Source organism: Dermacentor variabilis, chromosome 5 (assembly GCF_050947875.1).
Source record: "Dermacentor variabilis isolate Ectoservices chromosome 5, ASM5094787v1, whole genome shotgun sequence".
Lineage (NCBI taxonomy): Eukaryota > Metazoa > Arthropoda > Arachnida > Ixodida > Ixodidae > Dermacentor > Dermacentor variabilis.
The window spans coordinates 77,661,359-77,905,151 of record NC_134572.1 but is presented as its reverse complement, the minus strand read 5'-3'; the positions used below and the strand labels follow the sequence as shown (position 1 = coordinate 77,905,151).

At 44.6% G+C, this 243,793-nt stretch overlaps 5 protein-coding genes across 19 annotated transcripts; 2 read left to right on the top strand and 3 right to left on the bottom strand.

Moving 5' to 3' along the window:
- Positions 1-495: 495 nt before the first annotated feature.
- Positions 496-53,714, top strand: LOC142582835 (glycerol kinase 3-like). 5 transcript variants are annotated; one of them, XM_075692901.1, is made up of 18 exons: positions 496-833; positions 1,328-1,401; positions 1,492-1,598; positions 4,867-4,944; positions 5,324-5,403; positions 6,494-6,631; positions 9,836-9,945; positions 11,176-11,278; positions 11,479-11,546; positions 18,193-18,235; positions 21,409-21,501; positions 26,393-26,471; positions 27,954-28,126; positions 30,400-30,529; positions 35,023-35,166; positions 38,266-38,361; positions 38,469-38,492; positions 52,920-53,031. In XM_075692901.1, the coding sequence occupies exons 1-17, from the start codon at positions 747-749 to the stop codon at positions 38,471-38,473; spliced, it is 1,608 nt and encodes a 535-aa protein (XP_075549016.1). In that variant the 5' UTR covers positions 496-746; the 3' UTR covers positions 38,474-38,492; positions 52,920-53,031. The 5 variants fall into 5 exon arrangements, with proteins under 5 accessions (XP_075549016.1, XP_075549017.1, XP_075549014.1 ...); XM_075692902.1 differs by lacking the exon at positions 52,920-53,031 and adding an exon at positions 42,614-52,595; XM_075692899.1 differs by lacking the exon at positions 38,469-38,492 and having other exon boundaries at positions 21,421-21,501; positions 52,920-53,714.
- Positions 53,715-61,318: 7,604 nt separating this feature from the next.
- Positions 61,319-125,119, bottom strand: LOC142582836 (membrane-associated transporter protein-like). 3 transcript variants are annotated; one of them, XM_075692905.1, is made up of 7 exons: positions 124,964-125,119; positions 111,713-111,775; positions 73,376-73,876; positions 71,811-72,428; positions 69,308-69,549; positions 64,829-65,004; positions 61,319-64,307 (listed from the first exon to the last, which is right to left on the bottom strand). In XM_075692905.1, the coding sequence occupies exons 3-7, from the start codon at positions 73,810-73,812 to the stop codon at positions 64,089-64,091; spliced, it is 1,692 nt and encodes a 563-aa protein (XP_075549020.1). In that variant the 5' UTR covers positions 73,813-73,876; positions 111,713-111,775; positions 124,964-125,119; the 3' UTR covers positions 61,319-64,088. The 3 variants fall into 3 exon arrangements, with proteins under 3 accessions (XP_075549020.1, XP_075549018.1, XP_075549019.1); XM_075692903.1 differs by lacking the exon at positions 111,713-111,775; XM_075692904.1 differs by lacking the exons at positions 111,713-111,775; positions 124,964-125,119 and adding an exon at positions 91,921-92,314.
- Positions 125,120-160,157: 35,038 nt separating this feature from the next.
- Positions 160,158-217,230, top strand: LOC142582834 (uncharacterized). Of its 9 annotated transcripts, none has more exons than XR_012828501.1 (5): positions 160,158-160,505; positions 204,906-204,966; positions 206,895-206,965; positions 212,741-212,891; positions 217,128-217,230. XR_012828501.1 is itself a non-coding variant. In XM_075692895.1 (4 exons), exons 1-4 carry the CDS (start codon positions 205,624-205,626, stop codon positions 217,152-217,154), a joined length of 366 nt encoding a protein of 121 aa, XP_075549010.1. In that variant the 5' UTR covers positions 205,255-205,623; the 3' UTR covers positions 217,155-217,230. The 9 variants fall into 9 exon arrangements, 2 of the variants coding, with proteins under 2 accessions (XP_075549010.1, XP_075549011.1); XR_012828496.1 differs by lacking the exons at positions 160,158-160,505; positions 204,906-204,966 and adding exons at positions 205,258-205,654; positions 207,049-207,285; XR_012828502.1 differs by lacking the exon at positions 204,906-204,966 and having other exon boundaries at positions 160,161-160,505.
- Positions 192,356-200,672, bottom strand: LOC142581903 (uncharacterized). Its single transcript, XM_075691348.1, has 3 exons — positions 200,369-200,672; positions 193,833-193,924; positions 192,356-192,720 (listed from the first exon to the last, which is right to left on the bottom strand). Exons 1-3 carry the CDS (start codon positions 200,670-200,672, stop codon positions 192,472-192,474), a joined length of 645 nt encoding a protein of 214 aa, XP_075547463.1. The 3' UTR covers positions 192,356-192,471.
- A 10,209-nt stretch (positions 217,231-227,439) lies between the features above and the next one.
- Positions 227,440-230,392, bottom strand: LOC142582833 (uncharacterized). Its single transcript, XM_075692894.1, has 3 exons — positions 230,238-230,392; positions 228,974-229,069; positions 227,440-227,916 (listed from the first exon to the last, which is right to left on the bottom strand). Exons 2-3 carry the CDS (start codon positions 228,995-228,997, stop codon positions 227,440-227,442), a joined length of 501 nt encoding a protein of 166 aa, XP_075549009.1. The 5' UTR covers positions 228,998-229,069; positions 230,238-230,392.
- Positions 230,393-243,793: the final 13,401 nt, after the last annotated feature.

The following is a 243,793-nucleotide window of genomic DNA, read 5'->3' as shown; positions in this document are numbered from 1 at the left end:
CATAGCTCTAATTCTCAATAACCCATTGTGACAATGATGGTTTGTTGCTTATGCCGTTGTTTGCTCCTTCATTTCGCACTGGCGAGACGCAATGTGACATCAACTTAAGCTTGATAAGCGAGGTTAAGCGATCATTGATTGCATTTCTTATAGTTTAGATAAACATTGCTAATTCCTGCATCAGGGGTCGAAAGCATTTACCTGCTGAAGAGGATAAAGTTATCAAAAATTTCTGGTCTGAGCTTGTGCTTTCGTATAACAAAACAAAAACCACTTAGATGCTTGCTGCTTCAGTGATGGACACAAGCTTTATGCAGTCAGTCAAGAAGGCTTCAAGCTGGCGAGAAAAGCGCGCAACTTGCTTCTACATTTGCAGCGCCCACTACGTAGCGGCAACATCGCTCACGATAGCACCCAGTCGACTCAGTTCTGCCCTAGCGGCGAGATAGGGCGAGAAGTCCACGTTGGCATTCGGACCTGTTTCGTTACTATAAAATGAAATAGCTCTACACATGCGGCGGCTGCCCATGGGCTGCCTGCAGCGTGCGTTCGGAGCCGGTGAACAGCAGTTCGTACCCGTTGCAGTTGTAGGTGTAAGCATGCTGTAAGCTACCTCTTACGTTGTAGGTGTATCGCTCCAAGTGGAAATGCCCCTGCGCCCCCTCGTACAGCCTCGACCGTCTTCTTTGAGACCAATGTAACTTCTTAGACCGCCATACCTAAAAGGTCGATTTGGCGTGCTTCCGATGGCATCGAAGCCAAACATTGTGCGCGGCAAGCATGGCCCGCTTGTTGGTGCAATTGATCAAGGAACAAGCAGCACTAGATTTCTGGTGAGTTTTGTTCTTGCTTTATAAATTCTGAACTGCAGGAATCCGTGGACAATTCACGATTGCAGGTGCTTGCCCTTCACGTGTGTGCGCCCGAAACAACTCGTGGAGATCCCCCGCACAGCTGTTTTCGCTTCGCCCATTCATTTGCTCGTTGTTTTCATCCATAGCTGTCGCTCTTGTGATGCGTAAGATCGCGTTCAGGGTAGTTGCGTCCATAAAACTGAGGCGTGTTCTCTCGCATGTTATGAGGAAAAATATAGAGAAAAACACGGCGCCGTTTTCCTCGTATCGCCTGACAGCATACTTGCGCAAACCTGAGCGTTTCAGGCATCGCATGAAAATACGGAGTTTCTTTATTAATTTTCTTGCGGTTGGCAATCGTCGTTATTTTAGCGTGTGAGAGAAATTAACCCTCCAGCTTTTGATTAAGCAGACATGTCGCTGAGCTCCTATGTCCAAGCAACCGTCTCTACATTCTTGTTTCTCTGCTTTAGGTTTTCGCGAGCAAGACATCTGAACTCATTGCCTACCATCAAACAGAAATACAGCACGTTCTTCCAAATGATGGGTGTGTTGAATTTCCCCTTGCGTTCGCCTTTTTCACGTAGATGTGCAGTTATCCGGTGCTCAACTTTTTCAATTCACTTTGATCATTTAGATGGGTGGAGGAAGACCCATACGAAATCGTCAAGTCTGTCCATGAATGTATAGAAAAAACTGTTGATAAATTGAAAGCCCTTGAGATTGACCACCGTGATATAATAGGTAAGCAATTTTTCACACTTCTTGATCAGTACGTTTTACCGTCTTGGTAACTAGCGGTCGCAACATGTTACCACCTACAAAAAAAACAAAAAAAAAAAACCATGCCGTCTTAGTAGCTCACTGTAATTCAACTGATATTCAGAATTTCTTGCTCAATTCGTACATGTGCAAACATCTGTGTTGACATTTGTCTACTGTTAACTCATCTGTTACTCCAAGCAATTAACTTTTTTTGTAGTCCATTCAGAATATTGCAGCTAGACTGTATGCTATTTTTCACTGTTCTGCTCTGACTAGCTGTTAGTCCTTTTCATTTTTTTGCTGTGCCGTTGTTGACTTTCTGCAAAAGCTGTTAGTTCGGGATATATGGGCTCTTTAATGTCAGCAACTCTTTTATTAATATTTTGTGTGTCTGTGTGCGCATCACACTTCTCCGAGGTCCAGCAGCCTGCATGCAGACAAAGCGTGCTCACTTCCTTCTTGCACAAACACAGTGCAACCTTCATAGTGATATGAGCTGGCAGATTGCCAATTTGAGGAGAGGATCATAGTCTTGGTAACACTTGAGGTCACAGATGTACTTATCAGCATGCTACCCTTTGGCTAAGAGGGATGTATAATGCAAGCTATGGTTGCATGGTGTGGGGCGAGAAATGTGTCGTGCCAAACCATATATTCAGTAGTTGAAATATACAGTCGGCCTGTTGCACTGGCACAGGGTTTTATATAGACTTGCTTAACTCATGAGCACCATTTTATTTCCAAGTTAGTACAGTTACACTTAATTAAGCAGGAGGGGAGTGGTAGGAGTGCAGAAGTTTTATGCTCAAATATGGAAATGCGCACTGCACCATTTGCTCGAAGCAACATATTTTTCTTCTTTTTGCACTGAAATCAAGGAAGTTACGATGGAGTCTCGTAACACGAGAACTATACAGCACGCAGAATTGAGGGAGGTTTGAATGTGAATGTTTACAGGAATTGCTGTTTGAACACAAATTAAGTGTTTCTTTTTATATTGGGGCAGTGTACACATACAAAAACTGTACAGATGCAAAATTTTTCGTTTTTCATTTCTTTCACCTGAATTGTTAACATGGTGTAACTGTAAATGTGGTCATGTAAAACATGGTGACAATTTGGTGGTCATGGTAGCATTGAACTCTAAACATTAAAATTTGTCTGCTTTCAAAATCTTCAGTGTGGCATGGATAGCAGCATCCTGGAGCTGTAGTTTTATGCGCTATGTATACTTTTCAAGAAATAATTGAATACCCATTGGTTATTGGTTTAGATTATGACACGTGGTCTATGTTTGCATGCCATTTCAGCACTGTACAAAAGTTACATGTGATGTTTTGCAACTTGGTTGTGTAGGATGTGTGCCAAGGAAAAAAGAAGGGCGGGGCATTACTTTCTTATAAGGGGTGCATGAATATTCAGATATGAATTTAATAGTTCTTGCAGTTTGATTTGTATTTGATTTGAGAATTCACTATTCAAAATTGTGGTATGTTCGTTTCTGTACAAACTCTACAAAAGATGACCAAAATTGCTGCAATATCAAGGGGAGGAAACTGGTTTGAGTGAAGATTGTTCAGAATGGCTTTGCTGCAGGAGAGCCGTGGTAACTGTGTAGACGCACCACTTGAGTAAATGCACGGGGTAGATAACTTCTGCTCAGTAATTTCTAGTCATTCAATAAGAATGCATTCTATAATAAGTCAGCCACATTTTGCTTTCTTGGTTTAGGCAAACCTCTTTATTATTTGGCCATTGGTCTGTATCCCTTTAATAAAACAATGTGTGGTGCTGTAGTATGACGTTTCTTTCAATGAACACGACACCGTATGCGTATTTGGTGGTGCACATTTCCTTGTTTCTTCATTTTCCTTGCTTCTCATTCACGAGCTCCTTAATCGACCAGACGTTCAGTTGTGAATGGCATCACATGCATCAAATAATGCATCTAGGCCTCTATAGTTTGCCAGATGGACTCCCTATAAACTTAGTTTCATGTTGTTTAGAAATAAGGTTGTCGATTAAATATTTAGAGGTCATTTGTCCCTAATATGAACATTAGTTTTGAAGTTCTATTGTTCGAGAATCTCTCATTTTTTAGAATCTCACTATAAGTGCTATATATTCAACAGCCATGGGCCACCAGCTTGGCCAGTGCAGCATGCCACTTTCCTTGCATTTTGCAGTAATCTTCCGATTGGCTGCACACAGCTACTTTTTTTTTTATGGAGTGCAGTAAAAGAAAGGCTGCAAAATTTTGTGTTCAAGATAGCTTCCCATTTCCTTGTATCTTTAATTTTTCACTTCAAAAACTTAATTTGAAGCCATTCATTTATCTAGATTTTTTTAAAGCATTGGTAAATCACAGTGCAAACTCCCCCCTCAGACAATTTAGTTATCCAAGTTGAAGACTAAGTTTTAGCAAATTTATTGCATCTTAAGAATAATCACAAACATATAACATATGATATATGACATACGCTATATAACATATTGCATATAGAAAACTATAGGCATACAGCATTACTGAAAAGTAAGTCCTGTTTTGTTATGCTTGAGCTCTCAAAAGTACTTGAGGTGTGAGCACAATTAAGAAAAACCAACAAAAAAATTGAGACGCAAGCACCACAGAAGGAAGAGACACCATAATCCTTTCTGTCATGCTTGCAATTCAATCTTTTCACTGGTTTTTCGCATGTCTCAGCATGAACCAACTGGCCCAGTTAGCAGCACTTATACTGTGAGAACAAATCAGACTATTTAATTTACTTCTAAACCACTAAACCACTTCATAAATTTAGTGCTAATCATTCTGCAAAAAAACAACAGAACAAGAAAACACAACTGCTGCATGGCAGGGTTAATCAATGTTATGTACAGGTTTAATCGGATATGTTTTATGATGTGTGAGACGTGTTTCAAGCATAATGTGCATTAGTATTTCTGATTTTGAGGCATCACCTTGCAGATTTGCATTCAGTACTTGAAGAGCTTGTACGAATTTGCTTGGGTGGGACCATAATCTCTTTTACGACACTCTGACCACTTACTAAATTTGAGAGGAAGCCATAGACTTTTTAAAAGTAGTGCTTTCTGCAAAGCTTCGCATGCCAGGTTTTTTGAAGTGCCATGATATTGATGGGAATCGTTGTTGCATCCGTTATTAATAGAACCTATTGTGCAACTTGAAACAGTGACAGCGTTAAATTCATGGTTGTCTGTGTGTCATTTTTGTTTTGTTTTTTAGCACTTGGAGTCGCCAACCAGAGGGAGACAACAATTGTTTGGGACAAAAACACTGGCAAGCCTCTGTACAATGCTATTGGTAAGCACAGAATGAATCACTATTGAGCTGGTCACCTGTGCCATCAAAATTTAGCATGCTTTAAATCACAGTTTCATTGGCTGTTTTACTATGGCAGCAGAGTGTCTGTTATTATATACCTATTACTTTTGCTAAGACAGGCTACCTCTTTTGTGTTCTTGTACTTTTATGCAGATATTATTGACCTTTTTTCTCTGTTACATGTTGAAATATATAAGCAGTAAGGTTGTATCTGGTGCAGGTATGTTTTGGGGGAATCGCACTGGTCTAGTCTTTTGTCCTGGTTGATGAAGTTTCAGAATATTTATCATGTGGGACTATCTGTGAGATGAGTGCGCGGCTTATTTTGAACTTTCCTTTCTTTCTGCTAACTGCACAGTGTGGTTGGATAACAGGACGATGGGTACTGTTGAAACCTTACTGTCAAAAATCCCAGGCCATGATAAGAACTATCTTAAGGTAAGTGATGTCAGCAATAATTAATTTTAATGTGACAGCCAACAAAACTGCCTTGTTCTCTCAAAAAGAAATAAAGTCAAATTATGTTTTATGCACTGCTGTCAGTTTGTGCTATCACAGTTTCCTGCAGACTTCTATCAGGTTCTAGTCTAGCATCCCATTCGTTAGTTAAGTGTCAGGTAATATTCCTTTACAATGTTTATGGAGAGCTGTACATGTGGCCAGTGCTATTATAGTGGTCTGTGTGTAGGCTCCCCTCTGGTACTTCTTTGAACTTTTACACAGCAAAGATTGAGAATGAGAGCTCATCTCAAACATAAGAACCGTAGGCTACCATGATACGCAAGCTTTTCGCAGCAGACTTTTCAATCCCTTTATCACTCATTTTCCTTCCACACAAGAAATCCATCCTATCACATCGTACTCCCACCGGCCTTTGAACTAGCGTGGTTGTACAAAATTTCTTAAGCCAGAACTCCAATATTCTTCGCTTGCAACATTATGATAAAGATGGAAGCGGAGCATAATGGTGTTCCAAACTTCTAAAAGGGCTTACAACATTGAGGCAAGCAGTATTGTTTTGTTGTACTTTAGTTAAGAAGAATGCATGGTGCTGCAAAAATACTATGTCAATTTTCTTGATGTCATTGGCCCACTTCGTCATTACTAAAAGCAAGAAAGCACAACACAGAGCTCAAACAGAAGAAATGCTGGCAAAGCTCTCGCAAGGCTTAAATAATTTCTGTGTCAAAGGCAGCAACAACACCGAGGGAGCAAAGCAGTCTGTTTCATTGCCTTATGTCGGGTCCGGCTCTATAATTCGTAGCCTGGGAACACTTTCAACAGACTGTGTCATTGACCGCTAATTTAACAACATTACTTTGTACCATGTTACAAAGCTTTATTTCTTCATAATTAGTCCTTGTCCTTAAGCCTCACAATATATGGTCGTTGTTGGGGCCTTTTGTGTCAGCTTGTGTCAGCTTAAAAATTTCTTTAATGCATGCAGAGTAATTAAAACTTATGGAATTTATGGTACTATTTATGTGTGATGTGCTTGTGAAATCTGCTTCCTTTTTCTTTCTTCTAGAAAAAATGTGGGCTACCTTTGAGCACGTACTTCAGTGCGGTTAAGCTAAAGTGGCTCATGGACAATGTTCCTGATGTAAAATCTGCGATGAAACAAGGGCACTGCATGTTTGGCACAGTAGACTCGTGGCTTATATATGTAAGTGTATGGTTGAAACTCTTTTTCAAGATTTATGGGAAGGGGAATATTTTTATTGGTCTTAGATGTCGGCTTTAGAGCTGCCAGGCACAATGAGTAGTGTCACATAAAATTTAAGGCATGGACAGTAGAACCTCGCTGATACAATCCCGTTATGTTTGATTTTCCGGCACCAGCATTTGCAATCGAGAACACAAAATGTTACCTGTTCAATAGAGGCTTTTTTTCTTCACCGGTTCATAGGTTTCGGGAAAACACGATCTTTCGGCACCAACGTTCAGTACATTGCCAAGCTGCAGTCGTATAATAAGTTTTCTGGCCGCTAGATCCCATATAAAACTAAGGGTTGCAATGTGTGCATGACCGGGAACGCTGGCATGCACTCGGTTTCCTATTCCAGTCCCAGCAAATCTCCTTCAGAGTCGTCAGATACGGCATTCACAGCAATGCCCGAGTGCAAGTGAACACGTCAAAATTTCCCACCGAAAATGCCCCACTCGTAGGAGCTGCTGACCCAGGCTGAATTCAAGTAGTGCAATTGCAAGCTTGCTGAATGCTCCAAGAACAACAATGCACATTTCCCCATCAGCTCGGGGTGCGTTGACTTCTCATGCTGCAACCATTCGCACAACTTTTCGCGTTACGTAGATGTCAACTACAGATGAGTCTGTCAAATTTTGATTGACTATGGATCGTACGTTTTCCCGGTTGGTACGTCTTTTTCTTGCATTTTTGTTAAACGTAAGAACGAGGTTCTACTGTACTATCAGCTTACATTTAAATGCACATGCAAAGAATGGATCAGGACACCTGCCATTTGTAGCTGCATCAGAGTGCAACAGGAAAACAAACTGTGGTTGATTTCTCAGCATGGTGCAATCCCAAATGTTCACTTTGTAACTTGAATTAGTTAACTATTTAAATTGCAGGTGAACTTAGAAACACAAGGATGCATTCCAATCATTTTCTACATGTCTACATTAGAATTTATGCTAATAGTACAGGCACGCAGACAGCCTAGGGAGACAGATACTTAAGTACTGCAGTTGACTCTCTTTACAATGGACCCTGATAATCTATCAAAAAAACGTCCGTCTTATCCGAAGTTCGTAACATCCAAAACGTCTTGCTTCCGAAGCCTTTGTCGTGATGTCTAACAACTTTATTGCAAAGAGTGAGTGATGAATGCCAAAAGTAAAAAACAAACAAGAAAATACGCAGTTTCACCCAAAAGGCGAAACATCGGTTGCGATAGCAAATTAAACAAGATAAGTGCAGCAGCACAGCGAGCAAATTGACCTTCGTGCTGTCTCTCACCTGAACGCGGACTAAACTTCGAAAGCACAGTGTATACGAAGCTACCAGCACTAGACGCACTTTTTCCACATTGTAAATCACTTTCAAGTTAAGATACGGTGACCACGGCGTTATCAGCAGCCTCTGGAGTAAAAACCCCTCTGTCCCCCCCCCCCCCCTCCTGTGCCTCATGCACAAAAGAAGGCGGCGTATTTCCGCCCTGCCTTCCTCCCTCATGCGCATGATATTATGCCACAATTGTTGGCTGACACTCGCAAGTCACTTGTTAGCCCGTGCCAACACTGCAAAAGTATGTTGTGTGCCCGATTTTGAGAAAAATTGCCAGTAATTTTGTCCGCTGTAGCCTATAGTCCATTGTAGCGCAGTCCGTTATAAGCAAATTTCCTTGCATTAATAAAATCGGTAAAACAAGCTAAGGCTCAAATATGGCCCGTTTTATCCAAAAGTCTATTGTGTGCATTTTCGTTGTAATGAGCGTAGACTGTATAAACATAGGCCGGAAATACTCGCTAATGAGTACACCGACTTGTACTCGGTCTATACTGATTTCACAGACAAGTGTTAGAGTGTGAAGGAGTTACAGAAGATGTGACTGGATGTGGGCATGAATGGGAATCAGTGCTCGTAAGTTTGAGTGAACTCTTGTATTAAGAGTAGTGTGGGCCGACTCGCATAAATATCAGCGAAGGTCAATGAGAGCATTTGAGTTGACGTGAGCACCAACGTAACTGCTGGCGAGTGTGAGTGGACACAAGTAAAAGCATTTGTAAGTGCCAGGAAGTATGAAAGTGAGTGATTGTTGATGATTACATGGTGGGCATGAGTAGGAGCATGAGTGAGGTCCGATAAATGTGAGTGGACATGAGTGTTAGTGAGTGCATATATAGCCAAAAAGTGATTATGAGTGATTGCCTACCTATGTGCTAACCTTTGACTGTAAACACATTTACATGATAATTCCTAAGTGCCATTATTCACAAGTTCTTGAGTACCTTGTATAATATCAGGCTGCTGAGGATGCTCATTTTGAGGTCAAATAGGGAAGTAGTGTGCATTCTCTGACGGCTCTGGAATAGACACTATGCAAAACTTGCAAGTGCGCTTCTCCACACAACTCGTATGAACTCACCAAGATGGTGGACCTCGGACTAGGATCATAACTAAGGTGCTAATGTGCCAGCTGGTGACATCAACTAGCAACCCTCTGTTCCCTGCACTGTCCAAGCTTACAAAACATGTCTCAGCTATAGCACTGCTAGCAAGAATGCAGCTATCTTGATTAGGGCAAATTAGATGTGTGGGAAAGTCTGCTTACGGAATTTTGTACATTGTGCATTTGCCAAAAGAAAAAAATGTGCTAGGGAGCCTCTCAAAGCATCAAAATCAATGTTTGGACTAGAAATGCTTATGATTATTAGGGCAGTCTAATGTAGCACAAAGGTTGCCTATACTTCCACAAAGTGCTTTTTGTATTGGCTAGCACAGTTTGCCAGATGCTGGATGGCTCTAGATTCAAAAGATGGTTGAACCCTCCATGATCAAGTCTGCCAAGTCTGTCAAAAACAGTAGCGAGATTAATTTTACACATATTCGACATACATCTATCTTTATTGGTAATGCAGTGAAAGGAAATTTGAATATGAGAAAATAAATTTGGCCTTTTTCCGTAATTCTTCTTGAAGCTTGTAGGTTTAGTGACATAATAGGGCATGTCTGGGTGTGCGTGTGAGTTCTGCATCCTAATGTAAAGGTACGAGGAGTAAATTAATCATTGGAAGTTGCTAGCAGTGGTGGAATTTTGTGGTAAAATAGCATGACAAGAAAGATGTTTGGGTGTTTTGGAAGCAGTTTCTCTTGGTTTGGGTCTTATTTCTCCTTTCTTTTCAGAACTTCACCGGAGGGACCAATGGTGGTGTTCACATCACTGACGTGACAAATGCTAGTCGAACAATGCTCATGGATATTGAAACACTCCAGTGGGATAACTTTCTTTGCAAGTGAGTGCATGTTGAAGTGTCAGTCTTTTTTTTTTCTTTTTTTTTTTCTCTTTTGGTGTGTCAGCGTAACACTCCTGGCCACTGCATATATAAACAGCGACATCATCTATATTTGAGAAGCTTACTTGCTCACTTATTCATGTATACATTTGCTCACTTATTCATATATAGTATTTGCAAACAAGTCCATACTCGAACGAGCACTTTCACTGAAGATGTTGTCACTTGACAAATGTAGCAAACGCACTTCATTCACTGGCATTTCTCAATAATTCCCGAAATGAGTAGTTGCCCAAAAAGCATTCACCTGCTCTAATGCCTTCAAGTGGACAGCGAAAGTGTGCAATCACAGAATTATTACTCAGTCTCAGTGAAGGGATATTGCCACCCTCCAAAGAAAGAGAGCCTCGAGGGGAAACATGTATATATGAACACAGTCATTCAACTACTGAGCAGAAAACTTCAGGAGTTTGTTGCGCCGTTGGCCTGACAGCATCAAATAATTGAGGATCTTGTCAATTTCTGCAGGCACACTACAACTGGCCTTAGCATGTAGTACCATAATGCGAGCATTAGTCAGTGCAATTGCTTGTTTGATAGACTATGCACTTCATGTGTATATGTGGCATTTAATACATTCAGTGACATGTTTTTGCATAAGTAATTGGCCTATTAATTACTATGTCGTAGAAATGTGTGCCAAAAGGTGTGCTTATTCGACATTGCACAGTAATCCATAACGGGCTACTACTACAGAATCAATGAAGTGCCTGTGGAGCATATATGGCCGAGTAAAGAACGCAGGGAGCTTCCCAATTAAGAATACACTGCCAGCACTGTCCACTAATGGGAAAAGGCAGCTGGTTAATTTTTGAAAGAAATTTCTTGCTATAAATAGTGACCACATTGCTTAGAGAAGGTATTTTTATGTATTATTCCTTTTATCAAAGTGTCTTTCTTTGTTGAATACTTGTGGGTGAATCTGCTTCACTGTTCAATCGACCCTTGTACATTATTGTGCCTTTGTTCATTGTCGCTGTGTGCAGTGCATCTTGATCATAAATAAATCTGCTAACAATAGTTAAAAAGCACTCAATTTGAGATGTTAGCTGATGACATGTTCAAAGGGGTAGATTATGTCAGGGGAAACACTTCGCACATGGCTTCCTGCTGTCAGCCTGAGCATGCCAGTCATGAAGTTATTTGACTTGCCTGCGCTTCGGCTTCCAGGTTTTTCGGGGTACCGATGTCGATACTTCCCAAGATTCACAGCTCTTCGGAAATCTATGGGAAAATGTGTGAAGGTCCACTTCTTGGCGTTCCTATTTCGGGGGTGAGCAACCTTTTGTCGCACGCACTCCTTGTTGAGCACATCATGTGCATATACTTACGTGTTTACATGTTCGTTAAATAAAAAGTAGTGGCTGCTCAAAATGCACATTTAATGTACTCTTTCTAGTGCAACTTAGATGCATTGTTTACACTGTCTCCCAATATTTAAGAAAAATATCTGTGCTTTATGTTTTCTTTTAGTGTCTCGGAGACCAAAGTGCAGCACTTGTGGGTCAGCTGTGTTTTGACATAGGTGAAGCAAAATGCACGTAAGTGGTGACCTCACTTAAATATGTGTGGTGTCTAGTGCGCTGTGTTTACTGTGTGTTATGAGAACTGAAACCTTTGCAGTTGTATGCAATCTGAGCAAATCGTACATCAAAGACAGCGAAACTGTATAAGGGAGTTCTCGCATCCATTGGAAGTTCTAGTGGGCTTTTTCTTTCCGCTGCCCAATATCTGCTGAAGACATTGCAAATGCTTCACAAAATCCCAGATATGTATGGAGACTTATGTTAGTCCTTAAAATGTTTCTTTTCTTTTTTGAATGGTATGCCACACACATAGTGTTAAGGACAGCTACTGAAATTATTCTTAGCCAAAAGGCTGAGATGCGATACCTTATAACGTCTGTCAATTGGGGCCCCTCCTAGCTGACCTGCGATGTGGAGCTGGTAAAATGTTACATGGAAAGCAAAAATTACGGATTATTAGCTAAAATAAAGTGTGCAAGGATGTGTGTTCATGTGAAATATATGCAAGGTAACTTTTAATTTATAACCATTGATAGTTAACTTTCAAAGCAAATTTGGGGCTCCGACACAGGCTTCATTTCTGGCTGTTCTTTGACATTCAGTACCAACCACACTACCACAGGCTGTGGCTTTTGTCCTTGCAAAGCTACCCTTGTCGGCTTTGGTGTGCTAAAATGTGTGCAACAGTTTTTCTAACAGTTTTTCTAGTTATGTTGTCTGTGCATTACTGGAGTTTAAATATATATCATCATCATCATCATCATCATCATCATCATCAACCTGGTTACGCCCACTGCAGGGCAAAGGCCTCTCCCATACTTCTCCAACTACCCCAGTCATGTACTAATTGTGGCCATGTTGTCCCTGCAAACTTCTTAATCTCTTCTTAATTAAATATATATGATGTAAGGCAAGTTTAACTGGTTTAGTAAGAATTGCATGCATTGCTGTCATCAGATAAAGAAATCCTTAGACATAGAAACTGCTGCCATATCTTCTCCAATTAAAAAAAATATAGCATGTATGATGTGAAGCAAATTAGTATTTGTTTGTGCTCGTTATGTAAAATTAGTCAAAAGAGAGGATTCTGTTATCTTATGTACACAAAAACCACCATCAATGCTTTGTGTGATGCTAACAATGAATGCTGCAATCTGTAACTTTTCTTGCTTGTCTTGTATTAGGGTGTCTTAAGTACTAGCCTGTTTGTATAAAGAAATGCTTGTTTTACAGTTTGTGTGCTTGTTCAATGCTAAACATGCTTGCAGCACCGTTTTGCTGTTTTCAAACCAACCCTGCAAACAATCTTGGCGATGCGGACACATTTTTCATTGTCATGCTTGGTGTGGCAATAAACTTTCACTTCTCTTAAATTGATACAGTGAAACCTTGTTAATATGTAGTTGGCCGGAGCTCGGAAAAAGTACGTACTAAATAGTAGTACTGCTTAACCAAAATAGCGTGAGATCGCCCACTTACCTCTCATAAATGAAACTCTGAAAGAGTGCAATGAAAGGGGAAGAGACATGCAGTATTTGTTCACTTCACACACCGCTGTTGTTGCTGTTAGGACGCCACGGCCTAGCAGCAATGACAGCAGCCTCAAGCTTACTGAAGCTGCGAGCCAGCTTTTCAGCCGGCCACCTCTTCTCGGCAAACACTCTCATGGCAGATTCCTCGTTGGCGTTGCATGTTCTCCGTGCACGCAGGCGATAGCGCTGCAGAAGTCGTGGGTCGCCCTTTTCATTGCGGGGTGCTGTTCCCGTCGCGACAATTGCATTCATGAGGCTGATGTAACGCACAGCTTCTGCCACTGTCGGGCCTAAATTGCCTCTGCTGTCGCTTTCAGTATCGTCGTCACTGTTGATAGCCGACTTTTTGGCAACAACAAAGGCAATGGTGGTGAAAAGTCGAATTTCGTAGCCTACATCTCTAGGCAGTTGCAGCAGCGCTACTGAGCAACTTCTTCGCATTCCAAATGCCACACACCGTAGTCAACAGCAGATCCCTGTCACGTGCCAGCACTGATTTCTTCGTTTCACGTTCGATAGCATGAACAATGTCTAATTTTACGTCTATGCTGAGCACCCAGCGTCTTGTTTATCCGAGCTTCGGCATGGCGCGAGTCCTCGTTTGTTTGCACGGCCCCACAACGCTCTCTGGCATGGCACCGAGATGATGTTGATGTGTCTTCACACGCAAACGCACAGGGTGCTTGGAGGCCGTTGTTCTGATCTCTGAGGCTTGTTCTGCAGGGCTGCCCGATGGAGATGACACACTGCCGGGTTTGCGCAATAAAAAATGGAAACACCACGTGTTAATCGATACGTAGGCAATAAGGTGGTAGGGTTTATACGCATACAAAACACATTATGTTCAATGGCTGCTGAGTCGAGGATTTGACTTGACTACTTTTAAAACGAAATAACTGTTCAAGCAGGTGGGTTTAACGAGATTTTACTGTATCTGGAATGTGCCATCCAGTTCCTTGCTGTGTGCAACGACTTGTATTTTTGTAGGTTCTATTTCTGTTAAGCTATATTATTATTCTTGCAGTATTGCATCACTGCATGCTTGCCATGGCTATTTGTCTTCTAGGTCGCCGAAAGGTGTAGGCAAAAGAATGGAACATCAACTCTCTGACCTATGTGACACACTTGTCAGACACGGATGTAGTATTTGGGATAAGCAGATAAGCTGTGTCAAGAAATTTGTAGGCAGCAAGATAACTGAAGGTCCTTGGTATAGCAGGCCTGCTTTGTATAGAAGGCTGGAGCATGGCTTCTTGATAACAAGTTATTGCAGGTCTGCACTGTATAGAGACGGAAGCACGGCTTGATAAAAAGCTATATGATGTAAGTTGTCGCGTGTATTGAAAGGGGTGCAAGTTTGTATTGTTACAGGGCTGTGCGACTGTGTAATATTTAAACTTAAAGCACAGGGATTGTAAGTAACCACCTAATGAAGAACAGCATAGCAACGTTTATTGAAGTTTCACCCACTTAGAATGTGTCTATAACATATTTCACTTTTCATGATCACTGCACTTTTATCATGGTGAAAAGGCAAACTGTCACATATATACACATTGCCCGAAAGCCAGACATTTCAGCAGAGATTAACAGGCGTAATACCTTTGATACACTTGAAACACAGACTTCAATAAGTAGCACCGCATGCACACGACAGAGTAGATGCGACAATGTGATCATCTAGAACTGGAAGGTATACATGATTGAGCACATGCGAAAGTGTAAATGTAATTTGCACGTTGCTGAAAGCAGACACCACACAGTGGTGCACGGCTTTTATTTTGCCTGGCCAGTCGCACCATCAGATGTGAGGGTGGCTGAACATCTAACCACAGCTAAACCTTGTTATGACGAAGTTGCATTGGGCATGAAAATATGTTCGGTATATTTAATGTTCGTGGTACGCATACATGCTGATATTGGTTTAAAAAAATGTACATTAAGTCTGTGCGAAATGAATGCAAGTGAGGTGCCTTCAACAGGCCAGCAAGGGGTTTCCTGTAGATTTTGATGGTCCATTGTCTCCTTGCCGTGCTGACACGAGACTCGGGAACAACAATAAAATATATACCCGCCTTCTACACGGCCGTGTAGATGCAACCGTTTGATTGGTGTTGTCGAATGAGAAACGGTGCATTGGCTTACCCGCTGCAGCCTGACCAAGCCAAGCTGTCACTGCTGCCAGACTTTTCGCACATCAGGGGGGACTTTACGTGGATCTGTACTCGGCTAGTTCGTCTGGTTCGTCAGCTACTCATATAGTTCATGCATCTGATCTCGCCCTCGATTGCTAGTTAAGTGTACAAGTGCCAAGATGTTAACGGAAAGCTTCCCGCAATGGCTTATCTCTAGCGACTCCACCAGCTGCACTGCTGAGGCTGGTAAGCTAACCAGCGCCACTTCAGCGGAAATTGGCAACCAAAGTTACAAACGGTTTCATGCCAGTCAGCAACTTTGCTCATATCCGCCATGTCTACGGCATTGCGCACATGATTCATGTCTGAAGCATTGTGTACAATCTGAAATTTCGGTTGCCATTCTTGTGCTAGGGGTAGGTGGCAGTGCTGCATAGAAGCCCGTATAATCGTGCAGGTTTGAAAAATTGGTTCTGGGAAATCGGTTCTGGAAAATCGGTCAGTGAGTGGATTTGATATTTTTGCTACCAGAATGCTGCTGACTTCTGTTGATGCGATGGGGCCATCAAAATTAATCAGTTTATCCAACAAGTTGAATTTGCAAAAAAAAAAAAAGAAAAGCATCACTGATTTATTTAACAATAATTGCTTGATTGTAACACGTCCCTGCATCAAATTCACTGCCACTTTATATGTGTCCAAAGCAGAAAGCTAACATAGAAATGGCATTAAAGCCCCTAAATAAAGTAAAAATATAATGTTCACACAATTTGTGTAATGTGTTGCAGAATAGTAGCCAGTTTCCTAAAGTCAGCTTTTTTTTCAGAATCAGAATCAGAATCAGTTTTATTTTCCTCAAGGAAAGGAAAAATGGACCCCAGACAAAAAGCTGCTCATTGAGCAGCTTGACGAGGCCTGAGGCCCTACAAGCAGTGGCAACAGCGGCAAAACAGCAGTGTATGTCGGACTAGAAGAGGAAAAAAAAAAAAAGCAACTTGAAAAACAAAAAAAGAACTAAAAAGAAAAAAGAAAAAAAGAAACTCAAAAGAAAAAAGTCAGCTTCACTGCAGTGCTTCTCTATTATTCGGTAATGTGTGCGAACGCTGCGAAAGTGGTTTTGGTTTTGTGTCCAATTGCACCGCACAGGCAATTTATGGCATAATTTTCCTGAAAAGAAAATACGGTGCTTGCTAGAATTGGGGTAAATACCATAATCAGACATTGTAAACTGCAATCATTGCTTATTATCTTCCTAAGGCAATCCAAAAATAGGCCTTTTCAGTGAGAGATGATGCATATATTGCATTCATTGTCCCCAAAGCTCTGCTTATACAGACTCTGCCACAGAAGGGGTCGCTATTGGGCTCACCATAGGGTCAGACATGTGTGTGCTGACTGGCCACGTTTGAATTATCCGGTGAAAGCCAATTTGATGATTGAAATAATGGAAGTTTGGGCCTATAAAGATGCATGAGTGTCCTTTGGTCAGGGTCGAATTCTCAGAAAAATCTAATTAACTGGAGTCGAATGAACAGAAGTCTACTGTAGATATTTTGAGGCATGTACAAAAAAATTTTTGCTTCGCTATAACCAACGTCGTTCACATGCATTTTCAATTTGTTTATAGCAGGAGAGCACTCCATTCAATTATGACATGACCAATGAAATTTCATATTTATATCTTTATATCCGATAATCATTATATTCTTGTTTGTTATAAAGTGGCAGTATGCAGTGGCGTTGTTGTCAGCAGCAATGGCTGATTGGTGTTACCGGCTTTTTCCCTGCCCATAGGTATACATTTGAATACAAAGTTTCGAATTTATTTTCTCATTACACAGCGCAGTTATGAAGTGTGCCTTTCGTGAGAAAATGTGTCTTACGTCTTGGAAGAGCGCTCACAACACGAAGCAACAGCAACTTCGAACCCTGTATGTTTTTAAAACAGGTCTAGTGGCAGAAGCAATACTCGCAATTTACCCACCTCGTTGAAATGCCAGTTGACAAGCACTTCAGAGGAGTTTCATTTATTTCATCAGTGACCCATAATGCAGAGATTTCTTTCAGCAGCTGCTCTGTATATATTTCAGTAACTTTTGCAAAATGTCAAACGTTAACGTAGCTGATGTGGGAAAATTGAGTAGGCAGTACCACAAAATGGTAATGACACACTAGGAGCAGAAGCAAGAAAGCGCGAATGTAAACTGCTCGCCTTGTTTGTCCTCTCTTGGTGTCATAAATAGCTTCATCGTTTTTACATGAGAAACCATTCATGTTGTCAAAATGTTTGTCGGTGCAGAGGTGTCTTTTTTTTCCCTTCGCATTCTCTTTGAAGAGGAGTGAAAAGTAAAAAGTGGTAGAAAGCAAAGGGTGTCATATGCCCATCATGTTGTTGTTTGCTTGCCAAGTCACGAGTGGAGAGGCATAGTGGAGTGCAGCCGTCACCCTGATGGTGCTTTTTGACAAATGCTGCTCAACAACTGATAAATGAAACTGCCTTAGGACTGTTGCTTCTACATGTAGTGCTAAAAACTATATAAGAAAATTTTCTTATCGCCAGAAGAGGTTGCCAAATGTTTTTCTTAGCTTTAGCTGATACTTTTGGTAATAGCTTCTCCTTCTTTGTTGCTGTTACCTTTATTTTTTACCAAAATCTCCGATGCAAAGAACCGTGCAGACGATGAAAATTATGCATATTTAAAAGTCTCTACATTTGACGCCAACCAGCTTTGCATTCCGTAATGTAAGTAAAAGTAAATTGCCAAACAAGACGCAATTTCTACACTGAACTGCAGCAGACCACACCATACAGAACACTCCAGCCATATCGCTACGCACGCCAGCTTACATTGTTAGTAAATTTTCCGTGGGTCTGTAGGGTCTAACTTGAGTCAGCTGCCTATACTCCCTTTTTCTTTTCATGGAGCAGAGCTGGGGCTGAGGTATACGTCGTGTAAAGTGACGTCCGGTTTCTTTTGTTTTGGTCCTGTGCAGATATGGCACTGGATGCTTCCTCTTGTGTAACACTGGCCTGGAGGTAAGCACACAGCATGTTCATTCACTAATTCATATTGGAATTAGCTGCATTGCTTGCTGCGAGAACGCTTCTTTGTTGCATGTGCACTGTTCATTTAATTAATGTGGTTCTCCTGCTGCTGCTTGATTGTGGCAGCTGGATTGCCTTTCACTTTTCCTTTCTGTTTCACAACTTGCAATGTACAGCCTATAGCTGCATGAACATTTTACTGCCATTTATTGTTTCTATGGAAATTTTGTGTTACAAGCAGTGCTTGGAAAGGGAGGAGTAGGGCACACCTGTACTATTATTGGAAGCCGGTATGACATGTTAAAGAACTGCTGAAATTGCATCGGTTTGCGTGAATCCTAGAATTTTCTACATCGAAAAAATTGACAGCATTCTGACATCAGCATAGTTGACAGTGTGAATGTACAGGATAATTCAACATGGAAGGACTGCGATGGAAAAAAAAATGAACCTGGCAAGTTGGGACACTAATAATGGCACAATATTGCAGCGCTTTGCAGCTCATTAAAAAAAAAAAGAAAGAAGAATACAACATGTATATACAAGTCTTTTTGTATATGTCAACCTATAGATAGTGCTCATTAGATATCATATTTTGGTGCTTCTTGAGTTGCAAGCTTCTATCAAGATTAACTTTAAATGACCCTGTTCTTATTCTTTTATGGGGTCTGGCCCATCTTGCATAAGCTTCTGCAACGAGAAACTTCTGCTGTGGAGGAAATTTTGTGTGCTTTGTGAACTGGTTAGCAGTTGTGAAACACATTTTAACACCTTGTTATAATGATGGTTGCAAAATAATGTCCAAAGGGATAAAAGTACTTAGTGACTACTCACATTCTGGCTGTACTACCCTGCATTTCTGCGGTCAGAAAAGGCTCGAACGCCTGTGTCGGCCACTTTCAGCTCGGCCGACCCCATTCAGTTTGAAAACATCAGCAGGTATCTGCTGCAGATAACCTTTGATCTGCTGATAGATAAACTGGCCCTTTATGAGTACTGGTGTTTACTTGAGAGATTTATTTCTTGGGCAAGGTGCACAGCACTGTAAGTCTGCCAGAAATCAGCACGTTTCTAGACATGTTGTCCTTCGTACAAAATTTGTAGGAGTGGCTTTCTGCTATTTTCCTTGTCAACACACAAACTCTTGTTCCTACTTAGCTACACAACATTGCTTTTCCTATTGCTGCTGTGAATCTTAAGTTCTTTCTTCTGAATGTGGCGATTCCCTCTGCTTCTTATTTTATGAACGTTCACACACACTCGCAAACACGCACATAATATATACAGTAGAACCTCGTTCATGCGTTTAAAAAAAAAAAAACTCGAAAAAGAAAACATAACTGACAAAAACGTACAATCGGAAGTCACTAAAAATTGCTAGTTGACATCTACGTAATGGAAATTGTTGAAGCACATGACCCTGACACGAGCCGAGTGGGTGAAGCTCGAGTGGCACCAAGACGCATGTCATCCTTTTTACGGTCTCCACAAGCTTACATTTGTGCTCCTAATATTCAGCCCGAGTCAGCAGCTTCTTCTAGCAGGGCATTCTGGTGGGAAGTTTTGACGTGCCCATTCAGTGCAAATTGTTGTGGCACTAGACGCGGATGCAGAGTCGAGCTGTTAGGGCCTAAGCGACCCAAGATTTTCCAATTGCACAGTGTTTAAAGTCTGTGATGAGAAAGATGAACGAAATCGAGCTAGTCAGCAACACTGGAATACGATGCATATGGTGCTGCTTGCAGCAGGGAATGGCAGCGCGTTTGTGTTATCACCTCTTGAAGTCAAGCAGTACGCTTCCAACATGACTTTGTACAGTACGCTTCCAAGATGTGTATCGCAATAGGGTTGACTGTGATAGCTGTGAATGCGGTGTACGACGAGATCGGGCAGGAGATTTGCTGGTACCGGAATAAGAAACTTAAGTGCACACCAGCCTTTTTATGTGAGATGGACGGGCAAGTATTGCAGGAAAGCTGCTGTGGCGGGTAGCTACTGTTCTCAGTCGCACATGCCTTGCGCCTTTTCTTGTTCACGTGGGATCTGGCAGCTGGGAAATGTATCAAATGATTACAGTTTGGCAATATGCCGAAAGATCAAGTTTTCTGGGAACGTATGAACCAGTAAAAAGTAAGCGCTCTGGGTCATTTCTTTGTGTTCTATATTGCGAATGTCGGTGCCGGGAAATTGTACATAATAGGATCGTATCAACGAAGTTCTACAGTATATAGTGTGCCCCATTATAATAGAAGTTATCATAGCAGACAAGTCTGACTTCGCCAAATAGTATATAACACTTCATGTATATTATGCTTTGCAAACTTTCACACAACTGATTTGCAATGTAATTGCAGTTGCATGTACTACTTTGAAGTGCATTTGATGCACACCCGCCGCAGTACTAAGTGGCTGGGCTGTTGCACTGCTGAACTTGAGGTCAGGGGTGGATCCTGGCAGCAGCGGCTGCATTTTGATGAGGGTGAAATGCAAAAACGCCTGTGTACTTATATTTACGTGCACATTAAAGAACACCAGGTGTCAGAATTAATCATGAGTCTCCTAATTATATCATGGTTTTGGCTCGTAAAATTCTACAATAACATATTTTTTTTTGGTATAACATTTGATGCACGTACAGCAGCAGCACTAGCACGGAGTGATAGTTCTGCCTTATAGTAATAGCATTCTTTCCTTTCCGTAGATTTTGAGAGCATAATGCACCTTAAACTATTTACTTGTAGCACGTTCATGTCTTTATAACTCTCTTCAATTGCAATTTTAGTGCAGTATTCAAGATTGCTTGACTTGCATGACATCTTTATTATTAAGGCTAGCTTCTGTCATTTTTTTCTAATGGCAAATCTTTTGTTGGGGGCAGTTTCAGTGTTGGTTCTGGTACCCTTGAAAAACAAAAACTTGCACTGCTGTACAAAGCACTGTGGCTACTCTTCTCATACTTCTCATGTTGCTGCACTTTCTGGTATCATTGTGGTAAAGCTCTTTCCTGCTTTAATACGGTGTGGCTTCTCTTACTTGCGCCCATTATGGCCGCACATACTTTCATGTTGCTCTCTTCTTCTCTCTCTCCCTGCTACGCTCCTGCTTCCAAGCACAGGCAATATGCACACGGTGAGTTGTGACACATGTACCTAACAACATTGTAGACTGGCTTGCAGATTGTGCAGTCCACTCATGGTCTGCTCACGACTGTTGCCTACAAGCTGGGACCCAATCGTCCTGTCCAGTATGCTGTTGAGGTGAGGCCTTGCTTTTGTTCTTGTGTCTGTTCATGTGTCTGTTCTTGTGCATTGTAGTTGAATCGTGCATGTTGCTTGCGCTGACATATGTAACACTTTAGCTCATGTAGTTTTTTTGTTGTTCGCGTGTTCAGTTACATATTATGCAAATTATGTACTAATGTATTCCCACCCATTATGTAATACCCCTACCAAGGAGTTTTTAGGTAATAAAATGAAATGAAATTCCTCGTGCTTGTGACAAGATCATCCTGAAAAACCTGGTAGTATTACAGTTTAACCTTGTTTTAATTAAGTTTCATCAGATACGAAAATACCTTTTTTTATAAGCACATGCAAAAAACAAAATTTAGGTCAGGTCTATGCCAAATAACATTGAGGTGCACATCTGATGCCTCTGACAAGCTAGTGAGGCATCTCCTGTCAGCGTTGATGACCTGTCGGCGACTTGCTGTGCCAATATATGGCACAAGAACAACACTAAATTGCAACCATCATTTTGATATGCAACCATGTACATAATAGGTGTGATCATGGAGGATTGGCGCATTGCCTTGCCAGCTGCAGGCCTGTTATAGCAAGCCGTTGATTGACACACATCTAGAAAAGATGTGCTGTTTCAAGTTGCTTTTGCCGGGTAATTTTTGCTGACATTTTTGCTCCCAGAATACCGTGCATACTTTAAGCTGCCGAGCAAACATATACCGTATTTGCACGAATATAGCACAAGTTCTTTTCAGCAATATCTGTCTTCAGAATGTATCTCACATTATATATTCATGTTCGTGACATAAATACAATGATTTTGTTATTTTATGTTCGCCTGCTTGCCGCGCTCTCCATACACGCTGACATTTGGCCTCATGCAAGAGTGGTGGAGCTGGGAGTGGCCATTATGCATTTTGCACTGGCTTTCTCCTCTTGATAGAACACTGGTAGTGCTGCATTGATCAATGCAGTTATGGTGCAATAATCGCAACCTTGGGCAAGATGTTCAGCACTGTTGTGCAGTCGTGTTAAGCGAGTGATCTTCCAAGTGGCTCAGTGCACTACTGCACAGTTCGTGAAAGGCTTTGTCCATTTTGATTGTGTCATGGGCATTTCTAAAGCGCTGTTTGTGCAATAACCTTGGTGTCACGGAGGACGATGCCTATCTTGCAGACAGTTACAAAGCTGTCAGCGTTTGCCCTTTCATGTTATTTTGTAACAACAATTTACAGTAAGGATGAATAAAGCTTTTCAGGCATCCACCTTTATGTAACTTTTCCTGTTTGCGGCATCACATTGCGTTAACTCTGTCGTTACCGCGCCTATAGAAATCTATCAATTTGATAGACAGTTCTTGTATGCATTGGTAACTATTTCCTTTGGAATTGTTCTAATGCCAGCATCATGCATTGTCTGAAATGACGACTGAATTTTAACTGTTTGTCATATTTAACAATTTATGGCTGGTTGGAGAGTCTGTAAAAATAAACCTTCGAATGGAGGTACTGTTGAAACCGGCCTCCAGTGCTCCTAGCACTTCTTGAATAAATACAGTACTCGCGAAATTTGAGCTTTGGCAGACTCGGCAACTTAATCTTGAAATGGCTGCAGCACTGAAGACACAGAAGCTTCTTTCGGGTTGCAAATTTTCCATTCGAATGTATAGGCTGTTTTAATGATGTCTAAGACTGCCGTAGATGCTCATATATAGAGGAATTTTGATAATTATGTTTGTCTAGTATCATGTGCAACTTTGGTTTCCCCACCGTCGGTTGCTTTCATTCATGAGCGCTTTGAGAGCGCATTCACAAATTATTACTGGCAATCGTTCTCGTCGTGTGGTGCTTTCACTCGCCCAAGAGCACGCAGTTGATTTCAGACCGATCTTCGACTGAAGCTTGAGAAGCTGTCTCATCTCTTACATTTCGAGCACCACCTGGGCAAGTGCCCTTAGCTGTCTCTGCATCATATTGCTCAGCACTGTTAAGGCATAGAAAGCATGTGGAGGCTCGAGCACTAGTTGGAGGCACACTTGACCACCTTGCTTCCACGGAAAGCTGATTAAATGCAATAATCAAGTAGGAGGAAGCTTCTGTATGCTCCCTGGACTGACAGCCATTGCTTCGCGAACTTAAAGAATGCAGAAAACAGCAAACCAGGTGTCTGGTACAGTCAAGTATGAGGAGGCTTCTGTATGCTCCCCCGACTGACAACCTAGGCTTCACAAGCTTAAAAAATTCAGCAAACAGCAAACTAGGTGTCTGTTGCATTCAGTAAAAACAAGTGCTCCTTGTATACTCGTTTTCAAATTTAGAAAATTACTGCTTTCCGCATAGCATGCATAACTATGGCTAGTATTGAAGCCACCAAATCGTTATATTAGGTCATTCTTTCTTAATTGACCTGACTCACAAAAGCTGAAAACTAGGAACCACATGTATATCTTGTACATTTCAGCTTTCTTTTTCTCCCAGTATTTATAGTAAAATATCAAATTATTAATTTCATTCGTGTTCCTTGAGGTGCTTCTTTAAAATGTCACGTAAGAATTATCAAGAATTGGCTAGAGAAACCATTACTGCTATACATCTATTCAAAACTCCAGTTATGAGGCTCAACATAGGGGAAATTGCTTCTACTTACTAATTGAATTAAATGATAAATTAATGGAAATGAAAGTGGATGAAAAAACAACTCGCTGCAGGCAGGATATCAGCCCACGTCTTCGCATTACGCCTGCGATGCTCTTACCAATTGAGCTCCTGCGGCACCACTTTCCTATCCACTTTCTGGGCTCTTTAGGTTTTACAACTAGAACTAACCCTGGGAGTGTTAGCCAGTGCCACGACTCGCAAACCTTGACTGCAGATGTGGAACGTCCTTTCTGCCACAGGCGTCTTCTACTTATGACGCCTACGGCAGAAATTATTCTGCGATTTTCATTACATGTCCTGCAGCTACTCGTGCATTACCTCCATGGACAATTCAGTTAGTGTCAGATAATGTGGTAACAGGCACTGTCCAAAGTTCACCGGACATTTCCTCGGCAATTGTTCCCAGTGCCCATAATTGCATACATTTTTTTTTCAAGGCTGATACTACTGGCTGAATTGAAGTTAGCCTTTGACTAGCCCCATCTTTGAGGCTCTGAATTTTCATTACGTTGGCAACATCAACACTGAATTTTCTTTCCTTTTCTTCATGTTCTTGTCCCGCTTTCCCTTGCCCTGTGTAGCGTTGCCAACTGGGTTCACCCCTTGTTGGCCTCTTAGCCTTTCATTTCTCCTCCCTTCTCTCTTTGTGGTGCTCAGAATTTTTCACAACAGGACAAACTTGGTCTTTGCTGCACAGCTCAGTTCATACGTGGTGCGTTCCGCTTGTTTGAAAGCGACTGTTGGCACCATGGCTTCCGATGTTGTGGCACGCCACGCTGTAGCAATGGCAAAACGCCGCAATTTCAAAGGCCATGCCAGCTTAGTGACACTGCAGGGCAGTTTTGAATGTCTATGAAGTTGAACAATTTTGCTACGAACTGAATGCTTGCATACTGTCCCCTGACCTGTTTTATTATCACAAACAGGCCATGCCTTGAACCTGTGTCATCCCCTCCTTTTGATGCTATGTGTGACTGGCTTCCATTGCTCTTACGGTGGGATTTCGAAGCTGCGCAAGAGCACCTGAGCCATATTTCAGTGTGCGACACAATCTTGATACATTTTCACTTTTTGTGTCCAATGAAACTTAAGGAAATTGGAGAAAAATGACGTTCTACAGAGTGAAAAGCTGGAGGAACTGAACCTTGTTTTGAAGTGTTTGAACCTTGTTGCATCAATGTTGTTGTTACAGCCCAAGTGCATTCACTGGCTCACAAATAGTAGCGCCAGTTGCACTTTCTGTTGTCTGTCAGAACAGCTTTTTATTCCTGTTCTTAGAGCATGCTTGTTGGCTGGTACAGCTAGATCTCACCACTGTGAAACTTGCAGTCTGACAGGCTACATCAAAAGCCTCTCAAGAAACCTGCCTTGTTAGCAATTAATTAGAAATACTTGGAAATGGGTAGTTAAGAACAGATGTTCTGCTACATGCTTCTCTGCAGCTTCTGCTCAAGTGTTTAATGACTACAAGATAAACAAAATGCTTTGTCATTATTTAGCACATTTCCTTTTGTACAATTTTGCTTGTTTGTAATTCCCACATCAGTGCACTTGTAATCCATAACACAATCATGAAGTGGCACTTGTTTTTCAGCATGATGTAGCATTGCAGGCTGGTTGGCTGTTGGTCTAATTGTTAGAACACAGCTGCTGCTCTTAAAATACTGGGAGTTCCTGTATGACATTTACAAAAAGATAGTAGGGGTCTTGGTGCTGGGTAGAAATCTTTAACACCTATCAGCTATCATAATAGATTTTGAGTGTCTGTCTGCATTAAGAAAGGTTAAGTGTTAGTTTATCTTTCCTTCTTCAATATAACACCTAAGCAGCAGCTTTTTTGTAGCACTAAAGTATTAGCAGGCGCAAGCGTTCTATGCCATGCAGTTGTGTTGACCTGACTTGAATCTGTGGTGGCATACATTTGTGTTGAGTTTTGTTGTCGTGGCCTAAAAGAAACTCGAAATATTTATGACATTTCAGAACAGAACGAAACCTTCTTGTTCTTGTCCTGCAGCAAGGCCTTCAGCGTCTGTGATTTCCTATGTGATCTTGAGGGCAACAGTTTTGTTTCAACAGTGGAGCTGAAGCTCAGCAGGAGTGGTTATTATGCTGAGTTTAAAGGCAATTGTCGCCTGACCGTTGTCATCTAAGGGACTAACCTATGCTTCACAAAATGTTTGCTCAGTGATAACTGCACCGTGGTGTTCCTCTGGAAGGCAATGTTGTAATGCTTTTAAAAAAATTCTTAGGGATCTGTGGCTATTGCGGGGGCTGCTGTTCGGTGGCTGAGGGACAACCTAGGCCTCATCAGCAGTAGCAGTGAAATCGGTGAGATTTATATTCTTTGTTACCATCGTCAATTGCCCTTCATACTAAGTGATATAAGATTTGGCACAAGAAACAGTTTTATGCAGTGGAGTAAATGCTGCATTGAACTCTGAACTCTGAACTCTGAATTGTGCAAGAGAGGTGGTCAATTTTTGTGCTTGCCTGTCCACATCTTGATGTGAATAAAACTCAACTATCTGAAGTACTGGACTTCCTATATAACAAGCCTGAAGGGATCTGTAACAACCTCTACTTGCTAAGTAACAACAAAACACCTAGGTAGTTTTTAAAGAAGGTGCCAGCACTTTGTCCCCCCCCCCCCAAATATTTAACTGTTGGCTTGGTGAGTGACAATAACTTTTTCATCACTGTGACAGCAAGCAAGAGGAAATGCCATTTTAGATAAGTCCCTCCCAGCAGGACATTCACTTTTGCATGATCAGTGTTGCTTAATGGAAATTGTGCGATCCTTGCAGCCCATCATGTCACTGTACTTGACAACTACATTTCAGGAAGATAATGCTCTCTCTGGTTTATGCATGCTGAACTTCGTCAGCAATGGGGCTGAAAGTACTATTTTAGAGTTGAGCGAGGTGCTGTAACATTGTCGGCAGCTGCATCTTGAAATGCGGTTTTTCTCGCCTTTAACTTTTGATGAACTAGGTACAACGTGACAGTGACAGTTGTATAGTGGAGGTCCATCACGGATTGTGTGCAGCGTTTGTCAGAGTCTGTTTTCTACAGTAGCTGTATGCTGTAGGGAGACTGCTATCATAGTAACAGCTACATTGTAGAGCCGCATGCTAGCAAGGATGTGCTTGCAAATCCATGTGATGGTGACATGAAAGGGCACATTAATGGCATACTGCACCTAATTTTTTCTCTGGGATGTTGCCACTAAGCAAGATTACAACTTTTGACGAACCTACCTCATGTTGTGCATAAAGAGTCATAGTTGAACAATCAGTTATAATCAAGTAGTGACCCTTGCCTAGGGTCTGAAGGGCTCATGCTTATGTGCTGAAAGGTGTCTCGAAGACGTTTTCGAAGAATTATGTTTAAAAGTGTGTGGCGGTACCATAATGCTTATTTCAACTGCTCCACTAAATACCTGCCGTGGTGGTGCAGTGGCTATGCCATTGCTCTACTAAGCCAGAGGGTGCGGGATTGAATCCCGGCCACGGCGGTCGCATTTCGGTGAGGGTGAAAAACAAAAATGCCTGTGTGCTCTGTATTGGGTGGACGTTACAGAACTTCAGGTGGTCAGAACTTACCTAGAGTCCCTTCCGACAGCATACCTCATAATCTGTGGTTTTTGGCAGGTAAAACCCTAAAATATTTTTGCCCCACTAAATCTTTAGAACCCCTTCATAGTGCAGCTGTCGTTGAATTTAATGTGCACCTTTGAAAGATTTCATAGCTCATGGACAATTTTTATTTTCAGTGTTTTTCATTGCACCCTGTGGATCTTTTTCGTCGCAGAAAAAGTGGCCCGTACAGTAGGCAGCACACACGGCGTGTACTTTGTCCCAGCTTTTTCGGGCCTGTATGCACCTTACTGGGAGCCTGATGCCCGAGGAATCATATGCGGCCTCACACAGTTCACAACTCGAGCACACATTGCCAGGGCTACCCTGGAAGCCGTCTGCTTTCAGGTGAGCAGTTTGGCGAGAGCATAGGGGGGCACAAGAAGTGGATGTACTCATATTTTTCAGGGCTGTTGCTCACTTACACCCATGTCTACTCGCACTCGTCGACCCTCGTTCACGCTCCTATTTGCACCTACACACTTGCCAACACTCACTTGCATTCATACTCTCTTATATTTGCACTTATTGGCATCCATTAATGCTCATACCCGCTTCCACTCACACTCACCAGCACTTACTCACGTTTGTACTGGCGAATACTAACACTTGCCACAATTTGCTCAAGTTCATACTCACAGCAATCTAAATTCACCGTCACTGACTTTTGTTGATATTCCCATTAACCGTCACTCACTCATACAAGTACAGCAACCTGCGTTTATGTTGTAACAGTTATGGTAAGTGAGAAGAATAAGCGGAACTGAAGGTCTTGATTTTTTGTTGTTACAACTGCAGGAAGCCATTAGAAAGTTACGTGATCCTTGGCAAGGTCTAGCTGCCTGTGTCGCAGGCAGGCAAGGTCTAGCAAATACTGCGTGACACCAGCTGTTGGGAGGTATGCTTCACATTCGATGCCATGGCCATTAGTGGCGCTAGCTCACACTCCCAAGGCTAGATCTAGTCCAGATACTCAAATAGTACCTAAAGAGCAGTGGCCTGGGCAATAGCCTCTAAGTTATCCCCCCATGGTAAAGCATTGCATGCATAATGGGTAAGTTATAGGTTCGGCTCCCACTGGCAGCAAGTTGCCTCATCATCCACTTTCATTTCTCTTTTCCTTATTGTTTCTACATTTCTATTAAACAAAACGGTTAAATTTCGCTATGCTTTCCTTGGCTTCATTGTCTCCTGGCTTCATGTAATCGTAACTTTAACAGAAGATTCAGGGCGTACCGCTGCTTTGCTTTCACTGAGCTCTTGGAAGGTCACATTATTTTGGTCTGTATCATTCCGTAAAACATATGGCATTGTTTGTTTGGTTTATCTTAAGTGTTAGTTTCTGACGAGCAGCATAGTAATTGATTGGTCCACACCGTTTTAGCAGGTACTGCTTCTGATTGTAAGATGTACATAAAACAGTGGCTTTCGCCATCTCTGGATGAACCAACCAAGCAAAGACACCAAGTTTTCATTGAACGATATAGGCAAAAAAAAAAAAAAAATGTGGTACCTTCCTGCAAAGAGCAACAAACAGCAGCAAATGCATAACCTTCATCATCATCATCATCGGCCCATTTTATATCCACTGCAGGACGAAGGCCTCTCCCTGCGATCTCCAATTAACGCTGTCCTGCACCAACCGATTCCAACTAGCGCCCGCGAATTTCCTGATTTCATTGCCCCACCTAGTCTTCTGCCATCCTCAACTGCACTTCCCTTCTTTTGGTACCCATTCTGTAACCCTAATGGTCGAACGGTTATCTAACCTGCGCATTACATGACCTGCCCAGCTCCATTTCTTATTCTTAATATCAATTAGAATATTGGCTATACCCGTTTGCTCTCTGATCCAAACCTCTCTCTTTCTGCCTCTTAACGTTATGCCTACATACTTCGTTCCACCACTCTTTGCGCGGTGCCTAATTTTTTCTCAAGCTTCTTTGTCAGTCTCCAAGTCTCTGCCCCATATGTCAGCACCGGTAAAATTCACTGATTGTATGACCTATTGAATGCATAGCCTTGCAGTTGTTTATCTAAATCAGCATGTTTCTGTACTTGAAACTTGTGACATTTGAATCAACTGGCAACAGGTGTGGTGTAGAATAGAAAACACGCTGTATTGTCACAAAATGGTTTTAGGGACTGCAGTTCTTCATGTTTTCGGGCATTTACACCTCAGAATGCATATTGTGCCCCTAATTGCAGCCTTCAGATAAAGAAAAAAAGAAATCCGCACATGTAACTCGTGCAAATAATCACATACCGTAGCTTTCAGACCTTCCTAAATGTAGCCTGGCTCAATTTTCAGTATGTAGAAAAGCTGGAAAAATGTTTTGTTTGTGTGATGGCAGGTGAGGTGTCTTCGAGGCTGTCGTCATTGGTGCCGTTACCATGTCATTGTCAGTATCGTCAACTACCGCTCTTTCTGGTGGCATTTATAAGTTTTCTTTGAGTGGATCTCTACAATTTGTGCTGTCTGACCTCAGGATAGTAATGCATTTCTGCTAAAGATGTACAGTTTCATGCGACAGTAAACTTCTGCGCTTGCCCGATATGGTACTTCACAGAGATTATGCTCACTGCAACTTGTGCAAGACCCTGTACCTTTCTGTTTGCAGGTGCGGGATATTTTGGATTCAATGGATCGTGACTCAGGAACTCGACTGAAGCAACTTTTGGTCGATGGTGGCATGGCAGTCAACGACTTGCTTATGCAGCTTCAAGCTGACCTGCTTGGCATTCCTGTTGGTAAGTTGAAAAGACTGTTTCCAGCACTGCCTGCATTTTGAAACAGTCAGTAGGCTTAGTGCTGCAATATAAACTCAAACCCACTCATAATGAACTGGATAGTTCCATGAAAAGTATTCGCTATATGCAAATTTGCCCATCAAAATGAGCGAAAATTGGCGACATGGTGATACTTCTGCTGCAGTCTTAGTACAAAGCACTAACAACCCCTCCGGCGATAAGTTGAGTCTTTGCACTTCATGAAGAGACGCCTGCCACATGCTTAAGAGTGAATTGAACTGACCTTGCTATGAATCTAATCTGCTGTTACTGGGAGAACTCGTTCATGATACCTGTGAGAAAATTAATTCATGGTGTCAAGTTCAGTATGAACTGTGTTGAAACCGCAGAAAAAAGCTTACAGATAAAATAGACAGTTGCACCGTTTTACTTTCTGTTTGTGTGAACCCTAAAATGGTGGCATGCCACCACGCTTCTATTCGCTCCTGGGTATCCTGCCACATCGATCTCGAATGCAGCAACGAAGTCAAGCTGATATTTGCCGATTTTGCACCCTCAGGCTGTACTAAAGCACATTTGTGCATTGTTTGTGAAGTTTGTGCATTCGCTATGACAGCAACAAAAGTGGCAACGCAATAATTTTTTTTTTTCAAATAGTGGTTGGACAACAATTGAAATTATGCCAAAGACTGCTATAGAATGAGATGGCACTTTTCCACTAAATGTTTCGAAAACTTCACTTATATTTTGGATCTTACGGTACCTGTGAATTTTTGTTTAAAAATGTCCGTGTAATTTGTGCGTAACATCAATCTAAAGAACAAACTTCGTTGCCGCAGCTTTTTCAAAATTTCGATCAGTTGTTGTTTTGAAACTGTGAGAGTAGCCGCCATATTTATTTATTTATTTACCCTCAGGGCCTTTGGGACGTTACAGAGGTGGTGGGTACATGGTTGAACAAGAACATAATCTTAAGTTGCAGATGAAATCAATAAAAAACAGAAAAACAAACCACACGCATACGGAAAGCTCATAGTTTTTTTTAGAGCTAGTGATTTTTTTACGTTCAGCGGGATTTGAGTGTGGGCACGAGAACAAAGCATTCTGTTTGGCTGGAAGTGGAAACTACTGCAGCATACACGCCACAATTTTGCAAATGTCTCGCTGTTATGGCCTTTGTGGCTCTGCACCAGCCATGCGAGGCTGATATCTAAGAGGTTATATCTTCGTCATGATTGGACTTGAACAGTGTTGGCTTTGCCGCACGCATCACACGCCCCTCTTGCGCTTCAGAAGATTTGTTTTTATATTCTTTTTACTTTGGATGCACCCTATCCTTGCTGTGACTATCGGATTGTTATATGTGGGACCATCATAATTTAGTTCGATTATATTTAAAGAGTCATGAAAAACTTTTGGTTATGGCAGATAAGCCTTCCTACTATTTAGATACTGGTATTCCTAACCCCTAAGACAAATATTGTTATACAGTTAAACCTCGGTATAACGAAATTCTCGATCTAAAGAAGTACAGTTGAAACCTGCGATAAAGAAATCCTGATACTACGAAATTCTCATAACAATGAAATATTTTCATATCCCTGGTGAATGCCCATAGGATTCAATGCATTTCGTACTTCTCCACAACTAAATATTGCTGTACTACAATCCCAACTCAGTGAAATTTGCCGGAACGTAACCGCATATATTACCTACTTGCACAAGGCTAGCAGGCTCCAAAATAGGCTCAAATGCGATTGCTTTACACTAAAATTGCGTAAAATACCACCACATTACACTTGCCTGGGTGCTGCCATTTCTGTTTACAAAAACAACCAAATGCCGGTAGCAATTGTGCCGGAAACATGCCATGGCTGTCATCTTGTTTGTTGATCGCCCGTTTGGAGTGGCAGCATGTTGCTACCAAAATGCTCTTGTAATGTGCTCCTCAGTGAAAAGAACGCCGCAATAACAAGGAAATGCACATCCCACCTACATGGAATGGTTAATGGCACTTGAGATAGCAGTCGTAGCATGGAGAGTGCCGCATAGTGGGCCGTGATTGAGTGATCGCCTGGGAGTACGCTTTCCTTGCTTCAGGAACGCTGGTTTTGGTGCCACCCAACAGACAACGCATGCGGAAAGGGGAGGGAAGCGAGGTCACAGTAACGCGATCAAGTCAAGTGCACGTGGGGGCAGGGGGGAATGGGGGGCATCTCGGCACACGGCTCCTTTTCTAGCGTGGCTGGGTCATGGCTATCAGCGTGACTGAGTACTTATGCAGAGGTAATCTGCTGCCTGTTCAAGGGCTGGGGAGCTGAAAAGGCGTGGCATTATGTGCTGTATTCCTGCGGATTTAGTGCTGAAGGTTGCATAATCTTGAGTTCCTGAGACTCGTTGAAGTGAGAGGCAGATTAAGCATTCACTCCCTGCCGCTGGTGCTTTTTATGATAGCATCGGCCCACTGCTGTCTACGCCATCAGCCATAGGGACGGAATGGACGCGAAAGCCTGGTTTCGCTTTGTACCCCCAATGTGAATATATCGTCAATAGGACGTGAAACTGTATCTTTCATCGCTGACTCTCAAATTCAGCAAAAATAGTTTTCTCATTCAAGTTTGCTTTTTCCTATTGCCTGATAATTTGCAAAATATTGTGGCTGTTTCTTGTAATAAAAATTGGTGACTATACTTATTTGCATAAAAGAGCGAATTTCAGTATAACGAAATCTTGATATAACATAACAAATTGCCACTTTTACCGACTACATTAATCGAAGTTTAGCTGTATATAGTTCCTCTACATGGAGCAGAATACTTAACAACATAAGAGAGCCTGGTCTTCAGTTATATGTACTACTACTGTGGCTGCTCCCCCAACCTCCAGCTCAATCTTACATAATCCCCTAAGGCAGGAGTCATAAATGCATAGTCTGCAGGCCATATGTTGTCTTGAAACGTCTGCTGTGAATGTTGCCAATTTAGTCTGCCACGTTGTGCATGGCATGACACTTGGCTCAGTTTTATTGCGTGAGCATTAGAGCGCTCATACGAACGAAATTCTGGTGGTGGCCGTCCGTTAGGTGGGGTTGTGGGAGAGGAAGGATGTGTGTGACATTCGCACTTGCACGCAGATGTGTGAGTGCGACTGTGTGTGCGATGTGTGTGACTCTCGCACGCAGATCCACTGGAAGCCGTAGCCACCACCGCGGCAACGTTAGGTCTAGCTGCCTTTATGTTCGCTATTAAGCTTCTTGCCGTGCGGTACCGTGTTTTTCATTGAAAGAATTCACCGCTGTCAGCAATGGCACCGACTCCGCCTTTGTCATCCTCGCGATTGGCTTCGAAGCTCGCAGAGCACAGCGCGTTGCGTAATGCCGGTCTCCGAAAGTTAGCTTTGCCTCAGTACAACAGTGCTAGGCAACGAAGCATAACAAGCGGGAGAAGCGGCCATTGTGACGGGACACAGTATGTATTCCTTAATTATACATGCGTGCACCCCCGTCTCATGTCAAAGTATGAGCACTGATATGCCTAATAAGTGTACTGGCAGGCCTTAGGAACTTTTTTGGACGTGTCTGTGGCAGTTTTAACGCTTAAGGGCAGTTAAAAACATGCATTCATATTTTAAAATGTTTTTGCAGCCCTAGGGAGTCCGAAAAAATGGGACGTTGACTGTACAACTGACAAAGAGGATGCTTCTAATGATGCATGGAGTGAAAGTGTGGCAGAAGGAGGATGAGAACAGAAAGGACCTACGCAAAGGAATTAATGGGAAAGGAAGCGGGAAGGAGCTTTGAAGGAGCTTGAGCTCAAAAAACAAAGGGTTGGCTGAGGCCGAGGTGCAGGTGTCTCTCACCCAAACCAAAATAAACTCTTTAAAGCAGTGAAACCCAACACTGAGATGTTATGTACGGGGTGAGAGTATGTCAGGACAGTTGAGGTTGACTTCCCAGTTGCTGAGAGAGAATCTTAGTTTTGACAAAGTTCAGGCCTCATACCAATGAGCTTGCTGTCAGTTGATAAAAATAGCTCATATTCAAAAATATTTATTTATGTATGCATCTCCTTTTCATTCGTATTTGAAAATGTTTGACTCAATTTAGAATGGGTTTTACCATTTTTTTCGCTGTGCGTTTTACTAACACCTTCCTTCTGTTTTCTTTTTAAATAAAATAGATATTACTCCGAACTATTCAAATTGGATTAAGTCATTTTTTTTGTTTCAACAAGTTTACTAGAGAGTGATAGCATCGGGCAACATGGTGTCAGTTTTTCTTGACATAAAACAAAGTTCTGGCTCATTCAGGGAATTTTGCAAAGATGCTCGGGGAAAACCTGGAAAAATCAGGGAACTTGGAAATGTCAACTTGGTAGACACCCTGAAATGTATTTGCTTTGCATTACATAACTGCTTTGCTCGTATTCACAAGCAGTCACAGTAACAAGTTTTGGTGGATTCTAGCGTGGTGTGTGCAATTTTTATCTCCCCAGTGCGACCCCAAATGGCAGAAACAACTGCATTGGGTGCAGCCATTGCTGCTGGGGCAGCCGATGGCATTAATGTGTGGAGCCTGGACAGCCGCAGCTTTCCCAAGATTACGACTGATGTTTTCGAACCATCTATACTTCCTGCAGGTAATACTTGCTCGCCTCTGCATTCTTGACCCAAGTGTGGTTCTTTTTGTGTGCACCAGCTGTAACATGCCAGTACTTCTTTACGTGGTAACATCTTTCGAGTTAACATTAACAGCCTTTCTGGAAAAATGGCTGTAATATAAACTCTAATTGAAAACATCCACTTTTTCTAGTAATCAGACAGTGTCTGCTTGAAAAGGTTAAAGTCCTTTGCGACATCAACTTGCGTCCATCCTTGCTCCATGAGCCTGATAATGGTAGCTTTTTTCTCCATTGCCATTGCCTAATATTTTCTGCACTTCTTCCATAAGCTCAATTGAGGGAATTGAAGACGTATGGGCCATGGTGTCGATGGGGGCGAAATGCGAAAACACCCGTGTGCTTAGATTTAGGTGCACGTTAAAGAACCCCAGGTGGTCAAAATTTCCGGAGTCCTCCACTACGGCGTGCCTCATAATCAGAAAGTGGTTTTGGCACGTAAAACCCCAAATATTATTATTATTATGGGCCATGGTGTTGAAAATACGTCAGCATTGCTTTTGATCGCTTAGTTAAGAAGCACAAATGGACGATTGCAAGACACTTGACAAAGGCATGAAGGGAAAAGTAAAAAGACAAGAAATTGTGATGCTTCGGACAAATTTTTCTTTACACACAGCTAACTGCGACACCGAAGTAAAACTGATGGTGATAGCACTTATCGTCAGCATCACCTGGCATTAACTTTAAATCGCGTCGCTATGCCAGTCTAAGCTAATCCAGGTCGAAACTGGAGCTAGCTGGGCTGCTCAAGACATAAAATGGCATTCTCTGCAGACCCGTAGTGCTGCTCGGTTGAAGTAAATTTTGTCTGAAATATCAAACTTTTGGGTTCTTGTTGTCCAAAATTGTTACGCCCTCGATTGTAATGCGCACCCGTTTTTCGTGTCCAAAAAAGGGGGGGTGGGAAATGCTCACGATTGGAATTCGCACCCGTTTGCCGTGACCTAAAGAAATAAAAGTCCAGAAATACAACTTTCTCTTATTTGGAAAAAACAAAGATTTGCTCCCAATGCACTAAAGTTGCAATAAATAAAAAAAGTCGCAGTTTTGCGCAAAAGGCAAAGCATCGATTACGATAGCAAATTAGTAGACAGCTGTGCAAAAGTAAGGTTGTAGTTTTGTCGGCCATATAAACTTTTAAACATTTGCTTACTAACTAAATTGATGCCACGCATGGTGTCACGTGCACACAAGCATTGAACACTTATCATTCAATGACCACGGAAACTCTTGATGAAAACACTGGAGTGAGGAAGTGCGGTAGCAGGAGCAAGGGAATTGACCTTTGTGCGGCATCTCGCTTCTACACGAACTAAGCAACGACAACACAGCGCGGTGCGCCTAGATGCGTCAACTCTTGTCTCTGCTGCAGATCGCTTTCAAGATAGGGCCGCACGGCCATGTAATACGTAGCAACCGCCGGTGTACGTCTCCTCTGTTTGCGCCAGTCCCGCACGGAAGTTTGAGGAACTCCAAATGGTTGTGATGCGGCCTGATTCCCGTCCGTCTCCGCACACGCGATCACTTTCCTTTTAATTGCGGCATTGTGATGAACTCGGCATGTCTTTACAATTGACACTTCCATGCTGATAAAGAAAATGCAGAAAGTAGGAAGACGGACGGTGCACTAACCTAAAGGAAGCATTGCCTAAGCACGTGTACTACAGCACATGGAGAAAGCTACAGCAGCTAGGCTTGAAGCGCGTACGAGGCAGCCATTTTGAAATGCCGATGGCGATATGGTAATGCAGATTTAGGGTCTTACTCGATTCTAACGCACACGCAATTTTTTGACCCGTTTTATCGGAAGAAAAGTGCACGTTAGATTCAAGTAAGTACAGTATTCCTGTGGGGCAACGGCTCTTCGGGGAAGATCCACAAAGTGTGAATTCCTGGAGTCAGAAAAATATGTCGGCTACTGTATGTATGGAAATTCAAAGAGATGAAGCAACCATGACAACAGCTGAAAGGACACTTTGAATTGTCAAAGCATTTGTCTTGCTTTAAAACACTCACATGTTCATGACAGTGATGCCAAAGTCACGTTGATAATACACTTGTTGCCAAAACCAGAAATCTTTTTCCTCTATAATGTCTTGCCTTTTATCTTTTCCTTTTTTTTTTTTTTGTGATCCTCTTCTGTACTACAACCAACTCGTTCAACAGCATGTGTACCGTATTTTTCCACGTATAACCTGCCACCTCGTATCACAAGCACCCCCAATTGCAACAGCTCCGAAAAAAAAAGATAAGTCTGCACGTAAAACTTGTGAAAATGACTGCATACAACACTTAAATCTTTGCAAAAATAGCCTCTATTCGCGGTTGCACAGCTCTTCCGTGTCGTATCTTTGGCTAGTGCAAATCCCAGTAGTGATTCGGCTCTCCTCTGTACCGCGAAGTGCTTTGCGTAGACTGAGGGAGCATCGCGGGAACGGGTGATGTATGAGTATGGGGAAGTAAGGGAGCGAAATTGACACAGACAAATCCAAAGAAAAGGACTACACCAGCACTTTTGTTTTCGGCTTTGTCAGTGTCGATCGTGCTCCCCTACTTCACCATGGAACTTTACCACCTCACACAAATGTCTACGTTGCGACACATGAGTATGCCGGTGCCGTGCATATTCGCTAACCACTACATGCAAAATGGCAACCTGTAAAGACGAGAGTGGGCGACCATGAAGGAGAGAGGGGAGCTTCAACACTGAAGGTTGGTAAGAGGGCAGGGTTTTCTAGGAGATAGCGGAAGTTGAATGATGGAGAACATTGCTTTGAAGCTGGACTTCACGGCAGTGCATACGATGTTGCCATGAAGCCACACCTCAAGGTGAATTTGCATATCATCTGCACCCCAACATTACTTTTAAACCTTTCAAATATTTGGTGCTGATTATACATGCAAAAATACGGTACTTGCTGATGTCATTGCCATGATGCTGCTACAAGCATTGGATTTTTGTGAAGCGGCCCTCATATGTACCAACACTTGCAAGAGTGCTTGGATGCTCTTGTTGCTTTTCATAAACCTCTTGCACTTTCTCTGTTCTTTTTTTAGAGCGTGAACAGCGTTTTTCAAGATGGAAAGATGCTGTTAGTCGTTCAAAGCACTGGCAAGAAGTAAATCCCGAAGAAGCGAAGCGGAAGCAGCAAGGCAAGTGACCATTTGCTTGTCTTCTTGAATGTTTCAAGTCTGACCGAAAATAGCCTTTTGCTTTTTTTCTTGACTTTGTCAATCATTTTGCCTGTCTTCATTTTCAGCATAACCATCCCCACTCATGTAAGGTGTGCACATATTGTTTGCATTTTTTGGCGTCTACACATTTGGCATTGAAGAAGCAAACCTGCTTGGTTTTTTTATTACTAATGACTTGTTTTAAAGAATTAACATTACAGTATTAAGAGGAAGCCATGTGGATTGTGCCATCTTTTACACATCTTTAGTACAGTATTATGGCCCATCATATATTCATTTCTTTGTCATGCTCTCACCACACTGTTACATGTAAAACATTATTTTATGAACCTTCGTTTTTTGTCTTGTTCATTTGTACTTACAGTAAACTGAAGTGGTTCTTGAATTTGAAGATTTGTGCTGTTTGGCAAGCAGTCATCGCAGTATTATTCAACCCCCGAAATTATTTTCTCGATTGTGCGTGTCACTTCGTGGCAATTGCTGGTAAAATTTTTGTCGTAGCTCCACCCCTTTCACGCGGTTATTGCAGCGGATGAGGACAGGGCGAAAGGAGAAATGCTGAAATTGACATCAACATAGGGGTCACATGAGACTTCCCACCCTGTTCGCTGGCTTGGGAGCAGCCAGAAAGCGGCCAAGGAGCAAGCAGTCGCACAAATTTTCAGGCTTCTTGCACTGATATTTTGCAAAAAAGAAAGTGTGCTTTATAAGCATGCATATTCCTCAGTAATTAAACACTGTTCCTAGCATAGCAATGCAGTGATGACTGCATTTTGTGCATTGTTGCTCTGGGGGATTACTAATGGTTATGACGGTGTGCTTTCCAGTGACAGTAGTTTTAATAATTGATTGGCTGGTGTGGTGAAAGAGTGGTTTCTTCAAAGTACTTCATTGACAGCTATGACCACCGTGACTGAAATTTAACTTGGTTGTTAGTGGAGCCTGTAGTAATGGCTGGAAGTGCATGCTGCCGTTTTGATTTACAGTTGATCATGGTAACAGTACGCTAGCACAACATTGCTGTTTACCATTACCACAATGGCTTCCTCGCAGTGCTTGCATGCACCTGCTAATCCTGCTACGAGAATCCACAGCATCAGGTAGCTAAGCGCAGTTATGCGGCAGGTGTCTGGCACAGCAAAGGTGTGCTATTTTGACTCTTGCTAGCTGTGCGCATTCTAGTTAAATGTGCAAATACACTAACTGAATGCACCCTGCAACTGCATGTCATGCTCTGGCATGACAGCCTGTGGTAAGTTTTGGAAAGAACACAATATAGCACATAACACCGCTGGCGGCTTGGAGCCAGCAGAGGTGTTAGGTATTGTCCGCTTCGATCCGAGAGCATAGTGTATGGCGCTTCAAAAATAACTGCCAATTGTCACAAAATGCAGTTTTGTCACTAGTTCATACCTATCTTGAACAATAACCACATATAGAAAAATAAGAGTGGATTGACTGTGGTTATGACCATAAAACGCACATTTCTGACTCTGCTTTATTCCAGCATGCATTATTAAAGGAAAGCTGATGCATTTTTCAAAAGAAGTGAGCTTACGGCAAGTTATTATAGTTATTCACCTCCTGAATATGAGAATCCCCATTTAACAGGCCATAAAACACCACTTTAATTGAGCAACAGCGAGCTGCAGCAGGGGATGCCACAGAGTAGAGAATGGGCTCTGATTGGCGAGGACGATCGTTACATGATTGGACATATAAGCCGAGGCACCTGATTCAGATATGGCACTGAACTCGCGCAATCACTAATGCCCTATACGTTGTCATTAAAGTGGAATTTCTATTTCATCTGGAACTGGCTACTGCTGTGTCTGTACTGAAATCGGTGAACAATAAAAAGGGTTTCATAGTTGGGTACCCTCGGCGCAGTAAAGCTTGGTGCAATAGCGGAGTGCTAGGCCGATTCCAGCCTTGATGAAGGCTGATTGCTGCTGTTTTATTTAGCCTCCAATCAGCCCTGTGTATTCTGCTGAACAAAAGCGGGCAGAAGCAAATGTCCACACTGAGACGTAGCCGGGATTTTCGTGTGCTTCACGGCAATTCACCGCATGTTAGATCCTGCAATGGGACCCTTCGTATGGGTGCGCTTTCATGTGCAAGAATATTTCTTTCGTTTTCAAGTACAGTTATAATCCTTCCTATTCGGAGAACTCCATCATACAAACATGCCATTAGGGCTCAATGGATTGTATTTCTTTAGAAATAAGCCAGTCATTGTTGCAGCTCTGCGTCAGGACTGGGGAAGCATATTGCTAGTGATATCGCTGCATCTCTATTTCTCGACCATTGTTATTCTTTATGAGGGTCATGACATGCTGGCTGGCCAGCGTGGGTCGCGACAATAGGGCAATTTTTATTGCTCGATGAGGACTTCCAATCTTGCTACGCTTGCCAACTATATAGCATCGTTGCCCCTACTCACTGTCACTTGTAGTAAAGAATGCACAGGGTCTATTTCTTACTGACTTTCTTTTATTTGTTTCCATTTGTGTGTTCTAGCATAGCGGAACCGTATTGTCATTACCCTGACAGGTTTCCATGTGTCAAATGATCCTATACAAGCCTGTTGGTGCACGAGAAGTGCGGATTGGGGTGTGGACACACTGGTGTCACGGGGCATAGGCCTTTGTTGGGAGCTGGCAGCCGACAAATTGCTGTTTCAGCGCAAAATGGCATCATCTCCGTGCCAGAGAGATAATGGGTCCAAGCGCCATTTCTGCCGGTGAGGCACCCACCGCACAGCTAACTGATGTGCACGGACAACTGCAACCAACTTGCTCGGCACAAACTGGCCGATAACGACGACCATGATTCTGACGCTGACGACATTGTGTAACACACTCTCAGTGCTTGTCCGCCCAAGTATCGTCACTGCGAAAACCAGATACATGTTTTTTCATGCTTAACAAACCATCTTAAGGATAGCCGGTTGCGCATTGGTTCCAGGAAAAACGTTTTGTTATTTACTCTAGACACGTAAAATTTTCAGCAAATATTCAGTCTTGTGTGCTGATTGCAAATATATGCAATTAGCTAAGTTAATACAAACAAAGTTCAAAAATATTTTTGTTATAAATTTGGGAAGTAAGTTGCAAGAAATGTGCTGCAGCAACAAAGCTAAAATTAAGCTGGTATTTTTCTGGATGTTCAGTGTGTGAAACTTAGCATTTTAATGTTTGTGTCTATATTTTTGACGAAGTTATGAAATTGAAAAGCTTCACATTGCAAGTGTGAGTTTTTGTTGGTGATTTCTACAAGCTTTCAAAATTCTGTGACTAGCATCCATTCAGAAAAGATTAAGAGAACTGAATGAGTAGCAGAGCCGTTTCCAAAATTTGCGACTTGCTGAAGTCATTATTTGGGGAAAAAAAAAACAGTGCAACATTATGCATTTCAGGCTGCACAACAAGGTAGCCTTCCTCTGAAGCAGCCCGTTTTTGGCAGCAAAGATAGCGGGGAAAATTCTTTTTTAAACTAGACCAAGATGACCTGGCTCTGATTAGTGGTTTTGGAATGGGGAATTACACAAAATGGTTCATTTTCATTGCTTTCATGAACAAAGCTGAGCATTTCGTCGGATAAATACAGTGTATACAGCCCAGTGACATAGTTTGAGCTAGTTTTTTTGCCAGCAGGTGTGCCACGATATGTTGATTTGAAAAATAACAAATGAAAAATTTATTTTTTGATTGATTTTTGTCTTCAAGACCCTTAAATAGGCACCACTTTCTTCAATATCTGGACTCAATTTGAGATTCCGTTTCTGTGTGCATTGTCTGCATGTGTATTTTACTTGCTGATTGCGAAAGGCCTCCTCTACACCTACTTTCTTTCTGTCTACAATTTTTCAAGGACCTCCTATTTTGTAGTGTGATAGAAAGCCTACAATTCAAAAGTGTGTGAAAGGGCAGTGCTTTCTCTAGAAAGCGAGAAAAAAATTTTTTAAACAATTTTTCTGTCTGCATAGACTATTCGTAAAATTGTGTGCAGATGCCCACAACGCTGATTATTAGACGTGATGGCAATGCCGTGCGGTTAAGCTGAGAAACTGATAGCACATAGGATTTTCACAGAAGTGCTTACTTTGTATAAAACACACTCAAGTTACGACTCTGATAGCCGAACTCAGCACATATCAATGGCATGAGCTTTTTTTTTTGTCATCTGTAATCTTGCATGTTTCCTACAGGCACCGTCTGAGTAGTCTATCCAAGCCTTTGTGTGACTGCCAAGAGGCAAATTGGGGTTAAGGAATGCCTATGCTGGTTTTGTGACGACGCCGGCACGTCTTAACGGTGCAGCGTATTGTCGACATCCTGACAAAGATGGCAACCCCCGCACCACTCCCCAAATGCTACTCCCACTGTTGCACGTCACCTTGTCAAGAGGACATACTTGAAGACCCATCGATGCACCACTCCGTTTGTCTGCACAATGGCAGTGCCACTTTTCAACATGCCCTAGCTCGAAATAAGAAATAAATGATTCTTTTATGCAAAGAAAAGTTAGCAGAAGCCCATATAATACAATTTCAGGCTATAAAGTGATGTATCTAAGCAAGATGTAACTCTTCGCGCAGCTTTTTGGTTATGTGAGGGTACACAGATTTGTTGACAGTGTTTTACTGTCTGAGCAACATTACATGTCATTGTGGCTCCATTTTCAGAGTCAAATTAAATACATAGTTTCTTGCTTACTGAATACAAGCATGTAGGTTTCTGTCAATGTGCCATGCAATGTTCTTCAAGGTGGCTCATGCTGCAACCGTAACAGCAAGATCTTTGCAAAATGCAAGCATTCTGCTGTAGTTTTGGCTTCCAGCCAACTAGAACGCTTCACTATCTTATGCAGAATCCATTCGGGTCTGGCTGATAGTAAAATATGTCACAAGCTCTCAAAGAAAAATGGCAACGGCGGCGCTTGTAGTTTTGAAATAGCAGGCCTGCAGTACTGGCCTGGTACCGTTTGAAAAAGCTGTGCCACCACATTTTGTTCTAAAAATTTCGTTTTTAATAGAAGGTTGCAGCTAGATGGAAAGTGCTGGGAACAAAAATGAAGATACTGAAAATTCTATTTCCTTTTGGGCCAAAGTGGTGTTGAACTGCCAACGCAATCTTCAGCATTGTAAATTTTTGCCCGTTTTGAAGGGTGCGTTCACCTATAATGAAGTACTGATGCAACAACCACTGTTCGCAGAACTATAGAGTTTATTATAAATGGGTTCGACTGTAGTCCTTAGATCATTTCAGAATGGCGCACTTGTTAAATGGTTGTCTATCTGCATGTCTATTCCAACTTCCACATTTGCCTTCCAACAGCTTTTATAGCAACTTATTTAAAGGACACTAAAGGCAAATTTGAAGGGGATATGATTTGTTTTACTTCACAAGCAAAAGTATAGAATCGCAGTCACCAAATACAGAAATTTCAGAGTGCTGCAGGCTTTAAATTATCCAAAATTGACAACTCAAATTATGAGCTTGAAACTCCTGCCACCAAGAGCAGCCACCAGGTTGATGTAAAATTTGTGACATTGGGAACTATTGCACACCTATGCATTGTCTGCAATGCATAGACCATGTGATTACACCTAGATGTCAATGCAGCATTAAGCAGTTATTACAATTCAATATTGTTCCTGAGTATTTTTAACCACTGCCAAGTGCGACTATGCTTGCATTGTATGACCGCACTCACTGTGGACGAGCACGTAACTGAGGCCAACAGAACACTGACATTAGTGATCGGCCAAGTAGTTTCTATAGACAGTGGCATTGATATACCAATCTGCCATGCTACACTGGCAGCAATACTGACATGACCTACAAGTTGAATTAGTTGCAGTTTAGCTGTCTGTCACGCTGGCAGTTCCAACATTACAATAAACAATCTGCCAGTCATCATTGTATGAGTTTCCAGAAAATCAACCAGTGTGAAAACATCACTACAGACAATAACCGTACAGCACTGTATCCACTTTAACTTTGCTGAAGGTGAGTTAACACTTCTGAAGCTGAAACAAATGCAAACTCTTGTCCTCCTCAGCCACACATGTACAGATTTTCACTGCGAAGGTTAGGTCAAGCATGCATATTGAATGTGTGTATGCACAGAAGCCACGTCTAGGTAAATATGAAGCAATCCTATCTAATAGAAGTGCCCTTTTACTTTACTGTAGGTCAAGTGTTATGAAATACAATATTTTCTTGGTTGGTAAAGAGCACGTACAAAATGTGAAAGGCACTCGCAGCATCAGCAGCAGTCTTTTACTACCAGTCACTCACTTGCACCTCTTTGAATGACATGAGCCTGTACAGTTCAGTGGATTTGTGGTTATTGCCAAGTCGGCAAGTTATTGACACATGTACATTGCTTATCTTTCTTTCTATGATGGTTCCTCACTGTCTAACCACTATTAAAAAGCTATTGCTCGGCACAAATTTGTAACAGTTTAGACAGTGAAACCATCTAAACTGTCTTTGGCCCATACATCAGATTTTGATGATCAACGACTGTGCTCACGGCTATTATGCTTTGAGGGCTGCCTGTTTTTCTGTCCACGAGCTTGGCCAGTAAAGAGTTAGATTCACGACTCGCAGTTGTATAACTTTCTGGTTCTGTACCGTCACTGTATGACGTTATTTATTATTGGCAAAGTACTGTTTGCCTTTCATGTCAAGTCAACAAGAAGTGACGCTCTCTTCAACACAGCTGTAGGTAAACAAATATCAATGGCCACTACACCGCATGAGATGGGCCACACGACAGGAGCATGCGACATTATCAAGTGCCAAAGCGTGAAAGTTGCCAGACTATAGAGTGCTCTTGAGTAAACGAAAAAGTTCCTTTTTAAAATATTTGGACCTTCATACTCTCTCACGTTTGACATAGTTGTCATCTGGAATACAAAGAATGCTGTGACACGAAGAGCTGTAGTGTGAAAATAGACTGTCGCGGTTCAGGCATGCTAAAGGCAAATATGTGGGCTGTTAAAATACAATTACAAAAACCATGCACCGCATAGTTCGTGCCAAGAAAGCATTTCGTTTAAGACAAAGTTGGATCTGAAGGGTCCACATTTCTCTAACGCAGTTCAAGCTGCCCATCAATGAGCGAGTAGTTACAACATTGCATACGCCACTGCTGGACTTGACTGCCGTCATTCAGTAAAACAGTGCTCGAGAGCCCACGCTGCTCTTATTCCTTCTTGCGTAAAACGGAAAAGCACATTCAGAAATCAAGTGAGGAGGGAGCTGACAGAATCTGAAGACATCATATGAATGTGGAATTTTCTGATGCTTGCAGAAGTTTTGCTTGTCACTTGGAACTCTGCACAGCGGCACATTCGTTCCCACATGATTGTGTAACAACATGGCAGCAACCAGTGCACCCACGTCTATCAGAGTTCTCTCTTGCTACCTGCTCTCCTCCCGACAGCAAGAAATAAATGTTAAAATCGGCCTTCGCTTGGTCTGATCTCACACTGAGTACAGAGCATCTAAGGTGGTGCTTCCGTTACAGTTACGGGGGCCATGAAGTTACGAAAGTGTTTAGATTTCTAGCTGTCAGATGGCACCGCATCATTTGCCACCAGCAGTATGGAATGCATTTTTACTGGCGATGACGCCACTTTTAAACTATGTCTTGTGCCTTCTGGTTTAAACATTGGCTTCGCAAGACGTTCGAGATTATTTGTTGCAGATGTACCATTGCATTAATTGAAATAATATCAAAAGTTTGTCGCTATATTTTTTTAACTCAATGTAGTGCCCGGGTACGGTGGACTCCGAATAAACACGACTCGCCTAAATGGAAATGCCATGTAAACGGAATAATGGTATTGACTTTGGTTGGCCTTCTATAGGTATGACGTTAGCAAACTGTGGTTCAACGGAACCCATCCTTTTGTTAACTCCAATTAAACAGAACTTTAATTGAAACTACTAACTACCTCGTTGTTGTATGAAGCTGGAAAAGTCCAGCAAAGCATGTCAAATGGTGAAGTTATACATGATGAGGAAAATCTAATCCATCAAGCAGTTGAGGGAATGTTATTGCAAGTTAATCATGTTGAAGTTGCAATGGTGTTTCCATAATGGGGACTTGGCTAGGCAAGCAATGATCCCTGAGGAGGTAGAGAGCACTACAGCTCTGGCAGTCAGGCTGCCACTACGGTTTCAGGCTGCCAAGAATAAGAGACTCCAGAGTAGACATTATCGATGAAGTTCATGGCGAAGTCTACAATTCTAGTGACGAAGACATAAAACTGTTCCAGCGCATGTTAGTGCGTTGGGCCAGTCTGCAAGAGATGCAGTTGAAAGTCTGCGACGCTATTTTGAATACAAGGATTGCACAGAATTATTGGAAACACAAATGGAAAGTTTTAATTTTTCTGAAGGGGGCTGGAATCTGACAGGCTTTCTGAACCGCATATATATACAGACATATATATAGAACATTTAATAACAGTTGCAGTTGACGAAGCTTCGGGAGACCTCAAGGCGAATTGTTCACTGAAGTGACACCCTTATATGAGCATATACAAGACCTCGCAGTAGTTCAAGTTCACAGCCTGAATCCTCTCGCACCATTAAGAATTTGGCATCTCTCTGTGGTGCAGTCTTCCTTCGTGAAGTTATTTACACTTCGCTATCACTAATACTGCTTCGCCTTTCTGGTGAAACTGCAGCATCTCTCTCTCTCTTTCTATTATTTCTGTGACTAAGTATAAGTGTTGCTGCGCATGACTGCTGTTGATTCTGATTTCGAGTGAATCCGGCTTGGCCTCATTTTGGTTACTATGTGAATTATACAGGATGTCCCAACTATCATGCACCAAGACTTTAAAATAGAGCAGTTGCGTTATTGGAAGGAAATCTACTGAATATTATTTCCAGCACAGTGGAGTAACCGCCAGTAATTCTTTTTTCGTTACAGATATTTAATGAGGTAATTATAATTAAGAATCTAATTCAAGAAGTATTGTCATAATTATCAGTGTCAACGAGGTGTTTGTAGGCACCCCCAGATGACATCTAACTGCAGTGTTTTCAGCAACGTACTAATTGCGTACAGTTTTTCTGACTGGTTAAGAAGCCCCACAAAAATGAAAAATACCATGTGACTGCATTTCCACCTGCGTCGTGAAGCAGTGCCCTCAAATAAGCTGATTGAAAGCAACTGCTTTGCTTATCGCGAAACCGAACAGGCAGTACATCACCTTGATAATGGTATGGAAGGAGCACCAACAGCAGGTTTCGTGGCTTCACGGCTATTCCTTGCTCTCATTTCTTTGTCACACTTGTTATCCGTCTCTCAAAGCCGACTCATCACATTGATAACAAAAGCCCCTTGATAACGTAGCTGAAGCGACGCTGTGACCATGCACCAAAGGTGAAAAGCAATGGAATAGGCATGGAATGTTTCAAAATCCTGGCTCTGCTTGCACCGCATTGAAAGAGTGCATGTGCAGCTATATTTCGCACCAGAAGCTTGCTTCAGACCAAAGCAAAATTAAACTGACGATCTTATTTTTCATTAGAATGTAAACGCGAGGCAAAAACAAGTTTGTGGCGAAAAATTAAAGTGAAATAAACAGACTGGGAAAGGACTCGCTTGTAGAGAAAAGGCAAAACCAGTGCATTCAAGAAAGTAAATGTACGACTTCTAAATGAGCCGAATTGGCAATCGGGATGTCTGTACAAAAAAAAAAAATCCTGCAGAGTCTTTTCTGGGACGTATCTGAATGATGCGTAAGCATTTTGTAGAACTGATGTGTATCGTGGTAGTATGCTGTGCAGTGTTTCGTATAATTGCGAGAACGACCGCGAAAGAGCCGTGAAACAGAAACACGATTGCAACACAAACCTGCATAAGATGACTTAGAAGAGGCGAGTAGAAGCACTGTTCACTGGTGTTATAGATAGGTCGCAGCAGATGTGGACGTGGGATGAAATGACCAGGGAAACATAGCGATGAAGAAAATATATGCAACATTTATTAGGTGCACTGAACCATTATGAACCATGATCAACCATGCTTCGGTGGTGGCTGCGTCTGGTGTAGCGGCACGGACCGTATCTTGAAAGCGATCTATGAGAGCAACAGAGTGCAGCATATGCTGAGAGCTTCGTGAATGCTGTGTTCTTTCCACTTCGTTAGCGTTGAAGCGAGAGGCAGCACGCAGGTGAATTCGCTCGCTGCTGCGGGTACTGTGTTGAAAGCGATGGTCTTACAGGACGAATGGAGGTATGGTTTTTCCGTTCGGTAAGGATAGAAATGCTTACACATTTAAAACCATCAGATTTCAGTGTGCCCTTATTATCTAGGAAGTCATAAGCGCCATTGAACACCACCTGCTGACTAGAGGATGTGTTCAAATACGTCTCCTTCTGCAGCTACGCAGTACTGAGTCCACTTTATCACATCTTCTGTGGCTTTCTTGATCACCGACACCGGAATTTTATGGCGGACATCCAATATTCTTGCCTTGAGCTCATCTGACGTCTGTCTTGGAGTTGTACGAAAGATCATGTATCGTGATCTTTCATGTAAACCTCAAGAAAGAAATGGAGTGGAGAGAGGTACGGTGACCTAGCCGGCCAATTTACAGGCACATTCCTTCCAATCTATTGCGCATGAAAAGCCGCATCCGGCCAGTTTTGTGCTTGGCTGCTGCGGTGTGCTGGCACTCCATCTTGCTGATACCACAGAACGGATGACATGACAGTAAGATTTCACTGAGAAACTCGTCCACGTAACACTGTCCAGTCAGTGCGCAATCAAAGAAGATGGGACTGATCATAGCACTGGCATAAATTCCAAACCACACATTGAATGAACACTGGTACTGGGGCCAAGTGCATTTTACCAAGTGTGGATGGGAGTCACTCCAGTAGTGTGCATTATGCAAATTTACCTGGCTGTTTCTGCAAAAATTGGCTTCATCTGTGCACACGATGCCGCTCGAAAAGTCCGGTGACTCATCGGCTTTTGTGAGGACTCAGTTCGAGAAATCTAGATGATTCTGCAGGTCCCTGTCTTTTAAACATTGGTGCAGGTTAAGGTGGTACAGGTGGAAGGCCGAGTCATTTAGAATCCTGCAAACTGATTACTTGGAAATTGCTACCTGGGCGGCCATGTGCCGCACGCTAGCAGGAGGGTGTGAGGCCATAAATTGACCTGTCTGCGTAAGCTGGGACTCAAAGATGTAGTCCTCCTCCCCTGTTTCTGGAAGCTGCCAGTTTGCCTCAGGTTATCATAATTTCAGATGATAGTCAATGTGTTAGGTCTATTGCCATACTAACATGACTGATACATATTTGCCACCTTCCTCTTGTTGCCATTTGCAGCTCCCAAGGCAAGAATAGTTTCCTTCTGCTCATTAGATAAGAGAAAGACATGGCAACTGGGACGAAACAAAACACACCTTTAATCCTTTGCGCTGATGTTGTCAATTCACCTTTATGGTGACAAGTTTTGTGGCAAAAAAAGAAAAAACAATGTAAGCAATTTACCCTAAGACAACAGCTATCACAGCTTCTTTCCAATTAACACAAAACACGATTTGTTACTTCAGCCAGGGCACCGCAGATAAGGAACTAGCTCAGTCGCACTGTTTTTCTTTATTTCCTTTATTTCGTTCTGGCTAACTCGGAGGGAGCTTGTTTGAGGGCTCTGCTTTATCATGCAGGTGGGAGTGCAGTCATGTGGTATTTTTCATATTTTGCAGGGTTTGCTTATCAGTTGGAAAAAATTTGTATGCAATTAGTACGTCGCTGAAAATACCGCACTTAGATGTCCCTTGGCTGTGCCTACACATGCCTCATTGACACTTTGATAATTACGATAGCACATATCGAGGTAGGTAATTACAATTACCTAATTAAATTTCAGTAATGAAAAATTTACTGGCAGCTACTCCACTGTACATGAAACAATATGCACTGGGTTTTTTTTTAGTAATGCAATTGCTCTTTCTTTAAATTTGGATGCATGATAGTTAATTGCGACACTCTGTATATATTCATGACCTTACGTGCAACTGATGATGTCTCCACCCTTAATAGATGTTGTAAATTATTAGAAAGGTATCTTTTTTTCATGTGTCATTAGTATTGCTTACTGGAAAGAGAAGCAATACTGAGGCACATATCATTAACGTGCATTTCACACGCTGTTGATAAAACACTCTGCCGAAGCAGTCACTGAAGTCTGCAGGTTTTTTGTCAAGAAAGCACACAAAACAATTTGAAGCAAGGTGAACATACAGCAACATATTCATTCTCTAGGCATAGATTGTCCGTACCTTCAGAAATAATTTTTTAATTGGCTACGTCCATCTCTTTCAAAAATATAATAAACTTTGTCCTGTGTGTATATTTAAATATAGTGTGTATGTGCATGGTGCTTACAGGGAAAATTTAACACATTGTTTAAGTGAGAAAATACGAATGAGGTAGCTGCCGCTAGTGCTTCTAATGCACTTGTCTTCCGATTGTCAGGACTTGCAGAAATAAAGCGTAGGTAGGAATTAAATGCCATGCATGTTCATGCCAACAATGATGTAGTAAGCTACTAACCACAATAAAATTCAAAGCGAAAATGTAGAGGCAAGTCAAAATAAACCTGAAATGATGTGGGTGACAAAACTCTGGTAATGCCATTTTAGGTGTGTAGGCTTTGGCATTGCCAAGGGGGAAACTCCGGAGGGTCGGGCCCCAGAGCCCCTCTGTAGTTGGCACCTTCAGGGCATCAGCACAACGTTGCACAAAAAAGTTACAATATTAGAAGCAGAGTGCAGTAAAGTTTTTTGCTCCCTAGTAATATGGAAACACTTTAGCACTTTTTGAATGAGATGATTCTTGCTGATATTCATGTCCTTTGCTCACATGAAACGTTGGTTAGACAAAACACATTTTTCTGTCCCTTTGAGTCCCGTTTACTGTGCTGGTTATGGTGTACGGTTGTCCCACAGCAAAATACACCAGTACTGCAGGATCCATCTTTCGCATCGCTTGTCTCTTGAACGTCGCATGCATGTAGTTGCCCCTTTATTATGAGCTTCATGAGCGAGGAAAGCTAGTGGATCGCTACGTACACAGAAAATACCAAAACACGAGGGTGTGGTGGTGCTTCGTCGAGCAAAAACAATCTTTTGACCGCCTGCGACGTCATCCTCAAGGTTAATGTAAAGTTCTTTTTATTTCTATGGGTGGAATAGAAGTAGATAAGTAGCGTTTTTTTCTGTGTTATAATGCAATGCGATGACCCTTTTATTGTGAGTGGTTGAATATAAGTGACAGAATTATAATGAGTAGTTATCAGATCACAGGGCTAGTAGTAGGATGTACCAGTGGAGTCTCAAATTGTGTCCTGCATTGACCTCAATATGTCAATTAGTAAAGCTCTGTTCTTGATAATATTGATGCCTTGCACATTCTCCAGCATTAAACTATCACCTTGGCTTTACTTAATATTTGCCTTTAGTGTCCCTTTAGGTCAAACTGTAGTGTTAAGTTACTATTTCGAAAATCTCGTCATTCGCACTGTGGAGGCAACTTGCTGAGAAAATTGGAGTGGAAGACGGCACATCTTCGGAAAAGAACAGATAGACCGAAAAGAAGGCTTGTAATGCATTATGCACATGAAATCATTTGCTGTTTCAATGATATTGGCGGTCGTGTTCTGCTGAATGCTACTGCCCCCACACTTGCAGTTACTTTGGCTGAGCAGTGGGAAGACGTAGGACCGGCTGGCTTTTCTGCAGAAGAATCCACAAGGATTAATCATTCAGCACTTTCTTTAACGTTCAGATGCAGGTGCAATACCTATAATATTATCAATGGTTTACTACTGTTCACTAGTCCATTCACAGGTCATGTCATTGAGATGTGGCCATGTTTGTTGTTTACATACTTACACTGACCTATCGTTTTACTGTGGCTTAATCTTCGCATTTAGTCCCATTTTAGCCAGTTCTGTTATGTGTAGGGCCCTGTGCTACTGTTACTAAGCATGAAATGCTTTTAGCTCCAGTTGCCTTTGATGTTCAAGGGACGTTGAGCCAAAAGACAGAGCCGTTATCCAGGCACTCCAATGAGACCATCCGGGCAGGTTGCGAGAACAAAACTAGATTATCCGAGCAACCAGTCAAAGCTTACAAAAATGCAGTCTCTGGCCCCCAACCCTTTGTACAGGACCGCATCACATAGGCTAGTTACTGCCCAAACAAGTTTTTTCTGCAAGTGTATGCAAATAGTCCACTCTGAAATGGCACACTAGCAGGATATAACTAGCATGCCAAAGTAGGAAGGGGCATTCAGGAGGCAGATTCATAAAAGGTATTTTACCTTACCTAGTAGGACATACCATGAAGACTGTCTGTGCTTGTGCTGTTGGCATGAGTATGATGGTGTTCAGATTTTATTTGAGGTGTTTATGTTCCCACATGCTTGAATTTTTATGCCCTTCAATGTCTTTTTCTCCTTTTGCAGGCAAAAATTGGTGGCTGATGTCATCCATTCCTGCAGGGATCTTTGTTACCTCATCATTTGCAACTCTCTTGTTGGCAAAAAGCCTGTGCAGAACTTCCTAACTAAGTTGAAGCTGAGTCATGGGAGAGTTCCTTCCCTTGTTGTCTAGTTAAGCATTTTGCATTTGTAGGAGTGGGATGATGCATTTTTGACATCGGTAGCATGACTGGTGCTCCCGGTGATAATGTACAAACATTTCTCGTCTCACAAGCAAAAATGGTTGCATTATGTTTACTGTTGTTTGCTTTTTATTTTTTCTCGATCCTCTTGTCTTTTAGGGCAGCCATTGTTTTAGTGCGAGTAAGGTTAGACTGTACAAATTGCGAGTAAGCAGCATAAAAAAACTTTTTTAGAGGCCTGCTTGATTGCAACAACTGTTTCTGCCTTTCTTGTTATGCTTTTGTTCTATTTGTTTCTGTGTGTGTGCCCCACTTCCTTCAAACCAACAGACTGTAGCTGTCTTATAAAGCCTCAAGTGACCTTCTAAGCTGTGATATGACAGTTGCATATGTTATTTACAGTACTGCTCACTTTAAGTGCATTGATATTTTTTTCTTGAATTTAAGTAAAGGTGTGCTAGGTAATGTAGGGAGTAGGAGGACCAGGATCTTAGGAGCATGTAATTTATCTTTTCGGTGATCCACTATGGCATCAGTGCTTCGTTTGGTTGTTGTTTTGAGATTGTTGTATTCCCTCTTTACTTACAGCCTTTCACAAAACTTACTGCAAATAAACATTCTAGTGTTTTATTTAAAAGTTTTCTTTTTCTTGTGTGATCCTCGCATTCAAAGGGAGTCCTGTTGGTTTCGCAAGTCTGTGCCATTATTTACATCGGGAGGTTGGGCTTTCGTGCTTATGTGTGAGCATAATAATACAAGTTTTATAATTCAGACAGATTTGAAAACTGACCCCTCCAGAAGTATCCAGTGGTCTATCAAAGTTGGCAGTAGCATCAGGCAATGTAAAATGTCGTTGCATTCTTTGTAGTTGCTGTGCAGTCCCAGAGCTGGTGGTGTAATTTGTTTTTTAGTTGGGCATCTTGCAGTTCAGGCACAATGGTGGCCATAGTCGCTGTGGCACTGAAGCGCACAGGTCTGAATTTTGGCCGCAATATCTGGTGTGTACACAACACTAGTTTGAGTCCTCCGACAAAGCAGTACCATGTCGCCATGCAGAAAACATGGAAGAATCAAGTGGGGGTTATAGCAACCATATTCTGGCGGCAGCTGCATATGACGAGGCCGCGCGGGACCTATCTTGAAAGCGATGTGTGATGACGACAGAGTGCGCCTAGTGCTGATGGCTTCTTGTGCGCTGTGTTATCGCCGCTTAGTTCGCGTTGAAGCAGGACGCGCGGGCCCTGTCCTGATGCGATCGGCGATGGGGACACAGTGCTCCAAATGCTAATAAATTTGCTAGTGCTGTTCTTGACGCTTCGTTCGTGCTGAAGCGAGTGGCAGTAGGAAGGTGAATTCGCTCGCTCCTGCGGCCCCTACCTCTTATGCGATCGTCTTTAGTGACGGGCAGACAGGCGGTCTTCCTTGTTGAGAAGGCATTGAAATGCTTCTGCATTTAAAAGAGAATAAAGCACCTTTAAGAATCCCTTAGGGCAAACTAGCGCTTGGCTCGTTAGGCATGTCACATGGCAACAAAATATTTATGAAGAGTTAGCACGCTTTTTCTAGCTGACGGTTAGGAAATACGGGTTTCGTTCGTCCTCAAAATTCACTGTGCATCTTTCGTCATATTGTGGCACTTTTATACGAAGTCGAGCATGTCGCGTCTTGTGATTCAACATGGTATAATGCTCAGTAAACTTCCTCTTGCTCGACAAGGTCCACCATATGGTGGCCGAGGAACGCGTTCGTCACTGAAAGCTGCAGTGCAGCTCTTGTAATACACGAGCTGTCAATTATGACGTTGTCAACCGAAGGCTGGTTCTGTCCGGACTTTTTAAAGCATGAGAACAGCTGCACAAATAAGCAGCGCAGCGTGGAACCCTGCCATTGGTTAAAGACATTGTGAGCTACTTGCACCCTGCCTACGTGATGACTACAAACAGAGTTTTTCATTACTTTTAAGGTGAAAGCCTAAGTGGCTTATACCCATAACGGTCCATAACGGTCTGCAAAATGTGGCGTGCAGTGCAGAAAGTCGTGTGAGCTCGCCTCGCGCAGACGCACTCGAGTCACTGCTCGCACATTTGTCATCTTCGCCTTCCACAGCTGACTTTGATGCCACTAATCATATCAAAAAAGGCAGTTAGGATAGAGTTAATTCAGGCACTTGTAGGTGGGAGTCAAATCCTCGAGCTTGCGTAGATGTCGAACCAACAACCTTTGGCTTTGGGAAGTTAGTTTAGACACAGTTTAAAATTGAATTGAGGCAATCGAGCCCTCAACCCTTGGTGTTAATTAGGGTGAAGTTAATTAAGACACATTTAATCATGGTAGCGTAAATTAAGGCATTAGTGGGAGAAAAGTAATAAGAACAACCCATTCGAATGAAAATGGGAAGAGATTTAATGAATGTTTCTTGAGAGCGCAGGCTTTCGCCTTTACTTTCTTGTATGCTAAAGTGATTGTCAATTTTTTTTTTCGTATACAGCTCGTCGGAGAGAAACGATGAGTTATACATTTGTGGCATACCATTTACACTGCCCTAAAACAGAACTTTATGAACAGCTACCAAGGAGAAAATGTAGACTGGGTAATCGGTGCCGGCAGTACATAGATTTACTGAATTACTCAGTTCATTCTATACATTTATGTTAGTCGCACATTTCTCAAAGGTAAATGGCGCTCATCATGGAAGAAGTGCAGCACTCTTTACGGACATATGTGATCAAATTTGGTAGCGTGCCTGCACCAGCTACAGCATGTGTAAACGAACAGTGCAATGTATCTAACTTTTGTTCTGCGTGCAGTGAATTTTGCTTTTTTTTTCATGTAGGGTGTCCCACGTAACCTAAGCCAAAGTTTAAAAATATGCAAATGCCACGTAGCTGGACAGAACCAAGGTAATGTTTGCCGTCGCTCGGAGATACTTTTTGCATCCCGCCTAGTTGCATAATTAATATTATTTAATCAACTTGTCAAATATTAGATTCAAGGGTGTCACGTCTTGAGTTCCACCCGAAAGGAGAAGCCTCGATTGCGATAGCAAATTAGCAGACAGCCATAAGAAGTAAGAATATTACTTTTATCGGCCGTATGGACTTGTAAACATTCGCTTGCTAAGTTAACAAGCATGGTGTCAGTGCGCACAGCAAACATGACTGCATCACACCAAGGACCGCGGACACTCGCTGTCAAAACGCTGACGGGAGCAAGCGCGGCAGCAGCAGCGAGCGAAGTGACCTTCGGGCTGTCTTTAGCTTTAGCGCAAACTGAACGCCGGGAAAGCAGCACGCACAAAGCTACGAGCCGTCGACGCGCCTAGGCTGCCCCCAACACAGGTTGCTCTCAAGATACCGCCGCGCGACCGCGCATAGCCGCCATACGCAGTTGCAACGCCCCCTCTCCTTCTTCCCCACTACACACGGTGCCTGGCAACGTTAGGTGCCTCGCGCGCAACGGAAGACGGCGCGCTTCCTTCCCCCTTTCCCGGGGTCGAGATTGAGCCGCGATGGTCGGCTCCCCTCGCGCTCTTCCTCTCGCACTTAAGCCGAGACCGCACGTACGCTTGCGGAGGCGCGCAAGCTCGCGTCCGCGCGCCTAGTGCCTGCCGCGCCTCGCGAGGAATGGCGGTTTGCATCCACAAAGACGTGATATGGTGGCTGCCATAGACGTGCGACAGCGCGCGCCCACTAGATTCACTCGCAGACGCCGCTCCGTACTCTGTTATTGACAGTGTTTCAAAATACTCCGATATATATAAACATAATTGTTATATTTTAGAACTGTTAGATCAGCACAAAAAGGAAAGTAGAAGCACTTTCTTGCATGATATAAATCTGCTTCACTGAGAGTTGAATGTTCCGGGCTGTAGCTGCTTAGCCAGGCGCGCCGACGCGAGGCAGCCCAAGCGCGCGATAACAGAGAGGAGCTGTTCCCCGAGATCACGCAGAGCTTCGACGCGTACGAGCCATGCCACACTGTCTGCGCATGCGTGGGCCCGCGGAGGCGAGCTTGCGCGCGTCCGCAAGCGTTTTATAGCGTAGGACGTGCGGCAATGGCGTTATCGCCCCTGGACTTTATACATAACGTCACGGCGATGCCGACGGCAAAAATGTGCCTGGGGGGGTCCATATACTTGCTTAATTGCTATCGCAATAAAATTGTAGAGCAACATGAAAAAATACCTGCTACATAAAAGTGTTTTTCCAAGCGTGAAAGCAGCCCGCGAATACACGAAAAATTACCGCGTGACTGGCCGCTCGAGGCACTTTGCGTGTATTCGCAGGTTTCTCTCATGCTCGGAAAAACGCTTTCATATCACGTGTTGAGCAACAAAAAGCTGTATTGGTTTTTTTTTTTCATCTTGCTCCACAATTTTCTCATTGGCACTTTTCATGTAATTATATTTGAGAAGTTGATTGCCTAATTGAGACTATAATTATGTAATTAGGCGGAATGCAAAAAAAATATAATCTTATCTCGACACGACGGCAAACAACATTACCCGTTCTGTCCAGCTACGTGGCATTTGCATATTTTTAACGCTTGGCTCAAGTTACGTGGGACACCCGGTACAATGCGCCGTACTTGCGGCAACGTGTTGCGGTGAACAAATTATTTGCAACTTCGCTTCCGGCCATTTCCTCCGCAAGTCTGGACAAGTGACAGCTGCAGCTTTTCGACGGGAACATTAGTGGAACACATGCGTATGGCTGTTTACAGTGAATGTGTCATAAACATAGCTATAAAGTGGTCCGGCTATAGGAGGCCAGGAAACAAATGTGGGTGGACCGCGAAGTCGACTCGAATTTCCCCGTTCAAATGCACGGGAAACGCATAAATGCACTCATTAGACAAATTCTGGGCAGATTTGGATGAAATTGACTAATTTTAACTTTACCGACAGCAGGAAGCAGAATATTGATTTAGACTCTCGTATACCTTTTACGCGAGAGGCCTTCGTCCTGCAGTGAACATAACCAGACCGGTGATGATGACTTTTTACGAAAACTGACAAGTAAAAGAAATGGAAGCAGAAAATTAACAAATCCGTAGCTTTGCACCACGAACAGATATCGCAGTTCTGTAAACTGCATCTGGTAGTACATAGGGAGTGGGCAAATTTTATGAATTTACAGATTACGTATGCATGCAGTGGTTAAGAGAGTTTTGAGAAATCCCTACTCGCAAATTAGTGGCATATTTAGGAGCGATGCATAATACATTAATTATGCCCGTTTTAGTAAAGTGCACAGAGTGGTGATATCACTGTTTATTGCTTAGTTACGGAGTTGTAAGGCTTTTTCCATTTTTGCAGTTTTCAATAATTTCTGTAAAAGAAATGACTGCCTATCCTACAATCGGTAGATTTTGATTTGTTCTTAGAAATGCAACAAACCAAATCAAAATCGGTAGAGCCATTCGCCGAACAAATGGCTGTGCGTGCGCGCGTGCGTGCGTGCGCGCGCAGCAGCTTCTGAGGTAAAACGTTTGACTTCAACCCGCCGTGGTTGCATAGTGGATTTGGTGTTGCGCTGCTGTGCAAGAGGTTGTGGGATCGAATCCCGGCCACGGCGGCCGCATTTCGATGGGGGCGAAGTGCAAAAACTTTGGAGTGGAACGCAATAGGATTCAAAGACTCCCGACTGCTTTTCATGCTTCCCGACAGCTGCAGCTTATGTAACCGTAACGTTTACCGGGAAACGTTGGCGGCGAACGCTATGCGCGAAGACAAGCTCTCTGGTAGAAACGCGGCCCCTTATGTGGGTCGACCTCCTGTTATTGTTTCGCACTTTTAATATTTCAGTCGGAGAAGATTAAATATAAGATATATGCGCTGTCGGTGTTTTTTTATTTTTTCATTACATTTGTTTGTGGGCTGCCGTTCTCAAAACTCCGCGGAATAACTTTGTAAAAGAAGAAAGACAAGGTATGAGCAACTTTGGTGATAGAAGAGTGATTGGGTATGCGGGGTTCGAAATTAATTTTACCGGAAAGACGATCGACGCAGGGCGCAGACGCTGGATTTTCTGCGACAGGGGGCACTTAACGCTGTTGTGTTAAAACACCCGTGCTCTTAAATTTAGGTGCACGTTAAACAACGCCAGGTGGTCAAAATTAATCCGGAGTCTCCCCCTACGGCGTCCCTTATATGAGATCGTTGTTTTGGCACGTAAAACCCCTCATAACGAAAATGAATTCTTTTAACACCTGGTACTTCATATCACCAAGTGTGCCGAATCTGACATACTACGGGAGCCAGACATTTCCTAAATAAACGGCTGTATTATTAGCACTTGAATTTGCCTATTATGGTATTCGATAGCGGCCTTTGTTAACATTTATGAGTGTTGCACATGCGCTCCGGTATAAATTGGAAATATGCTTCGTCGCAACATTAGTTGGCGTAATACTTTGACTTGATCTCTCTCGACCATACGACCTAAAGAGGGAGAAAAAAAAAGCATTTGCTTCACTGTCTCCATAGCTTATTTCCGACTTACTTTGGATTGTGCGCACAGGCGGGTTTTGTTAAACTTCATCCTGGTAATGCAGGATGATTCGATAAGTCAGTCCTCTTCTTTGTGCAAACAAACTGCTTAAGTATTGCTGACGCTGCATGTTGGCTTTTAGTTAAATTAACCCTACGCATGCTTCGTGTTGTCGAAGTTGTAGCGAGCATACTTTGCTGTAATGAGGGAAATTACCTGGGCCGGCGTTTCGAAGCCAGAACTAGCTTTAATTCGGCTTGTTTGCCATCATAGTCATCATCATAAAAACTTTATTATGATTGACAACGGTTGCTTCGCCAGCACCTGCTTAAGTTATCACTATGTTTTGTCTCGCAGCGGCAGTGGTAGACTTGATTAAACAAAATAATGCGCAATAATTGCGTGCGTTGTGGAATAAATGTTGCAAACTATTTGCAGAAACCAGTGCGTGCGTGGCCAAAGCTGTGATAAGGTCGCGTTCCGGGAACCATGCGAACTTCGAACACAAGCGCGATCCAGGTTGGAATGGGGCACCCTCTTCGTACGCCTTAACTTGGGATGTCGGCAATTGTGTTAAGAGCCCCGTGACAGGACTGAGTGGCAATTATTGTCACACCTCCAATTAATTTTGGACTTTTAATTAGCACTGTACTGGAATTCTCGCCATCAATTTTAACATCACGGTGCAATCTGGTAGCCGCGTGTCGTGCTTCTGCGGCCGCTGTCTACAGGGTCATTCCGCGCCAACCTTGGCGCTCGATCATCTGCGATTTCTCTAAAAAAATTTTAGGTGCTTGCGTACAACACGAAAAGTCATCCCAAGAATTGCTTTCCCGTAAAAAAAAAAAAAAAAAAATCCCGGCTCAAATGCCGCCTCAATTTTCTTGTAAGGCACAAAAGTATTCAATGTAAAACATGTTGCCAAAAACTGCGTTCCATTAATAAAAATACCAACATGTAATTTTATCAGGAAATTTAAGGCGTTCGTTCAACTAAAGCAGCATTAGTCGGTGATTAACTATTCCTCCATTTTATAGCCGCTCAGAATAGGAAAAGTTGTCCATAATTGAAATAATTTTACGATAAAATAGCGCCCGACTGAACCATAAATGTTAAGAAGCTTAATACCCAGGAGCTGTACTTTACGCGAAAAATGTTTTAGGCGGATATATTTGGTATCAATGTGCGTCGCAGTGAGCATATAGGCGCCGATATACAGGGTGTCCCACGCCACTTCAGCCAAACTTTAAGCATATGCAAATGCCACGTAGCTGAACAGAACCAAGGTAATGTTTGCCGTCGCTTGGAGGTGCTCAGATTATCTTTTTTTTGCACCCCGCCTTACATAGTCGTAAACAATTGATGAATTAATGAACGTGAACGTCTTTGCATGCTGGTTGACGGTTTGCTTAGCGCGGCAGTGAATCAGATGGAGCTTGTACACGCAAACCCGCAGTGTGACACCGCGGGCGATTATATAGCAAAGCGCATGTGGATCGTAGATGTTTGCTGCTCGTGCGTGACTACACCACCACGTGCCCTATCGTTGCTAGATCACGATTTATTATGCAGCGCGTGTGTTAGCATGCTACGGGCAGCTGCATGGTATACTGGCAGGAGCCACCTTTGCGTAAAAGCGTATGCTATATCACCACTCAGCACAATTTGCACCAACCAACATTTAAAAACAAGCTGACTGAGACGACGTGATCGTATTGCTGGATGACCCCTGAAAGTAGAAAAAAAAAAAAAAAGCAAATCGCGCAGTTTTTATTTCGGAACTCAAGACAAACATGTACATATGCATTGAGGTTCGTTCACGGAGCTAAAGCTTTCGTTTTCCTTCGCGCGCAATGTAAACACTTGTACTTCGCCGTCTGTGCGCTGCTCCCGAACAATATACGAGAACGAAACGGAGACACAGAATAACACACAAACGACACCGGAAACACATGTGAATACTGTAAACTCTACGTTGGGGCACATTTCCGCCCTTTTGGCACATTCTGTTATATTACCGCAACACTTGCACAGGTTTTAAAAGAGGTATGCATGCGGCATTCCGCATTTTACAGCGACATCTCAATACTTCCCGACACTGACTATACCGACGAGGGTGATACATTCCTCTGCGCGGTACTCTAAATATGGCGCGAGTTTGTATCATCCAGAGTTTCTGGACGTGGAACTCGGGTGGCTGGCTGGATGGATGTTCCAGGTGGCCTTCAGTAAACACGCTATAGAGTCCTTCCTTGGCGCGTCGTAAAATTCATGTTTGTGCGGATGCGGAGGTTGACAGCTGCGCTTTGTCGTAACCTCACAAAAAGCGCCGTTGCAGTCAAGTTCTCTGGGCGGGGGGGGGGGGGGGGGGGTGCAATACTTATTTCACAACAGGACGAAATATGGCTGTTACAAGGAAAATGGAAGCTGCCTGAACTAAGACATGGTAAACACCGAGCGATGGACTAAAACCGGGAAGTTGCGCAACGAAGGCGCGCCTTTTGTGATCACCGACTCTGGGTAGCGCGTCCCGCATGCGGCGCCGCGTTCAGTGTCGCAACTGTGTTGGGTTATCCCGACAGGTTACCCCTCCCCCCGGGGTATTGGGGTATCCCGACAGGTTACCCCCGCCCCGCGCGGAAGGCGTGCTGTAGATGGCGTTCTTGCGCCGCTTCCGTCGCATTGAGAGCGGTTCTCGCCACGACGCAACAGCGGCCAGGCATTACCACTGTCAAGACTAGGTTTTACCAATGCCCTCTTTGTGCTGGTACCTTTGAACACAGGTGAGACGCGGGTATGAGCAACGCATAAGAACGATATTTCCCTCAACCATGTACGGGAGTCTCGTGGCGGCGAGGAAAGACGTTAGTTGCGAGCATCCTTTGTACACACATACTTCAACCTCGGAATATGGAGTATGTGGCCGTTTCAGGATGCGCAAAAACGTACAGAACAGGGCCGGTATAGACGTATTGGCTTGCTTTCTGCAGTAGTAATTTTACAACTTGGCACTGTCATTAACGTATGTAAGTATGTAGCGAGTGCAGCGGCTGGAGAGGTCATCCGCAGACGTAACTATCAAGAGTAACATATTGCACTCGTGGCGCCCGACATAGTTGACTCGCGTGTTTCATAGAAGCACATGTACGTACGCATACTCCTCGTCCTCCTTATGATCGACGCGTTTGCATGTCAGCATCTAAGTACGGGCCGCTTACAGTTTAGCAAAGCATTCTTTTTTATTGTAAGTGATTTTGTCGCGGTCCTAATGAACGCAAGACCGGAACTAACGTGAACCCTGTCGGCGCCATTTATACGTAACAATGCCCGTAAATGATGCGCAAATATACTGTTTTAGCATCAGTCTCATGCACTTGCTTCGCGTTGGGTCATATCTTCAGACAGCGTCGCCGAATATATAACCTGCGACTAACGGTTCCAAATCTGCACCCGTGCTGTTAGGTGCTCAATATGTGGAACGCATGAATATGTGAGCTGGTGTAGTGAGCGCGCCTAACGCTTCACAACACATTCTAGATAAGCAGACGGCGTTCCTGAGCTATATACATCACAGCTGCACTCGTATGCTTGCGTAAAGTTTGCTGCCTAGAACAGAGGCCGCTGTTCTTTGCTTTCATTCATTGCTATTTGCTTGCACGTTTTAAACAGTTGACGATGCTTTTGAAAGTTAGGTCCTAATGCAACAAATTTATGAGGTCGTTTCGAATAACGTTTACGAGCTCGAACGGGGCTATCATGGGCTGTGCTACAAGCAGACATTTGTTGTGTTTAGGTTATTACTTGTCAAATGCGACTAGCAGTGCGAATGCAGCCCACAGGTGTGCCGCAACTTTCATCATTCAGGAGATGACGGCAGATGGCTATGTTCGGTATGTAAACATTGTGGTGCTCTGGTAAATAAAGAATTATTCAGCGGCGACGTATACATATATACATATCTTTCAGGTGAGGTGGGATATGGCCTTACCGTTTAAAGAAACCGCGATAATTGCTGGGGAGAAGACCAGCCGATGAAAAACATCTGCGGTAAGCTGCACTGTCGTTTGGAAGCGGTGGGTGGCACGTTCAAAGAAAGAGAGATAGAGACAAAAGAGAAGGAAAGAGAGGGAGGTCATCCTGTGTAAATACCGGCTGGCTACCCTGTGCTGGGGAAGGGGGTGAAGGGAATAAAAGGAGAACGAGGCGCACATAATTCTTCGCAAGTTGGTGAGCAAAGGTATCAATCAAAAATTCGCAACCTGGAGCCACGGTAGGTGACAAACAGTCGACTGTCAATGAAACCGGTTCTACATTACCGTCGGTAAACTCTCACTTTGCTTCAAAAATTGAGTTTCTGGGGAAGAAACGGCTGAAGCGCAGCACGCCGCTCTTGCGCTTTAGGCGCGTGTGCCTTCTCCCGTCAATTCCAGTGGTCACACGCACGTGTCTTCAGGTCATGGCGCCGATGATGTCCCACAGAATCGCGCCACACGAAGCGTTCACACCTCCGTGGTATACGTTCAGCGCAATTTGTGGTAGGTGACGCGAGTGGCGCACAGCGCGCCGCAAGCGCTGACCAGCGCCGCGCCGTACATGATGACAGTCGGCGTCCCTCCGAAGAGTCGAACCATGGGCCCAGCACACAGCGACAGAAGCAACTGCGCCGGAAACATCATGCTGCTAACGAGCGCGATATCGGTGCCCAGGCCTCGCTCGGACCAGTCGGCGCCAGCCTCCACCTGCGATGCGTAAAGAAGGAGCATGGAGGCAAATTTTATTGCATGCGAAGCCGTATAGTCTATAGGCTTTCTTGTAGCTAGGAAACAGGTGCCGCAAGAATACTTCACATCAAAGCTCAAACGCTGGAGGAAGCTTTGCGGCAGTTGGTTACTACAAATGAACAGAGGCTGCCGAAAGCTTGAAATGAAGGGCTTTTCACCGAAGTAAAAACAAGGTGCGTCTTTTGTCTAACTGCTCTTATTGGCGGCCAGTTTTTATGTGTGGTAGAGAGCTCCGGAATGGTTTTGTCTGTGTGGGGTTTCTTAACGTGCACATGACTTAAGTACACAATCGTTCTTGCATTTCGCCTCCACGCATAGAAATGCGGCCGCCACGGTTGAGAATTGAACCCGTGGCTTCGTGCTCAGCAGAATTCCACTGAGCCAGCGAAGCCGGTCAGTTTTCCTTTGCTCTGTTTCTTGTGAATATGCGGCAATTCCGCATCAGGTAATGGCGTGAAACAAGATGTCGTGGTGCATACCATTTTCGAGCTGTGGTAGTGTGCCACCAGGATGAAAGGCATCGTGAACTGGGTGGCGTACAAGAGACCCGCCGCGGGTGACACCAGCAGCACGGCTGCCTTGGTGCGGAAAAGGGCAAGCAGAGCCACGCCCACGGAGTAGGCCGCCTGGCCTAAGACGTATATTGGCTTGGCACCTGCAAAAATTGAATTTTGAGTTTTGGGGCTCCTTAGGCACAGGTGCTTATCAGCTAGCAGCAGCTAGGACCCGTAACGACAAAAGCACGCTAGCAGCCACATTAGCGCAGTATCCGCAATTACACACATTGGAATACGGAAGTCTTGTGTGGAATATATTTACCTGATACTATATTCCAGTAAACAACATATACAGCATGTGGAAAGTTGGGCGAGTTGGTGATTAATCATTATACCTTGTTGGTGAAACAGCGCTGACAAGAAAAAGGCGAAGACACACAGAAATACACGACACTCGTTGCACTGGCAACTGTATTTCAGAACAAACACTTCATATTATATATACTTGCGCACGCTCAGACGTCAAAGATATGCAAGGCAAGATTAAAAACGTTTTTAAATTCATTTCCCTGCGCATACTCGGGCGTAAAAGATAGGCAACATATCTATCATGGTGTGCAATCCTATTCTATTTGTTGCACACCTAACAAAATTCTTTATTACACACCTAACAAAATTCTTTCACATTTTTTCCTAGTGTTTCAAAAAGGCAACCTCACAGTGGCTCCGAAGAATAGATGGTTGACTGACAACCCTTTCTTCTCTTGTAAATGTAAAAAGCTTCCACTATTTCCCTGGTCAGCTCATCCCTAGTTATTGCACAATAGAACTGTAGTGTCATTGTAAAGCGGCCAGCACCCATGTTGTGAGCAATGCCCTTTAATTAATAACCAACCGACTAATCGGTGGGCAATATTCTGCGATTAAAAGGCGGCCTTACAATGTCTTCTGTCATCTCTTCGTCGCGGGTCATGTGAACAACTCGTGTCGGAGATACGAGAAATGCACCATCACATGATCACGAAAGGACACGACCTCGTGTTTCAGTGGCTGCCTGGTCACTGCGGTACCTCCGGCAACGACGTCGCTGACGAAGCTGCTAGGAAAGCACACGAAGGAGCAACCCTTGTTTCTATACCTTTATTGCGGACCGACGCAGCCCAACACTTAGGCAAGCTAGCGCACTCTTTGACATTGGAGAAGTGGCACACACTTGAATTCACTCAACATCGATTGCATTCCCTCGATCCCTCTATGCAACTGCGGCTGTTACCAGGTCTTCCGCGAAATGAGGAAACAGTGCTGTGCCGCTTACGTTTGGGCGTCGCATTCACCAATGCATATGCATTTTTGATTGGAATGGCTGATAGCGCCGATTGCATTGCCTGCGGTGTCGAGGAAACCATAGAACGCCTACTGCGCTGCTGCCCATCTTGTGAAGATGAAAGGCAAGACCTCTGCACAGCTCTCAATCAGCTAGACGGAAAGCCGTTCACTTTGAACAAGATCTTGGAACCATGGCCTCGCATATCGCAGCTACAAAAGGCCTCAAAAGCGCTGCTGCGATATTTGAAAGATACCGGATTGAGTCAGCGTCTGTGATCCGGACTGAGTGACCGACTGATATCCCCAGTGGACTTTCTCTTTTAATCTTTCCGTCCCCCTTTCCCTTCCCCCAGTGTAGGGTAGCCAACCGGGCTCAGTCCTGGTTAACCTCCCTACCTTTCATTTATCATTTTCTCTCTCTCTCTCTTTCCCCCAGAGACCTTTTGTGTTCCAGAAGTCTTCTGCTTACACACCGTTCCGTTTGGCCGATGCATACTTTTCCACAAGACATGGGCAAACAGTATACAACGGACGACTTTCTTTCCTATGCTTGACCGTGCTCCTATAACCATGTACTTTTATTCTTATTGACACTCTACGACCCAGTCCGTCAGTATCTTACCGAGTTTGTTAGGGGCTGAAAAAAACTACTTGTAGACCATATCTGCTACCTACGTTTTCTAGGTTATGCGCAATCTTGTGTGCATATGGTATTGACACAATTTTTCTGCTATCATTCTCTTTTCTATTACGCTCTTTCTGATAGACATTGCACACATAACGAATGAACTTATAGGCTGATCTACACCGCACAAGTTTTTAGTATCCTGCATTCTTTGGCCTGATAACTTGTTGGCTGGAACTTTCCTTTATTTCTTACGGGCAAGACTTAGTTAAGGTCACTCGCAGGCATGAAAAAGCTATGCCACTTTTTACGACTTTTGAGTGTCCCGAACTGTAGCAAAGCAAGGGCTTTTCTGATCATAGATGTATGACCGGCAAACATGGTCCGGTGTGGTAGTTAACGCCGCATCTAAAAACTGTACCTTGCTATTATTCGGCAACTCAACAGGGAAGGCCAGTTCTTGGCTGTTGTCCTTGAACACTTTCAAGACCAAAACACCATGTTCGACTATAGCCAAAAGATATATACAAAACGGCACACGCTTACTGCAAGGCCGTTAAGGTTTGAATCAATTGCTTTGTCAATGTTACCTAGAAGAATACCGGAGTAGTACTGGAGCTACCTTCGAGCCTAAACATATACCGGACTTTTGTCTGTACGTAACATTATTCCACAGCACGAAGGTGGACATGAAGCGTGGGGAAATTAATTTAGAAATGCTTTTAATCTTTCCTTGCTTATCTTTGACGTCTGAAGGTGCGCAAGCATATAAATATGAAGTGTTTGTTCTGAAATAAAGTAGTCGCGAGTGCAACGAGTGTCGTGTATTCTTGTGTGTCTTCACCTTGTCCTCGTCAGTGCGCTGCTTCGCCATACGGTATGATGAACATATACAGCAATATACATGTATTATATACATATACATATATAGCACAGAACATATACAGCAGGTAGAAGAGAAAACAGAAGTGGTAGGTTGAACAGTATGAGTACGAGCTGATATGCTTGGGTTCGCTTAAGGTTGCTGAGGAAGCGTGTCGCATAGTCCCTAGGTTTTCCTTTGTGTAACTCATTCATATTGAACTCCAAGTGCACGTTGCATACGAACTGAGCGCTTATTAGCTATGCCCCTTAAAGACAAGCCACACTAGCCGCGTACCTTGCCACTTTTCAGCACTGTATCTAGGTAGTGTAATGATGCAGATTTCGCTGCCTTATACCATGGTCTGGTCATACAAAATTTCTAGGCGGGACTCTCAACCATCATCATTGCACCCAGCGGTTAGCGAAGCAGGAAGAAAATAAATATTAGGTAGGCTTATTCTAGTACGAACTAATATGCTTTGGTTCTCTTATAGCCGTCGAGAAATTAAGTCAGGTCTAGCTTTTTTTTTTTCATTTTTCATTTATGCCACACGTGCATTTATTTTGCACTTAATGCCCAGAAATACTTTCGATAATGTACAGACGTGAAAAAAAAGAAAAAATTCTGTCATTTTACGTGCCAAAACTAACGATGATTATGAGGCACGCTGTAGTGGAGGGCTCCAGATTAATTTTGGCCACCTGGGGTTCTTTAACGGGTACTTAAATTTATGTACACGCGAGCGTTTTCGCATTTCGCCCCCATCGAAATGCGGCCGCCGCTGCCGGTGTCGAACCAGCGACCTCGAGCTTAGCAGCGCAATGACGTAGCTACTGGGCTACCACATCGCGTGGTGATACGGAAGAAATCACCGCTCAAGCACTCCATACAGATGGTTAACTAGCGAAGCTGAAACGTGCGGTCCCGGTGTTTATCACTGAGCTAATCGCGAAGATTCATTAAACGACTGCTTGGTAGGCTGCTGCAACCTCAGTGCGCAGTTGCGGCTTGTGCTCGGCTGCACGAGCCTGTTCTTGTGCCCGGACTGCAGCATAGGCATGGCGTTTATGAGCTCGTTTCCCGTTCTGCTCGCGGCGTTGGTGATCGAAAGCTGCCTGCTCGTAAGGAGCACGTATGACGCGTGGCCTACCCATTTCGGAGCCAGAGAGAAACTGCTGCACGCGCGCTCGGCTACGACGGTGAGCAACGACGTCACTACTGGTGCAGCTAGTCCAACCCCACCTAGATAGTACAAGGCCTTTTCGCTCTGATACATGACGTCATGTTACCTGGCCCGACTGCCATAGAACCTAATGGGGATGCTCCCGAATAGGCAACAGTGATTTTGACGTCACCGCTTTCATCACGCCATCCTTTTCACTGGAAATATCGGGCCAGGTAGCGTGACATCATGGATCGAAGCAAACAAACCTTGGGCTATCTAGGTGGTGTTGGCTAATCGCGCACCTCTCTCTCTCTTTTTTTTTTTTCGTGCGTGCGCATGGGGCTGCGCCGGAGGAGTTTTCGGCGTACAGGCGACCGACGGACGGACGCATGGAGGAATCGGCTAGCCACATACAGCTTCGCTATAAAACTCCGCTGACATTTTTCAACTACAGGTCTGTTCGTGGCGGACGATACCCACCAAAGCGGTCCACAAGCTTCTCAATGAAGAGGGAGTAAAGCGCGCAGGTGACAGAGTCGATGGCCAGGCCGAAGCAACCCAGTCGCACTCCGCTTTGGTAGAGACGATAGGACTCTGTGCCCATGTGCGCCACAGGGTCTCCCCCGTAAACCACGGCGCCCACGAAGTCCGTGAGAAACAGCGAGTAGCTGACCAGTGCCATCCAGCAGAACAGGTTGGTTATACACAGAAACATCATGGACCTGCGAGGTTACACAGTGGAGGTGTTTGTTCAGACAGGAAAGGGCATGCGTGTTTTGTCTCGCTTCATGTTTAACCCCTTCCCCGTAATAGTTTTTCAAGCTGAAGTAGTACTACATGATCGTGCATCGCTTGAACGAACTTACGAACCACTCGAGCTTACAACTGCGGTGTGTACCACCTGTGTTCCGTGAGAAAACATCACCGACGTGTTGTGAACTAGGTAAGTGCTTGTGGTTTTGTAAGGTCTACAGGCCCGATTGAGAGTTTGAGGGTAGCTTTAGTATGTGCGCTGTTTGTGTGATCACTGTGGGCACCATAATTCTCATCAGCAACTCAAGTGGCATGCCTGGCACTCAACCATGCTAACATCTCTAGCATCATATTAAAGATAGCATCTCTGTGTCTCAAGTTCAACGAACAGCTGGAAACTCCTATGACGCTAGCTATCCCTTTTACATGACCGTTACTTGAGTGAACTTTTGTTTCAATAACAATTTCTTCAAGCCATTGAAGTTCTTCCAAATAAATCTTCAAGATAACTATCCACTCGAATGGCCTGCCTTACAGTAACGTTAGGGACATCAACAAATCGTTGACTGAAGTAAATGTTAATTGAAGTCAATCATAAATAAACGGGTTGGCAAACGGATCAAGGATATCGCAGTCGTTTGTTAGTGTGAATAGTTTGTTCGAGCTCTTTCCCTGAATTTTGACGTTACTACTGATGACTAAATCCAGGAATTCATAAGGTTCCGCTTATCGAGTAACATCTTCCAAAAAATCACTCAATTTGCAGCGCAAGTGGAAAGGTACTCTATGGCAGTGAACCTGCCATTGGGATATTCTGTGCGACGAGATATGGGAAGGAAATTCCCCTCGGCACCAGAAGCTGAATGGAACAAAACACTCTATATAAATTATATTAGTTGCTATAAGAACCAGAAATAAAAATACACACACACAAAAAAAAACAACAACAGAAATAGGGTATGAGCAGACGGAAAACCTTTTTCCAAAATTAAGTTCTTGCTATTGCAATCCTAAAACATGTGGCGGGCTGGTTGGTTCGGGTTTATGCGATTTCTTGACATGTCTCTATAGCTCTTTTGTATTATATGTTTTGATCACGCTTTAAGCACGAACACGGTTCTTCAGTGTGTATTTCTGAATGTTGATCTTGTTTTTATTTTTGTTTGTGCATTATGTACATACAGTAGGGAAAAATTATGTTTTGCGTTTGGGTACTGTGGGTGTTGGGTTATGCCAGAACACTAGCCTAGGGCGCTAGTCTCTTGGACCCGCCCTGCTAACGTATTTTATTGAAACCGCGTAGCCTACTAATTACATACAGTACATCATTCGCGTATCCCAGCAATGTATCACAAGGAAACTGTAATATATATACCAGCAGCAAAAATACCTGCGCGCTGTTAATACAAATTTTAATGATAGGTGAGGAGGTTAGCAGAACAACTGGTTTGGCATGCTATTACAGGTTTAATTACATAAGGAGAGACCAAAGGACGAGAGAAATGAAGAAAGCGCCACTTGCATCTACTCGCACAAGGGCTACAAAAGGGCCGGCAGCAAACGTCGTGAAATCAACAAAATGTAAAGTGGTGCTTAATGACACCATCAATAAGCAAAATGTTATCGATCTCCCTCCTTTTGGCTGCACCATCAAGATGGGTAGTAATTTGGTTAACTTTCTGAGCAAATTAGCTCACAGGACGCAAGTACAAAAAATGTCACCCTTTTCATTACTACTGTATACCACGTAGCTGCGAAAATAAAGATCTGTAGTTTAAAGTAGCATACGTGTGTTGTTTTCTTTGCATTCGTCAAGTCGCGCTACACAATGTAGTCGTGTGTCATAGTCCACCAAGTGCGAGAAATGCTAACTGCGTTTTAAATGGTGCCGACCTCAATACTGCAGACAGTTGTTTCAGACGTAACATTTATCCTTGTGAAGAAAAGCTTCACCCATTGAGATTCACAAATCTCGTTCTTTCAGGAAACAGCCGTGTAAATTGTTGAGGTTTGTGGTTATTGAAGCACGTACCCGTAGGCAGTTGCTTTGTTTTCAAAGCCTGCTCAAGCAGGCTGCCCAAATTTCATTTCGACCGAGATGCAGCGCAGTAACCTGAGTGCTTTTTGAAGCGTCGGAGATAGGAACAGCGCTGCCTCCTCATCTCGCGAAGAGGCCCTTTTTTAAACAACATATGTTCTACTAATAATCAGTGTGTGGAGCCGCATATACCTGGGCATGTAGATTATGGAGAGGAGGTAAGCCTTCACCGTCGGGGACGCCTCTTCTTCCGCGCTCTTGTCTCCGTCTTTGAAGGGACTGTTCGACTTGCGCCGCGCGAGCTCCATGCTTTCTGTCACCTCGCAACCGCTGGCCTCGTCGTTGGTGAACCTCTGATAGTCGCCGCGGCTCCCATCTTGGTCAAAGTACCCAGCCGCCGTGGCCGCCCTAACGACGTGCAGCGGCATCTCGCGGAAGCTCGTGAGGGTCAGAACGATGCAGACGACGAAGAATGCGCCGACGATGCCGAACACGGTCTTGACGTGCCCGCCGAGACTGGCTCCGACCGCCGTGCTTTCCCAGTCGATGCCTCCCATGATGTAGCCGACAGCGCCAGAGAGGCCCGACAGAACGGTGAACATGGACAGGGCCCGCGCGTGGTCCGGCACGATTGTGACGTCGAGGACGTAGCTCCTGGCCGGTGATTGGCACGCGTCGCAGCACATGTCCAAAAATACGAAGCCTGCGATGGTGAACGCGATGCCCCGGCTGTGCGTAGACCAGCCATGGTTTGGATCATTCCCGGCAGTCGAGTTGCCCAAAGGCAAAGAAAGAACGCTCGCAGAGTTCCTGGAAAACGGTAGAAAAAAAAAAGCGCCTTTAGCAGTTATTTCATAGACGATCGCCTGTTGCATTCTACCGCAGTATCAACATGTTGAAGCGTTGCTTGAAGTCGCTTTATTGAAAAGCATCATCGTGGTTCGGTATAATTCAGCATTTCCATAGTCCAATTTTCGAGCATAAATGGGCAATTCATGCACCTTTGAATAAATGAGTGGTCACTCGAAATACAATTCATTAACGCAATCCAACTACCCATAGAATACCTTGCCGCGTCTTCAGGCGCTTTCAAAAATGACTTGGCCTGTCCTTATTGAAATACACATGAAACGCTATATTTCCTAAGTCAGCACAAATTGATTCGAAATAAATTTGTTGAATGTAAGATAAAATGCCCAGTTCTGGGACTATTCGAAGTGTTCGAGCAGCCGGCTACGTATACTGCGCCAGCGTCTACTAGCGGTAGCTGTTGGTTTCGAGACCACGGTGGCCTATGTAACAAGCGTTAGGAGCGTCCATTCATGCGGCATTGCCACTCGCAGCCTTATCGCCGTGTCGGCCTGCACCTTATCTCGATCGATGGCGACCAGGACTACGCTTTCGCATTGCGTACTGCGTGCACTGACCGGCACTACGATACGTCCGCAAGTGGCCCTGCAACATTCAGAGCAATGGTGCTCGTAGACAACGTATCCCGAACCCAGCAACCATTGCTAAGCGACATCGGCGCAGTCCGCAGCTCGACCACTCTATGCAAGTGTGATTCACAGTGTGCATCTTGCACTTTAAGATTAATATCGTGCGACACCGAGCACTCGCTGTGTCAGCGCCTTTCAGCGGCAAGAAGCGGCGAGATCGAGCTGCATGCATTAAATTGGAACACTCGCGCATTTCACATGTTTCTGAACAGGGAGTTCTCGATGGCAAGCTTCGTAAACTCTGAGCGTGGCACTCACCCCTTCGGAATCACGACGCTGCTTTTTCCTAGAAGTTCTTCGTCCATGCCGCTGTCGCCGAGCGCTATGCCAAAGTCCTGGCCGTTGGGCAGGAGTATCAGGCCCAGCAGCATGCCCAGCGAGAGGAGCACGATGAAAGGCCGCCGCCGGCCGAAGCGGGACGCGCAGGTGTCGCTCATTGAGCCCAGTAGCGGCGTGATGAAGAAGCCCAGCGCTGGGCTGAGGCACATGGTGAGCGCCACGAACGAGATGGGTATCCCGAGGCCCAGCAGTATGGGGCCGATGAAGGCCGTCTCGGCGGCGTAGCACAGCTCGATGCCGCACACGGCTCCGCTGAGCATCACCAGCTCCCAGGTCCTCTTCTTGCGGAAGATGTGCGCGTACTTTCGCGGGATGTCGTGTACGCCCAGAGGGCATTGTATGTCGCTGGTGCCCATGTTTGCTTCACGTAGTCGGTGGTATCGTCGGGCCTTCTTCAGAACGGCGTCATCGTGCTACGGTCTGAAAGGCAAGGCATCAGGTACAGCAGTCGCATTGTGCTTCACGTTTGCTCATGCAGTTAACCGGGAATGTATTCGTTGTTCCGTGTTCACAAAGCGCGATCCAGGGGCACTGACTGCTTGCGGTTTCCGCAAACCCACCGTCGGTGTCTCTTCTTACCTCACCAGTGGTTAGAATAGCAGACTCGTGAGACCATGCTGTGTAGCGCACAATCTTTTAGCATAGAATATGATCACTATTGGCGTGACTGCGCAGGTTGTGAAACGTGAGCTGATGTGGTTCACGCAGGCAGGCCTTTGAGCTTATCACGTTTTGGAATTGCTCCGCGCATGGCCCGTAAATAAGCTGTGTTCACTAAGCTATCGCGACATTTAAGCAATTGCTCTAATGAGGCTTGAGTGGTTATCTGGCAAGGCGCAAAGCTGCATTGCTCACAAGTGGTTTGAATATATATGCACTGAGGTGTTACGAAGGGCACCAATGACGGCAGCTGCGGACACATCCAAGTGAGCAAAAAGTATAAATGATGGCGCCCTAAAATGCGCAGCAAGCTCCAGCCCCTATTACTTCCCTGTTCTTTTTCTTAATCGCTTCCCTGAAAGAACTACGTGACTGTTGCAATATAGCAATCCCACAAAGCTGCTGCCTCTTTGCAGCTGTACAGAGCGTAAATTGACAACAAAGATCTGTGTGCTATTTTGGGCAAGTTGCTTTTTGACGCTGCTGGGTCTGTTATATCGAACAACAAAACGGAAAAGTTTTTTTGTTCTTTGAATTCTTTCAGAAATGAAATAATACGTTAATATTTACTGTCCTAAAAGTATGCACTCTTGCATAGCCCGTATGCGTAGGGCAAAGATATTGCTATTGTTGCGGTGGTTGTGGCGGACGAAACGTCATTAATAGGGCCACTATCGCATCTGTGAGGGAAGTTGCTGTATACCATCTCCAAATTTGGTTGACAGTGAAAACATGGTGGATTGTGCTTCTTTAACTTTGAGAGCCTTATCAATTGTGTCAGGGCGCACATATATTTGGCCCGGCAAACAGTGAAAGTACGGTATAAACTTACGTCACGTCACCCTAGTCACGATGATGACTTCGTTGGGAGCTGAGTTATCAATACTGAAATTAAAAATTCGTCAGGAACTTTGTTAAAATTTCCAATACGTTCTGCCAAAACTGGTCACGAATTTGGGCTAAAAATGAAAGAATAAGCAATTATAGCAGTCAAGCGGTAACGAAGTATCGCGACAAGCGAGAAATATCTCGCGCGTTAGGTTGAACGATTAGGCCAACGACAAAAAAACACATTGTAAAGCTGAACGCGTACTAGTTTGACAGAACTCGGTTTGCACCAGAACACACCCCTTACGACCAGTTGAAGGTAGGTATCCATAGTATTTGCCTATGGGAAGTGTCACAAACAGCGCCACGAATTGAAGACAGTGCATCATAATGAATATGCGTACAGGTTATCTCACGTGACGCTATAGTATAGGGCCAAGTGGGACATCTTATCTGATAACAAGGTCGTTGTGCTGTATATTTGTGTAGATGGATAATGAGCTTTTAATTACCTTACCAGCAAAAAATCGGCTGAATGTGGGGATTCCCGAGGCTGTGAACTCAGTGCGACAGCGGGTGCCACATTCTAACAATGCTCTGACTGATGCAGTTTACCGCACTGCGATGTATGTTTTCGATGCAGAGTTATACGGATTTGTAAAGTTCGTGCTTCAAGTGTGTGTTTTTTTTACAGCGGAGCTGTATGTAGCTAGGCTACCACAGAGTTTTCGCGTCTGCACACAATACTATCACCATCAATGCTTCATACACACGTACGCACTCGTACCCCCGTAATCGAGAAAAATGCAATGGCTCATATCCCCGTATATGGCAGCGGTTACAAGCACTCAGCGAAATGAAACGAACAGTGCTTACATTCTTTCTATTCACGCATAGAACATGCAGAACAGCATGTCGGAAAATGTCATCATCGATGGCCTATACCACCGTAAGCAATGGCTCATACCCCCGTAAGGTTCATGGCTACTCATTGTGTTAGGGTTAGTTACGATGACATTGTCCCTGTGGTCGTTGTAGGTGATTTAAATGTTTATGTGTCGAGACCGAAAAGGGAGTGGTTTACGCGTTTCGTATTGCAGACATATCGCTTGCGATGTCATACCAATCGGGCCCAATGGACCACCCAGCAGCGTACGTGCATCGATTTGACGTTGTCAAAGAATGTGTTTGCAGTGGTGTGTATGCCGCTGAGTGTATATCGTAGCGACCGCAAAGCCATTGTGACCGTCGTTACAAAGTCACAGAGAGCGATGCAATAGAGTCTTTGCCACAAGTTTTCTTACCATAGTAAAACACGTTGTGGGGCTAGTTGGTGCATAGCTTTCGATCTTACCATCTTACCATGATGTTTACAGCTCCGCTGGTCATCCCCCTTCGTAGGGCGGAATGTCCTTCAATTTTTTTAGACATACGAGTTTTAGGGAATCTTTCTAAAACATTCAAAGCCTAAACTATAACTATGCTTTCTGGAGTCACTTGAATTTTATTTGCTCTCTCAAAGGCAGCAAATTTCATTCGAATTGATAGAATGGTTGTCTCATAAAATTGTTTCTGCGCATTCACGCATGCGCATTCAGGCACGAACGCATCTCCACGGTATTCCCCCAGCCTTGCATATTCCTGTGTGTGTGTGTGTGTGTGTGTGTGTGTGTGTGTTTGTGTTTGTGGGGGGGGGGGGGGTTCGTCTTGGGTTCCAGATATGAAGCGCTCATGCGCGTTCAGGCGCACATTCTTCTGCAGTGTATTCCGTCGGCTTTGCATATTTATTTTCTTGTGCGTGCGCGCCCGCGCGCGCGTGTGTGTGTGTGGGCGCGTGCCTGCGTTTCATTTCGAGAAAGGCACTCACAGTGCGTTGAAAGATGAACTAGCTTGTGTTTTACGCAGTTGTGAACGTGATTCTCATGGCTTAAAAAGAGGAGTTCGCTAACACAAGGAAGAAAAAGCATTAGCCCTTTAAAAGGACTTTCAAGCAAAGTGAACAGTAATGATGGACAGCGCAGTCGATAAGACGCACGAAAGCAGTTAGCAGTGGCGCAACTAAGAATGATGGACAAAATACACGTTGACAGTGAACACAGTGGCGTTGAGGACGATGAATCAGATAAAGCAGAGCACTAAGCGGGCTGCGCCGAAGCTGCTTGAGTTCATTCGCACCACCGCACGCACTCATCAATGGGCTTGGTGGATTGTTCGCCCAAACGCCACCTCGAGTCGCAACACTAGTTATTATGGTCACTATTTTACTGCTCAAAATTAGGTTTGCCTTGCATTCCCGTCAGTCCGACCATTTCGTTACCCTGACGACTATCTGTGGTCAGGGTAACGGTATTGGTGGTGGTGGTGTTGCTAGCTTTTGCGTTGTGGGAGTTATTTATTAACGCAATATTTTCAACGGGGAAGTATTAGAGCTCTTCAAGAAATGCCCCCCCCCCTCCCCAATTTATTTCTTTTCACGAAAAAAGAAAGCTACTTTGTTTTCACGCGCTTCGTGTTTGAAAAATAGTATATATATAGAACGGAAGGCAGTGCGCGAGATCTAAAAGCGTGTCACGTGACTAGACGCTTGCGTGACGCGACATTTATGCCATCTTGCAGGCGTCAAGTGCAATGCTTGTGCTGGGGTGGGGGGGGGGGGCACTGTGCCCGAACGTATGAATAGGCCGCAAACAGCAAATATGATAGAGAGGAGATGGCGTGACCGTCATTTCAGATGCACTTCCACGTGCCGGCAAGATACCATCCCCATTTATTCAGTCTGCCGAAAGCAACAATATCGACACTATTTGAATAATTGCCCAGCGTTATTTGTCGCTATATCGCATGGACTTTATTTATGCCATGGCTTTTTTGGCAAAAGCGGAAGACAACGCGAGCGTCTTGGAGCCATCTCCGTTGCTTACAATCCATTCGTGCACTATGTATGCATGAAGCATCGACCTCTAGTTCGAAGCATGTTTGTAGGCAATAATGTCCCGGCTCGCAAGTGCTTTGCCACTTGATACTTTTTCACATGTCGGGCACTTTCTATTGGGCTGAGAAAAATTTACAGCGCAGCCATCTTCACAGAAGACGCCCGTATCCCGTGCATTGGGGCCCCGCACGTTAAAGATCCCGGGTGATCGAAATTTCTGGAGTCCCCCACTACGCCGTGCCTCATAATAATATCGTGGTTTTGGCACATAAAATCCGAGACATCAATTAATTTTTATTTAATATCTATGGCAGAAAATAATTTAGAGATATTTCAGTATAATTTTCTACTTCTACGTTGAAGGTATTGCTTTTAGATCAATGATTTAGTCTGTTAATTGCTCTCTCTAAACAATGATGTAAGCTGAAAGTTAAAAAAGATGCCCAAGAAAATGCCCAGAAGGGAACAATACTTCGTGTGTTGCCTTCCCGTGGCGCTCACCTGATTTATTTAGTTATTCCAACCTAGTTAGCTAGTGCACACGGTGTACGAACATACATGAAGCGCTTGTATAAATTATGAACTTTTTTGCGATTTACCTTATGCGCACATGCGTTCTCTCCCTCACTCCTTGCTCGAATGTCACTAGAGCGTAACCACCGTCCCGCGAGAATAATTTCTGTAAGTAATTGCTATTTCTATGACGTCTCAGCCAACATTACTTAGACAAGAGTAATTTTATTTACTGATACGTCACGTAGTATTCTATTTAATAGCTCTTGTTGAGATACTAAATGAGAGAGGGATAGGCAGGGAGGCTTGATAGACATTGTGCACTTTACTACCCTACATGTGCATTGGGGCAATGAAATAGACAAAGGCTACAGAAGTTCAGGTCAATCACGTGCACCGAATACGTACCAAAGTACCCGGTATATGTATGTCAGCTTTTGTTCCTGATTAGTTTGTTGCTTTCCTTCTCGCAATCCTTGCTCTCTAGCGCCATGAGAAAGGCTCTGAAGTTACAAAGGGGTAAATAAATAAATCCTCCCTAACCTAACGTGTCATTCCCACAGTTTTGTCAACCACATCATTTGAGGTTTATTTTGACACGCCTCGACCTTTTCTCTTAAAGTTTTATTGTGGCTAATAGCTTACTGCATCATTGTTGGTGCAGACATGCATGGATTTTAATTCATACTTTGCTTTATTTCTGCAAATCCTTACAATAGGAGAACAAGCGCATTAGAAGTGCCAGAGGCGGCCGCCTCATCCCTATTTTCTCGCTTCAACATTGTTTTAAATTTCCGCTGTAAGCACCGTACACATACACACTATATTTAAATATACATAAAGGACACAGTTTATTATATATATAAAAACAAGGAGCTGGCCAATTATCCATCATTTCTCAAGGTATGGGTAGCTTATGCTTAGAGAATTAATATGTTGCTGTATGTTCCCCTCGTTTCAAAATGCTTTGCGTGCTTTTTTGACCCTGAAAAAAAGAATCTTATTGACTTTAGTGCCCCTTCGGCAGTCTTTTATGAAAGGCTTGTGAAATGTACGTGAATGATATGTGTCTCAGTATCGCTTCTCTTTCCAGTAAGCAAAGCTAACGACTCATTAAAAAACATTTCCAACAATTTATAACATTTATTAGGGATGGAAACCAGACTAGGCGTGAGATGTCCAGTTGCTCGTAATTATGAATATTAAGACTGTATAAGTAACTTTTGCACGTGCTTCCATTGAGACGAAGCCGGCTGAGTAGTTCTTAATATCTGTACGGGAATCGGAGAAAATCGTGGAGCTTCTCTTCATTGTAATTGCAAGTGCTGCGCTTGCTTCTTCGGCGGCATAAATTGAGCTCGTTCTTAGTGAGGCCGCGCTTATTAATTTACCGTTCTCATTGATCACGGAAATAGCATAGCGGTTTCCCGATTCATAACTTGTTGCATCGACAAAGAGAGCTGATCTTTGTTGTTAGTGCAGTTTACCCAGAATGCATTCGGCCCTGGCGTCCCTTCTGCCAGTGTTGTGGACAGGATGAATATTTCTAGGTATAGGGTCCACAAGTAATTGCCTCCACTTCCTTGGGTATTTTGAACTTAGAGACGTCTCATCCTCGAGGCAGTATTCCGACTTCATCTAGAATTTTGCACCCTGGCTTAGTGTTGGAGAGTCTTGCAATTTGTGACATCGAATGCGCCTCAGTGAGCTCATCTATAGTGTTATGAAGTCCTAACTTGTTGACAAGTTCGGTACTCGTTCCGTGCGGGAGTCCCAGAACTCTTTTTGAGTCCGGAGCGTATAAGTGTGTTTAGCTTAACCTTCTCTCTTTCCCCCCCAGTTCAGGTGTGATGCAATGTACAGTCAACAGCAAAAGTTTGCGGGATGTGCGAGCGCGTGGCAAAGCGACCCTCCTCCCCTTCTAGCGGTGAATCCCTGGTGTCGAGACCGACGCCTGCACGCATGCGCGTCCCTCCGATACTGCAAGCGTGCATGTTTCCGCGCTTCCTCTTTGCGCGTCGGCGATATTCGAATGTAGCCGCGAGGTAGCCCACTTGCGATATGCGCCGTGGCGGCTTCGACGGGCAGAACTTCGTTTAGTATACAACGGAAATCCATTGTCCATTTTTGTCTTGCCGGTCTCCTTCTATATAGCGCGTCTTCTGCCACGCTCTTCTGCGGTAGAACGCACCGTTCGTAAAAAGAAATAAACAACGAACATTGGCCACGAAAGGTGCAGCCCAGAAAAAGAAAAATGACTTGTTGCGTTCGCCACCGGGCCGGCCCTATGCGTCAGCGCTCGTGACTCGACAAAAAGCGGCCGCAAGTTCATGCTTCTAAACACGTTTCACACAGTTTCGCCCGTCGAAGCCGCCACAGCGCATATCGCAAGGGGGCTACCTCGCGGCTACATTCGTATATCGCCGGCGCGCAAGGAGGAAGCGCGGACATATGCACGCTTGCAGTCTGGGAGGGAAGCGCATGCGTGTAGGCGTCGGTCTCGACACCAGGGGTCACCGCTAGAAGGGGAGGAGGGTCGCTTTGCCACGCGCTCGCACATCTCGCCAACTTTTGCTGTTGACTGTACGTGACATGACTGATGAAAAGTACCTGATATGCTCTCATGAGATTGTCTTCCTTGAGGCCTGCATTTCGACTTGAAACCTGCCTTAAAGCCTTAAAGTACTGTTGGCCTGCCCTGTGAGACGGTTTAGGGCCATAGCATTACAGCTCCTTGCGTCAGTGAGAACACCCAGAATTTTAATTGTGTCTACTCTGGGTATGACACGTCCTGTGTTGTCTGTGATTTTAAATGGCAGAGTTTCTAAATGCGCAAGGTTCCTAGCACGCTGTCTTCCCTGTTTATAGAGCAGCAGCTCAGATTTACTAGGTGATAGTCTGAGTCCGGTGCCCTTAAGGAAGGATTATGTCATGTCTACGGCTGCCTGTAGCGTCTGTTCTAGTGCTGCGAGTGACCCCCTGGGGACCCACATTGTGATATCGTCAACGTATACGACCTGCCCGTAGCTCGGAATTTCGGACAATTCCTCTGAGAGCCTGTGCATGGCAATGTTAAAGAGGAGTGGGGACAATACCGAACCTTGTGGCGTGCCCCTGTTGCCTAAATTGTATGGACCGCCTGTGACTATCCCGAGTTTGACCCAAGCTGTCCGATTAGCTATAAAGGACCTCACATAATTGTAAAAATTGCTTCCCAGGTCCAAGCATGAGATTTCATGTAGAATATGTTTATGTGCCACCGTATCAAATGCTTTGATAAGATCCAAACCCAGGAGGCCCTTTACGTCCTTGCTAGGGTCGTCAATAATAGCACGTTTGATCATGAGCATGGCGTCCTGTGTGGATAATGCCTTCGAAAACCTATGAGATTGTGCCTTAAAAGCTCCTGGTTTTCTATGTGTTCTACTATCCTGTTGTGAATAGCATGTTAGGCTACGTTGCCAATACATGGAGTGGAGTAGATGCCAGTAATTTTTTTGTTACAAAGATTTAATTAGGTAACTGCAAATACTTTTCTAACTCGAAACGTACAATCCTAATTATCCAAGTGTCAATGAGGCATTTGTAGGCACAGTCAAGGGACTCCTTACTGCGGCGTTTTCAGTGACGTACACAGTGTGTACAAATTTTCCCGACTGATCAATAAACCCAGAACGAAAGGCAGAACAAAATCCAGAACGAAACTTAGCCCAGAGTTAGCCAGAACGAAATAAACGGAATAAGAAAAACATTTTGTTTTGGGATAGTTATGCTGCCTGCACTGCATTATTCGTCACCGTGTTTTTTTTTGTCATGTAACCATAATTACAACTGTTTAACATATGTATTACTTCCCCCCCACTGTAATGCTCTCTGAGCGAATGTGGGACTGTATAATAAATAAATAATAAATCATGATCGAGCTAGTTCCATATTTGCCGCGCCTCGGCCGAAGTAACATGCCGCGTTTAGTATTAGTTGGAAACAAGCTGTGATAGCTGTTGTCTTGGGGCAGACAAATTGCTCGGATGTCCTTCTTTCTTATTTTTCTTTTTTTGCTACAGGACCTACCACCATAAAAGTGAATTGACAACGTCGGTGCAAAGGTTTAAAGGTGCGTGTTGTTTCGTCCCACTCGCCATGTCTCTCTAATGAGCAGAAGGTAGAGGTGATCCTTGCCTTGAAAGCTGCAAATGGCAGCAAGAGGAAGGCCACAAATATATGTCAATTATGGAAGTGTGGGGGTAGACCAAGCGCATCGATTATCATCAGAAGTTATGAAGGCATAATAGAAACCGGCAGCTTCAGGAAATAGCGGCGGATGACTCCATCTTTGAGTCCTAGCCTACGCACGAATGTTCTAGCATTACGGTCGCAAACCCTCACGCTACCGTGCGGGACGTGGCCGCCCAAGTATCAGTTTCGAAGTCATCAGTTGGAGGGTTCTAATTTCACCCTTGCCATCTTAACAATCACCAATGCTTGGAAGATAGGGAGAATCGTCTAGATTTCTCGAATTGGGCCCCCACGAAAGTCGATGAGTTACAGGATTTTTTGAGCAACATCGTGTGCACAGACGAAGCCTACTTTTGTAGAAACAGCCAGGTAAATTTGCATAATGCACACTATTGAAGTGACTCCAATGCAGACTGGGTAAAGCGCAATCGACACCAGTACAAGTGGTCGTTCAGTGTGTAGTGCGGAATTACGCCAGTGCTATAATCTGTCCCATCTTCTTCGATCACACCCTGACTGAACAGCGCTACGCGGACGAAATCCTTGAAGGAGTGGTGGATGAGTTTTTCAGCGAAGCGCCGCTGTCACGTCTTCCACTTCTGTGGTATCAGCAAGGTGGGGCGCCGGCACACAACAGAAGCAGAGCATGAAACTGGCTGGATGCACTTTTCATGCGCGATAGATTGGGAGGCACGGGCCTGTGAATTGGCCGGCTAGGCCACCTGACCTTATTCCACTCGATTTCTTTCATTGGGGTTATGTGAAAGATCGTGCTTACAGGATTAAGACGGACGTCCGTTTAGCTCAAGGCAAGAATAGTGGATGTTTGCCGTAGAATTGCAGCATCGGGCATCAAGAAATCCACTGAAAATATGATAAAGCGTACTCAGTACTGCGTAGCTGCAGAAGGAGACCTATTTGAACACGCCCTCCAGGCAGCAGCTGGCGTTCGACGGCACTTTCGAATCCATAGACAATAAGGACACACTCAAATCAGATGCTCGTTTTGTGCAGACGTCCAGAGTCTATTACACCAGTGAACATTGCTTCTACTCGCCTCTTCTACGTTGTCTCCTGTATGTCTGTGTTCCAATCGCGCTTCTCCGTTTCACGGTTCTTTCGCGGTCGTTCGCGCAATTATACGAAACACTCCAGCATACTACCACAACACACCACGACAGTTCCACGGAATGCTTACGCATCATTCAGATAAATTCCAGAAAAGATTCTGGAAGGACCTTTTTTTCTTTTTCTTTTTTTGTAGAGACGTCCCGACTGCCAAGCTGGCTCATTTAGAAGTGGCATATTTACTTTTTTGAACGCATCGCTTTTGTCTTTTCTCTACACGTGGGTTGCTTCTCGGTCTGTTTATTTCGCTTTTATTTTTTGCCATGAACCTGTTGTTGCAGCACGGATACACCCTTATGGAAAATAAGACCGTCACTTTAATTTGGCTTTGATCCGAAGCAAGTTTCTTGCGCGAAATATAACTGCGCGGCACACTCCTTGGATGTAGTGCGGGCAAAGCCGGGATTTTGAAACATTCTATGCCTATTACATTGTTTTTTTACGTTTCGTGCGAAGTCAGAGCGGCACTTCGGCTGCGTTATCAAGACCGTTTTGTTATTAATAGGATCAGTCGGCCGAGAGAGACGGATAATAAGTGTGATGCGGAAATGAGAGCAAGGATTAGCCGCGAAGCTGCGAAACTTGCTGTTGGTGCTCCTTCCTTAAGTGATGCGCTGTCTCTTCGGGTTCGCGACAGGCAGTGCAGTTGCTTTAAATTGGCTTATTTGATGGCATTGCTTTATGATGCAGGCGTGATGCAGTCACGTGGTATTTTTCATATTTCGTGAGGTTTCTTTGCCAGTCGAAAAAAAAATGTACGCAATTAGTACGTCGCTGAAAATACCCCAGTTGGTTGTCATTTGGAGGTGCCTACAAATGCCTCATGGAGACTTTCATAATCAGGGTAGTACTTCTCGAGTAAGATAATTAATTGCAATCACCGAATTAAATCTCAGTACTGAAAGAATTACTGGTGGCTACCGCACTGTACGGAAAACAATATGCACTAGGTTTTCCTCACCCGCCATGGTTGCTCAGTGGCTATGGTGTTGGGCTGCTGAGCACGAGGTCGCGGGATCGAATCCCGGCCACGGCGGCCGCATTTCGATGGGGGCGAAATGCGAAAACACCCGTGCGCTTAGATTTAGGTGCACGTTAAAGAACCCCAGGTGGTCAAAATTTCCGGAGTCCTCCACTACGGCGTGCCTCATAATCAGAAAGTGATTTTGGCACGTAAAACCCCAAATATTAATTATGTTAGGTTTTCCTCGAGTAACGCAACTGCTATATTTTAAAGTCTTGATGCATAATAGTTGGGGCACTCTGTATAATTCCCTCAGCAACCGAAATGAGGCCAAGCCAGATTTAGTTGAAGTCAAAATCAACAACAGTCAAACGCAGCAGAGCTTACGCTCGGACTCACAGAAAAGAGAGAGAGAGAGACTGCAGTTTCGTCAGAAAGGCGGAGCAGTATTAGTGATAGCGATATATACGACATTTACCTTAAGGAAGATTACACCGCCAAGAGATGCCAGATTCTTGGTGGTGCGAGAGGACTCAGGCTGTGAAATGGAACTGTCTCCGACTATGAGGTCTTGTAAATTCTCATATAAGGCCGTCACTTCAGTGAACAATTCTTCGAGGTCAAACGAAGTTTCTTCAAGTGCAAGAAGTATATATGTGTATACGGGGTTCGGAAAGCTGGTCGGGCCCTAGCCCAACCCCGGAAAAATGAAAACTTTCCACCTATGAAACTAGAAGAAGCAGAGAAAGTAAATGCCATGTGTCTCATGTCTGTGCGCTTTGGTGATAGATAACAAAATATGTGCATTCAAGTGCAAAAGTTAGCGACCATGGCATAAGCAAGAAAAAGTAATTTCTTCTAGCACGGCCGGGCAACATGAAATAGTATTACTGTATGACGCTGGCCAAGCAGGCGCACGTAGGCAGTACCAGTTGATTCCAGCCTTTATACCTAGGCAGCCAAGAAAAAAAGAAAAGATCAATTTTAGCCGCACTTCTGGTTCTTAAACTTTCGCATTGGAATATACCTATGGCATTACACTCCAAGGGCAGCGGCGTCAGGTTTGTGAACCTGTGGTTAACGTGCTGGCCGTTGGGACGAATGCGCTTATATAGGACACACTGCATGCACAGTTTTGTTTAGCTTCAAAGAAACGCTGGCGTAAGGTACATACAAGAAGAGCTAAATGCATGCAGTGAGAACATCTGCTGTGTGCCGACTGAAAATGATTTGTGTCTGGTGTTCTATACAACAGATGAAAAAAAAAAAAAAGAAAACGTGCTTGGAGCCTTGGTTGAAAAGTACCGCTTGGAATGCAGCCTCCTAAAAAAATTAAATGTCAACAACTCCACGAAGCCTGACAAAAATGTATTAAATACTTGATTTATGACACAAAAGTGTGGGTGGTCGTGCGCTCGTTCCTAGACACATTGCAGTGTAATTGTAATTTTCAATTTTCTTTCGATGCCGTTTAAAATTTTCACCTCAGCCACATGACTATGTAGTGTTCTTTTTGTTTCTGGCACTTTGTGACACGTACAATACAGCCTCCACGACGCTCACAAGCGTCGGAAAAGATAAAAGCGCGCCCGTGAACCTTGACTTGGATAAGCGTCGGTACTGTCGTGTATAGACACAAACATGCATTTAATGGTGCTCGCATGACGGCGAGTTGCTCATGAATGAACATTACACGAGTCGGTATTCAGCGACAGGTGGGTTTACAAAACACGGCATACACAGCACACACTCCGTGCGGAAGTGCGGCACGCATAAATATGAACGAGCACTCGGGCACCGAGGTGAGCTTAGGACAACCACAGGAGATGAGCAGCTGCCTTTCCGCGAGAGATGTTCCTTCATTATTAGTTTGTTGAAGTATATAGACACTTTACTCTAAGGTAGATAGATGGGCGCTTACCACGATAATTATTTGCCTATAACGTTCGTTTACTAAGCACAAGGTTCGCGGCGTGGTGACCGCATTCTGATTGTGGGCGGAGGGCAAAAAATACTGATGTGCTTAAAGGAAAGAGTAGATTGAAGAACTACAAAAACCCAAAATTTATGCTAGGCCATCCACTGTTATTACGTCTGTCATACCAGAACTGCTGGTTCGAGATATCAAATTGGCAGAACTAATATTTTAGAGAACCAATAAAGCATTCAGATCCAACGCACACGTTGGAATCTGTGTGCGAAGCAAAGTTTTCGTGAAGTGGCTAATTAAGCGCCAGGAAACTAAATGGCAGGCGTACACGCGTCTTGTCATCTTACATAACGCATTAATCTCATACCGTGTTTCTATTTATGCACCACACAGGTCACTACTTTATAGTGAGATTCAACGCTTATGTACAGCAATAAGCATCGTTCTCAAGCTGTGCCGAAATGCAAGCAGCAATTCATGCAAACGCACGCTGTGAGGCATCGAGAAAATGACGTCACGAAGACGAAGGCAACGTTTGATGACTGTCGGGAGAAGAATGGTGAGGAGAGGTGCATGTAAAAGAGGAGCACTACACGAAAAGCAATGGTAAGGCTGACTATTATTCTTCCATTTCATTGCTGCGTATGCGGCCTAATGGAGACGGGCGTGGCGACCATGCTCTTGCCCGTGCTACGAGGCGTGATGCATGCGTCGTTTGTTTAAAGAGCTACTTGACGTTGTAATGACCGTTGAATGTGTGCGATTGTGGCCTAATGATATAGGGTATCGGGTTGTGCTGGCAGAAGAAGATAGCTATTTGTTGAGGGGCCTTGTCCAGATCGCCGTTCTCTGGTGGTAGGATTGAACATCAGTCTTTCTCAGCACAACAGGTGATCACCACCTGTTGATGCCCTGTTGTGATCACCTGCTGCGTTGAGAGATCACGAGGTTCGATCCAGACATGACAGAACATTTAAAGCGAGCTTTCTTTATGAACTCTCCCGGACATTACTGAACGTGGATGATGATGATAATACTGTTGCTGCTGCTATTTCTGTTGTCTTGCAATAAAGCCCACACACGAGAAGTTTAAAGCGAGCTTTCTTAATAAACTCTCCTGGATATTGCTGACCGTGAATGATGCTGCTGCTACTGCTGCTACTGCTGCTGCTGTTGTTTTTGTTGTCTTGCAGCATAGCTCGCACACGAGACAGCACTCTTATCCCGAATGAGCTTATGAGCAGCCATCCTATACTACCCATACAGATGTGACAATGGCTGGCTGTGTTTTCTATGGAATGACGAAATGAAGCAACAAACGGTCCCTAAATATCCTCAGTTTAACAAATATACTGCGCCTTTCTTCTTTCCCTGGGCTCGGCGCGCCTGCTGGGCCAGTTTCTCGCCGTGTGTAGTGGGCCGATCCTGGATATAGTGCCGCAGTGGACTGGACTTGGAAAAATGTTTCGTTCTCGGATATATATAAATAAAGTGTAATCCATGGTGACGTCAGTCAGCGGATATCAGTCTCTGCGTCTTGCCGTCTCGCCTGGTAGGCGCGCAGTCGCTATGCTGCAGCACGCTTGGCAAAGAGGACCAGTTTGATATAATTTAATTAACCGCTTCATGAAATCTTCACTTCGCGTAGATACCGACATGTGCGTTGGATATGCAGATTTTTTTATGTTCCATTTGTGAACCATTCGCCAGACAGCAACAACAGCCATGGTCAGCAATAGCGAAGAGTGTTCACAAATAATGTCTCGCTTTAAGAAAGGAAGACTTTCTCGCAAGAGGAAAGAGAAAAAACGAGGACAATATAGAAGCAGTAGCAATAAGCTAGAATCAATTTACATGCTGTTCAGGATCATACGCTATGAAAGTTAGGCGCTCACTTATAGGATTTGGGGCAGACAAATAACCACTTTCGGATGCGTAGGGTTATTGTTCTTAATGTTAGAGGACTGTAATGCATCGTCAAACGTCATTGAATCTGTCTCAACTCGCTCTATAAATCGTGGTGTAATTGAGCAGGCATACACTGTCCGTTTGTTCCCACACAAAATATGTCATCGCAGCAACCAGCTAGACATATGTCGCTTGGATACTATGAGCGCTTGTCTAAACCTTCCCGTCCCATGGCGAAAACTTCGTCCCCTCCTTTCCGTACATCGCACAGGTTATACCTTCCTTATTTCTCCAGTGTAACCATCTCAGTCTTTCTACGGCTTCCTCGCATTTCATCGTCGTCATCAGCATTTCGTCTTCTTACCGCAAGGCGCCCGTTCGAAAGCATTGTCTAGTATTGTCAGCTGCTATCACGAATCAACCAAGCACAGGTTATCGATGACAGTTTCATTGTGTAAATAAATTCGATTTGAATTTTACGATTATCGTTCTGTGCAGTGACGGGAGGGGGGGGGGGAGGCTGCGCGAGTAAGTCAAGTTACCCTTGGGCCGACGCAGAGATCGTGACGTGTTGGTAACCTACACCTTTGAACGCGGGACAGGTCGTCGATGATGCGGCGAATTTGTCGGGGCTAAACTGAAGCGCCATCTTCTTTCCCGAACGTTACAGTGCAATGACGACCATTTGATTTCACTGCATTAATCTAGATGCTGCGTTTTCGACTACTGGAGCATACAAATTGAGGTATATATGAAAGCACTAGCTGCACGTGTTCGAAGCGCAGATTTAGATGAGGGTGAGCGAAGGTAAGGTACACTAACATAAGAACATATTGTCGGGAGCTTCGCAAGTTTATGTGTGCAGTACGCAGTGCGCAGGCTTTCGCACGGATGGGCGTTGCGTGTGCATCGCATTAAATGTTAGTTACGACATGCATGAGTTCAACAGCAATCAATTTTTTTTCTACCGGTGCCCATGGATGTGGTCACTGCCTTCGTGCGCACAAATTTAATCGTGCTAGCTGCGTCTCCTAATTTTATGTGTGCTTCCCGTCATACAATTACTACACAATAACTAGAAGTTACGTCTGGAGCTGTAGTGGTTCAGCTACCGTGGGAATGGATTTGCGCAGTCTTGGTGCTTGTGGCTTAGCACGTTCTCGTGCAGTTATTTAGGGCCCCTCTCCTTTTTAAACCCTTCCTAAATTTCAAAGAGAGCATATGTTTTGAAAAGAAAAGACACGAAAGCGATGCCTTTCTGCTCGCATGTATAATCATTGTGAATTGTTGTGTTCATAATGAATTTTTGATGTTGTTGTTGGAAGTGGTAAATCTTCAAACTAACAAAGCCACTACGAAGAAAGAAGCCCGACGGTTGGTCAAGTTTATGTATTACCCATAATTTCTATGCTGGCTGGACCACCGTATTTGCAGCTCCTGTAGGCACTAGCACCACAATTCCTCTAGTAATTTTTGTATGAGAATTTATTCCTCCGGCGATACGCGCGCGGTATCGTTGCCAATTTTTATAGAGAAGCATGAATTCTTTTTTTTAATTATAACTTTTATTTTGCTCGTTTCGTTCTCTCTCTCTTTCTATTGATAATTTATTTACTGCGAAATTCAGGAAGATAAGTATGCAACCGTAAATAATATGTAAATAATATACGCTGACCGCTCCGGAGAAGTCAGCACCAGCTGTGGATGACCTCATCAGATATTTTGTTTCTGTTTCTGTACGGAGTAAGCGTACTATTCGACGTACCAAGTGGGCAACCGGTTGAGTGAGCTGCGATGCAGTGCATTGACCGCAACCGTCATTTTGTCTGCTGTTTATTTTGTTGCATCGTAAACTTACGCGATTGTATACCTAATTTTCACGAATTCCGCCCGCGAAAGTTGATTACAAAGGTGTGACACGTACGCTTTTTGTTGTCGCGGCATCAAGAATATAACCGTAGTGCAGGAAAATTCGACTGATGCCTCAAACACTATGTGTGGGCAAGCTATACGTAAGAGTTAGTAAAGGCAAGGCACAGAAGACCAGGACCAGTTCAAGCATGAACCAACTAGCCCAAGCAAGAGTTTTACTTACTATACGTAAGACAGTCTGCTCGAGATGCCGCTGTGTTTTCCGCAATTCGCACTTGCAAACAGAAGCAGTTCTGTATTTGTGTGCGTGTGTGTTTGTTCGTTCTATGTTGTCTCTCATCTTTCGCAGCCGCTTTGCCCTTTCCCCGGTACAGGATAGCCAGCCAGAGAAATCTTCTGGTTAACTTCCCTGTCTTACCTTTGCTTTTATCTCTCTATCTGAAAAGCGGCGTCGAAGGCGTGTCAATCGACTCAGTGGCTGCCGACGTGACAGAAGAAAAATGTATTCGTGTGTCACCCTTTTCCTGCAGGTCATCAAGGAGTTCAAGGACGCCGCCGTGGGAGGCTGTGGATATTTTGCTGCGGCTAGGGGTTCTTTTTTTTCATTTTGCGTGCGCCTAAGTACGCGAGAGTTTTTTTTTTAGCGTTAATTATAGGCAGGACGCGCCAACAGGAACAGGACACGAAAAGAACGGATAAGATGTGCTGACGTCCTGCCTTTCCTCTCTCTCTCTCTCTATTCCGCATTGAGCCGGTTATTCGCTAACTGGCGTGCTTATTATGTTTTTTTTTTACCTTATCGATTTCTTGTACTATTGTATTTCGTTAGAATGTGGCCGCCACGTCGGGTAATATAGAATCGACGACTTCGTGGATGGGTAGCGAAAAGGCACGGATACTGCATCACAGCGGGGGCTAAGTCACTCCTTTTTCACCAGTTACGGAAATTAAGAGCTACACATATTTTCCTTTTTTTTTTTGGTAACTGAAGAAGCAGAGAAGTAGTAATAAGACGAATACTTGCAGTAACTGGCCCAATCACGGTGTGTATCGCAGAAAGGAAACGTGTGTAACACAGCTTCGTATCAATCGTTTCTCGCGGACAACGGTGGTAAGCAAGTCTCGTCGACTTTGCTATGTGAACCGCATGTTTTACCAGACAGTGAAAAGAAGACATACGTAACGTACAAACCGGCAACAAATGGTGACCATGCACGCGTTAATATTGTAAGCCGTAGAAAAATCGAGGAACGAGCGTCGACTTCCGAGTTGCTTCTCGATCTTCTACAGAAAAAAAATCTAGTCAAAGAAACAAAGGACAAGAGAGGGGAATTCATGTCATAGTAAATGATGCACCAACTGGCCCGGATTTCAGCTCTCGTGCTTCTCAACCCTTCGATACCTCGCCGAATCAGAAACCACGTGTTCAAAAGACCGCTGGAAGCGTCGGTTGTCATACGAAGCACGGTAAGCGAACGAAGCACTGGACTCACCTTGCTGACATTCCGGGCGGTCCGTAAGTTTCCACTGTGAAAAACTAAGAGCGCGCAAACAACCGGCGAAATCCATCACTTCCAGCCAAACACAGAAAAAGAAATATAGAAAAAAAAAGAAAACGGGTGCACTAGGCCGTACACCGCAAGGCCACGGACCCTCACGCACACACACCAGTCATCGCGCAGGCAACGTAACAAACGAAACGTACGCGCACACAATAAAACGCCTTCTTTCGCGAGCGCGCTGCACTGCCGTGCTTGTGCCCAGAGTCAAACGACGGAGAGGAAAAAAAAAACAACAAAAAAAAAAAAAACGAAGAGATGCGGTGAAGTCGGCGCAGGCTTCGGAGGGCATACGGCCGGTCGCGCGTTGCGTGGAAAACTGCGCCGCCTATTTCAGTGCGTTGCGTTCCGTCTTCTTTCTCATTCGCTCGAGGTGGCGTCCAGACGAGCGTGACGTATATACGAAAGCTAGGATAAAAACAAGAGGCAGAAAACCTGAACGGCCTGCAGCGAACGGTGCTATTACACCGAGAGCGCATCTCGGGCGAGGGTGGGATGACCTTGGAAACGTCCGACCGCCGGCAGTGAAAGGGGGGTAAGAAAGCGCCAAGGTGAGATTCGCGAACTGCCCTTTAGGAAGTTGCGCTTGAAAGTAGGCTTCCCAAGGCGAACCGAAGAAAGTGAGTTTTGCTGCGCGGGTGCATGGTTTGTGACTGTGTTGTAGCTGCAGGCAACGGTTAGCCCCGAAGTTCGACGAAAACAAGGTTTTCCTTGTTTTCCGCCATACCGGCATAGAAAAACCGGCTAGGCTCCATAAAGGAATGCTCTGGCGCACCGTATGTAATGCAACGTGCTAAGACGGTCAGGTTGCGACTGATCAAAGTCATAGTCACACGAAAAATAATTGTATGGTCGGTCTTAATTACATTACTGGCTGTATGATTAAGAACAATCTTTTCTCGTTTCAATGACATCATGCCGAGTAGCAGAGCACCATGGCCATACAGCTTGCGCGGCCGGGTACCTTTGCCATAAACCAAATATACATCATAAAGCACGTGTCTACAGGCCCTTGATTTTAAGGGCCCTGATGAGGCAGTCGTGTTACTTGCCCCGACAAATATTACTGTATCGTCTCCTCGTAACGCATATTTTATATTTATAGTACAACCTCACTAACCATTGCCACAATATTATTAGATACATGTTTTACGTACTTAACAGCGGCAGATTTTCAGTCCTCTTCACAGCCATGATACATCTACCCTTAGAAATAGATTTGTCCGTTGAAAATTCATGATAACTTGCTTGGCGCTCTTTAGTCATCCCTGGCCTTTGCACCACTGAACACCACCGATCCTCATCATACTTCAGGCGTGATCTACATATATATATATATATATATATATATATATATATATATATATATATCTTGAATGACTAGTGAATTCAGAGAAAGAGCATGTAAATTCGTCTTTCAGTTATTTTTTATAATTACCAGCCATATACACGATTATCAGTCACACATGGGGTGAACCATGGTGAATCAAGAAATGACGTAAATATGTTTCCTGAAGTTATATAAAACCTCAAGATGACACAGAACAAATTTATCGCTACTGAAGACAATAATGTTGCCGAGGTTATACACAACGAAGTGCAGTCACCGTACAAGACTTACAATATTCAGTAAAAAAAAGAAAACGTCAGCATTTGTTTGCGACCTTGCAGAATTACACACCGATTTCCAGGGAAGCTGCTTTTCTTTCGAGCAGCTTAAATATAGTTCTAGCTTCCTGTAATTACATTTTTAAAACGTTGCTCATATATGACGGTTCCGTTTGAGACCATGCACACGTGCAACGCTTTCGAGCACTTATCGTTAGGAATTTTTAAGAGCCTGTAATTCGTCAGCACACATTTTGCTTCGCCTGAACATTAACCATAGCGAACCGTAGCATCGCTTCCGCCCCCCCCCCCCCCACCCACTTCCCTTTTTATTTTTGCTAGATCTGATCTCCATTTTGTGCCCTGTTCTCCCAGAGCAGCGAGATGAATTCTGCTTTGTTCGTAAAACACACTGGTAAAGCTGCGGATCGGCTGCATGGGTAATTTACTGTAAATGTCGTATTTGTATACCCTCACTTTCAACTTAGCCTACACATTACTCATAAGGCCATAACGCGCTCCTTATTTTCGCCTAATGTAACCAAGGTACCTTAATTAGTTCACCGAGGACCTGGCACAAACCCACTACGAACATCTTATCACGTATGAAAATAGGTAAAAGAAAACTAGGGTTCAGTAATAATTTGCGACGCTTCTAACTGGACTAGGCACGTAAAAATTTTGTCAGACATGGCACTTACCATGACCACCGCTCCCATTTGCACGAAATATAACCTTGTTGTAACCTACAGCTATATCTTAACAATGGAAAGCAAAGCTGATAGCGGCCATGTCACACAAGACATAATTTTTATCAAAAGCTTCGTTTGATCCAATTCAACTTCTCACAGAGATTTTCATAGCGTTCCCCCCATTTTCGCTTAATTTGATCTTGGCGGCATTTGTAGTTCTACCAGGGCAACGGGTTAAATTCTGCCCCTTTCGTTAGACACACTCACATATATATGCCCTAAAGTGCTTGCATACGTAATTAATTACCACAGCCTCAATTACCCGCCCACTTTGAACTTTGCCTACACATTAATCATTACCTCGTCCTTACTGTCACAAAAAAAAAAAAAACGAGCTGCCTTGTTCAGTTCACCGAGGACACTACGCGAAACAAATATACGTATCATGCAGTTAGAAAAAAGCAGGAATGAGAAACTAGTGTTTAGTAATTATTCGTAACGATTTTAGCTAAGCCAGGAACGTTAAAACCTCGCGACACATTGCAATTAAGCTACGCCCATTCCTTATAAATATAAAGTTTGTCAAATGCAGAGTTCTCTTGAACATATTGGAAATGTAGTTCATAACGGCAGCTTGACACTCTGGAACGCTTACTTATGACTTTTAAAATTTTTTAAAAACCTTTTTCCAAATGCTGTATTTGATTAACACGCATTTAACATCGCACATAAGCTTGGCGTAGCTCTCCCTCTATGTTTGTAAGATTGAACCTTTGCTGTAATTGCGATGATGCCAGAGCAGCGGTGTAAATTTTACCCCGCTCTAAGCACACTAATAACGCTTCGGTCCGTTCATTTGCGCACGTAATTTATTGTAAAAACGCGTATTTAACCCATCTATTTGAAACGTTGCCAGCACATATTACCCATACCAGGCCACTCAAATTCCCCAAAGATGAACGAGGTGCCCTGTTTAATTCACCGTGGACACTTCGAGCCTCGTATGACGAATAAAAGCACGGGGGAAACGAGGGTTCAGTTATTATTAACAACGTTACACTAAAAACAGGTACATGAAAGTATCTAAACGCATTATCCTAATTATCCTAATTTTCACGGAATTTGAAGTTCGTACCTGTTCTAGGAGTCTGGGAAACATTTGGAATAACGACAGAATAAGACCTTGGGGTGCTTGATTCAGTAACTTTCTACAAAAGCTGCAGTAAGCCCACACATACGAAACATTTATCGTTCGTTACTTCGAACGCGATTCCTACTTCAATGAAATAAAAACACCGTGCCTCGCATAGTTTACCGATGAAACCAGGAAGAGCAACTAAATGCCTTGCGCAACGCATACAAGTTGCGAGAAAGCAGGTATTTAGCAAATATTTTCTAAGCACATAAGTAACCTAAACAGTTCAAATTTTCGCTATATATATCAGGAACAAAGTGGCCTCCATTTCTTCAAGATACAAAACCTCTGCATTTTTTCTCGCTTCTGCTAAGGAACCTGTGCCAGTGTGACTATTATGTTGACACAGCCCAAAAATAGAATGGAGAATGTCAGAAGTGACGAATGTCGATTGAAAAAAAAAAGCAAGGCAGTGTTGTAATGGTATTGTAATAGGTCTGCTCATTCAACAGCGTCGTTTTCTTCTTAACCATGAAGCACAAAACAAAAACACGACACAAAAGAAAATCTGAGGGCACCTGAATACTTCTTATGAGTTGGTAATGCGAAAGAATTAACGTCCAATTGAACGCCGCTGAGCGGCCCTTCGAGTTGTGAACTCCTCGCCGGCAAGCGAGCGCGTTGAGAAGCTTGGCGCGTTTTGACTTGGCCTTACCGAGGCTCAGCTAGAACGCACGCGAGAACTAAAGCCCCTCTACACATGTTTTCGCCGACCAGGTTAAGTACCGCCAACCTACCCTCCTCCTCCACGCTCCTTCCTCGCTCACCCCCTCTCACCTCCTGGCGTCAAGCGGTATTTGCATAGTCCCAGCATCTTATTTAGGCGGAAGCTACGTCACTTCCGCATAGAGGTGCGAACATACAACAAGCGAAAATTCAGGAACCAGAAATTCCGGAAGTGGAACGACCGGAAGCGGAAACCCCGGAAGCGGAACTGGTATGAGCGACGAATCAGGGAACAGCGGCGCACAGCAAAGGCTGGCGCTACTTAGCAAAAGCGGCGTTGACGCGTGGATGGAGGGGCTTTAGTGAGAACCTGCGCGGACACGGAACTCGCAGATAACGCAGGCTTTCGAGAGCGAGGCGTGACGTGGCGTCGCGGCAATACCCTTTCTCCCCACACAACACCTCGTACTAACGCGGCAGCAGGTGTCCACTTTCGCCGGCTCCGCTCCGTCGCGCGATCGTGACGTGGTGTCGCAGCCAGTGGGAAATTAGACGCCGTTCCCACAGATGACAGACGCTGGCTTTTTCGCTCAATGGGGCACTTGACGATTTTGCATCAAAAACGGATCGGCTGCACAGGACAACCGCTGCCAAACCAACTCTCCCAACTTTAGTCGACATATTGTAGGTAGTTTTGACCAACATATCAAGAATAAATGGCGATTACACAATGAAATTCGACAGCCTCAGGACGCACACACACACACACAGACACACATACACACAACATGCCATATATATATATATATATATATATATATATATATATATATATATATATATATATATATATATATATATATATATATATATATATAGGGACTCAATCGTTTCGGTATTTGATAATCCAACAATTTGAGGCTGACTAGACTACTTCATAATCCCTCGCCCTTAGGTTAAATATAGCAAAATATTATTAAGTATTCAAATACGATTAGGCGGTTCCAATAAACTGGGCATGATGCAAGAAGCGCAACGTGAAATTTGCTATGGCGGGAACTGCCTAGCGCCAGCTTTTTTCCTCAATCACAGCGTTTATGGCGCACCCCGCTTGTCGTCTGCTACACCTGTTCGCTGCGAGGCACGAAAAACAATCCTCACTGCCAAAAATAAGAGATAGGCAACAAAGAAAAGCATTACTTACGTGACTTATGGATTCACAAAGAAAAATGTGGTCTCAGATGTTGTTGGATTTTCGAGCCTGCAGCCGATTTCAAAAGTATGCGGGGGGGGGGGGAGGGGTTAGGTAGCGTACTTTGCCGCTCCATTTCTGGCAGTGGAGGGGGGGGGTTGAGCTCCCCCCACCTGATCCCTCCTCCCACCCCGGTAAATACGCCTATGATTGTAGGGAAGCTAACGATGGTAGCACCCTCTTGTCCACCCTAAACGTGGGGAAGGGAAAGTAAACTGTGCGGAATCATGCAGTGAACGCCTCGAGAAAAACGCAGGTTCCTTGTTTTCCATTTCAAAGACACTACGTTACAGGGTCCGAGTGTTCGTTGCAAAGGACGCCGTGACCAAAAATTAACACAATAGGGCTCCCAACCTCAAGTTTACCGACGGCCGCCAGCGCCACTCCTTCCCCTAGCGGAGCGCCTCATCACCATCTGTCAGGGGGCCGGCACCATAGAGTTTCAAACAATAATTATTGTATGAAACTCCATGGCCGGCACCGTGAGGCGCTCGCGACGCCCGCGATGTTTGGTGACGCAACCCACCACCCCGTTCCAAAGGGGACACTCACAACATCCATCCGTCCATGCTTGCAAAATTTCTCCTCGAGTCGCCGTTGCTTCGCGATGGCTGAATGGTCGGGTAGCCAAAGAGCCTGGTACTGTTGCGTATTGAACTGCAACCACAATGACAAACGCACCAGGGGCCTGCAGCCGCCTGGTAAACTCTACAGTTTCCCGGGTAAATGGTATTAGCGGTTCAAGTAAGTCGGAAAGAGAGAGATAGAGAGAGAGAGAGGAAGAAACGTTTATTATTGGAAACAGTATTCCGAGCGAGAATTAGCCGTTTTTCTCAATGCTTACTATTATTCGCGGTAGCACTGTCTCTTCGCCTTGTACCTCAGTCATGACAGATTGCTCGTAACGACGAGAATATCCCTGCAGCTTCATTTCGATGCGCTTTGAATGAGGCATTGTGCGTCGGTCGGATGATTTGCCCGTGCGACGCAAATTGGGCTTTATCCTGTTTGCTTGACCACACGCTTTTGTACCGCGCGCATTTTTGTAGTGGCAAGTTGCAAGCAGTTGAGCGCTTTCGCACAGAAGTATGATTTGGTAGCCCATTCACGATAGGAATTCAGAGTGTGCTGTGTGATTTCTCCACGAGTTGTACTGCGAGAGGAGGGTATAGTGACAGGCCAAATCGCTTTGGCTTTCAGTCGTTTTTCAATACCTATGCAAGACGGGCATTTTAGATCGCGATCAAACCCAATTCGGAATAAACTTTGTGACTGCGATCAAGAATGGTCGTTGTTGCGCGGTCCAACATTCCGGATCAAGTTGGTCGAGCTCACCAGCGTGACGATGCAGAATACCGCCTACTTGCACGATCTGCTGCATTCGGATCGTGCAACATTGTGTTCGAAAGTGCCCATTTACAAACACTCTATCCGAATTGGGCTCGATCGCGATCCAAGTGCCTGTTTGACATTGGCATACATTTGCTATGGATTTCAAGAAAAAGAAAGGCGACTTTCGTCTTTTTTGAAAATTGCCACAGAGGAGCGGCTCGACAATGTGTCCACGTCACTAGATCTTGTTTTGTTAATTGTGTTCCTTCAGATTTAGAACAAAAAACTCAGTGCCCTTTTACTCTGTAAAGAAGGATGACCAGAGAAGCTGTGAATGTGAGTCCCTTAATGGCGAACTGCACCTCCGCCGCGGGTCGGCCCGACATTGCACTATCTTCGGGATCGGCCCACGTGCCGTTTACAGAACCATGATATCTATTTTGATGAAGAGCTATTATCTGTAAACTTCGTGCTTCTACTTTCTTTCGGAGTTTCGAATTTTTCAAGATAGGTTAAACAAAGTTCGGGCACTAAATCGAAATTCCGCTTCCAACAGACACTAGAATTTAACTTACTCTCTCAAATGCAACAAATTTCATTAAAATCAATTCAGGAGTTATCTCAGAAAAGCGTTTCTGCGTTTTACATGTATCTGAATAGGCCTCGTTGGAGTTGGGCCCGAGCTAAAGCTCCCTTTTAAACAATTTGCCTAGGGATCAAATACATGAATAATAACTGTATCGTCATTACCAAAGATGCTGCAAACGAATTCTTCAACGCTACGCACTGTCAATACAAGCAAAATATGTATTTTGTCATAGAATATTATACTCGTATGTGCCAAAAATTGTGCCCAACATAACTGATGTCAATGCTTCCATGTTTTTGTCTATTTACCAAGTAAAGGAAATATCACACGAACTTTAGAACTACATCAGTTTGAAACCAGCAAAGCAGTGCATGCCACTGATATGAAAAATGTAAATGCCATGAAATGAACAAATTGAGGACAAATATGTTAATGAAACTTTGTCATTCAAGATCCTTGTTTACATGCTTCTACATATGCAACGGCCAGTGAAAAATCTCAATGACGATGTCATTTGTTCCAATGTATTACGCAGGAGCAGCTGTAACCGGTCGTGTATCGTGAGTAATTGCACCGAAATTATAGTAACAACAGAAAGCACATATAAAAAGCAGGAGTTCTGCAGAATATAGGAGGACGAGTCAAATGAAAGCGAGCCAATGCGAATATATGACAAACGGGGTACTTTATTTAAAAGTAGCCTCCATGAGCATTTAGACATTTGTCCCATTGACTAACGAGTCGCGTAATTCCCGTCTCATAAAGCTCCTTGGTTTGTTGCTCCAAAACGTCTGCAACTGACTTTCACGTCATCGTCCGAGACGAATCTGGTTCCCTTGAGCTGTTTTTTCTGATTGGCCCAAAATGTGGAAGTCGCAAGGCGACAGGTCTGAGCTGTATGGAGGATGTTGCAGCGTTTTCAGCTTGGACTTTGCCTGCAGTTTTGTATTAACCACATCAGCGACGTGTGCACGGGCATTGTCGTGGAACAAGATGGCCCCATTTGTCAATTTTTCACGTAGTTTTTTCTTGATTGCAACATGCAGCCGATCCGGCCTTTCACAATATCGGAAACAATTGATAGTCTCGCAAGATTTAGCAAATTCTATCAGTAATGGCCCCTGACGATTGAAAAATAAAAGACAACCACACCTTTCCGGCGGAAATGACGGCCTTTGCTTTCTTTGGGGGTGGTGAATTCGAATGTTTCCATTCTAAGCTTTGCCGTCGTGTTTCAGGCTCGTAGTAGTGGCATGATGGTTTGTCTCCGATTACAATTGCAGACATGAAATCGTCACCCTTATTGTGATACCGGATCAGACGAGTAAAGGCAGCACCGAACTTCTCCGTACTCTGGCGGTGGTTCAAAATCTTGGGCATCCATAGCGCACACAAGAGCCGATAACCGAGATGTTCATGAATTATGGCGTGAACGGTGACGGTGAACCGAACCGTGACTGATATTCACACGCTCTGCCAGTTCATCGATGCTTATCCTCCGTTCTTGAGTCATCAGCTCATCAACCTTTACAATTTTGTTAGGCGTGATTGCACGATGGCTTTGGTGCGGTCTGGGATCTTCTTTGCAACTTTCACGTCCTTCTTTGAATCGTTTGTTCTAACGCTTGATAGTGGCCAATGAAATGGATTGTTCAATGTTCAATAGGACTTATTCAAGCTGCTGACGCAGCTTTTTTTCTCAGAACCTGTCCATATTCAAATGCATATTGTGTATGGGAAATAAAGCACTTACTTACTTACTTACTTTACTTAATTACTTACTTTACTTACTTACTTTACTTACTTACTTTACTTACTTACTTTACTTACTTACTTTATTTACTTACTTTACTTACCTGCTTGCTTGCTTGCAATGTACACGGAAGCCATACGGTCACTAATTTCTTTTTGGGAAACACCTTCAGCTGTCAAAAACCTCACCGCACCACGCTGCTCAAATTCTGGAGCGTCCATTACGTCTCGCAGCCATGTTCAGCCCAGTGTATGAGCGCATTAAAGAACATTTATCCTCACACCTGCGTGTCACTTTTGTAAATGAGAGATGCCTGTGTGCTACGCGCAGGCCTTGCAGATAATGAACAGAACCAAAATTGCGCAGGATGGGTGGGCTCACTTTCATTTCACTCGCCTTCGTACATTAGAAAGGCGAAGATAGAATGGAATATACAAATGCCAAGATACAGCTTGATAAAGGGTAAAAAAGTGCCACTCGAAACAAAGTTCACTGCACGTATGCACAAAACCTCGCAATAAGATATCTAAACGTACGTATAAGTCTCCTATAAATCTACGTATCTAAGAAAAAGTCACGGTATATAATGGGTCAAACAAGGCAAATAAACATGTTGCGCAATCACAGATTCACAGAATCCTAGATCCCTCCCCCATTCCATCCAATCCCTCCGATGTATCGTGCGTGACGGAAAGCGGCACGCTTGCTCCTCAGTTTTCTCCCTTGCGCACACAAGACTTAGCCAGCATCGTCGTCTCATCCATTCCAGCGCCCCATCCTCCTCATTACGCATTCACTCGTACATACAGCATGCGGCGCGCGGTCATGATGTTATCGCCCTTGGACTTTATGCGGAACATGAGGGTGACGGCAACGGCAGGAATGCGCTTAGAGTGTCCATATAATTGCTACCGCAATAATATAATAAGAGTATCCGGCAGCTGAAGCGCCCCATGGCCCCTTACTTTCCGCAAAAGAAGAAGCAACAAAATCGAACTTTCACCATGCGACAATTCGCTGTGCCACAACAATGTCTTTTTTTATTCCTTTTGTGGGGCGGGGGCACCGAAATGCAAAAACGCAAACGAAAGTATCTCTACAATTGAATGCCTACTTTGGGCACCTAATTTGGCTACCGAAGGAATATCGAAGAAATCGTGAGACGTTTGGTCCACCGAGAAACATACGCATACTGCTCGGTATCCTACACCGGCTAGACAAGACTTTCTGGAGAGGTTGCGCTCAGGCGAACGCGGTGCGATCCATCGAATCCCCACAGTGATGGCGGCGAGCGACCATTGTTTCTTTTTCTCGTCTGCTAGCTAGAAAGCGTCCAAAACTCTGCCAGGCGAAACTGCACTCGGCCAGAGAAAACCAAATGCGTGCGCCGCGCGGTGGTCGGGGCAACACGAGAAAAACTCATGCGCTCTGGCTGGCTCTGGCAGCCCGCGGGTAGGGGAGCGAGAACAAAAAAATTGAAGAGGCTTAATGTGTCCTCGCGATTAAAAGTCAAAGTAGAAAAAATAAATAAGAACGTAGTTACCTTGGCTGGCTTTAGTGTCTTCACTTGATGCTTTGGCGCAGGTGAAAAAAAAAAGTTAATATTTTTATGTGACATGACGACACGAATGAACCACCACAACGCTTCGTCTCATCGGGCCTCACTGCGGGCTTTGTCAACTTGTCTGATAGTGTGTTGATTTAGCTTGTCTCGTTGTATGGCCCGATGTACGACTTTGGAAAAGTTAATGAACCTTTGGCGTCAAATATTTATGGGAACATTAAACTTATAAAGTTCCGCAATTGAAAATCTACAGCACACGTTCGGAAATGTCAATGCACCTTCCATGTCAAAAGTTTATGAGAACTTTATACCCATAATGTTTCGGAACTGACATCCACACGCTCCGTAGATTCCATGATATAGTGTATATTCCGCGGCCTCCGCGAGATGCCCCGGCGAGCCCGTTCGCCATCAAAACGTCCTTGAAACTTAGTGCTCGGATGGGGGCTACTTGCGTTGTGTGACTCCCGGTGCATGGGCGTTGCCGCGAAATACAGCCCGAATTCGCAATTTTTGCGGTGAAATGGCTTTTCGAGCGTGAAAAAGACCGTTCTAGACAAAATCCAGAATGATTTCCGGCGCCGGGGCTTGCTTTGGTCGGCGGTGTATGGACAGCACGAAAAAATTTCGGGGGGGGGGGGGAGGGGGGCGCTGAAGCCCCATAAGCCCCTCCCCCCTGGCTACGCCCCTGCTGGCACGAGCACGTTCGCGTGGTAGTGCCGCGGGCCGCCAACGAACCAGCTATAGAAGAAAACGGCGACGCTGGAGTCAATCCTCATGCTGATAGTTTTGTGTTAACACGCGGACACGATCCTCGGGGAAGTAGCCCTGAGCAGCTTCGCTGTAGAGAGAGTCACTGGGGGCCTGATCAGGAATTCAGGTCAAGCTCTTCGAAATCTCGACTCGTACGAATGCACGGGCGACACGAGATTTGTGAGGCAGGTAGTTGTGCATGACTACGATGCCTCTTGGTCTCCAACTCTCGTCGTCGATTTTTCTTTTCACATTGACCGCATGTAGTTTCCGTTAAATGTTGGCATAATAGTCCCCTGTTATTATGCCAGTCACCAGGTCTATATCAGCAGTATCGCTTTCTGCGTCCAAGAAATTGGTCGTTGCCACTTTTCTCCCCAAGCGTCAGTTCGTTAATTTGTGTGTGTGTTTGTGTGCGTGTGCGTGCGTGTGCGTGTGTGTGTGTGTGTGTGTGTGTGTGTGTGTGTGTTTGTTTGTGTGTGTGTGTGTGTGTGTGTAGGGGGGGGGCGCCTTCTATTGCATAGACTTGCTTTGTTTTTGGCTGTCACTGGTAAAGCTATGCCTCAAGACAAGGCACAAGGCGAGTAGGAAAATCTTATGGGTCGCTTTCATAGAGGCTCGAAAGCTCTTTTGATGAGTGCAAGTGGTTGTGTAATCTTGAGGCCTCGAGGCACCCATAGTGCCGATACTTCTCACATGCCCAGAAAATTACATGTCCAACATTTGCACAGTCAATTATGTTCTTGTCTAGCCTATTTCGTGTCATGACATGCAGGGCGCATACGGCTGTAGCGCTCGCTGTTCTCTGCGTAGCGACCCTGTTTCATGGATACCCTGCCGCGCGCACTTACGTCAACCATCGCGTAGCAGAAGGCGCTGTATCATGCATGGACACTCGTGACGATAAGGGAGAAAAAACACAGTGGTTCATATTTACGCCTAATTCAGTATGCGGGAAAGTCTGAAGCATTTATCCTCGCTTCGTTTTTTTTACACGAAGCTGTCTGCTGTAGATCTGAACAACATCTTTTTATTCAAAGAGGGATCACGTGCCTGTCGCTGATGTAGGGGTTACGTTGTTGACTTGCTTCCTTGTCGTGAACTCATCTCACACACTACATGCGATCAATGCTGGTCAAATTGCACGCGGTAATGGCTCAGGCGAAGGCCGTTTGCTTGCACAGGGACGAGTTATGGTAATTAACGAGGTAATGGGCGCTTGGTGGACCGCCTCTTCGGAAAGCCGCTGCGTAGGTTTTCACTTGTGACGATCATCGTGTTACCTGTCTGTGCGGAAAATATCGGTCTTTATGTTTCTCTCTGATTGCAAACTACACTTTTGTATTTCAAGAGTAGCAACAAAAACAAAAAAAATCTGCAGACTTCAGGGATTCCTGTGGCTCTGAAATCATTTACCGCGACAGCAGTAGCCTTTCGCAGCTAACACCGCTATCTCTTGAAGAACATCATCACTGAGTTCTTTTTGTGTGTGTGTGTGTGTGGATGGTGAGTGCGTACCAATTGTAGAGGATCGGACAATAATCGGATGGCATTAGAAAATACGTTTTGTTCGTGATATAACGCCATTGCGAGGCACGCAACGAGGTCCTCGTCCACAGCAGTATTGATGTGCGTCCTCCGAAATGCATACACACACGCCTCCGAGTCTTGAAGCCTGTATGGTGTGCAGCCGTTCGCATAAATTATCAAGTGTGAACGTTCCACGATAGCACAACATATAGCTTGTTTGCCCCGTTCTGAAGTGTATTTGACGCATAGTTGTGATTTCTAACTCCCAGTGGCTGTTGCGAGAAAAGTGTGTTTAGTTAAGCGCTTATTTTGCTGTCGTTCGGACGTATACTATATCACCTAATGTGTGGAAATAATAGGGCAGTTGAATTTCATGATCTCTTTTAACAGCAGGTCTATGGGGATACTTATGAAGCAGCTGACACAGGGTATCCTAACGATCATGCAGCAAGCTCTAAAGAAAGAAGAACTATTGTACGTGTGTGTGTGATGTTCCAAGTATTGTTGAGAAACGGTCTGTGTTTTTGTCCTTGACGTTGAATTAGCAAATATAAAAGTAATTGGGTAACTTCTTAGTTGTCAATTGGGTGTTGTAGAGAATTGTAAGAGACGTTAAAATTAGATGTCTCCAGCAAGGCACACATCGCGTTTGTACTTTTTTCTGGCGAAGAAAAAGAGACTATACCAGAATTCAGCACCGGTAACTGTACAGTATGCGATAGCATACTTAGGTCATAATGATTCTGACGTCGCGAAAGCTGAGCGCGTCAGAGATGACTTCGCACACTCATTTATCAAAATCACGTTTCTATATCTTGTGCTACTTTTATGATTTAGTGCACACCGTGAAGTAGTCGTGTGTGCTCAACAAAATTCAAAAAAATTAAATTAGGGTTTTATGTGCCAAAACCACTTTCTGATTATGAGGCACGCCGTAGAGGGGACTCCGGAAATTTCGACCACCTGAGGTTTAACGTGCACCTAAATCTAAGGACATGGGTGTTTGCGCATTTCGCCTCCATCGAAATGCGGCCGCCGTGGCCGGGATTCGATCCCGCGACCTTGTGCTCAACAGCCCAACACCATAGCCACAGAGCAACCACGGCGGGTTGTGCTCAACCGACCTAAAGCACCATGTTAGATAACACCAAAGTGGGTGGGGCCTGCCTATAATGCTGTAAGGAAATGCGTACCTTATGGTGGGACCGAACCTCAGTCTTCCGGCACAACCAGCCTAATGTTCTAACCATTAAACCACTTTCGCTTTTTTTCCGCTTTATTAATTAGGCCACGATCGCATGCATGTTCTCCTCGTGCTAAAGTCGTCATTTGAAACGTCTGACGCATGCGTTATAGGCCAGTTTCTCGCACACTTCCTTCGTAGCAGCTAGCGCATTGCAACGCTGTGTTAGACTGCGGCGTAAATATAAGAAAATTAAGTATGTTGTACTCGAAAATGTTTTTGGGATGGTTTTTTGCGCATGTAGAAAGAGCTTTGGCGAAGGGTATGTCTTTCCTCCGCAATAAATTTTAGTTGATGGTTCCTGCCGGTCTCATCGTCTTCTTTGTCTTGTTTCCGTGTTAACGCAGCTCTATTTTTTTTTTCAATTTGCTAACCGGTACTGAATTGATGGTTGCTGACCAGCGTGCTTTCGCAGTAAATTGAAACGACTGCTGGTGTCAATAGTGCGCTAATCTGATATCAGTCACAACATAGCCCACACTGGGCTACGGTACATTGATCACTGTCCGTTGCTCTATGGAGCTCATTGATTTTGAAAAGTGAGTCGCTGATCTATTGCCAAAGCATCAATTTGTTTTTTATATCAGTTCTGTCGTATATAGATTCCGCGTGGGGCTTAACAGGCACTGGTGCGTTGGTTGATCACGTAAGAAAATTGGCGTTGAGGTTCATTCAAGGACGTTGATCTACGACGTGAGCTGTGTTCTTATATGCGCCATCCGCTGCGCTGGCGCGGCGGTGTTTTCCCGATAAGAAGACAGCATAGTGACGTGCATGTAATTCTGGTTCGTCCTAAAGCTGTCCTTATTTTAGCTCATATTTATTCACGATTCCTGTCTCAGCTGTGGCCCAATATGTGTGCTGAAATATTTTTACATCGACACTGTATATGGCTCGGATCCCGGTATTTTTTTCGCCTCCGTCGACAGAACAATCGACAGTAAACCATTCCACGAATTGAAGCAAAAAGCGCCTATTTCCATTGGAAGTATGCATGCAAGACACCCCCCAGTATTCGCTTTAATAAAGAAACGCGCAAAATAAGTGTCAAAACCACATAATGATGAGCAAAACGTGAACAAAGTAAAAACGCGAGCCAACGTTTCGACAAGTGGACTTGTCTTTTGCAAAGCCTTGAAAATGACAAGTCCACTTGTCGAAACGTTGGCTCCCGCTTCTTGAAAAAGGCAAGTGCTCTTGTCTAAACGTCTCGCTTTTACCTTGTTCTCGTTATGCTCATCGTCTTGAATTTCGATCTCCCGTTTTCCCCGTTTCTTTTTTTCGCAAAACCGCATGATAGATGATAAGGCGCGTTCGAACAATGCGAAGCACGTAGAATTCGCCGCATGCATTTCCCGGTAAATATTACGGTTGCATAAGCTGCATTTAGCTTTAGTTAAAGTTTTAGTTAGGTTTAGTTAATTCTTCAGTGGTAAAGGTAGACTACATTGTGTTCTCAAGGAGCTGAATATTGAACGTTGCGAGTTTCGGGAACTTTTGCTGAGCCAACGCGGCCTAAGTACGAGAAGATAATTTGAAATCCGTGACGTCACAGTCACATTGACGTACCGACGTCGGGGTTTCAGCGCAAAATGCGAAAACTGAAGGTTTGATCTTAATTTTCTCTTCAGATAATCGATCAATTATATTGAAATTAAGGGCAACGGAGTTTTCAAAGAATGCTTTATTCGTGTAAACTGATTTAGTGTTTTGCGCTAGTGTCCCTTCAAAATTCAATGCGGGGTCACACTAAATCAAGAATGATAAAAAAAGAGCACTAAAAATGTGTAATAGGTGTTGTGACTCACTGAGCAAAGAGCATAACTATGAAAAAAAGAAACAGTACGTCGCAAACGAAAAGCCAAGGCACTTGCTTAAATAAAGGAACACTAGAAGAATGCATTTAGCCTGGTGGCATGCATAGACATCACCACTTGTATATGGATATTCATCAGTGGAGTCACAGGACAGGAATGGCGAAGCGGGGCGCGAGAGAAAAACGGGACACTCACTACATAGCGTACGAGCAGAGGAGGCACCTAATTTTTCTTTATTTTTTTTGTGGAATAGTAAAAGCGAGCTAAAAAAGTTTTTGTCAGCTCGGAGGAGGAGGAGGAGGAGGAGGAGGAGGAGGAGGAGGAGGAGGAGGAGGAGTTCGGGCATTCCGACGTGCCCTATAGGAGCTACACGGGTCATTTTAGTTCAATTCGCTCTTTCACCGAAGAGCAAATAAGGACGAAATTGGAAGCGCGCACTTTGCTCAAAGCAGCGGAACACTATGCGGTGAGCGCACTGCGGTGTTGTCACATCAGCGTTATGCCCGTTAAGACTTTCGCTGCACAGGTAGTTTTTAATTGGAAAGCAATATATGCCCCGTGAAGGGGGAAATCCGGCAAGCGTCCGGCGTAAACGTCAGATGGTACCAATACCCAAGTGAAGGGATGACGCCACGCTCTCGGCGCTGATCCTGCTGCGGCTCGCGAAATCCCACAGTGAACCAACCACGGCGTTGGACGGAAGCCGTGGCACACGCGAAATAAATTGACTTTGCGAAAATCGCAAATTGAGTTGACCCACGTTCAAAGCCTACCTGGTACGCTCCCAAAATTGACTTGTCCCGCCCTCAAAATTGACCCTGCTCAATTCGAGCACGTGATCAAGTGAAAAGTATCGTGCGGAAGAGTCAGGATGCTTTCGCATTCAATGCATGTAAGGAGACTTAGGTGCCTCTGTAACCTTTTGTCGCTTTATTTTTTATTGTTTTCACAAACGCTGCGTTGTGAGTTATTGCTGCCATCTGTCATGTGAACGACAGAGATACACACGGAAGAGCTTGGAAAAGTTTTCAAGAGTAGAGGTTAAAGTAGTGTCATCCACCCTCGCAAATAATATTGCTCTAAAGCCCGCTAAAGTGCTTCAGTGGTTATGGACATCTGCTGATGAACACGAGATTGCGGGTTAGATTTCACACGCAAATTTTGACGGCAGCGATATGTAAAAAAAAAAAAAAAAACGCTCATCTGCTTAGATATAGCGGCGCGTTAACGGATTCCAGGTGGTCAAAAGTAACCAGGAGCTGAACTCAAGATCATATTCAGAAGCGGTGAATATACGCGGACAATGCGCCGAAGTTGGTGCTCTCTCTCTCTTCCCTTCTTTCTTTCTGTTGCCCTCTTTATTCTCTTCTCTCAGTGTAGGGTAGCAAACCGGACGCGTGTCTGGCTGACCTCCATGTTCTTTTTTTTGCTTTTTTTTTTCTCGCTTTAAACCGCAAGACTCAATGATAATATGCCCTATGATAACTTGTCGTGTCGCCACTGCTGGCCACAAATAACTTTTTACGACCATTACGTTAAGAGTTTTATTAGCATAGTCGTTTTCTTTCATTTTTATCGTCTGTGAGCATGCGTGGTATTCACAGTAAAGTTTATTCACCCCCGCCAAACATTTGTCTGGTACACGCTGAGCGTGCGGTGTTTTATTTATTAGAAATAAAAGGGTCGATAACCCACGCGCTCGAAAGTCCACGTGTCCCCATGTATTTCATGGACGATCGTGCTGTACTATGGCGCATGTGTTCAAATTACCTTGCCTTTCTTCTTATTCGTACGTATTCGTCCTCTCTCCGATTTGACTGACATGTAATCTGCGCTGCATCCGCTTCACGAAATTCTACGACTGCGGGTCACCTCAAACATCTGTGGAAGATTCACAGTCGTGGCATGTGACACGTGAATGAGCACGGTCATTGCGTTCGTTGAAGGCACAAACATAAAATGAACGGGGAAGGACATGACGTGCTGTTTGACGCTGTTCGCTGTTCACGTATAGACGGCGCAGCGGCTGCGGTGTTCTGCTGCTAAGAAAGTGGTCACGGGCTGCATTCACTGCGTCAGCGGCCGCATTTCGATGGCGGCGAAAGGCAACAACTCTTTATGTTCTCGTTAAATAACGACAGGCGGTATCTCTAAAAGCTCCAAAGTTGTTTTGGGACGGTAAATTACGCGAGTCAATGAATTAAATTATAGCTGCTATTGAGGCTTCGCAGCTACATCATTTGGTGGCGCGGGCTTGAAATGACGGAGCGCTCGCGCTGCTCCGAATACGAAGTCACGTTGCTAAAGTAGCAGTGAATAAACAAAACAGGTTTTGCGACCAAGTTGCTGAAAAGGGGTTCTCAAACACAGTGAACGCCGAGAGAAAAAGCGAATTGACGGAGAAGGGCAGGAAGGTTAACCGGGGCAAGAAAATCAGGTCTGTTATAGCTTGCAAGCGGAGGAGCACGTGCGCAGTAGTCAGTGCTGCAGCAGCTTGTGCGCGCTTGTTGTCCTCAGGAATTTTAACAGTGCATTGGTTGCCGGCCGCGACTGGCTTGTGAGGTAAGGTATTGTGAATCGATTTGTTGTGACAATGGTCTGTCATCAATGAGGGAACGCAGGGTTTAGATATCAAGTCGTAGCGTCCGTGTTAACATGGTGCGGCACTTGCGCGTCGGAACTCAACTTTCCCTTGCGAAATTGCGGCAAGTGCGGCGACAATTTACGTCTGCCGGCTGCTACGTATCGCCGGAGGCTTGAACGTCGACCTCACGGATACAGGTTCTCACACTTCGCCAGCGCGGAAGTCGGTATGCGTACAACGTCAATGATTCCCTTACTTGTGACGACATGACGAGCGCATCATGCATGGCGCAATATCGCGGTAGAAGAAACGCGGAGAATCACGGACCATTTAGGCAGTAATGTTCTGAATTACTTTAAACGAAGCATTCCTATAAGTGTGTGCTGCTCGTTAAACTACTCTTCATGCCTGTAATAGAGAGGAATATCAATGCTTTCATCTTTGGCTCGGTGCCGCTTCTTGCTTTGAATAAAGCACCTCGTGTGACTGAAGTTAGGCTCACATATAAAATTCATGCTAACAAAACACTCTCTCCTGCAAACAAATGCTTAGACGGGTGTTTCGGCATTGTGGCAATGGGGTAAAGAGCATCAAATTCCCTTCGTGCACATGCTCATCAATTTGCACGCGACGTTTGGAGTTGTTCATTGGTGCTGAGGTGAGAGTGTTGGAAACTGTTATTATTGTTACATTACTGTAAACGTCTATAAACACCATGCCCATTAGCTTGAAGTTGAGAGGGAAAAGGTTAAAAATAAAATAACAGCAACAGGAAGGTACATCGCAGGCCGAGTACGAGCACTACAGACGAGTCAAGTCTGGTGGGAAGCTATTGTCCACAGGTTTTCCTTCAATGATTGTCAAGATGGGCGAATACAATCGCACAAAGAGTTTAAGTTGGTGAACGTGGGATAAGGGAATACGAAGTAAGGAATAAACATTGGTGATTGGAAGAGTTTCACGCGTTGGCATCTAGTATAATCAGTTAAGTGCAAGACAAAACTAACAGCATATGCAACATCTTAGAGCAGGCACTCTCGCTGAAGCGATCATGTTCCTGGCACCATCGAGTGGTGAACCTGATTGCTTTTTTATCTCTAATCATGAACAGATGAGAAACAAAAACGATATTACAGTTATGCACTCACCGTAATAGACAGCAGTTGACGTTCCGTCGAGTTTATCTTTCGCATTTGCATTCCCGTAGTTGACTGAAATAATGCCCAGAACACGGAAGACACTTTCGAAAAGTAACAGCAATAAAAGCTACCTGGGAGCAATACGCACCCGCTATACAGTTTTAAACAGACGGGCTTGAGAGCGTTTTGAACTTTCCGTTTGCCTTTCTCTCTCGTGTTCGTCTGAGAGTCACGTGGTAGCGCATCTCCGACTGCGCCCGAATACAGCGCACATTCCTCACCACCCGCAACAGGTGGGGTACAAATCCATTTTTCTCCCCGAGCGAACCCGTATAAGTTCCTTCTTTCACTCCCGCCTTTCTATTTCCGTGACGTCAGCGGCGCGAGCAACCAATCGCGAGCACCGCAGGCCCGGACTGGCCCCTCGCGGGGTCCTCAGCGCTCTTTCCTGTTCCCTTCTCTGTTTCCGCTCGCTCAGCCTGTCGTTATTCATTTTTCTCTGTTGTTAACACTGTGGTGGCAGGTTGACACTGATAACTCTCGCTGGCTCAAGGTACGGGCAATGATGTCGGTGCGACGTCGGTTTCAGTCGGCAAGAGGCGACGTATCTGCTCGGCGGATTGTTACGGGAGGACTGTGACAGACGCGAAGAAGGTGTGCGTGGAATACAAGCCCAGCTTGCAACTAGCATATTTCGCAGTGAAGTACGGAGCGGTCGTAATAGTTTATTTGCCACATCGCCGGGCACACTCCTAAATGTCTTACGCTGTATCTAGGCTTGAAACTAGCTGCGCTCGAAGATTTGCATTTATATTTACAATCTCTCATGTTATGACGTTTATTTAATAGCACACATGCTGTTTTGACCCTTTGACATTTCTATGTTCAGTGTGGAGCTAACTTTTTTCTTTTCTTTTTTTTTAGAGATTTGCAGGTGCCACATGCCGCGACAGAAACAGCTCATGACGGTGTCGGTTGGCATCACTCACAGCAGGAGAGAAGTTTCGACTACGTGATAACATGCCCAATCGTGTAGTCATTTATGCAAGCAGGCATGTATAAGTGTACGGCTTAAGAAATAGCGTTGCGGTTACCAGTGACCACCATGATGGTCAAGGTATGGTCATGTATGGAACAGCGCGTATGGAACAGCTTGTAAATTTGTAGACAATGTATTTCGGATACCATTTGCATACAAGCGAATGGCGTTGCAGTGGCAGTCAGGAAGGGGACCAGCTACATCGAAGCAAAACCTGTATTTACTGCTAGAAAGGCACACTAAAGAAAAGGCATTAAAACGTTGACGACCGACGGGTGATGTCTTTCATCAAATACCAACTAGGCCAACAATCATATCTGAAAAGCTTTACGGTCAGCAAGAGTGCAGGTGGAACTTTGTAAGGAGCGAAGTGAGTGCACTATTTCGCATTTTTAACTGAATCGCGCGAGCGCCGACCCCACGTTATGTCAGCGCCTAACTATGGCGTTAATCTGAGAGACCGACCGGCAGTAGTACGCACAGGCACACAAAGCAATCTCCAGTGCGAATGTAGTTTACTATATGCTGTTTCCTTCAGGAGGAAACACCTTGTGCGTGCATGCCTCGTTCGTGCGGATTACATTTTCTTCCCTTCAAATTTGCTGGCGTTTCCGCAGGGCTGCCATCTTGAAGGCGAAGGCAAGTCGCACCACGCCGAGTTTGTAAACAGAGTCACTAACACGTACACGCGGCCGCGATGCCGTCTGCGGCGAGCATGTAAACAGATGAGAAATACACAGTGATAATATAATGCACGCTCAGAGATATGACAGTCAAAAGTGAGCTTCGGCACAGAATACAAAAGAGCATAACGAGTAATATACGAGCTCTCGTAAATACAAATAATGGAAGCAAGTTGTAGTTACCTTGTGTTACTGTTCAGTGCGGCGTCTAGTATTCGTTAAGGATGCCTGTGTATTCGAAAAAGAAATTGTTCGAGTGCGTTCAGTGCTTTTCGCTGCGTTTTTGTCGACGGCCAAGGGCCTAGAAATTTTACGAGTGAGAAAGGTCGGTGAGGATCAAGGGAGAGCAACTCCTTTTTTAGTTGGCCTGCGCAGACACTATACGGTAGGGCGTGGATCGTCTTAAATGGAACGGTACACTTGCACTTGTGCGCCTGCGCGTACTACAGTCAGTTTCGTAGGCTATCGCCATTGTAAAGTGCTGACATAGCGTGCGGTCGACGCTTGGCCGCGACAGTTACAAATGTGGGGAGGCTATGCACCGATGCTGCGAACGTGCTTCAGTGCGCACGCGCATGGTCTGACATACACGCGGCAGTAGTTTTGAAACCGCAGGCGGCTTTAGGTCGGCAGACGTTTGATTCACCCGGACGTCCGTACGGCAAATGACGTTCGTGGTCAGCGTCCCGGAGTAACAACTGGAACTTTTAAAGACGCCGCATATTGTGCGGCTCCGAAATAATAAAAATAAAAGTAAACAGCTGAGTTGTTGTCTTCGTTTGCTGGGCACAGCTACCATTTCTCACTGGGTTAAAAAAGTAGAATGCAAAAAATACACTCTTCCTTTAGGTAATACTTAAGTTAAACGGAAGAACGTGTAAGAACACCAACCGTAAAAGTTCATCTCGAAAACGTTCTCGTTGGAACGAAGTACGCGGATGCCTTGGACACATTATTTTCAGAAGTACAAATGAGACGCAATTGCACACGACGTGGTATAGAGCCAATATTGGTCACGGATGCCGTCACCCGCCGCGGTGGCTCAGCGGCTATGGTGCTGCGCTGCTAAGCAGGAGGTCGCAGGATCGAATCCCGGCCGCGGCGGTCGCATTTAGTTGGAGTGCGTAATGCAGAAAACGCCCGTATCCTTCGCGCGGGTAGGCGTTAAAGATCCTCCGGATGTCAAAATTAATCCGGAGTGCCCCACTGCGGCGTGCCTCATAATCAAATTGTGGTTTTGGGACGTAAAACACCTCAGTTCAATTTACAAATGCCAGCATTTTTCAAAGGAGAGTCCAAGTGCTTTCATTGATATGCGCGGTGGTTCTTCATTAACTTTCAACTAGATGTAGCTACACGAGGGATCTTGCCCTTTGCCCAAATCGAGATGCGGCCGCTTAGGAGGGAAATTGAACCCGCGACCTCGTGCTTCGTAGCAGACCGCGGCGGTGCCACGTGACTCTCCAAGCTCTAAAGCCTTGCTCGGCAGTACCGAAAGGTAGGACTAAATGGGCGATGTGCAAAGCGCAGCGACGACAATGAAGAGTTTCAAAAAAAGTCGCCAGTGCGTAGAAATCGTCGTGCACGTACCAGCGGTCCTCCTATCGGGGCTACAAACTAGTGCAGGCTTACCAAAGCATTGTGCCCCGGTTCAGAGCGCTCGCAACAATGTGCGGATTCTCTTTCCTTACGTGCCAGTCATAATTTTTTCTAGCTGCTTTAATTACCACGTTCCTCAATACTGACACTAGCTTCCACAAACTTGAAGATGGTCACTATGATATCCGCTGCCTAAATTTAATTGCACTGTGTTTGTTTGTTTTATGTTTTCGTTACATTTTGACAAGCCTTTGGTCTTTGGTATGGCGCGTGGAACTAGTAATCCTATCACACAGGGGCACGGTTTAGCGCTCGTGTTGTCCATCTCATTCCTTCCGTGACGTGTATTTTGCGCTAGGTGAACCTTCAAACGCATTGTTTACCTTAGGCTCTACGTAATATAACCGAGACCCGCCGTGGTAGCGTAGTGGCCGGCCACGGCAGCCACGTTTTGATGGGGGAGAAATGCAAGGACGCCCGTGTGGCGTGCATTGGGTGCACATTAAAGAACCTAAGGCGTTCTAAATTAATCCGGAGTGCACGACTATGGCGTGCCCCATAACCATATGGGGTTTTGACACGTAAAACTACACAATTCCATTTGGATGAAACCGATGCCGCCATTTCGCGCTGCATCAGAAAGATCGCAACGAGCTCGACAAAGAATTTCATTTCAACTGGTGATAGATGTTTTGAGAGAGCAAGGACGGCGCAGGTGCAATTGACGAATATGTATTTAGTAACCCTTGCGGCTATTTGCCTGTTCTTCGACAGTGCCGGTCGTACGCCGCGGGCACAGTGTCATGTCACGTGTACGGATGCCTGTTGCATACAAGTCAAGATAGCAAGGCTATCCTTCGTTGTGCCGTGGAAGTAGCCGGATGTTTATTCCCCTTTCCTGACACCAACACACATAGAACTAATGAAGAAGAAAAGGAAACCATGAATGGACGATGTAATTTGTTGCGGTTCGTACTGTGTGCTGTAGCGCGAGAAGCTTTCAACTGATGACGTTAGAAAGACTGATTCTGTGCGGCACACGAAGCGTCAAATCCCAGTGCATGCTGACTTTGTCATGTGAAACACGCGTTCTCATTTGACAAGTATGCTCAGCGATTACGGTATACAGCCTTCTGAGCGCAAGGACGCCGGTTCAACTGTGGACCTAGGGCGGCCGAATTATATTGAAGGAGGCGTGCAAAAACTGCATTCACGGTTACCTAAAATATCCCGAGTATTCCTGGACCTTCTTATAATGTTGCTCGTGGCTCAGATATAGCTTTGGAACAGAAACAAGAATCAGCTGTTGTTTGTTCTTGTCGTTGTGGTCTTAAAATATTGGGTGTTTCTATTAATCTTATCATTATTATTGATTCATTGCTGTTGACAGTTCACTGACCGCGCCAAGGTATAGAATCTTTAGAGAAGTCGATTTGGCTAGAAATCGACCTGACACGCTGTGAAATGCTGTTGATCGAGTCTTTTTAGGTACTGCCATATAATTCCTCAGTTATACTTCTAGAGGTCATCTTTAGCCATTGAAAGTATGATATCAACCTGTAGTAAGGTGAGAATATTTTTTTAGAGGCTTCAGTACTCCGTGCACAAATGGGAGCACTCTAACATGTCATTACAATTATTGGGTTGATAGTAAGTCTGGCCTGGCTCTGGACTTCCTGACCTTTATTTCCCTTTAAGAACGTAACTTGTTCACCAATCGCTGAGGCAACGCTTTAGACCTCTGTCTGTCAATTGCGGAAGTTCTACATGACTCGCGCTGTGATATTTACATTCTGTGTCGGGATCACTGTCATCCGTCACTAGGGCTAACTCCTTGGCGTCGGAAATCCAATCGCTTAGGTTTCAGGCGTGGTGACCACTTTGGTCTATGCAAATCCTTTGCTACCATCGAATGGTCTCGTGTTACTGACATGGCTGATGGGAACGAGCAAGTCAGTTTATGGAGCCTGTTTTGCGCAGACACATTCCTAACTACAGGCTTAAATGCTCCGAAATATCCTCCGATCACCCGGTGTGAGATGCATCGGCGAAAACCTTGAACAGAAAACCGCGACTTATAAACCATCAAATACGGTAGTGCTTTTTGTGTCAGATAAGAAGCTCATCAGCAATGCCATAAGCGTATGAAACCGTCTTTATCCTGTGGCTCGGAAAGCACACTTTCCTCCATTGTAAATAGTCTGTGGTAACACTTTTGCCCCGATATTGACATCTATACACAACAACTGTTCACATGCTTCAGCTTTTCCTCGCATATAGAAAAGAGCCCGTATCATGTATTTAGGTTAATCTCAGGGGTTGTAAAACGTCAATGCCTAATTAAAGTCTGAAATTTTACTTGAAAAAACCGCGATATGATTGTGAGGCACTCTGCAGTGAGGATATCCGGAATAGTTTTGGCTACCTGGGGTTCTTTAACTTGCGCCCACTACACAGTGCACGTGCGTTTTTCGCATTGCACCCCTATCGGAATGCGGTAGCCGTCGCCGGGATCGAGCCCGCGACCTCGAGCTCAACAGCACAGCGCCATAGACACTGGGATACCATGGCGGGTGGAAGTAAAACTAACGCCTCATTTTACTGTCCGATTTTCTTCCTCGCTGACACATCGAATACTCTTCGCTTTTTTTCACAACAGAGCTTAGTAGAAGTTGCTGTTGGGCTAGTTGGTAACTCTTCATATTGAAGTAATTAGGCACAATTAGGCACACCTGCACACACCTGCACACACCTGCACACGCATCCACACAAGGACCCCCCCCCCCCCCCTGATCCCTGTGTGTGAGTCTGTGCGTGAGTGCGAGAGTTGAAAAATTGCGCCCAATTACTTCAATTTTCCCGATTAGTTGTCTTTTATGTGTGAAAACCTCTTTTATCCTGAATGAGCATGGATTTCTCCCTCGGCGCCCAACAATCACCAATCTCGCGAGTTTTATGAGGCAGGTTCCACGCGATCGCTTCAAAGGGGGCAAGTTGACAATGCATATTGAGATCTCAGAGAGATTTTGGCGTAGTCAGCCACACACTGCTTCTGGTTGAGCTTACGTAGTTTTGTGTTTATTCCGTTGTAGCTATTCTGCACAGCTATCTTCTCGATAATCATGTTAGGTTTACGCCAATGATCAAACATCTTCTTTGTACAAGGCGTCAGTATTAGAGCTACTCTTCGTTCTTTAGTTTCATTACTGATGTTTCTTGAGCTATCCGGAATTTTTTCTTCCTCCTGTATCTCGATAACTTAAAATTTTTTGCAGTTGCGTCCGAAGCGCGAATCACTGACTGCGATAGCGAGGTTTAGAGAAAGACCCTGGTTTAGCGTTGAGCTTGAACTCGGTGTTCTAACAATTACGCGGGAAGGTTGGAAAGGTGTGGGGTACTTGTCACGACGCAGCACGCAATGAAACTCCTGCTGAATAGAAGGAACAGCGGCATCGCGCCTCGGTGGCGCACGAGATGAGACCGAACGCGATCCGTCGGCGTTTGTCAGCGTCCAGCAAAATATTAGATAACGGCTAGCTTGACGTTTAGCGCTTACACGAGAGCATACACACAGCTGCTCGACAGGGACGCTATAGTGCGTGAGCCCAACGGTCGTGCCAGTAGCGGAAGGCAGAATGCAGCCGTTGCAGCGCCACCGAGGTCATTGAGCGCATACCGCTGACCGTGTGTCCACTTCGTTGATTGCGCATCCAAGCGCCGTACGCATATCTGGAGACCTAACTTTCCGTGTGCGATATGCGCATGCGCCGTCAGCGCGATAAATACGGCAACGGTGGCGGCGCATTGGCGCCGAGGCCGTGAATGCGCCTCGAGCATGCCGTATAATTGCTATCACAATAATATAAAGAGAATAGACTCATCTTGAATGCTTCTAAAACCAAAGCCGGGACTCACTCGCGAACAGCAATTATTCCATTATCCTATACTGCGAATTCTGTTCCATTGTTCGAAGCTGTTGACATCAATGATCTTCTTGTATTCTCTGATGACACCATATAAACTTGTCTGCAAACGATAAACGTCGCGCAATGCAGGGTCGTCACTCTGTCGCTCCTGTTTACTGAGTGGAAAGAGAATTCCACCTACAACACCTTTACTAACATTGTATAAGTATCCATCTGTCTTCATTAACTTGACTAGGCACCGACATTCCGGAATGACACCTCTAAATTCAAAATTAACATCATTGAATGGGCTAAGAAAGCTTTTTAAATAGATAACATCATTGTTCAACTGATACTGGCATTTAGTTTTCTTCTTGCACTGTTGCTTTATTATCGCACCATCATCTTGATACAGACACAATCGCACTGGCCTTCCGTTTCTGTTCAGACTTTTTAATGGTATCCTCACCTGTCCCAAACTTCCCAGTTGAATCATACTTCTGATTCCGCATAACAACACCTGGGAGTATATACAAATCCGTGCCCCTGCCTCTCATACGATCGTTTTAACGAAAACTCCCTGGGCGTCGCCATAACGCCTTCTGCGCTGTGGTAATTGCGCGTGAAGCACCACGTAAAATCATTGCAAACGCTACCGCGCATGCCTTTGTATTCCCGCGCCACACTCCAAAGAGGCTCTCGTTCACCCTGAGGGAAATTGAATTCTTGAGTTTTACGTGCCAAAAGCACTAATTGATTATGATGCACGATGTAGTTGCGGATTTCGGATAAATTTTGACTACTTGGAGACCTCTAACGTGATCTCAATGCACGGGACACAGGCCTTTCTTCCATTACGCCCCCATCAAAATGCGGCCGCCGCGGCCGGGATTTGATCCCGCGGCTTCGTGCTTAGCAGCGCAACAACATAGCCGCTAAGCCACCGTCGCGGGTCGTTCTCCCCGACGAAAACGTCTATAGCCAACACTCAAATATGAGTGGAATACAAAGTCTGTATAACACTTAGTTTGTTGGTTTCGATAGGCTTCATTAGGCATCGTTGTTTCGTTCTGAGCGTCGCAATGTCGGTAAATCGATAAAGCGATTTATTTCCACAAACCTTGGTGGAAGGAAAGGAATGGCCTTGGGGCCTATATAGAAATGTAGAGTGTAAATTGTCTTTCTTTTTTCTTTTTTGAGATTCCAGTCTCAAACGTCCGTGATGGGCGTATCAAATGTTCTTCAATTCTATGACAGCGTCAGCCATAGGTCTGCTTTCCTCCTCATTGTATCTTAGTTACTTGCTTTCCCACATTGTACAAGTCTTTTCTTGTGTCTTTTGATTGTGGATATCAAGTTTACTTTGAGCTTTGGCCAATATTATTGATTTTTTTCTCATTCTCATCTTCTCTTGTATGGAGCTTTTCTTGTAATATACCGAAATGTTTGTTTGTTTGTTTGTTTCTGCGTCTTTTATCTCGTTTGTATTGCATTGGCTCAGTCGCACTTGTTCGAAAGATTTCTACATTATGTTCAAGTATTCAATGATGCATCTGTACACAGCAACGGTCATGGCTCCTCTGCATATTTTTTCGGCCCTTCGACTTAAGTACGACGTATATTTCAGATACCCCATCCAGCCCTATACCCCATTACAACTGCGGAGCTAGCAGCAATTAATTTTGCACTGAAATACGTGCAAGAGGAGTTACCCGCATTGAAGATTGCCATATTTACGGATTACCGCGCTGTCTTTAGTAGATTAAAACGCAGGCCGATCGATTGTCCAGTTGTGCTCATCATTACTGGCTCTGGAAACAAAATTACATCACATGGTATATCTCGTTGCCCGATGGATACCTTCACACGTAGGGATCGCCGGAAATGAAGAGGCCGATCGGCTGGCTTGAACTTGCGCTCATAATGACCGTGTTTACCATGAAATTTTGCGCAAGCTTGATGACACTCGTCTGCTGATTCGTCGCCATCTACTCAAGCAGCGTCCAGACCAGCGTGTCGCAAATAGAACGGTGCCGCCCCGTGTTCGCGGTCGAGGCTTGCCTCGTCTCGCTAGAGGAGAAATGCTCTAGCTAAGGGTCGGCTGTCTGAACGTGTGCGGACGTTTATACCGACAAGGATGTGTGGCCAGTGCATCGTATACGTCTTGCGGTTGCTGCGGGACACTTCCCCACCTGATATTGGAGACGCCCGCTTTCATTGCGCAGCGCACGTCGCTAATGAGGGACTAATCTGCTTGGCCTGGGGTGTAGGACACTCGGCAAATGTTTGTACCGCAGTGGTTGTGCGTCCCGACGCGGTCAGGTTCATTGCGCTCTCCTTATTTTTCTAGAAGTAACTGACTTAGATTCACTAATAATAATAATAATATTTGTGGTTTTACGTGCCAAAACCACTTTCTGATTATGAGGCACGCCGTAGTGGAGGACTCCGGAAATTTTGACCACCTGGGGTTCTTTAACGTGCACCTAAATCTAAGCACACGGGTGTTTTTGCATTTCGCCCCCATCGAAATGCGGCCGCCGTGGCCGGGATTCGATCCCGCGACCTCGTGCTCAGCAGCCCAACACCATAGCCACTGAGCAACCACGGCGGGTTTGACTTAGATTCACATTTGTAGCTAATTTCGGATTTCAGATGATGAGACACCAGACATTATTTCTTCTATTCCGACATTCTTTAGTAACGTGACTTACAGGGACCAGCCTTACTGTGCGTGTTCTGGTTTATTCTTTGAGATTTGTCATCTTTCTATTTATTTTCTCTTTGCTCCCCTTTTTCCTATCTTCTGTTTCTTTGTTTATGTGTCCTTCTTTCTGAATAGTAGGTAGGCGTAGTGCCCCTCCCGGTGGCAGTTGCCAGCCTGCTCCTCGCGCTTGCCCTTTCCTGTCAAGTGTATATATGTTTCGAAAACAGATAATAATAATAATAATAATAATAATAATAATAATAATAATAATAATAATAATAATAATAATAATAATAATAATAATAATAATAATAATAATAATAATACTTGCATTTCGTTGTAGTTGGAAATGATTTATAAGCATTTGATTGACTGATTATTCCGAAAGGACAGGGAGGCAATTCTAGCTGCAGCCGACATTGGTGATATGCTACTTACAATGAAAAATAAGAAAATGAAACACAGGAATATCTCTGCAGTGACTGGAACTTGTGATTATGCTATTGCGTGGTCGCTAAAAGCATGCAACGTGAAGGAAATTAGCCGTGACGCGCCCATTCACAGACAATGTGCCCTGCTCGCTCGATGGTCAGGACAGCTGTCTAGACCATCGGCACAGAGCAACAACGTCATCTTATCTAGTTCTGCCTCCGCGAAAGCCTTTCTTGGATCCCTGAGAAACTGGAGACAGGGCGCGTTTCAACCTTATTCTGCACTCGAGCTCGCAGCTGTCTTGGCTAGCAGCTCACTTAGGCCCGACTCTTTCGGCGGTCCTCCCTAGTGTACGGACACGGTCTGGTCCCTAGGGCCCTCCAGCAACCGGGTCGAGCAGAAACACTGTCAATGCGTATTTTTCTCACCCAGTGGCCGCATATTGTAGATACTATTTTCATATTCTATATTTTTTTGCTGGTACTTCGTGAGTGGCTTGCACGAAGCCACGCTCTGTTATCGCTGGGATGGGCCACTCGGTAGGTTGGGTGATAATAAATGAAAATAACGGCTGAAAAATAACTATTGCAAAATGCGTTCGCTTATTACATACTTGTGCTTTGACAGCATCGAGTCTGAGGTTACATTCTATGTGTCCCACTTAGCTTGTGCCAGAATTAAAAAAAAATATATATAGGCAAGTGCCATGTAGCTAGACAGAACTAAGGTAATGTTTTTTTCCATCGTTTGGGGCAAGCCAGACTATCTTTTGCATTTCACCTAACTACAGAATTAGACATTATTATTTATGAGCTTCATAAATATTGTATTCAGAACAATAGTGTCAATGAGAGAATGGTAGACCACCCTGAAAATATTCCTGCTTCAGCTTTGTGTTGCTCAATATGTGGTACACCCGGCCGCAAAATATTACGGACCATGAAATATGAGAAAAAGCGGACTATCTCCGCAACATCACAACGCAGCCTGGTATTTGCATTTCGGCCCTCGATTAGGATATGCTAATAACATAGTCGTATGCAGTTCTTCATGCTACTGCTAGAGGCTGCTCGGTAATTGAACATTTTCTGAGATTCCGTGGTCCGTAAATTTTGGGGCCGGGTGTACATAAAAAGTTTCCTCCAAGCATGAAGCATGAGATAGTGCGGTGCAGCTGAACGCAGCATCATTTACGCGCTGTCTTAGTAGGCACAGATAGCACTCGCCATCAGACGCATCTTCATGATGTTCTGTATCCCCGAGAAAGATGTAAACTCGAACTTCGATTTCTATGTATTCCCATGCACAGGTATAGCCAGCCAGCCAACCAGCTAGATAGATAGATAGATAGATAGATAGATAGATAGATAGATAGATAGATAGATAGATAGATAGATAGATAGATAGATAGATAGATAGATAGATAGATAGATAGATAGATAGATAGATAGATAGATAGATAGATAGATAGATAGATTGATTGATTGATTGATTGATTGATTGATGGATGGATGGATGGATCTATAGATAGACAGTGCTGTAACGAGGCTGTGACAGCTGCTACCTTCACATAAACCTGTACTCAAGACTGAACGGATCTATTTTCTCTGCCTTTTCTACAAATATTCCTGTTTAGCCTTTGTTAGCTCTACTTGTTTCGTATTGCTAAGCTCTAGTTGGCTGCTTTTAAATTCTAAAGCTCCCTGGATCTTCGTGCTTATCTTATATATATGGGCCTGGAGGGTATTATTATTGTATTTAAATAATCTCAATAACTTTCCTTACTAAAATGGAGGTTATACTGCCGCAACGCCACTTTTACGCCAGTGAAATGTAAAAAAAAAACTATACCATAAATATATAAACAATCAGCATATCATGAGGAAACATACCTGATCTTAAATTGAAGCAATACTCCACCTTGGATCTAACAGATAAAAAGATATAGTCTCGAAAAGCATAAAATTATTGTTTTCTCTCGGTGTGAGTTCGTACTGCGGCTCATCCTGGCTCGTGAAACAAGAGAGCAGAGCTGGACGATTAGCATTAACGGTGACGGCTACGTGTGAGCAGCGCAGCAGTGCTCCACTTCGAAACCCCACTAACCTTCTTTTTTTTCTTCTGCGCGCGCGTGTGTGTTTAAGTGTCTCTGGGGTCGCAGCAACCAACCGTGCTTCCGACCAAGCGTACTTCGATTCTGGGTCGGGTCGAGTGTGCTGAAGCTACAACAACGCTAATGCAGCGGACGCTTGTCGGGTGTCGATGAAGGGGAAATGAAGGTGAAGGGGTTAGACGGGATTGTAAAACTAGTACTACTTCGAAAAGACAGGAACCGGAAAACCATGATGATGTTGAACTAACTTAGAGTACGTGAGCCAAAGATACGTTCTTGCTTCAAGACCCTTCCAGAGAAAGCTCATCGCAAAAGAAAGGAAGGTAGAGGAGAAGTGCACGAACTATGCCTTTGCTATATTTTATCAAGTAATATGAGAAGGCAGAATATCATAGCCTTGATATTATTTCACGTCACGTTCAATTTCTTGATAGCATAATTCAACAGGTTCGAATCGGTTGGAACCAGAGGGTCGATTACCCTAAAACCATGGCTCTCAAACCTACACAACAAAAGATGCGAAAAATAGGAGAATGAAACAAACTACATATAATGACATATAACAGAAGAAATATTAGCCTAAATATGGTATTCTAATGAATGCAAGTGCCGCAATAAAGTTTCAAAACTGCCCGTGTTTTGGTGACAATTTTACGAGAGAATTGCGCGTTTCACTTTATCATACCTCAGCGCAATTTTGTAGCTCGATCTTTATCTGCAGCTCTGATATCTAGCATCCACAAGTTTGAGTCTGGCCGCAGATATACGAAAGCGCGTCTGACCTGAATGTATGGGTCAGTTGATCGGAAGAAAACAGTAGGCACTGGTCGGCTCCCACGAACATCCGCACCGTACACGTTCCGCGCCAGCGAAGTTGTGCCACACCGTAGGCGAAAAGTAAAGCTTCTCGGCTTCTGCAAGGAGCGGCTCGCCTTTATCAGCTGCCGACGCGTGCATACAAGGCGATCGACCGTCTTGAAGACGAGTACCGAGAGTATGCTGGGCGGCAGGTCAACCAGGAGCCGACGGAGCGCTGTAGATAACCTTCTTTCTTTTTTTTCTTATCTGGCATTGACATTTCGGGACGACTTGATTGTGGCAGTCGATGTTTCGCTTCTCCACATAATAATCTCTCGAGGTGACATGTGTTTACGTCTTACCCTTCAGACATCCGCCAAATCGACGGTTTCTTTATCTAAGTATATTTTTTGGGGAAGTAGCTTCGATCGGTTACTTCGACAGCCTGTCCTTGACTCGGACGCAGAAGTAAGGTGAGCTTAAATCTTCTTGTTTATTAAGCGCTCATGTCGATAATGGCTGAGAGGGAGAAAAGGACAAATAAAAGGCAGGAAGGTTAACCAGGACTCTGGCCAGTTGGCTATCCTGCACGGGGGAAAGGGGGAGAAAGAAGATTAAAAGAAGGAGAGGCTGAGGACAATACAGAAATATGCGGAGTTATTGATCTTTGAACCTAATTATGGCGACAGCGAAAAATTGAGGAATTGCAAGGTCAACGATCAACAACACGTAGCCTGCTCAATTGCATGATCTGTATTCTGAAACCATGTTCTGGCTCTTAAGAACAACATCGTCAACAATGACAGCAACAACAACAATCTTCCCACTGGACTGCTATTCTGAGCATTATCAATTTCAGCCATGTGGGCGTTCTGATTCAATCAGAAAGGCCGTAGTAGCTCTGTGAGCCAATCAAAGCTGACAAAATGGCGAATTCCACAATATGGCTGACAAGGAGGTTATATATTTCTTCCCTGTCTCCCCCAATCTGTTTGAAATAAATATATATTCAATTCAATATTTAGACTTGTGGAGTGAAGGTGGCTCTCCAAAAGTGAATCTGGTGGCCGCCATCTTGCCAGAGGTAAAAAGCCCGAACCGGTTTAGCCGCCGTAGCATAGTGTCGAGTGCGTTCGCCTTGCTTATTGATTGTACGTGGTCGGAAAAGTGCTTCACTGATTGTGCCACGCTTTTGGAGGTCGTTACAACATATGAGTAGGTCATGGCTACACCAATCACGTAAAGTAGAGGCCCCTTGTGTTCCCCCTGTAAAATAAGCTCTCATTGTTTGGCCACGACCGGATGTTGTGTGTATACTTGTTTCAATGTGGAACAGTTAGGAAGGTGCATGTGCGTATGAACAGGTGAAATTTACGCGTCCACCGCCTCTTCAACGAATGCCTCTACAACGAAATAAGTTGTATAGCGAAGGAATAATTCTGTGCCGGTTCTATTGTGAGCTTTGCAGGGTGCGACTGTCACAGTGAAGCGACCTATATAAGGAATAATTTCGCATGCCCCAAACACTTCGTTATTAAGGCGTTCGACGAGAGCAACTGGCACGTCATTGCGTGAGCTAGTATGTAGCTCAGCTGACTCGGGTGACGTGTGGTGCGCGTTTTCCGAGACCTTCTCTATTGTTTGGGTTGCACGTCTCGCGCCATGCCTATGTCTGCAATAGGGAAACCAGTGAGATGCGTGCACAAGAAGGACGAGCGCTCAATTTATCAGAGAAATAAAGCAGAAGAAATAAGGGAAACGTTGCAAATGCAGTGATCGTCCAGCCAGAACTATCTGGTCAATAAAGTGAATTGAAGCCGGGTGTACACCCTCTCTGCTGCGGCTGGTATCTGTCTTTGACATCAACGCATGTGGACTTCCGGATCAAGATCAGCCGGCCACTATCGTTCTTCCTTTCCTCTACCGCGCAACCGAATCACTACCGGCAGCGCCGCCACAGGAGCTCTGGCATCGCCTGGCCGCCTTTCGTGGGCACGGGGGAGTGGCAGCCATGTGCTCGTCGCTCAGGAACCCTTTCTGCCTTCTTGTGCAGGTTAGCAGTGCTACGTCCTTGTACTCTAAGCGAACGAGCAATGTTTTTTTTCTGCTCCTCCCGTGTCCACAAGCTTTGCGAGCATCTTTGTCCGAATGTGTCTTTTTCGCGAAAAGCTTATTAATGTATGGCGACGTGGAGTCCAGTCCTGGGCCCCCTAAGTTGAATCCAAGGTGTAAGCCTAATGATGACGTGCTTTCTGATATTGCTGCTCTTTCCTCGAAGTTTGATTGGCGGTATAAAGAAATATAGGATGCTCCTGATCAACTTAGATATAATTAAGAAGCGCTTGAATCGAAGGTACCCGATCTAGCAGTTCGAGTAGCCGCAGTTGAAGCGTCTATTGAAATGATTGAAGGCGGGCAGTCAAGCACTGACATGCCACGCATTGTTGCTAAGCAGTTGGCAAAAAACAGGCCGCATATCAGTTCCGCCTTGACGATCTTGAGGACCGCTCGAGGAGCGAAAATCTAATATTTCATAGGATTGCCGACACTACTTCAGAAAATTGGGCACAGTCGAAAATGCAGGTGCGCAGTTTTCTTTCCCGCCAGCGGAACTTGAATATACAGGAGGGACAGATTTCTCGGGCACATAGGCTGGAAAATTTCGTTGCAAACAAATCGCGGCCAATCATCGTGAAATTTGCATATTCAAAATTAAAAGGCAGCATTCTTTCCCAAAGAGCAAAGTTTAAGGGTATCGGTGTATCATTAAGGGAAGATATCTGCAGGGCGACGCGATAATCGCCTAAACACTTAATTGAATTTGGCAAAGCAAGCGGCTATTATTACGCAATTCGCCATAAAAGGCTCGTTTTGGACGGAGAAACCTAGGTGTACTACGCAACTACAAACAGGATCTGGGAATCCGGGCCCTCTTTTACATCACATGTTTGAGCTAACACATGAGTACACCAGCCCACCGCCAGCTCATCCTAGCAAATATCACATTGTAATACTGACAACCTATCAATTCTATTCTGGAATATCAGAAGTATCCTGAACAAGTGAACCGATTTATCGTCCATCTCCGATTGCTGTTCAGCAGACGTCATCATCCTCACTGAAACGTGGCTATCAGCTAAAATAAAAGATAGCGAAATCTTCGACTACGAAAAAGCCTTCACTATTTATAGGTATGACCGTGGCATTCGCTCCGGAGGGGACGTATTGGTTGCTGTCATTGACTCCCTTGTTCCTTCACCTGTTGCTATTGCGTCCCCTCTGGAATTAGTTTGCGTACGTGTTCAAGCTGGCTATCGAGAATTTCTGTTCTGCTCATGCTATTCGCCTCCCACTGCCTCTATGTCGTTTTGTAATGAATTACACGACGCACTTAATTGCGTAACCATTCGATTTCCCAGCCTGTCATTGTTCCTCCTGGGCGATTTCAATTACCTTGCCATTATGTGGAGTGATCAGGCTGCTACTCTTAAACATAATTATTCTGAGTGCGTTAATCTTGTGAGCCTCTGTAATGATTTTAACCTAACCCAACTTGTTCTTCAACCAACTCGAACCACTCTATCAGTGTCCAACTAGCTGGTAAGCAGTGACGAATATTATGCAGTTACATTTCTCGAGACAGGTCGGAACACAGCGAAGAAGCGCGATTGGTCAAGTGTTCCGCTGGTTGCTTTTTCTCGAAGCCTGCGGCAAGAAATGCATGTAGCATTGTTTTTTTTTTCGACACCAACAACACACATTTGTGAGTTGACACACGTTAAAGAGGTTTCTTCTAAATTTTTAAAACCCGCCGTGGTTGCTCAGTGGCTATGGTGTTGGGCTGCTGAGCACGAGGTCGCGGGATCGAATCCCGGCCACGGCGGCCGCATTTCGATGGGGGCGAAATGCGAGAACACCCGTGCACTTAGATTTAGGTGCACGTTAAAGAACCCCAGGTGGTCGAAATTTCCGGAGTCCCCCACTACGGCGTGCCTCATAATCAGAAAGTGGTTTTGGCACGTAAAACCCCATAATTTAATTTTAATTAAAAATTTTAATCACGAAACCACAAATGCAACCAAATGCCGCGCGTACTCGGCAGCTACCTGCTCGGGACGCTACCTCATCTGCCCCTAGCAATATGGCTCATATATGGCTTCACTCGTCTCGAAGGCGGCTGCAGGGGCTTCCACTCCAGAAGTTACTGCCGAATCCGAGAGTGTCTAGAATAGCACTGCTGCCTTCCGGCAGTGCTAGACCGGCTTCAATTTCATAATTCTACAGTTACGTTGGAGCTAGTTAATTACAATAAGTTTAGCGAAACTTTCTAATTAAGAAACTTACCGCCAAATATCAGACAGCTTACTACATCAGGTGTCCCATTTCTCGCCGTAGGGATGTTTTATTGTTTAAAACATTGTACTATTAATAACTGGAGACAGTCGTCGTTGAAGCACTCGGTATATCCGTATTTCTAACGCTTTGGCTTGTTGTGAGTACTTGGAAAGAGAATGCAGTGACGGAAGTGGGTTTGGGGGGGGGGGGGAGATCCGGGGCCTGCTATTTTTTCGGCCCAGTCACGCGTCCTCATTAACGCGCGCGATGCCGCGCATGAACGGGCATGGAGGGTCGAGCGGTGCGGGAGTCACGAGGAGCGGATGCACCACCGTCCGTGCCAGCGCAAGCTGGCACTCACCGCAGTCGCACTGAAGCAGGAGACGTGTCTCTGGCTTTTGTACCTGGAACACTTTGTGCATGGTTTACGGGTCCTACGCTTCTGCAGAGGTCTCGGAAGCGGTTTTTCTTTTCGCTGCCCAAAGCGAAACCTCACGAGGAGGTGCCGTTTCTTCGGTAGGTGTTTGAGTATGCTGTTGAATGATTGCAAATGCAAAACCTAAGGCAAATTTAAGCTGCGAGTGTAGGCATCCGGATATTGTAGTCTAATTCCGCAAGTATAGCTGTGTTAAACCGTGTTCAAGGAGGTCTATTTGAAAAGGCTGGAATGAGTACGCCTCCGGCTACTCCACTTGACTAATATATATATAAAAAATTTGCTCGCGCAAACACTAACAGGTACAAAAGGGGAAACACAAGAACAAAAGGCGGCACATCAACAATGAAGACGAGGCACTGCGAAAAATTGTCCGTGGCACTTTGAGCGCATGTCCATACCCATGAAAACACATTTGACTGTACTGAAAACTGTTCTTTGAGGGTCGCCAGCTGGTCATCGTGTGAAACAAGTAGGCTACGTAAGGACTCTCTCGGGTAAGATGTTGAGCAGATCGTTTGACGACCTCATGGATCAAAGGACGATCTCACTTTCAAAGCTGACCACCATGCGTTTCCTTCGACATTTCAGAAGTCCATCAGAAGCAGGAGCCGGGGAAGCTTTGTAATCTTCCAATTGGGGGCTAACTCCACCACTAGAAAATCCGGCGCTGCCATTGGCGTGACGTGGTATGAGGGATCACGTGGATACAGTGGCACAGTGTTTTCTAGTACAATGTAATAGCGGCCGCGTCAGAAGCGCCGAAAGAAGCTGAAAACGAAAGTTTGAAGTCCCACCTGTGGTTCTGATTAAGTTGGGGGATTTTCCTTCTTCGGGTGTCTGCTTGACTACACTTGAAAGCACTATAATATGTAGTGTCTGCCTTTGAAGGCGTCCAACATGGTAGGCTGCTGTTCGGTGCCGCAGTGTCGGACGTACGCAATAGAGCCCGGTTTCAGCCTTCACAGGTACCCACAAGATAAGAAGCTGCTCGAAGCTTGGATCGCGAAACTTAGAACCGGCAAGCAGCCATCGGCCACAATTCGGGTGTGCAGCAAGCACTTCCGCGAGGAAGATTTCTGATACGACTTCGGGGCTGCGAGGTTCAGTGAGTAGAAAAAAGCGCGCACGAGACGTTCGCCTGCTAGCGCTGCCCGGCTGATGTCATGAAGCTTTAGGCTGTGAACTTGTTGATGCTAGATACTGGCAAGTTCGCTAGAATGGAAAGGGAATGGTAAGAAGCACATTAAAAAAAAGGCATGGCACATGCTCATGTTTGTGTTAGCACCGAACAAGGAATGTACTTGATTAGGAAGAAAAAACAGCGGAAAATTGCTCGCTGAGAAGACGGATAAACATATTGCGATGCAGCTTGAGAAATAATGATATTGAAACTTCCAAGAATTTAGCAGCAAAATAAATTGGACTGATTCCACTCTGTGAAGGTGGATGACCAGAGGAGCTGTATTTATGGTGATAAACATGTTGATAATAAATATACTGATTTTGAAAATAAAAGACACATACCACAATGAATTTAGTTTTCTCACGATTTTTTGCTCTTTCATTAAATTACATACCCAATGCTTTTTTTTATTTTTAACCTTCTTTTGTTTGCTTTTTTGGATTTATTTTTGGTTACCAACGTGACTATCGCTTTATGACCGCTATAATATACGGTCAGTGGCTCTGTGAACACACTGGAAAGGCTCTTGGCCAATGTGCGGTCTATGCACGACCGATGACACGTCGTGAGCACACTGATGTTTGTGTAACATTGAATGCCGACCTTTCCAAGAGAAACGCCACGGACCACTTTCCATCTGGCCGAGACACGTCTATGTTGAAATCACCCACAATTACGATGGGAGGGAAGTCGGTAGGGGTGATCCAACCAAAGGGGCATATGGTTGGCGCTTACAGCCTGACCTTCGTCCGTATTACGTGGCGCCCGCCAACGCCGCGCATCTGCCTGCTTCTGTTCACGACAGTGTTCTTCGTAGGCGCACTGTTCTTCCGAAGTCCTCACCGCACGCGGCCTACCGATTGCACGGCTGGAAGGGAACTGTGTGAGATAGGGTTACGTTGTTTGCCTATAGAGCCCGTGACGTCAATCCGCAATCCATACTAAACAATCTCTATTCCGGTTTTACTTCTTTTTACGACGATATTTTTTTAATCGCAAAACATTTTGACACTTCTCGTGTTTAAACGCAGCTGGAGCAAACCCGGCGATACGCTTTTGCTTTATGCTTTAGCTCTTTTAGCTCTGGGGTGGCCGCCATCTTTTTTGCCTACGCACACAATCCGGCCGAACCTAGCGTATAACAGCTCCAGTAAAAAAAAAAAAATGACTGAATCATCATGATGGCATATCAAATGGGCGTAGGCATTGAAGTCCACAGTGATGACGAAATTATTTTTGGACAGCTCTGATAGTGTCCACGCAACAATGGTTGCTTGTGTGCTGTCAAATATCCATATTCTGCGGTCTAAATAAAACTCACGGCACGGAGCGAAAACGCGCTCGCAGCGAAAGCGAAACACTGTGGGCGGACATGCATGCAGAGACCTTTAGCTACAGTGTAATAGAAGAATAATAGAGTAGAATAAAATAGAGTAGAATAATAGAGTAATAGAATAGAATAGAATAGATCTGCCAGAGAGTGTGTGTTCAGGGGCGACATGCGCCATGCAATGCCGTGAGGCGGAAAGCCGAAAGTAGTGGAAGGCTTCAGCGCGGGGAACCAACGGAGACAAAAGAGGCACACAAAGCACACAGACACAGCGCTGACCTAAAAAGAAAATGTTTAATTTTCTAGTGCGCAGCTAGTTTTAAAGTCAACACATAAAAAAAAAGAAGGTCACACATGCACACACAACCTGCTCATACTGCTATCGTGCACCCTGGCATTTGAATCAAGGTAGGCCAGCTCTTTTTCACACAAGGCTATCGAGGGACAATAGACAGTTATTTCCGGTACGTGAAATTGCAATCCAGCCCTTGGATGGCAGCCCATGCGACAGCAGTGCCGCCTACAACATCTGTTGTACAGGGTTTCCCGTCGCTGATTCCTGCTGTTGCCAGTTATGCCTCGCTAGCGTGTGCATAGAACTTTGTGTTGTTTGTGATTTTTTCTAGTTAATGTAATTCAGACGACGCGTTCGCTTAAAATAATGGCTTACTTTTTTTTTTGAGGTGTTTCAGTTTGAATTATACACAGTGGTTGTCGCCGCAGTGTAAAGATATGAACGCAGTACGAATTATTGAATTACGTTTAATTATATAACTTTGAAAGAACTAATGTAATATAAACAAATCACTGCGATAAGTAATTACTAAATAAGTAAATAAATAAATAAATAGTCTAATTGTTTGATTAAGTAGTTAAACCTAAGTGTGCTGTTGGTTTCTATAACTCATGTTACCCAAATAATTGAGTGATTAGGTAAATAATCATTTTGTTAATAATTGCTTTTGCTGTCTGCCAGAGAGTGTTCATCCTGGGACATTTAGAAATTATGTAGCCAGTCTCTTTACAGGACGTCCATGTATTGTTTGAGTGATATCTGCACACGGAGTAGGTTTTCATTGATAAATTGTTCCATGTGTGACACGTAATTGTCAGTATTGCATGTGCATTTCCACAGTTGTTGATTTGCTGGCGCTTAACGATGTATAAGCAATAATCGTGCCTTCTACGGCTAACTATTGTATAACACTTGATTGAAAGTGGCGGAGGCAACGCGCTCTCGTGCGCCTTTGCTTAATACGCGCGCAGCCAAGAAAGGAACACCTGGTTGCTGCACGTTGAAAGCCTTCATTCGTTCTAACATTGCATTTCTGCTGTTACACTTACGCGATTGCTTGAAATACTTTACCGCCAATTTCAGCTTAATTCAAACGCCAGAACAAAATGGTATAAACAGCGCGCATTTAGACTTACCTAATTTTGGCTCGTTCAGCATTGACGTTTCATGTCGCTTGCTTTAGTAATTGATCGTTGGAGCTTAGCGTCTCGAAACGAAGCAAGAACTAAGAGGGACGCCGCAGTTTGGGGCTTCGGAATATTTCAAACCACCTGGGGTTCTTTATCACGCACCCGATGATCAGTGCACGAGTGGTTTTGCATCCTGCTTCCATCACGGTGCGGCCACAGCGGGCAGACGTCGAACCCGTCGCCTCGCGCTCAGCAGCGGGTCGCCATAGCAACCGAACCACAGGGACCGGTTTTCGTTAATAATTCTAGCGCCATCATGCAACAGAGTTAGATGAGGGCGCACAGCCTTCAGGCCAAAGCCATCCACTGCCCGACAAAAAAGAATCTACGCAGCCGAAGCTTATTGCAATAATTATTTGTTTACAAATCAACTTTGATAATCTATTTCAAGATGACGTGGCGTTGTGCTAGTTGGTGATGTTCAAAATTGAACACGTTGCGAGTGCAAGAGGAACTACATAGAAGATCAACACACTGTCTTTCTTCTCCCTTGCGGCGTCTTTTTCGCGGCCATCATGTTCAATTCATAGCTTGGATAACCTTATCGGCACCCTAGGATACGAGCTCCACCAACGCCGCACCGTAAGTGCGAAAGTGCAAAACCGCAGATTTAAGATTCATCTATATGAGCCGCAGCAATCAATGTTGCGCTGAAGACGCGCCGCTTTACTGACGTAGCTCAATTAATTTATGCGGACCTGAACTTCGGGCAGCAAATTCTTCTGTCTAGATTGAAGGCGATAACTGAAAATGCCATTGCTGTGACCCCATCTTTAATATATGGAAGCATGCCGGAAATATGCTACAAGACACGCTGCTCAAGCTATACTAAAACAAAAAAGCATACTATAAGAATGGCTGTAAAGAAAACGCATATAGGACATAGGGAAACAATATATATGAAAGTCTAAGGAGATATCTAGAAAGTATATATTTGAAAATTTCACAGGGTACTACAACCGGCGTGTCACCAGCTAACTTCTTAATTATTCCCTTTGTTACACATGTTCCAATTAAGAAACTGAAGTAGAGCAGTAAAGTCATGCCTGCCCCGCAGGGGCGTCTGCGTCAGCAGGCGTTTGGCGTGTTGCGACACCGCGGACCCGAGCACATGGGAATCGAACCCTCCCGCGTGTAGCCGTGCACGGCTTAGCCGTGTCCAGGGAAAAGGGTATCCTGGGCCTTGAGCCACTGCCCGTGTTTGGACCGTTATGGCCCCACGGTGGAGACAACACACCTCTTTGGTCTCGGCTTCACGTAGACCGTACCCGCGGACTGACCCACCCTGGAGAAAACTGTATATTTGCCGTTTCCCGTCCTTCTCTCCAATCTTCGTCTTCGAAGTCTTTTGCATTTTGATGAGAAGCATCCGGGCTCGTTGGCTGTGCGGCAGCCATGACACCGCCATTTTTTACAGACAGTACTACACACGTCCTTTCGAATTCAAACGTCGGCGAAGAAATGACTCAGACATCTGCGTTTCGTGATTTTGATGGCAAAGAAACTGTCCGATCCTTTATTGCACAATGATTCGAGGCTGTGGGTTGGCAGTCGAGTGAAATGGTGTGGTCGTCGATTTCGGGTCGTTTGATCGTGCGAGTAATCCTTGGTCTTGCGGGACGCGTCCGGTTAGCGGTCCCAACCGCCGCCGCCTCCGCCTCCCTGCCAACCGCCGCCTCCGCCTCCCTGCCAACCACCACCGCCGCCTCCACCGTGTCCTCCACCGTGGCCTCCTCCTCCACCATGGCCTCCTCCTCCACCGTGGCCGCCTCCCCCTCCACCGCCTTTGCCTCCGCCTCCTCCTCCTCCACCGGAGCTCACCGGGTGCAAGGACTTCACCAGGTACGTAGAGCCCGTCTTGTACGTCTGGCCGCCGCCACCTCCGCCGCCTCCGCCCCCACCACCTGCGGGGCCTGGAGTAACGAGGAGAATAGTTGAAGTACCGAGAGTTGGGCACGTCGGTAGCTATTGATTATGACAATGCAGCACGCACGCAACAAACGAGGACACAATGCAATTCCCTTCCTTTCCAGAACTTCCTTTCCAAAATAACCTGAGTTGCGACTCAGCGCCTGTGTATTACCTTTGATGTTATGTCCTCGTTTGATGTGTGCACGCTGCAATATCACAACGAATAAGCGAGGAGATGTCGCTAAGTATTCAGCGCCAAACTCTGTTCATTGGACGCTTCATATCAATAGTAGTACTTTTTATGTATAATTTTATATGGCCGGCGTCCAATTTTCAATTGCTTACGGTGTCTGCGGCCCACCAGAGGGATTTCCGTCAAACTCTTAATTTCATCAGCAGTAGTAGCACTAGTAGTAGCAGTAGGGAGGGGGGACAATGGTAGTAGCAATTGTGATGCTTCTGGTAGCAGGTATTAGTGGCAGCATTTAGCAGCATTAGTATGAGGAGCAGATGTGGGGATAGTGTTACTAACAAGTGTGTTGAACGTAATAATTACCCGCAGTAACAGTATCAGTAGTTGTACTAGTATGAATAGTGAGTAGCAGTAGCAGTGGAAATAATAGTAGCAACAATGTAGTAGCAGAGTGGTTTTGATAGTAGCAGGGGCGACTGTATTAGTAGTCGAAGCACTAAGTAGTAGTGTCAGTAGTCGTATTAGTGCGGATATTTGTACTAGCCATTGACTTGGTTATGTAAGCAGGGGTAGCAGTAGTAATAGTGGGAAAAATGATAGTAATAGTGGTAGATGATGAGCCATCATCATCATCATCATCATCATCATCATCATCATCATCATCATCATTATTATTATTATTATTATTATTATTATTATTATTATTATTATTATTATTATTATTATTATTATTATTAATAGTAGTAGTAGTAGTAGCAGTAGTAATAGTATTTGTAGTAGTAGTAACCGTAAAAGTAGTATTAAGAGTATCATCGACCTATTTAAGCTAGCTTTAGCGCGCAGAAGTTGCTCCTAGAAGTCTACATGTATACCTCTTCCCTTTGTCTGTGGGGCGCACTTAATATAAGTGCAAATTTCGGTATCTATTTCCTCCTGTAATTTGCTGCCGCTCTTTACTCTGTTTCTCTTTTCTTGGCACTTAGGTTATAGTAGTAGAATGCCAGCAAAATTGTACCATTTGCAACAGCGACCGGACTGCGATGGTAGTCAGGTGGCCGGGGCGTGAGAGACGATGCAGGCCTTGTGATTCTGTGGCGGCACTCCTGCACTGTTCCTGATCTTCCGAAGCTAACTGTACAGGCCAATTAATATAGTTCTGAAGCTATGTAACCTTATCAAGGCCATCATGTATGCGGTCCAGCGGCCGGCAGTTCCCGCGACGCTAACAGCAGCTCTGAACCTTTTGATAAGCGCCGCACGTATAAGTTATTTTTCGAGCACGTTGTTTCAATCAGTTGACGAGAGAGTTTCACAAGGACTGAAATATGAACTGATAAAACGAGGGACATGTAAAACAAGCCAGCCAGCACAGTCGATGCTATGAGAATGCACAACGCAAACGCCACCTGGCGTCTGTGTCTTTGTAACGACACCTTTTACCTCATTTTGCATTCTAGAAACGTTTGCATAAGCATACACGACTTTCCTCACGTCGAAGGGCATTGCATTACAAGCCTTGACGGTTCACTTTGCATGAAAAGATAACTACCAATGTAAGATAAAATGAGCTCATTCTGGTTTTTAAAACATTTTTAGAGTAATTTCGTTACATCTGTTCACTATATATCAGTCATTGGCAAATATACTCGGACATTAGTAGGCGATTGTTGGTTATTTCGATACATACTGTATGTCGCATATGCTGTGGGAAAGTTGCAAATACTGCTTAGGAATTATTCTATTTAATAGGCGTATAAGAGAATACCAAGAGACGTCGAAGGAACCAGGTGCACGACTGGCGGCATCTTGCCATACCGTATACAACGAACGCGTGCGGTGCTGTTACTGCAGCGAACGGCTGGGCTTTGCTTAGCACTCTTAAAACGGCTGCACCCTTTCGGGTGTATATTTGTCCCACAACAATAATCGTCATCTACCTTGCTTGCGTTTCCTTTCTTGAAAACTCGGCACTCGCTATTTGCCTGTCGAGGATGCTGTGTCACACTGATAAAGCGCATGCCGTTCGTGACTGGGGAGTACCGGGTTCGCAGCGTTAAAGAAAGGAAACGCCGGCAAGACAGATGACGAATATCATTGTGGGACAAGATAAGCCTCAAAGGGTGTAAATTTGCTTAAGAGTGTGTCAGCAGGTGTCGGGTGTCGGACCAGATGTCGGGGTATATATATATATATATATATATATATATATATATATATATATATATATATTCAGCCTGGTTACGTCCACTGCAGCGCAAAGGCCTTTCCCATACTTCTCCAACTACCCCGGTCATGTACTAATTGTGGCCATTTGTCCCTGCCAACTTCTTAATCTCATCCACCCAACTAACTTTCTGCCGCCCCCTGCTACGCTCCCCTTCCCTTGGAATCCAGTCCGTAATCCTTAATGAGAGAGAAGTGGTTCTTGTGGGGAAGGAGGAAAGGCTAGCACTATTTTCTGCAACCCATGCGGGAGCACGGCTCAGCGCCAGCAGGGTGGAGGAGATATGTTTAAAAGAGAGAGAGGGTAGGAGGGAGAAAGGTAGAGGGTCGTAGAGAAGTAGTGGCGGCTATCTTCCCTCCTAATTACAAGTCCTGCCCATGCCCCATTTCTTTTTCTTGATTTCAACTAAGATATCATTAACTCGAGTTTGTTCCCTCACCCAATCTGCTCTTTTCTTATCCCTGAACGTTACACCCATCATTCTTTCCATAGCTCGCTGCGTCGGCGTCAATTTAAGTAGAACCCTTTTCGTAAGCCTCCAGGTTTCTGCCCCGTAGGTGAGTACTGGTAAGCCACAGCTGTTATACACTTTCCTCTTGAGGGATAATGCCAAGCTGCTCTTCATGATCTGGGAATGCCTGCCAAACGCACCCCAGCCCATTCTTATTCTTCTGATTATTTCAGTCTCATGATCCCGATCCGCGGTCATTACCTGCCCTAGGTAGATGTATGCCCTTACCACTTCCAGTGCCTCGCTACCTATCGTAAACTGCTGTTCTCTTCTGAGACTGTTAAACATTACTTTAGTTTTCTGCAGATAAATTTTTAGACGCCCCCTTCTGCTTTGTCTCTCCAGGTCAGTGAGCATACATTGCAATTGGTCCCCTGAGTTACTAAGCAAGGCAATATCATCGGCGAATCGCAAGTTACTAAGGTATTCTCCATTAATTCTTATCCCCAATTCTTCCCAATCCATGTCTCTGAGTACCTCCTGTAGACACGCTGTGAATAGCATTGGAGAGATCATATCTCCTTGCCTGACGCCTTTGTTTATTGGGACTTTGTTGCTTTCTTTATGTAGAACTATGGTGGCTGTGGAGTCGCTATAGATATCTTTCAGTATTTTTACATACGGCTCGTCTACACCTCGATTCCGTAATGCTTCCAGGACTGCTGAGGTTTCGACAGAATCAAACCTTTCTCGTAATCAATGTAAGCTGTATATAAGGGTTTGTTATATTCCGCACATTCCTCTATCACCTGATTGATAGTATGAGTATGGTATATTGTTGAGTAGCCTTTACGGAAACCTGCCTGGTCCTTTGGTTGAAAGAAGTCTAAGGTGTTCCTGATTCTATTTGCGATTACCTTACTTGCTACTTTGTAGGCAACGGACAGTAAGCTGATCGGTCTACAATTTTTCAAGTTTCTGGCATCCCCTTATATATATATATATATATATATATATATATATATATATATATATATATATATATATATATATATATTAGGCCGACGTAGCTAATAATCGCGTGCAAATTTAATTTGAGAGGGAATTCCAGTTGCCGGTTTTCTTTCGGTTTCTGCAATACCGGCGCCGAAGCTTTGCCGAGCTGCACAATCGGCGTTGGTCATCATGGTTCAAAAAAAAAAAATCTATGCACTCACCTCCTCCGCCACCGCCTCCTTTGTAGCCTCCTCCTCCACCTCCCCCTTTCCAGCCACCGCCTCCTCCACCGCCGGACCAGCCGCCGCCACCGCCGCCGCCAGACCAGCCACCTCCACCGCAGTGGACGGCACACACGGCCGCCATCACAACAACACTCGTGAGCTGCAGCGATATCAACAACGTCCATTGAGTTTCCTACAGACAATCACTAGGCAGAACTCCAGCGCTCAGCCACGCCATAGTAATTATACGTTAATTTGTCTAATCTTCGTGCTTGTGACTACGAAAGTTCTTAGTATGTTATTTGTTATGCTTTATACTTCGCTATTTCCAAGCAGCCTAGTCAATAACGCTCTCACCTTCTTTGATAAAATAGTTACCTTTATACGCGTTCTTTGATGAACAGAATTCAGTTGGTGGTCAGCAGCTTTGTTCGAAAACGTTTCCGTTAACCACACGTCTACAACTTCCCGCACTTTGGTGCCTGGCGCGGCATTCAGGTCACGAGGCTTCCCGTTTGCTCACTGTTGATCACACTTCAAGCATCTATCTTCCTGAGAACTCCTTGCCTTGGTCTAATTTGTACAAATGTATTAGACAACAGTTCAAATTACGAAAAATTTAGGAACAAGTCTGAGACTGATACATCCCATAGCATTGGCGAGGCCTTGCTGCACGCCATTATATGTGACGGGCTTAAAGGTCTTCGAATAAATGAGGTGTTGTAACGAACGTTACGTTCAAATTCGAGTACCACCCGTCATAAGAATCAAATACTCTATATTGTAGACTCCCACACTGATGCCTGTTGTAGTAAGGGCAGCAGCACACTGCTGGACTTGTTTCGATGGCGGGGTGCTTTCACAGACTATTGAATATTTAGTTGGCAGGCTTGCGTAGCCCATACTTTTTTTCGCTTTTGAAGTGGTAATGCATTGTGCCGGAGCTAGGCGAATTATGTCTGATGACCGCTACATGTGTAGGACACGCCTTCGAAGTAAACGTTTACGTTCGTCGTCTTTGCCAATGGTGTACACGGCATTTTCTAATGAACGCAACCCAGCTCGGGGTTGTTGGCACGATCAAGCTGTGTGGTACCTAGGCAGTAAAGCAAGTGTCTTGCTTCGCAAGTTCTCAAACATTGTATTTATACCGCTTCCAGAGGACGAAAGAAATGTCAAGATTGCACAGGTGCGCTGGGATGTTACTGAAGATGAGCAAGGAGTGCCAAAGCTATAAGTATGCGTCGACTACTTCTATAGCTTAATAACTTTAGTTCATTGAAATCTGAATCAATTGTGACTCTTAGCCAGTAGATAATGAGTGGAGTAAGTGGACGCTTCTGACTAAACCAGCGATCGATAATGAATGATGCCCCGCTTCATTGTGTACAACATCCTGAATTGCTTGTATTCATGGTTAATCGTCAGCCTACATGACGTCTTCACGTGCAGCAGCTATGTTCAAACACTTGCAGCAGTGTATGTATGTTTCAATAACCGCAGCACATCTTCCCCTAAAAATTCATCAGATAGATATAAAGAAGGAGGAGCAGGGAGCTTAAACATGGTCGCGCCAGGTTGGCCATCTTACAAAGGCTACTTCAGAGACTTTATAAATGTTTTGTATATAGTCACATTAGCTACCCCGTAGGCTTGTACTCAAGTTGACCAGAACACTGCTCATTGTCTTAGGCTGTCCATACGCTGGCATGATTCCTTCTTACTCCCCATATACTCTCATATCAATACTACCAATCAATCAAAGTATCGAGCTAAATGTATATTGAGTTGTCTTTACGATACTAAAACATCTCGTACAGTGCCGGAAATTAAGCTCGAGTATCGTAACTTTTCTCACGTGATAAGATCATCATCGACCCAACTTCAACCGCAATGGTGCATTATCGTGCATTTTCACTCGTTTTCAGTGCTAGAAAGTTATGGGATTTCCTTCCTCAAAATCTGTAAAGCATAGCCAGTCACACTAATCTTATGACTGCGTCACATCAGTGTATATGATACAGCCAGAAAAGCCCCCTGTATGTCTGACAAAATTTGGCCTGACTGTTTTGACGGCTGAACCAAAACATTTCTTTTACCGAGCTTCACTTTGTAAAATATCAGTATGCTGAACGTGTGTGCTCAAATCAATAAACAATTTATATCCTGTTTTCTTTACATTTTCTGCCACGCTAGATCCACTGATTATATATTACTAATGTTTATTATAAGATCCCCTGTCAAAATTTTGCACGAGCGAAGGGGTTGACCTTATAAACACTCCATTATCACATTCATGTCAATAACTTTGACCTAGACACCGTCTCTCTTGTATGCGTTGGTCTTGCTGGTGATACAAGTATACCTGACACAGAGAGAGTAAATAAGAGATACTGGAGCGTGAGAGGAGTCGGTCTGTCATCTGTCCAGTAATGTGGAAAGTTGGATGAATTGGGGGACTAGTCATCGTACCATGTGGGCGGAACAGCACACTGACCAGGACAAAGCGGAGAGACACGAGAATACATGACACTCGCTTCACTCGCAACAACTTTATTTCAGAACAAACACTTCATATTTCTATACCCGCACACACTGGGGCATCAAAGATAGGCAACATATCTAAGACGGTGTGCTCTAACCGTTGCCACCCTAACAGCTCTATTTTTATTATCAAGAAATAATATGAAGTGCTTGTTCTGAAATAAAGTTGTTGCGAGTGCAGCGAATGTCGTGTATTCTTGTGTCTCTCCGCTTTCTCCTGGTCAGGGCGCTACTCAACCCACACGGTATGATGATCGCTAATCTGTCCTTGCCCGGCACGTAACCAGTAACGTGATGCTCCTGGAACTGGGTTATAAAGTACGCTCTTTTGCCTCGAAGTAACAAAAAATGAGAAGCCATGAAAAGGAGCCGTAGCTGTACGTACCAGTAACCGCATCTTGTCTCGTGGACTGTTCGGAGTCGCCGGTCCACGTCACGGAGGCTCACTTATATAGGGGGGCCTCTCCCCGGTGCATTCGGGTTGGGTGTGGGGGGCGACAACGGCTTCTTTTCTTGTCTTTCCAGCTCGCCCGTAACCACCATACCCCTCCACTCACGCACACACGCACATGCACACACATATACTAATACGTATATATGTATGTGTATATATATATTTTTTTCTTTCGCGGCGGCGTCCGCCCCTGTCGACACAATGGCGCACCACTCTCTGTTTTTCGGGGACGCCCCGGGGAAGTTTTCGGACGCTAGGTGGATGGCGGGGGGCGATGACTCTACGGAGCGCGCGCCGTTCGTGTTTTGGCGCTGAAATGGGTTAATCGCCATCGCCAGCGTCCGCCCCCAACCGTACGGCGCGCCGTCACAGGACCTGCCATCATCCTCACACCGTCGCTTCCGTGAACCGCTCTTTCTTTCTCTCTCTCTCTGTCTTTCTCTCGCTGTCGTGCTGCGCACCTCCAGTTTTCTACTTCGTCTTTTATCAGGAAGCGTCTGCGAGTGCTCTCGACGAACCTTGATGGAGCAGGAGTCTCCCGTTACGAGACGACGTCACCAGCTGGAGCTGCAGACATCCTGCAGCATACGACGCGCGCGGTGTGGTTCACACACCGCGACCACTTATAACCGCATAAATAATAAGCAATTTATGCAATGCCAGTTCATTGTAGGGATTAAGCGGCGCGATCTGCTTGAGGGGCAGAGCCTCTGCCTACGACGTACGCCGTGTGGTTACGAGAGCTAACCTATGCCGTCGTAACTAACAATCAAGTTATGTAATGCCCACTTACGGAAGCGGTTGGCGTGGCTAGCTGGCGTTGTAGAGAGCGTAGGTGTGTATGTGGTAGGGGGGAGGGGTGGGAGCGGAAGGATTACTAGAGCTCTCCCGTACAGCCGTGACTATAATGGTGCGTTAGCTAGTAGCCGTTTAGTATAACGTTGATGTTGTTTATGAATGCGTCTTATTCTGCACGAGCTAGCAAGCATGCAAGTGAGGTAGTAGTCCTGAAAAAAAAAGAATGTAATTGTAATACAGTGTTTATGTGTGTCCGACGGACGCGGCTGTAGAAGGAAGTTACCGCGTGGGCACTGGGCCTGTATTGTGGCTTCTACGCTTTTCCTAGCTATACGCGCTTCTATGTCCGCGTCACGAAGCTGCCTGTGCACGCCAGTGTGTCCGTTTTTCTCTTTAAAACCCCGCCCTTTGAGAGAGTGCCAGCGGCTCTACTTGGTGGATGGGAACTGCTTTCTCGTTATTGCATGCATACGTGCCCTTTAGTGGGTAAGGTTTTTAGGCATTCTTTGGTCATTTCGACCTGAGGGCGGAAAAGCGTGGGGTGACTCTCACGGAAGTCATCACCTTAATGAGATTGCAAAGCAGCCGGGCTTACTGTGTGCCTTGTTCACTACGTCCCGGTGGACTAGCATCATGTTACTTGTATTTGCAGCTGCTCTTATAGGTGTTACAGATAGTTCTTGCACATTGTGACGCCTAGGCAACGCGATTCGGACCGTGGACTGCGAGACGCGCTCGGCTTGTGAGAAAGCGCCAATTGCGCATTAACGAAGGTTGCCTTTGTTCTTAAGAATCACGTGACACATATGATACAGTGAACACAGCATAAACTAAGCCCGCCTAAATGGAAATACGTCATAAACGGAACAATGATATCAACTTTGGTTGGCCACGCATAGGCAGAATGTTGGCGAATTTGGGTTGAGCGGAACGTATATTTTTGTGAACTGCCGGTTAAACGGAACTTAAGTCGAAGCTATTACCTACATCGTTGTCGCATGAAACAGGAAAGAGTCCGCCAAGCATGTTAAGTGGTGATGCTATAAGTAATGAATAAAATTCAATCCCTGAGGTGGTTGTGGTGAAGGTCCTACAGATTAGAACGGGGAATATGGCAGCTGCTGAAAGCATAGCAGGCTAACCTCAGGATTTCAATACCATGACATGGAGAAAGCTTACATTATAAACGCTCATACGTTTAATTAGGAACGATCTGGACTATAACTACAATAAAGGAAAGCGAGATTTACGGCACTAAAACGATTGCACATAATAATTGAATGGTTTACTTACTTCAATACCCTAAGGCCCGAGTGGCGTTACATAGATAAGGATTACCGTGAATACATGCGTTATTTGAAACATTGTAAATGGAAGACAGAGATACAAAGAACAATGTTTCAGTAAGCTATACAACAACACAACAAAATTCACAGTGTGCAAATAAAATTATGGTGTCCTGAATATTATAGTTTAATGGCAGGAACAATTTAGTTTTCTGCAAGAACAAATTTACGCAACCAAATACGTCTGCAGACCAGATTGGTTTTTAGGTCCATTAAAACAGTGTGAACTGCGATTTAAAGATCACCGACGGTGGTGTACGGCTACATTCGACGCCTCTGTTATGTGAAATGCTTTGCAAAGGCCGTCTAAGAAAGAAGTAGCTTTGCTTGCTCGGAGTCCTTTAAAGCCCGTCGAAATCTTAATACACGGATATTTCAGAGTTTCGATCAGTTTACCAAGCATAGCCAGTGCCTTAAGCTAATATCTATTCCCATTAGTAATGACCACTGAGCAGCCATAATGTCAGAACGAAAACGACGAATTATTAGTCCCACTGAAGTATTCACCATATATACCCATAGAAGATTGCATCGAAGTGTATCCCTTTGTTACATGCTGTCCTCTAGAGTGGGCAAATTTTGGCGATTTTGGGAGCAAATTTAGTCGTTCCGAGAAGCTCTTGTTCCTAATGCCAACTTAAATGGACAACAACAGTTTTCTATAGCTGCCCTAAATGGTGCCACCAACCACCATTCTTACCCAACCCTGCTTCAAAGACATCATCCTGTTGTTACCACGGGCAAGTCACGCGAGTCCCGACACGTTTACGCATAACTCTCGTGACATTGTCGTTTAGTACACATAATTGCCCACACGGGATAAGAGAAGCCTTCGGGGGCAAGACCTGTAAATATTGTGGCAGAGATAAGCCAAGTTCTTTGGGCAGAACACATTTTGCTGTAGTGGACACCATGCATGACGGAAACAACAAAAGGTGCGTGGGAGCATTTTGGGGCAACCCCCACGTTATACCACATCACGTGGGAATGCAAGCGTAATTTCGCATTCCATAAAGTAAATAACCCAAGTGCGGAACAATGGGAGGGTCTGCTCACCAGCAGCGAGCTCGCAGCCCAACAGGCAATTGCGCAGCACGCCTGCGAGGCGGCAAGACTCAGTGGTGCCCTGGAATAGGGGCGCCGACCTTGTGAAGCGGCCAGGGCTCAAGACGTGAAGACACTGGCCCACCGCCAATCTCTCTGAGATGCAGAGCAATAAAGTTTTTCCATTCCGTTCCATTCCATTCTGCGCAGTGTACTTCTGGCTCCTTTCACTTTCAGTTACATTGGTTCTGTTATTTGCTTCATATTTTCATGTAATAGCACTTTTCGCATTGTATATAATAGCTCGCTGGATAATATTATCCAGCGAGCTATTAGGAGGAAACAATAGAATGAGTTACGCGCAGCTCCTGCCGCAGCAAAATGAAGTTTGCCCTGTCCAATCAAGTTTAGTTGCCACCGCGCGCGCCATTGCAACGTCAGTCATTTTCCCTGTCAAAAATAATGTGCAGCGCAAATACGTAAAATGTCGGCTGGCAAGTGCAAAGCGATATATAATTGCTGCAAAATGCAAGGTATCACGGCGTAGCAAAGGGGCGGGAATTATCGTTTTTTCACGTGCTTCACGTGTACTGGCTCGAGGCAAGTGGGAAAATTTCGAATGCCGTGTGGCATCGAACATACGCATGTGAGCCTCCTACCCAAGCTAAGTCTGGCCTTTACGTGATAATAAATGCACTGCATCCAAAGCGCGTACCCACTAGACTGTGATTTGCAAAAAATGCCTGTGACAGCGGAACACGTACTTGTTGCTTGTCCTCGCTATAATTGTGAAGTTTGAAAAGCAGGCAACGACAACAGGCGGTTGAATGAAGTGTTGCTAGGCCCTTGGCGGGACACCATTTCAAGGAAGCGAGCCATCAAGGTTCTCGTAGAATTTTTTTGCTAACACCGTCGCTCAGATTTAAAGCTGTAAGTGGACCCTCCGGACATGCAACGGTTGTATAGTCGCATATACATATCCTCATCAACACTCCTCGTACCTCTCTTTTTTTTCATGTTCCCTTTCCCTCTGAGCAGAGTAGCAGGCAAGCGGACTGTCACCTCAGCATAGCCTGGCTGCCTTTCATAAAATTAATTCTCCTCTCCATCTCTCTGTGCTCTCATTCATTGAGCTTAACAAGGTTGATTTTTACTGAAAAAAAAATTAAACGCCAAGCTTTTCTTCCTTGAATTTTGCGCTGAATTCGCGGTACCAGTATAGATCAGTCTGACCATCATCAGGTTGTTAACATTTGCTCGGTGAATTTTTTTGGTTCGCTTAGCATGCTGTGAGATGCTTCTTCACCAATAAACGTTCATCTCTCCGCTAGTAGGTGCCGCCAAAGTTATTGACGTCACGGCCAGATGGTGCACGAGCTTTAAGGTGGTGTCGTCTCCAGTCTATGACTCTTGCGTCCTTTGTCGCTCTCGAAACCCAGCTTTTACGGTAATAGTGGACGATTTGACAGGTCATAACCGTAACTGGTGGGCAATTGGTGGGAGGAGAAGTACAGCCAAACTAAATACTACTTTTTTGTCTCCCTCTGAGAAGCGACGATAAAATTGTAAGCCAAGCAAAACGAACGCGTCTTTTGTGTCTACCACGACTGCATGGGTTCGCTTGGCGTAAAACAGCCTACAAAAAAAAAAAAGAAAACGACCGAAACGCGATGCAAATTTCACCGCTCCCGAGCTGCAGGTGGACTTCACGTGTGGCTGCGCGCAACTGATCACAGCGCAGCGAACGCGGCATGGGTGATGTGAAGTTGAAAACAATATCTCTGCAGCTGACACATCCATGAATTATTATGCTAGGCTATGAACTCATATATTCTACTCTGCTCGTTCAGACTGGCTATGAGATGCAAAATGAGCCACAAGCACACGTGCCAATGTGACAGCTAGCTCATGGCCGTTTAGCGAGAGCCGATGGCTCTTTGTTGACATAGAGTTGGTGCATTTGCGGCGTTGCTGCAGTTTGCGGCGAAATGTAGTTGTGTTAGCTTTGCTGGAGGTCGCGGTCATGGTGATGGAAAATTTTGTGCCGTCGTTTGAAAGCTGCTGTGCGCGGAAAAACAAAGAAGAAAATTTGCATTTAACCGTGTTCACATGGAAGATAAAGCTGTAGCAGCTCTCGAACATGCAAATAACTCGTCTCACTTCGGCTATGATCATCGTTCATTGATTTGAGAATTTAACGGAGTTAAGAAGCCGGCGGCATATTGTACTTGTTTCCAACATTTACAATTCATAACAATTAAATTACTCAATCAGTCAATCTACTCTGGAAGACATTTGATATTTTTTTTAAGCTCGCTGTAAAACCTCTCGGTATAGACAGCGCGTACCAACAAGGTTTTACTTACAGATAACGATGGTTGTACCAACAGCAACAAGCAACATCTTTTGCAGGCAATGGAAAACAGTATAAGTTTAGAATGATAGGGCTTCCAAGCTTCGCATTGTTTATCAAGAGGTTCAGACAGCGAATATGATCCAACGCTTAGTTGAGTGCTAGATGTGGATGCAGACAGAAACAAATGGCTAACATCTGCGGTTTGTCGATGGTTTCAAAGCAATAACTCCGGTCGAGTTGAAACCACAACTACGCCCACAAATGACAACTCGAAGGCCACTGGCATGACTTATTTCAAGCTTATGACTCGCATTACACAGTGATGTAGATCATCCTGGTGACGACCGCGCATTAACACACACTAATGATCCCATTTATTGAGGCGAGGAATGTCTTGATAGATATCTGTAAACGTCAACCCCGAAAGAAGGTTTACACGGATCTTAAATTATCGCTATTACTCTGACGTAATGTATTTTAACCTCTTCTGAATGTTGTTGATTCAGCTATTACTTACCACATTGTGCAAGTAATTTGGAATAGTCATACTGCCACTCCATACGACCTCGACACATACCTCCCCACGTTCGTCGTGCCACCGACCCAGCTTTCACTCATCAGGGCCGCAGTTTGGAGCAGCAGAGCCATCAATCTGATGACCGTGCGGCGATAAACTGCAAACAGTAATCAACAACGAGGTGGGCTTGGGAAACGCACTAAGTTCTGCGTGGGACAATAGACACCGTAGAACTGTCGGAAACCACTTGCTTGCAACATACAGGAAATGGCAGTCGTGACCGACACCGCTAGGATTTCGGCGACATTAATCTAGACCTGCCGGGGAGTTTCCGTTCCTTAAAACCGCTATTATTTTCATACCCCGCACACGCCTGCTGTGTACGTCCCAGATTCAGATGACTAGGCGGGCCCAGATTCGGGATAATACGTGTTAATGATAAAGTTTGTCCAATTGCAAGGAGCCGCTGCTCGTATAAGAAAACTTCAGTTTAAGTCTTTTCTTCTTATTGTTTTTTTCTTCATCTTAATAACTAACTTGACAAGGGTTGACGTTTGGCCTTGTTGCTATAGCGTAGTAAAAAATGCAAAGCACTAGAAAAGACGAGGATGAAAGACGAGGATAGCGTAGTGCTTGTGTGGTCTTGTGGTAAAGATAGTAAAGATATGTAGTAAATATATTATAGTAAAAAAAAAGAAAACAACCGAAACGCGATGCAAATTTCACCACTCCCGAGCTCCAGGTGGACACCACGTGTGGCTGCGCGCAGCTGATCACAGCGCAGCGAACGCGGCATGGGTGATGTGAAGTTTAAAACAATATCTCTGCAGCTGACACATCCATCAATCATTATGCTAGACTATGAACTCATATATTCTGCTCTGCTCGTTCAGACTGGCTATGAGATGCAAAATGAGCCACAAGCACACGTGTCAATGTGAGAGCTAGCTCATGGCCGTTTAGCGAGAGCCGATGGCTCTGTGTTGACATAGAGTTGGTGCATTTGTTGCGTAGCTGCAGTTATGTGGCGAAATGGAGTTGTGTTAGCTTTGCTGGAGGTCGCTGTCATGGTGATGGAAAATTTTGTGCCGTCGTTTGAAAGCTACTGTGCGCAGAAAAACAAAGAAGAAAATTTGCATTTGACCGTGTTCACATGGAAAACGAAGCTGTAGCAACTTTCGAACATGCAAATAACTCGTCTCACTTCGGCTATGATCATCATTTATTGATTTGAGAATTTAACGGAGTTAAGAAGCCGGCGGGATACTGTACTTGTTTCCAACATTTACAATTCATAAAAATTAAGTTATTAAATTATTAAATCTTAATATCTTTACTACATAGACTTTACTATAATATGTGAGACGTTATATTCACTGGTGTATGTGATTTAGTGGCTGGCGCGTATCGGTACGCGGCCATGTTTTCTTGTAGAGAGAGAACAACGTCTCTAAATAAAGCTTATGTGCTTCATGTGGGCCGGCCTCCTACCTTGTTAGCTTAAAATGGTGAAACATATGCTGTAACGAAGACAGCGAAACTTTTTTTGCCAGACCCACGCAGCTTCCACAAGTGCAGGCATGATGAGAGAGAGAGAGAGAGAGAGAGAGAGAGAGAGGAAAGGGGAAAGGCAAGGAGGTTAACCAGAGAGAAAGATCCGGTTGGCTACCCTACACTGGGGAGAGAGGGGAGGGGGAAGTAAAGTGGTAACAAAGTAGAGATAAGGAAAGGAAGGAGCGTAGGCACACAATCACAATCGGTCACTGGCACCGAATACTGTCATCGCACAGCACAGTGACACTTGCCGCACTATCAACATCTGTTCAGGCTACAGCCGCCTGTCCAATTCTGTCGCCCTCAAAAACCGCAACAGTGCCCTCGTCGCCCTCTGCTGCGATGGCTTGTGATGGCGGCATTTTAAAATAAGTTCCTCTGTGAGAGGTCTTTGGTCAAAGCGCGCTATCGCGGTTGCGAGTGATTGTCTCTGCAAATTATATCGAGGACAGTCACAAAGAAGGTGTTGAAAAGTCTCCTCGTTACCACAGTCCTCACACGTGGCGTCGTCGGCCCATCCAATTCGGTAAGCGAAAGACTTGGTGAAAGCCACCCCTAGCCATAGTCGACAAAGCAGGGTAGCTTCGCGACGGCAGAGTCCAGCTGGAATACAAAGGCGTTGAGGGTAGTCAAGATTCTGGAGTCGGTAGTCGTGAAAACTTCCAGCGTTCCACAAGGAGAACGTGATGTCACGGCTGATAATTCGAAGTTTTCGAGCGGCATCTGTCCTTGATAACGGTATCGGCTCCTCTTTGTCCCCTTGAAGAGCCAACCGAGCAGCGTTGTCAGCGTGTTCGTTCCCTATGACTCCGCAGTGACTTGGAAGCCACTGAAATGTCACGTGGTGTCCTTTCTCAGTTAAGGTATGAATGAGTTCTCTAATCTCAAATACCAGTTGTTCGTTTGGTCCGCGCCGCAGGGCCGATAGCAAAGATTGCAGTGCAGCCTTCGAGTCACTGAATATTGACCATCTTCGAGGTTGCTCTTGGCTGACGAGACGAAGTGCAGCGCGAAGGGCTGCAAGTTCCGCGGCCATCGGTGTCGTTGGGTGACATGTCTTGAAACTGATGGTGGTGGCTTTCGCTGGGAAGACCACGGCTTCAGAGGAACACTGGAGAGTTGCCGATCCATCAGTATAAATATGTACGTGTTCGGCGTACCTCTCGTGTAAAAGGAGCAGAGTTAGTCGTTTAAGAGCAGGTGATGACAGCTCAGATTTTTTCCTGATTCCTGGTACGGTGAGGTGCACTGCGGGTCGAGCCAAACACCATGGAGGAATCGATGGCTTAGTTGCGGGGGTGAAGCCTGACGGGAGGCAGGTGTAATACTCCGAAAGCGTAGTACAAAATGCTGCCTGCGGCCTTTCTGACGGTAGTGTTGCCAGATGGTGGGAACAGGCACGGGCAACGTGCCTAATGTGCACTCTCAACACTTCTACCGCAATGTGTGTTTGTATAGGTTGGTCCCGAGCAAGCGCAATAGTCGCTGCTATCGATGTGCATTTTGGCAAACCAAGACAAACCCTCAGAGCCCGAGCTTGAATAGCCTGTAGAGCACGAAGATTTGTCTGGCAGGTGTTGGTCAGTACGGGCAAACTGTATCTCAAGAAGCCCAGAAAAAGAGCCCTGTACAATTCCAACATTGCATGCACTGACATTCCCCAAGTCTTTCCTCCCAGAAACTTGAAAAGTTGGGAGATTGCTGTCAGGCGCTTTTTCAAGTAGGTCACGTGCGGGCTCCATGAGAGATCTCTATCAATGATTATGCCAAGAAATTTGTGAGTCTTCTCATAAGAAATTATCTGGCCATTTATTGATATGGCGTAGGGTGTCATTGGTTTGCGAGTGAACGCCATCAGTGCACATTTGTCTGACGATATTTCAAGACCTTGGTTGCGGAGGTATATAGCTATTAGAGTAGCAGCTTTTTGAAGTCTTGCACGTATCTGAGGACGTGTCACACCTGAGGTCCATATACATATGTCGTCGGCGTACATTGATATCTTGATCGCTGCTGGCAGATGATCAACGAGACCAATGAGTGTGAGGTTGAATAGGGTAGGGCTTAGTACACCGCCTTGAGGAACACCTCGGTACGTGTAGTGTAGTGCGGTTTTACCATCACCGGTACAGACAAAGAACGATCTCATAAAAAGGTAATGAGAGATCCATTGGAAAACTCGACCACCTAGACCAACCATCTCAAGAGCATCGAGGATAGCCTCGTGAGATACGTTATCGTATGCCCCCTTGACATCCAAGAACAAAGCTGCACATAATCTTTTGCGTGACTTTTGAAGCTGGACGTACGTAGCGAGATCAACAACACTGTCTACTGAAGAGCGATCTCGACGAAAACCAGCCATGCAATTCGGTAACATGTTGTAGTGCTCCAGGTACCACTCCAAGCGGGCAAGGATCATCTTTTCCATTATCTTTCCCACACAGCTGGCCAGCGCTATTGGGCGGTATGAGGTGGGTTCAAGTGGGGACTTGCCTTGCTTCAGGAGAGGGACCAAGCGGCTTATCTTCCATTCTTCGGGAACCATGCCATCCCCCCAAGATAAGTTGTAGAGATGTAACAGTTCTCTCCGTGCGCCATCACTCAGGTTGTTCAAGGCGCGGTAGGATATTCCATCTGGTCCCGCGGATGAAGAACGCCTGCATAGAGCAAGAGCCGCATCTAGTTCCTCCATTATGAAAGGAAGATCCATGCGGCCGTCATGTGAAACAGGGATGCGACTGGGGGCTCGAAAGCCTGGACCGGCTGCTTGGCCAGCGATCCTTGCACAAAAGTCTTCTGCAACATCAGCCTCTAGCCGCCCCTGGAAGAGCGCCAGCGCTTTGAATGGGAAGCGTTGTTCAGGGAAGGAACGTAGACCACGTATGGTTCTCCAGATGTGGGAAAGTGGTTTTCGGGGGTCTAGCGACTGGCAAAATCTTGCCCAACGTCGAGATGCCAATCTATCCATGCGACGTTGAAGTTTCTTTTGTAGTCGTCTGGCTGTCCTAAGGTCTTCGATGGATTTTGTACGCCGGTAACGCCGCTCCGCACGACGACGGAGTCCACGAAGTCGCTCCAACTCTATATCCAATTCCGTGTGCTTCGACGAAACCGTGACCGCGCGCGCGGCGTGTAGCATTGCAGACTTGATTGCTTCCTCTAATCCAGAGGACAAGCCCTCTCGACAAGCATCCTCCATGGTGGAAGTAAAAGTGGTCCAGTCAATTAATCGAATGGTGTTCCGTGGGGTGGGACTGGACATTCCTTTGATGACAAGGTATGTGGGAATATGATCACTCCCGTGTGTCTCGATATCCGAAAACCATTTAACATATCTTGTGAAACTGCTGGAGACGAAAGCTAGGTCAAGACAGCTGCCATAATTCACGCCTCGTATAAACGTTGGGCTGCCGTCATTCAGGAGTGAAAGGCCGTGGTTACAGGCGAAGTTTGCAAGTCTTTGCCCTCTTGCATTTGTTCTTGCGCTTCCCCATGCTATATGGTGCGCATTAAAATCTCCGATGATGACATATGGGGCAGGGCACACAGACAAGATGTTCGCTAATCGTTTGGGATCAAAAATACTTGAAGGCGAGATGTAAACACCAACAAGTGTAAACATGAGTTTGCCCTTTTTAATTGTTAGGCAAACGTATTGATTTTTATCATGAGGCGGAATCGGTTGGCGAACATATGTCAGTTCTTGACGAAGAAAAACGATGACTTTGCTGCATGCATTAGTTGTTGCGGATATAACAGCTTCGTATCCCGATAATCTGACTGGTTTTGACACATTAGGCTCACATATGACAATGACTGGGAACAAATTAGTATATATATACTGACGAAAATCCGAAAGGCTTGATTTTAGTCCTCTTGCGTTCCATTGAATGATTGACGCTGCCTTGACTTCTTCTCGAAATGATGGGCGATGGCTGGCCATGTCTCTATTCGAGGCACTCAAGCACTGGGTTTAAGGCGTCCAGTACTTTCAGTGCATTTTGAGCAGACGTAGTTCCAAGGTTCGACAGAATCACTCGAATGGCATCTATGAGGGGACGCAGCATTGAAAGGATTTGACGATCTGCTTTGGGCGTGGCATCGGCGGCAAGAGCAGGCTCCCGAGCGGGCTTGACAATCTGTAGTTCTGTGGGAGATTGCTGGCTCGGAAGCGCAGGCCATTCTTCTTGAGACTAATTCCTGTCAGGCGACTTCCTTGTGCTGTTCAGCCCCTTTTTGGCCTGATTGGAGAAAGTGGGTGCTACAATGGAAGCGGCCCTCTCCTTTCGCGGCTCAGCCTTTTTCGAGGCGGTTCGGTGACGCCGACGCCGACGCCGACGCCGGATCGTTGCAGCAGCCGCCTTGTGTGTCGAATTGTTCCGAACCATTTGCTTGAGAACAGCGACCTCTTTCTTGATGCGAGGGCAGTCCCTAGACGAGGCAGCATGGGAACCATTACAGTTGCCGCACTTTAGGACAGTAGCCCGGCACGTCTCCTCCGCGTGAGGTTCAGCACAACGGGGACATAGTATCGAGTTTGGGCAGACACCCTTGACATGTCCAAGCCTGAAGCACTGATGGCATTGAAGAGGCTTCGGTATGAAGGGCCGAACAGGGTGTCGGAAGTGACCGACTTTGACGTGTGTTGGTAAGCAATCTCCTTTGAAGATCAGTTTGACGCAGCGCGATGTTCCAAGGCGGCTCACACGCGTGATGACAACACCCTCACTTGCTGGTTTGACGAGGATAGGCAAGTCCGCGTTGGGAATGGCGACATCGATGTCATAAATGACACCTGCTGTGGATGCGTCATCCATCGGGATATATGAACGCACTTTGATGCGCCCTAGCGCCGAGATTTGCTTCAGTTTTTCGAGCGCACTCCCGTTGGTAACATCGATTGCGAGGACATTTTTGCGTGCATTTATCCGAATATCCTTAATTTCATTCGGCACGACCCCTTCCAAGAAAACAGATAGTTCTTGCCTGTTTAGCAGTCGGAGGTTGTTTGAGGGCTCTTCGGGTACGAACACGATGGCGTGAGGCCAGCGTTCAGGCCTTGACTTCAACGTCGCCGTGCTCGCTTGCGTTGATGGGTTCGCGCTGACAGTCCTCCTTTTGGTCCTCTTTCTGCGGACAGTGATGAAGCTATCATCCGATGAGTCTTCATCCGACATCGAGTATAGCTCAGTGTCCTCGGTGTCACTGAGCACGCTTCCTCTCTTCCTCGTGACGGACGGCCTTGATGACCGCTGGCCAGGAGGGCCTCTGGAAGGCTCCGCGTCCATGGCCACAAAACCGGGAGCCGAGGCACCAGGAAATTCCGAAGAATTCGTCGAAAACCAGAGAACACAGATAGAAGCGTTCTAACCAGGCATGATGAAGGTGCGAAAAGTAGTGTGCGCTCGGCTTTCGATCATCAAAACACGGAAGCCTCACTTGCGAATAGACGCTAAAAAGTTGTACTCTCTTTTTCTCTTCGTAAATAAGATTATGGAGTTGAGCGCCCCAAGCTAGACGCCTTGCTACGGCACAGACCGTGGTGGAGGGCTCTGTATAAACTTTATCACCTATAGTGCATTCAAGAGGATCTAAATCTAAATACACGAGTGTTTTTTGCATTACATCATTCCTCCAGTACCACCGTCATCGTCAGAAATTGAACCCATGGCCTTGTGCTCTCAGTCAGTAAGTCAAAGTGGCTCTTTCCATTCCGTTGTGCCTAGACAAGTATGACTGCTTTAGTACCCATTTCTAGCATTACGGTACTGCATCCTGTTTGTCGCGTGCAGCCATCCTGTCCCATGTTCTTCCGATATTTGTATCATCTACTGACAAGCACAATGGGAACATCGGTCGGATCACGCTTGGTCTTGGTTGTCAACATCCTATATCGAATTTTGACACAACCTATCCCCTGCTTATTTTTAAATGTGAAAGCGTTTTTAAGAGTGGAAGCATTTTACGCCTCAGTTTCCGTCGTATCTCTGCTGAAGAACAATGCCTTATATTGATGTTACCATGGGCACAAAGTTAAACCGCTGTTCTTCTGTAAGTTGGTAGATTATTATTTTATAAAGGCTCAAATGTACTCTGCCAGTTCAAATTAAGAAGGCGGGCTCAAAATCAGTGGTTATTTATTGGTAAATGTGAGAGAAATGCATTAGCGTTACGTTGCACCTTTTTGAGATTCTGGATCCATGATTTTAACATTGCTCACCATATTGCAAAGAGTTGTTCAGGAGCTCAAACGACACCCGTATCGCCTCTTCGATAAGCGAGTAGGGAAGACGTCATCTGTCATCGTCATGACATCTGTCATAATCTTATTAAGGTTAACCATAAAGGCCAATCAACTGGAGTATCAGCGCACAGTTGCTGGGATTTACGAAACTTGATTCACAAGACTCTGTTCATAAACAAAACTGACTTAACTTTTCCTTCCTTTGTGTATCCAGAAAGTCAATTTAAGCTTGTAGATGGAAGCTCCGAGATCGCAATATATTTGAAGTCTGAACGCCATACTGAATAAATTAGCGTAAGCACATCTTATTAGGGAGCAAGCGTGTCAGTTCCTCTGAAATGAAGATAATGACGTTATCTCTTTTATTGATCATGCATGCACGGCAAAAAAGAAAGATCTAGTATTTGTTTCCTCTTCACAAACTTTTCAGCTTCCAAACCTACAGCGAGCTGCTTAAATAGATTAGGTACACATTTAAAGAAAAATAAGTTTAAAATATGCTTAATGGAGATTTTCGGTGCGAACAGCTCTTACAGTGTACGCAAGTCGTTATAGGAGTCAGGAAAAACAACATAGCACTAATTTGTAAGTACTGGCTGCGCATAAAGTAAATCAAAGTGAAATTCCGTTTTTCTTCTTTTTTTTTCTTTTACGTTGGAGCGTCGCTTATGACACATAACTCTTTCTCATCAATATTTCTGGACCTTTCTTTTTGCTAAGCAACACTGCATTTTCCAAAAGTTTACGAGCTTCATTGTTCGCATTTCAGTCTGTCCTGGTATTACTTTTTTTCTGGCGCTGGATGTACGTGTTTACGCAGATACGACATTGCCAACCGGCTGTGTCTGAGCTAACGTGTAACTTAAATGGCAGGCCGCGAACGGTTGTTGCGGGCACAGGAAGTTGGTAACGAAAAATTCCGGCACCTGTTTTTGCGGCAGGGTCGGTACTGCTCAGTACACCGTATACCCTGATTCACTTGATTAGTCCACACTGGCTTAACGCATCTTCAGCATTGCTTATGCAAGCATTCGTTCGGTTCCGTGGCTTAGCGAGTGTTTGTCTTTTTCCAAGCACAAGACGAGTTTGTTGCGTCGGCGCTCCAAACATCCCATTGCAGCCACCCGTTAGACGACAATGAAATAATTGCGCGAAGGTACTATGTCACATGCCAGAATATTTGGTGTCAACAGGTGTATCTAAATTGGGCAGGATGGAGTGTAACGAAGCGGCAGCCACATGTACGTCATTTCTGGCGTCACGCGGCGTCGTCTGGCGTCGGCGCGTGCGTTTCACAACACGCGGTAGCCGTGCTGGTTTCAAATCCGGGTTGCATGTCTTGGGGCATTCGATTTAGGAAGCAATCACGTGGATCACATTTCGGAGCGCGAGTGCAACCTCTATGGTCATCGAGCATACGTGAGACGGTCGCCAAGAATACGTCAGAAATGCGCTTCGTGAGGTCGCCGTTTATGTGAGCGAAGTTCGACGCTGGGCTGCGCACTCGAGAACGCCAGTTCTGGCTTCGAAGACACAGATTAGAAACGAACGGCTCTCAGAGGCGTGCTCCAGCTGGAGCGCGGCTGTCGAGAACAGAGTGAGAAATATGTGGCTTGGTGGTAGCCGGCGCCAGACGCGTCCCCTAAAGAAAGAAAAAAAAATCGTGAGGAATGGTCTTCTTTTGCTCCTGTACCCTACCTCCGGATAGCCGCGTGCTACTAGTCTCTCGCACGACTCCTCCTGCTTCGCTGCTACGGTAGCGTCTTTGGTTCTGCTGTTTCTTTTTTTTTTCGTTTTTCCTTTCCGTCTTCACTGCGCATTGTCGGGAGCGCCTTTTGCGCGTCGGCAGTGGTGGCGTAGCAGGGGCGCATGTTTTGGGTCATCCACGTGCTCCTCGCTTGCTTGGTACGCCCGTGTTCCTGAGGAAAAGAAAAAGATGAATATAACAGGAAGGCAGGAAGAAAAAGAAAAGATGTTGGTGCGTGCTGTAGTATACAAAATGTGCGTAAACTAGAACTTCAAATTTGTACTTTCATTTTCAAGGCTTGCGTTGGAGCACAAGTAAAAGAAAAAAAAGAGAGAGAGGACAGCGTACGAAAAGAAATTTTATACGCTGCCGCCTGGGCGTTAAGGCTAAGGGTAAGGTAGCTTCCACGGCTGCGCCTACAGTTGCATGATGTTATGTCTTCTACGTCCCTCATAGAAAAACCTCTTCACGCACTTAAAAAGAAAACGCGTTATGATTTCCGAGCTGGACAATTCTCGATTAGGATCAGATTGAATTGTATGCTGCAGAAATGCTTATCACTTGCGCGTTAAGGATTGCCGGTGCGGTGGGCCAATGCTCAAGGTCCTAATTTACTAAGTGGCGCCTGATTTTTCGGATCGAACGTGCATGCAGTTGCAGCTGCAGCTATTGCATGTCCGCTGCTAGCATTTTGTATTGTTCTGTGCTTTTTTTCTTCTCCCGGTTAGGGGAGAACTACAGCTCTTATTCCGCTTATTACTGTAACTCTTGATATAATCCTATTTCACATTTCTTGCATTCTTTCCTGATAGAACATGAAGCGACAGGGTACATATATGAACACTCGCTCGAAAGTACGGGTGTGCGAGCTAAGGTTAAGACACACTGCGTTAGATGTGAAAATCCGGGCTTCGGAGTTGTTTCAGAAGCGTTGCGGGAAGAAGGAAACTCCAGCGGCACCCTTAATTTTCCGTCCTATGTTTGAAGTTTTGGCTGAAATGGCAAAATGATGTTATTACGGTTTCATTTCTAGCGAGGTATTCGCGCCTTTTCTCTTGACTTCCAGCGGTATCACGTGTAAAGTGTGTATGGGGGGGGGGGGGAGGGAGTGAAATACCTGCACGCTTGAGCAACTCATCGCCGTCCGAAGGCTGAGCCAGGTGTCACGGCGGTCGGCAACAATGAAGCAGAACAGAGCGACGAGAATCGTCGCTCCATGAAGATAAAGGAAGGTTTATCGACAAGCTTGAAATCTTAAGCATCCGCATTACCTTAAATTGAGCTATTCACAGCTGTCTGGGCACGGCTGCTCTGTGATGTTTTACCGAGCTGCCATGGTATCGGTGGGTCTGCGTCATGCGAAGAGTACGAAGGCTGAAAAAGATAGAAATAAAAGGCAGAGGAAAGGGAGGATTGTTAACCAGAGGATATATACGGTTGGCTACCCTTTACTGGCGAAGAAGAAAACGGGTACAAAGCTTGAGAGAATAGCAAGGGAAGAACAAACAACATAAAAATGTCTATGGGGCGCTGTCACTAACTGAGGCTCTGCAATGAAATACCAGCGAAATACCGCCTAATATTAGGTATCAAATGTCCAAAATGATCGTAGCAGTATAACTTCCGCCACGCTTCTATTCTTGGTCAAAATACGTCAGCTACGAAACGTAAATAGCGACTCGTTTGACCTTTGGTCCATAGCAAAAGAGTAAAAACAAAGCATGTTGCCGCCTGCTCGCGAACGACCACGTTACCTTTCTGTACTTTCCATGCGAGCCTTTCTGCGGGGACAAAACAAAGGGCACTGTTGCGAGCCGAAAGCATTCGTCCTGCTGACATACAAAGCGCCCAAGTTCGCCCGCTTAATCGCTTTTTTACGACCACCTGCCAGTATCGGTAGCTTCATCGTAGACGTCTGGACGCCTGCCCACTCCAGTCGTTGTTCTCGTCGCGACCGTATGGCGTAGTTAGCAAGCTATATGTGGAATACAATCGCGCGGGAAGCCCGCTTGTTTGGAGGCTTTGCTTTGCTTTCAGTAAACGAGGACGACGGAACGCTTACAAGGACTCCTTCTATATTGTGAGCTGGTCCGTAAAGCAGTGACTTTTGAAAGGAAGATATCTCTTCAAGCGTATCGAGATTCTCAAGTAAGCTTTTCTTGCTTATCATTTTTGCGAGTTGCGTACTCATTTGTTTATTTATTTGCAATACCCTCAGAGTAAGAGATATATTTCAGGGTGAGGGAGGGGGGTGATGACCACGCGAAAGTTTATTTAAAAAGAATGTTCTTATTATATAATTTTAGCGAACGTACACACAATATTATAGAGGTTTGCATGAAGATAAACGCGAAAGCAAGTAAGAAAGAAGAATTCTAATTGCTACAGTGCAGTCGAATGCAATACAATATTATACAATAGAGTCTAATTCTGTACCTAACTGCAGATGAACGGAGAAGAGTGACGCAACAACAACAAATGTGAACTCACAGAATGTTAGAGGTCGCGCTAACGAACAATTTGCGGCTTTGGATAGAAGTTATCCGGTCGGGAAGCCAATTCCACTCTTTAGCGGTTCTGGGGACCGACGAGTGCAGAAAGGATGTGTTCGACACAACGGGACTCCATCTTTATAAGGGCGGTCCAACCGCAGTGAAATGTAGCGAGGAGGAAGGATAAATTGGTCACGCAGAATAGGATGGTAGTACCATTTAAAAAAAATGCTTAAACGGGGGATTTTGCGACTAGATACTAAGGATGGACGCTTAAGAGTTGATTTTATTGTCATGCTATCTGCGCTACGGTAGTTTGCTAAAACGAAACGAACAGAGTTGTTTTGGACTTTTTCAGCAGCACGGTTAGGTTTTCTTGCCATGGGTCCTGGAAATTCAAGTTTTGGTCTGATGAATGACTTGTACAGAAGAAGGCTTGCATGTGAAGGCGATTTAGAGAAGTTCCGAGTTGTAACGCTCTATAACAGCTTGTTTGACGATGCTCTTATTACGGCGCCCCAATTAAAAGCATAAAATATGCTTTTATGCTTTTATGTTTAAAAGCATAAAAACTATAGTTCTCATATTGCTCTATGCGCTACGTGCAGCTGGCAGAGAGCCTAACGGTGGAAACCAGCACGTTTTTAATTGCTGATCTGTAGAGACCACCGACTGGATACAAGCGGCATTCCCTACAGCATTTAGAAAATGTAATAAGCTATTGTATTAATACTAATAAGCAGTTCTTTCTCTTGGCAGATGTAAACATCGACACGTTGGCCGACGACTCTTCTGCGCGTGACTTGATGAATCTCTTATCCTCTTATGGATGAGAAAATGCTATTTCTATGCCAACCCGAATTACTTCACAAAGTTATACTTCTATAGATATATGTGTTTCAAACCTGAATGCATCAGATTTCAAAGCAGGGGCTTTATCATGCGACACCAGTGACCATTTGCCTATATTCTTTGCCACACAACATACCCTAACCACGAACTATAAATGCAGCAGGCTTGAACATAGGGTGGTGAATGACTCCTCGTTAAGCTATTTTCATTCTTTAATTGAGCGGGCTGACTGGTCAAATGTGTGCTTACAGCAGGATGCAAATTCCGCGTATGAGGTTTTTCTTCGGGTCTTTCTTAGTTGCTGCAATGATGCATTTCCACTGAGAGAGTATAAGAGATGCAATCGGAAAATTAAAGAGCCCTGGATTGACACCGCCTTACTGAAACGCATCAAGAAGAAAAATAATATGTTCGACAAATTCATCAAATGCAAAGACGGTGACTTGTTCAAAGAATTTAAAAAATATCGCAATCAATTAAACGCTGATATAAAGAAAGCCAAACTTGCATATTATGAAGCAATGTTTGCTAGGATAAGAACGGATCCGGCAAAGATCTGGAGACAGGTAAATTACCTTACTGGCAGAAACCCACCATCGGTTAAAGCTGATCAAATAGTAATCAATGACTCTATGGGAGGCAAGACGCTAGCAGATGTAATTAACGAGTATTTCATTAATGCAGCCGTACCCCAGCCGTCTATTCAACAAAGTGGGCTCTACTGGCCTTCTCGTCGAGTAAATTCATTTGTTTTGGATACCGTTACCGAAAGAGAAATCAATGGTCTTATAATACGCCTAAAAATAATGTCGCAAGTGGGTATGATGAAATTAAAGTAGAACCCGTAAAGCGAGTGTCATTAATTATCAGCCCTGTCCTAGCCTATCTCATTAGTCTCACATTCTTTACTGGAGTCTTCCCAGATAAATTAAAACTGGCTAAAGTAATTCCAATACACAAAGGAGGTAGAATTGACGACATTACGAATTACCGGCCAATCTCAGTGCTACCGGTGTTTTCAAAGATTTACCAATTGTCAATCGATAACAGGCTGTCATAATATCTAACCAAGTATCATATATTATCACCCTGACAGTATGGTCTTCAGAAAAATAATACAACTCAGGACGCTCTTCTTGCCGTCAAGCAGCAAATAATCAGAAATTTTGAAGATCAGCTCTTGACCTTAGGAATATTTCTCGATCTGTGCAAAGGTTTTGATTCCGTTGACCACAAAATCTTAGCTATAAAATTAGATTGCTATGGAATTCGAGGTATCACATTGGGCCTTATCAAGAGCTACTTATCGGTTCGGCGTCAGTTTGTTAAAATAGACTGTAGTTCTTCAAAACAGCTTGACGTTAAACTAGGTGTACCACAAGGTTCGATATTTGGCCCGTTACTTTTCCTCTTATATGTGAATGACATTACGGAACTACAAAGAACACCCACAATAACAATGTTTGCAGATGACACTAGTTTATTCTTTACAGGTGGAACACTGCATGACATTGAACAATCAGTCAATCTGTATTTAAATGATTTATCCACATGGTTGCAACAAAACAAACTTCAGTTGAATGCAGTGAAAACAAAGTACATGATATTTAAGCCAATCAATAAGCATAAAAAATGATTAACTTACAGTGCAGAGGACATAATTTAGAACAAGTAAGTGCGCAAAAGTTCCTTGGGGTATGGTTTAGTGAAGAGTTGTCTTGAACCCCTCATGTCAATCATCTGCTCTCCGAACTCGCGAAGTCCGTTGGATGTATAAGAAAAATAGCTCCTCTTCTACCTCTTTAGCTAAAGCAATCACTATATTACTCCCGTATTCTATTCTAAACTTTTGTATGGCATTCTGGTCTGGGGGACAACGACAAAAGGCAACTACGATAGGCTATAACTGCTGCAAAAACGTGTCCTCCGGATTTTCGCGAACCACACCGGCCCTATTACTTTGTTGCCGACTCAACCACCTTTTTCTAGATTTGCAAATTTTCTGCAAATAAAGTCTATTTGTGGATACTGGCACAGGGAATTTATAAACAGAAACTCCACAGTATTTACACACCTGTCTTGGCGCAATATGATATCCGTAACCCCAAACGCAGAAATAAAAAAGTAAGAACAAATTATGGAAAACAAGATATGGAATATCAGGTAATAGACATGTTAAATAACTGTGCTTCTGTTTTGGATTTCTGCCTACCCAGAAAAACGTTCAAACGTAAACTGCGGTCAATTTTGTTTTCCGTTAAAATTGTCAAGTTACAATGATAAATGTAAATTTCCGTTTCAATTGTTGACTTCCTTTTAAGTATTTTTCGTGATATGAGCGAATCTTCAATGTGATTTTTAAGAAATAAACTGTCCATAGTGCTTAAGTACACCCATATTGTATAGGATGTGTGATGTATATATGTTGCAGGCTGTATGCGTGTACTATTTGTAACGCCGCTTCTCTTTTCTTACCAGCTCACTGCTGCACTGCTGTAGACTGCTCCTTTTGTTACGCCGTTAGCGTTATGCCTTTAGCCTCTGCCACCCGCAGGATGATGTGATTTTCCTGCAAATAAAAACTGACTGACTGACTGACTGACTGACTGAAATCGATAGATAGATTGGAAGGCATATATTGGATATTGGAAGACATATATTGTTGCTGGCGTGCATATATGGACGATGACATGCTACTGTGCATAGAGAGGGGGAAAGATATAACATTGCAGTGGAAGGTGAAAAAAAAGAAAAATAAATAAATAAAATGTGAGAGTAAACCTGGTGATGATATTTGCAGGTGAGACAAGAGCAACATATTCAGGCCTTTCTATATCATGAAGTGAAACTCGGTCAACCCTACGCGATGAGATGTGTGTCGTATCCAGCTTTTTCCATGTTTATGCGTTAGATTGAAGGACTGTTTTCTATAAGGTATGTTTTCTATGGCTACTTCAGATTCTCATGATGACGGGTACAACATGGGTAAAACCAAAGAAAAAAGCGCATGTGCATCTGCTTGTATTATTTATGCGGTGATCACTATATTAAAATTAGCGTGAGCCGTGATAACAACGAATCGTACATTCAAACATTTATTTTCTTCACTTGGAAGCAGCGTTCCACTCTTATTAATACTCGCGTGTCGCATTTGTCACCATCGCTGAATGCAACACTCACTGGGCCAAGCATTGCTGAAAATATGTCCTTGCTCACTGCCGCTGTGTGTTTAGTAACGCCATCTGATTATATTGTGAGCACTAAATATTATACACAATTCTGCTATCAAGGTATGATACTCGTGATTAACTTGCGGTGGTATCATCTGCAGGGTTTCCTATCACTTGCAGCTCACTATACCTGTGTTTATGTATAGATCCTTCAGCTTTTTCCTCTAGAATGCTTCTCTGAAAGCAGTTAAGAGCATCGGCGAAACTAAGGACCATGTATGCTTGGAACTTCCTTCGCAATGAAGCTGCACTTGTGCAGCTATTTAACCATGAATAATGCAGCACCTAGTGTAACCATAAAGTTACTGTATATGTTGACCTCTGTAGCAGCTGCTTCGTGGCACTGATAGAACGCAAGCATATGTGCACTCCCTTCAATTTCTCGGAAAAAGGGGAAACAGCAGTTGTCAACGCATCCGACCCCTCCTGTGGCCACTTCTTTGTTAGACGCAAGCCTCCAAAGGTTGCCAACAGTGCGCAGCATAAACGCGATAAATCGGTTCACTTCATTCCTATGCGTAATTCGAATTTTCTCGCGCGTGCCAATGTGCATGGTTTAAAAAGGCAGATAAATGTTTTACAAGGACACTGGTCCGCCTGGAAAGCAGCGTCTCCCACCGATTGCAAAGGCGACAAGCAAAGGAGAGCTCACAGTGCAACGTGCGACCTTCCACCTGATTCAGCTACAGTAACACCAATAAGCTGTTTCAGAATGAAAATATCGCTATGTAAGACTCAGGCACAAGGTTATGTACACGATATAGTTAGACGGTAGCCCAAACGCGACCAAGGTGGCGATCAGCCAGAATAATCACCACTTCGTTCATCCCATTGTCTTCCCTGTAGCCGCGCTGAGGCGTACTTGATGTGCAGCTGTTCCATATCATGACGCTCAGCAGTAGAAGCACTATTTCGGTGTGTCATCGACATCGGCGGTTGAAGGCGTGTGATAGGGCTCGAGCTTGACTACGTGAACGACGGCACTTGGTGCGGGCAACGACGCGGAGGAACCGGCAGGGATGACCTGATACTGTTTGGATCGCGACACTGGAGCGATCCGTTGGGAACTCGGCGCTGACGCCCGTGGTTGTACCTGGGTCGCAAGCCCCAAGGGTAGCGTTGGCCTGGCGGCCTGGGGTACAACTGGAAGCATCCGAAGGTCCCGGCAAAGCATGAGTCGACTGGTAACAACGAAACAACTTGTTTATTTTAACATCGCAAAGAGTTGGTGGTCAGGTTTGACCGAAGTAGAGAGACGGGAGAGCACTTCACTCAACTGAAGAAATCGGAGCCCTCCTTTTGGCGTCCGGGGGCAGCTGTTTTTATACTCTCGCAGTTGAGGGCAAGAAGGAACCCCTCAAAAGACGAGCACGTGAATGTACAATGGGCTAATGGTGACGCACACTGTCGTGGCGCTGCGCACGATCTCGTAGCACCCTGTCGTGGCGCTGCGCACGATCTCGTAGCACCCCGTCGTGGCGCTGCGCACGATCTCGTAGCACCCTGTCGTGGCGCTGCCGGTCGGACACAATGACTGTAACGAGAAGATGGTCCCTGCTTTGGCATCGCCTGTTTCGGGCACAATGACTGGAACGAGATCCCTGCTTTGGCATCGCCTGTTTCGGGCCCAATAACTGGAATGAGATCCCTGCTTTGGCATCGCCTGTTTCGGGCACAATGACTGGAACGAGATCCCTGCTTTGGCATCGCCTGTTTCGGGCCCAATAACTGGAATGAGATGAGGATCCCTAGGCGGTCGCATCGCCGCAGACGCGCCTGGAAACACCTGGCGATGAGTGTTGCGGCGACGACGATCGGGCCAAAATGTCTGCCGCCCCGCCGCAGTCGCGCCGGCAAAACCACGTGTCGCAGGCGAACGCAACAGACCGCCCCGCCGGGGGAAGGAGATCCCGATGGACAGGGGACTGCATCCGCTGTCCGGAGGGATGTCGCTCGATGATGCTCATAACCGAAGTCGGGCGTCCCTTGACGTTTCTTGAGCGCAGCGCACAGAGAAGGCCTCGTTCTCTCGTTCAGGTTCGCACGGGACACTGCAAAGTGACTTCGGGAGAGTTCACATTTTTGTTCTCGTTCCCGGCAAGCGTTAGAACTACGCTGAAAACTCAACCGCTCAGTCAGCAAGCACGGCACAACCCTCACTAAGCCCTGCCAGGCTCTTTCCCCTTTTTATACCACTGCCTAGTTCCTTACAGTAGTCTAGCATCACTCAGAACGCGTCCACAAATTGAAAAATTGCACTAGAAAGCATATCATCACTTTGAAACACTAAACAAAAGCAATATGTTAAAAAAAAATCCTGCCTCAGGAAGAAAAACATCAGTAACAAACAATTTTGAGGCTGATTCCTACGTTAGGGGCTTCGACTTAAGCCATCGGCGTTACCGTTGAGACTCCCCTTTTTGTAACGCACCTCAAAGGAATATTGTTGTAAAGCGAGGCTCCAGCGCAGGAGGCGGCCATTTTTGGGAGAGATGGTCTGCAGCCATTGGAGAGGGCAGTGATCCGTCTCAATGATAAACCTCGAGCCGGTTAGATAGCATGACAATTTCTGAACGGCCCACACGAGACATGCACACTCTTTCTCGGTGGCGCTATACGCCTGCTCACGACTGGTCAGCTTACGACTAGCATACAGGACGGGGTGTTCTACTTCTCCATTTTCCCGTTGGCACAGTACAACGCCCATGCCTCGCTCACTAGCATCGCACTGAACAATGAACCCTTTTGTATAGTCTGGCGATCGTAGCACAGGCTGGCTTGTTAGGGCACTCTTTAGGGCGCTAAAAGCTCTTTCCTTTGTCTCGTCCCAGACGACTGTTTGAGGCTCTGTTTTTCTTAGAGCATCCGTCAGGGGAGCCGCGATATCAGAGTACCTAGGGATGTACCTCTGATAGTAGCCGGCGACACCCAAGAACGACCGAATATCGGTCTTGGTGCGCGGTTGCGGAAAGTCTCGCACAGCGGCCACTTTTATTTCAGAGGGGCGGCGACGACCCTGACCAATCACGTGACCGAGGTAGACAACCTCGGCCTGTGCTAACTGGCACTTAGGAGCCTTTACTGTCAAGCCTGCTTCGCGCAGGCGGGTTAGCACTGCCCGCAAGTGTGCCATATGCTCAGACCAGGATGCGGAGAATATCGCTACGTCGTCTAGATACGGTAAAGCGAATTCTTGCTGTCCCCGCAACACTTTATCCATGAGACTTGAAAAACAGTATGGCGCGTTCTTCAAACCAAAACTCAACACTTTAGGACGGAATGTTCCCATTGGTGAAATGAACGCCGCATACCTACTAGCCTCTTCTGTAAGTGGAACCTGCCAATAACCCCTGACAAGATCTAGGGTGGAAATAAACTGAGCGCTACTAACTTTCTCAAGGCGCTCCTCGATGTTAGGGATCGGATAAATCTGATCCTTAGTGATGGAATTAAGCCTGCGGTAGTCGACGCAAGGACGAGGTTCCTTGCCCGGTACCTCAACTAAAATCAAAGGGGAGGTATAATCACTCTCACCTGCCTCAATAACACCGAGCTGTAGCATTTTCTTTACCTCAGCCTCCATAATATCGCTCTGGCGGGGTGACACCCGATACGCCTTGGATCGTACTGGCTCTGGGGAGGTAAGTTCTATATCATGAGTAAGTACAGAAGTCCTACCAGGCCTCTCAGAGAACAGACCTTGAAACTCTTGTAATAGCTGGTGTAGTTCGGTTTTCTGCTCGGGCGACAGCGGTGCTTTACTGATAAGGTCACTAATGACTTGACCGGTGTCTTCCCTGTTCGTCACTGAGCCTAGTCCTGGAAGCTCGACTGGAAGCTCTTCAGGAACGTTTATCATCATGCACACCACTGCTTCCCGTTGTCTATAAGGTTTGAGCAGATTACAGTGGTAAACTTGCTGTGCTTTCCGCTTTCCTGGCAGACATACCACGTAGTTAACGTCCGACAGTTTCTGAACAATTCGTGCTGGGCCCTCCCACTGCACGTCTAGTTTGTTGTTTAGCGATGTGCGCAATATCATGACCTCATCGCCAACCTCAAAACGACGGGCCCTGGCTGTCCGATCATAATAAACCTTGGCCCTCTGCTGGGCCTTTGTCATTGCTTCACCTGACAACTCCTGTGCCCTTCTTAAGCGTTCGAGGAGCTTAAGTACGTACTCCACCACGACTGGGTCGTCGCCCCTACCTTCCCACGATTCTCGAAGCATGCGAAGCGGAGATCGAAGCGAGCGACCGTACACCAGTTCAGCTGGCGAAAACCCCGTAGCCGCATGCGGCGCGGTCCTTAAAGCAAACATCACCCCAGGCAGACACAGCTCCCAGTCAGTTCGATGTTCAAAACACAACGCTCTCAACACGCGCTTCATGACGGAGTGGAGCTTCTCAACGGAATTCGACTGTGGGTGGTACACTGAGCTGTGTAACAGCTTTACCCCACACCTTTCGAGAAAAGTTGTCGTCAAAGCGCTAGTAAACACTGTGCCCTGATCTGATTGGATTTCCGCAGGAAAACCAACTCGCGCAAATATGGACAGTAGTGCATTAACTATCTCAACTGAGCTGAGTTCTTTAAGCGGCACTGCTTCAGGGAACTTTGTCGCTGGGCAGATCACAGTCAAAATGTGTCTGTACCCCGTGGCTGTTACCGGCAGAGGTCCCACTGTATCAATAACGAGCCGTCTAAAAGGCTCCGTAATGATAGGTACCAATTTCAACGGCGCCCTTGATTTGTCCCCTGGTTTGCCCACCCGCTGACAAGTGTCACATGTCCTCACGAAATGGTCTGCGTCCCGAAAACACCCTGGCCAATAGTACTCTTGCAAGAGACGGTCCTTAGTTTTCTTAACTCCTAGGTGTCCGGACCACGAACCCCCGTGTGACAAGCGCAACAGATCCTGACGATAGCATTGAGGCACGACCAGTTGATCGAACTCCACTCCTCGGCGGTCTAGATACTTCCGGTACAGGACTCCACCTCTTTCCACAAAACGCGCAGTTTTCCTGGCGATACCTTCTTTGACATTGCAGCGCACGTTTTCCAGGCTGCCATCCTTTTTTTGCTCGGCTATCAAAGCCGACCGGCTGACTTTTAGCAACCTATCAAGTCCGTCTGACGTAGGCGCGATGAGCAAATCAGTAGATAGCTCTTCTAACTTTCCCGCGTCGGGCGTTTCCTCTCCAGTATCTGGCGCCTTTAACGTTACAGACTCAAGTCTATTCAGTTCGGGCGTGCTCTGAATATCAGCTTGCTGCGCCTCTGACCCTTTTTCGTTGTTTGATAACGTCGGCCCCGCAACTACCGCCTTTGCAGCGAGCTCCCGAACCTTCGATCTGGTTAAGGCCTGAACACTAGCTTCACCAAACAAAAGCCCCTTCTCGCGCAGGAGGTGATCGGACCTGTTTGAAAATAGGTACGGGTACTGGGGTGGCAGCATAGATGACACTGCGGCCTCCGTCTCAAGCGCTCCGAAAGGTCCTTCAATAAGCACTTTTGCTACTGGCAGACACACGCTATGAGCTTCCACGGCTTGCTTGATCCATGCGCACTCGCCCGTGAACATATGGGGTTCTACGTAAGACGGGTGAACTACATCCATCGTAGCTGCGGAATCGCGAAGCACTCGGCACTCTTTCCCGTTTACGAGGAGGTCTCGCATGTAAGGCTCGAGAAGCTTCATGTTCTCGTCAGTGCTGCCTATTGAAAAAAACACAACTTTTGGTGTTGTTTCCGGACACTGCGCCGAAAAGTGACCCGGCTTCTGGCACGTATAACAAACGCCCGCTCGCCTCATCTCGAACCGCTTTCTGCGTTCGGCCTCGGCTGCCGCCGTCTCCTTAGGTTCGGTCGCACTGCTTCCACTCGCATCCGCACTACGCGTGTTCCCCTTTGCTCTCATGGGTGTGAACTTCGGCCTCTCGAACTTCGAGCCAAATTCACCCTTTTGACCGTCCTTAGCTCCGCGAGCCCGACGCGTCACAAACTCCTCGGCTAGCTCAGCGGCTTTAGCCACCGTACAAACGTCTGGCCTATCCAAGACCCAGTATCGCACGTTCTCCGGTAACCGATTATAAAACTGTTCTAGCCCGAAACACTGCAGAACTTTATCGTGGTCACCAAACGCTTTCTCTTCTTTGAGCCACTCCTGCATGTTCGACATAAGCCTATACGCAAACTCTGTATATGACTCACTTTTGCCTTTCTCATTTTCCCGAAACTTCCGACGGAACGCCTCCGCAGACAGCCGGTACTTTTTTAGAAGACTCGATTTCACTATGTCGAAATCCTCTGCCTCCTCTCTATCCAAGCGAGCGACTACGTCGGCCGCCTCGCCGGGTAACAAAGTGAGCAAGCGCTGTGGCCACGTTTCCCGAGAGAACCCCTGCTTCTCGCACGTTCGCTCAAAGTTAACCAGGAACAAACCAATGTCCTCTCCAAGCTTAAACGGCCGCATCAGGTCAGTCATTTTGAACAATACGCGTTCTCCTGCACCGTGTGCCTGACTTCCATTACGAGCGCGTTCCATTTCTACCTCAAGACGCTTCATTTCCAAAGCGTGTTGACGGTCACGCTCTTGTTGCTCTCGCTCTTTCTGTTCTTTAAGTTCGCGCTCCTGTTTCTCTTTTTGCTCTTTAAGTTCGCGCTCCTGTTTCTCTTTTTGCTCTTTAAGTTCGCGCTCCTGTCTTTTTGACCTCTCCTCAATAGTCTCAAGGCATTCCGACAGCTCGTCATCCTCAGCCTCTAACTCAAGAATAGCCTTTAGCAGTTCTGGTTTTCTGAGTTTGTCCGAGACATCCAGACCCAACTCTCTTGCAAGCTCTAACAATTTCGGTTTGCGCAACGACTTCAAATCCATGGCTGCTCTGAATGCTGCTTTCTCTACTGCTTACTATTGTCTTGCCGCAAACTAACCCGGCAGCAACGACAACCACAATTACCAGCTCTGTTTCTGACACTAACAAAAAGCCTGGCAAAGCTCAGAAGAAGAAAGTCCCGCACTCACCAAACCTCGCAGGCAGGAATTCCGCGCAGTCGTTCCGCTGCAGGCAACCAGTCGTCACACAGGGCTCGTTGCACTGCTCCCGGATCGTCGTTGAGCTGCTCAGCATACAGTCAACTGCATCTCTTCGCTGCTGGCCTCCGTTGTCGCGATCTCACCGCAGGCAGACAGTTGTTTGAAGTCGTAGGCGATCCCACCGCTGCCACCAGATGTTTGGATCGCGACACTGGAGCGATCCGTTGGGAACTCGGCGCTGACGCCCGTGGTTGTACCTGGGTCGCAAGCCCCAAGGGTAGCGTTGGCCTGGCGGCCTGGGGTACAACTGGAAGCATCCGAAGGTCCCGGCAAAGCATGAGTCGACTGGTAACAACGAAACAACTTGTTTATTTTAACATCGCAAAGAGTTGGTGGTCAGGTTTGACCGAAGTAGAGAGACGGGAGAGCACTTCACTCAACTGAAGAAATCGGAGCCCTCCTTTTGGCGTCCGGGGGCAGCTGTTTTTATACTCTCGCAGTTGAGGGCAAGAAGGAACCCCTCAAAAGACGAGCACGTGAATGTACAATGGGCTAATGGTGACGCACACTGTCGTGGCGCTGCGCACGATCTCGTAGCACCCTGTCGTGGCGCTGCGCACGATCTCGTAGCACCCCGTCGTGGCGCTGCGCACGATCTCGTAGCACCCTGTCGTGGCGCTGCCGGTCGGACACAATGACTGTAACGAGAAGATGGTCCCTGCTTTGGCATCGCCTGTTTCGGGCACAATGACTGGAACGAGATCCCTGCTTTGGCATCGCCTGTTTCGGGCCCAATAACTGGAATGAGATCCCTGCTTTGGCATCGCCTGTTTCGGGCACAATGACTGGAACGAGATCCCTGCTTTGGCATCGCCTGTTTCGGGCCCAATAACTGGAATGAGATGAGGATCCCTAGGCGGTCGCATCGCCGCAGACGCGCCTGGAAACACCTGGCGATGAGTGTTGCGGCGACGACGATCGGGCCAAAATGTCTGCCACCCCGCCGCAGTCGCGCCGGCAAAACCACGTGTCGCAGGCGAACGCAACAATACGTGACATCGGTCACTTGTAGCACCACGCAGTGTGGACCAGTGCAACGCGACAACAGCGTCTCGGAAAGCCCGAGGTTTGGTTTGGTTTGGTGTCTACGAATATGGCTTAACCCGCTACGAAGGATCGGCCATGAATCGGGCGGCAGTAGGTAAAAAGCGAAGAGCGGCGGGTGGGTTAACAAAGACGCACCACTTCGTCCTTCTCATCGTCTTCACTGCAGCCCTTTCGGAGACAGCCTTTATTTGCGTCTGTCCTGTATAAATATTGAGCTTTGAGCTAGAACAGTAGAAGGTTTCAGATATTATCGAACGTTTCTTTCGAATGAAATGAGGCTGGTTGACCGGACGTAGGAAATTCCCCAGCAATACCTACTGTAAGTTTGTGTTGGTCGCTACATTAGAATTATGATAAAGAATTTACAGATGTATCAACGTGTCTTATGGTATATTTAGCGAGTACCGTATCGAATACAATTAATCCGCTCGTATCTTATATTTGTATCTCAAGTACTTGTCGCCAAAGTATTATGTACCTGTACCGTGGTATGAGTGGAAGGTATATTTCTCCAGCAAATGAGGCACACAATTTCATCTAAATAGTTTTTAGACAAAAAAAATTAGCAGGAAACCTTCAAACCATACTGAAAAATTCATATGCCTCATAACTTTTATATCCAACAATCCTGTATGAAACGTATACGATCCCATACAAAAAACAATTTTTCCCATATGTCATATGATGTTGTTGGATAAGGAGTTATGGGGAATACGCGGATTTTTGTAGGGAATCGCGGAATCGGTAAATTCTCCAAAATTGGCCCATTTTAAAGGCGTTTTAAAGAAAAGCTATCAGTGCCGATTTTCCTGAAAATATTACAGAGTGCCTAACTAATACCCATACCTGTATTACTGCAAGAACATCTTGCTTTCTTTTGTGTAAAACTGGAACATTGAGCCTATTTTTACACCCCTATGTATCCATCGCTATGATCTGTGTAGTTCAAATAATAAAATTGAAATGAGGTTCAAATTGCATTCTGAGCTCGTTCTGGTGGTGGCGAAGAAAAATACTGATATTGTGTATTATTTGGCTCTGCTAAGCCACGAAATGAGTTATGCTTGAGTTTTCAGGGCTCCTTTCAGGGGACGTAGCGTAGAGGTAGCAAGCACTTCTGACGCTACTCTCTCTCTCTCTCTAATCATAATCATCGTGTCATACGTGCACAAGTTTTATTTCCTTAATATAAGATTTAAGTAGTTTTCAAGTATTTCAAGTAGTTAATCAACCGACTCGTAATTCCAATCTTTTGGATCTCATTTTAACAAAAGCTCCAGAAACTGTCACACATATAACTTACTTGGACGGATTCAGTGATCACCAGCTACTCCAAGTGACCATCGATATTCTGTGCGCGTCCACCGGTTTCACAACAAAGCAAATTAGAGACTACAATAAAGGTAATTATAGTATCATCAACTTAGAACTAGACAACTTTTTAATTGATGTATTGGAGCCATCCTTTTACAGGAGATCTGTCAACGAAAATTGGGTTCTATTCAGAAATAAGGTGTCTGCATTAATTGAAAAGTACATTCCTCTTGTTACTATAACTAACGATAATTCCAACCCATGGTTTACTAAAACACTTCAGAGAATGAGAAACAAGAAAAAACGCCTATATGAAAGCGCGAAGCGCGTACAAACAACATTGGCTTGGGATAAATACAAAAGCTATCTAAAAGAGTACTGCGCTGCTTTATTGGTCGCCAAGGATTAATATTTCTCAAAAAACCTAGCAGGAATTCTTACAAGCAATCCAAGAAAATTCTTGAACATAGTTAACCCTAGTAATAAGTGCAGTAATATTTCATTGCAGGATAGAAACAACTCACCCATTCCTGATAGTCAATGTACAACAGCATTCAACTCATTTTTTCACATCCGTATTTACACGAGCAGGTAGTTCTAACATACCTTTTGTACCCGATTTTGACATCAAGTACATGGCTCCCATCACTATCACTTTAAAAGGTGTAGTCGATCTTATAGATGACCTTAAAATGTCTTAATTCATACTCTGGCATAGATTATATCAATTTTACAATACTAAAGAACACAATACTAGTATCAAGCAAAATTCTGCTACACCTATTTAACCAATCCCTTACAACTGGTATGCTTCCTACAGACTGCAAGATAGCAAAAGTAGTGCCTGTCTTTAAGAAAGAGTTCTAGTGAAAATTACCGTCCTATATTACTAACGTGCATTTGCTACAAAATGTTAGAACACATTATCGAATCCAATATATATTCTCATTTTGAAGCTAATAACATTTCTTACCTGAAACATCATGGTTTCCGAAAAGGATTTTTTTGCGAAACCCATCTACTGGAATTCACGCCAGACTTGCACTTTGATATGAACAGCAACAAACAAATTGGCTGCATTTTTTTGGACTTCTCGAAAGCATTCGATGGTGTAGCCCATAGTCGCCTGATATCAAAGCTCCCTGCAATTAAACTTGACTTACTAACTCTACCATGTATTCGTAATTTTCTTACTAATCGCGAACATTTCACTGTTGTTGCTAACTTTTCTCCTGCCCTGTCTGATGTCACCTCCGGTGTACCTCAAGGCAGTGTACACGGACCTCTTCTCTTTTTAATTTACATTAACGACTTACCGAAAAATATATCCTCTTCTCTACGATTATTTGCTGATGACTGCATTGTATACCGTTCGATTAACTGTTCCGCTTACCACGCGACACTCCAAAATGATCAGTGATTGGTGTGCTACGTGGCTCATGTCGCTAAATGTGTCGAAGTGCAAAGCAGTTTCCTTTTCTCGAAAAACTGTTAACTCTCACTTTTCTGATCCTTTGGATTCTAACATAGCTCACCACACCAGATAATATAAGTACTTGGGAGTGCTCCTACTCAGGAAGTTCATGGTCGGCTAGCGCTGTCGTCCTCGCTGGTTCTCTGAAGGGCGCCACCACCGCGGATCGATCGAAGCACCTGCAGCGGGCTGAGAGAGCTTTGCAGAGCACTATCCCTGCAGACCGATCCTAACAATATGTACGGATTGTCTTTGTGAAGGAGGCACGTGAGTGGTTGAGCAAGTTGGACTAACTGGTAAGACACTGACATCTTTCATCCTTGCGTCATGCTTGCGCGAGTATGAGCGTGTATTGCTTTATCGGTTCAGTTCGAGGCTGCTGATGTCTGCGCTCTTCGTTTGTTCTTCACACTCAGGTGAAGTGGAACAGAAGTAACCGACGTTTACTTCAATTGCTCCCTGAGATCTCCTACAATGAATATGGAGCTGTGAAGAACGCCTATGAATCTGACTGGCGGAATGCGTATTTTTGGATGACCGGGGGGCCGCTTTCTTAACGGAATTTCAGAAGCACACATGGAATGCCCAGGCAGAAAAGCATCGCGCCGCTCACGCCCGGAGCAACCGCACCATCTGTATACGGTCGCCTAATGCCTTGATGACAGAAATTCATGTGATAGCGCCCCAGCAATTTGTATGATAAATATATCCGAAAATTCTTCACAAACGACCAAGAAACAAAGGAAGCTCTTTATGCTAGAATCATCGTTAATTTATTTAGATACCACTAGTGCTCTGTAAGGCGTTACATAGGAGGGCAAGGGAGGGGGAAGAAACAGCGATTACTTGATCAGTGATAAGTCAAACAATGCATTTCTTTCACACTTAACTAATCATACTAAAATATTTATTTACGTGACCCTAAGGGACCTGTAGGGCATTACGTAGGGGGAGGGGGGATTAAAACAAACAAATATCAATTGATCAGTGACAAGTCACGCAATGCGTAGCATGTTTAACCAGTTATGCAAACTTATTTACCGATCAAAAAGTTCACGGCAAGCATATTTTCATGGCCGAAATCTTCTCAGGGCCAGGAGTATTAAACAGCAGCGAACAAAGCTGCGGTTTAATATTTCTGGCCATGAAAAGACTGCGGTTTAATATTCCTGACAAATTGCTCATTCTTCGTTGCTGTCAGTTACGTGGAACTACGCGGCACATCCTGTTTGTAGGTTAAACGAGATAGCCTCTCTCCCATAGCGAGTCACTCGTGTCGTATGTCATTCATTTATTGCCTTTGACGTGAGCGCAAAGCTGTAGAACAGAGTTGAGCCAATACGGGACACATCCTACTAATAGGTGAAACGGAAAAGCCTTTCGTACCTTACGCGTCAGTCGTGCCGCGCGTCACTTATTCACTTCCTGTTAGATGAGTGTGCAACTGCAGAACTGATTTATATTGCGCGCATGAAAATAACGCTTGGGCGTTTTTGCGCTTGCATACCGAAACAAAGCCCGATGATGTCACGTCCGCTCGTAAAACTGCGGGACAAAGAGTTCATTGGAGTCCATGAACCCATCACTAAGTGTGGAACCTGTGTATTTTCCGCCTGTATGTTCAGAAATATATCAAATCCACATATGGGGCCCGCAGCCAGGGGGGCAATGCAGGACGCCCCGAGTTTCTCGCTCGCCTGAGTTAGCATGACGGCATTCAGTAAACAAGGATAGCGCGCAACGCACGAAAGCAGCAGACAAAATGAAGAAACACATTGCTACGCGCACACAGGCAAAGAAGAATACATCTTGCTGAATGACCGGGGACACTCGTTGTCAGAACGCTGGCGTGATGAAGAACGGCAGCAGCGGCGAGCGAATTCCTCTTCGTGCTGCTTCTCGTTTCAACGCGAACTAGGTGCGCTAGTACACAGCGCACACGAAGCCATCAGCTATAACCGGCCGGCTAGCCTTCGAACCCAGCGCAGACTGCCTTCACCATAGGACGCGCGCGGCCGCAGAAATTAAGCTGGGGTGTGAATATAATTGATATGGCGATAATAAACTGTCGAGATAAGGCCATGTATGTCAACGCTGTAGTGCACGCTGCGCAGGCCACTTCCTCCTTTCACACACAGAAGACTGAATAATGTTACAGCGCCAGCACAGCTTACTGTTATCAACGCAATATCAGACTACCCTGACCACCCCGACATCTATCTGCGCACTCGGCACAAGCCGCTTGCCACACCTTTCTGGGTTGCATCACAGGGGTCTCTCCTCTTTCGGACAATATCAGTCTATGCACCATCGAATGCGAACAGTGCAGACGTGGCGAGTTTTCACGCCTACCCTTTCCTTTCTTTCGATTACATTAAAAGAAAATGTTTTTGTGTAACTTACATGCAGAGGTAGTTCGCTATTCGGAACGATGAACAAACAAACGAAAGAAAGCACCTGTCGCTGGACGACGTGACTCCTTTCTCGATTGCACAAGCGGTAACGCCCAAGGCATGATAATTAACCCTAGAGTGAATCTAGATAACGCGCATGAAGGATGAATACCATTAGCTCTTCATACCATTAGCTCATTCATCTGAGGACGTCGTCAGAGCTCGAAGGGATCCTAAACTTAGCCAAACTAGGGCCATCCTGTACAGCACTCCAGGACATAACGGGTATATGAGTTTTTTTCGAGGCCAGTGTTTCACGAAAATGTGCGACATTGACTATTTGTTGATTTGTTTTACTCTTATCTGCGCAGAATGGAGGAAGCATTTATTGTGATAGCAATCATGCGGACGCTCGAGGCGCAATACCGCACCAGCGCCGTTGTCCTGCCGCGCTTGACGCGGCATACGCGGCCCGCGTGGGGAGATTTAGAACTTAGGTTAGGTTAAGTTGGGTTAGCTTAGGTTAGACGGGGAGTGGGTTTGGATGCAACAACGACCAACAAAAATCGGCACACCATCAGCACTATGCTCAATCGCCTCGGTGGCGGGCCCAAGGCAGCGTTCTGCCTTCCGTTGCTGGCATGAGCGCTGCGCCCACGCCACTCGCATTCCTACGGATCTTTGGTGTGTGTGCACTGCTCTGTGCGAAGTGGGCAGCAAAAGTCAAGCTAGCTTTATCTAACATTCCTCAGGGCGCTGGCTAACGCTGACGGTTTCCCGCCTGTCTCATTGTGTGCGCCATCGAGGTGCGACTCCTGCAACGCCACTGGCGACCCTCATCACGCCAGCATTGTGAGACGCCTGATAGCTGCCAGGGTGCTGTTTCTACACCCGGAAGCAGTGGCCTTGTATGCAGCGTCGTGCCAACATGTAGCACCGGTGCGTAGTTTGGTTAGCAGACCGGCAGAACAGTCCAAGCGCAAGGAAACCTTGCCACGGCCGCTGGATCAATACGCACAAGGCATACGTTTTGATCTTGTAGGTGAACAACGAAGTTTGCGAAGACAAGCAACACGAAACCAAAAACGGTAAAACGAAAAACGATAAGTGCGATGTTAAGAAACAGGAACACAGTGGGGCAGATTAAAGAGCAAATGGAGTAGCCGATGTTTGATTTGTAATGAAGACTTAGTGTGCAATGAAGTTGGGCAGGCGTAGAGAATGTAGCCGTTGGTCTGTTAGAGTTACAAAATGAGTGCCAAGTGAAGGGAAGCGCAGTCGAGAAAGGAAGAGAATTATGTGGTGTGATGTAATTAGGAAATTTACAAGCATATATGCGGTCGAGGGATGCAAGACAGGCGTAATAGGAGATCATTGGAGAAGCCTTCGGCCCTCTGAGGATATCGATAGGTTGATCACGATCATGACGACGACACTGATTTCGCAATCAGGGGCAGCAGTTTCAACACAAAGCCGAGGTCACTGAAGATAATTGGGCTAATCGGTGCATTTTCAACGATGAGAAAAAATATGATCAATTAAAGACAGCGGACGCGAAGAAAACGCTCTGTCCTTTTTGTGTACACTTGTCCGCTGTGTTATATTGCGTTTAATTGTGTCTCAGCCTATAAAGACAAACCGTAGATGTGACGTAGCTGAGTCGGCCTATAAGCCAGGAGCAAACAAAAGCTGCGCTCCAGATTTCGGCTGACAAAAGCAAAGCTCACTTCTTTTTTCCCTTTTAGCAAACAACGTCAACTGTCGCGTCTGACTCATCTTCCAACTTAAGCATAATCAGCCTGCACAGTTGTGACGCAATAGCGCAATTTACGAAGGATAAAAAAGGCATAAGTTATCGTGACATCCGTGCTTTTTTTGTCTGTTCGGTACACTTATTATGACACTATACTGATCATTTATTTCAATTTAACGAGTGCGCGCAGCTGCTGCTGTATACTTATTATAACACTATACTGATCCAATACTTCATTTCAACAAGGGCGCACAGCTGCCGCTATGCCACGAAGCAAGCGTTACTCTTCTGGCACTTGTACATAGGTGGCGCCACGGGCTGTATGGACGCAGGCCAAATGATCTTTTCCCGCTCGCCGCTGCTGGATGAGTTGAGACGATTGAACCTGCAGCGCTTCTTTGGCGAAGGGAACCTTGATTCTTTGAAGCGGCTCGATTAGCAGAGGTTTCCTTTTATATTGGTATATTGAAAGAACGGTGCACCTCACATAATCCTGGGCTGCGTAAGCAATGGAGTGCTTGAGTGTAGCGCTGGCAGTTAGCTAGCATAGCATTTAGTTTTGAACGCAATGGACTAGACATCAATAAACAAAATATCCCATGCAAGTTATCGTAAATGTCAATAATTTTTACAATAATCTATGCGGCATTGCTGAGCTTATTAGCAAAAAGAAATCACAGAAGTTCTGGTTTTAACGATTGCAATATGAAGACATGTAGTACGATAGTGAACTTGTGATGTAGAAAAACATTTGGGGGGGGGGGGGGTGTATACACACAGCACATTAAGCGTGCGCAATCACGAAACTGCTAAGGACATGTTCTTAAGGGTCCTTAAACGTAGGTCTTAGCCTTCTGCTGTCATATTGTATGCTGTCATATTGTAAACATCCGTGTAGAGATTATTAATAAGTGTTGACACGTAGTGTAACTGCTTTTTCTTTCTTATTAGTGCGCACTTGAGGTGCTGAAACACTTCCAGTTTAGCTAAGTATAACTTCAGCTCTTGGTTCACTTTTTGTACTGTTTGGCCATTATAATGACCTGTATATATCACAGAGTCACGTAATTGATCCACATTAAATAGATCCTGGCCACCCTGTATTCTATAATATAGAAAAACTGGCCACCCTGTATATGCAATGCCTCATGACCTCGAGCATACCGGAATCTTGGAAGAACGCTAACATAATCCTAATCCATAAGAAAGAGGACGCCAAAGACTTGAAAAATTATAGACCGATCAGCTTACTGTCAGTTGCCTACAAACTATGTACTAAGGTAATCGCAAATAGAATCAGGAACACCTTGGACTTCTGTCAATCAAAGGACCAGGCAGGATTCCGTAAAGGCTATCTCAACAATAGACCACATTTACACTATCAATCAGGTGATAGAGAAATGTGCGGAATGTAACCAACCCTTATATATAACTTTCATTGATTACGAGAAAGCGTTTTATTCTGTCGAAACCTCACCAGTCATGGATGCATTACGGAGTTATGGTGTAGACGAGCCGTATGTAAAAATACTGAAAGATATCTATAGTGGCTCCACAGCCACTGTAGCCCTCCATAAAGAAAGCAACAAATTCCCAATAAAGGAAGGCGTCAGGCAGGGAGATACAATCTCTCCAATAATATTCACAGCGTGTTTACAGGAGGTATTCAGAGACCTGGATGGGGAAGAATTGGGGATAAGAGTTAATGGCGAGTACCTTAGTAACTTGCGATTCGCTGATGATATTGCCTGGCTTTGTAACTCAGGGGACCAATTGCAATGCATGCTCACTGACCTGGAGAGGCAAAGCAGAAGAGTGGGTCTAAAAATTAATCTACAGAAAACTAAAGTAATGTTTAACAGTCTCGGAAGAGAACAACAATTTACAATAGGTAGCGAGGCACTGGAAGTGGTAAGGGAATACATCTACTTAGGGCAGGTAGTGACCGTGGATCCGGATCATGAGAAGGAAATAATCAGAAGAATAAGAATGGGCTGGGGCGCGTTCGGCAGGCATTCTCAGATCATGAACAGCAGGTTGCCATTATACCTCAAGAGAAAAGTGTATAATAGCTGTGTCTTACCAGTACTCACCTACGGGGCAGAAACCTGGAGGCTTACGAAAAGGGTTCTACTTAAATTGAGGACGACGCAACGAGCTATGGAAAGAAGAATGATGCGTGTAACGTTAAGGGATAAGAAAAGAGCAGATTGGGTGAGGGAACAAACGCGCGTTAATGACATCTTAGTTGAAATCAAGAAAAAGATATGGGGCATGAGCAGGACGTGTAATGAGGAGGGAAGATAACCGATTAGTAACCGCAGTAATTCTGAGTGCAGTAAGAACAACGGAAGTTCCAATGAAGAGCTATGTTTTATACTATTATACTCAGTAGTTAGTAGTTCACTAAACTGATCACACATTCTCAGGGTTCAGTTGCGGTTTGCCAAGGAGTTTTGAGACCACTTCGTAAATGAACCTCGAAATTTTAAACTTTCAATTTTACTTATCCGAATGCCAAGATCAAGAGTATCTAATGCTCTCAATATATCTAAAAATAGCGTGAGTGCTTGCTCATCGAGATCAATTCGTGAATAACAGTCGGAGAAGCTGTCGAGTGATGTAGTTGTGCTTTGTTCTTTATTGAATCCACGTCGGCTTTTCGCTAGCAAACTTCTTTTGTAACTTTCTTTCCCGCAGGCCTGATAATATATATTCTTCATCTTTCTGCCATTATACCAGTCGTAAAGCTCTCGTTTATTATATGCAGTAACGCTTCCTTGAATTACACAATGTTACTAACATGTGCCGAGGCCTGATACCATCCACGCTCCCTGGTCTAGTGATGGACATTGAGGTAAATATGCCACTAAGATGATTTTCAATCATTGGTGAGAGAAACACCGAATGTCAGCAAGGTGCAAGATTGGCGTTCCTATCACGAGTTCTGTTGTAAGCTGAGAAATTTCGTCAATCATACACCGAATTTAAAAAGTGCTTGTTAAACTCAGCTCATCGGCAATGCTTTATATGCTTCCTCAACTGTTAGTTTTCTCGGTTTATTCATTACTTCGCTCAGTATCACCTATGTTTTCTTTACGTTCATTTTATTTTCTGAAAGTTCCTCACTGAAGTATCGTTTCTTCGCCAATCTCAGCTTTTACTTCACCTTGTTTCAAAGCGTCTTTCGACAACACACTTAGTAGTTGACCTATGCATTTTTTACTCACTCTCTCTTCACAAAGCTGTATCATTTCCATATTTATCAATTTGTTGGCTGGGGCCCTGCAACGTAAAACTATCCCAATGCGTCGGTATCGTTTATTTAATGTATGTCAAATTTACGTAACGGCCGGTGTATAAGCATCGGGCGGTGACCCGCAGCGTTGTTTGAACTGCTCAAACGATCTCCTCATTCATAGCAATTTACGTTTGTTCGATTTCAAAGCGAGTAGCATTGTTAGCGTTGACAGGTATTTATTATCTAACTGGTTCACAAGTGGCGATGAGCACGCTTAAGTGGAGAGGGTTGCGATGGGGGCCTAGCTAGCACAATGAAAGTAGATAACCGGATGAGGAGGGTGGTGCCGAAATCTGCTATTGGTCCCCTTTCCTTTATTTAGCTTGCGGTGGCTAGTCGGAAATAGTGGCGGCGTCCAATTGAAGGGGAAAAATGCCACTAAAGCGCGTTCTCATCGAAAAAGAGTTGGCAGATCGATGTCGTACACGTGTCGAAAGGGCTCGATAACGCTAAAATACTGCATAAAGAGTATTATTATACGCTAACAAATCCGTTCTCCCCGGCAGCTCCGAGTATAGTCAGTACTAGAGTGATCGGTATACACATACATCTTCTATTCCATTGGGAACGGCACAGCCTCCGGCTGTTCCGTAAAATGTTCAGCTTTGTTCGGCATATTAATGCATTTTGGATGTGTACACCTCACTCTGACGTTTGTGTTTTCGCGATTTTTTGACGTCGCGTGACAAAAAGGCGAAATGGGAAGAGGCCGAAATTTTTTTTTTACCAGTGACGGCTAATGGTGAGAAAAGTGAATGTGTGGATACAACTTTCGTGTTTCTTGTACGTACGAGAAAAGCAAAGAATCAGAAATAATTCACATTTTGTTCGGTCTAATCATGTATAATTAGTGTGCACACGTCATATCTAATGGGCCAATTTAGCGGTTCTTCTGACGTCGCATGACAGACAGGTGAAGCGGCGGTAAGCTTTCCCCATTCGTGGTGTGCTGAGTGCAGAAATTTAATAGAAACAGTTTGGAATAGCTTTACGTTATAGTTCCCCACTAATCTGCTTTTCTTTAATACTACTTCTTGCATAGTGATCGAGCATCATATATATATATATATATATATATATATATCTTATATCATATATCATTATATCAGAAGGAGGCTTACAAGCTTGTCATAATCTTTCACGGTCCCACACTTTAGTAGGCTTTGCCAACTGTAGTTTTTTGTTAGTCCATCTACCGCAGTACTACTTATAATCTTCACTCTATCTTTATCGCGAGGCTGTTCTATATATATATGCCCTTTCTAGTTTTTTATAAACATGCTAATCGTACACAGTAGTGGTCGGCTGTTTTTTTTGTTGAAATACTCCTGGTATATTCGGCATTGCTGTTGATACAGTTATGTGGTCCATGCATGATCTCGTAAAGCTATCCCCTCGCCATTCCTCGGGAGTTTATTACTGCATCACGCTCATTAATTCGTAACCTTCATCAATATTCATCTTTACTAAAAGCTAGTTTGCATTGCTAATGGTCGACTTGCACTATTTCATGAAATATTTATTTTCCTAATTCCAGACAGCAGTAACCCTGTAGCCCTACCCGGCGAGAAACTTGGAAACTATCGAGGCCCTGAATACCAAACGGCATAGAAGAAGCCGAAAAAAAAAGATGATCACGAGGAGCCGTGTTGTATACGCGCGAGTTTTGTTGGATATTCGTTCGTGGAAGCATAAAAAATGGCATTGCGGTTTTGCACGTCGAGTATAGGAAATCACAAAAGCATTCTGACGCATTAACCATGGTAATTCCCTTATAATTGATCCCACCTTCTCCCTCTCTCAGCTTGGTTAGCTTGGTTCTCATGAAATGACGTTGCTATATGTATTGGAGGGTACTGCCTGTCTTGCCCTTTCTTATAAGTAATATCAGTTTCCTCAACGAAAGAATATTGGACTGCGTTAAATGTCAATCGTCTCCCTTCAGCTCTCTGCGAAAAGGTGTTGCGATTTCAGGCCGGAAATTGCCTGAACGCCTCACCGGCGCACGTTATTAGCATTTTTGGTTTGGCTTGGAGCTAGTTTGGTTTATTTATTTATTTATTTATTTATTTATTTATTTATTTATTTATTTATTTATTTATTTGCATTGACCTCAGGGCCCAGAAGGGCGTTACATAGGGGGTGGGTGCAATAAACAATAAGAATACATATGCAAACAATTAGTATTTAGTGCGATAAACTTAATATGTAATCAGTTGTTGCAGTCATGAAAGATGATGTATCCTAGGGCCCTATAACGTAAAACTATTCCAATATGTTTCTATTCCAATTTCCTGACGTCAGATTTGCGTAACCACCGACGCAAGCACCGCGCGGTCACTCGCAGGGTTGTCTGAACAGACCAATCAAACGCTCTCCTCGTTCATAGGAGGTCACTTTTGTTTGCTTGAAAAACAAATAACATTGCTTACACTGAGCGGCTTGTCGTATCTAATTGGCTGACAAGAGGCGAGGAGAACCCTCAAGTGGAGAGGGACTCACTGGGGCAGAGCCAGTGCACTGAAAATCGATAACCGGATGAAGAGGGTGGTGCCGACGTCTGCGATTGGTCGGCTTTCCCTTACTTAGCTTGTGGTGGCTGGTCGAAAATCGCGGCGGCATGCAACGGAAGCTTAAGAATGACGCTAAAACAGAACCTCAGCAAAGAAGAGTTGGCAGAATGAGGTAATAAACGTGCCGATAGTGCTTGGAAACGTTACACGGTCACGCAAGATGTTTCATTATGCGCAAATACACCCATGCTCTCCGGCAGGTGCGAGTAGCCAGCGTCTCAGCGATCGGCGGCAGCCATCTTTGATTCCTTTCGGAACGGGGCAGCCTGCGGCTATTCCGAAAAAAATTCAGTTTTGTTCGGCATATTAATGCATCTTTATCGCGTACACGTAACTTTGACGCGGTGAGTTTGTGTAGTTTTGTGACGTCGTGTGACAGGCAGGTGAAGGGGGTGCAGCCCGAAAACTTTTTACCAATAGCCGCGGGCTAATGGCGAAAAAGGATCGAATCTGAAATTACTGTTTACATTTTTTCTGTCAAATCATGCATAATCAGTGTGTACACATCATATCCGATGGGGATGTATTGTGGTTTTCGCGACGTCGCGTGACAGCCACGTCAAGTTGGGTGTGGTCGAAAAACGTTTTTGACCAATCGCGGAGGGCTGATAGCAGAATTGGAATAGAAAAGTTTGGAATAGTTTTACGTTATAGCGCCCCTAGATGCAGACGATGGAAGGGAGAAGGTGGTTCCACTCATTACTGGTATTTTGCAGAAAAGAAAAGAACCGAAAGGAACGACAGCTTTAAACTGATCAAAATGCGACGACATGTATGAATGTTCTGAAATAAATTCTTGTTTAAGTGAGCTATTCTGGTAAAATATTTTGTTTTAAATAAAGGCAGAGACGAGGAATATTTCTTCGAAGCTGCAAATCTGTAAGTCCGAGGGCTGATTTTATTAAGGAGACGCTAGTGGTGTGGGAATAATTTGAAAGGATGAAACGGGCTGACTTGTTCTGAACTGACTCAATGGTACCTGCTAATGTTTGTTGACCAGCGTTCCAAACTGATGACGCACGCACTAGCTTGGGTTTCATTAGTGCTTTTTAGAGCAGTGATTTGAAATCGGGTGGGGCTTTAGAAAAATGTCTGCTTATGTAGCCAAGCCACATTGTTAATGGTGTGTTCAATATGCGCATGCCACGGAAGGGTATAGTTTAGCTGGATTCCGAGATATTTATAGGAAGTCACGTGCTCATGGTGGGTTTCATTGAAAGTACAGCCGAAAGGAGTAGGTGAGTTTGAGCGACGCGGGACAGACATAATTTTGCATTTAGTGGGATTTAAAAACATTAGCCATTGTGAGCACCACTTTTAGACGTTATCTAGATCGGCCTGAAGAATGAAGTTATTATGCGGATTAGTTATTTCACGGTGTAGTACGCAATCTTTGGCAAATAGTTTAACAGAACTGTGAATTATGGCAGGTAAGTCGTTAATAAAGATTAGGAATAGTAGCGGGCCCATGACGGAGCCTTGTGAAACACCTGACTTTACTGAGCAGTGCGAGCATGCAAAATCATTGGCTGTTACAAGCGGGGCACAGTTGGTCAGGAAGCACATTCTATCCACTTCAGAATATTAGGGCCACTATGAAGAGTACTCACTTTAAGAAACAGTTAGTGATTAGACTTGATGAGACTAGATGACGAGGCCACTTTTGAGGACAGAACGCTGACCCGGTTAAGTTTTTAATTGAAGCCACATCGGAAATCTGGCTGTACAATTATGCACTTAAGTGAGTTTCGTCGTCATGCGAAGATTTCGTTATGACATCACTGTGTGCTAACTACCAGATCGAACAGCATTAAAATTTCACTGCCTGATCTTTCAGGATTGCTTTCTTGTGCTTCAAAAAATGGAAATAGAAGCAATGTACACGGTTCTCTGACGCCTGCATCGTAACCCTGGTCTCTCTTACACAAACTTGTCGCCACTGAAGTTTCGCGCCGTAAATTCACAAACCTCGGGCGTTCTTACTCTCCGCCCTAGCCCCATTATTTTCGCATAGAAGTGACGTTGATTTACGGAACCAACGAAACGAGGTGCGCGCAATTCATTGACACGGCAGCCGTGCACTATCTTTTTTTTTATTCACTTGATGCAAAGGGGTGGTATTAGTCTTGAGGAAATGAGACAGGCTGTTATAATAAATGGAGGCTGAGGCGTGCGTTCTGAATGTTTCCTTCCGCTTTTGTCACGCAGAAGGAACTAGAGGCGAACATTCTCAAAAATGATAGCGGTGTTTTTAGGTGCTCCCGAGATGCGATAATTCATGTCATTTCGCCTTTCAAGGTGTTTTCACTTCAGTTTTCATTTTCGCTCTCTCTCTCAATCTCCCTGGCCTGCCCGTACAGCTAGATAAGCGGAGAGTGTATTTTTCGTGCGCATACAGTACATTTTTTCTCCTGCTACGAAAGAAGATGGATGTTTGCGATGCACATAAATGATGATAGCAGATTAAGCCAATGGCGTATACGCAGTACTGCATATTCTCCCCTAAGTAAGGTAGAACTTTCAACAAAACCCAATAACTATAAAATAGTTCCGGCAGACAAACTCATAAAAAGGAAAAAAATCACTGCAATATTCAAGGCCTTTCCAGACCATCAACCACGTCAGCAGCATAGGCACAGGGCGGAGATGGAATTCTTCTGAAAAACCTAGGATTTCCTTACTAATATTGCGACAGCAATTATATGAGCACTCCAGGCGCATTTTCGCCGACGCCATCGCCGTGGTGTTACGTATAAAGACTAAGGCGATAAAACCGTCGCCGTACGTCGCATGCTGTACGTGCTAGTGAAAGTACGCGAGGGAAGCCCACGATCGCGGCTCAATCTGGTGCGCGCGAAGGAAGAAAGCGGAGAGGAGGCGCGCCGTCTGCCGTCGCGCGAAAGGCCGTAGGGATACGGGAGGGAGGCATGGAGGGGGCGGAGCTGTGCTCCGGCAGCAACTGCGCTTTTCGTGACCGGGCGCAAGGGGAGCTGACGATCGTTGCCCAATCTCGCGCACGATATTTGGAGGATAGCGGGGAGGCAGCGCGGGAGGGAGGGGAGGGGGAGCGGCTTCGACTCCGCCAACAAGTGTGCACGTTGCGCGGCCGCACGGGTTCGCGCGCGCCGTATCTTGAAAGAGGTCAGCAGACGGCTCATGCCTGAATAGCCGCAGGCTGCCCCGTTCCGAAAAGAACAAAACATTTCTTGTTAGTGTATTACTTCCTCGTTTCAGTAACCGAACACTTCAAGATAACTGGGATTTATTCGAAAACAAGCTAATAACACTGGTTAGTCAACATGTTCCGTTAATAAAAATAATAAATGATAAACGCAACCCGTGGTTCACTAAGTCACTAAACAAGCTGAGAAATAAAAAGAAACGATTGTACGCGGCCGAAAAACGCGCGTTCACTCCAATATCTTGGAAAGAATACATCGACTTCATGAAAAGCTACTGCTCTAGAGTACGCGCTGCCCGAGATAAGTACTTTTCGCACGATTTGCCATCCTTGCTCACAACAAGCACAAAAAAATTTTGGGAGTCAGTGTGTCCGGAGCGACAGGACAACAACATCATTTTGCATGATACGACCACATTCCCATTCCAGACCATGACTGTCCAAACGCGTTCAATTCATTCTTTTCATCAGTATACACCATAGAAGACGACTCAAACGTGCCTGTGCTAGCTGATCTTGACTACCCTTTTTTACAGCACATCGACATTACTGTCGACGGCATCTCATCCATTAGAAATAATCTGAAAGTGTCCACATCAGCAGGCGTTGACGACATAAACTCAAAGATACTGAAAAACACGATATCAGTCTCGAGTAAAATATTATCTCATATATTCCGACAATCGCTATCGACAGGTACGCTTCCCCAAGACTGGAAAATCGCGAAGGTCATTCCCATCTCTAAATATGGCAACAGAAATTCACCACTAAACTACAGACCCCTTTCACTTACTTCCATCTGCTGTAAGATGCTAGGGTATATAATCACCTCCCATATTTACCATACTTTAGAGAATAATAACTTTTTCTTCACCAACCAACATGGATTTAGGAAGGGTTTATCGTGCGACACGAAACTAGTTGAGTTCACGACTGAATTACATTTTAATCTGGACAAAAACCTGCAAACTGGCTGCATGTTTTTAGATTTTCCAAAAGCCTTTGATCGCGTAGCTCACTGCCGACTAATTTCTAAACTGTCTTCGTTGTCCTTAGATTCACTAACGCTATCTTGGATTCGGAACTTTCTTACCAATTGGCAGCAGTTCACCGTGGTTAATAATTTTTCCTTCCCGCTCTCTTACGTTTCCTCTGGTGTGCCACAGGGTAGTGTCCTCGGTCCACTACTTTTCCTGATATATATTAACGACTTACCGAATAACATTTCTTCTCATGTGCGGATCTTTGCTGACGATTGTATAGCTTACCGAGAAATTTCTAGTACTGCTGACCACGTAAAAATTCGAAATGATCTTGACCTTATTAGCAGTTGGTGTAGCACCTGGCTAATGTCGCTTAATCCAGCTAAATGTAATGTCTTTCACTCGCAAATATTTCTTTTCCGACTTCTCATACTATATCATTAACAATCCTGTGTCTGTAGTTACTTCTTTCAAATACCTAGGCGTAACCCTGACAACAAACCTTTCCTGGACTACACATATAAACAACATCTGCGGAAATGCCCCCCGAACCTTGCCGCCAGAACCTCCGTGAAACGCCGACTCATGTCCGCAAATTAGCCTATCTTACATTTGTTCACCCTAAACTTGAATTTGCTTCTTCCATATGGTCCCTTCATTACATTTATTTAACCGTTATGCTAGAATTAGTTCAGAATAGAGCCGCTCGATTAATTTCACAAAATTACAACTGGAACGAAAGTATCACGCAAATTAAAATCAATCTATCAATTCCTTCTTTGAACACTAGTCGTGATGTAGCACTTATATTGCTGTTTCACAAATACCGAGGCCATCGCCAATAGCTCTGCAAGTTTCTCCATTCACCTCACGAAGATTGCATAATCATCTTTCTTTCACGCGCATCTACGGAAAAACATACGCTTTTAGCTCATCTGCGCTTCCACGTGTCATCCGCTTGTGGAACGACCTTCCCGATATCCTGGTAGCTGAAGCTAACAAAGAATTCCGTCACGACATAAACATTCATCTCTTACTTAAAAAAAAAAAAAAACTTCTTATATGCTTTTTTTTCTTTTTATCTTAGAATTTTAGAGTTTGTGTAAACTTGACTCTTCGTTCTATTATTATTAACAAAGCTTGTATAATTGTATAATTTCGTATAATTCTTTGCTCTTTATACTGTGTAAATTTTTCCCCCTTACCCAATGCCCACTCTTCGGGCCTGTAAGATATTTTGAATAAATAAAAAAAGACGGCTACCGTCGATCACTCAGGCACTGGCTACTCGCGCCTGCCGGAGAGCATGAGCTTATTTACGTATAATAAAGCTTTCTTCGTGGCCGCGTAACATTTTCGAGCACTTACGGCACGTTTACGACCTCGTTCTACCAACTCTTCTTTGCTGAGGATCCGTTTTAGTGCCGTTCATAAACTTCCGTTGCATTGCATGCCACCGCGATTTGCGACCAGAAACCGCAAGCTAAGTAAGAGAAAGCGGACCAATCGCAGGCGCTGGCACCATCCTATTCATGCGGTTATCGATTTTCAGTGCACTGTCTCGGCCCCATGAAATCCCTTCCCACTTGAGTGTGATCCTCGCCTTTTGTCAGCCAATCAGATAAGACAAGCGGCTCAGTGTAGGCAATGTTATTCGTTTTTCAAGCAAACAAAAGTGACTTCCTATGATCGAGGAGTGCGTTTGATTGGCCTGTTCAGACAACCCTGAGGGTGATCGCCCGATGCGTGCGTCGGAGTTTACACAAATCTGACGTCAGGAGATTGGAATAAGAACATATTGGAATAGTTTTACGTTATATAGGCCCCCTTGTCTGCGCAACTCGAAGAATCGAGCAGTTGCTCTTATATTGCCGGTGAATTTAGACGCATTCGCACAATTTATTAATTTGAGTAAACATAGACACTGAACTGCATAACAGTAAAACAACTTGGAGCTTGCACGTAATGAGATTGATGTTGACTGGAAATTCGCGAAAACCACTGACGGTGCGCCTCTTTTTATTATAGTACACAGATATGATCCAAGCACTTTGTTCGCTCAGGGCATCCGTCAAAAAGGTTCAAGCGGTCACGCGGGAATTCTTTGGCTATAATGTTCCATTTATGTATCGTCGCATATGTTGCCATCGCGTCACCGTTGCACATAGCTGGTCGAGCCCACACATAATTGCAGGAGTATTGCACAAAGTTGTAGGAGTCGTGGGAAGTGGTAGGGGAGTAAGTGGTGTCGTAGAAAACAAGGTTAAAGCCGTAAGAGCCGCTGAACTTAACAAGAAAAGCACAGAGTGTCGAGCTAAGTGTCGTTGTGCCTGGGCCGCGAAATTTTATTTCCTTTCGATAAGCTCTGTACTTTGTGAGAGTGTCCTTGAGGAAAAAAAAAAGAAAGAAATCCGCGTCTTGCTGCTCAGGCCGACGTGTCCGGCTTGTCGGGAGGCTTCGGCACGTTTTTGGGCTTGTGCCGATCGGCGATGCTGCGGATGGCATGCGTGCTGAGTGTGTCGCGCCTCCGACGACGGGGGCCGCTAGAGTGGCGCTGGCGGCGGCGGTCGAACCTCGTCTGCGCGGGCGACGACGACGACGAAGTGACCGCACTTCCCGGCTCGTCCACGTCCACTCTTTCTAGCGATGATCCCTGGCTTCTCAGTTCCAGGTTCTGTAAGGTGCGTTAGAAGCAAATCAACAATGACGTAATAATAATAATAATAATAATAATAATAATAATAATAATAATAATAATAATAATAATAATAATAATAATAATAATAATAATAATAATAATAATAATAATAATAATGAGAACGGTAGATAAATTATTGATTGATTTATACTTTCCTGAGGCCTTTCAATTATTGCTTCATCATGTACATACTACAACAGCATGTCGTTACATGTATAACCAGGCATACATAGAAAACGCCTGCTTGTGCAGCCATCAATAAAAATTTTCAAGTCACTGCACACGTGAGTAGTTTTGTTGCGATAGCAATTATATAGACACTCCTGGCGGATTATCGCCGTCGCCGTTGACGTGGGCGTCGGCGTTGGTGTGGTAGTCTACACGGATTCTTTGCTATGTCAGATAGATGATATATTATTGACACACCAGTTTCATCAAAGTCGACTCTAGGTTTCATGATCTCGACTGATTTATTCATCAGAATTTAGGCAATTGCAGAGCTAAATAACAGTCATAAAACATTTCATTCGTATAAGTGTACGTCTTTTGTCCCAAAACAAACATGCAGTCTTTATTCCAATTTTAGAGACCTGTTTTCTTCTTTGCAACGTTATGCACGGCGAAAAAAAAAATTTTTAACCGTACTGTTCGGCCGAAGACTTCGGTTGCCGCACATACGTGTTGTACTACAGATGCTAATTTCAATATTGGAATCAAATATCATCGGGTTATCTTTTACAGCACATAAAAAATACTAAAATGCTCAAATTTTGCGCTGTTACCGCGCGTGCAAGTGCCTTCGAGTCTATAAAGGATGGTGTATATACTGTATCTTTGCTTTGGCGCCTAATACTGGCGTTTACTCGACGCAATGCGCTTTGGAAGCTATACGGCGATGCAAGCAGCACTCGCTGATCTGGCTAAATGTAGCAGGAATGGTACATAGATGATAATACTCGAAGGCCAGTATGCTTCAAATTAAGGCACACACTGCAATTTTCGAAGAAGTAGGAGGAAGCTAACGCTCTAACAGAAGAAGCAGTCAACACGTTATAAAAGCATGATCTTAACCTTTAATCTCCACGGACCTCTCTCGATAATCCTGGAGCCATGACAGTCCGGGTCATGTATCGGTCTTCGTCCGAATAGTAAGCCTCCAGGCCCATGTTCTGGAACAGGTCTGTGCACGAGACAATAAACAGAGTCTGATAAGCGGATATTATAAAGCGACATTTGAAACTTGCTTTGAGGTGCGCGGGATTTTAGAGCACTAACGCCATGCTTCAAAAGTGACGCTTCCCTCGGGAACCACGTTGAACAATCCATTCAAACACAACGAGTGCCACTGTTTGCTCGACCCGATTCGACTTTGAACGGATGGGCCGTCAGCCGACCAGCGTTAAGTCATCGCTGCAAGCATCTCGGGCATTTACTCCTAGTTAGTGCAAGGAGAATGAAAACGACAATAGAGACACCCACAAGAAAGCGGTGACGTTTAGCGTTGTGATGCCATGCCGTGTTTGAAAAAAAAAAAAAGAACAGCCATCCCTAGATGTTCAGATGTTTAGATGTTGTCTTGTTCATGAATGGCGGAAGTATACTAAACTGCAGAAAGTAGTACCAAAGTGAAGCCAGTGTAATGGAACATTTCATAATAAGCGTTCAAATAACGTAAGTGTGGGCACACGGATACAAAGCATTATGAAGTAACGAACACTGAAATAAAAATGACAACTGCTAGCCGACGGCCCCAGTTTCACAAGACAACTGCAATGTCATTTTATATATACTGTACATGAGAAAGCGTATAAAGAAACTGAAAGATAAAAGAAATAGGAAACAAAAGAAAAAGTTAGTGAGTTCCACTTCGTGAACGCGGGTGACGCACAAGCGTATGGATGCTATAGCGCACACGAAGCTATCGGCCTTCGGTGCCCCTAGACGCCTATATAGACTGTCCGCATCGCAGATCACTTTCAAGATAGGGTTCGCACGGCCGCGCCGTACGCAGCAGCCGCCGTAGTAGAATGCCCCACTTACGCGTGCGCGTAAAAAGAATTGCGCAGCAACCATCGATGATGTTAGTCTGTGCAAGTGTATTGCCGAACGCTTCTAGAAAGCTATTCGGTTTATTAAAGGAATGATGCACTTGAAGGCGTACATTCGCTGCAGTGAGAATATTTAGGTGAAATTTGTTGGTTTATCGTTTATTTCCATGTTAACCGGAACATCCGTAGCGGTAGTATAGGTATTCATACACATAAGCTGATTCGCCATATGTGTGCTATGTTTAGTGGCGCGAGCGCCGGCTGCTATAGTCCTCTGTCGCAGCTGCCACACAGGGAGGGGGCAGTAGGAGAAGGGGAGGGCTGTCCTTGATCGCTTCGCCACAGCATCTAAACCTTCAGACGCATTAAAGCTCTCGCGCTACAGCACATGAGTTTCAATGAACTATAATAGCTGGCGTTCAGCCGTGAATGCACCCCTAAAATAGTTTGCACGAGAGCACGAAACCACTAGACCACGTGCGCTTTGCATCGGTGCCCTCAAATTAGCGGTGAAAGTCTACTCGCGCGACTGCCACCGACCACCACGAAAACGGGAGAACGCCCTATAGCTATTCATGTTAAAGAGCAAAAAAAAAAAAATTATGGGGTTTTACGTGCCAAAGCCTCTTTCTGATTATGACGCACGCCGTAGTGGGGCACTCCGGAAATTTCGACCACCTGGGGTTCTTTAACGTGCACTAAAATCCAAGTGCACGGGTGTTCTCGCCTGCATCGAAATGCGGCCGCCGTGGCCGGGATTCGATCCCGCGACCTCGTGCTTAGCAGCCCAATACCATAGCCACTAATCAACCACGGCGAGTAAAGAGTAAAGTGTTGCAGCAGTACTGCGAAAGAGCGCGGAAGCTCCTGCGCGTAACGGAAACAGCGCGTCCTCAAGAGGCGTAACAGAGTGTTCAATGACGTCTGTGCCTGAATAAGCGTCCCACAGTTCCTTTTTTCTTCCGACAAGGGGACTCGCCTTTCCTAACCCTCTGCTTCAGGTTGCATAAGCTGACGCAAATACGACATGTGCAAATATGGGTGCTTCTAAAGTTCACCGACGAACCATGATACCTACATTGTCAAAATTTTTTGGAACAGTGCCGGCCGGATCTCGTTGCTCGTAATGAAGAATCGAAGACTCCACTTTCCTGTGTGAATCCACCATACTCGCCGAGGTAGCAGGTGCAGCAACTTGCAGGATCATCTATACCCTTACGCATTTTGGAATGAATTCTAAACGTGTTGATAAATCCTCATGGGCGTGCATACTTTCATATAATTTTATTGGAACCAGCCCTATTTGCAATTTATAATCGTATTACATGGCATAAAATGACGCTTGGAACCGACGTTATACGTCCGTATTCACCATGGTAGACTAGTGGCTATGCCGTAGCGCTGCTGAGATGAAAGTCGCGGGTTCGATCCTGGTAGAAGCAGGCCGCATTACGATAGAGGCGAAATGCAAAAAAGCGTCTTTGCCATATATTGGGTGCACTTTAATGGAACCTGGGCGGTCGAAGTTAATTCGGAGCCCCCTACTACGGCGTGCCTCATAATTGGATCGTGGTTTAGACCCGTAAAACACAAAAAATCAGTTATATGTCCGTTGCCGTAAATGTTGTTCTCCTTAATACTAACTTTAGCATTGGTAAAAATACACAAAGACAAGCAAGTTCATGCGGATGTTACCAATATTTAAGGTAAATAAATAGCGCCAGTTACATTAGAATTACGAAAATGTGCACCATTATAAGTTATTTTTCTATATACACTCAGTCATGTCCCGCATACGGTATATATAAGGGGAAAATTGTTGCGAACATTTTCGACTTACTTAAGTGGAACGGTGTTTCAAGTAAAATCGCGCAATATATTTTCACGCAGTAGTGACGGTGAAGAAGGCAGCAAAACTGCGAACGACGAAACTAGCGCTTTATTGGGTGAACCTGCGCCCTCAAAAACAGGCTTCGCTAAATGAACTACGATCGCGACGAACACAGTCGACGATCGTCGAGAATCTGATCAGCGGATCAAGTGCGTCGGCTTTTTACATGAGTGATCAAAGGTTCAGAGTAATCGATGGTGCCCGCGTGTCTTTCAGAAAGTACTACACAATTCGCATGGCGCTTACATGCAATCAGATCACAGAAGGTTCGGGGACAACAACGGATAGAACCATCGTTAACATTTGAGAAACTTCCGATACAGGCAGGCGCATCCTGCACTGAGCGATACCATTTGTTGGACGGTGAAACGCGGTCGCCCGATAAACAAGTACACATGTCAATATGTAACGACATTCAAAATATGAGATTTTTTTTTACTCTTTATATAGTCATGATGAATATGGGTGAAGTTGTGTTCCAGTGAAATAGGCCCCTCTTTAAGTACTTGGGACGGTGTACCGCATACTTTAACTCCAGGTAGAGGCGTGCGAAAGAATGTTACGGATAATATATTCTGTTTTCTACCTAGCAGGCAGCGCTGCGATAGCTACGCAAGTAGTTCCGACATGAAAGTCTCCCTCCGCGCATTTTGCAGTGCAGTTGTTCTTGATCCACAACGTTTTCTACGAAACTTCCTATATTACAACTGCAACTGGTGGACGCAAGGCTACGTCGAATCACATATTACTAGGGCACATTTGTACTTATAGTAGGCGACGCACTATTTTTTGGGTATGAGAGCATATGATGCGCTGTGGCTACTGGTCGCAGAAACATGTTACTCCGCTCGTATGCTGGTAGATAAGTTTCGCTTTCCGAGACTTTTCATTGTCCTGTCCCACAATGTAAAAGTGCGACTCTTAATTCTTTCATCGAATAACATCACTCATACCTAATGCCTATCATTCATGTGTCACGCAATACTTTTTGGTAGCGGACGCGAACAGGGAGAGAAGTGTCTCTAGTCTTCGAAGTGTTCCCGCCTGCTTATGAAACGGGGCATGTCTGTACAAGTATGTGGGACACTGTTCCGGATAATAGTGGCTATTTCACTTGAACACAGTTCAAATATTGATTGTTATGTGCATTTAAAATGTAAAAAAAAATCTCATAAATGCAAGGCTGTTACACATATTCTGCAATTTTATGTGGAATACCGTTGCAATAATATAAGTAGAAAAAATATATATTTTAAATTTCTCGTATAGCTGGAACCTATGTGGCACAAAATTAATACGACCTGTAAACCTGGTATGACCTTATGATGATCTTGTGATTGATGTTGTGACGCTACTGTAGAGACACCGCCTTACTTAACCCTAATACGTCTTACGCGCCTTTTTGCATCCCTTGGGGAGAATGTTGAAGTTTCTGGATGGTTTTCTTGAATATGCTAGCTTAATGCTCATTCGAAAACATTCTATGTTGGCTGATTACAGCCTGCGTTTGTGAAAAGTACGCCAATGTAAATGTGTCTTCATCTTTCGGATTAAATTTGATGTGGTTTTACCTGTGAAATTGTGTCGGCAGCTGATGTAGGCTACCTTCGATGTTTATTAGAAAGTTTAGAAACAGTCATTGCGCCCTGTTTTCATTACGACCAATGCTCCACACGGGGTGATAATTTTTTAAGTTTTATAGAATTTTACAAATCGCCTGCGGCCGATAGCATAATTCTTGTCCATGAGCTGGATTATTCGAAAAGGCAGACATTACTGGTAGGAGAAATCGAAGCTCTTATTCGACTATTTAATAAAAATTCACTAAATTACTTCTTAATGAATTATCTCATGGCGCCTATTGCAATTTACAAATTTTATCCGGTGAGCTTGCAAGACGCATCCGCTTGAAATGAATTCCCAGATGTTACTTCCCAAATTGCGGGCCGAAATACATGGGCGTTGCAGTTACGCTTGTGTTTCAATGTGTGAAAGAGCGCTTTGTAAAAAGTTAAGTAGAACAACAATATTTTTACGGCGAGTTTGATTGCGCATATCTATACAAACTGGGATGTCATTCTGGAAATTCATTCAAAGGGGATACGCTTCGCAAGCTCAGCGGCTACAATTAGTAAATTGCAATATGAGCCGTTACGCAACTAATTAGGAAGTAAATTAGCAGATTTTTGTTAAGCAGCTGCATTTCTGTTTCGATTTCTCGGGCTAGAAAAGTCCGCCTCTTCCAGTAATCCATCTCACGGAAAAGAATTATGCTACCAGCCACAGGTAATCTTGGAAAATTACGTAAAACTTAAAGAAGAACGATAACGCTATGCAACCAGGAAAGAGTCTGGCGTATGTTTCTGCGCCTTTCATTTTGCGCTCCTTTTATTCCCAATTGTTGTTATTCTTCTATTGTAATTCATGTATCTACAAGACGAAGACCCACTCAAGCGATCTCAACTTATTCCTGTCCTACTGATGCCGACTGCATCTTACGCTTGCAAATTTCTTAACCTTGTAATACTTAACCCTCTGTCATGCTCGATTAAGCTAACATTGCCTCCGCACCCGTTTTGTTGCTCAAAAAGGCCGCGGGTTATCTACACAACGCATTGCATGACTTGCGCAATCGATCCCTCTTAATTCCAACTAAAGTATGAGTCACCTACGTTTCTAATCGATACTTTCTAATTCATGCTTACGTCTTTCTATCCTTCAACACTACGTCTATAATTTTTCGTTGCATCGCTTCTTGTCCGATACTTAATTGTCATTCAAGCTTTAGTTTACCAGTTGCGACTCCGCAGTGGAATACATTAGCTCTTTAGGACATCGGCAATCTGCCGTCCATGACTAAGCCGCCTAATACTAATTGTTTGCAAATGTTTTCATCCTGTTCATTTTTTTTTGTTAGTGGAGCCTACATGTTTCAAGCACCTGCAAAATAAGTGGCTGCTAACGCTACCCAGCATTTCTCCGTCTGTGCATTCACTCTAACTGTAATGCTCAGTAACAATTATGGGCATTAACTCCCGTTCGCGCTCACGTCTGCTAATAATCACCGCCCCTTACTCGCATGTAGACTCGCATCCTGCGAGCGGAAGGCAAAAACGCTCGCGTACCATGCTAAGTGTGCATGTTAAACAGCCATAGGTGGTCAAAGTAATCAGGAAACCGCCATCAAGACGGCGTTCCTGATAATCTACTGTGCAGTTTCTGGACGTGAAACCGTGCAACGCGAACTCGCGTTCGTTCACGCAATGAAGCCCAAAGTCATTCACACTCACGGAGGCTCCCACACATCCATTGACGGCCATGCTCGCGTGCACTCACGTTTTTGGGGATCTTAAAAACAGGGCGAAATGGTGGGAGACCTTACAGAGAACGACGTAGACAAAGCGCGGTGTCTGGGTCTTTCTTGTTCTCATCTCCCGTCGTTTTGAATTGCTTTAAAATCCCGAAGTATGTCGTACCAACTGGCTTAAGCACCCACTTTAATACTCACGTTCCCACATCCTCACTTTCATTGTCACGTATATCGCCACCCTACGCGCACACTCACCCCCTTTCAAACGTCCGCCCACACCCGCCGTCACTCAAACTCACACTAAAGTTAATCGTGAGTAAATAAGAGCAAGCGCGCTCCCAACAGGTGTACGGTAAAAAAAGTGTCACGACTGACCGTCGGCGCCTTGGGCGAATCCTATCAGGAACACCGTGAACACGATGGCCACGACCAAGGGAGTGAGCAGGTCGCGGTCCGCGGCATCTAGCGGCGGCAGGGTGCCCCGTTCCGGGGCGGCGCCCTGCACGGTGCCCAGGCGCAGCCAGGGCGCCGCCCGGCGCATGAAGTCCGATGATGGCCGCCGCCGCCGACGCCGGATGAGTCCGCCTCCATCGGTTTGGCCGCGATCAGAGCCACGCCAGCAGGCGCCGGTGCCTTCCTCGTCGTCTTCTACGGCTCGCAGAGCGTCGGCTATCGGCATGCTGAGGCGTGCACATTGATGATGATGATGATGATGAAGCCTCAATTAATGGCACAAACCCACTATGGGGTATAGGCCACGAATCGGGTGGTGATATGATTGAAAAATAAAATTATTTAGTTAATAAATAAATAACATAAAACGGGGAAATAAATGAATAACCCAAGATGAAAAATAAACTGTTAATGCATGAGATAAAGTAGTGATCAATACGATAGTCAGCCTTTCTTGATAGGAATACTAACAAAAACTTGTTACTGTAATACATAAAGTAAAGGATATACTTAAACGTGAGCAAGTTAAATTTAGAATAATAATAATAATAATAATAATAATAATAATAATAATAATAATAATAATAATAATAATAATAATAATAATAATAATAATAATAATACTTTAACTGTGAAATGTGCCTTACTTTTTGAATTTTCTAAGTTGAAGTAGAAGTAAATGAATTGTAGAAACTACGAAATATTAATAAGGTACACTTTTTGTGTCGCATAGGAAATTATAAATGGCTAGGCAAATGCTCCTCTGTCTGTATCCTAATACTGTTGTTCCAAGGGAGAGTATAGCAGTACTGCTTAAAAGTAATCCTAGATATTGAAGCGAAATCTTGAGACATTGTTTTCCATGAGTAGAAAACCGCCGACACGATAACAAAAAATGATGTATGGATTCTGGCTCATTGCAGAGGCAGCATAAAGGGGACGCCGCCAGACCACATCTGTGCAAGTAAAAATTAAATGTTGGAATACTGCAACGGGGGCCAGCCTTGTAAATGAAACTTCAAATTGCCGGTTAAGACACCATTGTCGATTCCAAGAATAATTTAGGTGCATAAAATCTGTACATTTTGTTAATGACAGGGCTTTTTTGTCTTCGGTCCAAGAAAACTGCCTATATCTGGCTGCAATGATGTGCGCAGTAGCCGGCAGCACAGATATCACCGGACTTATTAAAGAAGCTCGTGCTAAAGAATCGGCAATTTTATTAATATGAATGTCCCGGTGGCCTGGGACCCATACTAAATGAACTAAACGTAAGTGAGGCGGAGCTATATGTGTAAACATGTTCAATGCTGTCGATTTTGTAGACGCATTACGTGTGCTGCATACATATAGAAAATCTGTGACGATAGTAACTTTTGTAGTACGAAGGGGTAATTTCTGCAAGGCAAAAACTATTGCCAGAAGTGCGGCCTGAAAATTGGCCGAATGTGGCGTCCCCGCGCCTCTTTCTCATCCTGGAAAATCTCATTGTTTTCCAATTCACTGTTACGCGGTAGATATGGAAACATAAAGCATAGGCGCAAATGAATAAAACATTAAGGGAAGGGCCGGGAACTGACGGCTGCCTCCTCAAGAAAGAGAGGGCCGAACAAATATGGGAGGAAGAACAGCAGGCGAACATTTCCTAAAAACACTTTCTAGAAGTACCGCATCGACGACTTGGATTGAAGTCTTTCATGCCTGACATAATCTCTATGGACGCCTCCATGATTGTTACACAGCACTGTAGGATGCTTGTTCAGCCGTGGAGGAGTCTCTGCTTATTAAAGGATATCCTTACTTAAAGTACGGGTCTGGCCTGTATGCTATTGTGGACGCTATTGATGTATTGCTATTGCTGTATGCTATTGTGGCTTGCTATATATTTTACATCCTCCTCCTCTCGTCATCGTCACCCATCATGCCACTCTTTCTTTCCTTCTTTCTTCCCTCTTTCTTTCTCTCCTACCCTTACTCCAGTGCAGAGCAGCTGGCTGGAGGAATGTACCTCAGGCGGACCTCTATGCATTTGGTATCATTAAACTTTTCTCTCTCTCTCTATCTTCGAGAAATTTTGGTAAACTATGCTGCCTTTAATTTCTTCGATTCTTCCCGAAAATTTCCGTGGTTTTCATAGAAAGAATTGCACGCTTTTTCTAGCGCCATCCGACTCTTGGCCAATCCCCTGTAAGCAATATGCCGACATAAGTAAAGGGAAAGAAACCAAATGAGGCAAAAGAGCCGAATGTTAAGAAAGCATCGCATTTAAGGGAGATATCGTAAAACGAAACTCGCTGCTTTGATCTGTCGCGTCTGTCTGTTAGCGGCTGCACCGATTTCTTGTTTCTCTGCAGTTCCATTGGCCCGACGCAAGTGTTCCGCCTTAGCTTGACGCCGCTTATCATAAAGAAAAAAAAAGAAAAAAAGAAAAACGCTTACGGAGACAGAGTGGCAGAATAGGTCGTTTTTGGGTTTAGCACATATAGCAGACTCATGCAACCGAGCTGCCTTTGTGCACTATACATCTCAAGAACTACAATTTGGTGTATTAGTGTCCAGTGTCTCTTGAGAAATCATAATAACTATGTTGTTTCTGGGTCCGAGTACGTGTACACCAAATTAAACTCTATACGCACAGCGCCCCGACCTGTTAAACCTTCTGAGTGTCTGTCTCTCAAAAGTGGTGCATTACTCATGTACGCGCTACTTATAACAACGTGCTCTGGAATGCTGAATGAAGCGCACCGGCGATTTTTGGAGTTCTTTATTGTCTGGCGCAATAAGCAAGAAGAGTAAAAGTGGGCTTCTCTTCGTGAACTGCTGATTCACTGTAAACAGTAAAAGAATAAAACGCTGCATTCCTTTCCTACCCCGACATTCTGGAACGAAATGAAGGTCGAAAAGAAGCAATCTAGGAACAACGAGACAATAGAAATTGGATGGACAATGTCAGCTATAACCAATGAATCGACAAACACATTTGCCACTGCGGAATATAGGTTGCAAACAATAACCCTTATTGAATAATTCATGTGAAATCCCGAGGGTTCTTTTTCTAGATGACCAAAGCTCACTCTGATCACGAGTTTTGACGATCAGGCGAGGACAACCTGTTCTTTAGATTTCACCTATTCTTGAGCGTCCGACAACGCCAGCGCATTGATCGCACCTTTGAGACGCTCATACATCTCATGTGCCTTGACGCGGCCTACACGCCTTAGCTACATAATTTCAAGGGTTCATCCGCTGCTTTCATTCTCTCTAACACACGAGATGCACCTGTACAACATCTGCTCCTTGAGTGTCCGCCATGCATTCGACAGCGAGACAGCTTGTGAATCCATCATAATAAGCTGGGAAGGCGTCTGTTATCTGTAGTCAGGGTCCCTGGTCTTGCCCGCACAATCAGACACGCTCTCACAGCAATTTGTAACTTTCTAGTCGATAGTTGCCTATACTACAGTTTCTTTTACTGATGATTAATTGTGAATGCGTTTGTAATCTGACTTAATGCCCACTCGTGTGAATTCGCGCCACATTTTTTTTTTCGTTTTATTTGGTGGCACGTACCGTCAATATTTTAGTTGCAGTGTCTGTACGACGTGTTTTACTTTGCGCTGTGCTTAAGGTTCTTTCTTGCTCTGCTTTTCGGGTACGACTGCACAGATTTTCTGGCGATGTGCGATGTGATAGGACTATCGCATTGTTACGGATATATCGCGCTCTATGCATTTGGTATAGCAGGCTGTGCGTGAGCAATGGGATGCTTTATTCCTGCGATATTTTTTATTTGTGACTTTCTTTTCTTTCTTCACTTTTCTTAATCTTCGTGATTTACTTTTGGTGTTCAGGATAGCCGGCCCATCGGTGGCGTGTTTTCCCAACATCTCGACATGCAATAAGAAACGACGCGGATCACCTAATGCGCGCTTGGGACTAATTGGGAGAGTAATTGAGATTATTTAATATATAATTGTGGCTAATGTAAGAAATGTGTTTCTACAAAACCAAACTCTTGAGAAAACATCTTTGAGATGGATAATGCCCACTATACTACATGGTAGTACAATCTTTTACAGGATCTATCCGTTCGTTACGGGACGTTCGGATACCTGGAAACTACCACTACAAAAGGTGCCTAACGAGCAGCAGTTTTCCTTTAAGAATTACTAACACATTATCAAATAAGTTACTCGATGACACAATCGTATCTCCGGAAGATGTGCTCAGCGGCGCTTTCTTCATTGTTCAAATTAATTCTTTGCGGACGCAGCATCGAACCAGCCATGTTCCATTTCGTCTACATATACGGCTGTACATGATGTACAAGCATATCATACTGCTTCCCCTTGCAAAGTTACAGAAGCTGTAAGTGTGATTCGTAGGGAAAAATATATACAAATGGGCTCATCAGATTTTATTTCAACTACCCTAAAAGTAAATGCTTGCTGTTTTGCAGGACAGATGTTTTTTGCAGATGTGAGCGTCTAATGGACGATCAGTTGCCATCAGCAGAGAATGTAAGTTCTTAGGTATAATTTTTGACATCACGCATTTTGTGCGTCGTTTTAAATGTTCAAAGAGGTACTTGAAAGCATTGGGAATATTGAACATCCTGCTTCATCGCAAATTGTAACAGCAACAGAAAATCTCTCATGAATCTGTACAGATTACGGCGCCCTACTAAATCAGTCAGCTACATGGAGCGCTCGGAAAAATCATCGACGAATGTCGACAGGAGAATTCATTGCCTCAAAAAAAAAAAAAGAAAGGGGGGGGGCACTGATGTCTCGATTCCCTGTGCCACTCTTCAGCGCGCCACTCTTTAGAAAGAGTTACGATCTCCAAATAACTGGCGATGTACTGCAAATAGAATTTTGTCTATGCGTACTTTGTTCATCTATGTGAATGATCTGTTATGTCCTATTTTTAATTCTGTCTATACTTGGTATTGGAATAATAGGTATGGGTTGGTGAATGGAAAATTTTCACGTGTTTCTATAAAATATGTCATGCTAGGACTATCTGAAATCGGAGTGACACTGCAGTTTTAGCTGTACATACTTCTTTCAAAGACAAGGCTTTAAGTTAATATGCGTACTATAGTTTTGTTTGAGAGACCGTACCGAGGCCTCTATGCCATCCAGGAGAACACAGGGACACAATAATGTATTTATATGATGGTGCAATGCCTATTTGGAAGCGTTGGTAAGAGACTGCAGTAAGTATGTACAGTATATGTTCTGTCCTTTTGCTTCGTGGCTAGTTAAGGAGTTTGTTTTAATCATGTGCTCTATAATATAGTTTCTGCACTCATAGAGTTTGTATATCTGCAAAGCTAAGCTTAAGTTTACTGTGTGATACCAAGCGTAGAGTGAATATAAAGGATAAGAATGGTCACTTTGGGTTTCTTTAATCGCAAAGTACAGTATATCTTCAATGGTAGAGTTGGCTAACCTGCTAAGCCGGGGCAATCATTATGCAATTACGTTATCTCATGATGGCGGCTCACACTCGTTGGTTTCGTTTTAATAACGCTTGACGCAGCTATGCATGGTTGCTGATTACAGATCAATTTCACTATCTTTATACATTCGCGCTTGCATAAGGCCACCTTAAAATTCGCGAGGATGGAGAAGCTACGGCTATCTAGTCCATGTCCGATAGATGGCTGCAGTGTAGGGAGATTAACCTGTTGATCATTATGTGTGGTGATGTGTGTGATGGTGTTTGCCTCTATGATGATGCAACCGATGAGTGCACATAGCGGATGTTATAAATCAGGTTGATAGTGTGTGCTGCCTATAAAACTGTTTTGTTCGTGCAGAATAATGCGTGCACTTTTGATAAGACAGCATTCGACGGTAAGTGTCGCCAGCTACGTGGCGTTCACTCTTCCATTCACCCTTATCTTGGAGCTGCGTTGTCAATACACAAGCTTCATTTTTCTGCCATCACCAAATCTTGCTGACCTTTATTAGGTACAAGTTCCGTTTCCAGCAAGGACATATATATTCTGTATATTCTATGTTCCAATGAGGCTTTCGTAGCTTAATGCTCATGATTAAACTAACCTATTTCTGCATACACATTATTATTACGCCAACATGCAATGTGTTGCCGTCTGCAGCACCAATTAAAATATATCAGCAATGTGATGTACTCAATAAAGAAATACCTTAGTATAAAAAAAATAAAAGTCCTTCGTGGTCAAGAAAGGTTGAAAGATCTGCCTAATAAACAGAATAATAAATTTATTGTCATTTGATAGTGGAGGATTTGCGCTACCTTGGAAAGCTTACAGTAAATGAAGAATGTGCAAGTCAAGACCCATGCATTATACCTGGTTCATTTTTTTTATTAGTTAGCTACGCTGCATGCTTAACGGTGCCAGAGGAAAGTCTTACTATGTCGGAGTGAGTCGTGCTATGTTTGTTTTCATTCTCAGTTGATTGCAGGCACGGTGCGAGCAAACCCTGGGTAGAGCACACGCCCTTCAAAAACTGGTCAGTGCCAATTGTAAGTTATTGCACGGGCCTCCGCCTGTTTCATAAGCATGCGTGAGTGCGCGCTTCCACATAATAGTGCGCTGATTTGTCTAGGCTCAGGGTTTCTGTGTTGTGGACGATTGCTCCTTCTCGGATCCCATGCCTGTGCCGGCGGTCGAAGCTTTGGCCGCATCCGTCGAGTTTGATGCCGAGCTCTCTTCGGAGGACTCTGAGCTGCTGCTGCCGCTGTCGCCTTCGGTTCCTGCTGACACAGGCGTTGTAGCTTGGCGAAAGAATCTCCTCTTCGCGTGCTCTTTCGGCGGCGACAGCTCGTCCCCTGCAACGGATACGGTGAAGCAACAAATATATGTGATGGTTACATTAGTAGCGGGACATAAAATTTTTGAAAAAAAAAAGAATTGGAGCAGAATGGGAAACAGTTGCAAGTGCTCCCACAATTGTGGGAAGGCTTGAAAATAAAGAAATGAACAAAAGACGTAAAGACCCGCACATGCTCATAAGTTTATCACTTTTTAAAGCCAGAAGTTGAAGTCGCAGGCTACTGCGGAATGTGTCCAAGTCGTATCTATTTTACGTCCACGTTATTTCCTGATATCGCTAAGTAACTGCGGAGTTCAGGTTGAAGAAATTTGCTCAGCGAAGTTCGAATATAATTTGTGCATTTTCGTCATCGTTTATTTTACTCGTGACTTCGCTACGCAGCTTTCAAGCTATGTACGTCGAAGGAACAGCAGTACAAACGAGACCATTTATTTACTTACAAAATACCTGCATCGCCAAGACGGCAACATGTAGGCGGGATAAGTGTGCCGACAAAGATTTCGTGTTCTTGCGCCCAAAAGATTACTAAGAACAGAAAACTAATATACACTTCTAAATAAGCACTTGTGCAGAATAGACAACGAACAACGGGGGAAGGCAGCTGGGGGGGAAGACAGCTGGGGAGGATCAGGTAACAGCAGATTTATTGAAGGATGGTGGGCAGATTGTTCTAGAGAGACTGGCCACCCAGTATATGCAATGCTTCATGACCTCGAGCGTACCGGAATCTTGGAAAAACGCTAACATATTCCTAATCCATAAGAAAGGGGACGCCAAAGACTTGAAAAATTATAGACCGATCAGCTTACTGTCTATTTACTAAGGTAATCGCAAATAGAATCAGGAACACCTTAGACTTCTGTCAAGCAATAGACCAGGCAGGATTCCGTAAAGGCTACTCAACAATAGACCATATTCACACTATCAATCAGGTGATAGAGAAATGTGCGGAATGTAACCAACGCTTATATATAGCTTTCATTGATTACGAGAAAGCGTTGGATTCTGTCGAAACCTCAGCAGTCATAAAGGCATTACGGAATCAGGCTGTAGACGAGCCGTATGTAAATATACTGAACGATATCTATAGTGGCTCCACAGCCACCGTAGTCCTCCATAAAAAAAGCAACAAAATCCCAATAAAGAAAGGCGTCAGGCAGGGAGATACGATCTCTCCAATGCTATTCGCCGCCTGTTTACAGGAGCTATTCAGAGACCTGGATTGGGAAGAATTGGGGATAAAAGTTAATGGACAACACCTTAGTAACTTGCGATTCGCTGATAATGTTGCCTTGCTTAGTAACTCAGGGGGCCAATTGCAATGCATGCTCACTGACCTGGAGAGGCAAAGCAGAAGAGTGGGTCTAAAAATTATTCTGCAGAAAACTAATGTTTAACAGTCTCGGAAGAGAACAGCAATTTACAATATGTAGCGAGGCACTGGAAGTGGTAAGGGAATACATCTACTTAGGGCAGGTAGTGACGGCGGATCTGGATCATGAGACGGAAATAATCAGCAGAATAAGAGTGGGCTGGGGTGCGTTTGTCAGGCATTCTCAGATGATGAACAGCAGGCTGCCATTATCCCTCAAGAGAAAAGTGTATAATAGCTGTGTCTTACCAGTACTCACGTACGGGGCAGAAACCTGCAGGCTTAGGAAAAGGGTTCTACTTAAATTGAGGACGACGCAACGAGCTATGGAAAGAAGAATGATGGGTGTAACGTTAAGGGATAAGAAAAGAGCAGATTGGGTAAGGGAACAAACGCGAGTTAGTGACATCTTAGTTGAAATCAAGAAAAAGAAATGGTGGGAGGCATGGGCAGGACATGTAATGAGGAGGGAAGATAACCGATGGTCATTAACGGTTACGGACTGGATTCCAAGGGAAGGGAAGCGTAGCAGGGGGCGGCAGAAAGTAAGGTGGGCGGATGAAATTAAGAAGTTTGCAGGGATGACATGGCCACAATTAGCACATGACCGGGGCTGTTGGAGAAGTATGGGAGAGGCCTTTGCCCTGCAGTGGGCGTAACCAGGCTGATGATGATGATGATGATGATGATGATGATTATGATTATGAGACAACGAGAACAATATAGCGCATGCACATCACAATCCGTTGATGCTGCAACAACTGTCGCCAAAAAATTAATGTTAGTAAATAATCAATATTCAAGAAAAGCGCCTGCACTTTACAAAAATCCAGTTGTATTTCACGTGCCCGATTCGAACATTTCATTTTTGGATACATTTGCGAAATGATCAATGATCTTGCAGCGGGTTCTATTCTGATGTTGTGATTGGGAAGAATGAGCAGTGGAAAGTGCAGAGATCCTTCTTATGTGTGTGTATATATATATATCACTTATCACTTTCACACACGAACATGCCCATAATCGAGCCCTAGTGAAACAAAATTTAAAGCCAGTACATGGTGAAACAATAAAAAAACTAGACGGGCAGTGCTGAAAAACACAGCAGACAGAAAACGTCCCTTCGTGCAAACACATAATAATGAGGTGCTAAGAAAGCACAAGCTGCACACGAGTAAAAAATGAACGCTAGCGCTGTATTCCGCATTGCAGGAGAAAACAGGATTTAAAAATGCCCACGCGGATAGATGCACGTCGACAAAAGACCGCTGTATTATGCATAATAACAACCAAAACATTATATCGTCTCACAATTGCAATTATCACGCCCAAAAGAAACAATAAACATGTGATCCGTGCAACGTGTGCCATAACCGTATATATATATATATATATATATATATATATATATATATATATATATATTTATATAATGGTCAATCAGAAGCAGCGATGCAGGTTAGTTTCTAGTTGTTTTCGTATAATGCCACAAGAAAGAGCGTTGAACTTGTATATCAGGCAAAATTCGCGGCCCAAACGATCGCGGTGGGAAGGAAAACCAGATTCCAGTATGATCGCTCTAATACCGTCGAAAGAGTGTCCATTTGTGCCTAAGTGTTTTCACAGCGGAATGTGCGAGAAATGCTTTGCTTGAGAACGATGATTATTAAATCGGATTCCCAACGGCGTTGTTTCTATTTGACCAAAATATTGCAAGTGGCACGTACCACACTCAAGCATATAAACATCGTTTTGCGTCAGATCCCCGAAATTAAGGCTTGTGCTCAGTCGCTACTTGGGAGAAAGACAACCTGTGAGACCTCAACGCTGGTGGTCTCCTTTCTGCCGTAGAATAATGGAAGTGTTCCTTTTCAGCAAGGCATGCAGCTATAAATTTTACAGAAGGAGATGGCCTACTGCCATACTTTCAGCAAGGACACTAAAAGAGTATATTGGTGCTGTAGCGGACGTGTTTGATTGCCGCTGTGTTTAAGACAGAGAACCAAGACAAAAACTTCGTAAGGCAAAATTGCCGCAGTAATATTTAAGCGCAAGATATATAAAAACTGAAGAACATTCGAAGAAGGTTTCTCACCTTGAACGGAGCAGACGGCTGCCGCCACAAAGGCCAGCAAGGTCAAAGCGACCACGGCCACTTTAGCTTGGCTCATCTCAAACGATGGGTGCGCGACGAACTGTCTGATTACTGCGCAGGGAGGTGGAACTCTTTCGCTGGCTGATTTGACACGCCCGATGGGCAGCTTTTATACAGTCGCATTAACGGAAGGTGCGCGCATCTATCGCCAAATGGTCGGTGTGTGTATTCTCAGCTGAGCGCGACGAAGGCGGGGAAGAACATCACTTGGGTGTCACGCAAATTTTGCACTGTGCCATTCGTCTTCTTGGAAGCAAGCTTTGATAAAACGCTCCCGCTGTCACGCGAACCGGGCATTAGTAAGCAGATGGAGTCGCCGTGTTCAGCTTCGGGTGAGAGAAACGAAAACACAACACCAAGTAATATAAGTAAATGAACGAAACTAGCATTGTGACTCGACAGTGAATTACTTATGGAGTCGATACAAGTGGGTCTCATAAAATTTATTTATCTTTTTATTGTTGCTATACGAGCTTCAAAACACGACTGTATTTTTTGTATAATTGTCTCATTTAAGCGGTGGAGACGGCGCAGTGCATGTTGCGTTCTGGTAGAGCGGGAGGCAGTAGGTTCTTTATCCGCCCGCTATAGTTTTGCTCCGTAAGGAAGCGGAATGAATAGGCACCCATTTACCGAGCATTTCCTCCACATTAAGGAATCCCACATAGTCAACATAGGCTCGAATCCCTTCAGTACAGCTTTTTTCACGGCCCATGTGTAGAATTGAGAGATGAAACGTACTCATCTAATCAAAAATGCTTTATTCGGATATTTCTATGAATGTTTACAGAGCTCGTATGGTCTCCTCAGCTTTTTCTAGCCCAAGTCACTTCACTGGGAATCCAGCAAGGACAGTGACTTCCTTCCGTTAAAACACATACTTGATTCATAATTCATTACTGCCATTACACAAATGCAGAAAGTGTGCTCACGTGCGCCAATGACTGTAAATAAAAGACTTCATTCATGATGTGTAACGATCTTGCGCCATCTATTGCGAGAGAGCAACGGTTGGAGTAAACTGTCTCATATCAAAATATTGATGTCCATTATTCAGCGTGCTTGTTTTGTTGCCAGCATAGTGTGTTTTGGTGATCGTGCCAGTCTTTAAAGCGAACCAGTTCGTTCACGTGCTTCTCTCACTGCCGCAGGAGAATGTATGCATGGCCATAAGTAGGGTCGACTGCTCGTCTGGTTGAGTTAGAGACAGTTCATATTTGAAAATACAGTTCAAAAACGGCGCTTTATTCTTGTGCGGCAATTTATGCGCAGGGCAAAAAGGCCGTCGTGTGAACAAGCGTTAGGCGAGCATCACAATGATCTGTAGAAATCATTGCCAGATGAATTAGTACATTCTTCAGAGTCTGCCGGCTGTGCTAAGTTTAGATACTCCCTAGTCTTCTTTCGCCATGGAAGACACAGGAAAATAGAACTGTTCAAAGTGCGTCACATCGTTTAATGCGGATTGCGGCGAATCCCTTTGTTTCTTTACCGAAAAACGAAACGACTTGCCTTGAAGCTGTATAGGTCGTCAATAATCACAAGCGTGTTCTGCTTTATGGTTTTATGTTTGTTTGTTTTCTTGCTGTCCGTGGTCTTTTATGTAGTCGTTATACTGGCATCTGTTCATATTATCAAGCCCATGTCTTTTTAGCTAGCATAGTGTGGCTTACCTGTTTCCTTTTCCGTCTTTTCAGCACATAGTGATCCACGTGCATATACACCGGCTGCCTTCTAAAGAAACATTTAATCGATAGCACCGTCCAATTTTTCTGTCTTTCTTCCTTGTCCTGTTCTCGCGCTGTATCCAAAAGCACTAAGGTATCCCCGCTTCTGCGCGCATGGACTCGGCATGTTTGTAGCCGTGCAAAGAAATAAATTTAATGTAGAAAAGGCAAATCAGGCAACCTTTAAGCTCGCACTGCTTCTGCGTGCAGAAAGCAGACCCACGCATGTAGTCCAGCCTCCCGGAGCCTTGGAATTTGTGGTCACGCAACATAATAGCGTGCGTGATCGTTCAAAAGACGGTGGCTCAACGAGCGACGCTCCTCCGGGCTGACCACTCGGCGCGTATACACGCGGTGGCAGGTGAGCGTGAAGCTTGCGCGCGGTTGCTTGGCAGCTGTCGTGCTACGGGGGGCTTAGGCGTTGAGAGGACACTGTGCCATGTGCTCAGCGGCCGTCACTGTCTTCATTGTTCCGCGAGCAATTACCACGGGTTGAATAAATGCATAAAAAGCTGGCTCTTGCCGCAAGCTTGTGGCGACAAACAAAGGAAAACTTCACCCTTGTTCATAGGAAATGGTGGTCGCTGGTGGTGAAAATTCCCAAAGCGTCAGTAATGCGTGTAAAGTCCACTTTTACGGGACTGTGGAAGTCTGGGAGGAAAACTTTTTCACTTATTTTTTTCCTTATTTACAAGCCCCAGTGGCAATCAACACACACACACACACACACACACACACACACACACACACACACACACACACACACACACACACACACACACACACACACACACAGATTCAGATTGTCGACGTGGATGGGCTCTAGCCGGACGCACACGGGTGAGTGTTCATGTGACGCTCTATGAACTGTAAGTCGAGCTCTGCAGGAGTAGCAGTAGCCAGACAACCTCCGACATGCGAGGGGAACCGAATAGCCGCACTTTGTACTTTATTGAGCGGTATTGCCAAGTACGACAGCTCCTTCGTTTCAGGCACATATCATGTGTGAAGCCAGTGTTACTATACTTGCTTGCGCATGTCTTCGTTGTCCCCACACACCGCTTCATTTTACGGTGGGCAGATTTAGCATCAAGCCTAAAAAATTGCACTAGAAGGCGCACAAATGAGTAAGCGACATGTCACGTAACGCGCATTCAAGTGTGCAAGAAAATTTGGCATGTTCAAACAGTACGGATTTCTGAATCCAATAAGAATATCAGAAAATAGGACCGTCTAATATCGAATCAAATACTGAATATTTCTTTATCTCTAAACAAAGGTAAATATAAATTTGTGTGGAGTCCGCTGGGTGATATAAAAAAATCTCTTTACACTACTTGGTGCATGCTTGTAGAGCCGTTCAAAACTGTAAGTCCGGTCAGTTGAAAATATTTTAAAGTTGTGTGGTGCACTTTGATAATGACACTAATGAAGCAGCCATATAGAACGTCACTAGATGCACATGGTCACGCGTTCGTTGAAAGATGAGAGTGATACTTATAACGAACCAACCACTAGAAGACGAGAAGGAAGAAAGTAGAAGACAGAGAACGTGAATGCTATGGAAAGAATAAACAGGGCTTCCGATAAAAGTATGTCTCCTTTTTAGGAAAAAAAAAATAACGTTACATCGCTTCTCGGCCAGTCGGCTAGATCAAGAACATTACATGGCGCTTCGTGTTGGTTTAATGGGCAACAAATATGCTGAGACTGCCCGGATAATAAGAGGCCTTGCCGAAATGGCAACAACACATTCACAAGATGCGCGAAGGCGAGGCATTATTATTGAATGACAGGAGATTATTGAGAAACGTTGCTCGCCTCGTAGGCTCGCTCAGGAACTGGTGTCTCTAGGCAACAATGGCATCTCCTCTGCAGCAGAATTACTTTTAACAGTCCTTGGATTGTTTCCTTGGATTGTGTTCTCTGATTCTAAAGAAAGTGTTATTATGCATTATAATCAAAAACAAATTAGTCAAGTTTTTTTAATAGTGAATGCTGGAGTAATAATTAAACAGAAAAGACAACTCGACTCGTATTCAACATTTTTGAATTCTCGCACTCAGAAAAGGCAGCACACTTGTAGGGCAGTCTTACAGAACCACAGCCCAATTTCTAGTGAAGCTATTTCATTCGACCAGTTGTCTTAGGAATTTCAATTGCCTATGATTAGAAACACACGCATTTTAAAACGTTGGCACTGCATGAGTGGCCCATTTACAACGTCTCGCGCATGAATCCCTTAGAGCACTTGATTAAGGAAGTTTTGTCGAAGGCCCCCGAACTTTACCTTATACACTAAACTTAGCATACAAATTACGCTTTCCCAATTCATATTAATTGCGATCTTGGCGGAAATAATAATTATTCCAGGACAGCGAGCTAAATTTCACATGGTTCGTAAGACATACGTATAACGTTCTGGAGAGGTTGCTGAAGTACTTTACCGGAATGGCTGTAAATAAACCACACACTTCGAACTTTTCCCATGCATCACATATATAGCCTACCCACTATTTCTACGGAATGTAAACAAGGTGACGTTTAGTTCACGGAGAACACCACTGACCCCTCGTATAACGCATGAAAATAAGGACAAGAAGTGTTTGGTTATCATTTGCAGAATTCATAATTCAGAAACGGCCAAGGTTCGCCACACATTTCGCATAACGTCGCCCTTTAGCAACCAAATTTGAACTCGCTGTGACGTAGATTTCTCTCGGCACACTTGGGAACCATAGCGAATAACGGTCGCATAACGCCTTCGAACACTTGCTTGGGAACTTTCTTTTATAAACGCCATAATTTATGCATACAGATACTTTCGCATGCACATCCAAGTAATCTCCGCATTTTCACCAAATTTGATCTCGTGGGCGTTTATAGTTCCTTTAGTCAAGACAGTGAGCTAACTCCTGCAGCATTTGTAAAACATGCCTAAACGCTCCAAAGCGCTTGCCGGCGTAATTTACTGCAAGAGCATTAAATTAGCCCCACACTTCAAAGTTTGGCTGTACTTTTCCTTCTCCTTGTTTTCACCAAATCTAAACAAGGCATCTCGTTGGGCTCACTGAAAACACAATGAAAACCTACTACGTGCCTCGTATTACGTATGAAAATAAGGAGGAAACTAGTGTTTAGTAATTGTATTAAAGAGCGTTATTTATCTACACACTTCAAACTGTGGGTAAACATCACCAATAACGTAGCAGCCATTGCCTCCAAGTATAACATGGTTGCCACTTTGGCACTACCATGGCAGCGGGGAAACATTGTAAGCGTTTCATATAAGGCCTCCAAATGGGGAGAAAACGGCGGTGGCTTAACAATTTTAACTGAGCCCCTAAAGAACTCCCGTACTTCAAACTTAGTCTGCACATTGAATATAATTTACCGCCAATTTTGTCTAAATATAGGTTCATAAAATGATCTATTTCTTTCAGTAAACCACAAAAACCTACACTTACCACTCCGAGAGCTCCTATATAGTCGCCCGAATAGTTTGGTTGTAATAGATTCTTGCGCGGTTATCGAAAATCGGGCGCTATGAGTCAGCGCTTCTATGTATAGCGAGCGGTAAAACCCGCAAGGCGTTACCCCCTTATCCGAGAAGGAGAATATCAGCGAAAAGAATAGGAAGCAGGAAAACGGAGAGGAGTATAAAGACTAGGTTGATGGTGGGCCTCTGAAATGCACATACCAAGTTGAAGTCTCTGCATTGCTGTCGGTTTTCCTGTTTCCTGTTCTGTTCGCTGGCATTTCCATGATCGGAGTTATGCTTCTCATCTCAGTGGCTCACTGTGAGTGACTCACTGAAAACACTTCCAAATAGCCTCACCTTGTTTAGTGCAAATGGAAGGAAACTGTGTGCGGTAAATTACATTCGAATCGGGAACATACAGGGTGATAATTTGAAAGATTTGCGGAATTTTTAAAGCTCGCCTGCTGCAGATAACATAATTATTGTCCTTGAGCTGGATTATTTGAAGAGGCGGACCAAGCTAGCACGAGAAATCGAAACTCATATTCATATAATTAACATGAACTCACTAATTAACCTCCTAATTAATTACCTTATGGCACATATTGCAATTTGCGAATCGTAGCCACTCAGTTTGCAAGACGTATCCACTTGAAATGAATTTCCTGGATGTCCACCGTCTTTAGAGTCACTCTAAAAACGCTGCAGCTGTCACCGCTTACCACATTGCTGCACTGCCTCCTCAATTAATTTGGGGGTCAAGGTTTGATTTGCATCAGTATTATATATGTCCAAGTGGCATGTGATGCGGAGCGATTCGCAGATTTCAAGCGTGCATCATAATTTTTTCCCATTGATCGTACACGTCCGTGCCCATGTCGATTCAAGAGGGCAGCAGGCATTTCGATGGAATGCGAGAACTCTCGCGTACGTGCGGCTTTTTAAACAAAGTACAGTGGTAACAGTTGTTCCGCTCTCCTACACTCCAACACGGTACTCCCTTGCAGCTTCAGGTTTATAACAGTCACTAACAGTGAGCGAAATGGCATTATTTTGCTACTTTAGTAATTGCTATAGGGAATACTGAGATGCTTAATTTGCTTTCTTTCTTTGCAGATAGAGATACCCATCAGGGATAGCTGATACCGAAGTTATGAAAATTAGTGGCAAGCTGTAGAAGTTGAGATGAAAGAAGAACTGACAAGGGAGAAATAAAGTGTTTCTTTAAAAGTTGACGCTTTCGATGCCCTACAGAATGACATGTTTGAGCGTGGTTTCACCGACTGATGCCCAAGAGTGTTTCAGAATTCGCTTTTCTGTGGCGTATTTTTTTTTAATGTTTCGTCGCTTTCTGCTCAATTACGCGTAACGTCAAGCTCCGCCAACCCCGGCCGCCCCCATGCTCGTGAAGTCCATATGGCAGTTTGATCGGCTGTTCTCGCTTGCAGAAGTAATGCTCCGTTTCAATTAAAAAAAATGAAAAAGGCATTCCGTTTCGATGAGCGGTATCGTGGCGACAATCGGAAGGTGTAATGTTCTACGTCTCACCAAAGTTTGGCCATACGCCGCAATGAGCGTTCAATCTGTGGTCCGTGCCGCGATTAATGTGGCGCCTGTCGATATCGCAGCGCAGTACTATCGCACTCAGTATGAGCTACAACGCGCGAGCACGTAACAAAGCCACAAAGCGCTCTCCCAGTTTAGATAGAGCGCCAATTGGAGCCGTGCTACTGCCGGCCCAAAGGGGAGAGTTCTGCTGTTCTTGTTGCGAACATCGTCCCTTCATGCCTGCTTTTGTCCTCCGCCAATTTCTAGGGTGTAAAATAGTGGCCTCACAAAAACAATGAGGACAGACGGTGTCAGCTTTAGTGTGGGATATGCGTCAATCGTTGCTCTGCGCACTTTAACCCGTGCAATGTCAGAGTTGTAGCTCGGCGAGCCCCCACTGCGCATGTTCCGCGCATGCGCACTAGCGTCTACGCTGGCCTGCTGGGCCCGCCGAGTCGCTGATCTATAACTCTCTATTGCAGATGAGACACAGCCAGTCACCGCGTCCTCGATATAGCTATAAAAGCCTGCTTGCCTTCTGCTTCTCGTCACGCTCGCCAGTTTCGTAGTCTACCGGCAGTAGTAGACAAGTCGCCGGTCTGAGAGCGCGTCTCTTCGTGATTGTGGCATGCAGTGCTTGTGCTAACCTCGACGCGTGATGTGTGCGCTTTGTTTCGCGTTCACTGTGGAGTAAGTAGTGCGGCTACTTTGTGAAAACTGGGAGAGGCCACTGGTTATGTCATTTAAGTGTTGCGTGCAAAGTAGCCGCGCATGCTCAGTCCCCAACCAGCCGCAGTGACCCGTGTTCTCCTTCCCGAAGGAAGAAAGCCGCCTTCATAAGTTGTTGCAGACGATGGCACGGAGAGAATAGGAAGTCACGAGCTCTACACAGGTAGGTGACGAAATTTATAGCAACTTTTCGATAGCAAAGCACATATTTCCTAAAGATCATGCTGCCGTCTGTGAACCGTGACCTCGCCAGTGTTTCTAGACAGTGTTTCTATCAGCAAGTTGTACATCCCCGACCTTCCATAAAAAAGAAAGAAAGGTCGGGAGCGACGTTTGTCTGACTGCCTGACTGCAGCATCCCGAAACACGCTACCCAGAACAGTACATTGTTCTGTCGAACGTCGAAAACAGTATTATCGCTAGAAATCCATATGTAGTTCTTTGATATAGTTTCGTAGAGTGTATTTAATTTTCTCGTAGAACAATGAACGCCAGGCGTTAACTAGTGCGATTAAACAAAAATGTCCTAAAGCTGCTCTAGACGCCACTTCCGTAGTTTTTCAGCCCATTACGTTGAAGGCACAATTTTTGCTATTCTGCAACATCTTAATTTACACAAAATAAGTGTCCATAATTTACTCCAACTCATGTCTGGATATGCATTGCAAGCCATGTTTACTTAAAAGTAAATTTTTATGATTGCATCAGCACTATCATCCTTAGCAGGAACAGACTATTTTTTATGTCCACTGCAGCACGGAGGCATCTCAGCGACATCCAGTTAACCCAATATTGCGCTTCCGCCCCTGTCTTGATATCCAATCACCCCTGTCTTGATCCCAACGTGTGCTTGAAAATTTTCTAATTTCATTACCCCACCTAATTCCCCCGTTCTGCCGACCTCGACTATGCTCCCCTTCCCTCGGCACCCATTAACTCTAATGGACCACCGACTACATATTACTTGGCCTAACCAGCTCCCATTTTTTTCTCTTAATGTCAACTAAAATATCAGCTATCCCCGTTTGTTCTCTGATCCAAACCGCTCTCTTCCTGTCTCTTAACGTTAGGCGTAACACTTCTCTTTGCATCGTTCTTTGTCCTGTCCTTAACTTATTCTCGACTTTCCTTGCCAACCTTCATGTTCCTGCCCCACAAGGTAGCACCGGTAGAATGCAATGACTGTCCACTTTTCAACGACAGGGGCAAACTTCCGCGTCCCAGTCAGGATTTGTTAATGCCTCCCGTATATAATCCAACCCATTTTTTGTCTTTTGTAAGTTTCCTTCTCCGGATCAGGGTCCCGTGTGAGCAATTGACCTAAATAAACGTACTCTTGCACAGACCCTAGAGGCTGACTGGCAATCGTGAATTCTTGTTCACCTGTCAGCGTAGGCTAGGATACAGAGCATAGACTGCAGCATAGATGATTATCAGAAATGCCGGACTATAAGTTCATGCTTTATTGATTATGTGCTCGGCATCTTAAGAAGTTCGTCAGTCGCAAGACTCCACTGACGATCCGTTTTCAGACACCGTCAAGTCGTGTATTGCTGCAATGTGTTGATTCCCTAATTAATAAATAAAAAGCCTGTCCTTATTTGTCATCGGCCGACTACCGAAGCTAAGGCTTTTATAGATAATATATATTTTTTGCACTTGGGAACACACACTGGCTTGATTAGTTAGATGTGGAGCTAGTCCGGTGCTATTTATACCGAGTAAATGTCTAGTCTATACCATGGAGCTCATAGCCAAGCACACGTCATGACTGTGCACATAGAAAAGAAAAAAAAACTCAGTGCCCTTCCACTCTGTGAAGAAGGATGACCAGCAAAGCGGTGTATGTGGTCCCCTTAATTCTGAACTGCACCTCCGCCCTTCAGAACGCACTATCTCCGGGATCGGCCGACGTATGGGGAGTGCTTAGCGCCTGCTTCACCTCCGCCGAGGGTCGGACCGGTATTGCACTATCTTCGGGATCGGCCGACGTATGGGAAGTGCTTAACGCCTGCTTCACCTCCGCCGCAGGTCGTACCGGTATTGCGCTATCTTCGGGATCAGCCCACGTATGGGAAGTGCTTAACGCCTGCTTCACCTCCGCCGAGGGTCGGACCGGTATTGCACTATCTTCGGGATCGGCCGACGTATGGGAAGTGCTTAACGCCTGCTTCACCTCCGCCGCGGGTCGTACCAGTATTGCGCTATCTTCGGGATCAGCCCACGTATGGGAAGTGCTTAACGCCTGCTTCTCCTCCGCCGAGGGTTGGACCGGTATTGCACTAACTTCGGAATAGGCCGACGTATGGGGAGTGCTTAATGCCTGCTTCTCCTCCGCCGCGGGTCGCACCGGTATTGCGCTATCTTCGGTGTCGGCAGACGTATGGGGAGTGCTTAACGCCTGCTTCACCTCCGCCGCGGATCGGGCCGGTATTGCACTATCTTCGGGATCGGCCCACGTATGGGAAGTGCTTAACGCCTGCTCCTCCGCCGCGGGTCGTGCCGGTATTGCACTATCTCCGGGATCGGCCTACTCATGGGGAGCTTTTTTTCCTTACAACGACACGAAAATTTCCTTGGACGGTAGAGGTATACAGCTGAGTTGTAAAAAGTAACATCAGGCCGAAAAGAGCACGATTGCTCGCGGCTCAAGGAAGTAAGCCGCCGCGCAATACCGCCAACGTCGAGAAGTGTCATACTACGACGTTGACGTCATTGTATGATCACTGCGTGACTGTATGTTCTGTTAAGTGTTTATCACTCTATATATCATAATAATCACCCAGCGCCTGGAGTAGCGTGTTAGCGAACAGCCAGGCTTTCATCTTCAGCGTATCAATAAAGCTTGTTTCTCTCTCTTTTTCTCTAATATCTGTACCCATCGGCACACCACCGCTTGTTACATGCCGTGGTTGCTATGATGCTGCTGTCAAGGCAGAAGCGTGCCAGCCTTACTGCAGATGAGCCCTTTACATGGAAACAACGAACAAGCAATGCGCTGGGTGGCAGTAGAAAATTGACATGCCAGCGAAAAACGAGACCAATTTGCGGCCTAGCAGGTGGTGCACCGCGAGGTGGCGCGGACAGGCAGTTTGCGGCCGTAAACTTTTGCGGTCGACTGTACGTAGCCCATACGTAGCCGGCTAACCTGATTTCGCCTAATGCTGCCCAGTGGAGATTCACTGTAAAATAAAGCTGAGTACTGTACAGCGCTCAGCAATTGGAAATGCGATACTTGTAACGCATGGCTGTCGGTGCTTTTTGTCTCATTAGTGGACGCAAGGGACACCGAGCGGTCTCAATGTGGTATACGATGAAACTAAATGCCGCTTTGACGCAATATCACTGTTTGTTCCTCGGTCTATTGCCAGCCCTATCCGGTAGCACAAGAAGCACCGACCACGATGCATGCAGTCCGATTGGGGCTTCTCAGTCGCTGAGTACTGTACATTGGTGGTAAACTTTGCTCTCCATATTCACGCTGTATCACAACGTTAGAGAATAGCTCACTTTGTATCAAAATTAGGACTAACTTGCAACATACTGTAGCTACAACATGCGAACACTTAAGTTTGCCACGCGCTTTTACTTTGTAGCTCGCACTGAACGCGATAGCACCTTCAGCCCATAAACAAGAGCTGATTCCATGTTGGCTTGGATGCTTTCTGTTGTTTTCCATCACCTGCTTCCGTAAAAAAAGAAGTCGCCATCGCTACGGACTACGGCCTGAGCTAAGCAGCTCCTATATGCTTCTGGCAGCACGGGCTTCATTTATTATTTTTTCTAATATTTTAGGAGATGTTGTCACCTTTAATTGGCGCCGGCTACTGATTTTCACAGAGACATAAAAAAACTAAACGCATTAAAACTAAAAGTCAACTCCAAATCACGATAACAGAAAGCCGAGTCACATAAGTACGCTAAAGCCACACTAAAACTGAAAGTCATCACAGAAAAACAGCAACACAAAGTCCAGTCACATCATCATCATCATCATCATCATCATCATCTTTTGTCCATTGCAGGACGAAGGCCTCTCCCTGTGATCCCCAATTACCCCTGTCCAGCGCCAACCGATTGCAACTAGCGCCTGCGAATTTCTTAATTTCATCATTCTACCTAGTCTTCTGCCGTCCTCGACTGCATTCCCTTCTCTTGGCATCCATTCTATAATCCTAATGGTCCACCGGTTATCTAACCTACGCATTGCATGACCTGCCCAGTTCCATTTCTTTCTCTTAATGACAATTAGAATATCGGCTTTCCCTGTTTGCTCTCTGATCCACACGGCTTTCGTCCTGTCTTATAATGTTATGCCTAACATTATTCGTTCCCTGGCTCTTTGCGCAGTCCTGAACTTGTTTTCGAGCTTCTTTGTCAGTCTCCAAGTTCCTGCCCCATACGTGAGCACCGGTAGAATGCAGTGGTTGAACAGCTTTCTTTTTAATGATAATGGCAAGCTTCCAGTCAAGATCTGACAATGTCTGCCGGATGCGCTCCAACCAATTTTTATTATTCTGTAAATTTCCTTTTCATGATCAGGATCCCCTGTGAGTAATTGACCTAGGTAAACGTAGTCCTTCATAAACTCCAGAGGCTGACTCTCGATCCTGAACTATTGTTCCTTTGACCGGTTATTGATCATTACCTTTGTCTTCTACATACTAATCTTCCAACTCCACTCTTATACTTGTGGCGACACACTCCGCGCATATTTCTGCGCACCCTCCATCTTCTTATCATCTGGCCCAGCATAACACTACTGCACGCTGGACTGCTTGGTCGATGAAACATAGCGCCACCGCCACGTCATCCGAGGTATGCGTCACCGACGGTGGCTGTAAAAACAGGCTGCCTGGCTGAGAAAGACCGCTTTCTACCTTCCGCTACTGGGACGAAAGGGGCGTTGGTATGCCCGTCCGCTGCCATCGTTAGTCGAATTAAGAATCGTTACGTTTCTATGTTGGGAGTCGTCCTTCGGCAGACATGACATCCCACATACTCTCTCTGGTAAGGTCCTCAATTATTTGTTGTAATTAGTCTGCATTGTTGCTGAATAGAACAATGTCATCGACAAACCGAACGTTGCTGAGATATTCGCCGTCGATCCTCACTCCTAAGCCTTCCCAGTTTAATAGCTTGAATACTTCATCCATGCACGCAGTGAATAGCATTGGAGGGATTGCCTCTCTGTCTGACGCTTTTTTTTTGCAGATATCTGCCTCCTGCTTTTGTTGTGTAGAATTAAGGTAGCTGTGAAAGCTCTGCAGATATTTTTCAAGGTATTTACATAAGCAGTCTATACTCCTTGATTACGTAATGCCTCTATGACTGCTGGTATCTCTACTGAATCAAATGCCTTTTCGTAATCTATGAAAGCCATATAGAGAGGCTGATTGTACTTTGCCGATTTCCCGGTTACCTGATTGATGACATGGATGTGATCCATCGTGGAGTATCCCTTCATGAAACATGCCTGTTTCCTTGGTTGACTATAGTCCGGTGTTGCCTTTATTCTATTGGAGATTATCTCTAAATATTTTATATAATACTGGAAGTAAGCTAATGGGCCTATAATTTTTCAATTCTTTAACTTCTCCCTTTTTTGTGGATTAGTATAATGTTGACATTCTTCCAGTTCTCTGGGACCCTTGAAGTCGATAGGTAGTTCGTATAAAGGGCCGCTAGTTTTTCAAGCATTATGTCTTCAGCATCTTTGATTAAATCCAGTGTTATTCCGTATTCTCCTGCCGCTTTTTCCCGTTTCATGTCTTGCAAGGCCTTTCTAAGTTCATCGCTAGTTATAGAAGGAGCCTCCGTAACCGGTTCATTACTACTTCGACTGGAGGTATCGGGGCAGCTTTGGCTGCTGTACAGGTCAGTATAGAATTCTTCCGCTGCTTTTACTATATCTTCGAGATTGCTGATGATATTGCCCTGTCTATCTTTCAGTGCATACATGTTGGTTTGTCTGATGCCTAGTTTTCTTCTCACTGTTTTCAGGCTTCGTCCATATTTTACTGCTTCCTCAGTCTTTCTCACGTTATAATTTCGAATATCCCTTATTTTCTCCTCGTTGATTAGTTTTGACAGTTCCGCGAATTCTATCTGACCTCTTGAGTTGGACACTTTCATTCTTTGTCGTTTCTTTATTAGGTCCTTTGTTACTTCGGAGACCTTACCTAGTGGTTGCGGCTTTAACTCAAGTACTGTCCGTACACGTATCTACGCTTTCTCTCTCTTCCCCTTCTCCCTTCCCCCAGCGTAGGGTAGCCAACCCGACTCTTGACTGGTTAACATCCCTGCCTTCCTATATTCCTCTCTCTTTCTCTCTCTTACCCACTGGTTGCCTTGGTGCCTTACCTCCTACTTCAATCGATGCTTCTGAAGCCAGCCTAGTTAGGTTTCATTCATTGCCTCTATGTCATCTTCATCTATCTGTTCTAAGGCTGCGAATTTGTTTGCAAGTGCCAACCTGAATTGGTCTGCTTTTACCTTAACTGCGTCTAGGTTGGCCTTTGTCTTCTTTACCAATTTTACCCTTTCTCTCTTCAAATTGAGGTGAATCTTAGCCCTCACTAACGTATGATCACGTCACTTTACCATGCCTAACACTTCTACATCCTGCACTATGCTGGTATCGGCAAAAAGTATGAAATCAATTTCATTTCTTGTTTTACCATTAGGGCTTATATACATTAGGGCTTTTATGGTCATATAGGTGCACTAAAGTAAATACAAAGTCTGATCACATAACTACACTAAAATCAGAGCACATAAGAAAACCCGGATTAGGTTTAAATGAAGGTGCATGAATCCAGGCACTAGCAGTACTGTGCTGTAACCAAACACTGGAAAGGTTTCTCCCTTTGGTTGTAGGAAAAAAAAAAGAACTTACGTTTTAGTGTTGTCGAGTTGATTCACTGCTTTGTTGACTAAGTTAGCGGCGTTTTGTTTCAGCTTTATTAAAGTCGTGGACACAGTTTGATACTGCGTACAATAAAATTCATTGTCTCAGGATCCAATTTATTTTACATAAGTCCCACAGAAAAAGGTCCCACACAGCTTTTTTACTAGTGTTGTACTTGACAGACAACGCTACCGAAGCTACGCGCGTTTGCACTGGACTTGTTCTTTATATGCGATGCTTTCTACGGAATAACGAATGCATATACTAATACAACTTGTGGGCGTGAGCTTGAGCCAGATCCCGTATTTATGCACATTCGCGCTTCCAGTATGCATCCTGCTATATTTTGGTTGCGAGCCTAAACGGCGCGCAGTGGCCGCTGGTTGCAGAAATGTACCACTCCGCCGGTTGGATGGCCAACAAGTAAGATTCTGTGACGCCTTCAACATAATGATTACGACATATTTAGTAACATAAAAGTGTATGGGACCACTTCACGTCAAAGTACATTACTGATACCTACATCTTTTTCTTTTTTTCATATGTAACCCGCTGCGGTGGCTTTGGGGATATAGGGTGGCGTCGCTAAACACGAGGTCGTGGGTTCGCCTCCAGGCCGCGGAGGCTGCATTTCGACGGGGGCTAAATGCGAAAGCGCTCGCGTACTTAGATTCATGTGTACGTTAAACAACCCCCAGTGGCAAAACTATTGCGGAGTCCCTTATATATAACGCGCCTGATAATCACATCGAGGTTTTGGCACGTAAAATGCTTGAAAGATTTTTTCTTTATGTGTGCCCACTGTTTTTTGGTCCTGAAGGTTGCCAGTGCATGAAGTCTCTCTAGACTATGTAGCACTGCCCGGTGTCTACACAAATCAGCCTGACCTTATTTACTGCAACATTTACACTCTAAGCTACTGCGAAACGACCCCCAGAAGAAGCGCAAGTGAGTTTACGTGACCGCCTGATTTGGAAAAAGGACGTGTTGGTGCTTATCAAGAAAGTTCAAAGGCCCATTTAAATTGCGATAAGAGTGAAGATTACAATACCTAATACAGAAACCTACGTTTCACTAAAACTTTCAGGTCAACGAACAATTTGATTCCGGAGTCCACGGTAAGCACAAACCAAGGAAATAAGCTTGCATTTGTTGGCTATTTATGTGAATTATGTACATACGTCCAACCTGTTTAGCTGCTGTGGTAGCTGGCATCGCTACTCCTAATTCTAGCTGTAAGCGAGCAGATCCTGATAGTAACGTTGCTGTCCAGCCGCTACCGCTGTTGTTGAATTTTGCTCCCGGTGCGTAGTGAACGAACCGAGGAGCTTTACTGGGCGTGTCCACTCAACATCGCGTGTTTAAGTCGGGGTGGTGACCGTCCTGGGATTTTCATAAAGCGCAAGAGCCATAGAGAGCATGAATAATCTAGAGCACTGCATTACGCGTTCGAACAGGCCCGATGTTGTTTTGGGCTGTGTATCATAATTTTCAGGATTAGTGCTAACTTGCATGACGCTTCGGCGGTGACAGCACAGCGCCGCTCCCCCACCCTTCTTTTCTTTTTTTCTTGTGCCACCTTTTTTTTTTCTCATCCTCAGTCGGGTGAGTGTCGTGTCGCTTTCGAAGATATTTGTTAGCCTCTTTCTGTCTGCATGTTGTTCATATATGTTCACATGATTGTTATTATTACTACGAAAACATAAAGCTGATTGAGGCTTGCATAACGGTTCATAGATCTACTTTAGGGTAAACAAACCTTTTACTAGCTGACGCCAGGCCTAAAGCTCAAGGAGAAGAATCACCGTTCCACTTTTCAAGAGTTAGGCGTGCTGAAGAAACACGGCGTTATGAACGCCCGAGACGTGTACTTCGCGAACAGTATTGCCGCAAAAACGATTTCCTGCTCCCATATTCTCCATGCATTGTGACGTAAAAAAATTAAATGATATAAAACACGGCACTGAGAGTGCGGACAGCATTAATTTATGCGGGAAGCATATAGCCAGCTGGCACTGCAAAGTAAAATAAGGGAAAAGAGACCCAAACGACAAATGTCCGGTGCTTACGGCTCCTTTTTTGGCGTGTATTCAATTAATTTCCTTTCTATACTTGCACGCCGCTATAGCCAGCATTCGCGTCATCTAGGGTGCGCCCAGCTGGAAATCCAGGGACGGCCACCCTATGGCTGTTATCATTGTTCTTGACGTCTTCCGCCTTGTTCTTCGCCTTGTCATTCACCTAGCCTTTCGCCTGTTCCTTCGCCTGGTCTTTCTCCTGGTCGTTCGCCTGGTCGTTCGCCTGGCCTTTCGCTTGGCCTTTCGCCTGGTCGTTCGCCTGGCCTTTCGCCTGGTCGTTCGCCTGGCCTTCCGCCTGGTCGTTCGCCTGGCCTTTCGCCTGGCCTTTCGCCTGGTCGTTCGCCTGGTCGTTCGCCTGGTCGTTCGCCTGGTCGTTCGCCTGGTCGTTCGCCTGGTCGTTCGCCCGGTCGTTCGCCTGGTCTTTCCATAGGTCCTCCCCCACGTCTTTCCGTAGGTCTTTCGCCATTTCCTTCTCGGGGCCCGTCATCGCCCGGTCTTGGTGGACGCCTACCGCCATGGCGCTCCCTCCACTGGCCACCGCGTCTATCGCCTCCGCCTCGACGATACCCTCCACGCTGCCCGCCTCGACGGTCGCCGCCTCGACGCTCGCCGCCTTCACCACCTTCGGGTGGGTCTGCTCCTGTACGTGACAGGCAGTAGTGTATGGCAGAATATACAGTGAGTGATCAGGTTTCGTATCTGGTTACACGCGGCAGCACTTGCCGAACACTGCATAGAGCGCTCCGCCTTCTATGACGTGTTTCGGTGGGCCATGTGTAGCAGTTCTCGAAGCTGTAGAGTAAGGTTAGCATGGCGAGGAAGTATATTCTTTTTCGGATGACTAATAAGAGGCTAATGAAGCGCCGAGCCGATGCACTCTCGGTTGTGCCGCCACAATTCTTTTCGCTGGGAAAGCTTTTAGAGAAGGGCCGGGCCTGGTGGGGATGGCGTGAAGACGTCGGTGACGTAAAAGAATGTGACACTTCTGCTCAGTGTTACAATAGAAATACTTTCGGAAGAGACTTCATATTCTTAAGAAAACTTTCTTTTAGAGGACGTAAACGGAACAAAACTTGTTATTGGGTGACTTTGTTTGCCGCTTTACCCTAGGGCAGATATAAAAGTCTATCGAATTATTTTTGCTGTAGTCGACGAACTTTTTCTGTCTTCTAATTCACATGCCTTTTAAGTTCGCTAAAATGTTTTTCGAAGAAGTTTATGTAAGTACTTTGGTGTGGCATTGTTATGCATGCTTCCATTGCACGTTTTCAAGCAGCGGAAATGAAGCCCTCCATTTATTTTGCAAGACACCGCATCTACTCACGGAATAAAGAGAGGATATATTCCGGAGAATCCTGTCCTGTCCTCGAAAGCCAATATTTTCCAGATTAGCAACTCTAGCGATGCTGTAAAGTTCATTCGGCTGAAGATAAAAGCGCGAAATCGATGAGCCAAGAACAAATCAAAGCAGTAAATATTTTGGGCAAATGAAGCCAACGTTCAAGTTTGGGTTCACGGTAGGCAAAATTAAGACTACTTTTTGTTAGGCGGAATCTGTAAGCGGAAACATTGTGTCTGAGAAAAAAAATCATGTTGCGTTTCCCATAAGAAACAGCGCCGAATTAGCATGGAAGTATAATTAACAGCAGAATATTGCTGTTTGCTTTAATAGCCAAGCGCGTGGCGGCTGTTATCACCGTTGTCACGTCCGCTGCCTCCATGGTCCCATCGTTTACTTCGAGACAGCTCCTCGCTGCCGTCCGTCAGGTCGTCCATAAGCTCGTCCACTTGATCTGCGCGAACACATAAGTGGTAAGCATCCCGAAGTGTTCGTAAATAAAGACGAGATAAGCTTATCGTGAAACTTATAGGAAAGCACATGAGCGTTTTTGTTCGTTTCGCCCCTAATAAGAATAGCTCATACGGGCCCTTAAAATCGTGCTCTATTTTAATATTTCTTTTTTAATTTAACAGAATTTTCAGAAGTAACCTCTAGCATGTAGCACCACTTTTACTATTCATCTGGATTACTCTGAGAGGCGCCTATTGTTTGAATGAGAATCCGCTGTGATGGCTCAATTACTATGGCATTGCGCTGCTGAGGACGCGGGTTCGATTGCAGTCCGCGGCGGTCGCGTTTGAATAAAGACGGAAAGCAAACATGCTCGTGTACCGTACTTCGAGTGCACGATGATTGTGGTATAGCTTTACTAAAAGATATATAAATAATCTTTTATCGCAAGTTCCTTATAACCCAGTGGGCTGTTTCCGGACGTTAAGCCCGAAGTTTCAATTATTTGCAGAATTAATCAACGCGTACAAGCGTCTAACTATCCAATATTGTCTAATTACCTTTTAAACTAACTGCTTTGTGGCACATGTTGCAATTTACGGATCGCTGCTGCCAAGTTTGCAAGGAACGTCCACTTCGAACGAATTCTGAGAATGTCGCCAGTTTGGAGATTTGCCTTCCCAAAATTTTGGACAGGGCTCGCTGGTGTTGCAGTTACTTTTGTATTTCACTGCATAAAAAGGCATTTCGCTAAACAAAGTAAGAGGAACAACAGGTAATTTTCACCGCAAGTTCAACGTAGCTTATCGCCAATGTAATGACAGTCTCAACATTCCTTCCAAATGAATGTGCTTTGAGAACTCTCTTATTTCTAGTGGTAAATTGCAATATATGCACTAAAGTAACTAGTTAAAAGTTTATCAGGGAAGTTTTGTTATTTTTGCAACATCAAGGGCATTTGAATTTCGTGTGCATAAGTGTCCCCATCTTGAGTATTCCATTAGAATGAGTTGATTTGAGTTATATGACACTGGCGATTATCAATATGCAGTGATATTTAAAAGGAACGTACCTGGTATAATATATTAAGGATCAAAGCAACATAAACAAGTATTTTTAATCTGGCTCCGATATGTCTAGAGCAACACGAATTACTAGGGGAAGCTTACCATCTTCAGCGTGTTCTTCATTGCCGTGGTCACCGCGAACGAACACAGCAGCGAGAAGAAAGACAAGCAGAGTGAGAGTAAAAATCTGCATCTCAGATGTCTGTGACGGGCGCCTTTGTGACTTGCTGTGAGAGAGCTAGGCCACACGCAATGTTCGAAGGTCCTTTTATAGGCGACGAACGTTGCGTGTTCAACAAGCACTTGCGTTCTCTTTCTGCCATCATTCCGCCTCAGTGTTTGTCGTGCTCTGACGCGTCACTCTTCAGGAATTGTTGATCCAGCTGAATTTCGAACACGTGTTCGATGAAGTCGATAAAGAAATCACCGTACCTCATCGTGTATATAAACAGATAGCGCGGAAAAAGCATTGTAATGGATAAGCGTTTCTCTCTCCCGTAGGAAGTTCACGGAAACCCCAGTCTTCTAAATACAACACTCAGGTATAAGTGAAAAGAAAATAGTGACTACAAACGTTGCATTTCTCTCCATTTACGCGGTACAGGATAAATTAGTATGGCTGTCCACAATGGTTCTGTCAACTTTAGTGTTTTCGATCGGAACCATGTCTATCGCTTGATGGTTTTCAAGCAGCCTAGCATTGCTCAGGAACGTTACAATCTTTAGAAGGCATGAAAGCAAACGCAAATGCAAAAAGAGCACAGTTTTACGATGGGCAGATATAAGAGACATGACGTCTATCTTTTTGATTTGAAAACGAGAGAAACAGCGTAGAGAGAAATAAAGAACCGGACTCTACATAGACGTGCACTTAACCCAACTAGTACAACATATTATCAGCGTGTGTTAAGCAGTCTGTAAGCTACAGAAAAATAAAAAAAAACGAAATCATGGCATTCAAATAGTATAAAACATGCTAGGACATAAAAATAACAAAGAATAGGGATAATTGTCAACGTCCCACAGAGAAGTCTGACGTAGTGGCGTTCAGCCTAGACTATAAAATAAAGAAGCAAAGTATTGAACCCTACTTTACTTTAGCGTCTACGCAGCTGCCTTTTGTTATATTTTCGGTGGGACACTATTGAAAAGTGCTGCGAGAGGCAGGTGGCAATACAAAGGTTATCGTTGAGCAAAACGAGAACAAGGCGAAAGCAAGAGCCAACGTTTCGACAAGTGGACTTTTTCTCTTCAAGGCTTGAAGAAGACAAGTCCACTTGTCGAAACATTGGCTCCTGCTTTCACCTTGTTCTCGTTTTGCTCATGCTCTTGAATGTCCATCTCCCGCATTCCCCGTGTTTTCCAAAGGTTATCGTTAGAATTCGAAAAACGTGTATGCTTGGAGAAGTGGGGGTTGCGCAGAAAAGTACTAATGGACTTTTAAAAGCACAATCTCACTTACAAAGAAACGGGTATTAAGCAGCTCCTTTACAGGTAATTGGATAGGGTTTAAACTTACGAAATGTTGCATGCAAGATGTAGTGTTGCTTAAAACCTTCTTACAAGCGTGCCTTCAGTGACCGCGGAAGGGAAGGAGGGCTAAAATAAAGGACAGGAAAAAAAGAAATGCAATTTTTTGAGAATTGCACTAATAAGGAGGTCTTCAGCCATGTTAAAGGGAAAAAAGAAATCCTATTTTTTGTTTAGTTATATGTGCAAGTAATAGAGGAGTATGTGAAAAATAAAAATATGGAACCCCCTATGTGATTCCTTTCAAAAACAGCAAAGAATGTTACTACTAAAAGATGTGCAGACAGAATGCATATGGCGTATTATATGTGAAGGAAAGCTTTAGGGAAGCCGTTAATTAAATGCAATACAACAAAATTCGATTCATATGGTTGTGTTGATTTTCATTCTAAGCAACATGTAATCTCATGCAACGCTTATGTTGAGCACTACACAGGTCACAACGTGAATTTCGTGCAACATTTGTTTGTGTTCCACACCATTAGAAGAAAGCTGGATCTTCAAGTTTATGCAGAAAAAACCACCGGCCTCGGAATGTAAAACACTTTTTTTTTCTATAACACCTAAATCGAATCTAAGTATGCGGAATATATACAGCTTTCTTCGTACTATATAACCCCGCCGAGCCGATAGAGTCAATTTGTCGGTTACCGTTGAATTCTTGTCGCCGACAATTTCTTTTAGACAGTGTGTAAGTGCGCTTAAATTTTCAGAGCCAAATGTGGCGCATAGAAATGATCTTTCTGGGATTTAATTATATTCTGTCGGTTCAGGATCGTACGTGCGCCACGAATGAGCGCATCTATAGCAAAATAGAGTTTGAACGTTGCCTATGAGCACGCAGGTTCATAGACGCGAGCTCTGGTTTTCTTCAGTATAGACATAGTTACATAAGCCGATTTATTATAGGGGGCTAGTTTGCTTTAGCTATACAAGAAGGTTCACTTCATAAATGAGAGAGGCTTTCTGTATCGAAGAAGCAATGGCAAGTGTAGGAATCATCCTTAGCTAAACGTGCACGAAAAAATACATAATGCTTAGCAAGGACTTGCTGTTACTGCGCTGAACTCTTGAGCAATCTCAGGCTTTGCAGGTTCTTCCACACTTTTCGTTTGATTCTGACTCGGTTCACTTCGCTTTAGGCGTTCAACCTTTGTTTCCTTGTTATCTGTATGCATTCAAATATATTTCGAAATTACATATTCTGCGTTCTTGTAGAATAAACTCAGTTTTGCTAGCCAGCCAGCATAGGATACTTGACGCCCTAACGGGTATCTGTGCTTGCTTCTGTGTCATAACCATTTTACCACGAACTTGGGTCACTGCATTCTTAAATATGACTGCACCCTTTGGGGCGTATCTTGTCCCGCAACGATAATCGCCGTCTGCCTTGCCTGCATGCCTTTCTTGAAAACTCTGCCCTTATTACTTTCCTGTCGTGAATACTATACCACACTCATAACGCGCGTGCCATTCGTTACCTGTAAGTACCGGGCGCGCAGTTTTAAGGAAACAAAATGTGGGCAAGGTACACGACGATGATTGTTGTGGGACAAGATAAGCCCCAAAGGGCGCAATGTTATTGAAGAGTGTGGGTAGTCTATGGTCTAACGGGTAGAGCACCGGGATGCTGTGCTGAGGAAACCGTGTTCGAAGTCAACTGTTCGACTAACTTTGGTCAAAAGTATGTGCCACTTTTGAATGAGTGTCTTTCACGCCAACTTGGGTTACTGGGTATGTTTTGTGGGTATGTGCCGTTCTTTAAAGAAGAAAAAAAAACCTTTAAGATTTCTCCGCTGCTGGGTGGAATCAAACCTGCGTCATCATACATATTCAGAGAGTCTCGTCTGAATAAATATTCACACAGGCTCCACGCGTTGACTTCGTGGCTACGCACCTCATACATGACGCGATTCGGCGGTGGCAATATGGTGCGTCGCTACATTTCTCAAGTGCCGATCGCATTCACATCGACACTCATTGTGAGATGGGTTTTGCCAGATATTTTTTTTTATTCTCCGACTTAATGTCATGCCCTATACAGAACTCTTATCAATTTTGGTGTGTATGTACGTAATTAGTTTGGTGAAAAGGAAATGTAGCAACCTTTTCTGTTAGTGAACGTTTCATTTGTTGCTGTATTGTTTCCAGACTAGCCTCAGATAAGGCATACTGGCTAATTACTGTGCTTCGTCAATAAATAGCTTCCTCTCCTTCATATAAGACCACCTTCATGAGATCAAATTTAACATTTGCAGATTTTGCGTCGCTTTGTACATTCTTCGTCTAAGAGGGTACATTACGTGCTTCTGAGCACTGTTTGGTTACCCAATGAGGTCGGCGTTTAGAAGTTGAGCATTTCATGTTGATGCACCCTAGCGCGGCATAGCGGTTTGTCACTGTTTTAGTGGTAAACAATGTTTTACAGCGAAGATGTTTAGGGCTACATTCCCCACTATCGTGCCCATGTGCAGAAAAAGAATCCCGAAGATAATGCAATGCCGGGCCGACCAGCGGCGGAGGTGAAGCAGGCATTAAGCACTCCCCATACGTGGGCCGATCCCGAAGATAGCACAATTTCGGGCCAACCCGCGGAGGAAGTGAAGCAGACGTTAAACACTCCCCATACATGGGCCGATACCAAAGATAGTGCAATACCGGGCCGATCCGCGGCGGAGGTGAAGCAGGCGTTAAGCACTGCTCATACGTGGGCCAATCAAAAAGATAGTGCAATGCCGGACCGAACCGTGGCGGAGGTGCAGTTCTCAATTAAGAGGCCTACATACACAGCTTCGCTAGTCATCCTTCTTCACAGAATGGAAGGGCACTGAGTCTTTTTTATTTGGTGGTCATCTGGGATTCTTTTTTTAACGCATAGTTTAAGACTATGGGTGTCCCAAACACTGACGACCTTTATATACATGCCATGGCCAAAGAATACACTTGCGCGAATAAAAATACACGCCCTAGTGTAAACTCCAGTATTTGTCAACATAACGGAAGACGTAGTTTTATAACGCTGCACCGTAGCGCATTGTGAGTTGCACAGTGGTCTACTTTTACAGCTGTGCCACAGCCTAGAACACTGCACGGGCCGTTTTTTCTGGCCCCGGCCCAGCCCGAACCCCTAAGTACATTGCGCTGGCCCACCCGAGTCCGACGCGATGATATTAAACCTGGCCCATAGTCGGCCCGAGTCACAAAAATCCAGGTCCCGCGTGACCTGGCCCGACTCGGTTTGGTTCCAGCCAATAGCTTTCACTGTGTCTGGATTTACCACTGGAGTTGCTGCCGATTCAAAAAAAGCTGGAAAACATGGCATCCTGTGTTCACCATGCACGTGCGTTAAATTGTGCTAAGAACGACCCTACTACGGTTTCCAAATAGTTATTGTGGCAATGTACTTAAAACGAAGGCACAGGGCAACACTTCTGTATACGCTGATAGCTATTTTATCTCACTTTTGAATTTAAAGCGACCAGTACAACGTACAGTGATAGAATTCGAGCCAACAAACTTGGTGGGAACCTAAATTTAAAAAAAATATACTGGCGCATTTTCTTTTTTAAACAATACTACACTGCCGCTAGAAGCCCTTTTGGCTCCCTTAAACAGAAGTTAGTGACGTGCAAAGGTAACACTTATGTGTAATCGTGAGTGAAAAATCGCCGAAGAAGACAAGTCCGCTTGTCGAAACGTTGGCTCCCATTTTACATTCTTCTCGTTTAGATCAACTGTAATAATAATGTGACGCGGAACATGGCATTTTCATTTCGTTATTTGGCTCCATTTTAATGGGGTCAATTTTTCTGTCGACAATTTGCCATCCGTATTTCATAATATGAGTAAGTTTGGCCTCTACTTTTGTTTCCACGTCAGGGTTTTTAACCACAGTGCAAGTACAGCGTACATACCATGGTCCTTTTTGCACCATAATGTTGGGATATGAGGCTTCTTTGTTCATGTTAATTCCCAGGGAACTCACGTAGCACCACAAAAACAAATACAAGACCGTGAACACAAGAACTGAGCCACTTGACGTGTGAAAATATCATTCAAAGGTAAAATGTGATGAAATTAGGAAATTCGCGGGCGCTAGTTGGAATCGGTTGGCGCAGAACAGGGGTAATCGGAGATCGCAGGGAGATGCCTTGGTCCTGCAGTAGACATAAAACAGCCTGATGATGGAAAAGCAAATAATGGGAACAAGTGGCTAATTGCAGTATGCCTTTAGAAACAAGTTCATTCATAGATGAATATTCAAAATTTTATTTGTAGTGTTATTTTATTGCTCTCAACAAGCATTTTAATTTCTTTAATTATTATGATTACACAGAAGGCAATGCAGAGCGGCACATCAATGACCCCTGCCGAAAGTTATACGTTTTTGTGCAGGAAAAAAAAAAGATTATTGACGATTTTGCCTTTAGGCATACATTCTGCTCTTGAATAATGTAACTAGTTGTACTGAAATCCAAAATCAAGACGGGCTTACAGATGGAGTAGCACACTGTAGTATAAGAGTTATAAACAGGGAAAAGGGGCCTCAGAAAGGCTGGCCAACGTTTCGATAGTATGACTTATCCTTTGACGACGATAGGTCCTCCTATCGAAACGTTGGCCAGCCTTTCTGAGGCACCTTATACATTTATACTATAGTCGTACTGAAGCTTTCTTTTCATTGCTATAGCAATTATATGGACACTCAAAGCGCATTTTTGCTGTCGCCGTCACCGTTGCCATCGCCGTGATGTTCCGCATAAAGTCCGATGGCGATGACACAGTCGCCGCGCGCCGTACGCTGTATGTGCGAGTGAAAGAACGCGAGGGAAGCCGACGATCGCGGTGCAATCAGGCGCGCGCGAAGGAAGGAGGCGGAGAGCGAAAGGCTGTGGGGGGGATGGGAGGTAGGGAGTGGGGGCGACGTTGTGCTTCGGCGGCCACTGCGCACTTCGCGTCTGAGAGCAAGGGCAACCAAGTCGCGGCTCATTCTCGCGCGCCATATATGGAGGAAAGCGCGTAGGCAGCGCGGGAGGAAGGGGGACGGCTTCGACACCCCCAATACAATATACAGTCAATACAGCTCAATACAGTGCATTGCGTACGAAGGAAGCACTCAACTAGGAATTACTAGACACGCGCTGTAAGAAGTTGAGGCTGAAGTTCTTCCATGCTATTTATTATTCAGCTGTTCGGGTTGATCACGAAAAGTTTGTGCAAGAGCCTTTTTATAGATCCAATCGTGTTGACCATGATTTTAAGGTCCGTGAATTTGCGACAAAAACTGAATTGTTTAGAATGTCTTTCTTTCCTAAAACCATTAGGGAAGGGACTAGACTGTCGAGTGATGTTGTGAGGGTTGAATCAAATGATGCTTTCTTTTTGATCTTGTAGATTGTAGATGTGCATTGCTAAGGGCTTTGCCCTTTTCTTTCGTTTTTTTTTCGTTTTTCCTCTTTTGTTATCACTTTTAACACTGTACAGGAGCAGAAGTGTCGTATGTATTTCTTCTTGTACCCCCCCCTCCCCCCCACTGCAATGCCTTGGCGCTTTGGGTTCCTTAATAAATAAATAAATAAACAAGTGCGCACTTTGCATGGCAGCGCGCGGTCACGCGCCGTATCTTGAAAGGGATCAGCAGACGGCTCATACCTTTGTGCACGCTGTGTTCTTGCCCGTGTTGCGTTGAAGCGATAGACCACACGAAGGTCACTTCGCTCGCTGCTGCTGCCGCGCTGGCTCCCACTAGCGTTTTCAAAGCGAGTGTTCGCGCGATGTGATGTGGTTATGTTTGCTTGTGCGCGCTGTCACCATGCTTGTTAATTCAGTTAGTGAGCGAATGTTTTCAAGTTTCTACGCCCGATAAAACTACTATCGTTACTTCGTAAAGAATGTCTTCAAGTTTTTCTCCCGATAAAACTACTATCCTTACTTTGTACAGCTATCTAGTAATTTGCTATCGCAATCGATGCTTTGCCTTTCGGTCGCAACTGCGACTTTTTTTTTTCACTGATTCCTCTTGAGGCTGTTCACAATCTGTAAGAATATATATGCCATGCACCGCGATAATCTGGGCACTGGAAATACGAACCCGTCAAGGGAAGAAATTGTGCACACACGATAGCCCGAAGTCACTGCAACCGCGCACTGCACGAGACGGCAGAGGACCCTTGGCCACAAGCACTACACACTTACCGTAAAATACTTCAACACTGCCGCCTTTGCAGAAGTACGATGCCGCCACGACACCCATCCCACACGACAGCTGAAGTCCTGGAGGCAACTCCAGACCAGCACCTATCCTCACTTCATACACCTCACGGCGATGTGTCCCACCCGTTATGAACCCCTTTGTTTTTTCTGTGCAGAGCGAACTACCCTCTACTATGCCACATGGGACTGGAAAAAAATCCCTAATAACCCTTTCAGCCGAAACACGACGCACAAACAGTGGGAGATGGTGCAGACAAGCTCGGCATCGAAAGAACGGGGAAAGCTAATCGCCGGAGTCGAAAGTGCTGACATCGCCACTGAGGCATTGCATGGAGGGCTCCACGCACCACGGGTACCCACCCGTGTAAATGCTAGATAAGATAAAGTTTTTTTCTCTCTCTTATAGGTCTGCTATACGAAGTATACTTCAGACAACTGAAGACAGTTGAGTGATTTTTTTTTTGCATTGAGTCTCCTACCATTCAAAGTTTTGCCCCTCATCAAAACAATTTCAATGCAAATATCTGTCTAAGTCTTCCTCATTTTGATCCGACTCTGTGACGTCTTCCCGGCCTTGAAATGTGTCGTTCGCCGCCACTCCCACGCCCGCCAATGCGCTTCCCCTAGGAAAGGCGGCGCCACTGTCAAATTCACTGCGCCACCTCCATCTAAATGACGAGTCGTCTATATCTAGCCTGAGCACAATCAGCTCAAGGAATCCGCAGTCTTAAAAGCCGAAAGCAACATTTACCAAAGCTTTCGAGTGTCTCGAAGATGGAAATAAAATGGGGCGCGTGATGGGCACGGGCAATGACTGGCACCCTTTTCCGAGCGATGGAAGTGCGCCGCTTATGTGCACCAATATGTGCAGTGCATCGCTGTTGTGCCGCGGCCTGCCTGCCCCTGCTTTCTCAGCAACCGACTGGCTCCACTGACCTAAAATTTTTATTGGGGTGCAGTTTTTATAGACCAAAGTATTGGAGCGATCGAAACTCGCTTGCCCGGGTCTAATATGGCCCCTACAGAGGTCCAACTTCGCTCCGGGCCCGAATCTCTTAGGCCCAAGCTCTTCCTGGGCCCGATTCAGCAATTACTTACCCGGCTGTGCCTTCACGGAAGCTTAATGAGCAGTAATTGTTATGGCTAACAGTTCTGCATGTGATCTCTGCGGTGTTGAAGAGAACATTCACAATCTATTGTGCCACTGTCCTCAGTTTGAAGCACAAGGACAATCTATAACCAACGCATTCAGGAAACTAAATAATCGTCTTCTGAGTGAACAGACAATACTAAGAACACCATCCCCACCGATCGCCGGCTCATAAGGCACTAAAGGCACTATTGTGCTTTCTGAGAACGTCTGGCTTGCGCGAGCGCCTTTGACTCTGTAATGCTGTTCGTGCACGTCTCTCTACCCCCATCTCTCTGCTTCTCTCCCTTCTTTCTATTAGCCTTCTCCCTTCCCACAGCGCAGGGTAGCCAACCGGACTCTTGACCGGTTAACATATATATATATATATATATATATATATATATATATATATATATATATCTTGCTTACGTGGCCCTAGTCTGTGCAGTGCTTTACTACAGCCTATCGTGTAAGCTGACAACGTGACTCCAAACTGCAAATACAAAAAGACGTCCTGGGGCCTGTGCTTCAAAAGGAATTCTCCATGCCGCTAGAAATGCACGCGAACGATGTGCGTTCAGCCTCTAGCGTAACCGGATTGCACGGGTAGACAGACATTTTCGAAGGAAATATATATTGATTTATCCCTCAGTGCTGCATTTTGTCACCTGCTTGAGACAGACAAAAGAAATACCCGTCACACATTCGTCTCAGCTTCGAATAATTCGGAACTTCGCGCCAAGCTCCCCGAGCGCCTCGATCTCGGCTAATGCCTGCCCATCCCGACGCGCTTATTTCTTCACGTATGGCACGGGACGGGCAAGATTAGCTTCGACGTTGACTCCAAGTTCGCGTCAGGAGCGTCTCCGGATCACTGTTTGCTTAGGAGGTTCCAGGTTGCAAAGACGGTCGCCTCAGTTTCTTTTCTGAATTTTTCTACCTACGTCCTTTATTTTGTGGCCACCTCTCGTAACACTCCGCTCCTAACTTACCTCCTTTCTGTCCAGCTGTCAATTACGGGGTCATTTGGAAAGATCAACCACTAAGTCTAGACAGCTGTCACGTGTAGACTTCCGACGAGAGGAACCTAGACTGCAAGGAGAGATCATTGTTCGGTGTTTTGCTTTGTGAATCCCAAAATATTTGTTTTTGCGCACGCAGCCCTTAAGCCACTTTTACGTGCCACGTGCAGTCGGAAACTTATTACCTTTCTGTGCTATTTTCTATGCAGAGAATTGTTTGTCGCCATCACCCATGACGTATAGAACACACCAGTTCTCATATGAATTGCTACTTCCCTAGGAAGTGCTTTAACTTGTGGAGGCAGCGTTTCTATACCTCCTGCCGACGTCTGTCATGTAGAGAAAGAGTTTGCTTGATCAAGAGACTGAAGTAATTTTCATTTCACGTATGCCACTGGAACTTTTTCGGTTAAAGATCTTTTTCTGAGGTCAAATGATCAGACGTTGCGATTTAGGCGGGATACGTGCCGATTTTTCCCTCGTTGTCCGACTGTACCGCAGCTTAGGTGTAGAACGGTGTTTTGTCCTGCTCTGGCCTCTCCAGACCCAGAGTCATCCTGATGATGGCGATATGAGCCTCCGTTCATGATGGCAGGCTCATAATAATATGAGCCTGCCGTTCGAAATGGGGTGGTGGCATTTTGCCACTACGCTCGTTTAAAACTTTCCGGTGCCGTTTAGACCATTGAGCATCCTTGTACATCAAGTTACATTATTGAAAGTAGAAGGTTGACTACATCGCATCCTATCGCTTAATTTTTGTCATTACTCGTCAAGTTATCAATTGAAACACATGTAGAATACGACAATGATTTTATGGAAAAAAAGTCGCAGTTTCGCCCGAAACGTGAAGCAGCGATTGCGATATAAAATTGGTGGACAGCTATACGAAGTAAGGATAGTAGTTTTATCAGGCGTATAAACTTGTAAACATGGGCACACTAACTGAATTAACAAGCATGGTGTCACGCGCGCACGCCGGTCATCTAACTAGTCTTCTAACTGGTAATCGGTCATCTTGCTGCACACTGCATGCATTGTGACTGGATACCTTTGTTCAAAAAGACTAGAGTGATGGGCAGGCATTCTAATCAACTGACAAGCGAAATTGTAGCTGCCCATCTGCTGCGTTGTCAGAGAAAGAGATACCGTTCTTGTCACGATGGCAGTGGCTTGTTAATCTGTTAGGCGATCTGTGATGCTGTGGTAATTTTACACTCCCTTTCCGTATTTTATTGTGCGGTGATATATGTACTGTGATCAAGTGCAATAACGCATAAGCTGTTAGTAGCCGATGTGTCTTTTGTGCCTTCTCTCGTCTCGTGCGTTTCTTTGCGCTGAAAACTGTTAACATCTTACTCGAGGACCGCGAAAACTCGTTGTCAAAGCGCTTGCGTGAACGAACGCGCCAGCAGCAGTGAGTGAAGTGACCTTCGTGCCGTCTGTCGCTTCAACGAAAAGTGAATGCCGAAAACACACAGCGCGCACAAAGCTAGGAGCCGTCGACTCAGATAGAGTCTGCCCCCAACGAAGATCGTTCTTACGGCCGGGTGACCGAGTGCAGCCGCCACATGCGCAGTTACAGCTGGAATATAACGCCGTCCCCCCTCTCTCGCCCCCCACCCCCCTATGCATCGCGCGCGACGGGAGACGGCACGCTTCCTGCCCGCTTTCGTCTCTTTCGCGCCGTCGAGATTGAGCCGCGATGAGCGGCTCCCCTCGCACGCCTTAACTCGCACATTCAGCGTAGCCCGCGGGGCGATGGTGTTGTTACCCATAGAGATTATACGGAACCTCACGGCGACGGCGACGGCGGAAATAGGCTTGGAGTGTCCATATACTTGCTCTAGCAATTAAAGAAAAACTTCTGGACCGGTCTAAATAATTTTTTTTGCATTTCGGAGAGAAAGGTAAATTCTAGTGACTATAAGAAACAGTTTTGATTAGGGGCCTAAAAGGGTTTACGATTACTTTTAAAAACTGGTAGGCTAAAGAAAAAAAAAGCAGCGTAATGTTCTGAACTCTATAACTCGGCACGAAAAACAGATCTTGCACTTCTGTAAACTGTATTTGTTCGAGTATGTAAAGCAAATAAATTTGAAATGCGAATTTAAAGCTTGCGTGAATTTATTACAGTGTTTACAAGCGTTTTGCAAAAGACCTATTCACAGATAATTGGTATATTTTCGAGTGGTGTAGAATACATCAATTTTGTCGGCTTTATATGTATTATTAGGTGAGTTTACACATTTGTGATGTCGTTTTGCATTGCTGAGTTACGGAGCTCTAAACTTGATGCATGACTTTTTCTTAATTCTTAAAATGTCAGCAACTAAAAAAAAAGTTGTGATAAATAAAACGATTCCCTTGCTACAGCAACCAGATATTGAGTTGCTTTTAGATGCAATAAACCTCATCAAATATCGTGCAGTGGTTGCTGAGAAAAAACAATTTCTTTGCTTCCACATATTTGTGCAGGAGCCCTGAAGCTAAAGCTGCCTTTCAGGAGAAAGTTTTACCTATAGATGGTTCTAACAGATGCCATTTACAGAAGTGAGATATGTGTTCATGTGCAGAGTTACACGTATCTAAATTTCATGCTTTAATATTTGTTAAACTTGCCTATTCTCAATGTTAAAAATACCGAGCCATTGATCAACATCTTGCTTCGTGCAGTAACTAGAATTTAATTTTCTTTCTCAGTGCAACAAGTTTAATTCGAATCCGTCTAGCGGTTATGTGAAAGTATCTCTGTGTTTTATATGTATTTGAATAGGAAACAGGACTTGACTCTGTCCCGAGCTAAAGCTTCGTCTTAAAACCTAACGCCTCGGTCAAACCTACTACATCCGCATTTATCAATGAATGCATTCTTTGGCTTTCTAACAGAATACGCTCAGTTGTTCCTACACAATATGTACTCGTTGGGCCCCAGTCAACTTCATTAAAAAATTACCATATAACAACGCCTTAGCACCTAACCCGATGTGGCTATGGAAAACAGGGCACTACCCGGTCATTTCACACACACGCTTATATATATATATATATATATATATATATATATATATATATATATATATATATATCATTTAAGCGTAGATACACAGGATCCGGCACACAAATAGTTCACAGAAAGGAAGCACGTAGGAAAAATAACAGGACTGTATGACTTTCCGGCCGGAGTCAGGCCGAAACATTAGTAAGATCCTGTTGTTTTTACTAGGTGCTTCTATTCTTTGGACAATGTAAATGTATACAAAATAATAACGAAAGGGAAATGAAAGTGGACGAAAAGATAACATGTCGCCGGTGGGAGTCGAACCCACAACCTTAGTGTACAACTGTTAGTGGATGGTTTGATAGCCGTTGCCGTTGCACAATTGGTAGTGCAACACACGCATAATACAGAGGTTGTGGGTTAAGCTCCAACCAGCAACACATTATCGTACGTCCAAGCATTTATTTAGCCTTTTCACTAAAGCTTCATATCGCATAGATTTAAACATGCATACTTTCTGTTTTCTTTCTTCTTTTTTTTCAAGTATGAGTGCATTATTTACATATTTGTTAAGCTTGTCAGTCTCTTTTGTTTCACCCGTGACATCGGCTCATAATCTCCGACACACTAGACGGTCTAGAGGCAGTTCTCTATACAGTGTATCTGCTATAGTTTCTAGAGCGGAGAAAAACTTCCCGCTAGTCTGTAGTTTGCTTTACATGTCTACTTTCCTTGCGTGTAATCAGCGAAAGCTCCATTC

What these genes read in the sequence shown, in the direction of transcription:
- LOC142582835 (XM_075692898.1), top strand. Translation starts at nt 747, where the DNA reads ATGGCATCGAAGCCAAACATTGTGCGCGGCAAGCATGGCCCGCTTGTT. An exon ending in ATAGGTGAAGCAAAATGCAC is followed by an intron (nt 11,547 to 18,192) that starts GTAAGTGGTGAC and finishes GGTCCTGTGCAG; the next exon opens with ATATGGCACTGGATGCTTCC. An exon ending in CTGTCCAGTATGCTGTTGAG is followed by an intron (nt 21,502 to 26,392) that starts GTGAGGCCTTGC and finishes AAAAATTCTTAG; the next exon opens with GGATCTGTGGCTATTGCGGG.
- LOC142582836 (XM_075692905.1), bottom strand. Translation starts at nt 73,812, where the DNA reads ATGGGCACCAGCGACATACAATGCCCTCTGGGCGTACACGACATCCCG. An exon ending in GAAGCTTGTGGACCGCTTTG is followed by an intron (nt 65,005 to 69,307) that starts GTGGGTATCGTC and finishes CAATTTTTGCAG; the next exon opens with GTGCCAAGCCAATATACGTC. An exon ending in ACTACCACAGCTCGAAAATG is followed by an intron (nt 64,308 to 64,828) that starts GTATGCACCACG and finishes TACGCATCGCAG; the next exon opens with GTGGAGGCTGGCGCCGACTG.
- LOC142581903 (XM_075691348.1), bottom strand. Translation starts at nt 200,672, where the DNA reads ATGCCGATAGCCGACGCTCTGCGAGCCGTAGAAGACGACGAGGAAGGC. An exon ending in ATTCGCCCAAGGCGCCGACG is followed by an intron (nt 193,925 to 200,368) that starts GTCAGTCGTGAC and finishes TCTCGTGCACAG; the next exon opens with ACCTGTTCCAGAACATGGGC. An exon ending in CTCCAGGATTATCGAGAGAG is followed by an intron (nt 192,721 to 193,832) that starts GTCCGTGGAGAT and finishes CGCACCTTACAG; the next exon opens with AACCTGGAACTGAGAAGCCA.
- LOC142582834 (XM_075692895.1), top strand. Translation starts at nt 205,624, where the DNA reads ATGATGGTGCAATGCCTATTTGGAAGCGTTG. An exon ending in ATGCCTATTTGGAAGCGTTG is followed by an intron (nt 205,655 to 206,894) that starts GTAAGAGACTGC and finishes TTTCATTCTCAG; the next exon opens with TTGATTGCAGGCACGGTGCG. An exon ending in AAAACTGGTCAGTGCCAATT is followed by an intron (nt 206,966 to 207,048) that starts GTAAGTTATTGC and finishes TGATTTGTCTAG; the next exon opens with GCTCAGGGTTTCTGTGTTGT.
- LOC142582833 (XM_075692894.1), bottom strand. Translation starts at nt 228,997, where the DNA reads ATGGAGGCAGCGGACGTGACAACG. An exon ending in AGGCAGCGGACGTGACAACG is followed by an intron (nt 227,917 to 228,973) that starts GTGATAACAGCC and finishes TGTCACGTACAG; the next exon opens with GAGCAGACCCACCCGAAGGT.